We start from the raw sequence: 288,358 nt of genomic DNA, 5'->3' as shown, positions 1-288,358 counted from the left end.
TCAGCGAATACCTTGGGGTGTCTTCTTTCCAAAATGGGGTCACTTGTGGGGTAGTTATACTGCCCTGGCATTCTAGGGGCCCAAATGTGTGGTAAGGAGTTTGAAATTAAATTCTGTAAAAAATGACCAGTGAAATCCGAAAGGTGCTCTTTGGAATATGGGCCCCTTTGCCCACCTAGGCTGCAAAAAAGTGTCACACATGTGGTATCTCCGTATTCAGGAGAAGTTGGGGAATGTGTTTTGGGGTGTCATTTTACATATACCCATGCTGGGTGAGAGAAATATCTTGGCAAAAGACAACTTTTCCCATTTTTTTATACAAAGTTGGCATTTGACCAAGATATTTATCTCACCCAGCATGGGTATATGTAAAATGACACCCCAAAACACATTCCCCAACTTCTCCTGAATACGGAGATACCACATGTGTGACACTTTTTTGCTGCCTAGGTGGGCAAAGGGGCCCACATTACAACGAGCACCTTTCGGATTTCACTGGCCATTTTTTACAGAATTTGATTTCAAACTCCTTACCACACATTTGGGCCCCTAGAATGCCAGGGCAGTATAACTACCCCACAAGTGACCCCATTTTGGAAAGAAGACTCCCCAAGGTATTCCGTGAGGGGCATGGCGAGTTCCTAGAATTTTTTTCTTTTTTGTCACAAGTTAGTGGAAAATGATGATTTTTTTTTCTTTTTTTCTTACAAAGTCTCATATTCCACTAACTTGTGACAAAAAATAAAAACTTCCATGAACTCACTATGCCCATCAGCGAATACCTTGGGGTGTCTTCTTTCCAAAATGGGGTCACTTGTGGGGTAGTTATATGCAAAATTTTACAACTGAAAGTGAAAAATGTCATTTTTTTGCAAAAAAATCGTTAAATTTCGATTAATAACAAAAAAAGTAAAAATGTCAGCAGCAATGAAATACCACCAAATGAAAGCTCTATTAGTGAGAAGAAAAGGAGGTAAAATTCATTTGGGTGGTAAGTTGCATGACTGAGCGATAAACGGTGAAAGTAGTGTGGGTCAGAAGTGTAAAAAGTGGCCTGGTCTTTCAGGGTGTTTAAGCTATAGGGGCTGAGGTGGTTAAATACCAATTCTCATTGAACCAAGAAATTTATTGGGGGATTCATTAATCAAACACCTGTTGTGAATTTTGCCGTTAAACTTCTTTTTAGAGAACAGCAACTTGTGCAAAAAGTACTGAAACATTGAAAAGCTGGACATTTGCAAAGTTTAGAGAAGGTCATATTAAGTTCACCTGTAAAGGTGTGCATTTTATGTTCATCCTGAAATTTCACCCACAAGCTAAATATCCCAAATTTTTTGTGATCATGTATGTAGTATATACTCACGGTTGTCCTGATACAATATTTGTATATACATTTACACTGACAAGAAAAAGGGTAACAATGTTTTGAACTTTTGACTTTCAGGCCCCATATCTCACCATCCACTACAGATTTGAATGTGAGACTACGATCATTTTATAGACAATAATTTTGGCTATCTCATGCATAAATTGGACTTGCAACTATTTAGCATGTGATTAGTTATGCGATTAGTTATGCAGATTCTTGTCATGTAACTGCATTGTTACTGTTTTGCTTCTAAAATTCTAAATTGAAATTTTTTTGTAAATCCACCTTTGGCTTTCAACACTGCCTGAATCCTTCTGCACATGCTCACGATCAGATTCAAGCATTTCTCGACCGAAATCTGTTCCCAGGTCTCTTCTACACGTTCCCAATGTTGGTGCATACTGGGCGACTCACTTAGGTCCAAATACAGCTGTTTCTTCAACTCTATCCACAAGTGTTTGATTGGGTTGAGGTCTGGGGATTGTGGGGGCCAATCTGGCACCTCTACTTCATTGTCATTGAACCATTTTTTTGCCAATCTCAACATATACTTCGGGTCGTTGTCCTGCTGGAACACTATGTCATCCTTTTTATACCCATAGTACTCGAGTGTATGAAGTAACTTGTCTTGTAGGATACTCGCATATAGCTCAGCATTCAGACCACCACTGTTCCTTTTCAACTATGCAATGCCTTTGGCTGTGAAACAACCCCATATCATCAGGCTTCCTCCACCGAACTTGACAGTTCCTTCAATTTCTCAATCTGTTAGCCCCCTTTCCCTGTTTTTTCCAGACCTATTTGCACCAATCAGAGCAATCACCCATTTCTAATCTTCTAATGTCCACTTCCCTACTTTTTTACAAACTCGAGCCGACGCTTCTTATTACAATATTGAAGTCGAGGCTTCTTCACCTTTTACCAGGCCACCATTCCAGACTCAAATAATGCGCGACGCACAGTGCTTGCATGGACGTCTGTGATCTCCCTATTATGAAGCATACTAGCCACCTCCACTGCCGTGTTTGTCGCGCCAGAACTGATAGACCTTGTGATGAGCCGATTTGTTGACTCCGATATTTTGCCTGGACGTCCACCTCTTGGCTCTGGAATGGATGCACTGACTTTATTTCGTATTCTTCCAACTATCATGGCACTCACATGATGCAGTTTGGCAATTTTCTTGGCTGAGATACCACTATCGATGAGCTGGATGATGCTGTTTCTCTTTTCTTGGGAAATCTTCTTCATGGCTGCTCCTGGATTGGAGCCAGTGACCTTTCGCTTGGGAATCAACCTAATAACACACTGAGCTATTAGGGAATGTGAGAAGAGGTTGTATTTTGTAGTATATAAGAAAACAATTGTTTCACTACCAGGAGCAAAACAGTAACAATGCAGTTACATGACAAGAATCTTCATAACTAATAATATGCTAAATACAGTAGTTGCTAGTCCAATTTATGCATGAGATAGCCAAAATGATTGTCTATAAAATGATGGTAGTCTCACGTTCGAAGCTGTAGTGCAGGGATTAGCAACCTCCTGCACTCCAGCTGTTCTGAAACTACAGTACAACTCTCGGAATCCACCTCTCACATCTATGGGAGTTACAAGAATAGCAGAATAAGTAGGCATGCTGGGAGTTGTAGTTTCACAGGAGCTGGAGTGTCGAAAGTTGCTGATCCCTGGTGTAGTGGATGATGAGATATGGGGCCTGAAAGTCAAAAGTTCAAAACATTGTTACCCTTTTGCTCATCAGTGTATGTATGTATTTCTGCAGAGGTTGTTACCTAGCTTTCTCAGACTGCTGAATTCCAAATTTGCCTATTTATATAGTGATAATTCTCTTCATATAGCTAGAGCAGCTTGACATTCAGTGTTCTGGAAAAGCTGAGTGAAAACACTATGCATCTGCATTGGTGACAACAGATCATGTTGCCCTTGTACTATGGTACTATGATACATGCAAAGAGCTTATCAGGGAAGCATTGTGGGCATTTTATATAACCAACCCACAAATATAGTTACCCAGCTTTCCCACATTGTAGAATGCCAGATCCGCCTATTTATGAGTTAGTAAATCCCCAGTATTGTAGAATACAGAGCTGGATTTGCTAGTCGGGAGCCTGAAAAAGCTGAGTAACAATCTCAGTGACAAGTCCTCCATACTGTATCATAGACAGATTTGTCATCCAGTGTCCTGGGAAATGCCTTTGAAGCTCTGCAGAATATGTTGGGGTTATATAAGGAAGGCTGGGTTACCACCATGCGGAACTGTAATAGACTGCCGAATGCTAACTCTACCAAGAGAAAATCCCCTTCTCACTCCTAAATAGTCACACAGGTGAGGCTGTAATAAACTGCAGAATACTAAATCTACCAAGATTAAGGCCACTACTTGCTCCTAAATAGTGCAACAGCAAGGCAGATCTGCCTTTCAGAGTCGTGGGAAAGCTGGGTAGCAACCAGGTGGAGCTGTAACAGACTGCGGAATACTAAATCTACCAAGATAAAGCCCACACCTTGCTCCTAAATGGTACCACAGCTGGACAGATTTGCCTTTTAGGGTCCTGGGAAAGCTGTGTTACTTGCACAATGTAACGGCAACATTACATGATCAGTATGTACAGCTCCAAAAGACTTGTAATGCAGGTCTCCAACATTGATGAATGTCAGATTTGCCTGGACAGATTGCGAGATATCCCTCCTGCCTATATAAGTAAACATAACATTGAGGTACCTGGGAAAGCTGGGTAGCACTTTCTGTATTGTCCGTGGGCTGGTACTGCACAGTACAGCTGCACACATACAGGGGAGGTATGTAAGAAGCAACTTCCAGCTCTTTCACAGTGCTCTGTGTGTATTGAAGTGAATGTGGTATTAAATCGGTTGTCACAGGGGCGGACACAGACAGCAGAGGGCCCCTGTGCAAAGAATGTGCCTGCCCCCCTTCCCAAGACAAATTCGCAACCTAACCAATTCCGTCCTAACATTACTTAGAGCAATACAAAACATACAGGGTAAGGTTACTTTCACACCTGCGATACTACGCTCCGGCCACCTGATCCGGCTGAAAATGCAAGGAATCGGCCGGACACAAACCGCAGCATGCGGTCCCGCTGATTCTCTGCATTTTTGCCAGATTGTGGCCGGATCTCTACCGTACCCCATTATAGTCAATGGGCCGGCGGGCATTCTGTCTGCATCCAGCAGTACTGTATCCAGTGAATTCCAGCAGGCTGTTCTCTGCTGGAACAGCCTTCCAGAATCACTAAAGCAGATGTGAAAGTAGCCTAATACAGGTTCACATACCTCGTACATCCAGTGACGTCTCCTTTGATGTAGATGTTCTCTGTCACCATCTTCTCCTTTCAGACCAGACCGCCATGATGATTTTTCAGCCATCTCTTCTCTCTGCAGAGTTTAAAAGACAGACATCTTAGTTTCCTATTTTTCCATCATCCTCCCACCTTCTGAACACCCCATCCTGCCACCCCCAATACTGTGCCTGCTGTGCTCCCTATACAGGTTACACACAGATAGTTCCCCTTCAATAATTATTGGCACACAGTGTCCTAAAAAATAACTGTGCCCAGGAAACAGTGTTCCTGACAATTAATAGTGTAAACATAATGTTCCCCAAAAATAATTGTGCTAAGCTGATATCGTGCCAGGGTGCCCCCCACAGTAATACTGCTCCCCAAAGTCCCATTAATAGAAATAATTATCTACCAGACAGCACATAGTAATAATAGTGCCCCTACAGTAATAATTTCCCCACTGTGTCCCAGAAGTAATAATACTCCCATAGTGCTCATAGTAGTATTCAAGTTCCTCATAGTCCCTCAACTGTAATAAAGCCCACCATAATGCCCCCGGTAGTAATAATTCTCTTTATAATGTGTTACAGTAAAAATAAAAGTGCCCTGTTGTGTGGTAGTATAAAAACATACCTCCTCTTAGTGCCCCCTGTAGAGCCAATGTCCCCATAGTACACTCATTATGTGTGCTGTTAAAGATGTGTGAATTTTATTCTATATTTTTGTATATCTAGGATTGTAATGAGTTAAATTTTTCTTCTCCAAGTGCCTCCCACCTCTCTCTTTGTTTCAAGACTGGAGAAGAGAGAGGGGGGGGGGGGGGAAAGCTGTGCTGTGGGCAATGTCTGGTTTTTCATCTTTCTACAGGTGTCCCAAGGGAGGTATATAGAGTGTGGAGGAATGCATAAGCCAATCATATGGGTTGATGATATATACATATTATTCACTGCCTATAGAGAAGCACCTCTTTGAAGTGTCACATATGACGTATGCAGTATTATTGTTAGAATAGAAGCCATTACAAGATGGCGGATACTTAGATGTTTACATTAGTTCACATTCCAAAGTGGTACTCAGTGCGCAGATGTTAAGAGTGTTATCTCTGTTTCTCTTATCTCTTTTTCCTTTTTGACCAATGAAACAATGTTTAAGCCTCAGTGAGGACTGCCCTCTTCTGAAGATGTATATACAGTATACTCTGTGTAATAAAAGTTAGAGATTGCTTTGACCAGCTTCTGTGTCAGTGTCCAGTCTCTCAACCACGCGTGGATATTAACCCCTTGGGGGTACATTGATTTGGAGCACCAGAGTGTATCTCAAATGCTCTAATTTAGGGCTTCTTTATCAAATGGCACCCCAGATGGGACTCTGAGCGAAAGTAGCATCCAACAGCTGACAAGACGGGCCCCTGAGCTTGACGAACGGCAGAGGGGAGAGGACTGCAGCCTCAAATAAAGGTGAGAAAACTTTTTATCTTATCTGCCTTTCTGCTATTTACTTTGTCATGCTCAGATAGCTCAGTCTGCTGTGAGGTGGTACCGATGTAAGTATAGTAGTCGGCTGTAATGCTGAAAGCTTAGAGTCTATAGAACCAATAGTCTGAAATTATAGATCACTCTGTTGTGTATATGTTTTGTGTGTGTCTGTGATTTATGTGAGGAGTGAGTTGAGCACAGACGGTAAGACCACAGACAAAGTGAGGGGACAGTGAGGGGGGTGTAGCGCCGAGGTGTGGGACAAAGTAAACTCCGGCTGACCTGGCCAGGAAGACGCGTGGAGGCACATGACCCTTAGAAGGGAAGACTGCAGAGATATTCTCCACCTGACCTGACCCCAGGAAGACGCGTGCGGAGCCCGCCTGAACCCTGGAGCAGGGGAAGACGTGCGGGGAGTCCCAGCTGACTAGTCAGACGTGATAGTCAGATTTGAGCCAACCAGTGGGAGGGTGAATCCTTTGTCTGCGGAGGAAAGGGTTAAAGGTGCTGATCACTCCTCTGTTTTGTGTGTGTGTCAGTCTGAAATACTGTTGTTGAGATGGGTTAGTCCCACTCACATGAAGAAGGAGATTATACTGCTCCTCAGCTTGTAGCGAGAGAAGAAGGAAGTCAACATGTAAAAAATTATAAGAAGTTAATGAAGATTGCAGGATGTGATATTAATGGAGAATTGAATGTTGAAATATTGAAACGACTGGTACAGCAATGTCGGGGAAAGCTGAGTGATGAAGGATTATTAGGTGCAGCACAGGCATGGCACCGAGCGGCAAGTCGATTTATGGCAACTGGAGGGACAGAAAGATGGGATGAAAAAACAAAGATGTATATGTATACTGTGGGACCAGATGAGCCACCACCCTATCATGGTGCTCACAAACAAAAGAACTCGCAGCCCCTGTTGAAAAGTGCCCTCCCCCAACAGAGACCTGAGGGGTGGGTTTGTAATGTCTGCAGGCAGAAAAACCCAGATGCACATAACACTTGCCTGGCATGTGGAGCCCCCAGGCCTTGTAGCACCTTCTCTCTGATAGCAGTAGCTGCAAATCCCTCAGCTCCCCCCCTTGTGGCTGCAGATAATAATGTACCGCCTCTCATCTCCTTTGGGGAAACACAGGAGCCAACTCAGCCCATGCCCCCCCTGCCAGCGCCCATATATCCAGTCATAAATGCTGATGGCACCTACTACGTACCAGAAAAGGGAGTGTCACAAAGAGTGAAACCAGTGGTGCCAATCATGATGGGGGCAGGAGAGGGGGGAGTGAGGAGGACAGGACCTGCAAAATCTAACAGAACGGAAGACCAGAAAACAGACGATGAGGACAGGGAGAGTACAGGTGTACCAGAAGGTGCAGCAGATGAGGAACCACCTGAGTTGGATGATATGTCCAGAGTAGAGAAAGAGAAGGAACTGGATCTGATGGTAGCCAAACTGTCTGGACAAATAGACATCCTAACACGACAAGCCCAGACCTCAACAGCCAGATCCAGTGAGGAGTATAAAACAGGAGGAAGATATGTTTGTTTAGCCCCACCCAAGCCACAAATTTAGTGAACTCACTCCCGGATCCAGAACTGCACCCTATGCCTTTCTACAGAGCAATAGAACAGATAAGGAAGACGCATTCAGCTGCCTGGAGGGACTTGTCTGGGCTGGTACAAATCAAAGCAGGGGACTCCTTCTGGCCCACCATGCAGCGAGAATTGAATCTCCCACCGTATGCATCAGAAGAACACTTAAAGACATATGAGTCAGGGGAGGAATTTAGTCAGAAGTTGGAGGAATGGGCAAGGGGGAGATTGGCTGATCAAGCTACTCAGATACAAGATATGAAGCAGGACAAAAGTGAATCCGTAGAAAAATTTGCTAACAGGATGGAACAGATCTAGGATTCAATCGTAATGATACAGTGCAAGTAAGAATGTTATCCAGTGACTTCGTGGATGGGCTAAAAATACCTATCCAAAAAGCCTTAAAAATTGCCCGCCCTGAGTATCGGACGGTTGACCTGGAAACACTTATAGTAATAGCAAAAAGCGATGAGGCGGCCCCTCGAACTCCTCCTGTCATGGTTAGCAGGGAAGGGCCCAGGGGAGCAGAAGACAGATTTCAGGATCCAGCCTGGAAAGCCCATATCACCTGCTATGGATGTGTACAACAGGGACATTTCAAACGGGAATGCCCACAACGGCCAAGGGGGGGGGGGGGGGGAGGAGACCTCCCCAATTTCCTTGGGCAACGGCACCGGCCCAAACTGCACAGGCAGTTCAACAAATGGGGGCAGCCCCAAATCAACCGTAGGACAGGGGCAAGCCAGATCCACAAGTCGGAGAGGCCATTAATACTATGGCTTTGTGTCCTCCCCAGTGTGGCCCTACACCAACTGTGCAGCTGCAGGTGGGGGGGAACCCACACCCCTTTCTTGTGGATACTGGTGCAGCCAGAAGTGTGCTCCGACTTGAAGAGATCTATGACCCGTCCTTTCTTGACAATATTACTGTGCAATGTATCGGCATTGATGGAGAGGCAAGAACATCTGTGCTGACTAAACCATTGCCTGTGTCCTCAGGTTTAGTCCTTTCTCCCACGGTCCTGTCACAATTTGTAGTGTCTACTACCTGCCCCCTCAACCTCCTGGGGGCAGACCTACTACAAAAAATGCAAGCAAACATCCAGTTCCATGAAGATGGAACAATTATACTTTCTTCCCTCCTTCAACCAGAAGAGACAGTTATGCTTGATGCCCTACAAATAATACAGGATGAGATATCTGGAACAGCTATCCCATCAGATGTAATGAAGCTGATACCTCCCCATTTATGGTCCTCAGGGCCACAAGATATTGGAAGACTAAAGGTCCAGCCGGTAGTAGTCACGCTCAAGCCAGGTGCCATCCTACCACGCAAACCCCAATATCCATTGTCAGTGGCACAAATAGATGCGGTGACTAAGCAAATCCTTGCATTCCAAGAAAAGGGAGCAATAATTAAACCAACCTCTCCGTGTAACACGCCCCTTTTCCCAGTTAAAAAGAAGGGGAAAAAAGGACAGCCAGACACTTATCATATGGTACAAGATCTACGGGCTGTCAATGAAGTTACAGTCCTGGAAACACCAGTGGTATCAAACCCATATACCCTTTTGTCATGTGTGCCTCCAGAAGCCACCCATTTCACTGTAATTGATTTGGCAAATGCCTTCTTCTCAGTGCCACTTCATCTAGACAGTCAATATCTGTTTGCTTTTACACATGCTGGATGCCAATATACCTGGACGGTCATGCCCCAAGGAGCACAGAACAGTCCTTCTCAGTTCAGTAAAGCCATGTCTTCCATACTGGATGAATGGAGAATGGAGCATGATACAATGACACTCCTGCAATATGTGGATGATTTGCTCTTGTGTGCTGACACTGCACAAACATGCAGAGAAGCTTCTGTTGCACTACTACTCTTCTTGGCTCAACAAGGATGCAAGGTCAGTCTTGCGAAAATCCAGTGGTGTCAGGACAAGGTGGTCTTCCTGGGCCATTGTCTCAGCCCTGGGGCTAAACACCTGACTGAAGATAGAAAGACAGCGGTCATGAAGATGACTGAACCTACAACACCAAAACAACTTCAAGCCTTTCTAGGACTCATCTCATACTGTCGACCATGGATTCTGGATGCTTCAATCCTCATGCAGCCCTTGTATGATTGTGTTCCTACTCAGCCTTTCTACCTCACCTCTGAGGCCAAACAATGCTTTGAACTATTAAAACAAACAGTCATATCCTCTACTGACTTGGGCCTCCCGAACTACAACTTACCATTCAGACTCTACGTCATGGAACGTCAAGGATATGCCACAGGTGTGCTAACCCAACTACATGGAGGCCGCAGGCGCCCTCTGGGCTACTACTCGGCCAGACTTGACCCAGTGGCCAGAGGAAGTCCATCATGTGTCCGAGCCATTCATGCATGTCACTTGCTATTGGACAAAACGGCTGATGTTGTCCTGGGTCATTCACTTCAAATCCTGGCCCCTCATGACATATCAGCCATCCTTCAGCAGACTCAGCCAAAACACTTGTCTGCAGCTAGACATCTCAGAATGCAGTGTTCTCTCTTACTTCCGGATACGGTCACTATCGGCAGATGCCATGTCCTCAATCCAGCTTCACTCCTTCCTTTCCCTCAAGGGGAGTCTCAAGAAGGGAAGGACGACAACATTGATGCCACATACTCAGATGATGAGTTTTATAACGGGGAAGCCCATTGTCACGACTGTGACTGATCCAGACAGGTCTGGGAGGAGAAGGTCACAGCGACTTGCTACTCGCGATAGCTTGTGAGTTTGCTCCGTGGTTCAGGGTATGTCATCTGGGTTTTGCCTTGTGATCCTTTTTGTCCTGACTGGGAGTTTGTAGGCATCCTTCTCAGGTGAGTCCTGTCTGCCACTCCCAGCTACTATATTAGTTTCACTTTCACTTGCAGTCATTGCCAGATATAGTCCTTACTTCCAGTGCTACTCTGACCTTGGAAGGAGATCGTTTGATGGTGTTGCTGTGGAGCTCTTGTCCGGCGTGGACTGTCGTGTTTGGGATCGCCTTCTCTGCTCGTGACTGGATAAGTCTATCTCTGCTGTTGTTTGTTTGTTGCTGTCTTCCCCTGTTGTTTTCCTAGACATGAGTGATGGTGACTAGCGCTCCCATCGGCCTTTCCCCAGTCCAGTCTTGTTAGGGCGACTGAGGGTTTAGGCATCCTGCTCGCCGCACGGGTTCACACCCCATCTAGGGTATCAGGGCAGACAGGTGCCAGCTTAGGGTTAGTCAGGGGTGGCCATTCTATTTCCCATCCGTAGATAAGGGTCCCCCTTCCCCTCCGTCTGGTGCGACACGACTGCTGCTGGGATAGCGGTCGTGACAGTATATCTGGCCTTTTAAAAAAAAAAAAAAAAGTGACATTTCTTTTTTTTTTCTTTGTTGCTTGCTGTTTTGCTTTGCATTTTTGTCTGTTCCACTATGGATCCGGTTTCGGTTTTGGCGAAACAATTACAGGGGTTATCCCTTGAAGTGGCAGGATTAAAAGCAACAGTGCTGCAGCAGCAATCCTTGGGTTCCACCATTGCTACGGGAAACCAAGGTACTCCTGAGCCAAAAGTGGCTTTACCTGATAGGTTCTCAGGAGGGAGAGACCAATTTGTAACCTTCAGAGAAGCTTGCAAATTGTTCTTCAGGTTACGCCCTAGATCCTCCGGCGGTGAGGAACAACGGGTGGGCATTGTAATTATTCTCGTGCAAGGAGATCCGCAGGCTTGGGCTTTCTCCCTACCATCAGACTCTCTGGCCTTACGTTCAGTGGAGGAGTTTTTTGAAGCCCTGGGTCTCGTATATGATGACCCGGACAGGGTCTCACTGGCTGAGTCTAAGCTACGTAGACTTCGGCAAGAGAACCGGTCTGCTGAACTATATTGTTCCGAATTCCGTAGGTGGGCTACTGATACGTTATGGAGTCAGTTCTGCCAGGGGTTGAAAAATTAAAAGACGCGCTGGCGGTATACGAGGTCCCTGGGTCTCTTGAGGCTGCTATGTCTCTGTCCATAAGAATCGACAGACGACTCAGGGAGAGACTATTAAATTTTACGGAGGCCTCTATAGGGCAGGGATCGGTTTGTTATGATCCAGTCGAACCAATGCAAATAGGGGGCGCCACTAGACGGGTGAATCCTTCTAAGTTCCGCTGTAGGTCAGAGGTTTGTTTTCGTTGTGGGGGGAGGGGTCATTTTGTAAAGGTTTGTCCCTCAGAACCCAAGAGACCACAAACAAAGGAGCCGCCGGAAAACTAGAGTCCCCAGATTGTGCGGAGGATAACAGTCTGGGCGTATTCGTTTCCTCCATACGCATGTCTCAGTTTTTGTTGTCCGCTACCGTTGAGGCGGGCAATAAGACTGAGATCTGTCCCGTCTTTTTGGACAGTGGGGCGGGGCTAAACTTGGTGGATTCACGGTTTGCTCAGGCTCTGGGTTTTACTCCAGAACCGATACGCAGAACTATTCCTGTTTTTGCCATCGACTCCTCCCCTCTTACTCAGAAAGAGTTAACTCAGATCATTCATAATATCCATCTGCAGGTAGGGGACCTCCATAAAGAGCATATCTCGTGTTATGTCCTGGACGGTCTTCCGGCTCCTATGGTATTGGGGCTTCCCTGGCTGGTGACTCACAATCCAGTGGTGGATTGGCAGGCCGGGGAGATTGTGGAGTGGAGTGAACATTGTAAGGACAACTGCTTGAGTAGTAGGTGCTCTACACTCTCTGTAACACCTTTACCTGCCTTTCTGTCAGATTTTATGGATGTGTTCTCTGAGAAGGGTTGTCAGGGGTTACCACCTCATCGTCCATATGATTGCCCGATTAATCTACTACCTGGGGCAAAACTACCTAAAACCCGGTTATACAATCTTTCCGGCCCGGAGAGGAAGGCTATGAAAGATTATATTTCGGAGAGTTTGGCTAAGGGACACATCAGACCCTCTTCTTCACCTGTGGCTGCAGGGTTCTTTTTCGTTAAAAAGAAAGATGGGGGCCTACGTCCTTGCCTGGATTTCCGGGAATTAAACCGGATAACTATCCGAGATCCCTATCCTCTTCCTCTCATTCCCGACCTCTTTAATCAGGTTGCTGGTGCTAAATGGTTCTCCAAAATGGATCTCAGAGGAGCCTATAACCTGGTTCGCATCAAAGAGGGGGATGAGTGGAAGACGGCTTTTAATACTCCGGAAGGGCATTATGAAAATCTGGTCATGCCATTTGGTCTTACTAATGCGCCTGCGGTATTCCAACATTTTGTCAACGATATTTTTAGTCACCTTATCGAGAGATTTGTTGTGATATATCTTGATGACATCCTGGTCTATTCCCCGGATCTGGATACACATAAGATCCATGTGAGACAAGTGCTGCAGATATTAAGGGCCAACAAATTGTTTGCTAAGTTAGAAAAATGTGTGTTCGCCGTAAAAGAACTGCCATTTCTGGGGTATGTGTTGTCAGATTCAGGTTTCCGCATGGATCCAGAGAAAGTCCGGGCGATTATAGACTGGGATCTGCCTGAGAACCTGAAGGCGTTGCAACGCTTCCTGGGGTTTGCCAATTTTTATAGAAAATTTATAAAGAACTATTCCTTGGTGGTCAAACCACTGACGGACATGACCCGAAAGGGATCAGATTTTTCCAAATGGTCACATGCAGCCAAAACTGCCTTTGCATCTCTGAAGGAGAGATTCACCTCGGCCCCTATTCTCGTACAGCCAGATGTCTCGCTTCCTTTTATTGTAGAGGTTGACGCATCAGAGGTGGGGGTGGGAGCGGTACTATCTCAGGGCCCGTCCCCTGGTGAATGGCGTCCGTGTGCTTTCTTTTCGAAGAAATTGTCTACTGCAGAAAGGAACTATGATATTGGCAACAGGGAACTTTTGGCTATTAAGTTGGCTTTTGAGGAGTGGCGTCATTTTTTGGAGGGGGCGGTTCATCCCGTCACGGTGATTACTGATCACAAAAACTTATTATATCTGGAGTATGCTAAACGTCTCACCCCTAGACAGGCTCGGTGGTCGTTATTTTTTACTAGGTTTAATTTTGTAATAACCTATCGCCCGGGGGCAAAAAATACTAAGGCGGATGCATTGTCTCGAAGTTTTCCTAGAGGGGGTGATGTTAAGGGACCAGAGCCCATTTTGCAAAAGGGGGTGGTGGTCTCTGCATTACACTCAGGTTTAGAGGGGAGGGTGTTGGAAGCTCAGGGGGATGCCCCGGCCTCCTGCCCCTCGGGTAAACTGTTTGTGCCAGAAAATTTACGCCTGGAAATACTAAAAGAACACCATAACTCCACACTGGCAGGACACCCAGGTAGTAGGGCAACCTCTGAATTAGTGTCTCGTCGGTTTTGGTGGCCTAAGTGGCGCCAGGAGGTGTTGAATTTTGTGTCTGCATGTGCTACCTGTGCTCGTTCTAAGGTAGATCATACTCGTCCGGCAGGGCGTCTTTTACCTCTAGCCATCCCCAACAGGCCTTGGACGCACCTATCAATGGATTTCATTACGGATCTACCAGTATCAGCGGGGAAAACTGTTATTCTTGTAGTTGTTGACAGATTCAGTAAAATGGTGCACTTTATTGCTCTTGCCGCATTGCCTAATGCTAACACACTGGCTCAGGTTTTTATTGACCACATCGTGAAGCTTCACGGGGTCCCTTCCGATATTGTTTCGGATCGTGGTACCCAATTCGTTTCTAAATTTTGGAAAGCTTTTTGTTCTCGTTTAGGGGTTCATCTGTCGTTTTCTTCATCTTTCCATCCACAGTCCAACGGTCAGACTGAACGTACCAATCAAAACCTAGAGACATATTTGAGATGCTTTGTTTCCGAAAATCAGGAGGAATGGTCATCTTATTTACCGTTAGCCGAATTTGCCATTAATAATCGTCGTCAAGAATCCACCGATAAGTCACCATTTTTTGGTGCGTATGGTTTCCATCCTCCGTTTTGTACGTTTAGTGAGGGGGGGCCGTCTGGGATTCCCGAGGAGGAACGATTTGCGTCTTCACTTTCTTCAGTGTGGCAGAGTGTGCAAGAAAGTTTGAAGAGAATGGGTGGTAGATACAAACGTGTGGCTGATAGGAGGCGCTCTGAAGGTCCGGACCTTGGGGTGAATGACTTGGTGTGGTTGTCTACCAGAAATATCAAGTTGAAGGTTCCCTCATGGAAATTAGGTCCGAGATTTATTGGTCCTTATAGGGTAATTAAGATCATTAACCCGGTGGCTTTTCGTCTGGAGCTACCTCAGACTCTAAGGATCCATAATGTCTTCCACAGATCTCTGCTTAAGAGATATGTAGAACCTCCTGAACCATTGCCACTACCGCCTCCACCGGTGGTTGTTGATGGCAGTCTTGAGTTTCAGGTAGAAAAGATTGTTAATTCACGATATGTTCGCCACTCTCTTCAGTACCTGGTGCACTGGAAAGGTTATGGTTCCGAAGAGAGAATGTGGGTTCCAGCATCAGAGATAAAAGCGGACAGACTCATTCGGGCTTTTCATAGCTCCCATCCGGAGAGGCCTGGTCTTGAGGGTCCAGGGGCCCCTCGTAGAAAGGGGGGTACTGTCACGACTGTGACTGATCCAGACAGGTCTGGCAGGAGAAGGTCGCAGCGACTTGCTACTCGCGATAGCTTGTGAGTTTGCTCCGTGGTTCAGGGTATGTCATCTGGGTTTTGCCTTGTGAACCTTTTTGTCCTGACTGGGAGTTTGTAGGCATCCTTCTCAGGTGAGTCCTGTCTGCCACTCCCAGCTACTATATTAGTTTCACTTTCACTTGCAGTCATTGCCAGATATAGTCCTTACTTCCAGTGCTACTCTGACCTTGGAAGGAGATCGTTTGATGGTGTTGCTGTGGAGCTCTTGTCCGGCGTGGACTGTCGTGTTTGGGATCGCCTTCTCTGCTCGTGACTGGATAAGTCTATCTCTGCTGTTGTTTGTTTGTTGCTGTCTTCCCCTGTTGTTTTCCTAGACATGAGTGATGGTGACTAGCGCTCCCATCGGCCTTTCCCCAGTCCAGTCTTGTTAGGGCGACTGAGGGTTTAGGCATCCTGCTCGCCGCACGGGTTCACACCCCGTCTAGGGTATCAGGGCAGACAGGTGCCAGCTTAGGGTTAGTCAGGGGTGGCCATTCTATTTCCCATCCGTAGATAAGGGTGCCCCTTCCCCTCCGTTTGGTGCGACACGACTGCTGCTGGGATAGCGGTCGTGACACCCATGACTGCCAGCAATTAATTGAACAGGAAACTGAGCCCTTATGGAACATCAAAGAAACTCCTATTCTGGACCCGGACTTAACACTGTTTGTGGATGGATCTAGATACGCAGATGAAACAGGAAAATTCCACACAGGATATGCAGTTACCTCAATGGAAACAGTATTACAACAACAACCCCTTCCACGGGATAAATCAGCACAGGAGGCTGAATTAATAGCTCTGACTGAGGCTTGCAAGATGGCAGAAGGGAAAACTGCAAACATCTATACTGATTCACGTTATGCTTTTGGAGTAGCCCATGACTTTTGACCAATATCGAAAAGCAGGAAGTTTCTGACAGCAGGAGCCACACCGGTGAAGAATGCGGAAGCTGTGCAGGCCCTGATGGAAGCTCTGAGCCTCCCCATACAAGCTGCAATTTTGAAGATCAAAGCCCATTCAAAAGTGGAAACTCCAGAGGCCCAGGGGAATGCTCTAGCAGACAAGGCAGCTAAAGAAGCGGCAGTGAGGGAAATGAAGGATCTCAGCACCATAATGGCTTTCGCTCCGGGTAAAGTGGCCAGGAAAGAAGGTGGAATTCCAAAGGGATTCTTCCTCACTAAGGAGATCTTGGAAGACAGACAACGTGAGGCTACAGATGATGAGTATGAGGTGTGGGCTCGGAAAGATGCTGGCCCAGATGAAGATCGAATATGGAGATTGGGCCACCTCCTGTGCCTACCGAGAAGTTTATATCCAAATGTAGTCTGTTGGGCCCATGGACCCACACATCTAGGGAAGACAGCCATGAACAATCTCATATCCTCCATATGGTTTGCACCCGCCATCTCCACCTACACCTCTCGATATGTGAACAGCTGCATGGTCTGTGCCAAGTGCAATCCAGGGAAGCTGGAGAAGGTTCCCACAAAGTGCCTAGCAAAACCCTTGTACCCTTTCCAAAGGATCCAAATCGACCACATCCAAATGCCCCTTGCACAGGGGTTCCATTATGCTTTGGTGGTTGTAGACATGTTCTCTGGATGGCCAGAAGCCTACCCCGTGAAGAACCAGACAGCGAAAACTACTGTGAAGAAGTTGTTGAACGAAGTGGTTTGCCGGTTCGGGGTACCTGAAGTGATCGAGAGTGATCAAGGGACTGCTTTCACTGCGGACATTGCAGAGGAAATATGGACAGCTCTGGGAACGCACTTGGCCTTTCATACACCATACCGACCACAAAGCAGCGGAAAAGTAGAGAGAATGAACTGCACTCTGGAACTAAAGATGCTGAAGATGGCCCAAGAGACTGGCAAACCATGGCCAGAAACCCTTCCAATTGCCCTGGCCAGTGTTCACCATACTCCCAGGGGAAAAGAGAAACTATCCCCCTTTGGGATCCTATTTGGTAGTGCCCCTAAGCTAGGACAGTATTTTTCAGAACAGCTTGCATTACAGTATGACTGTCTAGCTGATTATGTGATTGCTCTATGTAAACATTTGACTGATCTACATTTTCGAGTTTTTTCTTCACTTCCAGATCCTGAACAGATTCCTGGAAGTCACAAGTTGCAGCCCGGAGACTGGGTCCTGGTAAAGAAACATGTCAGAAAGACACTGGAACCCAGATTTGAGGGGCCTTACCAAGTACTGCTCACCACAGCTACCTCAGTGAAACTACAGGGAAAAAAGACTTGGATACACGCATCCCACTGTAAAAGAATCACGAATCCTGACCCACCTCCTGAACAATGATGATATCCTTTTTCATTCTATTCATCTGATGGGGGGGGTTATGTAAGCTCAGACAAATGTTTCTACAAAGATGTGTGCCCAAAACCTCAGCTGAAATGTCATTATTGGGAACCACATTCAGACAGAAGTCCTTTGGTCTTTTGGGCAACCTAACCAAAGAACTTCAAGTATATGACTTTGATTACTGTGATGTTGCTGATTGCAGATGTAATGATTTGATGACAATACAGGAGTATAAACTGTTCCAATACTATATTTAATTTACTGAAGCAGGTAACTCTTACTGTTCCTCCTGGTCTAATGTCATCACTAACACAGGGGAAGATTGGGGATATAGGCCCCAAAAGGCTTTAAAAAGTAAGGATAAACAGGGAAAGAACCTGATACATAGAATGCGTTTATTTGACAGAAATGTGGGGAAAACTCGGCCCAGTGGTTGTCAGCTATATCCAAATACTATAACTTGCAAGGGTCCCCAAAAATGTTACCCCCCTGACCCTAACATTGCAGAACACACAAAGGACAGATCTGGGCATGTACGGTACATACTCAGAAGATACCCATCAAATTATAGAAACTATGCACCTTGGGGGCAGTTCTACCTAAAGGATTTGGCAAGTAGGTTCATTGGCCCCACTCCAACCCCTGGAAACCCCTTACTGCCCCTTGCTCGCAGTCAGGAGGGAAGGAAATCCTATACAGTGAAAGAAACCTTAGTCACAGAAACTGGCTTTGCAGATCGTAATGTGTGGCTTGATTGGGTGAGATATACTACAGCCCAGGCCAATAGGAGTGCGTGCATAGCTTGTGCTGCAGCCCGGCCCCACCTAGGTACCGTTCCTCTGCATCTCCCTCGAGATCATTTCACCTGTTTCCTTGGCCTATACACCAACTCCACATCTAAAGAGAGCCTGTGAACGATGGAAAAACCAGTACCCTCTTCTTAATGAAGGCCCCAAGATAAGTGGTATTACTATATACAAGGGCAACTACACTTGTTTTGAGATAGAGGATAAGGAAGGAAAGGAGATGGGAAAATTCCCAGAAGGATATTGTGGTGAGATAGTAAATACCACTGGACAGGAGTATAAAATCCATTTGGTGAATCAAACCCAGGCTCTAGGAGATATAATATGGATATGTGCAGACATGAAATTGAGAACAAAAATCGAGGTACAATGGCATGGTCAGTGTGCATTAGCCATGGTATTGATGCCCTTCCATATTTTCGATATCCCTGATTGGAAGAAGGTTGTAAGTCATATACAGCAGTCTTCAAGATCCCATGGGCACATAGAGACAAGGGAAAAACGGGAGACTATTCCAGGTGGTAGTTTGGACGCTCATGTATATATAGATGCTATTGCTGATGAATTTAAGGCACAGAATCAAGTTGCAGCAGGATTTGAATCTATATTCCCAATAATTGTGGTAAACAAAAATGTGGATTGGATAAATTATATCTACTATAACCAGCAACACTTTGTGAATTACACTCGGGATGCCCTAAAAGGTATAATAGAACAATTGGGTCCCACTAGTACTATGGCATTCCAGAACAGAATGGCTTTGGACATGTTGCTGGCAGAGAAAGGAGGAGTTTGCAAAATGATAGGAGAATCCTGCTGTACTGTCATACCCGATAATCTAGGGCCCAATGGGCAGGTCATGAGTGCTTTAAAGGGATTGACCTCCCTATCTGAAGAATTAAAAAGGAATTCAGGAATAGACAATTCATGGGCAGAAGGGCTAGAGAACTGGTTCAAAAATTGGAAGCAGATGTTGTTGCAAATTGGTATCATCATCGTTGTTTTGATTTTGCTTGTTCTAATTATCTGCTGTATTATTCCCTGTGTAAAGAAATTGTTCAACAAGGCAGTTGATGAGGCCACACCAGAGATGATGATGGGAGAATTGTATGAAGACTTCGATCCAGAAAAACAGGAGCACTGATGACCTCCAGTCCCCCCATATAATGTCAACGCCAGTTAGGGAAAGATCATCTGACTTCCCCGTGCTCAAATCCAGTGTCACGGGAGGATGTTTGCTAGGAATGGCTTGTCGTGGAAGCTGGTGAAGAGGAGGCGGAGCATTGGGACAGATGTTTAGGTTTAGGGAGAGAATGAAATTCAAGGGGGGACTGTTAAAGATGTGTGAATTTTATTCTATATTTTTGTATATCTAGGATTGTAATGAGTTAACTTTTTCTTCTCCAAGTGCCTCCCACCCCTCTCTTTGTTTCAAGACTGGAGAAGAGAGGGGGGGGGGGGGGGGGAAAAGAGCTGTGCTGTGGGCAATGTCTGGTTTCTCATCTTTCTACAGGTGTCCCAAGGGAGGTATATAGTGTGAAGGAATGCATAAGCCTATCATATGGGTTGATGATATATACATATTATTCACTGCCTATAGAGAAGCACCTCTTTGAAGTGTCACATATGACGTATGCAGTATTATTGTTAGAATAGAAGCCATTACAAGATGGCGGATACTTAGATGTTTACATTAGTTCACATTCCAAAGTGGTACTCAGTGCGCAGATGTTAAGAGTGTTATCTCTGTTTCTCTTATCTCTTTTTCCTTTTTGACCAATGAAACAATGTTTAAGCCTCAGTGAGGACTGCCCTCTTCTGAAGATGTATATACAGTATACTCTGTGTAATAAAAGTTAGAGATTGCTTTGACCAGCTTCTGTGTCAGTGTCCAGTCTCTCAACCACGCGTGGATATTAACCCCTTGGGGGTACATTGATTTGGAACACCAGAGTGTATCTCAAATGCTCTAATTTAGGGCTTCTTCATCAGTGCCAATGCCCCATACTGTGTGCCCAAAAAAGCTTTTAGTGCCCTTAGTTGAGACAAGTGCCCTATAATTTGTGCCAGTATAAAATACTCCTATATCGTGCCCCAATAGTGTGCCTGCCCTTATCCCCATGGTGCCTGACAATGTGCCAGAATAAAATGCTCCCATAATGTGTGCCAGTATAATTTTCCTATATAATGACCCCAATAGTGCTCCTCTCCTCCCTTCTCCATAGTGCCCCCCATGTGTGCCAGTATATAAGATAGGGTCCCCAGTAGATGCCCCCATAGTGCTCTCCCTTCTCCATAGTGCCCCCCATGTGTGCTAATATATAAGATAGTGCCCCAGAAGATGGCCCCATAGTGCTCCTTTCTCCCCTTCTCCATAGTGCCCCCCATGTGTGCCAGTATATAAGATAGGGACCCCATAGTGCTCCTCCCTCTCCATAGTGCCCCCCATGTGTTCCAGTATATAAGATAGGGCCCCCATATTGCTCCCCCCTCCATAGTGCCCCCCATGTGTGCCAGTATACAAGATAGGGCCCCCATAGTGCTCCTCCCCCTCCATAGTGCCCCCTATGTCTGCCAGTATCTAAAACAGTTATTTTGCATATTACAGTATAGTGCCCCCCATGTGTGCCAGTATATAAGATAGGGTCCCTAGTAGATGCCCCCATAGTGCTCTCCCTTCTCCATAGTGTGCCATGTGTGCCAGTATATAAGGTAGGGCCCCCAAAGTGCTCCTCCCCTCCATTGTGCCCCCATGTCTGCCAGTATATAAGATAGTGCCCCAGAAGATGGCCCCATAGTGCTCATTTCTCCCCTTCTCCATAGTGCCCCCCATGTGTGCCAGTATATAAGATAGGGACCCCATAGTGCTCTTCCCCCTCCATAGTGCCCCCTATGTCTGCCAGTATATAAAACAGTTATTTTGCATATTACAGTATAGTGCCCCCCATGTGTGCCAGTATATAAGATAGGGTCCCTAGTAGATTCCCCCATAGTGCTCCCCCTTCTCCATAGTGCCCCCCATGTGTGCTAGTATATACGAAAGGGCCCCCAAAGTGCTTCTCCCCTCCATTGTGCCCCCCATGTATGCCAGTATATAAGATAGGGACCCCATAGTGCTCTTCCCTCTCCATAGTGCCCCCCATGTGTTCCAGTATATAAGATAGGGCCCCCATATTGCTCCCCCCCTCCATAGTGCCCCCCCATGTGTGCCAGTATACAAGATAGGGCCCCCATAGTGCTCCTCCCCCTCCATAGTGCCCCCTATGTCTGCCAGTATATAAAACAGTTATTTTGCATATTACAGTATAGTGCCCCCCATGTGTGCCAGTATATAAGATAGGGTCCCTAGTAGATTCCCCCATAGTGCTCCCCCTTCTCCATAGTGCCCCCCATGTGTGCTAGTATATACGAAAGGGCCCCCAAAGTGCTTCTCCCCTCCATTGTGCCCCCCATGTATGCCAGTATATAGGATAGTGCCCCAGAAGATGGCCCCATAGTGCTCCTTTCTCCCCTTCTCCATAGTGCCCCCATGTGTGCCAGTATATAAGATAGGGTCCCCATAGTGCTCCTCCCCCTCCATAGTGCCCCCTATGTCTGCCAGTATATAAAACAGTTATTTTGCATATTACAGTATATAAAATAGGCAGCCTCCCCCATATGTCACTTTCTCAGATAGGCCCCCATATCTGTTGCTCAGGAGCCCCCTATCAGATGCCCATTCACGCCCCCATATCAGTTGCTCAGGAGGACCCCCCGAATATCAGTTGTTTATTTATTCAGCCCCCCATATGTCAGTTGCCCAGGACACCCCCCCATATCAGTTACTCAGTGTCATGGTCTTACCTTCTTGCTGTTCTCCTTCGTTTGACATGTGCTGGCGGCCATCTTGGTTTCTGGGTTTCTTGTAGCCTTCCACCCTGCGGCTCCTCCTTCCCACTGGGAGGAGCTGGATACCTAGCTCATATATATAGGAGGTCTGTGGCTTCAGTTCCTTGCTTGGTCCTCCTGTGTTCACATGCTTCTAAGACTGCTGCTGCTTCTGGTTCCTGATCCTGGCTTCGTCTGACTACCCTGCTGGTTCCTGATCCTGGCTTCGTCTGACTACCCTGCTGGTTCCTGATCCTGGCTTCGTCTGACTACCCTTCTGGTTCCTGATCTCTGGCCTCTCAAAGACTCTGCTTCGGTTTCACCATTCGTTTGGACTTTTGCTTTACAGCTTTATTTTCAATAAAGCCTTCTTATTTTCACTTATCTCTTGTTGTACGTCTGGTTCATGGTTCCGTGACATTAGGACCAAGCCATGAGTTCTGACGGTACAGGGCCATCCTCGCTACCCATGCTGGTTGCCAGACTTGATCAGCAGGATCACCTGTTGGGTCGGTTCGCTGTGGCGTTGCAAACCCTGCTTGAACGCACGGCTCATTTCGCTCCCGTTGCCGATGGGCCGGTTGTCGCTCCTACTGCCGCTCCGGTTGTTGCGCCAGAGTCTACCCCGACACCTGTTGTTGCGCCTGCGGTGTTTCGGGGTATGACCGGTTCTGCCCCTCTTCCACAGCGCTTTGGGGGAGAGCCAACTCAGTGCCGACGTTTCCTTAACCAGGTGGGCATTTATTTCGAGTTGCTGCCACATGCCTTTCCTACTGAGAGATCAAAGGTGGGCTTCTTGATCTCGCTGCTCTCGGACAAGGCCTTGGCCTGGGCCAGCCCTTTATGGGAGAACAACAATCCGGTGGTTGCCGAGTTTTCCGGTTTTGTTGCTTCTCTTCGGAAGGTATTCGATGTGCCGGCTCGTGCTGCCTCTGCCGCGAAGCTCCTTATGTCCATCAGACAGGGTTCACGATCCGTAGCTGAATACGCCATTGAGTTTCGTACCCTGGCAGCAGAGGTGGGCTGGAATAATGAGGCTCTGGTCGCTGCTTTCTCTCATGGTCTCTCGGATGCCTTGAAGGATGAGGTTGCAGCTAAGGACCTACCAGTGGAGCTCGAGTCTCTTATTTCTTTCCTGATTTTGATTGACACCAGACTCAGGGAGAGACCTTCCTTTAAGGAGAGCCTGCGGAGGTCTTCTAACAGATTGGCGCCTACGTTTGCTGTCCCACCCGTGCCTCCCTCTCCTCCCACGCCTCCTGGGGATGACTTGTCTGGGGGTGAACCCATGCAGCTGGGGTTTGCTCGCCTGTCCGAGGGGGAGAGGGTACTCCGGAGACGCGAGGGTCGATGCATGTACTGTGGTCTCGGTGGGCATTTTCGGTTGGCATGTCCGAACCGTCCGGGAAACGCTCGTACCTGAGATCCTGTCGGGGGCAGATCTTGGGTGGAGTCTCCTCGTCCCCGGTTTCCCGTGTTGACAAACCACTGATCACTGTTGTCCTCTCCTGGGTCGGGGGCTCGGTGACGACCCAGGCGTTGGTGGACTCTGGTGCTGGTGGTTTGTTCATTGATAGTGTGTTCGCTGCCGCCAATTCCATTCCTCTGCAGGCTCGAGGTTCCCCACTGGCTCTTGAGGCGATAGACGGCAGACCCCTTCTGTCGTCACACGTGACTCATGAGACCCTTCCAGTGGGGATAGCCATTGGTGCCGTTCACAGAGAGTCGGTCTGCCTCCAGGTTATTTCGTCTCCACACTACTCGGTGGTCTTGGGGTACCCCTGGCTCCAGAAGCATAATCCGACTTTCGATTAGAGATCGGCCGAGATCCTCTCGTGGTCACCGCAGTGTGGGGCTAGTTGCATCCATGGGTCTGTCAAGTTGCTGTGTACTTCCTCGGACTCTCTGTTGCCTCCTGAATACGAGGAGTACCGGGATGTATTCGATAAGGTGCGCGCGGTTGCCCTACCTCCGCACCGCCCATACGATTGTGCCATAGAGTTACAACCTGGTGCCGTTCCTCCTCGTGGCAAAGTCTATCCACTGTCGGTAGCGGAGAATGAGGCCATGGAGGAGTACGTGAGGGAGGCGCTTTCACGCGGACACATTCGCAAATCCTCGTCCCCGGCAGGGGCTGGATTTTTCTTTGTGAAAAAGAAGGGCGGTGAGTTGAGGCCTTGCATCGATTACAGGGGTCTCAATCGCATTACGATCAAGAACGCTTACCCGATACCCTTGATTTCCGAGCTGTTCGATCGCCTTAAAGGGGCCACGGTCTTTACCAAACTCGACCTGAGGGCGGCATATAACCTGGTAAGGATCAAGGCGGGCGATGAGTGGAAGACCGCGTTTAACACCAGGACCGGTCATTATGAATCCTTGGTTATGCCCTTTGGGTTGTGCAATGCGCCCGCAGTCTTTCAGGAATTCATCAACGATGTTTTCCGTGACCTGTTGCAGCAGTGTGTGGTGGTCTATTTGGATGACATCTTGGTATATTCTGAATCCATGGAGGCCCACATTCTGGATGTCAGACGAGTGTTGCAACGGTTACGAGAGAACAAGCTGTTCGGTAAGCTTGAGAAATGCGAATTTCACCGATCCCAGGTAACCTTCTTAGGTTACATCATTTCCGCTGAGGGGTTCTCCATGGATCCTGAGAAGGTTTCGGCTGTCTTACAGTGGCCCCAGCCCAGTGGTCTTCGTTCCCTGCAGCGCTTTTTGGGCTTCGCCAATTATTATCGGAAGTTCATCAGGGACTTTTCCATGCTGGCCAAGCCTCTCACGGATCTGACCAGGAAGGGCAGTAATTCCCAGGTCTGGCCGCTCGAGGCCATCCGAGCTTTTGAGGCCCTAAAGTCCGCTTTTGTGTCGGCTCCGATTCTGTCGCATCCCAACCCTGGGTTGCCCTTTGTCCTCGAGGTGGACGCGTCTGAGACGGGAGTAGGCGCCCTTCTGTCTCAGCGTAGAACACCAGAGGGTCCTCTGCTTCCTTGTGGGTTTTACTCCCGGAAACTGTCTTCCGCGGAGTGCAACTATCAGATTGGTGACAGGGAGTTATTGGCCATCGTGCAGGCCCTTAAAGAATGGAGGCACTTGCTCGAGGGTTCGGTGGTTCCGGTTCTCATCCTGATGGACCATAAGAATCTGACCTACCTTTCTGAGGCCAAGAGATTGACACCACGTCAGGCCAGATGGGCTCTGTTCTTGTCACGTTTTAATTACGTGGTCTCCTACCTACCCGGTTCCAAGAACATCAGGGCGGATGCCCTATCACGGCAGTACTCCGAGCTGTCCAGGGAGGAGTCGATTCCGACTTCGGTCATACCTCCAAATCAGATCCTGGCCGCCATTCGCACCAGCCTGACCTCTCCCCTGGGTGAGCAGATTTTGGCGGCTCAATCTGGTGCTCCTTCTGGGAGACCCAACGGCAGATGTTTTGTGCCTGAGGAGTTGCGCACTCGGTTGTTGCGAACCTACCATAACTCCAAGACCGCGGGGCATCCTGGAAAGAATCAGCTGTCCTGGGCTGTTTCACGTCTGTTCTGGTGGCCTTCCCTACGTTCCGACATCGCCGCATATGTAGCGGCATGCTCCGTTTGTGCCCAGAGTAAGTCCCCTTGGCACCTTCCGTTGGGCCTTCTGCAACCCATAGCCACCGGGGAGCGCCCATGGTCACACCTGGGGATGGATTTCATTGTGGACCTCCCTGCATCCCGAGGCCATACGGTCATTCTCATGATTGTGGATCGGTTTTCCAAAATGTGCCACTGTGTTCCTCTCAAGAAGTTACCCTCTGCACAAGAGTTGGCCACGATTTTTGCCAGGGAGGTCTTCCGGTTGCACGGTTTGCCCAAGGAGATTGTGTCGGATCGGGGGAGTCAGTTTGTGTCCAGGTTCTGGCGCGCCTTTTGCTCCCAGTTGGGGATTCATCTCTCCTTCTCCTCGGCCTACCACCCTCAGTCCAATGGGGCCGCAGAACGATCCAATCAGGCCTTGGAGCAATTCCTTCGTTGCTATGTCTCCGATCACCAAGACAATTGGGTTGACCTTCTGCCTTGGGCTGAGTTTGCCAGGAACACGGCGGTGAACTCTTCCTCTGGGACGTCTCCCTTCATGGCCAATTATGGGTTCCAACCTGCCGTGTTACCGGAGGTATTCTCTCCCCAGGATATTCCGGCTGTGGAGGATCACCTTTCCGTCCTACGTGCTTCTTGGGTACAGATCCAGAAGTCCCTTGAGGCCTCTGCGCAGCGCCAGAGACTCCAGGCTGATCGCAGACGAGCGCCTGCTCCTTCCTACCAGGTCGGAGACCGTGTATGGTTGTCCACCCGCAACCTCAACCTTCGAGTGCCCACTCCCAAGCTGGCGCCTCGCTTTGTTGGTCCCTTCCGAGTGCTTCGCAGGGTAAACCCGGTAGCCTATGCCCTTGCGCTTCCTCCTGGCATGCGGATCTCTAACGTGTTTCATGTCTCCCTGTTGAAGCCACTGGTGTGTAATCGTTTCACTTCCTCGGTTCCTCGGTCTCGTCCGGTCCGAGTGGGCAATCATGAGGAGTATGAGGTGAGCAATATCCTGGACTCACGCCTGGTCCGCGGTCGGGTGCAGTTTTTGGTCCATTGGCGTGGTTATGGTCCAGAGGAGCGTTCCTGGGTTTCCTCCGCAGATGTCCATGCTCCTGCCTTGCTCCGAGCCTTCCACGCACGCTTCCCTCAGAAACCGTTTTTTGCTCCGCGGAGGAGGGGCCTTTGAGGGGGAGGTACTGTCATGGTCTTACCTTCTTGCTGTTCTCCTTCGTTTGACATGTGCTGGCGGCCATCTTGGTTTCTGGGTTTCTTGTAGCCTTCCACCCTGCGGCTCCTCCTTCCCACTGGGAGGAGCTGGATACCTAGCTCATATATATAGGAGGTCTGTGGCTTCAGTTCCTTGCTTGGTCCTCCTGTGTTCACATGCTTCTAAGACTGCTGCTGCTTCTGGTTCCTGATCCTGGCTTCGTCTGACTACCCTGCTGGTTCCTGATCCTGGCTTCGTCTGACTACCCTGCTGGTTCCTGATCCTGGCTTCGTCTGTCTACCCTTCTGGTTCCTGATCTCTGGCCTCTCAAAGACTCTGCTTCGGTTTCACCATTCGTTTGGACTTTTGCTTTACAGCTTTATTTTCAATAAAGCCTTCTTATTTTCACTTATCTCTTGTTGTACGTCTGGTTCATGGTTCCGTGACACTCAGGAGGACCCCCCAATATCAGTTGCTTATTTATTCAGCCCCCCCATATAACAGTTGCTCAGCCCCCCCAATATCAGTTATTTATTTATTCAGCCCCCCCATATTTCAGTTGCTCAGCGCCCACCCGATATCAGTTATTTATTTATTCAGCCCCCCCAATATCAGTTATTTATTTATTCAGCCCCCCCATATGTCAGTTGCTCAGCTCCCCCATATGTCAGTTGCTCAGCCCCCCCCCCTTGCTCAGTCAGGAGTCGGACCCCCAGAGTCAGGCACCCCCATATGCTTATTTCAGGCCCCCCGTGATGTGACAGACCCCAGGGTCCCATTATATCAGGTATAGGAAATAGCTCACCCACTCGCATCCACTATGAGGTGTCTAGTCTATATGTGAACCACCCTTCACGGCTATAAAATACATAAAATACTGGAAGACTGGCACTCTCAACACATGGAGTCGTAGGTTTAGTTGCAGATCACAAAATTTATTAATAGATACATAAAAGGTTAAGAAATAATAAAAATGTGTAACTCAATACACTATTGGTAAATAGTCACAGTCTGGTGTCAGTGATGACAAATATATCAAGGTGAAAAGTTCACTTTATCGGTGTTGCAGATCTTTTATGATAGTTCACCAAAATATTTGAAAAAAATAGTAGTAACAAGGAAGGAAGCCTCCTTCTTGTTCTTGGTAAAAAAGATCCAATATTTAGATGTTTCAGTTGTATTAAGCTTTAAGTATAATGTTCCTTTTTGTGTCTTATACAAGCTATATAATTTGGCAGTTCAGAATATATCTGGTAACACCCGCTCTGTGGGTATACCTTAATGATGGTCAGTCCCTCTGATGTTTCAAGGTATATAGAATGCCAACCCGCTATACGGGCTTATCTTTATATCGGTCCGACACTCTGAGGCAGTGTATTAAATGACAACCCACTGTGTGGGCTTACCTTCTCCTTCGTGTCGGGCGGTCACCCAGATATTTTGGGACCTGCTGAGAGCCGGCGTCCCGGCTATTCCTTAGTCAGCGTTCCACGTGGAGTCAAAGACAAATTCGTCGCTCCGGAAGTGACGTGACGGCACTTAGGATTTTGTTCTTTGGTATTTTCTTCTGCCGATTATCTGAAGCTCAAGCTTCGTTACATCCGATCGGGTTTACAGTGAACTGTTGTCCCGCAGGATATTAGGAATATCTTCTTATAGCTGGGTCATGTGTGGATCTTTGGTCAGATCACTGGAAACCAAACGCGTTTCGAGGACACCTCTCCTCTTCTTCAGTGGCAATGACCCTACTCCATATTTGGTTGGTTTTTATACTCTTGATTGGAAATTTCAAAAATCAGACATGGAGTATTTATCCACATCATTTTTTTCGATTCTAGATGTATTAAATATCATTTTTTCTTTTTTCATATATATCCTCAACATTTTTTCTCATCTAGTGTTCCATAAATTGCATTATTTTTCAATTTTTCTATTAGCGTTTTTGTTGCGTTTTGAGTGCGTTTTTATTGGCAGGAGCTGCAGATCTCCTCAGGTTATAAGGTCCTTCAAGGATTTTGTTGCAGCAGCTTTAATTAAGCTTTTATAGTGATTTTTATCACCCTTTTTAAAAGTCATATTTAATTTTGTATCTAATTGATTCATTTGTCATCTTTCACCATATATTGTGTAATATTCAACATCATTTTTATCATAAACACACATGATTTAAAATTATAAGAATCAATCTTATTATAAAAAATATATATATTTTATAAAATGTAAACTGCATATATTATGATTCCTCATATTTGTTGCTATTAAATGTGACATCCTATTCGGATTGTTCAGAATATAATGGATGTTGTCAAAATATTCATCCAATTACTAATATTGTGTGGATTTGACCACCAATCAACAGGATATGGGAGTTGAGTCGATTTTATATTTCAAAGTTATGGCAATAGTTCTTTTTGGGATTGTAAATCTTTTTCTAGGTACACAATATTGGAAATTGTTCCAATGTTGATTTTCACCCAACAAGGAAATTTAGCTCCCCATATCGCCGCCATGGACATATGGAGTCATATGGAAAGTAAAAAACAAAAAGCAGAAACTTTTATGTTTAATGGAACAGAAGCAAATTCCCATAGTGAAAATGGAGAGACATCTGTTTCGGATACGTTCAGAGAACTTGAATGGATTATGCAAAGACAACTTAGACAAATTTGGGAGATACGATCCCTAAAACAGTATTTAACCCATGATAAAATTCCAAAAGGATTGCAATTAACAAAAACACCTGCACAGGATTTATTGGGGGAAGAGTTCGATAAAGAATGGCAAGGGCTCCTTATGAAACAATCACGGGAACTTGTAGAACTAATTATAAAAAGGAGATCTGAGATTCTGGCGAATCTGTCCCAGAAAATCTCTGAATTGAAAATTATATTGGATAAATTACCAAAAAATGAGATATACAATATGTGGCAGGAGAGACTCTGTAAAAGTCTTGACAAAATGGAACAGGAAATTATATTGAAGAAGGCCAAAAAGCACAAAAATATATCCAATCCCATGGTAATGAAAACCAGACAAATAGGATAGATTCAACAAGAGATACACATGAATATGCACGGGAGGAAACCCCTGAACGTGATAGGTATAATATACCAACTCAAAATCGCTATGAAACCTTGACACAGCATTCTTTTTTAGATCAAACACCCCCCCATCACCCACCGAGAATTCGGCGGAGAGGGTCACGCTCACCGGAACAAAACATAATGACACAAACCCCACACAGACCCCCTTACAACCTGAGACACAGAACCTCACCACAAGAACAAAGGAAACCCACTTATGCGAAAGCACACCTACGAAAACACGAACACAATACACAGAAGAATTACACACAAGACAATCAGCAACAACATCACAAACAGTATCCTCCAAAACCACAAAGACACGAAGAGGAAAAAAGAAAATTCGAGCACAGAAGACACTACTGAATATGGATTCAAATAATATAATCAATCTTAGCACTACTAATTTTAGCTTACAACAGATCACGTTATTAAACAAAGGTTTGAAATTTGCCCCTACCACCAAATTGAATAAGTTTAACATTTATATAGGTATTCAAAAATTTATTAGAAAATTATGTTTAAAAAAATATTTTTTTAAAAATCCGGTAGCTATTAACAGTGAACGAAGTGACCCATTTACACATACTCAACTAAAGTGTAAATCAAAAAAATTTCCTAGAGCCGAAATAAGCCCTGAAATGATGGCTTTCCAAAAAAATTTGGAAACAGATCTAGAACGGATGAAAGAAAAAAATTATAATAGAAACAATTTAACTAGAGGAGAATTTAAAGCCCTACAGGAACTCCAGAAAGAAAACAATATAATTATCCGACCTGCTGATAAGGGCAGCGCTATAGTTATTTGGGGTCAAGAACAATATCATAACGAATGTATGAAACAACTCACAGACCAGTCCACATATAAATTGATTAAAGCAGACCCCCTGATAACATTCAGGGCCTCTTTATTAGAATACTGCGACAGAGGATTACAGCAGGGAATCCTCCAAGAGTATGAACATAAATTTATTATGGGCACACCGGGGAGATTGCCAATATTTTACTGTCTACCAAAAGTACATAAGGACTTGACCAATCCCCCCGGTCGCCCTATCATATCAGGAATAGGTTCCCTGACATCCAATCTGTCGCAGTATTTGGACACTCTACTTCAGCCTTTTGTTAAAAAATCTATGTCTCATATTAGAGACACAACACAAATATTTAGAGAATTAGAAGGTTTGGACGTCCAATCAGAATGGATTATAAATACATTGGACGTCCAATCACTATATACTGTGATAGATCATGAGCAGGGATTTGAGGCCCTTAAAAATCAATTAAAAGGGGATAATACCCTTAAATTGGAACAGATAGATTTCATTGTGGAGGGAGTTGACCATATTTTGCGCCACAACTACTTCATGTTTGAGGAGGACTTTTATTTACAGTTGAGGGGCACCGCTATGGGAACCAGGTTCGCCCCCAGTTACGCTAACTTGTTCTTGGCCCAGTGGGAACAGGAAAACATTGGTCCCAGACTGGGGGGGGACCTGGTCCTATGGCGGCGTTATATAGATGATATTATTTTTATTTGGCGCAAAGATGAGATCAGCTTATCGAAATTTCTGGAAGATCTAAATGACAATAAATATAATCTGTGTTTTACGGTTGGACTAAACACAGAAAAAATAGACTTTTTAGATATTCAGATCACCAAGAAGGAAAACAAATATGTTTGTAACACTTATCACAAACCTACAGCAAAAAATGGGTTCATCCTTTTCTCAAGTTGTCACTTGCCAAATTGGCTTATGAACATTCCTTTCGGGCAGTTTCGACGTATTAGAAGAAACTGTACGGAAGAAATTCAATTTGAAAAAGAAGCCTCTATAATGAAAACACAGTTTAAAGAAAAACTCTACCCAGAAAAATTATTGGGTGAGGCATTAGACAAAGTGAGAAAATTGGACAGAACCACCTTTTTTGATGAAACTAAAACACAGAAATCAAACCAAAATTCGGAATTTAGGATGATCTTACCGTATAACGCTTGCTCCAAACAGATAACTGGAATTATAAAACGTCACTGGCATCATTTCCTCCATGATAAGACCATTGGCCCATTACTCCCAGCAAATCCCCTTATAACTTATACCAAAGCGCCTAATTTAGGCATTCAGGTAGCGCCAACTGTTAAAAGAAAACAGAAGAAAATAAATCAAAATTGGTTAAAACCAGATGGTTTTTTTAGATGTGGATCCTGTATGGGATGCAAAAAAACTAAATTTCCTAAAAAAACAGAAAAAATCTCCTCAACTCAGAATGCATTTTCGATGGACATTAAAGGCTTTTTGACGTGCAACTCCTCCAGCGTGATCTATCTGATCCAGTGCCCATGTAATAAACAATATATTGGGAGGACCAAACGACAATTAAAGGTACGCATGTCCGAACATCTAAACAACATAGCCAAAGGCTTTAAAGAAATCCACAATAAAGATGGTGGAGGCCTTTCTTTCCTAGCACTGGAGCAGATAGATCACGACTGGAGGGGCGGCAACCACATTGAAAAAATGTCAAGGGCAGAATCGACGCGAATCTATGATTTTGGAAGTCTTATACCCAGAGGATTAAATGCAGATTTGGAGATTTTTGGCTTTCTTTAAGATTATGGGACATATGTTTCTCTCTGACAGGTAATCGCATGCTTGACTGTTAATCAGTGCTGCGGTTCTCTCTCGGAGATAAACATTTGTACCCTTTTCCTCACCCAATATTGTGTACCTAGAAAAAGATTTACAATCCCAAAAAGAACTATTGCCATAACTTTGAAATATAAAATCGACTCAACTCCCACATCCTGTTGATTGGTGGTCAAATCCACACAATATTAGTAATTGGATGAATATTTTGACAACATCCATTATATTCTGAACAATCCGAATAGGATGTCACATTTAATAGCAACAAATATGAGGAATCATAATATATGCAGTTTACATTTTATAAAATATATATATTTTTTATAATAAGATTGATTCTTATAATTTTAAATCATGTGTGTTTATGATAAAAATGATGTTGAATATTACACAATATATGGTGAAAGATGACAAATGAATCAATTAGATACAAAATTAAATATGACTTTTAAAAAGGGTGATAAAAATCACTATAAAAGCTTAATTAAAGCTGCTGCAACAAAATCCTTGAAGGACCTTATAACCTGAGGAGATCTGCAGCTCCTGCCAAAAAAAACGCATGTGCCAAATAAAAACGCACTCAAAACGCAACAAAAACGCTAATAGAAAAATTGAAAAATAATGCAATTTATGGAACACTAGATGAGAAAAAATGTTGAGGATATATATGAAAAAAGAAAAAATGATATTTAATACATCTAGAATCGAAAAAAATGATGTTGATAAATACTCTATGTCTGATTTTTGAAATTTCCAATCAAGAGTATAAAAACCAACCAAATATGGAGTAGGGTCATTGCCACTGAAGAAGAGGAGAGGTGTCCTCGAAACGCGTTTGGTTTCCAGTGATCTGACCAAAGATCCACACATGACCCAGCTATAAGAAGATATTCCTAATATCCTGCGGGACAACAGTGCACTGTAAACCCGATCGGATGTAACGAAGCTTGAGCTTCAGATAATCGGCAGAAGAAAATACCAAAGAACAAAATCCTAAGTGCCGTCACGTAACTTCCGGAGCGACGAATTTGTCTTTGACTCCACGTGGAACGCTGACTAAGGAATAGCCGGGACGCCGGCTCTCAGCAGGTCCCAAAATATCTGGGTGACCGCCCGACACGAAGGAGAAGGTAAGCCCACACAGTGGGTTGTCATTTAATACACTGCCTCAGAGTGTCGGACCGATATAAAGATAAGCCTGTATAGCGGGTTGGCATTCTATATACCTTGAAACATCAGAGGAACTGACCATCATTAAGGTATACCCACAGAGCGGGTGTTACCAGATATATTCTGAACTGCCAAATTATATAGCTTGTTCAAGACACAAAAAGGAACATTATACTTAAAGCTTAATACAACTGAAACATCTAAATATTGGATCTTTTTTACCAAGAACAAGAAGGAGGCTTCCTTCCTTGTTACTACTATTTTTTTCAAATATTTTGGTGAACTATCATAAAAGATCTGCAACACCGATAAAGTGAACTTTTCACCTTGATATATTTGTCATCACTGACACCAGACTGTGACTATTTACCAATAGTGTATTGATTTACACATTTTTATTATTTCTTAACCTTTTATGTATCTATTAATAAATTTTGTGATCTGCAACTAAACCTTACGACTCCATGTGTTGAGAGTGCCAGTCTTCCAGTATTTTATCCCATTATATCAGACCTCAGATCAGACTAAAATAAATAATTAAAACTTACCTCTCCTGCTCTCCCTGTCCTGTCTCCAACAGCCCGCGCTGCACACGTGACCTGACTGCGTACAGCATCAGGTCATAGTGCGCGCTGTACGCAGTCAGGCTGGAGGAGACCAGCGCCGCAGGGGTAAGTAAGCAAGCGCCGATCTCTTGCATACTAGTGAGCGCTTTTGGATGCGCTTACTAGTATGATACTAGTGAGCGCTTCCAAAAGCGCTCACTAGTATGAATGGGCCCCCTCACACGCCGGGCCCCTGTGCAGCTGAACCGACTGCACCGGCGATATGTCCGCCCCTGGGTTGTCACTCTTCAGCAAACAGCATTTATCATGTAGACAAAATTAATACAAAGCACTTAGTAATGTACTGTGATTGTGGTCAGGACCTAAACGAGTGGAAGATGCCCAACCACCACCCCCCTACCTAATTGGCCTGAGGTGTGCCTTGGCCTCACTAGGTCGGTATGCCTGAAAAAGGGGGCATACCCTGAATGTGATGGTTGAATGACTGAATGAAGAATGGGAATGGGTGGGCAGGGGACGTCCGAATGCCGACGTGCTGCCTGGGAGAGCCAGACTGCTTAAGACAGGTACCGGGATATACCGTACAAAGCACCCCGAGCGCCAGCGCCCCAAGTGTTTAATGATATGCACAGGGACTCCATGCTTGGACGCTGCGGATGCCGCACCGATGCGGAAAGAATGCCCCGAGAATTGAGCCGGATTCAATCCTACACTGGTCAACAGGATGCGAATATGTTTGATGAACTGGCTGGACATCAGTGGACCAACAGGGAATGGAAGTAATGGGTCGGTGGGGCTGTGAAGACTAAGGGCCAGCAAGAGGTTGTCCAAGACTGTCACTGGACACCATGCGTTTGTGGTCTGGAAGAACTTAACTACATGGCCGGGACCTACCTGCCTTGTTTTGTTGTGAGGCAACTGCAAATGAGTTACTGCCCATCCTGACTAAATCTCCCTTGCGGAGAGCCACCGCCCCTTGTCTGGCCTGTGTCACTTCACCTGGTCTTAAAAACCCATAAAACGCCAAGTACATCGCCGCCTTGATCACCAGGCTGGGAAGGACTCCGAATGGTGACAATGTGAGAACTTCCGACAGGCTACGAAACGTGTCCCCCTTAATAGGTCGACGGACCGACTTGACCGTGACCTGGCTTTTTTGAATGCCTCTGAGGATGGCTTTGATCGGGTGAGCTGAAAATATAGAGGGTCTGTCTGGCTCTTGAAGTGCCAAAAAATGCTGCACCCAGGCCAAATATAGCCTAATGGTGTTGTAGGATAAAGCCAATACCGAATGACAATAAGACACGAAAGCCACCATATACTTGACCTGACCTGTGTCACCTCTAGGATATGCCAACTTAAAGTTCGAAAAAACCACCCACGCTCGGCGGTACGACCGCAACGTACTGGCCGACAAAGACTTGGTAATGAGTGAACTGGCGACCACCATCAGAGAGTCTAATCCAAGACCAGCAGCCGCCAGTCCGGTACCGGGGTGCCCACTGAGTCTGCTTCTGGGTTCTGTAAGAAAAAGCGAGAAAAATCAAAACGAGATAAAGCATCAGCTGCAACGTTGCTGACCCCGTCCAAAAACAGGGCATGAAAATGAAACCCCTGTTCCAGAGCTATCCAGGTCAATCTACGCATGAAAGACATGATGAGTAACGATTTAGATCTGCCCTTGTTAATGATCTCTGCGGTCGCCATGTTGTCAGTGTGGAAAACCACCGTGTGACCCGACCACCTATGCCCCCAGACTATAGCAGCTGCTACGATAGGATAGATCTCGAACAATGCCGACATCTGAGAAAACCCCGGCAACTGTAGCACGTGTGTGGGCCATGAGCCGGCGAACCAATGTGAGCCAAATATGGCCGCGAAACCTACCGAGGCAGCCGCGTCTGAAAATACGTGTGGAGAATCAGAAGTGGCCCTCGGAATAAACATGGAAATGCCGTTCCACCCATTGAGAAATCTGTCCCACATGAACAGATTTGCTCGGGCGTTCGCATTAAGATGCACTGATGCGTCCAAATCACTGGTCTGTTGTAATAAGACTAGCAATCTTGAAATGAATAATCTACCCTGAGGAATGATCCTCATGGCAAAGTATAACATGCCCAACAGACTGCAATTCTCTCTTGGTGCAAACCTGAGACATGAGCAAGGAACGGACACCTGATTTGATTCTGTCGAGTTTGTCTTGTGGCAGACTGGCTGACATGGCACGTGAATCCAGAGGGATCCCCAAGAATGTGACAACCTGCGCAGGCCCTTCTGTTTTGTGTTCGGCCACTGGAATGTTTAACTCCTTGAAGACCTGCAAGAGAACCTGCAAGTCAACAGGTGCCTGTGAGGGTTCTTCGATCAACAGAAAATCATCCAGGTAGTGAATGACATTCTGGCAACCGTGTTCCAACAAAATCCATTCCAGTGCCTGCGCTAACCTGTCAAACAGACTGGGGCTGCTCTAGGAACCAAACGTCAACTTGGTGGCGAAATAGTACGCATCTCTCCATTTGATGCCATGCCACTGCCAGAGAGATGGGCTAATGGGCAGCAGTTTGAACGCATCAGAGACATCTGCTTTGGACAGCCAAGCCCCCATGCCTGTCTGAAGAATGACCTGGATAGCCTGGTCTACGGAAGTATACTTCAAGGAAAATTCCTCGGACGGAATCAACGAGTTGAGACTAGGAACGTGGGAAGAATGTGGAGCAGACAAATCATAAATCAAACGAAATTTATTGGAGTATTTTCCCTGCACCACCCCCACCGGGCTCACCCTCCAAGTGCAGAAAGGAGGGGACTGGAAAGGACCAATGATGAAACCCTTGTCCAGCTCAACTGTCAAGAGTGAATCCACCAGACCAGCATGTTTAGAAGCCGACTGCAAGTTGGGGCATTCATGAGTCTGCTGGGGCAAGGTGATGAGCCCAGTGTGAAACCCCCGTGAAAACCCTTCCACCAGGAATGTACGGAACGGCTGAACCGGATGAAGCCGCAGCAGCTTGTCTAGTGCCTCCACATTCACCCGGCTCAGTCACGCCGGCTTCAATGTGCAGACCGTGACCGGATGTGCCCTAAAACATGTGGCACAGACATGCCGGAGCCTGCACTGGCTGAAGTTGCAGATGGCGTAGACCACTGCAAACAACACAACAAACACCACAAAACAACAACAACAAACAAAAAAAAAAAAACGAAGAAAGAAAAAGAGAAGAGAAAAAAAAACAACAACCTGTTAACCCTACGACCTGCTGCCCGTAAGTTGACAAACAAGATGACGGAATCTAAGCCCCTCCCCTTCCCCCCCCCCCAGCAGCGTGAAACGATTGAACGAAAAGCCTTCGAGGCTGACAGGGAGTATGATAGTCGTTTCCACTGACGTATGAAGCGAGCCCGAGTTTGTGTGAATCTGTGACGTGGCAGATTAATTAAAAACGAATACTGCAGGCTAAAGAACCTACAGACGTGGTAGGTGATGTATGTAAGTATAGGATTTGTGGAAAACAGACCGTATGACGTATGACACTAGTCTACGAGATGACACGGGGTGTGTATGTCGTGCGAGCGTGTAGCTGTATTGGCGGATGTACCTATGCTAGAGGTGTATGGATGAAGCTTGGTGGATAAAGGTTTTTTGTTTGCCTTTTTATCCCCAAAAATTCTTTCTTTTTTTTTTTTTTTTTCTTTATTTGAACAACCCACTCTTTTATTTATTTTTTTACTTTATTTAACAATCCCCTTGTACCCTTTTTTTCTTTTTTTTTTTTCTTTATTTGAACAACCCACTCTTTTTTTTTTTTTTTTTTAACTTTATTTAACAATCCACTTGTACCCTTTTTTTTTTTTTTTTTTTCGTCAAACTGCCTGATGTGCGAACTATGTGTCTAAGGTATGTATGTAGTGTATGTGATGAGTGTCAAACATGTGCACAAGCAGCAACCTTGTAAGTAATCAACTCAGTAATGGCACCAGGACCCAGCTGCCAGAGTTTAACCTGCTGAGCCCAGATGACTCGCAGCCCCTGTATGAATTTAGATACAGGTTATGCTGAGAGTGCTGAACAGGCAATGAGCTCCAACTATGTGATAATGCTGCCCATTGGTGCCAAAACTTGAATTGCATGTGCCTGAACGCAGTGAGGAGAAGCGATCCTCCGGCACACTTCCCCCTCTCTACACACCCTCCTCCACGCCTGCGGCCAGCCTTAACACTTGTCCATATTGCCTCTTTTGCTGGCTTGAGTCATTTTTCTATCTCATTATTTTTATTTTCTAATGTTGGGTGGTTGTTTGAGGGGCCTTGAAGGCTCAATCTAGTTTTCTACTGTGTACTGTGGTTACAATGTAGATACCTAAATAAAACTGAGGTAACACTTCATCACGTTTGTCAAACATGAGGAAAAGATACTTTAACAAAGGCTCCAAGTTGTTGAGAACTGCTCTTCTGTGGACTTTGTATTAGGCCTCTTGCATACGAACGTTGTGTGCCCGTTGCCGTATTGCGGCCCGCATATGGCGGGTCCGCAATACGCTGGCACCGGCCCATGTGCACTCCCCATCACAGATGCAGACCCATTCACTTGAATGGGTCCACAATCACAGAGATGCGGAACTGAAGCACGGATCGGAACCCCATGGAAGAACTACGGAGTGCTTCCATGGTGTTTCTGGCCGTGCCTCCACACTGCAAAAAAATAGAACTTGTTCTATTTTTTTGCGGTGCAGACGGATCACAGACCCATTAAAGTCGAATGGGTATCGATCCGTCCCAGCTGCTGCACAGACGTTGCCCGTGCATTGGGGACCGCAAATTGCGGTCCCCAATGCACGAAACGGATGCACAACGTTCGTGTGCAAGTGGCCTTACTTGACAGTTTTTCACAACCTGTGGCCACTCCTGAATACTAATACATGTACATCATTTAAACAGTGTGGTAACCGCACCCAGTCAGAACCCTACCCACATGTTGTGGCCTAACGCATATATATATATTTTTTTATTTTAGGAGGAAGAAAACATTTATCTTTTACAGCTATTTACAAAGAAGCAGTCACAAATGTTCAAAGACTTCTGCCAACAACTAGAATCTTGTATCTGCAAGCTGAAGAATAATGTGGCAGCCATAGTGAAGAAAAAAAGACAAGATGTTGCTTCTGGCAAATGTTAATCCTGTGATATTTAAGTGACCTTCATCCTTGTTGGTTTATATATGTTGTGGAAAAATTATTGTTCGCCATATGGTCGCCAACTATCCTATGGAGATGCGCAGATTCGTTTGCATTCGTATCGCGCAAAATTTCGCACGATGGTCTGGTCGTCCCGACCTGTAGCTGATTTGTGACCGGCCTGGTATTACTGCAGGATACCAGTGTCATGGCGCCGGCTGAGGCGGAAGGGATGGGGACCGTCGAACAAAGGTTTCTTCCGGCAACGGAAAGGGCGCGAATAAGTGTGCGAACGCGTGAACATAAGTTTGAGCGATCATTGACATCTTTGCCAGCCAATCACTTCATACCATAACCTGTCTCCCCATTGGTCATTATTGTAAGAGCGCCTTCCAGCCAATCATTTCATACCATAATCTGTCTCCCCATTGGTCATGATTGTAAGACCGCCTTCCATCTTCTGGTATAAATAAACCTCGCCTAGCTGTTGGAAGCAGGCACATTATTGGATCCTACTTGAGAACGTCTCTGTGATGTTATTTTGGAGGAATTGTGCACACATCGACGCACACTACACCAAGGATTTCCTGATTGTACTTCTGGCGGTCGTTTTCGGTTGTGAGAACGAGACAAAGGAGCAAACGGCGATATCAGTTGACAAGCAAAGTTAGGGATCTAATTTTTTCCCCCGTTGTCAGCAGAACTTAAAGGAGACAGCTTAATTTTCAAAAAGCAAAAAAAGGCCGGCATAAGGTAATAAAATCCCTTTCCTTACTCTCATTTTTGAGAAAGTTTTGCTCTTTGTGAATTGAAATCTGTGTACTCCAATCTGCTGATATCAGGAAAAAAATCTACTAAAAGACCCTTTTGGTGTATGTGGTTGATGTTTTTCCAATAATAGCTGCCCAGATACTTGTTGCATATTTGCATAACTGCTGTGGGGGTTTCTCAACTGTAAAGGGCTGGTCAGTGCTCTGTTGGGACAAAGGATCGATGGTGAGAGATCCAACAGAGGGCTTTGTGTGTAAGGTCGGGTGTTTGCCATCAGTATCTAAACAGGGTTTTTTTTATGTCTATGGAAAGTGATTTGGTTGTTTTTGCCTCAAATGTCAGTTTTGTCCAGAATAGTTATCTTGTCTTTTTGTAACCTTTCTATGTACAGTTTGATTTTGTGTTGGTAAGTTTTGTGCTGGATATCAGTTGAGTGTTCGGTTGTGGTATAGGTCAGTGACCAGTCTGATAGGGGAATCATTGTGTGAGCATTAGTGGCAGTTTAGCGGTGAAATTGTCCTATAGTTGATGATTCTGCTTAAAGTTTGTATATCTGTGGCTGTTACACTGAATTGTAGACTTGTTTGGCATAATTAATACGGGTACTACAGTGTAGAAAGGAGGTGCTTGTAGTTCTGTGCCAAAAGTTACTCCTAGAGATCGGTACCAGTGTTTTTTTTCTTTTTTGTAGCAAGCATTGTGGTGTTTATATTACTGTACAATGCAAAGCATTTTTAAAGATGTTGCAAAGTTGAAGGACACGGCGGCCATTCTTCAAGCTATGCAGGGATCTACTGATCCATGGCTGCAGGCTCAGAATTGTGTAGCAAACCTGATCGGTACCAGAAAATGGCGCAAAAGGAAAGGCAAGTATGCTCTGATTTTTGCTGCTGGGTGGATAGCGGATAAATATCAGGAGTCTTGTAGGCTGAAGCTGAGTTTGGAAGTGGAAGATTTAAAAGTGGAAATTGTTAAATTGAGAACTCTTGTCCAGCAGGCAGCTGAAGCTAGCGCTAATTATGAATGTACTGTGAGGTGTAATACTGAGCTGCGCAAGGAGAATAAATGGTTATCTGAAAGCCTGACGCATGCACAGGGTGCTGTAAGGGAATTGTCTGCTCTATGCAGGAGGACAGAAGATGAACATTCTCAGTGTTTAGTGCAGCCAGAGTCATTGAAACAACCGTTAGAGAGTAATGTGTCTGGGGTTAGAGGAAATGTATGGCCTGTAGGTATGGAGAAGTCTGAGGACTGTGGGTCACATAGTGGATCTGACTCAGGGATGGAGATGGAAAATTTGTCTGACCCTGGAGTTGGAAGTGTTAACACAATGCCAGACGATTCCTCAAATGAGTCCGTGGTAAGTGGACTCAATACAGATAGTAGTGTGGGATCTAGTCATGCTAGGATGATTAATATTGTGCAGCAAGTCAAATCACCATGTGCCCATGCCCAGAGAAGGTATTGTGCAGGGAGACAAGCTATTGTTTTGCATGCAGGAAATTCGGGCACATTGCACGATATTGTGACGTTGCTAATGGCAACAGACACAGGTATGTTAAGTACCCCGGAACCACACCTAGAAGTAAAGTGGTTTATTCAGCAAGGTGGGGTAATTGTCCCAGACATGGTTCTTTGCAAAGGCATAGAACCTAGGGACCGCCAAGGTCTTTGATCAAGGAAGCAGATTTTAAATCCCAATATGAACGTTTAAAATGTGAAAATGTGAAGCTCAGAGAGGAAAGAGATCGGTTTCTGGAATTCAGTAGAGTTTCTAATTTTGTGTGCCAGAGAAGGGTAAATTAAGGTCTTTGTAAACCATTTTACTGTTTGTATTTGCAGAAAATTGAGGAACTCTAAGACCTAATTTAAATTGACTTTTCCCTTCCCCTAAAAAAAGGTTTGGGACCTTGTAATGTTAAATCCTGCTTCTTTGGTAAAATGAATCTGAAATTGGTTTGGGGCTGGGAAAATTAACATTTCAATGACTGGGTGGGTAGAAATTCCCCTGCTAGTGTTTACGGTTTGAGGTGAACCCTCCAAGACAGTGATTTGTTCATTCAGTCCTATACAGTTGTATGTGTTCCAAAGTTTTATTTTTTTGGTATTTGAGGTTTGGTTTTAAGTTAACATTTACTTTTTACTGAATCTCAGTGTATATAGCAAGACTTCCTGTAACTGAGGTTTTCTACGTTTTCTTTTACTAACCCATTTTTTTAAAAAATTCTATTATTCCGTTTTTCCTTTTTCCTATTTTGGCGCTTTTTCTTTCTCTCTCTCTATCTCTCTCTCGCTCTCTTTCTTTCCCTCTCTCTTCTCTGTAGATATGGTTGGGAGTACTGGGGGTCTCGTGATATTGTGTGGGAACTACTGTCTGAACTCAAGGGTTGCTGCTGAGCGAGAGGTTTTTGATCAGTCACTGCAAAAAGGGCTTTGTGTGCTGTTCAGCTTGACTATAGAATAATATAGGCAAAGGAAAGTGAGTTGATGAGCTTTTTTTAAGGAGACAAGGTGGTATATATCACCCGGGCATACCAATAGCTGTGTGAGTAACCCCTTTCCCCACAGGAGTACTGTGTGTTTCCTGTGCGCCCCTCGTCCCCACAGAGGTACTGTGTGTTCTCTGTGATGACCCCCTTTTCCAACAGCTGGTACTGTGTGTTCTCTGTTGATCCTTCCCCCACGGGAGTACTGTGTGTTTCCTGTGCGCCCCTCATCCACAGAAGGTACTGTGTGTTCTCTGTATGTACCCCGTCCCCACAGAAGGTACTGTGTGTTCTCTGTGCGCACATTCCACTCCAGGTCAATTGGAAGCCCTATCCTGTGGTCAGGTCACTATTCAGAGCCAAAACCGAGGCTGGTATATCTCATTAGGAGACTCTGAGGGCCGCTGTGTGTCGGCGAGAGTCCTTTTCCTTACGCTGCTACTCCTTTTCCTGAGGTCTAACTAGAGTGAACAGAGTCCGTGTGTCGGTGCTAGAAATCCTAGGGCAACTCATAGGCGAACGAAGGGGAGTAGCAGCCGCTCAGGCGTGTGTCGCGGGACACTGTAGTGTGAGGGAATTATAAAATGCTGATTTCCCTTGTTATACATTCCTTATTTAAAATGGCTGCCAGCTCCTTCTCTCCCCCCTTCCATCGAGTAAAGTTCACAGAGACTAAGATGACTCCCCCATCTGGGACTACACCTTGTGTACACAAGACAAGAATCCTGGGAAGGGAAGACCACCTTATATGGAACCAGCCAATCATGAACTGCCTAATGTACTATAACACATTGCCTATGTAAACCTATGTTGTGTGTCCTATATAAGGCATCACCCCGCCCTATTAAAAGAGAGAATCTTGGAAGTGCTCCAACTGAACAGTGTGTGTCAGTGTGTTCTTCCGGCGTGCACGCATTCTAGTAATTAGGCTCAACGGCAGATCACCACATACGGTCTGAGATTGACCAAATCCATATCAGTTTGGCGCCCGAAACAGGGACTCTGAGTTGTGACCGACAACCAGCCGATCGAGAGGGACCGCGACACCATCTAAACCACGGACGGGGACGGAGCCTGATCACCTCCGAACACGGTAATAGATTCTGTAATTTATTTTCTTACCTGTGTATCCCCGTGGTGTGGTTCGGTGGGGTCGTAGTCTTGTCCGGCTGTTGAAGGTCACCAAAGACAGGTAAATGTACTTGCTCAGAGTCTACATTGAATCTACCTGTCATTAAGGGTCATCTGCCGGTTGATTTGTGTGTATATTGTCTGCTGTTTCCGAGTCCGTCAGTGAGGGCGACACAAAGAGTCCTTGCCAGAAGTTAAGTAGTAAGACTGTCTCTGGTTTAAGAAAGGGTGTCGGGATAAAATATACGCGCCATAAGTGGTAGCAGGAATAAAATATACGCGCCATAAATAAGTGGCAGCGGGGATAAAAAATATACGCGCCATATGTGGTAGTGGGGATAAAAATATACGCGCCATAAATAAGTGGTAGCGGGGATAAAATAGACGCGCCATAAGTAAGTGGTAGCAGGAATAAAAATATACGCGCCATAAATAAGTGGTAGTGGGGAATAAAAATATACGCGCCATAAATAAGTGTTAGCGGGGATAAAAATATTCGCGCCATAAATAAGTGGCAGCGGGGAAATAGACAAACTGTGAAAGTTTGGGAATACTCCTGACGAACTCGAGAATATAGCATGTCATGTCCTGAATGTGTTTGTGAGTTAATGTTTAGTGTATATAAGGAGGGCTGGGGATTAGTGAAGGTTGTTTAAGGGGGATACCCGAAACCACACATAGGGTTAAAAGTTATTAAACCGGTAGCCTCAAACCTTCAGGTAATTAGATTGAACATTTATAGTCAGGTGGAGGAACCCCCGGGCCAGTCAATAAATGAGGTGTAAGAGCGAGAAAGAGAGGATGGACAAGATCCTATAGATTGCCCTTTGTGCCACCTCAAACAAGAGAGTAGGAAAGTTGGATATATAGTGAATTAAATAATTAAACTGAGGATTGAAGTGATGGCTATGAATTGTCTTCATTTTGTTTACTATAGATTGCAAACAAGAATAATCAGAGTAGAGATTATTTCTTTCCCAATTACTAATTATTTTTAAGGGGAATGTGCCATGTGAAGAAAAAAAGAGAGAACTGTATTTTTTATATGTGTACCAACTAATAAGTAATTTTAATGATGATGTTTGTATATAGTTTGGGACATCCCTTATATATATCAGTAAGTCCACGTGGCATTGTATTCATTTTGTTTATCTTGTTATATGCATTTTTAAGGTTTTGTCTTGAATGATGTGATTCGTATCTGTTTTACGTTTCTGTTTGTAGGAGAGAAGATAAGAAGAATGTCTATTATTAGCCAGAAATTGTGTTTTTAATATGTTACTTTCTCCCTGAATATCTCTGTGTGAATGGATTGTTGAGTTACAGGAAAGCTAGGTACTTGTATGAAGGGAGACAGTGGGGGTAACTACAGGGAGTGCAGAATTATTAGGCAAGTTGTATTTTTGAGGATTCATTTTATTATTGAACAACAACCATGTTCTCAATTAACCCAAAAAACTCATTAATATCAAAGCTGAATATTTTTGGAAGTAGTTTTTAGTTTGTTTTTAGTTTTAGCCATTTTAGGGGGATATCTGTGTGTGCAGGTGACTATTACTGTGCATAATTATTAGGCAACTTAACAAAAAACAAATATATACCCATTTCAATTATTCATTTTTACCAGTGAAACCAATATAACATCTCAACATTCACAAATATACATTTCTGACATTCAAAAACAAAACAAAAACAAATCAGTGACCAATATAGCCACCTTTCTTTGCAAGGACACTCAAAAGCCTGCCATCCATGGATTCTGTCAGTGTTTTGATCTGTTCACCATCAACATTGCGTGCAGCAGCAACCACAGCCTCCCAGACACTGTTCAGAGAGGTGTACTGTTTTCCCTTCTTGTAAATCTCACATTTGAGGATGGACCACAGGTTCTCAATGGGGTTCAGATCAGGTGAACAAGGAGGCCATGTCATTAGATTTTCTTCTTTTATACCCTTTCTTGCCAGCCACGCTGTGGAGTACTTGGACGCGTGTGATGGAGCATTGTCCTGCATGAAAATCATGTTTTTCTTGAAGGATGCAGACTTCTTCCTGTACCACTGCTTGAAGAAGGTGTCTTCCAGAAACTGGCAGTAGGACTGGGAGTTGAGCTTGACTCCATCCTCAACCCGAAAAGGCCCCACAAGCTCATCTTTGATGATACCAGCCCAAACCAGTACTCCACCTCCACCTTGCTGGCGTCTGAGTCGGACTGGAGCTCTCTGCCCTTTACCAATCCAGCCACAGGCCCATCCATCTGGCCCATCAAGACTCACTCTCATTTCATCAGTCCATAAAACCTTAGAAAAATCAGTCTTGAGATATTTCTTGGCCCAGTCTTGACGTTTCAGCTTGTGTGTCTTGTTCAGTGGTGGTCGTCTTTCAGCCTTTCTTACCTTGGCCATGTCTCTGAGTATTGCACACCTTGTGCCTTTGGGCACTCCAGTGATGTTGCAGCTCTGAAATATGGCCAAACTGGTGGCAAGTGGCATCTTGGCAGCTGCACGCTTGACTTTTCTCAGTTCATGGGCAGTTATTTTGCGCCTTGGTTTTTCCACACGCTTCTTGCGACCCTGTTGACTATTTTGAATGAAACGCTTGATTGTTCGATGATCACGCTTCAGAAGCTTTGCAATTTTAAGAGTGCTGCATCCCTCTGCAAGATATCTCACTATTTTTTACTTTTCTGAGCCTGTCAAGTCCTTCTTTTGACCCATTTTGCCAAAGGAAATTATGCACACCTAATATAGGGTGTGGATGTCATTAGACCACACCCCTTCTCATTACAGAGATGCACATCACCTAATATGCTTAATTGGTAGTAGGCTTTCGAGCCTATACAGCTTGGAGTAAGACAACATGCATAAAGAGGATGATGTGGTCAAAATACTCATTTGCCTAATAATTCTGCACTCCCTGTAGCTGTGAGTGGAGTGACCTCGTGACTGAAAAGGGATAATGGAATGTGTAGCTGAAGTGTTGTCCTCATAGATTGATTGTTTGAGTGTGTGAAGTTTGTAGACAAGGCCGAATGTGAATGGTTGATAAGACACTGAGTGTTTAGAGAGAGTTAATAATCACGTGTGTTTTATGTGCTTTCATATAATGTGTATGGAGCTCCAGGAAAACCTATTGTTTGTTGTTAGTTAAAGGAAATTGTGTGTGTTAATGTATTGGAAATGTTTCTTTGTGTCTGTCCCCAGATGATGTTCCTATGTCTGTTCTACGTTGAATTCTGTGTCGGTTCCTTGTTATGTCTGTGTGGAACTGAGTTCTGGCCTTGTGTGTTTCAAATAGATTTGGGGTAGTACTCAGTGGTTCTGCACCCTGTAACTATAGGATCTACATTTGTTCATAAACAGTTGGGGCTGCAGCTGAATCTGTTAAAAAGCTGCAAGTGCTCCATGCGGTGTCACGGAAGGTGTACAGCAAACTAGAAGACACAAAAGGAAGATCCGGCTGACTGGATCCAAAACTAAGGAACCAAAGGGATAGCCCTGCAACAGACCTGGCTCTCTCCCTAACTGCTCAGCCTATGCAAAATTCTCAATGGTAGAAGATCGCATATCCTCGTACCTCGACTGAATAACCCCTGAAAACCCTATAATAGTGAGGGGACATGACCACCGGCTCCCTACACTTGATACAGAGGGAGTCAGGGTCTCCTGTGATCCAGCAAACAGGAAAATACAAATGAATAAACAAAACTTATCTGTAGAAGACTTAGTAGTAGCATCCAGCATGCATACACTCCAGGAAGTTGTATAAACCGCAAAGTGATGCAGTATGGGAAGGGATTTAAAGGGATGCAATCAGTGCAACTACATGACAACTGAGAGAGGCTAACGAGATGAGAAAATGAAAGCAAAACAAAAGGAACCTCAAGGAGGAGGTTCTGAAGGACGTCTGTCAGAGCTTCTCAGATGTCTGGTGGTGACAGTACCCCTCCTTCTACGAGTGGACTCCGGACACTCAGAGCCCACCTTCTCAGGATGGGACCTATGGAAAGCCCTAATGAGACGAGTGGCCTTAATGTCCATCACTGGGACCCACATCCTCTCCTCAGGACCATAACCCTCCCAATGAACGAGGTACTGGAGAGAACCGCGGACAACACGAGAATCTACAATCCTAGAGACCTGAAATTCAAGATTACCATCAACCACAATCGGAGGAGGAGGCAAAGACGAGGGTACAATGGGTTGGACATAAGGTTTTAATAAGGACTTATGAAAAACATTATGGATCTTCCAAGTCTGAGGAAGATCAAGACGGTAGGCAACAGGATTGATGACGGACAAGATTTTGTAAGGCCCAATAAACTTAGGACCCAACTTCCAGGAGGGAACCTTCAATTTGATATTCTTAGTAGACAACCATACCAGATCACCAACATTCAGGTCCGGACCAGGCACACATCTCTTATCCGCCACACGCTTATATCTCTCACTCATGCTCTTTAGATTATCCTGAATCTTATGCCAAATCGATGACAAAGATGAGGAGAATCTGTCCTCATCAGGTAAACCAGAAGACCCCTCTCCAGAGAATGTCCCAAACTGCGGATGAAACCCATATGCACCAAAAAATGGTGACTTATCAGAGGACTCCTGACGAAGTGGAAAGCAGAAGAGAATGATAACCGAACCCCCAAGCGAGAACAGAAAGCCTTCCAGAATCTGGAAACAAACTGTGTGCCCCTATCAGAGACTATGTCTGAAGGAATACCATGCAATTTGACAATGTGATCAATAAATGCCTGTGCCAGCGTCTTAGCATTGGGCAAGCCAGGAAAAGGAATGAAATGCACCATTTTGCTAAAACGGTCCACCACCACCAGAATCACAGTCTTCCCTGAGGAACGAGGCAGGTCGGTAATGAAGTCCATGGACAGATGTGTCCAAGGACGGGAAGGAATGGGTCACGGAAGGAGAGGACCTGATGGCCGTGAATGAGGGACTTTGGCATGAGCGCAGGTCTCGCAGCCTGCCACAAAACCCTCAACCGACTTACGAAGCGCCGGCCACCAGAATCTCAGAGCGATGAGATCCACTGTGGCTCTTGCCCCCGGGTGCCCAGCAAGGACAGTATCGTGGTGCTCCTTAAAAATCCTGTGTCTTAAAGCGAGAGGCACAAACAACCTCCCAGGAGGACAAAGGTCAGGAGCCTCAAACTGGGCTACCTGAACCTCTGCCTCCAATTCAGGATAAAAAGCAGAAACCACCACACCTTCAGCCAAAATGGGACCCGGGTCTTCAAAATTCCCACCTCCCAGAAAACAACGTGACAGGGCATCCGCCTTCACATTCTTAACCCCAGGGCGGAAGGTGACAACAAAATTAAACCTTGAAAAGAACAAAGACCATCTGGCCTGTCTCGGGTTCAGACGCTTGGCTGACTCCAAGTAGGCCAAATTCTTATGGTCCGTAAACACGGTAATAGGGTGTCTGGCTCCCTCTAGCCAATGGCGCCATTCCTCAAAAGCTAACTTGATGGCCAACAACTCCCTATCTCCCACATCGTAATTTCTCTCTGCGGAGGAGAGTTTCTTCAAGAAAAAGGCACACGGTCGCCATTTGTCAGGAGAGGGACCCTGAGACAAGACCGCACCCACACCCACCTCAGAAGCATCAACCTCAACTATGAAGGGTAGAGAAATATCAGGTTGTACCAAGATGGGAGCGGAAGCAAAACTCTCCTTGATATTAGAAAAGGCCTTACGCGCCTCTACCGACCAGGAGGAAAAATCTACCCCCTTTCTAGTCATATCAGTGAGTGGTTTAACAACAGAGGAATAATTCAAAATAAACTTCCTGTAATAATTGGCAAAACCCAGAAAACGCATCAGCGCCTTCTGATTCTCAGGAAGCTCCCACTCAAGCACAGCGCGGACCTTCTCGGGGTCCATGCGAAAACCAGAAGCGGAGAGAAGAAACCCCAGAAATTGAATTTCTGGAACCGCAAACACACATTTTTCCAGTTTAGCGTACAATTTATTCTCCCGCAGGATGAGCAAGACCTGACGTAAATGTTCCTTATGAGTTTTGAAATCAGGAGAAAAAAATCAAAATGTCATCCAGATACACTAATACAAATTTCCTTATTAAATGATAAAAAATGCTGTTCACAAAATGCTGAAAAACGGCTGGAGCATTCATCAAACCAAAAGGCATAACCAAATTCTCAAAATGGCCCTCAGGGGTATTGAAGGCCGTCTTCCATTCGTCTCCTTCTCTGACCCTGACCAGGTTGTATGCCCCTCTTAGATCCAATTTGGAAAAAACTTTAGCCCCCACAATCTGGTTAAACAGGTCCGGGATCAGAGGAAGCGGAAAAGGGTCACGAATTGTGATACTGTTCAGCTCCCTGAAATCCAGACATGGTCTTAAAGAACCATCTTTTTTCTTAACAAAGAAAAAAACAGCGGCAACAGGTGACTTCGAGGGTCGTATGTGTCCCTTTCTCAGACTCTCAGAGATATAGGCACGCATAGCGACCCTTTCAGGTTGGGATAGATTGTATAAACGAGATTTAGGCAGCTTGGCGCCTGGGGTGAGATTAATAGGGCAATCGTACTCCCTGTGAGGGGCCAATTCCTGAACAGCACTCTCAGAAAACACATCCGAAAATTCGGAGAGAAAAGATGGTACAGTCTTAGTAGAAACCTCTGAAACAGATGTCGTAAGGCAATTCTCTCTGCAAAAGTCACTCCAACCATTTATTTGTCTCGCTTGCCAATCAATGGTGGGGTTATGTTTAGTGAGCCAGGGTAGCCCCAACACTAGAGGAGTAGGCAACCCGTTTAGGACGAAACATGACACATCCTCAACATGAGTATCACTCACAATCAAACGGATATTGTGAACTATGCCCTTTAACGATTTCTGAGAAAGTGGAACGGAATCAATAGCAAAAACAGGTATATGCTTTCCCAAAGTGCATACCTGGAAACCATGAGTTATAGCAAATTGATTATCAATAAGATTGACAGCTGCTCCCCTATCTACAAAAAATCTCACAAAAAATATTCTTGCTCTCTAGCGCCACCCTGGCAGGTAGGACAAAACGGGAACTACAAGCAAACGGAAAACCTTCAATTTCCGCATCAACCTTGCCAATAGTAACAGATGGAACGTTTTTAGAGGATTTTTTTCTTTTTGTTTCTTTATTACTTTCAAAAAACTGCCTGAATCTCCTAGAGGGACAAACATTTGCCAAATGATTTATACCTCCACAACAGAAACAAACCTTCCCATGAGAGCTGAATCCTCTATTGTCAGAGGCAAGCAAACCCAGCTGCATGGGCCCCTGCTCAGAAGGGATTGAGAGCGACTGAGACCCCTGTGCACTGAATGAGACCGCCGCACTGTCCTTGGACTGAGTATGACAGGAAGGAGTGATCTCTCCTCTCTCTCTAAGACGCCTGTCAATACGAACGGCCCGAGACATGGCAGAGTCATAGGAGGTAGGTCTCTCCTGAAAGGCAAATGCATCTTTCAATCCCTCTGAAAGACCATGGCAAAATTGACTTTGGAGTGCAGCATCATTCCAACCAGTATCAGCTGCCCATCTCCGAAATTCTGAGCAGTATAGCTCTGCGGATTGTTTACCCTGCATAAAAGACGTAGTCTAGACTCAGCCAGAGCAATACGATCCGGATCATCATATATCTGACCCAGGGCTAAAAAAAATTCATCCACTGAACGGAGGGCCCGTGCCCCCACCGGCAGCGAAAAAGCCCAAGACTGAGCTTTATCCCTGAGCAGCGAGATGATGATCCCCACCCTCCGCTCCTCATCACCAGAGGAATGGGGAATTAAACGAAAATGGAGTATGCAAGCCTCTCTAAAACGAACAAAATTCTCACTACCCCCGGAGAACGTATCCGGAAGCGAGATCTTAGGCTCAGAACAAACTCCATGAACGCAAGCAGAAACGGTCACCTCAAACTGAGAGACAGTTTTCCGGAGATCTTCTACCTCCAGTGAAAGACCCTGCATGCGGTCAATCAAGGTTGAAACCGGATTCATGCTTAAGACGGTTTTGGCGGTTTATAATGTCACGGAAGGTGTACAGCAAACTAGAAGACACAAAAGGAAGAGCCGGCTGACTGGATCCAAAACTAAGGAACCAAAGGGATAGCCCTGCAACAGACCTGGCTCTCTCCTTAACTGCTCAGCCTATGCAAAATTCTCAATGGTAGAAGATCGCATATCCTCGTACCTCGAATGAATAACCCCTGAACACCCTATAATAGTGAGGGGACACGACCACCGGCTCCCTACACTTGATACGGAGGGAGTCAGGGTGTCCTGGGATCCAGCAAATAGGAAAATACAAATGAATAAACAAAACTTATCTGTGGAAGACTCAGTAGTAGCATCCAGCATGCATACACTCCAGGAAGTTGTATAAACCGTAAAGTGATGCAGTATGGGAAGGGATTTAAAGGGATGCAATCAGTGCAACTACATGACAGCTGAGAGAGGCTAACGAGATGAGAAAATGAAAGCAAAACAAAAGGAACCTCAAGGAGGAGGTTCTGAAGGACGTCTGTCAGAGCTTCTCAGATGTCTGGTGGTGACATGCGGTGTCTGAAATTTTACCAAACCAGACACCTGGCTACAGCTAGCCTAGACACCTTTCCAAGGTTGGATTCATGAGATATAAGGTTTCACTTCTCTTACCCTCCAATCTAGTTAAGTGTTGCAATATTCAGAATCCAACCACCTTGCTGCTCGTGTAGTTGGAAAAGGGGGGAGGGCATGGAGAAAGCGGAGAACAAGTTGAGATCCAGTCTCTAATTTTCCAATTAGTCAGTGAGGACTGCCCAGGTAACATGACACGAAAATATGATTGTATTGATAGGTATGAAAACATTCCTTGTGTACCACTCAATAATCCTTCTGCTGAGTATTTTGTAGATGGCTCGAGATCATGGGACAAAGACCAAGGAAGATTTGTCACCGGGTATGCCGTAGTCCAAACTGGTGAGGCAGTGATACAGAAACCACTCCCTTCTAGTTGCTTGGCACAAGATGTGGAGATGAAGGCAATCACTGCAACGTGTAATCTGGGTAACGGAAAAGAGGTGACCATCCATATGGACTTGAGGTACACGTTTGGTGTAGCACATGACTTTGGAGCCATTTGGCGGAGCTGCAGTTTCTTGAGCTCTGTAGGTAAACTTAGAATGCTGAGGTTGTATGACAGTTATTAGACTCATATTACATAAAAGGGCAGCAGTGGTGAAGGTGTCAGCATACACCAAAGAGCAGACCCGCTGAAACTCAGATGAATACATTGTCAGATCAGGCGGCCAGAAAGGCAGCATTACTCCCCTTGATGGTGGCTGCCCCATCGGCCATGCCTGCAGTAGAAGTAGAACTGCTATGGACCCTCCAGAACCAGACATCCCCTCATAAGTATGGATGGATGGAGGGAGGTGCCATACAAGGAGAAGGAGGGTCCTGGCGTATACGCACTAAGGTCTGTCTGCCCTGTTGTTTGTTTTTCATGATGGCCGCCTTGTCCCAGCCAGTGGTCCATAACTTCATACCTTCAGTTACAGAACTAGTTTGCCTTAGGTTTTCAGAACGCGTATGGGAAAAAGGTGTACAGGTATGCCTTACATGTGCAAGGCATAACCCTGGTAAGCCTACCCGAGTACCCAGGAAGAGCACCACGAGACCAGATTACCTGTTTCAGAGATTGCAAGTGGACTACATACAGATATCTAAGATCCAAATTGTCCGGAAGGGAGCCACTCTTTGGAACCAGGATACTGGGTCGTCCTGAGGAGACACGTCGGGAAAAGCCTTGACCCCCAATTTAATGAACCCTTCCAAGTCTTCTTCACAACTGCCACTACAAAAAAACAGCTTGGGTCCATGCATTTCAAGAACGTTTTGAGTGTTGAAACTGGAAAAGAAGATGCCTCTCATTCCCCTTGTGTGACTATTGATCTTGGTGCCAAGAATATGGACTCTTAATGAGATGTTGAAGGGGGACTGGGACAATAAGTTTCTTAAACATCACCAAATATTGCATAGAGACTTGAATCTTAGGAATTGCTGGATTTGTACCCACAGCCCTGTAGAGCTCAAGGACTATGCCTTTTCTTGCAATTCCTCTGACTTTTTATGAACTCGCCCATATGTCTTGCTGGCCATTTGCCTCAAAGAGGAGAGAGGGACAGGATGACCAAAAATATAACTCCACATTAGTGGTCCTTCCCATAGCTGGGTGGGTAGAGGACCCTTGGTGGCAAGCAAATGTCACTGCTCAGAAGGATAGAACATGCCCCCTGGTCAGGCTGACACCTGCCACTTTTATCTTACCACATGGTAAAGTATGTGGTCCCCAAACACACCCTATATAAGCAGGCAGCTGAGAATCACCCCAGACCAAGTGGGAGGCAACATGTAGTGTTGATGGGGGAGGCAAATAGATTTTTCGGGTCACTATTCTTATATCCTATGGATATGCATGTAATTGTGATGTAATTTGCAGGATGCTCAGAAGGGAATCAGGTGAAGAGGTTGCAAGTCCTGGATGTGTGATTAGCACATGTCAATGTACCTCCTGAGCAATACCTGAAATTATTCACAAAAGAGGGGAAATTATGTATTTTGTATACTTGTTCATCTTATATCTATGTTTAACCTGCACTTACACAAGAGGGGGATTTAGCCTTGGAAGGCAGGAATACAAATTCCACAATGGGCCCCTACTCCCCTATGTGCAGGAAGACAGCATCTGGAGGATAGGGAAGAGACTCTGCCTCCCACAGACATTATACCCGACGGTGGTCCAGTGGGCACATGGGGCTACACACCTTTCTAAGGGATTGATGAATGAATTGATCAACAAACTTTATGTGGCCCCTGGGATAACTTCAGTGACAGACAGATACTGCAAGTCATGTGCCATATGTGGAAAATGCAATCCAGGTCGCACTGAGAAGCCCCCACAGAAACATTCGGCCAAACCAAGGACTGGGACGAGCATGAACCTTACACTAAACATAGAAAACCCCAGGTACATATATTCTTGGTGCTTGGATGGCAGGAAAAACCAGAGGCAAAAAAGGGAAGTTTCAGATAGAAGATATGTACAAATCTTCAGACTGGCAACCCAAGACAACAAATGCACCTGTTAATTCCCTAGAACCTCACGTCTCCACTTTCAAAGATATGATAGCCATAGCAGACCCCACCTTTGAGGACATTATGGCCTCAGAAACAGGGTATTTGGATATATACAGTGCGAATTCACACAACCAATCCAACTGCTATGTATGTGGAGGAGCACGCCCCCACCTAGGTACAGTACTCCTAAACTTTCCCTGGGATATAGAATGCTGCTTCCTCAGTCTTTACACAAACACCTCAACTAATTACTCAGCCTGTGAGGGTTGGAAGGCTAGATACCCCATAGTTACCAAAACCTCGAAGCCCAGTGAAGGTCTGACCATATACCCCGGTAATTACACCTGCTACACAAACTATGGGAAAGGGAAAATGTTCTTAGGAAACTTTACAATAGGGTACTGTTCTACCTACAGTAACCTCAAACAAAACAATAGCTGATCTTAGGGAGACCAGCTACAGAAAACACTGTGGAGCCTCATTTAAGAGTCTCGACACAGCAATCCAAAGTACAAAGCTCCCTGGGAAACAGTGATATGCAAAATAACCGTGGAGCCCCAGTTATGGGTCTTCAACACAGTGAAAGCCAGATATCCCTCAAAGGAAGGAAAACCAAGCAAAGGGGTGTCCCCATTACAGAGATCACCAAATCCACCATATTAAGTGGCCCCTATGTCAAGATCCCGCTCTTTTACAAGCTTTAAGGATGTGACGGGGAAAACCTAAGCCAGATATCCATCCACAGACAGCTGTTTCGGGGTGTTGCCCCTCATCAGTGTGGAGTAGGATTCTGGCTAACCGGGAGCAATGCCTTGGAGACTACTCAAACAAAACAATAGCTGATCTTAGGGAGACCAGCTACAGAAAACACTGTGGCGCCTCATTTAAGAGTCTCGACACAGCAATCCAAAGTGCAAAGCTCCCTGGGAAACAGTGATATGCAAAATAACCGTGGAGCCCCGGTTATGGGTCTTCAACACAGTGAAAGCCAGATATCCCTCAAAGGAAGGAAAACCGAACAAAGGGGTGTCCCCATTACAGAGATCACCAAATCCACCATATAAAGTGGCCCCTATGTCAAGATCCCGCTCTTTTACAAGCTTTAAGGATGTGACGGGGAAAACCTAAGCCAGTTATCCATCCACAGACAGCTTGTCACGGATGGTGTACAGGAAACAAGACAATACCATATAAACAATGTCTCTCTGGATCCACAACTAAGGAACAAAGGGAGACCCCTGCAATAGACCTGCCGCTCTCCCTCACTGCTCAGCCTATGCGAACACCCCAAAGGTGGATGGCCGCATATCCACGTTCCTCGGCTATCTATTACCTGAAGACCCTACAATAGTGAAGGGACACGACCACCGGCTCCCTACACTGACACGGAGGGAGTCAGGGTCACCTGGATCCAGAAAAGACAAAATCATAAATACATAAACAGCACTTATCTTGCAGACGACTGACGACTGGGAACTGGGAACAGCATGCACACACACTCCAGGAAGTTGTATCAGCCGCACACTACTGCATTATGGGGAGGAACTTAAAGGGTAGCAATCAGTCCAACTGCATGACAGCTGAGATAGACTAACGAGATGAGAAACTAAACCAAAACAAAGAAATTCAAGGAGGAGGATCTGAGAAGCTCCTGTGAGCGCTTCTCAGCTGTCTGGCTGTGACACAGCTGTTTCGGGGTGTTGCCCCTCATCAGTGTGGAGTAGGATTCTGGCTAACCGGGAGCAATGCCTTGGAGACCTACAGTAACCTGACAGGAGAAAAAACACAGAATCAGGTGCAATCCCTTGGTGACATCTATTGGATCTGTGGGGATATGAAAATCAGAACCCAGTTAGAAGGTAACTGGACTGGTGAATGTGCTTTAGCAAAGGCCATTATGGGCTTGCACATCCTAGGAGAGAACGCCCCTATGGCAGAAAACAAACAAAGGAAAAATTAGATTTTTTTGTACTCACCGTAAAATCCTTTTCTCGTAGTAGGCATTGGCGGACACAGCACCATGGGTATATGTCCAACTACCACTAGGAGGCGACACTAGACATAAAAAAGTGTTGGCTCCTCCCCGTTGGGCTATACCCTCTCCACAGACACTAGGCAGATCAGTTTGTACCAAAAGCAGTAGGAGAGAGAAGAAAGGCAAGGAACCAACAACTCCCGTACCGGGAAAGATCAAGAGACCAGCCCGGAGAAGCGGAAGTAAAAAAAACATAGGGTGGGATCTGTGACCCCCAATGCCTACTACGAGAAAAGGATTTTATGGTGAGTACAAAAAATCCAATTTTCTCGTGCATGGCATTGGGGGACACAGCACCATGGGACGTCCCAAAGCAGTCCCCGAGGGTGGAAAAAGAACAGCCATGCCACCTGTTGGGCGTACAGGTGCGGAAGAACCATGTGACCCAACAGGAGAAAAGCATGGAAAAGACAGGAAGCCTCATAACAAGGGAGAAACCCCAAGGAAGCCACAGAGACGACTGCCAGCACCCCAGGACAAATGCCTGGGAGAACGACCCAAATGCAAGAAGAAGGCAAAGGGGAACACCGAGCTCAGCCGAAGGCTGGAGAGAAAGTAAGACAGCACCGCGTATCGGAGCTACCTAAGATTCTAATAGTCTCAGGTGAAAGCACAAACACCCTGAGGCCAACCCCTGATGGGCCAGGGGAGCAAGGAAACATGGAATCACTGAAGGCCAAACGAGTGAGGGAAGCCATAGCAAGGCTCACATGTGAAGGGAGCAGGTCTCCCCTCAGAAAAACTCAGGAAAACTCAAGCAGGGGCACACTGAAGTGAGGGAAGCCATTGCAAGGCTCACATAAGAAGGGAGCAGGACTCCCCCCACCGCGAAGCAGGTGATGAAGTGAAGCGTCCTATTGAAAGGAGAAAACCCCAAAGGCGCTAAGGGAAACCGCCAACCCTTGGAAAGGTAGGGGGTTGTAAGTAAAGGCCAGAAAAAAGAAAGGATAAGATAAGCCCTGCATCTCAAAAACAGGAGACGAGGAACGAGCCTCTGAAAACAAAATATCGCTGAGAAGCGCAAGGCCGGAGGAACTCCGGCCAAATGAAGTATCAGGGAGATGCAGGCCCAGGAAAACTCAGCAGGGACACAATGGACTGAGGGACATGGGAGGAGAAGGAGAGCACTCCCAACAGACTAAGGAAGAAGGTTCTACAAACAGGAGAAAATCCCTCCCGAAGGAGACCATAAGGTGGAAATGCAGACCGTAGCACTAAACCACTCAACACCAGGTACTTGACGTGGGAGGATGGGAAGATAGACACGAATCCCAAAAGGTCCACAAGGCTATTGGAACCTGCAAGGGGAACAATCAACCCAGGCCCCTCCCAAACAACGAGTATCATACAGAATCTGTGTGGTCAAATGAACGGCGACAAGGAATCCAAAAAGGAGTACCCGCCCAAGAACAAATGAAAGGAACCATCATATGCAAAGGAATTGGCCATGGACTAGTGGCTAGCAATCTGCATACATTGTCCCGGGGAGGGCAAGTACAGCGGCTTGGGTTGTACCACTAAAACAACAGACACCCATATGCATAAGGAATGGCGAAGTCGCCATAAAAGAAACGGGAGTGACTACACGAAATGTAGAAACCAGCTGCGACCGACATACAGAAGACTCCCAGGGGGAGAGAGAACCTGACAGGCGCAGACAATAGCAAGGTCCCAGGGGACTGCCCTCTGTCAGATAGCACAACTGAGCAGAGAATATAAGGGAACACCCGGATCCAGAAGGAACTACGGAACCCTGTCCGATGCCAGAGCAATCAGCAGAAAATTCACCTACCAGGCAGGTGTGTGGCGCTCAGTGGCTCTGTCCCTAACTCATTAGGGAGGAAGTCCAGCAAGGATAATGTCGCTGACCCCAGAAGGATTCCGTGTGGCGGAGGACACCGGGTGATGGCCAAAAACTGCTGCAGCGGCCGGTGCACACCAAGTTACGTACCCCAACATGGAGAAGATCCAGTGGAGATCACTGTACTCCACCAGGAATGGTCCGCCCGGTAATAGAAAACAATGCGGGTACTCCTCTTAACATGGGGAACGTGGAGTGCAGCAGACAGTAGTATTTGATAGGGATGGCAAGAGCAACCCTAGCACAAAAACCAACAACCACCTGGCCATGGTGTAGGGAGAGTGGTTGTAAGTGGACCACCCATCAGATCAGAACAGATCAGCCCTATACTGACCAATAGACCGACAAGGTGGAGGAGGGGGTTGGGCTTGCCCACCCCTGCCAGATATGGGTACCAAGTTCATGCTGAACCAGGATGGCCGTTGTGGACAGTGCCTTGAGAAGTACAAGGAGCACGACAGTAACGGAGTGGCAGATGTATAGAGAACCAAAAAGGGAAATAACCAACATCCGCAGCACAGATTAGAGCCTGGGGAAGGAAGCATCCAGTAATACAGCAACTGTATAGGCCACAGATTGCACCATAGGGCCCAGCACGTGGGAACTAAAAATACACGCCTAAAACCGAGGTAAAGTGGTTGCATGTTGCACTCTAAGGAGGGTGGAAACAGAGCCACAGCATCCGGGAATGCGACCGCATTTGGAGAGAGCAGGTCCTCAACCTGTAAGGTAGAAATACGGCTGTGCAGTGTAGAGACATGACCAGAGAGGTGCAATGGTACAGCATCTGGAGATGGTAGAGGTACTAGATTTAAGATTAGAGTGATGTGGCCGCATGGTGCACCCTAGGACCAGAGAAGTGCAACGGCTGCCTCGTAGCAATGGTACCTATATTCCGCTCGGGAAGGGGAAAATAGGGCTGCGCGGTACCACAAGGAACGACAGGTGCACACCACAATTAAGTAAGTGCCATGGCAACTGAAGGAGGCCCTCTCTTCCGCCAGAAAAGAGGGAAACAGGGCCGCATAGTACACCATAGAGCCAGACAGGTGTAACGGCTGCAGCATCAGACAGTGCAGGAACTCTACCTAAGAAGGGAGTAAGATGGCTGTTTGGTGCACACTATGAAGAGGTAGGTGCAGTGGCCACGGCAATAAAAGGTGGCCTCAATATCTCGTCCGGTAAGGGAGAAACCGTGCCGCAAGGTACACCATAAGGCCAGACAGGAGCAACGGCAACAGCCTCTGGAGATAGTGAAGGTACTCTACCATGAAGGGACCAAGGCGGCAGCCTGGTGCCCACTAGAACCAACCAGAGGCAATTGCTACAGCAATTGAGAGTGGCCTCTATATCTCACCGGAAAGGGAGAAATAGTGCCGCACGGAACACAATAGAGCCCGCCAGGGATACTGGATACAGCATCAGGAGATGGTGTAGGTACCGTGAAGGGAGCAAGGTGGCTGGAAACAGACAGTTGCAATTGCTACGGCAATTGAAGGCGGCCTGTATATCTCGCCCGGTAGGGGGAAATAGTGCCGCATGGAACACCATAGAGCCAATGGCTACAGCATCTGGAGTAGGTGTAGGAACTCTACCTATGAAAGTAACAAGGCGGCTGGAAACAGACAGAGGTAATCGCCACGGTATAGAAGCCGGCCTGTATTCTCTGGTACAGACACTACAAAAGAACCTTTAGAGGGCGAGAAGGGTTGCCAACCCTACAAGTGGCGTTTGCCTGAATCATCAGCTTGCCCAGAACATAGCCCCTGGATAGGGGAACCAGGAAGGTCTGTCGTGTACAGCCTACGAGGGCGTACGTACCAGAGACACCGCGTAGGTGTGCCAGTTGTTAAGCACGGAGACGGCTGCCTTACCTGTGCGTTAATTACCTGTGCAGGCAGGAGAGCGCCATCTGAAAACCCACCAGAGGGGTACCGAACCTGGGTAGGGTAGGTACCACCATGCACGTTTGACTTGACCACACAGAGGAATTCTGCATGGTGGAAGACCGCCTGATGCTCTGTTCCGAGGGAATCGGTGCAGAGATGTCCCCAGAGGCAACTGACAGAAGGCTTCGTCACCAGCCTCAGACCTGTCCTGGGGCGACCCGAGGATGCCGAGGAGGGGTGGAAGATAGTTGAGACCACCCGAGGAGGGTCCGTGGGCTACTCCTTGCGTGACCCTGTACCTGAGCGTGAACCATCTGTAGGGAGGACCCTGGGGGGGGGAGAGGAGACCGAAATTTGTAGGCAGCGCTCCAGCGACTCCGCCAGGGATTGGGCGAGTCAGGCAAGGATCCCATGGCTTGACATGGAGGGAGCCCATTCAGGGGGGACCTACACACAAAAGGGTGGGAGGGGGACAAGGCGACCACATGGAAACCTCCGTAGACAATGGACGCACGAGTACGTGGCGATCCGATAGGGAGGCTGGGAGAGGAGGCCCTCATAGAGCAGCAGGGCTGTCCTATCTGTCCCCGGATGTCACGTTCCCCAAGAGGTGCTGCATCAGCTATAGAGCAGGTGGCAGGGCTGCAGGAGAATGCAGCAATAGAGAGGGGAGGGAGGGAAAAGAACCTGCGGAGTAATTCAGCCAGAGGCTGCCTACCAGACCCCAGGAGCTGTGCAGTGCACCCCAAGCAGGAGCAGAAGATGGCGACCGGAGAGAGCAGGCGCCGACAGCCGGAGGAAGAACCGCCCCTCTGAGAGAGCAGGGAACCTGGGGCTGGATTGGCAGGCAGGAGAGGCCCCTCCCAGGCTCCCCCCACGGAGGGGAGGTGACGGAGTAAGCCCGGGAAGGACAGAAAGTGGGCGGGGAGTTGCGGCCTAGTAGGCCCGAAAAGCCGGGGCCTAAATTAGTGGAGCGGAAGTGCCCCAGAGCTGCCGCGACGAAAGGGGCTAGGTGGGGAAGAGAACTTAAGAAGCGACCCCCATAGAGTGAAAAAACGGAAGGCCAGGGGCTTCTGGGGCCAGGATACAGCTGAGAAATAGAAGTTTCTGCTGGGGCCTGAATCCACAATCTACTGTATCAGAAGCAAGGCACTATCTGAGGCAAGGCATTTACCCACACAGCAATGAGAGCTGTATAAGGTATCCGGGAAGGGAGGAGAGGGGGGAACGCGCCCAGGCCCGGAAAGGAGGGTGGGAGACCCTAATCTAACATACTCCCCCTCAGACGTCTTCAGGCGCAGCAGTAACCACCCCCTCGGCGGAATCAACACGTGAACCTTGGGACTGCCGGAATTCCACTGCGGAAGCAGATTTGGGGACTGGGTGGCTGCCAGGTACCTGAGTACGCGCCCGCAAGGGGGCAACTAAAGTGGAACACGATGGAGCCACCCCTGCAGCAGGCCGGAACCTGCAGAGAAGAGAAAGAAAGAAAAAATAAAATAAAAAAGTAGCAGGATGACCTGCACAAAAAAGCAGGTCAGGTCTGCCTCCTACGGACACTAGAACAAGACTGATCTGCCTAGTGTCTGTGGAGAGGGTATAGCCCAACGGGGAGGAGCCAACACTTTTTTATGTCTAGTGTCGCCTCCTAGTGGTAGTTGGACATATACCCATGGTGCTGTGTCCCCCAATGCCATGCACGAGAAAGAGAAGTTTCCCCAGGAGGAAGTTTTGATCCACACACATATATATATATATATATATATATATATATACCATTGGAGTCCCGACGGAGGGAAGGGGGGGTACCAAATGAATTTAAAGCCAGAGATCAGGTAAAGGCAGAATTTGAGTCCTTAATTCCCATTAAAAAAAATGTTGATTGGATAAATTACATATACTACAACCAGCAGAGGTTCGTGAACTACACTAGGGATGCTCTGAAAGGCCTAGCAGAACAACTGGAAGCCACCTCACGGATGACATTTCAAAATAGACTAGCTCTAGACATGGTTTTGGCAGAGATAGGTGGGCTCTGTAAGATGGTCCCTGATGCTGGTGTATGCTGCGCGTACTGTATATTCCAGACAATACTGGTCCAAATGGGAAGGTCACTCTAGCCATTAAAAAGTTGGAGGATTTGTCAACAGAACTAAAAAAGAACTCAGAGATTATAGACCCCTGGGACCAGTACTTCAGTTGGATGAATGGGTGGCAGAAGATTCTTGCCCAAATAGGGATTATGGTTATCGAGTCATTCAACCATGAGGGATAGACATCTGACTTTTCTATGAGCAAAGTCTGTAACAAGGGGGGTGATGGACAAGCCATCACTCGTCTAACGTGCAGCATTAAAATAGTTCCTAGGCACATAGAGACAGATGTGGTAGGACGACTCATCTAGGGACAGTAAAATGGCATTTTAAGGGGGGACTGTGAGGGAATTATAAAATGCTAATTTCACTTGTTATACATTCCTTATTTAAAATGTCTGCCAGCTCCTTCTCTCCACCCTTCCATCGAGTAAAGTTCACAGAGACTAAGATGACTCCTCCATCTGGGACTACACCTTGTGTACACAAGACAAGAATCCTGGGAAGGGAAGACCACCTTATATGGAACCAGCCAATCATGAACTGCCTAATGTACTATAACACATTGCCTATGTAAACCTATGTTGTGTGTCCTATATAAGGCATCACCCCGCCCTATTAAAAGAGAGAATCTTGGAAGTGCTCCAACTGAACAGTGTGTGTCAGTGTGTTCTTCCGGCGTGCACGCATTCTACTAATTAGGCTCAACGGCAGATCACCACATACGGTCTGAGATTGACCAAATCCATATCAGTAGGTGGACGCACCTACTTTTAGAAGGCTCGAGTAGGGAAATCTAGGGAACAGAGGGGTACCACTTCTGAGTATAGGACAGCCAAGCAGCACATGAAATCCATCTATGGAGGAGGAGTTGTTAAGCCCCTCAAAGATTGGCACCAATGGACTGTAGGTTCACAGTGGACAATCCCCAAAGAAGGGACCTTTGAGGTCTGGATTTGGGAAAAAGTTTGTCCGTGAATTCCCCTCTTCAGAAGCCAGGGACAGACGATGCACCATGTTGAATCCAGCTTCTCTTCGTCCTGGTTTTAAGGACGATGAGAAGGGGGGAAAGTGGTGCAGAAAACAACAATCTTTAAACTTTTTACTAACCATTCTAACCTCTCAACTGTCAATCAATTTTCTAACCTATTAGGAAATTACGTTGAGAACCATCACGACTGCCTTTTCTTTGATGGTACTTGGGTCAGATTTTTGCAAAGAAGGTAAACATACGGCTGATCCATGGCCTGAATGTTCAGCTGTAACCCTTTATTCCATAAGATGGTGCAGAGGAGGGTGAGTATGGGAAGGAATAGGAGGGAGCTGTTCTCTGCAGGGGACCGTGCTTGGGCATGGTTTTCGGCATGGATCGGATGGGGTACAGCACTTATGAAGCGGCTGAACAAATTTTCTACCATAGTGGATGAGATGTTCAACGAGACAGTCGAAGCCATGAGAGAAGTCTCCTCCGAACAGCGACAGTTAAAAACTCTTCTCCTCCAGGAGAAGATGGCTCTCGACTATCTTTTAGCTGAAAAGGGGGGTTTCTGTGAATTCATCGGGGAGGATTGCTGCACCTGGCTGGAAGATACTGGTGTCACGAGGGTGTCAAGAACCTGGGTGTACGTGTTTGTCTGTATTGTCTGTCCTCTCCCTGGTGTTTCCCTCTTAGTGTCAGTGGTGCGGACTAGCGATCCCGCCGGCCAGTTCACTATCTAGGGCTCATTTTAGGGAAAGCCAGGGTTTAGGCACGTGATCGCCGCACGGGTGAGGAACCCGTCTAGGGACGTCAGGGCAGTCAGGTGCCAGCCACAAGGTGAGTCAGGGGTCACCACCTTTCCCTCTCCCTTGAGCAGGGCTTTCCCTTTTCCCTCCCTGTGCGTGACGCCGGTCATTACATTATATCTGGCCCTTATTTTGTGTAGGTAAAAAAAAAAAAAAAAAAAAAAAAAATTTTTTTTTTTTTTACCTACTTAGAATCCAGTATAAATCTAATTGCTGCTCTGTCCAAACAATTTTATGGCCTGTCTTTGGAGGTGGCAGGATTGAAGGCGTCGGTCCTCCAGCAACAGCAGCAATTACAACTGACCGCAAGCCCAGCGGTTGCTACTGGTAACCAGGTTGTTGCGGAACCCAAGGTCCCTCTCCCTGACAGATTTTCTGGGGGAAGGGACAAGTTTCTGACATTCCGTGAGGCCTGTAAATTATATTTTAAACTGCGCCCTTACTCCTCTGGTAATGAAGAACAGCGGGTGGGAGTTGTTATTTCCCTGCTGCAGGGGGACCCACAGTCCTGGGCGTTCTCTTTACCTACTGATTCCCAGGCTCTTCGGTCAGTGGATGAGTTTTTCGGGGCCTTGGGTCTCATATATGACGACCCTGACCGAGTCGCACTGGCTGAATCAAGATTACGGAGACTCCTACAAGGAGAGCGGCCGGTAGAGGAGTATTGCTCTGACTTCCGTAGGTGGGCTACGGATACCCAATGGAACGACCCGGCTCTCAGGAGTCAGTTCTGCTCTGGGTTATCCGAAAGGGTTAAGGATGCGCTTGCATTATATGAGACCCCCTTTTCCCTTGATGCGGTTATGTCCCTTTCTATCCGAATAGATAGACGCCTTAGGGACAGGTTGAAAAAACCGGAGCCATTGGTAACCCCTCCCAAGCAGCAGTTAGTCTGTACGGACTTAGACGAGCCTATGCAGCTAGGAGGAACTACTCGTCAGGTCCGTCCTCCTGAGGCTCGCCGTAGGCGTGGGGTTTGTTTTTTTTGTGGGGAGAGGGGTCATTTCATTAATGTCTGTCCTTCTTTCCTCAGAAACAAAAGACCGTCGGAAAACTACTAACCCCAGGCTGTGTGGAGGATGTCAGCCGGGGGGTATACGTTTCTTCCATACGTACATCGCAATTTGTGTTACCATTATTGTTTTTGGTGATAAGACGGAGACTATTTCTTTCTTTCTAGACAGTGGAGCAGGGGTAAATTTAATAGATGCCCATTTTGCCCGCACTATGGGTTTGTCTCTCTGTACGCTACAGAGACCTATTCCCATATTCGCCATTGATTCTGCTCCTCTGTCTCAGAGAAACCTCACCCACATTGTTCATAATTTACACCTTCGGGTAGGGGACCACCATAACGAGATGCTTTCATGTTATGTTCTGGAGGGGCTTCCCACTCCGATAGTGCTGGGTCTTCCCTGGTTGGTAGCGCACAATCCAGTGGTAGATTGGCAGGCCAGAGAGATATTGGAGTGGAGTGAGCAGTGCAGAGAAAATTGCTTAAATAGCAATTGCTTAGTCGCCTCCATAACTACCCTACCTACATTATTTCGGATTTTCAGGACGTTTTTTCTGAAAAGGGTTGTCAGAAGTTACCACCTCATCGTCCTTATGATTGCCCGGTTAACATTATTCCCGGCGCAAAATTACCCAAGACCAGGTTATATAATCTTTCAGGTCCAGAGAGACAAGCCATGAAAGATTATATCTCCGAGAGCTTGGCTAAGGGACACATCAGACCCTCTTCTTCACCCGTGGCTGCAGGGTTTTTCTTTGTTAAAAAGAAAGATTGGGGCCTGCGTCCTTGCCTAGATTTTCGCGAATTAAATCGGATAACCATCCGAGACCCATACCCTCTTCCTCTCATTCCTGACCTGTTTAACCAGATTGCGGGTGCTAGGTGGTTCTCCAAACTTGATCTTAGGGGGGCCTACAATCTGATTCGTATTAAGGAGGGGGATGAGTGGAAGACAGCTTTTAACACCCCTGAGGGGCATTATGAAAATCTAGTTATGCCTTTCGGTCTGACCAATGCTCCTGCCGTCTTTCAACATTTCGTTAATGACATTTTTAGTCATCTAATCGGCAGGTTTGTGGTAATATACCTAGATGATATTTTAATCTATTCGTCTGATCTGAGAACACATGAGGTGCATGTCAGACAAGTACTGCAGGTCCTACGGACGAATAAATTATATGCTAAAATTGAAAAATGTGTCTTCGCCGTTCAGGAGATACAATTCCTAGGTTATTTCTTATCTGCTTCAGGTTTCCGTATGGATCCTAGGAAGGTCCGGGCAATTTTAGATTGAGATCTTCCTGAGAACCTCAAAGCACTGCAACGGTTCTTGGGCTTCGCGAATTTTTATAGGAAATTCATTAAAAGTTATTCACTTATTGTAAAACCCCTTACTGACATGACTAAGAAGGGGACTGATTTTTCTAAATGGTCTGACGCCGCTAAAGTTGCTTTTTCCTCTCTAAAAGAGAGGTTTACCTCAGAACCTGTATTAGTCCAACCTGATGTCTCTCAGCCTTTTATTGTTGAAGTCGATGCGTCAGAGGTGGGAGTGGGGGCGGTGCTGTCTCAGGGTCCGTCTCCTGGCAAATGGCGTCCTTGTGCTTTCTTTTCTAAAAAACTATCTGCAGCAGAAAAGAACTACGATATTGGCAATAGGGAACTATTAGCTATTAAACTAGCATTTGAAGAATGGCGTCACTTTTTAGAGGGGGCAGTCCACCCCGTCACTGTGATTACGGACCACAAAAATCTTCTGTACCTCGAATCAGCTAAGCGTCTCATCCCTAGACAAGCTAGGTGGTCGCTATTTTTTACCAGGTTTAACTTTGTGATTACCTATCGTCCTGGGGCAAAGAATACCAAGGCTGATGCACTATCTCGTTGTTTCCCTGGAGGGGGTAATGTGAGTGATCCGGTGCCCATTCTTCAAAGAGGAGTGGTTGTTTCTGCGGTACACTCTGTTCTGGAGGGGAAGGTGTTAGAGGCCCAGGGGGACGCCCCGGTCTCTTGCCCCTCAGAGAAATTGTTTGTACCGTTGAACCTGCGTTTCGAATTATTAAAGGAACATCATAATTCGGCACTTGCTGGGCACCCGGGTAGTAAAGCAACCTTGAAGCTATTGTCTCGTCGTTTTTGGTGGCCCAGGTTGCGTCAGGATGTATTGGATTTTGTGTCTTCTTGTTCTACCTGTGCGCGCGCAAAAGTTTCACATACACGACCTGCAGTGTCTCTATTACCACTCGTCATTCCCAATAGACCATGGACACATCTGTCAATGGATTTTATCACTGATTTACCTTTTTCTGCGGGTAAAACAGTTATTTTGGTAGTAGTGGACAGGTTTAGCAAAATGGTACACTTCATTGCGTTACCCGCACTACCTAATGCTAAGACTCTTGCTCAGGTATTCGTCAGTGAAATCGTGAAGCTTCACGGGGTCCCCTCCGATGTTGTTTCGGATCGGGGTACCCAGTTTATTTCTAAATTTTGGAAAGCTTTTTGTTCCCGTTTGGGGGTACACTTGTCCTTCTCCTCAGCTTTCCATCCTCAGTCGAATGGACAGACTGAGTGTACCAACCAAAACCTGGAGACATATCTAAGATGTTTTGTGTCTGAAAACCAAGAGTTGTGGTCATCATATTTACCGTTAGCTGAGTTTGCCATAAATAATCGTCGTCAGGAATCCACTGGCAAGTCACCATTTCTTGGTGCATATGGTTTTCATCCCCAATTCTGTACTTTCAAAGAGGGGGGGTCTTCTGGGGTTCCCGAAGAGGAACGGTTTTCGTCATCTCTTTCATCGGTATGGCAGAAGGTGCAAGCTAACTTGAAAAATATGGGAGGTAAATACAAATGCATGGCTGATAAGAGACGGTCGCCAGGTCCGGACCTAGGAGTGAATGACTATGTGTGGTTGTCTACTAAGAATATTAAATTGAAGGTTCCCTCTTGGAAACTGGGTCCTAGGTTTATTGGTCCTTACAAAATTGTGCCATCGTCAACCCCGTGGCTTTTCGCCTGGAGTTACCTCAGACTTTTAAAATCCATAATGTCTTTCATAAGTCGTTACTCAAGAAATATGTTCCACCTCTAGAACCGTCACCGCTGCCACACCCCTCCTGTTGTTGTGGATGGTAATCTGGAATTTCAGATATCCAAAATTGTTAATTCTCGTCGGGTCCGCCGCTCTCTTCAATATCTAGTGCATTGGAGAGGTTACCTTCCCGAGGAAAGAATGTGGGTTCCTGCGTCTGAGGTAAACGCCGACAGGCTAGTTCGGGTTTTTCATGCCTCTCATCCTGAGAGACCTGGTCCTGAGTGTCCGGAGGCCCCTTGAAGAGAGGGGGGTACTGTCACGAGGGTGTCAAGAACGACGCCTGACTCCGTTATACCCGGGGTCAGGAAGTCGCAGCGGTTGGCTGCGCGCTCTATGTAAGATAGGGCTGTTTCCTTATGGTAGCTTTCTGGGTTTGCTTTGCAAACCCTTTTGGCTCACTCAGGGATCCGTAGCTCCTTCTCCTCAGCTGTTCCTTGTCCAGCACTCCCAACCTCCTTATATTCCCCTCTCACACTTCTCTGGATGCCAAATATAGAGCTTCCTGCCTGGACATCTATTCTGACCCTCTGGAGCTGTGTTGCTGCATTCTCTGGTTGTTGGTCCAGAACGCTACCCTCCGGATCCCTGTTGGACCTTTGTGGACTGCTGTGGTCGCCCACCTGGGTGTACGTGTTTGTCTGTCCTCTCCCTGGTGTTTCCCTCTTAGTGTCAGTGGTGCGGACTAGCGATCCCACCGGCCCGTTCACTATCTAGGGCTCATTTTAGGGAAAGCCAGGGTTTAGGCACGTGATCACCGCACGGGTGAGGAACCCGTCTAGGAACGTCAGGGCAGTCAGGTGCCAGCCACAAGGTGAGTCAGGGGTCACCACCTTTCCCTCTCCCTTGGGCAGGGCTTTCCCTTTTCCCTCCCTGTGCGTGACGCCGGTCATTACAACTGGTGACAAGGTTCAGGCCCATCTAGATAGCGTTAAGGCGTTACAGGGGCAAGCACGTGTGATTGCAGATGAAAGTTGGAACCCCTTTAAAGGTCTGGGGGGCTTCAGTGTTATGTTGTTTTCTATAGGATCGTGGCTTAAGGAAATAGGAGTGTATGTCCTTTTACTGCTCTGCTTTCTATTTCTTTTCTATGTGGCGGTGAGAATGACCTGCTGCTTGATGAATCGAGTAGTGAGGAGCCGTTTAGAGGAACACGTTATGATCGCAGAGAACCATCGCTAGGAGCAACCGGATTCTTACTCCAGGAGGACCAACCCAAGAATGGACCAACCCAAACTTATTTTCGCACGATCATTCACATCTTTGCCAGCCAATCACTTCATACCATAACCTGTCTCCCCATTGGTCATGATTGTAAGACCGCCTTCCAGCCAATCATTTCATACCATAACCTGTCTCCCCATTGGTCATGATTGTAAGACCGCCTTCCAGCCAATCACTTCATACCATAACCTGTCTCCCCATTGGTCATGATTGTAAGACGACCTTCCATCTTCTGGTATAAATAAACCTCGCTTAGCTGTTGGAAGCAGGCACATTATTGGATCCTACTTGAGAACGTCTCTGTGATGTTATTTTGGAGGAATTGCGCACACATCAACGCACACTACACCAAGGATTTCCCGATTGTACTTCTGGCGGTCGTTTTCGGTTGTGAAAACGAGACAAAGGAGCAAACGGCGATATCAGTATACCCTGTTATTCTTGTGGTAAAATTTTAAAATAAAAATATTTTTGTCTGTTGATCAGTCCATGCAAACCATGCCAAGACTGGCTGACATGTAGTGGTGTAATCAATAATCATGTAGACCTAAACAGCAACATTTGAAGCGGGCCTCGTCCTGAGCATAAAGTGTAAAAGTCTGGATCTAGCAGATATAGATGGTACATAAACATACACACACCATACAGTGTCTGTGTATATGTTCTGTACATATCTAATAGTCCAAATGCTGGCCTTAGAAGCAGGGACTCTTACTAAATGACAGGTACTGGCAGTGCAGTTGTGAGGACACAGCATGTACTGTGCTCTGTGTACATAATATTTGTACAATCTGCTCACTGTTACATCTTACACATATATTTCTGTAAAGTGTGACTGGTCAGTGTGCAAATAACACACATTGTCACACACAGCAGAGTAAAAGTGTGCAGCGTCTGCCCTGCCAGGAACTATGCAGACATGTCCCCCTCCATGCTGTTTACGGGCGAGATCCATCCCAGTAACATCAGACTCCTATTACTGCTACTGACAGGATAAGCTTAGGCATCAAGGCTTTCCCTAATGCCTATTTTTTCACAGATGACAGATGCGCAGCCGAGTGTGCCTGCGCAACAGTTGTAGAAGCATCCCTGTGATATCAGTGAGAGGGGAGGAAGCCTGGAGGGGAGCGCTTGGGCCCTTTGAAACTTTTAAAAGCTAGACACTTGGCACCCGTTTTCAATAACAATAATGCCTCATTCACATGTCAGTGTTTTGGTCAATGATTTCCATCAGTGATTGTGAGCCAAAACCAGGACTGGAGCATCCACAGAGATAAGGTATAAGGGAAAGATCTGCACCTGTTCTGTCTTTAGAGCCATACCTGGTTTGGGATCACAATCACTGATGGAAATCACTGTTGTGTGAATGAGGCTTAATAATGATAGTGGCTGTGGCTGGCATAGTCAGGGGGATCTCAAATTAAACACTGTGGCTTGCAAATGTGATGAGGCACTGTGACTGGCATAGCCAGAGGTCGCTGTGGCTGCTAATGTGATGAGGCAATGGGGCTGGCAATGTAAAAAGGTATGGAATATATACATATACATTTTATATAGCGCTGACACATCAGCAGCTCTTTACAGACATTAGCATCACGCTGTCCCCTATGCAGACTTAAAGGTGTTATCCAAGAGTATAAACTGTCCCCCCATATGCTGGGCCCCCCACACTTACCTGGCTCCCTGCACCGCTCCTGGTCCCCGCACTGCCACTTCTCCCCTTGCGTTGAAGAAGGGGGGGGGGGGGGGGGGAGTTAGCAGCCAATGGCAGGCGGGGACGGAGAAGAGCCGCCCTAGAGTCACCCGCGATGCTAGGGAGGCTCGTCCCAGTCCCCGCCTGCCATTGGCTGCCCCCCTCCGACACTGTATGTTTTCTTCCGCACATGGGGAGAAGCTGCAGCGGTAGTGCGGGGACCAGGAGCAGCTCAGGGAGCGGAGAGCCAGGTAAGTATATTCAGTGTGGGAGGCCTGGCATATGGGGAGGGGGGGCAGTTTATATTCTCGGATAACTCCTTTAAGTTCCCTATTAGTATGTCTTTGGAGTGTGGAAGAAAACTGGAGTACCAAGAGGAAACCCATGCAAACACAGGGAAAACATACAAACTCCATGCAGATGGAGTACTTCTCACAAGCGAAGCATACAATGTACAGTATGCCAAACCCAAAGTATTGAAATAAGAGGACATCAAGGCTGAACCATCCATAACTACAGTATTTAGACTGTCAATATCGATTTTATTGCATTATTTGCTAATGAAAAACATGTTAACATTTTAATGTTTTTTTTAATAGCACAAATATTTTCCAAGTGAATAATAAAGAGATGAATGTATTTCCATATCTTTCGCCATATAAGACACACTTGCCCATAAGACGCACCTAGGTTTTAGAGGAGGAAAATAAGAAAAATATATATTTTTTTACCAGAAATCCAATCAGAACCCCAATGTTAATCAGACCTCAGCTCAGAGCCCCAATTAGACCCCCAATGTTACTCACACCTCAGACCACAGCCCCAATTTTAATAAGACCCCCATCAGACTTCAGATCAGAGCCCCAATTTTAATAAGACCCCGAATCATACTTCAGATCAGACTGTAAATGTTGATAAGACCCCTAAACAGACCTCAGCTCAGACCCCCAATGTTAATAAGACCCCCATTCAGACCTCAAATCACACCTCCAATGTTAATAAGACCCCCAATCAGATCTCAGATCAGACCCCCATCTTAATAAGACCCCCAATCAGACCTCAGATCAGATCCCTATGTTATTCAGACTTCAAATCAGACAAAAAAATAAATCAACTCACCTCTAATTCCGGCAGCCGCTTCTGAGATCCTGAGCTCTTCCTGCCGCACTGTGTTGTGACCCAACGTGACACAGTGTGAGGTCACAGAGCACACCTACGTACTCACGCTCTGTGCAGGTCACAGCACAGCATGCGGCGCCAACACACGAAGACTATGAAGCAGTGAATACAGAGCTAGCACAGGGACAAAGGCATTCACTGCTCCCCAGTCCTACTGTACAAATGAGCGCTTCCATAATGGAAACACTCATTTGTATTCTCCCCATAAGACGCATTGACATTTCCCCCCCACTTTGGGGGGAAAAATGTGTGTCCTATAGGGCGAAAAATACGGTATTTGGTTCCTAAGTGCTGTACTATATCAATTAGTCATGCGGATAGCGATAGTGCAAAGTATTACTCAAGTATCTGTCTTACTAAGCACAGTAAAATGAATGCCAGCTTTGTTGAGGCGGTCAATCAACTTGGTTTTGGAGAATGCTGCTCCTGGTGTGTAGACTCCTCCACTGGAAGACAAAAATGTTTAAACAGATGAAAAAAAGACCAAAACTAAGCAGCAATGGTCTACAGACACTCTATAGGTCTGTTCGGAAGTGAAAACTGCTTTTGGCACATAAATAATTATTGACAGATAAGGCAAAGTAAATTTTGAGTCCCCGTACATGGTGCATTCTGGCCAAGGGATCAACATATGGATTATCACCAGGGGCATACGAAAAAAAAAAAATCAGTGTGCCCCATAGCAAGAATCTGAATTCGGCCCCCATGTCTGGATGCACCAAATCTGGCACCAGAGGTCACACTACATTTTTCTCAGAAGAGTAAAAATACTCCTCAGACCATTTTTGAGGAGTATTTTTACCCGAGGAGAAGTAAGAAATTTACAGTAATTTAAATACATAATACAGTATATCGGCCTACACTTGCTCACATCTGCGTTGGAGACTGCGTTTAGAGCTTCTGTTGCAGATTCTGTCTAAAGACCAGACAAAAAAGCCTTGTATGCAGGACTTTTTTGGTCTGGTAAAAAGACAGGCTCGTGAATGAAAACTGAATGGACTCCATCATAGTAAGCGGGGTCTGTTCAGCTTCTTCCCTGTCAGTTAGGACGGGTTCACATGACATGTTTGCCATAAAGAAAGTACTTTTTTTTATTTATTATGGAACTCCATGGTGATGGATGTCACAGTATGGCATCTGTTGTGTATGTTGATCATATGACAAAAACCCAGCCTTACGTGCCCGATCCAGCACTTCCGTTATTTTCGTTGTTTTGCTCCATTAGATGAGCAGAACAACAGAAATAAATAGATACACTTTGGTATATAGTGGTTCACCTCTCTTATCACTATGGCAATGGTGCTCTGCTATGAGTGGTTCACCTAATCACTTCGTAGTGTATTAATATAATTGATTAGCAGGCACTCACCATCTGCATTTCATACATATATCACATTTATTTATAAAGGATAGTTATAAAAAAATCTGTCGTACAAAACAAATAGCAAAAACAAATGGTAAAAAACATACGATAAAAAACTTGCAATAAACATATACTTTGTGGCATAAAATTTGGACCTTACGACAAATAAAAATGGATATCAATAGATAACAAAAAGTCCATGAGGCGACACTGATTGTAAGTCCAGTATTGATAGTATGCACATAGACGATAAAAAGGGTGCATCAGTGTTCACACTTGGATTTGTTAATATAATATTCAGCCATCCGGGTGTATTGTAATTTTGTTGACAATATCAACACAAAGATACCATCACAACAGTGGACTGACTCAAAAGATATTGTCAACAAAATTACAATACACCCGGATGGCTGAATATTATATTAACAAATCCAAGTGTGAACACTGATGCACCCTTTTTATCGTCTATGTGCATACTATCAATACTGGACTTACAATAAGTTTCGCCGTATGGACTTTTTGTTATCTATTGATATCCATTTTTATTTGTCGTAAGGTGCAAATTTTATGCCACAAAGTATATGTTTATTGCAAGTTTTTTACCATTTGTTTTTACTATTTGTTTTGTACGACAGATTTTTTATAACTATCCTTTATAAATAAATGTGATATATGTATGAAATGCAGATGGTGAGTGCCTGCTAATCAATTATATTAGAACAGAACTAAATAGTCGTGATGTGAACGGGGCCTAAGAGGAGGGTATTTATGCAGGGGACTAGAGATGAGCGAATTTCATATTTTGAAATTTATTTGCGCTTTGTTTGGTGGTACAAGCAGAATTGCGATATGGATTCCGTTACCACTGACCATAACGCAATTCTATGACGGAAGGCATAACAGAATGCCTTTAGAGGCATTACGTTAGTCATTCCATCATAATAGAAGTCTATCGCCTGCATAACGGATCCATCCCGTTTCCGTTATGCAGGGGAGTGATAAGAGAACTACAAAGAGAACTTCTGAACGAAACGGAATGCTCCAGAATGCATTCCGTTCCGCAGGGTTTTTCTGATCATGATGTGGTGCGGAGCAAAACGGATCCGTCCCCCATTGACTTTCAATGGTGTTTTGTCACGAGGGTGTCAAGAACCATCCCTGACTCCGTTATACCCGGGGTCAGGAAGTCGCAGCGGTTGTGTCATGGTCTTACCTTCTTGCTGTTCTCCTTCGTTTGACATGTGCTGGCGGCCATCTTGGTTTCTGGGTTTCTTGTAGCCTTCCACCCTGCGGCTCCTCCTTCCCACTGGGAGGAGCTGGATGCCTAGCTCATATATATAGGAGGTCTGTGGCTTCAGTTCCTTGCTTGGTCCTCTTGTGTTCACATGCTTCTACTACTGCTGCTGCTTCTGGTTCCTGATCCTGGCTTCGTCTGACTACCCTGCTGGTTCCTGATCCTGGCTTCGTCTGACTACCCTGCTGGTTCCTGATCCTGGCTTCGTCTGACTACCCTTCTGGTTCCTGACCTCTGGCTTCGCAAAGACTCTGCTCGGTTTCACCATCCGTTTGGACTTTTGCTTTACAGCTTTATTTTCAATAAAGCCTTCTTATTTTCTCTTATCTCTTGTTGTACGTCTGGTTCATGGTTCCGTGACAGGTTGGCTGCGCGCTCTATGTAAGATAGGACTGTTTCCTTATGGTAGCTTTCTGGGTTTGCTTTGCAAACCCTTTTGGCTCACTCAGGGATCCGTAGCTCCTTCTCCTCAGCTGTTCCTTGTCCAGCACTCCCAACCTCCTTATATTCCCCTCTCACACTTCTCTGGTTGCCAGATATAGAGCTTCCTGCCTGGACATCTATTCTGACCTTCTGGAGCTGTGTTGCTGCGTTCTCTGGTTGTTGGTCCAGAACGCTACCCTCCGGATCCCTGCTGGACCTTTGTGGTCTGCTGTGGTCGCCCACCTGGGTGTATGTGTTTGTCTGTATTGTCTGTCCTCTCTCTGGTGTTTCCCTCTTAGTGTCAGTGGTGCGGACTAGCGATCCCACCGGCCCGTTCACTATCTAGGGCTCATTTTAGGAAAAGCCAGGGTTTAGGCACGTGATCACCGCACGGGTGAGGAACCCGTCCAGGGACGTCAGGGCAGTCAGGTGCCAGCCGCAAGGTGAGTCAGGGGTCACCACCTTTCCCTCTCCCTTGGGCAGGGCTTTTCCCTCCCTGTGCGTGACGCCGGTCATTACATGTTTGTGACGGATCTGTCATGGCTATTTTAAACATAATATAACCTGATCTATTCAGAACGGATGCATACGGTTTTATTATTTTATTATCATTAAGGTTGTGATTCACCATGGTAAAAGATCATGTGACGTACCATGTGATGACCAGAGTGACGTCATCCCAGGTCCTTAAACTATAGTTAATGCTCTCCACAGGTCCTAGACAGTAAAAGAGTCAGACGGAGATGCCCGGCATCGCGAGCAAGTGGATTAAGGTGAGTTAAATGATTTTTTATTTTTTTTAACCCCCTCCAGCCCTGTTTTACTTAGCATTCTGTATTCAGAATGCTATTATTTTCCCTTATAACCATGTTATAAGGGAAAATAATACTATTTACAGAACACCGATCCCAAGCCCGAACTTCTGTGAAGAAGTTCGGGTTTGGGTACCAAACACGCGCGATTTTTCTCTCGCGAGTGCAAAACGCATTACAAGGTTTTGCACTCGCGCGGAAAAATCGCGGGTGTTCCCGCAACGCACCCGGACATTTTTCCGCAACGCCCGTGTGAAAGAGGCCTAAATGTTTGGTAGTTCTAGGATGACGTGGCAAAGAAATCACAGCTTAACAGAGAATGGCTTTATAATGAATATGTAAATAAAATAAAAAATCACTTAAACAGTCAAAATCCGTACAGCTTCAACCAAATTAGCTATTTACCAAGTCACTAAGATCTAACACCAAAATGAAACATACACATACAACACAATGCTCTATCTGTAGCCTTAGTTGTTATATCTCTCCTTTAGGCTTCTTGCACACGACCGTATGGCTTTTTCTGTATTTTGCGGTCCATTTTTCAACTTTTTTTGTTTCAGTAGTGTTTCCGCTTCCGTTCGGTTTCCGTTTGTGTTCCGTTTTTTGCAGATCGCAAACGGAAACAGAAGCATACAATAATGTTTAAACAGTAAGTACGGTACATAAAAAAATTGGTCTGGGCATAAAATTTCCAATAGATGGTCCTGCAAAAACTGAATGGATATGGAAGACATACGGATGCATTCAGTTTTTTTTGCAGAACCATTGACTTGAATGAAGCCACGGAACGTGATTTGTGGGAAATAATAGGACATGTTCTATCTTTGAACGGAAATACGGAAACGGAATTGCATATGGAGTACCTTCCGTTGTTCTTGCGGAACAATTGAAGTGCGTGGTTCCGCATACGGACCGCAAACGGAACACAAAAGAATGGAACAGAAAAAAATAAGTTTGTGTGCAAGAGACCTTGCACACGAATGTTTTTTTTCGTTTCAGTCTTCTTTTTTTGTGTTCCGTTTGCGGCCCGTATGCAGAACCACTGACTTTAATGGGTCTACAAAAACAACGGAAAGTACTCCATATGCAATTCTGTTTCAGTATTTCCCCTTAGGCGGGCAGTGAAAAATGAAAACGCAAAAATGAAAAATCTCAGGGTCCTTAATGATGCTTAAAAATCACAATTACCAGATGAATGAGCTCGTTGCTCGTTCATCGGACATCTGGAGGCAGTATTAGGCCTCTTGCACACGTTTACGTTCCGTTTTTTTGCGTTCCGTATACGGAACCATTTATTTCAATGGATCCGCAAAAAAAATGGAAGGTACTCCGTATGCCTTTCATTTCCGTATTTCCGATCCATTCAAAGATAGAACATGTCCTAATACTGTCCGCATAATGGACAAGGATAGTAATGTTCTATCAGTGGCAGGCTGTTCCGTTCCGCAAAAAACGGAATGCACAATTTTTTGCGGACCCTAAAATACTGAAAAAGCCATACGGTCGTGTGCAAGAGGCCTTAGACTGCAAGATGATCACTAACGAGCGTTCATAGGAATGCTCATTAGCGATCATCTGCCAGAAAGCCTGGTTTCCAGAATTTTCCAGTTATTTGTTAAAAGATTGATAGAAACAGCTGGAATGTTGTATCTCTAGGATTTTCCAGCATCTTCCTGCCCACCTGATCATTGTATCGCCTACTGGACAAGTTTTTACACCTTTTTGTTTTATAAACCCCTTAAGGACCGGGCCATTTTTCACCTTAAGGACCAGACAGATTTTTGCAAATCTGTCACTTTATGTGGTAATAACTTTAAAACGCTTTTACTTATCCAAGCCATTGTTTTCTCGTCATATATTGTACTTCATGACAGTGGTAAATTTGAATCAAAATATTTAAAAAATCAAAAATTAAGAAAATTAAAAATTTACAAAATAATTAAAAAAATTCACAACTTTCCAAATTTCAATTTCATTGCTTTTAAAACAGATAGTGATACCTCCTAAAATCGTTATTACTTTACATTCCCCATATGTCTACTTCATGTTTGGATCATTTTGTGAATGCCATTTTATTTTTTGGGGACATTAGAAGGCTTATAAGTTTAGAAATTTTTCTAAACACACTTTTTAAGGACCAGTTCAGGTCTGAAGTCACTTTGTGAGGCTTACATAATAGAAACCACTCAAAAATGACCCCATTTTACAAACTACACCCCTCGAGGTATTCAAAACAGATTTTACAAACTTTGTTAACCCTTTAGGTGTTCCACAAGAATTAATGGAAAATGGAGATAAAATTTAAGAATTTCACTTTTTTGGCAGATTTTCCATTTTAATCATTTTTCCCCGCTAACAAAGCAAGGGTTAACAGCCAAACAAAACTCAATATTTATTGCCCTGATTCTGTAGTTTGCAGAAACACCCCATATGTGGTCAAAAACTGCTGCATGGCCACACGGCAGGGCGCAGAAGAAAATAAACGCCATATGGTTTTTAGAAGGCAGGTTTTGCTGGACTGTTTTTTTGACACCATGTCCCATTTGAAGCCACCCTGATGCACCCCTATAGTAGAAACTCCAAAAAAGAATTTCACTTTTTTGGCAGATTTTCCATCTTAATCATTTTTTCCCGCTAACAAAGCAAGGGTATGTGGTCAAAAACTGCTGTATGGCCACACGGCAGGGCGCAGAAGGAAATATGCCATATGGTTTTTGGAGGGCAGATTTCACTGGGATAATTTTAACTTGCCATGTCACATTTGAAGACCCCCTGATGCACCCCTAGAGTAGAAACTACAAAAAAGTGACCCCATTTTGGAAACTATGGGATAAGCTGGCAGTTTTGTTGGTACTATTTTAGGGCACAGATGATTTTTGGTTGCTATATATTACACTTTTTGTGAAGCAAGGTAACAAAAAAATGGCTGTTTTGCCACTGTTTTTACTTTTTGTTATTTACAACGTTCATCTGATAGGTTAGAACATGAGCTATTTTTATAGAGCAGGTTGTTACGGACGCGACAATACCAAATATGACTACTTTTTTGTTGTTGTTTGTTTCAGTTTTACATAATAAAGATTTTTGAAAAAAAATGATTTTTTTGTGTCTCCATATTCTGAAAGCCATAGTTTCTTTTATAATTTTTTGGGCGAAAGTCTTATGTAGGTGGTAATTTTTTTCAGTATGAGATGACCGTTTGATTGGTACAATTTTGGGGTGCATATGACTTTTTGATCGCTTGCTATTACACTTTTTGTGATGTAAGGTGACAAAATGGCTTTTTTACACAGAAGGTTGATACGGACGCGGCGATACCTAATATGTATACTTTTTTTATTTTTTTTACATTTAACACAATAAAAGCATTTTTGAAACAAAAAATCTCCATAGTCTGAGAGCCATAGTTTATTTTTATTTTTTGGGCGATTGTCCCATGTAGGGGCTCATTTTTTGTGGGATGAGGTGACTTTTTTTTACAGTTATTTTTTTTTTATGGTGTCTATCAGACGCGGTGGATCATGTGATATATTTATAGAGTCAGTCGTTACGGACGCGGCGATACCTAATATGTGCAGTTTTTTTCTTTCTGTTTTTTATTCTAAAATCAGGGGAAAGGGGTGTTTTTTTTTTTTTACTTGAAACTTTCTTTTTATTATTCAAAACACATTTTTTTACTTTTTTTTTTTAAACTTTATTTCTGTCCCACTCTGGGACTTCAACTTTTGCGGGTCTGATCCCCTCTGCAATGCATTACAATACATCTGTAGTGTAATGCATTGCCTATTCGTGTACTACAGTGAGTAGTTGTCACGGCCACGGTTTTGGCCGTGACTCCTTGGGAGCCGCAGACAGTTGCCCGCGGTTTGGGTTGTTGTTTCAACCGCAGCTTGAGGCTTGATGTTGTTTGCCTCAAGTGCGGTTGCCGCGGACAACAGGTATGTGTGCGGTCCCTTTGGAGTTTGTGTGCGTGTATGTATGCACTGTCGTTTGTCTGTGTGCACTCTGTGTAGTGTGTGGTGTGCACGGACACCTTTCCTGCACTGTGGTTGCCCGTGGCAACGTTTGTCATTGTGTACATGTGGTGGCAGTGTCCCGGCCTTGGGGCTGACTCCCGGGACACGGTTGCCGCCCATGTCGTGTGGCCTCTTGGTCCTATAAAGCCTCTCACTTTGGCATGGCTCAGTAGGTTGCTTCAGTCATGCTTTGCTGTTGCAGCCTCCTGTGATTTCCATCTTCTTGTGGGGGCCACCCTTCCGGTCATAAGTTCTAATATCGTGATGTGTTGTTGATGTCTTGTGTCTTTGGTTTTTGTGCAGCTATGGATGTCCTGGTCCCTGTGTGTCTTCATGTGTGTGCTGTTTACCTTTGTCTGTGTGGACAGCCTTTTCTTAGCACGGGTTCCAGTCAGCAAGGCTGAGACAGGTTTGTGTGGAACTGTTTGGTTCACCTGTCTTATCCATAGTCCTGTTTATGTACCCCCTTCTTCATGCTGCTTGGCCAGTGAGACTCCTGCTCCTCCGTGCCTAGGAGGAGTGGGTTGTCTTACCCTGCTCCTTAGCCCAGGGACCGGTCGGAGGGTAAGTCAGGGATCCGAGGTTCCTGCGCATGGGTCCTCCTACCATCAAGGTTGGCAGATGCAGGTAGGAGACAGGGTCAGCGTTAGGGACGCAACAGGAGGTGACCTGCTCCCTGATTCTGTGTTCCTGGCGAGTAGCGACTGGACATCTTCCGTCACCGCACGGCTGAGGATTTCCCCCATCCTCAGCCGTGACAGTAGTACACAAACAGGTTGCCTAGGAGACCCAGCCTGAGGCTGGATCTCCTCGGCACCCGTAAAAGGCAGGTCCCGATGCCGTGCAGGGCATTGGGCAGCCTCTGCACGGCATCAGGCTGCCTTGTCACGTATCGGGTCCCCGCCACACCAGCGTGGGGACTCGATGCGCTGCTTCACCGGCCACAAACCACTTCTATGTCGCGGTCAGCGTGGACCGTGGCATAGAAGAGGTTAATCCGCCGGTATCGCTGTAAACAGCGATGCCAGCGGATACAGCAGGGGCCCGGCTACCAGGGACTGCCGGACCCCTGCAGTGAACGGGTGCGCACTGCTCCAGTGCCTGCCTGAACATCCAGTCGTGCATGTACGGCCGAATGCATTCTGGCAATGCATCCCCTGCCGTCCATGCACGGCGTTCTGCTTTAAGGGGTTAAATAGCTGACAACTATTTGTTGTCCCTGATGTGCCAATGGAACTTGTCCAGAGGGACAGTACACTGCCCAAACCAGTTTGGAGAGGAATGTGTCTTTATCCCAAAAAGGTCAAAAGCTGATTTATCACAATATAAAGAAATAATAACATGATACAAGTACAAATAAAGAAATAATAAAATAATAATAATAATAATGTTCATTTATATAGTTCCACCATATTCCGCAACGCTTTACAAGTCAGAGGGTTCAAGTTAGAGGGTTCATGTACAAAACAAAAGAAATCAACAACATAAATGGCTAATATACAAGTGAAACACTTGGAGTGAAGGCCCTGCTTGCAAGAGCTTACAATCTATGAGGAAAAAGGGGTGACACAAAAGGTAGTTAATTGTGATATGTAGTAATTGAGCAATTTTTGTACTGAAAGTAGTGGTGTTGGCCGATCTGAACATCGAGTTCAGGTCTGAGGAGTTGGGGTGGGGGAGGGGTTACTCAAGAGACAAGTCATGATAGGCCTGCCTGAAAAGATGTGTTTTCAAGGCACGTTTGAAGGTAGGGAAGGTGGGAATTAACCTGATATTCTGTGGCAGAGCATTCCAGAGAATAGGTGCAGCTCGAGAAAAGTCATGAAGGCAGAAGTAAGAGGTATGAATTATGGGGGGCGTGGCCTAACTGCCGATGTAGAGAGTCGCATGGCGCTGAGCTCCTGGATAGTATCCTGATATTAATCGTTTGTCCATCTCCTACCTGGCCTTGGTGACGACAGGCAATAACTAGAAGCCTCCCTGGATATTGTGGAGCACTACGGTCACATTATGACCCGGCAAAAGCAGAGGGAGAAGGAATGCAGGGACGGCGGCACAGATACTCCGTCTAAGCAAGATGGCGCCGCGCACGCCACCAAACTGCCTGATGTGGCGGTAAAGCTGGGAAAGTTTGCCCGCACTCCGGCCGCTGTAGCGAACGATCCGGAGTCTGAAGCTGGGGTATCCGGTGATGTGAGTGGAGCGGAGCCCCTGAAGGCAGTCTCATATGCATCGGTTGTACAGAAAAAGGTGGGTCCGGAGTTGCCGCCAGAAGTGGAGCCCATTTCTGAGCCTACTATTGCGGATGTATACAAAATGGTGGCGCAATGCAGCACAGTCCTCACATCCCTGAATACTAACATGGGAGGCCTCAAGGAGGAAGTCTTATTAATAAGACAAGACATGCGACAATTTAAGGAGAGAGTGGGGGAATTGGAGGGTCGCGTTAGCGATATGGAAGACCAGATGCCTGTCAAGAGAGACTTACAGCGTGTCATACATAATGTGTCCTTGCTAATATCAAAGTCTGATGATTTGGAGAATCGTCTGCGAAGAAACAATGTGCGCTTTATTGAGATTCCGGAACGTTCTGAGGGTTCGGACCCAGTTTCATTTATGGAGAAATAGTTGGTGGACATTATTGGCAAAGAAAAGTTGTCCCCACTTTTTGCAATAGAAAGGGCACATAGGGTGCCATTTCGACCTCCGCCTCCAGGGGCGCCCCCAAGACCTCTCCTGATTAAAGTCCTGCACTACAGAGACCGTGACGCCATTCTTAAAGCTGCCAGAGACACCCCTGACATCCGCATTGATGACAACCGGATTCTTATGTTCCCGGATTTTTCTGCAGAAATACAGAAACGGAGGGCGAAATTTTTGGACGTAAAGAAACGTCTGAGATTATTACAGTGGCCTTACTCCATGTTGTACCCGGCAAAACTTCGGGTGGTGGCGAATGGATCCACACATATGTTTGATGATCCGGCTGAGGCGTGCCAATGGCTGGACACACATGAAAAGGATCGGCGTGGCAACAATACCTGAAGAGGCGGTGATATCTTTGATGGAACTGTTCTTATCTTTATTGTGTCTGCTGATTGACACCCCATAGTGCCGAGCACAGTTATGTGGAAATCTGTTGTGTTTTTTTTTTCGAATGAGGGAGGTTTTATGTCCTGACTTATTGTCGGTTATTTTCCACATTATATGGGTTATTATGAGGTAGGGTAGGAGGGTGGGCAGACTGTCCTTGTGTATATCCAGGTCGATGCACCTGTACTCGATAGGAAACTGCTCTTTTACCTGTATTTCTATTATTAACCCATGGCGGTTAGGTTCACTTTATGTATGTATGGTGTACCCCTGTTTATCAAGTTTATAACTTGCAGAATGTTTAAGAAAGTTGGGGAGGGGGGGTTGGGAGGGGGGGGTTAGGGGAGCAGGCTCTATCTTTAAAGTTGCTTCTGGTGGGAGGTTCTCGTGGGGATGTCGGCACCGACTTCTGTGTATGTATATGAGTAGTCACGAATAGAGTTGAGCGAACACCTGGATGTTCGGGTTCGAGAAGTACGGCCGAACTTCCCGGAAATGTTCGGGTTCGGGATCCGAACCCGACCCGAACTTCGTCCAGAACCCCATTGAAGTCAATGGGGACCCGAACTTTTCGGCACTAAAAAGGCTGTAAAACAGCCCAGGAAAGGGCTAGAGGGCTGAAAAAGGCAGCAAAATGTAGTTAAATCCCCTGCAAACAAATGTGGATAGGGAAATGAATAAAAATAAAAATAAAATAAATAAAAATTAACCAATATCAATTGGAGAGAGGTCCCATAGCAGAGAATCAGGCTTCATGTCAGCAGAGAATCAGTCTTCATGTCATAGCAGAGAATCAGGCTTCACGTTAGGGGTGGGCGATATGGCCTAAAATTTATATTGCGATATAATTTTAAGCATGTGCGATATGCGATATATATTGCGATATATTGTTTTCTATATTGGGGGGGGGGGTGTTTAAACTTTTTTTTTTTTTTACTTTTTATTTAATAACTATTAGCCTCCTTAAGGGCTAGAACTCTTGTCATATTCACCCTAATAGAGCTCTATTAGGGTGAATAGGACTTTACACTCTCCCTGCTGCCCTGTGCTTTGTGCAAACAACAGCAGGGAGCTGACCATGGCAGCCAGCCTCTCATGTGCCCCCCCAGCTTCTCATGTGCCCCACCAGCCTCTGATCTGCTCCCCCCAGCCTCTGATCTGCTCCCCCCAGCCTCTGTTCTGCTCCCCCCCAGCCTCTGTTCTGCTCCCCCCCAGCCTCTGATCTGCTCCCCCCCAGCCTCTGATCTGCTCCCCCCCAGCCTCTGATCTGCTCCCCCCCAGCCTCTTATCTGCTCCCCCCCAGCCTCTTATTTGCTCCTCCCCAGCCTCTTATCTGCCCCCCCCCAGCCTCTTATCTGCCCCCCTATGGTAACTCAAACCCACCCCCCCTCCCTCCCCAGTATTAATCATTGGTGGCAGTGGCCACAGGGTCCCCCTCCTCCCCCCATCATTGGTGGCAGTGGGCAGTTCCGATCGGAGTCCCAGCAGTGTAATGCTGGGGCTCCGATCGGTTACCATGGCAGCCAGGATGCTACTGAAGTCCTGGCTGCGATGGTATGTTAGTGAGCAGCATTATACTCACGTGCGCTGTGGCCGCCGGTCGCTCCTTCTTCTCATAGGTCTGTGCGGCGCATTGCTAATGCTATAAGCATTAGCAATGCGCCGCATAGACAGAAGAAGGAGCGACTGGCGGCCACGGCGCACGTGAGTATAATGCTGCTCACTAACATACCATCGCAGCCAGGACTTCAGTAGCGTCCTGGCTGCCATGGTAACCGATCGGAGCCCCAGCATTACACTGCTGGGACTTCGATCGGAACTGCCCACTGCCACCAATTATGGGGGGAGGAGGGGGACCCTGTGGGATATGGCCGGCACATTCATTGGCCACAGTCCCTCCCCTCCTCCTCCTCCTCTGTCCTCATTGGTGTTCAGCGGCAGCCACGCACAGTGGGGAGGGAGGGAATCCCTCCTTCTCCAGTCTCCACTGTGACGGCCGGCGGGCTCAGGAGAAAATGGTGCGCGCAGAGAGCGTGATCATATCGCGGTCCGGCGATATAGGCGATATGGCGAAAATCCATATCGTGGCCCAAATTTATATCGCATATCACCTATATCGCCTATACCGCCCACCCCTACTTCACGTCACCCAAAACTGGAACAGTCCATTGTCAGATATTTAGGCCCCGGCACCCAGGCAGAGGAGAGAGGTCCCATAACATAGAATCTGGCTTCATGTCAGCAGAGAATCAGTCTTTATGTCATAGCAGAGAATCAGGCTTCATGTCATAGCAGAGAATCAGGCTTCACGTCACCCACCACTGGAACAGTCCATTGTCAGATATTTAGGCCCAGGCACCCAGGCAGAGAGAGGTCCCATAGCAGAGAATCTGGCTTCATGTCAGCAGAGAATCAGTCTTCATGTCATAGCAGAGAATCATGCTTCACGTCACCCACCACTGGAACAGTCCATTGTCAGATATTTAGGCCCAGGCACCCAGGCAGAGAGAGGTCCCATAGCAGAGAATCTGGCTTCATGTCAGCAGAGAATCAGTCTTCATGTCATAGCAGAGAATCATGCTTCACGTCACCCACCACTGGAACAGTCCATTGTCAGATATTTAGGCCCAGGCACCCAGGCAGAGGAGAGAGGTCCCATAACAGAGAATCAGGCATGGGCGTGTCTGTTTCCTGCAGCTGAAGTGGAAAGGTGTGTGTGCAGCAGCTCCTGAGAACTTCCACCTCGTTAAGGCCCCAGGGAGATTTTTCAACACCTTAATCCCCTGGGAGGGACCAGGCTTGTGGGGAGATTTTCCACCTTTCTCCCCAGCCCAGGCCCTGCCTCTCCTTAGGGAGATGGTAAGGGCCTGGGCCATGCGCTCAGGCAAGGCCCAGGATCCTGCTTCCCGGGGTAGGCCGGCAGGGAGTAGGGGAGGTGAACTACCGGCCTCTGCTCCATCTTCCGCTCCGGGGGTCAGAAGATCAAGCAGGGGTCATGTGGAAGTGTCCCCTGTGGCCCCCAGGGGCGAAGCCGTGAACATCGCCGGCAAGTCCAGGAGGGTGGACGATAACCCTCCTAAAGGTATGCGGGGTGCTCCTGGAGGTGGGTCGGGTTTGGTGGAGGCCGACTGGGGTACTATGAGGCCCAGGAAGTCGGTGGTCCAGTATAGCTCCCGTATTGCAGCCCACCTCCGGGAGTACGAAGAGGCTGGTAAGGCCTTAAACAAACTCCAGCATGATATAAAGGAGATAAGGCAAAAAGCTAACAAGGCCTCTAAGGCGAAAAGGCCTGAAATAGCGGCAAAAATAAGGACCCTGAAGGTCGACATAAGGGAGATGGAGGATAAGAGGGCTGACATACTGAGAAATAGTGGCCCCTTTGAGGAAAAATTGAGGAATGAAAAGAGATTCGCAGAGATGAACCTGAAAAAGGTTTCTTCAGATGAGGATGAGACCATAGTGAGCCTGGGGGGACAGTCTGCGGGGCCAGCGGATTCTGGGATCCGGCCCGAGCAGGTCCGTCTCCCCCCCACTAGCTCAGATGAGGAAGAGAACGGCGAAAGCAGTGGGGTAGGGGGACAGTTGATGGAACAGATACGTTTCCTAGAGTCCCCCCGGGCTCATGTAGACGGGCTTGTTTTCGGGGATGAATTGTTGGAGGATGAACCTGCAAAAAAGAAAAAGAGACAGAAACAAAAAGAAGCAAAGAAGAAACAAAAAGAGGCAAGCAAAGAAGTGAACTGGGTGTATGTGTCCTATCCACTGCCCTCTGGACCGGCTGCAAAGTCGGCTCAGGGGGCTAACCCCACCATCCCCCCTAGCCTGGTTTCTACAGTGGAACCAGAGCGTGGGAGTGGGGAGAATAGAGAGCATGTAGTTAAAAGTAATTTAATCTGTGTGAAAAAGATGGCGTCGGACGCCGACCCTGTTTGCAGTAGCAGGGGCGGCAAGGTGGGAGCGGCTGAAAAGCTGGACAAGCTGGTGCCGAAAGCGAGAGGAGGGGGGGGGGCGTGGCTGCATTGGGTGTGGCCTCCACCGGAATGCTGGATAAGTGTTTGGTGGGGGTGCGGCGGTGTGACGATTTTGTCGCCACTCCTCCTGCCTTGGATGGTGGTGTGGTCTTTGCTTCCTCTGCCCCCGTTGGACCCCGTGCGCCTGTGTCTCCCGCCGCCCCCTCCGCCTGTGTTAGTGCATCGGCGGTGGAGGGGGGCGGGGCCAGGGTGGGGGGGACATCTGCGGTCGCGCCTCTGGATGTACCTGGAGGCGTGTCTGTGGGCGGGGGGGGGGGGGCGGGATTCATGCGTCCGTCACCATGTGCGGGGTGGCAAGTGCCGGGGGTCCTGCGGCTTCCTTCTCTGCCCCTGCCTCTTCTGCTGCTCATGCGCTCTTTGCTCCTTCCCCTGCTGCTGTCATTTTGCCGGCGGCGGGGGGGAGCGGGGCCTTGGCGGTAGGGGAGTCTGCAGGCATGCCCCTGGGAGAGCCTGGGGGCGTGTCCATGGGCGGGGATGGGAGGGGCGGGGCTCCTGCAGCCGTGGCTGCTACTTTGTGCAGGGCTGGCATGGCTGGGAGCAGTAGTGCCATAGGGCACCTGCTCCAGCCAAGTGAGGACATTAAGGCAAAAAAGGTTGCAAAGACTGTACACAGGGTGTACAGGGCGGTGGACGCCTCCGCGTCTTCTCTGTCCTCCGCAGAAGAGGGGAGGATGGGGAGGATAGTGGCAGAGGTTGCGGTCCACCATGAAAACACCTATGAAGCCGAGGATGTGGTGGTAGGGACCACGGAGGCGGATGTGCATAAAAAGAAAAATGTTAGTATCATTGCCCCAGCTGGCCCAGCTGTGTATTTGAGGGCAGGGGAAAGTTCAGGGATTGTTCCGGGTCCTGTTGGGGGGGTGGATGCAGGGGTTAGTCCTGCTGCTGGAAAAGTGGCGGGCCCCCCCTGTGTGGCCCCCTTGGGGGGATCCGGAGCGACATTTGTGACTGGTAGGGGGGGGGGGGAGCCGGTTCTGCTGCCCCTCCTGCGTCCGTGGCGCCTGGCAGAAGTTATGCCAGTGTGGCTGCGGCTGTAGGGGGGGAGGGGCTGACTTCCTTGGCTTCCTCGCTCTCAGGGTCTGATAATGGTGACTTGCAGCGGCGACTGCTGGAGGCCCTCAAAAAGGGGGAGAGCTCCTTTTCCATAGAGGGGAAGAAGGTGGAATGTTCATTCTGGTTCAACAGACATGGCGTTCGGACCTTCCGAGAACAGAACGGGGGCGAGACCACCTGGTCTTCACCCACAACCGGCCCTGGAGCCAGACGGAATGTGGTCTGTCTCAAGTGGAGTAGCGATGAAGCTTGCCCTACTAGAAAGAGGGTAGTGGAGCTCCTGCTTGGGATGGGTTTCAAGGCAACCGACATCTTTGCCTTGATCCATCCTTTTGGCTCCAAGGAGTTTGACATCAGCTTTGTCCGGCCGGAGGGGCTTGAGCTCTTCTGGTCCGGATATGAGCTGGTGAAGAACATGCCGGACTGGCGTGGTTTCATTGCAAAAGCGATAACCCGCCAGAGTGAGGTCAAGAGAGTGACCGTGCTGACCCGTAACGAGTCGCTCTCTTGTATTGACATCATGACCTGGCTGGGAAGGTACGGAGAGGTCCAGGGAATACCAGCTAAAAACCTGGACGAGTTTGGCATTTGGTCGGGTGCCAGGACGTTTAATATCAAGCTTAAGCGTCTGGGTAGTACAGTTTCCCACATTCCATCATCTGCCTTTATCGGCCGAGACACACTTTAGCGCCAGCTGCCAAGTGCAGAAGTGCGCATTGTGTGGGGGGACAGGTCATCTTGCTGCATCTTGTGAGGAGATTAGATGCAACCTGTGTGGGGAGCTCGGGCACCCCTTCAGTCGCTGTCCTCTCTCTGAGGCCAATGCGGCCCGAGCTCATGCAGGAGCGGGCCGGGAGGTCCCTTCGGCTGAGGCGGATACTGGCAAAGGCAGTGGAGTTAAGGGGTCAGTGAGGAACCGGAACAACCCGTCCCGGCAGAGAGAGAAGCGTCAGGCGGAGAGGGAGGGGGAGGAACCCCGTCCTGGGGTGATGCCCGCTCCTTCCCAAACGACTGCCCCTCCTGAATCCGAGACCCTAGGGGGCAGCGAGCTGGAGGAGGAGATTGAGAGACTAGATCGGGCTGAAGAGACTCTGTCCTCGCACTACGAAAGTTCTGCAGAGGGTAGTGGGGCAGAGTCCCAAAGTAGACGGAAACGGCGTACTAAAAAAAGGTCTAGCCCGACCAAAGTTGCCAGGGAAGGTGTAACCGGCTCCCCTCTGGAGCTCTCCAACCGGTACCTCATCTTGGATGAGACCTCTGCCTCCTCTGCTGAGGAGGAGGTTGAAGGTGAGGGGCCGGGGGCGAAGGAGGGAGGGCCTTCAGGGGGCCCCGCGCCCCCCTCTGGTGGGGATGCAAGGTCCTCAGGAGGGGTGGCAAAACCGGGCCCTGAGACTGAGAAAGCCAGGAGTGGTGCGCAAAGGGAGGTGGTGGTGGCAGAGATGGATACCACTATCTCCATCAAGAGAGGTCGTGCTGCTCTAGAAGGCAGCTGTCACGGCGGGCGTGCACTCAGTATGACAAATAACGAACCAACCAGGCTCTGGGCGAGAGACAGGGAAGGGTCACCTCCTAGCTAATCCCTGACCTCTTTCTCTGCACTGCTCAGCCCATCTACAGATCTTGAAGGTAGATCTGAGATGTCCCCGTGCCTGGGCTGACAAAACCCTGAATTCCCTGAGATGGTGAAGTGGGAAATAGGAGCAGCCTGCTCGCACAGAACCTGGATGGGAAAGATGACACAAAACAACCAACTAGAAACAACACTTATCTTCCTGAGCTGGAGCAGACAGCCAACCTTCCTTCCTAGCTTCCAAGATCACAATAATGAATATAATCCGCTCAGGGCACTGGGCAGAGGAGCTATTTAAACTAATGACTCCACCCAGTGCACCTGATGAGGGGCGGATCCAGCACGACTCCCAAACAAACATTAAACTCGTGCTGCAATCCTGGCCGACCTCCGCACATCGTCAGAGTGGGGCATGACAGTACCCCCCCCTCTACGGGTGACCTCCGGACACCCTGGACCAACCTTATCCGGATGGGACCTATGAAAGGCCCTCACCAGACGGCTGGCGTTGACATCTGACGCCGGAACCCACATCCTCTCCTCAGGACCGTATCCACTCCAGTGAACCAGGTACTGGAGGGAACCCCGCAGATCTCTCGAGTCGAGAATCCTGGAGATCTCGAACTCCAAGTTTCCCTCGACCAGAACAGGAGGAGGAGGCAATGGCGATGGTACCACCGGTTTAACATATTTTTTTAGTAAAGACTTGTGGAAGACATCGTGGATCCTCCAAGTCTGCGGCAGATCAAGTCGAAATGCCACAGGATTGATCACAGCAGAAATCTTATATGGACCAACAAATCTTGGACCCAGTTTCCAAGATGGCATTCTCAACTTGATATTCCTAGTGGACAACCACACCAAATCACCCACACACAGGTCCGGACCAGTCACACGTCTCCTGTCAGCCATTCGTTTATACCTCTCACCCATCCTCTCCAAATTCCCTTGAATCCCCCGCCAGATAGAGGATAAGGCAGAAGAGAATCTCTCCTCCTCTGGCATCCCGGAGGAACCAGACCCAGAAAAGGTACCAAACTGAGGATGGAAACCGTATGCGCCAAAAAATGGCGACTTACCCGTGGACTCCTGCCTACGGTTATTCAATGCAAATTCTGCTAAGGGCAAGAATGAGGACCAGTCCTCCTGATTCTCAGCCACAAAGCACCTCAAGTAGGTCTCCAGGTTTTGATTGGTACGCTACGTCTGACCATTCGACTGTGGATGAAAAGCCGACGAGAAAGAAAGTTGAATGCCAAGTCGAGAGCAGAACGCCCTCCAAAACCTGGAGACAAACTGCGTGCCCCTATCAGAGACAATATCCGAAGGAATACCGTGCAATTTAACAATATTATCCACCAAAATCTGCGCAAGAGTCTTAGCGTTAGGCAGACTTGTTAGTGGTATAAAGTGAGCCATTTTACTGAAACGATCGACTACCACCAAAATCACTGTTCTCCCGGAGGAACTCGGTAGGTCCGTAATAAAGTCCATGGACAAATGTGTCCAAGGACGAGATGGAATAGACAATGGAAGAAGTGAACCAGGCGGTCGAGTATGAGCAACCTTAGACCGAGCGCAGGTTTCACAAGCTGCCACGTAATTCTCAATACTCTTACGCAAACCTGGCCACCAGAACCTCCGGGACACCAGATCACAGGTGGACTTACCACCAGGATGTCCAGCGAGAACAGTATCGTGATGTTCCTTAAACACCTTGTATCGTAGGCCCTCAGGAACAAACAACCTCCCTGGGGGACACGAACCAGGAGCCCCTTCCTGAGCTCCCAACACCTCCATCTCCAATTCAGGGTACAGAGCGGAGACCACCACTCCATCCGCCAAAATCGGCGCTGGATCTTCTGAATCACCTCCCCCAGGGAAGCTGCGAGACAAGGCATCAGCCTTGACGTTCTTGACCCCTGGGCGAAAGGTAACCACGAAATTGAACCTGGTAAAAAAAAGTGACCATCTGGCCTGCCTAGGGTTCAGACGCTTGGCAGATTGCAGGTAAGCCAAATTCTTATGGTCAGTATACACTGTAACGGGGTGAGACGCCCCCTCCAACCAGTGGCGCAATTCCTCAAAGGCCAACTTGATAGCCAACAACTCTCTATCTCCAACATCATAATTCCTCTCGGCAACCGAGAGCTTCTTGGAGAAGAAGGCACACGGGACCCACTTGCCAGGAGATGAACCCTGTGACAGCACCACCCCAACCCCCACCTCTGATGCATCAACCTCCACTACGAATGGTTGAGACACATCCGGCTGCACCAGAATGGGAGCGGACGCAAAACGCTCCTTAACAGCCGAAAAGGCCTGCAACGCCTCATCCGACCAGACAGAGACATCGGCGCCCTTCTTGGTCATATCAGTAAGAGGTTTTACTAGGGTAGAATAATTCGAAATAAATTTCCTATAATAATTTGTAAACCCCAAGAACCGCATCAAAGCTTTCTGATTCTCTGGTCGGTCCCACTCCAGAACCGCCCGGACCTTTTCGGGGTCCATACGAAAACCGGAATCAGAAAGCATGTATCCCAAGAACGGAAGCTCTTGCACCGCAAACAAACATTTCTCCAATTTGGCATACAACTTATTCTCCCGAAGGATCGTCAAAACCTGTCTCACATGATCCTGATGGGTCTTCAGATCAGGAGAATAAATTAAAATGTCATCCAAGTAAACTACTACGAACCTCCCCACCAAGTGATGAAAAATGTCATTGACGAATCGCTGAAATACTGCTGGCGCGTTCGTCAACCCAAAAGGCATCACCAGGTTTTCAAAATGACCCTCGTGCGTATTGAAGGCCGTTTTCCACTCATCCCCCTTCTTGATCCTGATCAGATTGTAGGCTCCTCTCAAATCCAACTTGGAGAACACCTTGGCTCCAACAATCTGATCAAAAAGATCAGAGATCAAGGGCAGGGGATATGGATCCCGGACTGTAATACGGTTCAACTCCCGAAAATCCAAACACGGTCTCAGTGATCCATCTTTTTTCTTCACAAAGAACAAACCTACTGCCACCTGAAACTTAGATGGTCTAATATCACCCTTTGCCAGACTCTCGGCGACATACTTTTGCATGACCTCTCTTTCGGGTTGAGAGAGGTTGTAAAGCCGAGACTTTGGCAACTTGGCGCCAGGAAGAGATTAACTGGCCAATCATAGTCCCGATGAGGGGGCAATTCCTGAGCCCCACCCTCCGAAAAAACATCCGCAAAATCCGAGAGATACGGAGGTAAAGCCGTAATGGACACTTCAGAAATAGATGTGACAAGACAATTGTCCGAACAAAACTCGCTCCAACCAATGATTTGTTTCGCTTGCCAGTCTATAATTGGGTTATGTCTAATCAACCATGGCAACCCCAAAACTATAGGAGCTGGCAAATCCTTCATGACAAAACAAGAAATAATTTCAGCATGTGAATCACCCACCCTTAAATGAATACCATGAACAATGTGAGTGAGACTCTTTTGAGAAAGAGGGGAAGAATCAATTGCAAAAACACAAATCTCGTTCTCTAACGTGCAAGTACTTAGTCCCAGGCCTTGAAGAAAAAGAAAGTCAATTAGGTTTACCCCAGCACCACAATCAAGGAATACATCAACAAACACATTTTTTGACTCTAGCGCCACCATAGCTGAAAGGAGAAAACGGGAACTGCAGGGAGCTTGCATACCTGTCTGCTCCACCACACCATTCATACTACCAAGTGTGAGGGAGTTTTTTTTTTCTTTTTTCCTTTTCTCTTCCACCTGTAATTTAACATGAGGACAAGAAAAAATAAAATGACCCCTCTTTCCACAAAAGTAACATAGTTTGTGCAATTTCCTAAAGTCTCTACTATCAGAATGGCAAGAAATCTGACCCAATTGCATGGGTTCCTCCGCTACTCCAGAGTTATAAACAATATCACCCTGGGCAGAAGAAGAAACAAAACCACACGCAGGAGGGATCCCCTGCACGGAGGGACCCTTACCCCTCTCTCGGATACGTCTATCCAACCGTATAGCCAAAGACATTGCATTCTCTAAAGTATCCGGATACTCATGAAAAGCCAGGGCATCCTTCAACCTTTCAGATAACCCCTGACAAAACTGACTACGTAACGCGGGGTCGTTCCACCCCGACTCAGTAGCCCACCTCCTAAACTCTGTACAGTAACCCTCTGCAGTATGTTCACCCTGCAGTAAGTTACGCAATTTCGATTCTGCCATCGAGACCCGATCTGGGTCATCGTAAATCAATCCCAGGGCTTGGAAAAATTCCTCCACTGACCGGAGAGCCAGAGAACCGGGCGGCAGAGAAAAAGCCCAGGATTGAGCGTCCCCTTTAAGCAGAGACATGATGATACCAACCCTCTGATCCTCATTACCTGACGAAAATGGACGCAGTCGAAAGTACAATTTGCATGACTCTTTAAAGCGGAAAAAATCATCTGTACTCCCTGTAAATCTGTCGGGAAGAGCGACTTTAGGCTCCCCACCAATTTGACCTGTACCTGATGCCAGAAACCTCTGACACTGTGTGACCGTACCACGCAGATCTGCAACCTCTAGGGATAAACCCTGCATGCGGTCAACCAGTGCATCAATTGACGCCATCACAAAAGCGCTGAGTGATGGCAGTCACAGTATGGCGGATGATAATGTCACGGCGGGCGTGCACTCAGTATGACAGATAACGAACCAACCAGGCTCTGGGCGAGAGACAGGGAAGGGTCACCTCCTAGCTAATCCCTGACCTCTTTCTCTGCACTGCTCAGCCCATCTACAGATCTTGAAGGTAGATCTGAGATGTCCCCGTGCCTGGGCTGACAAAACCCTGAATTCCCTGAGATGGTGAAGTGGGAAATAGGAGCAGCCTGCTCGCACAGAACCTGGATGGGAAAGATGACACAAAACAACCAACTAGAAACAACACTTATCTTCCTGAGCTGGAGCAGACAGCCAACCTTCCTTCCTAGCTTCCATGATCACAATAATGAATATAATCCGCTCAGGGCACTGGGCAGAGGAGCTATTTAAACTAATGACTCCACCCAGTGCACCTGATGAGGGGCGGATCCAGCACGACTCCCAAACAAACACTAAACTCCTGCTGCAATCCTGGCCGACCTCCGCACATCGTCAGAGTGGGGCATGACAGCAGCCCCGGGAGGGGGGAGAAGGATGGGAAGAAGGCCGTCTAATTTAACTACTCTTTATGGCGGTACCCGCTCTGCTGACTCGGGCGACCATTAATGTCGCCAGCATTAAGTCGGATGCGGCTCGTTTCACAGCGTTCGATTTTCTCAGCCGTGTTGAAGCTGACATTTTGTTTTTGCAAGAGACCAGGCTGCCAGATTTGGCAGCGATTTATAAAGCCAAGAGGGAATGGAGACCAGGGCCCTCCTACTGGTCTCTTGCGGCTGAGCCGTATAGCGGAGTGGCGGTCCTTTTTACCGCACCGGTAGAATGCCGACGAGTAATTGAATTAGAAATGGGGAGGTGTTTGATTTTGGATGTCCTCATGAAGGGACAGGAACTGCGCCTGATTAATATCTACGGGCCCCAGTCCAGGTGGGACAGGAAATGTCTCTTTATGAGGATTAAGCCTTTCCTTTTTAGAAGCCGGCAGGTGGTTTTTGGTGGGGACTTTAATACTGTCACAAGGCCCCAAGACAGGGGAGGCACCAGAAACCGGCTGACTTATGATAGTATTTTTTTGAATAGAGTAGCTAGTGAGGCTCGTCTGGAGGATGTCCACATTAGGCATACCCCAGGCCACGGGGGTTTCACTTTCTATAGAGGTAGTCAGATCAGGTCTAGAATAGATAGGTTTTATTTGAAGGAGGAGGCTACCTTTTCGCCCTTAAGGGTTGTGGAGGTGGAATTCTCCGATCACTGTTTGATTATGTTTTCTCTGAATATTTCAGAATCCCCCCAAATGGGAAGAGGTTATTGGAAGCTCAATTCGGGTGCTTTGGAGGAAGCAGATGTGAGACAATCCTTTGAGGACTTCCTTCAGAGTCAGGTACCTTTACTGGATCTCTGTGATACTAAGTCAGAGTGGTGGGAGATATTCAAAGATCGGGCTGCAAAGTTCTTCCGCCGGCTCTCGAGCCTCAGGTCCCTGGACAGCTACCGCCTGTATCAGGGTCTGAGGAGGAAACTCGAGCATCTGGTCTCGACTGGTGGTAGCCGCGAGGATATCTCCAGGGTGAAATCTTTGCTCAAGAGGTGCCAGTATGATAGGCACACATCTTTAGTTTTTGAGAGGGACTTCGGGAGGTACCGCTCGCCCGACTCCTACAGAAATTGTAAGATGTCAGTGAAGAGTAAGTTAATAACAGGACTGGTCGATAGTACGGGGTCTCTGAACAGGTCCAGATCAGGGATCCTGGAAGTCGTTAGATCCTTTTACTCGTGCCTCTTGGGGAGGAGGGATCTGGATCGGGACAGGATGTCGGCTTTCCTGGCTGGGGTCACCCCTGAGTCAGGAGCTCACCTCTCTTTTGACGGTTTGGTAGAAGAGATCAGGAAGGAGGAAGTTATCCTGGCAGTGGAAGGGTTAGCTCTGAAGAAGTCACCAGGCCCGGATGGCTTAACATCCGAGTTTTATAAGGCCTTGTACTCGCGCATCTTCCTATCACGCTCCAGTGCAGGAAGTAAGGTAAGCACATTGTCTTTGTACCGTGGATCCAGCAGGGTGGCAACCCAGTAGTCCACACACGTTAAAATGTGGGCAACTCTGCTGTCGTTGCGCAGGCACTGCAGCATGTAGTCGCTGATGTGTGCTAGGCTGCCCAGAGGTAAGGACAAGCTGTCCTCTGTGGAAGGCGTATCGTCATTGTCCTGCGTTTCCCCCCAGCCACGCACCAGTGATGGGCCCGAGCTGCGTTGGGTGCCACCCCGCTGTGAACATCCTCCTCCACCTCCTCCTCATCCTCGTCCTCCAGTAGTGGGCCCTGTCTGGCCACATTTGTACCTGGCCTCTGCTGTTGCAAAAAACCTCCCTCTGAGTCACTTCGAAGAGATTGGCCTGAAAGTGCTAAAAATGACCCCTCTTCCTCCTCCTGGGCCACCTCCTCTTCCATCATCGCCCTAAGTGTTTTCTCAAGGAGACATAGAAGTGGTATTGTAACGCTGATAACGGCGTCATCGCCACTGGCCATGTTGGTGGAGTACTCGAAACAGCGCAACAGGGCACACAGGTCTCGCATGGAGGCCCAGTCATTGGTGGTGAAGTGGTGCTGTTCCGCAGTGCAACTGACCCGTGCGTGCTGCAGCTGAAACTCCACTATGGCCTGCTGCTGCTCGCACAGTCTGTCCAGCATGTGCAAGGTGGAGTTCCACCTGGTGGGCACGTCGCATATGAGGCGGTGAGCGGGAAGGCCGAAGTTACGCTGTAGCGCAGACAGGCGAGCAGCGGCAGGATGTGAACGTCGGAAGCGTGAACAGACGGCCCGCACTTTATGCAGCAGCTCTGACATGTCGGGGTAGTTGTGAATGAACTTCTGCACCACCAAATTCAGCACATGCGCCAGGCAAGGGATGTGCGTCAAACCGGCTAGTCCCAGAGCTGCAACGAGATTTAGCCTATTATCGCACACCACCAGGTCGGGCTTGAGGCTCACCAGCAGCAACCACTCGTCGGTCTGTTGTTCTATACCCCGCCACAACTCCTGTGCAGTGTGGGGCCTGTCCCCCAAACATATGAGTTTCAGAATGGCCTGCTGACGTTTACCCCGGGCTGTGCTGAAGTTGGTGGTGAAGGTGTGTGGCTGACTGGATGAGCAGGTGGAAGAAGAGGAGGAGGAAGCTGAGTAGGAGGAGGAGGAGACAGGAGGCAAAGAATGTTGCCCTGCGATCCTTGGCGGCGGAAGGACGTGTGCCAAACAGCTCTCCACCTGGGGCCCAGCCGCCACTACATTTACCCAGTGTGCAGTTAGGGAGATATAGCGTCCCTGGCCGTGCTTACTGGTCCACGTATCTGTGGTTAGGTGGACCTTGCCACAGATGGCGTTGCGCAGTGCACACTTGATTTTATCGGATACTTGGTTGTGCAGGGAAGGCACTCTTGGAGAAGTAGTGCCGGCTGGGAACAACATACTGTGGGACAGCAAGCGACATGAGCTGTCTGTGTCCACCAGCCTAAATGACAGCATTTCATAGGCCAGTAGTTTAGAAATGCTGGCATTCAGGGCCAGGGATCGAGGGTGGCTAGGTGGGAATTTACGCTTTCTCTCAAATGTTTGTGAGATGGAGAGCTGAACGCTGCCGTGTGACATGGTTGAGATGCTTGGTGACGCAGGTGGTGGTGTTGGTGGTACATCCCATGTTTGCTGGGCGGCAGGTGCCAACGTTCCTCCAGAGGCGGAGGAAGAGGCCGAGGCGGCAGCAGCAGAAGAGGCCGAGGCGGCAGCAGCAGAAGAGGTAGCAGGGGGAGCCTGAGTGACTTCCTTGTTTCTAAGGTGTTTACTCCACTGCAGTTCATGCTTTGCATGCAGGTGCCTGGTCATGCAGGTTGTGCTAAGGTTCAGAACGTTAATGCCTCGCTTCAGGCTCTGATGGCACAGCGTGCAAACCACTCGGGTCTTGTCGTCAGCACATTGTTTGAAGAAGTGCCATGCCAGGGAACTCCTTGAAGCTGCCTTTGGGGTGCTCGGTCCCAGATGGTGGCGGTCAGTAGCAGGCGGAGTCTCTTGGCGGCGGGTGTTCTGCTTTTCCCCACTGCTCCCTCTTTTGCTACGCTGTTGGCTCGGTCTCACCACTGAGTGCTCGTTGAATATGTCGATGGAGGGGGTTGTATGTAAACCTGAGGTGTGATTCTGAATGAGGAAAAAGGGAGAGGTAACCCACAGCTGGTGATGTATATGATGGATATATGCTGATAATTGCTGAAGACTGTTTTACATGTAAACAGGGTATGGTGCATGAGTTGCATAATAATACAGTATGGATATATAGGTGACTGGGAATTGATGCAGACTGTTAATATAAGAGTTATTAGTACGGTGCCGGCGCTCCAGGAATGTGGAGCTGAAGAGAAACCACCATGATTGTGTCCTGCTCTTGAGGGGTTTGGGTGGGGGGTGGGATTGTAGGGTTACTTGTTGATGGGTGGGTACGGGTTAATGTTTAAATTGCATATTCCATTTGATTCTATGCATAGATTTATGCCAGGTCTTTTGCAGTCATATGGTGTGTATTGTATATACTATATATTATTGATATTGTATATGCCCATTATTTGTAAACAATGTCTTATTGATGCTTGAGAAAGACAAAAAAATGATAATAAAAACTTATCTGATTAAAAAAAGAGGTATGAATTATGAATTTTAATCTTGGATCACTAACAGAACGGACAGCACGAGTAGGGTGGTAGATGGAGATGAGGGAGGAGATGTATGGAGGTGTAGCACTGTGGAGTGGGTGAGGGTGAGAAGTTTGAACTGTATTCTGTGATGGATGGGCAACCATTGAAGTGACTGGCACTGGCTAGTAGCATCAGTATAGTGGGTGGATTGATATATCAGCCTGGCTGCAGCATTTAGTACAGACTGAAGGGGGAGAGTTTAGTGGGAGGGAGACCAATTATTAATTAGTTGCAGTAGTCAGGACGAGAATGAATCAGAGTTTTGGCCATTTCCATTGTAAGAAAAGGGCGGATTCTGGAGATATTCTTAAGTTGCAGACAACAAGAGCGAGCAAGTGATTGGATATGGGAAACAAAGGAAAGATCCGAGTCAAACATGACTCCAAGACAGCGGACATTCAGGACTGCTCAGGAGTCATGATAGTGCCGGAGACCAAAGTTGAAATATCAAGTTTAGGTAGGTTAGTAGATGGGGGAAAGACAAGAAGTTCAGTTTTTGAGAGATTAGGTTTTAGATACAGAGAGGACATAATGTTAGAGACAGCTGCCAGACAATTACTGGTGTTTTGGAGTAAAGCAGGGGTGATGTCAGGGGATGAAGTACATAGTTGGTTGTCGTCAGCATAGAGATAATACTGAAAGCCAAATCTACTGATAATCTGTCCAATGGGAGCTGTGTAGAGAGAGAAGAGTAGAAGACCTAGGACTTAACCCTGAGGATCCCCAACATTAAGAGGAAGAGGAGAAGAAGTAGAGCCAGCGAATGATACACTAAGGGAGTGGCCAGAGAGATAAGATGCAAAGGCATTTTGTGGAGGTCCGGTGATGAACCGGGCTCTCCTTAGGGCTGCAAGGCGGAGGCTTCTGCCCAGCAGTGAGCCCGGTGACATCACCGGCACTGTTGGGAGGGCATTAGCGCTGCCCTAGCCCGTAAAGCAGCGCCAAAACCCGCCCATCAGAGCTGGTGACATCACCGAACACACTGCTGGGCGGGAAGCTTCCGCCCGACAGTTTGTTAAAGTAAATAAAAGAGCCCTTGCCCTGCGCGATCCTGCGCAGGGCAAGGGAGAGCATCGGAGCATAAACTGCTCTGATGCTCAAGTCGGGGGGGGGGCTGCCTGGGTGAAAATGTGGGTATGTCCGGGTTCAGCTCTGAACCTGGACAACGCATTTAAGGCCAATTGAGTGGAACATGGTGAGAAGGAGTTTGTGGTAAAACGCTGCAGAGAGATCCAGAAGAATCAGTAATGAATAGTTGCCATTTCTTTTAGGGCAGGTTCTGTACAGTGGAAAGGGTGAAAGTCAGATTGTAAGGGGTCAAGAAGAGAGTTAGCAGAGAGATAGCTTATTAAGCGAGAGTAAATGAGACGTTCCAGCAGTTAAGAGATGAAGGGCAGGTTAGAAACACGTCGGTAGTTAGCAGCACAGGTCGGGTCAAAAGATATTTTTTTTTTGTAGTGGGGTTATAACAGAATGTTTGAAAGAGGACAGAAAGATACCAGAAGAGAGAGAGAGGTTGAATATTGTAGTAAGGTTAGTGATGATAGCTGGGGAGAGGGACTGAAGAAGGTGTGAGGGAATAGGATCACTACTGCAGGTGATGGGTCAAGAAGAAGAGAAAAGCCTGGAAAATTCTTCATCTGTTATAGGGTCAAAAGAGGAGAGAGAGCATGTGGAAGTGCGGGAAGGAAGAGGACTAAAATTGGTTGGGGACTGGGAGATAATTTCCTTGTGGATATTGCCAATCCTATCTCTGAAATATATGGCCATGTCATCAGAGCAGAGGTCAGTGACGGGTTCTTGAACTTTAGGACTTAAAAGGGAGTGAAAAGTGTTTTGGGTTATTTGAGAGTGAGGAGAACCCCTTAAGGACACAGCCTTATTTCACCTTACGGACCAGGCCATTTTTTGCAAATCTGACCAGTGTCACTTTAAGTGGTGATAACTTTAAAACGCTTTGATATATCCAGGCCATTCTGAGATTGTTTTTTCGTCACATATTGTACTTCATGACACTGGTAAAATGAAGTAAAAAAAATTGGAAACATTTGCAAATTTCAAAGTTTCAGTTTCTCTACTTCTGTAATACATAGTAATACCCCCAAAAATTGTGATGACTTTACATTCCCCATATGTCTACTTCATGTTTGAATTATTTTGGGAATGATATTTTATTTTTTGGGGATGTTACAAGGCTTAGAAGTTTAGAAGCAAATCTTGAAATTTTTCAGAAATTTACAAAAACCCAATTTTTAGGGACCACTACAGCTCTGAAGTCCCTTTGCGAGGCTTACATAATAGAAACCACCCACAAATGACCTATAAACTACACGCCTCAAGGTATTCAAAATTGATTTTACAAACTTCGTTAACCCTTTAGGTGTTGCACAAGAGTTATTGGCAAATGGGGATGAAATTTGAGAATTTCATTTTTTTGCCTATTTTTCCACTAACAAAGCAAGGGTTAACAGCCAAACAAGACTGTATCTTTATTGCCCTGACTCTGCCGTTGACAGAAACACCCCATATGTGGCCGTAAACTACTGTACGGCCACACAGCGGGGCGTAGAGTGAAAGGTGCGCAGTTTGGTTTTTAGAAGGCAGATTTTGCTGGACTGGTTTATTTACACCATGTCCCATTTGAAGCCCCCCTGATGCACCCCTAGAGTAGAAAGTGGCCCCATCTAAGAAACTACACCCCTTAAGGTATTTAAAACTGATTTTACAAACTTTGTTAACCCTTTAGGTGTTGCACAAGATTTAATGGAAAATAGAGATACAATTAAAAAATTTCACTTTTTTGGCAGATTTTCCATTTTAATATTTTTTTTCCAGTTACAAAGCAAGGGTTAACAGCCAAACAAAACTCATTATTTATGGCCCTGATTCTGTAGTTTACAGAAACACCCCATATGTGGTCTTAAACTGCTGTACGGGCACACGGCAGGGCGCAGAAGGAAAGGAATGCCATACGGTTTTTGGAAGGCAGATTTTGCTGGACTGTTTTTTTTGACACCATGTCCCATTTGAAGCCCCCCTGATGCACCCCTAGAGTAGAAACGCCAAAAAAGTGACCCCATTTTAGAAACTACAGGATAGGGTGGCAGTTTTGTTGGTACTAGTTTAGGGTACATATAATTTTTGGTTGCTCTATATTACACTTTTTGTGCGGCAAGGTAACAAGAAATAGCTTTTTTGGCACCGTTTTTTTTTGTTGTTGTTATTTACAACATTCATCTGACAGGTTAGATCATGTGGTAATTTTATAGAGTAGGTTGTCACGGACAAGGCGATACCTAATATGTATACAATTTTTTTTATTTATGTAAGTTTTACACAATGATATCATTTTTAAAACAAAAAAAAAGTTTTAGTGTCTCCATAGTCTAAGAGCCATAGTTTTTTTTCAGTTTTTGGGCGATTATCTTAAGTAGGGTCTAATTTTTTGCGGGATGAGATGACGGTTTGATTGGCACTATTTTGGGGTGCATATGACTTTTTGATCGCTTGCTATTACACTTTTTGTGACATAAGATGACAAAAAATGGCTTTTTTTACACCGTTTTTATTTTTATTTTTTTACGGTGGTCACCTGAGGGGTTAGGTCATGTGATATTTTTATAGAGCCGGTCGATACGGACGCGGCAATACCTAATATGTATACTTTTTTTTTATTTATGTAAGTTTTACACAATGATTTCATTTTTGAAACAAAAAAAATTATGTTTTAGTGTTTCCATAGTCTAAGAGCCATAGTTTTTTCAGTTTTTGGGCGATTATCTTGGGTAGGGTATGATTTTTGCGGGATGAAATGACGGTTTAATTGTTACAATTTTGGCGTACATGCGACTTTTTTGATCACTTTTATTACCTTTTTTGGGAAGTAAGGTGGGCAAAATTTCTATTTCATCATAGTTTTTTTTTTTTTATGGCGTTCACCGTTCAGGTAAAGTAACATGACCGTTTTATAGATCAGGTCGTTACGGACGCGGCGATACCAAACATGTGTAGGGAATTTTATTTTTTTCATTTTTAATCAGTGATAAATGTATTTTTTGGGCTGTCTGGGGGCTCTCTCCCTCTCCATCGGGGGGCTGCAAAGGCACAGCAGCCCCCCGATGGGAGAGGGAGGGAGCTCCCTGAGCTGTTAACCTTTTCCATACAGCGGTCCGTATGGACCGCGGTATGGAAAGGGTTAAACGGCTGACATCGCATGACAGATGTCAGCCGTTTATACCAGGGTGTCAGCAATGTGCTGACACCCTGGTATACCCACTGGCCACCAACGATTTTTCAAGGGGAGGCGGGCGGGGGATCGCGATCCCGCCTGCCGCACCGCCGGGGGGGTGAAACATATATATTTTAGGAATACTAAAGTTTCTGATCCCCGCAGGTCAGAAAATGCAGAAAGCGCAGCAAACCACAGGTCTGAATTGACCTGCGTTTTTTTTGCGATCGCTGACATGGGGGGTCACGGGACCACCCCGGCGCATTTAGCCGAGGTGCCTGCTCAATGATTTGAGCAGGCACCTTGTTCCGATCACAGCCGGCCGGGCGGCAGTGATCGGAACAACACATGACGTACCGGTACGTCATGTGTCCTTAAGGACTCGGCAAACATGCCGTAACGGCACGTCATGTGTCCTTAAGGGGTTAAAGAGGTGAAGTACTTCTGTTTGGCAAAGTTAAGGGATAAATATATAATGGAGAAAGTCTGCTGATATTCAGGATTTTCTCCATAAGGGTTTTGCACATTTGGAGCACCGCTGGAGAAAACATTTTTCAGGTGTGTTCTAGGGTTGCCGTGTTCTAGGGTTGCCGTGTTCTGTGTCGGGAGGGTCGGACTGATATTGGAGCTTCTTCATCTAGGGTGGTTTTGAAGGAAGAGAATTGGGTAAGAGCTAACTGTAGGGTGTCAATGAGTTGTTGGCAGTTAATGGTGTGTAGGTTTCTATAAGTGTGAAAAGTAGGATTGTCAAGAGAAGAATGAGAGGTCTTAATGGTAAATGAAGGAAGATTGTGGTCAGAAAGTGGGAAGGATGAGTTACTAAAGTTTGAGACTGAGCAGTGACGGAAGAAGACTAGATCAAGTGTATTGCCCTGTTTGTGCGTGGCAGTGGAAGTAAGTTGTGATAGGCCAAGAGAGGAGGTTATAGAAAGAAAGTGAGACGCTGATGGGGAATGGGGAGATAGGATCATCAATGGGGATATTAAAATCACCCATAATAAGTGTTGGTGATTCAGAAGACAGGTTGGAAGTGAGGAAGCCAATAATACATATAAAATAAAAAACTATTACATAAATTAACAGAAAGCACCCGAACACCTTATAACAGCCCTCACCACTTTCTGAGAAGGCAGGATATATTTATATTAATTTATGTCCGTTTTCTGCCTTAAATGAAGCTGACTGAACTCTACTTTTCCATTTGGGCTCACGGATTGCTGAAGGATTTGGCTAATTTTTGACAAGGTCTGCACCTTGCCATAAACTAAGCACATTTTGCGGCAGTGAACGGAATCCTCCAGTAGCACAGGGGCGTACCACCTGTCGGTGTTGATAAATCTCCCCTATATGCTAGTATGAAATAAACTACACATCTGTATTCAACTGCTGCAGGATTGCACATACCTTTCTGGAAGAGATTCTGGCTCCTTTAAAAGAGTCAGCCCAACTTGAACCATAGTAATTGGAGTAGTCACATACGCAACCTCTGTAAAACATATTGTGGAACAAATACTATTAAAATTATTAATTTTAAGAAAAATGAACACTTATCTGCTGATAGCTTACATAATTTTAGTGATATCAATGTCTGGAACAACTTTTGAGCAGAAGCTAAGGGCTGTACTAGACAAGTAGATTTCGTACCGATGACGTCTCATGATGGAATAGCTAGCGACTCGTTAGTGTTCCAAAGTGCTCAGGTTACACAGAGTAGTAATCGGTAAATGGACCATTATAAACTTTCTACACTACACCACACCTACACTCTGATCTTCTAACGAGTGGGTGACGATCAGCAAGAATTAAGCGATTTTCCGATCGCTGGAAACTATCACACAGTGCGAAGATTGCTCATTTGCGAATTATATTATGATCTTTAGTTTGAGCCGCGCAACGTCTAATACAGGCTTAATCTAATCTGAGGACAATCTGCTCCACTTGTAAAGATAACATTACACTACAGATTACAACAGTTAAAGAGGTTGTCTCATTTCAGCAAATAGCATTTATTATGTAGAGAAAGTTAATACAAGGCACTTACTAATGTATTGTAATTGTCCATATTGCTTCCTTTGCTGGCTGGATTCATTTTTGCATCACATTATACACTGCTCGTTTCCATGGTTACGACCACTCTGCAGTCCATCAGTGGTGGTCATGCTTGTACACTATAAGAAAAAGATCCAGCCTATTTGGTGCCTGGGACTGTGGGAGTGCACCTAGGCTAGTGCTTTTTCCTATAGTGTGCAAGCAAGATCACCACTGAAATGAGCAGTGTATAATGTGATGGAAAAATGAATCCACCCAGCAAAGGATGCAATATGGACAGTCACAATACATTAGTAAGAGCCTTGTATTACCTTCCTCTACATAATAAATGCTATTTGCTAAAGTGAGACACCCCCTTTAACTTTCTTTACATGATAAATGCCATTTGCTGAAGTGACACAACACCTTTAACCACCTCAGCCCCCAGTGCTTAAACACCCTGAAAGACCAGGCCACTTTTTACACTTCTGACCTACACTACTTTCACCGTTTATTGCTCGGTCATGCAATTTACCACCCAAATGAATTTTACCTCCTTTTCTTCTCACTAATAGAGCTTTCATTTGGTGGTATTTCATTGCTGCTGACATTTTTACTTTTTTTGTTATTAATCGAAATTTAACGATTTTTTTGCAAAAAAATGACATTTTTCACTTTCAGTTGTAAATTTTGCAAAAAAAAACGACATCCATATAGAAATTTTGCTCTAAATTTATAGTTCTACATGTCTTTGATAAAAAAAAAATGTTTGGGTAAAAAAAAAATGGTTTGGGTAAAAGTTATAGCGTTTACAAACTATGGTACAAAAATGTGAATTTCCGCTTTTTGAAGCAGCTCTGACTTTCTGAGCACCTGTCATGTTTCCTGAGGTTCTACAATGCCCAGACAGTACAAACACCCCACAAATGACCCCATTTCTGAAAGTACACACCCTAAGGTATTCGCTGATGGGCATAGTGAGTTCATAGAACTTTTTATTTTTTGTCACAAGTTAGCGGAAAATGATGATTTTTTTTTTTTTTTTTTTTTTCCTTACAAAGTCTCATATTCCACTAACTTGTGACAAAAAATAAAAAGTTCTATGAACTCACTATGCCCATCAGCGAATACCTTGGGGTCTCTTCTTTCCAAAATGGGGTCACTTGTGGGGTAGTTATACTGCCCTGGCATTCTAGGGGCCCAAATGTGTGGTAAGGAGTTTGAAATCAAATTCTGTAAAAAATGACCTGTGAAATCCGAAAGGTGCTCTTTGGAATATGGGCCCCTTTGCCCACCTAGGCTGCAAAAAAGTGTCACACATCTGGTATCTCCGTACTCAGGAGAAGGTGGGGAATGTGTTTTGGGGTGTCATTTTATATATACCCATGCTGGGTGAGAGAAATATCTTGGCAAAAGACAACTTTTCCCATTTTTTTATACAAAGTTGTCATTTGACCAAGATATTTATCTCACCCAGCATGGGTATATGTAAAAAGACACCCCAAAACACATTCCTCAACTTCTCCTGAGTACGGGGATACCAGATGTGTGACACTTTTTTGCAGCCTAGGTGGGCAAAGGGGCCCATATTCCAAAGAGCACCTTTCGGATTTCACTCCTCATTTTTTCCTGAATTTGATTTCAAACTCCTTACCACACATTTGGGCCCCTAGAATACCAGGGCAGTATAACTACCCCACAAGTGACCCCATTTTGGAAAGAAGACACCCAAGGTATTCCGTGAGGGGCATGGCGAGTTCCTAGAATTTTTTATTTTTTGTCACAAGTTAGTGGAAAATGATGATTTTTTTTTTTTTTTTTTTTTTTCATACAAAGTCTCATATTCCACAAACTTGTGACAAAAAATAAAAACTTCCATGAACTCACTATGCCCATCAGCGAATACCTTGGGGTCTCTTCTTTCCAAAATGGGGTCACTTGTGGGGTAGTTATACTGCCCTGGCATTCTAGGGGCCCAAATGTGTGGTAAGTAGGTAAATGACCTGTGAAATCCGAAAGGTGCTCTTTGGAATGTGGGCCCCTTTGCCCACCTAGGCTGCAAAAAAGTGTCACACATCTGGTATCTCTGTATTCAGGAGAAGTTGAGGAATGTGTTTTGGGGTGTCTTTTTACATATACCCATGCTGGGTGAGATAAATATCTTGGTCAAATGCCAACTTTGTATAAAAAAATGGGAAAAGTTGTCTTTTGCCAAGATATTTCTCTCACCCAGCATGGGTATATGTAAAATGACACCCCAAAACACATTCCCCAACTTCTCCCGATTACGGAGATACCAGATGTGTGACACTTTTTTGCAGCCGAGGTGGGCAAAGGGGCCCATATTCAAAAGAGCACCTTTCGGATTTCACAGGTCATTTTTTACAGAATTTGATTTCAAACTCCTTACCACACATTTGGGCCCCTAGAATGCCAGGGCAGTATAACTACCCCACAAGTGACCCCATTTTGGAAAGAAGAGACCCCAAGGTATTCGCTGATGGGCAAAGTGAGTTCATGGAAGTTTTTATTTTTTGTCACAAGTTAGTGGAATATGAGACTTTGTATGAAAAAAAAAAAAAAAAAAAAAAATAAGCATTTTCCACTAACTTGTGACAAAAAATAAAAAATTCTAGGAACTCGCCATGCCCCTCACGGAATACCTTGGGGTGTCTTCTTTCCAAAATGGGGTCACTTGTGGGGTAGTTATACTGCCCTGGCATTTTCCAGGGGCCCTAATGTGTGGTAAGTAGGTAAATGACCTGTGAAATCCTAAAGGTGCTCTTTGGAATATGGGCCCCTTTGCCCACCTAGGCTGCAAAAAAGTGTCACACATGTGGTATCGCCGTATTCAGGAGAAGTTGGGGAATGTGTTTTGGGGTGTCATTTTACATATGCCCATGCTGGGTGAGAGAAATATCTTGGCAAAAGACAACTTTTCCCATTTTTTTTATACAAAGTTGGCATTTGACCAAGATATTTCTCTCACCCAGCATGGGTATATGTAAAATGACACCCCAAAACACATTCCCCAACTTCTCCTGAGTACGGCGATACCAGATGTGTGACACTTTTGTGCAGCCTAGATGCGCAAAGGTGCCCAAATTCCTTTTAGGAGGGCATTTTTAGACATTTGGATACCAGACTTCTTCTCACGCTTTGGGGCCCCTAGAATGCCAGGGCAGTATAAATACCCCACATGTGACCCCATTTTGGAAAGAAGACACCCCAAGGTATTCAATGAGGGGCATGGCGAGTTCATAGAAATTTTTTTTTTTTGGCACAAGTTAGCGGAAATTGATATTATTAATTTTTTTCTCACAAAGTCTCCCGTTCCGCTAACTTGGGACAAAAATTTCAATCTTTCATGGACTCAATATGCCCCTCACGGAATACCTGGGGGTGTCTTCTTTCCGAAATGGGGTCACATGTGGGGTATTTATACTGCCCTGGCATTCTAGGGGCCCTAAAGCGTGAGAAGAAGTCTGGAATATAAATGTCTAAAAAATTTTACGCATTTGGATTCCGTGAGGGGTATGGTGAGTTCATGTGAGATTTTATTTTTTGACACAAGTTAGTGGAATATGAGACTTTGTAAGAAAAAAAAAAAAAAATTCCGCTAACTTGGGCCAAAAAAATATCTGAATGGAGCCTTACAGAGGGGTGATCAATGACAGGGGGGGGTGATCAATGACAGGGGGGTGATCAATGACAGGGGGGTGATCAATGACAGGGGGGTGATCAATGACAGGGGGGTGATCAGGGAGTCTATATGGGGTGATAACCACAGTCATTGATCACGCCCGTGTAAGGCTTCATTCAGACGTCCGGATGCGTTTTGCGGATCCGATCCATCTATCAGTGCATCCGTAAAAATCATGCGGACATCTGAATGGAGCTTTACAGGGGGGTAATCAATGACAGGGGGGTGATCAATGACAGGGGGGTGATCAGGGAGTCTATATGGGGTGATCACCACAGTCATTGATCATGCCCCTGTAAGGCTTCATTCAGACGTCCGGATGCGTTTTGCGGATCCGATCCATCTATCAGTGCATCTGTAAAAATCATGCGGACATCTGAATGGAGCTTTACAGGGGGGTAATCAATGACAGGGGGGTGATCAATGACAGGGGGGTGATCAGGGAGTCTATATGGGGTGATCACCACAGTCATTGATCATGCCCCTGTAAGGCTTCATTCAGACGTCCGGATGCGTTTTGCGGATCGGATCCATCTATCAGTGCATCCGTAAAAATCATGCGGACATCTGAATGGAGCTTTACAGGGGGGTAATCAATGACAGGGGGGTGATCAATGACAGGGGGGTGATCAGGGAGTCTATATGGGGTGATCACCACAGTCATTGATCATGCCCCTGTAAGGCTTCATTCAGACGTCCGGATGCGTTTTGCGGATCCGATCCATCTATCAGTGCATCTGTAAAAATCATGCGGACATCTGAATGGAGCTTTACAGGGGGGTAATCAATGACAGGGGGGTGATCAATGACAGGGGGGTGATCAGGGAGTCTATATGGGGTGATCACCACAGTCATTGATCATGCCCCTGTAAGGCTTCATTCAGACGTCCGGATGCGTTTTGCGGATCGGATCCATCTATCAGTGCATCCGTAAAAATCATGCGGACATCTGAATGGAGCTTTACAGGGGGGTAATCAATGACAGGGGGGTAATCAATGACAGGGGGGTGATCACCACAGTCATTGATCATGCCCCTGTAAGGCTTCATTCAGACGACCGGATGCGTTTTGCGGATCCGATCCATGTATCAGTGCATCCGTAAAAATCATGCGGACATCTGAATGGAGCTTTACAGGGGGGTGATCAGGGAGTCTATATGGGGTGATCACCACAGTCATTGATCATGCCCCTGTAAGGCTTCATTCAGACGTCCGGATGCGTTTTGCGGATCCGATCCATCTATCAGTGCATCCGTAAAAATCATGCGGACATCTGAATGGAGCTTTACAGGGGGGTAATCAATGACAGGGGGGTGATCAGGGAGTCTATATGGGGTGATCACCACAGTCATTGATCATGCCCCTGTAAGGCTTCATTCAGACGTCCGGATGCGTTTTGCGGATCCGATCCATCTATCAGTGCATCCGTAAAAATCATGCGGACATCTGAATGGAGCTTTACAGGGGGGTAATCAATGACAGGGGGGTGATCACCACAGTCATTGATCATGCCCCTGTAAGGCTTCATTCAGACGACCGGATGCGTTTTGCGGATCCGATCCATGTATCAGTGCATCCGTAAAAATCATGCGGACATCTGAATGGAGCTTTACAGGGGGGTAATCAATGACAGGGGGGTGATCAATGACAGGGGGGTGATCAGGGAGTCTATATGGGGTGATCACCACAGTCATTGATCACGCCCATGTAAGGCTTCATTCAGACGTCCGGATGCGTTTTGCGGATCCGATCCATCTATCAGTGGATCCGTAAAAATCATGCGGACGTCTGAATGGAGCTTTACAGGGGGTTGATCAATGACAGGGGGGTAATCAATGACAGGGGGGTGATCAGGGAGTCTATATGGGGTGATCAGGGGTGATTAGGGGTGATCAGGGGCTAATAAGGGGTTAATAAGTGACGGGGGGGTGGTGTAGTGTAGTGTAGTGGTGCTTGGTGCTACTTTACTGAGCTACCTGTGTCCTCTGGTGGTCGATCCAAACAAAGGGGACCACCAGAGGACCAGGTAGCAGGTATATTAGACGCTGTTATCAAAACAGCGTCTAATATACCTGTTAGGGGTTAAAAAAAACACATCTCCAGCCTGCCAGCGAACGATCGCCGCTGGCAGGCTGGAGATCAACTCTCTTACCTTCCGTTCCTGTGAGCGCGCGCGCCTGTGTGCGCGCGTTCACAGGAAATCTCGCGTCTCGCGAGATGACGCGTATATGCGTGACTGTGCGCAGCGCTGCCACCTCCGGAACGCGATCCTGCGTTAGGCGGTCCGGAGGTGGTTAAAGTGCCTCCAAACTAGAAGTTCAGTTTAGCAAAGAAAAAAAACAGAAAACCTTACCTGGTCCTGAAACCTGTGTGCAGATTTTCACATTAGGTTTTCCCTGCTGAGGGTCTTGGCCCTGACTGTAACCTTCCCCGAAGAATGTCATTGAGAAAGAAGAATTATCCATCTGTCAATACATTTAGTAATAGATATTTTCAGCCATCTTTTCATATTTATAGTATCTTAAATTACAGTTCTAGTTATTTCTTGAAAATGACTCCTCAGTTGTACCAAACACTGATATTAACCTCTTCAGGACAGGACATTTTTCCATTGTTGCATTTTCGTTTTTTTATTCCCTGCCTTCCCAAGAGCCATAACTTTTTATTTTTCTGTTCACAGAGCCATATGAGGGCTTCTTTTTTGTGGGACAAGTTGCACTTTCTAACATCACCATTTAATATTGCATACAATGTAGTGGGAGGCTGAAAAAAAAAATCCAAATGGGGTGGGATTGGAAAAAAAACAAAACAATTCCACCACAGTTTTATGGGTTTTGTTTTTACTGCGTTCCCTGTGCGGTAAAACCGACTTGTGCCCTTTATTCTCTTCGGCAGTAGAATGAAGGGCACATTTAGGCCTCTTTCACATGGGCGTCACGTGTGAGGGCCGGATACGATGCGGGTGCGTCGCGGGAAAATTGTGCAAGTAGGTACGCAATTGCAGTCAGTTTTGACTGCGATTGCGTTCCGATGTTTAGTTTTTATCGCGTGGGTGCACTGCGTTTTGCACGCGTGTGATAAAAAACTGACTGTGGTACCCAGACCCGAACCCCTTCACTTAAGTTCAGGTTTGGGTTAGGGTTAGGTATTCTGTAGATTTTAATATTTTCCCTTATAACATGGTCATAAGGGAAAATAATAGCATTCTTAATACAGAATGCTTAGTAAACTCACCTCATCCAATTGATCACGCAGCTGGCATCCTCTTCTTGCTTCTTCTTTCAGAACCTTCAAAAGGACCTTTGATGATGTAATTTTGCTCACCACGTGATGAGCGCGGTGATGTCAGCACAAGTCCTGCTGAATGAAGATAGAAATCTTCTATCTTCATTCAGCAGGACCTGCGCTGACGTCACAGCGCTCACCACGTGGTGAGTGCGATTACGTCACCAAAGGTCCTTTTGCAGGTCCTGAAAGAAGCAAGAAGAGGATGCTGGCTGCGCGAACAATTGGAACAGGTAAGTTAAATTTATTTATTTATTTTTAACACCTCAATCTACAGTTTACTAAGCAGTCTGTATTAAGAATGCTATTATTTTCCCTTATAACCAGGGGTTGCTTTCATCCCTATCATCTCCTAGCAACCATGCGTGAAAATTACACCGCATCCGCACTTGCTTGCGGATGCTTGCGATTTTCATGCATCCAAATTCATTTCTATGGGGCCTGCGTTGCGTGAAAAACGCAGAATATAGAGCATGCTGCGATTTTCAAGCAACGCACAAGTGATGCGTGAAAAACACAGCTCATCTGAACAGCCCCATTGAAGTGAATGGGTCCGAATTCAGTGCGGGTGCAATGCGTTCACCTCACGCATTTCACCTGCGTGGAATTCTTGCCAGTGTGAAAGGGGCCTTACGCTTTCTTGTGTTTTATTACTGAGGGTTCATTTTTTGTACTGCGATCTTTAGTCCTGTATGATACCATTTTGGAGTGTGTATGCTGGATCACTTATTATAAAAATTTTTGGGGGGAAGTGAAGCGGTGAACAAATGGCAAATCAGTCATTTAGAATTTCTTTTTTCCATGACAGCGTTCACCATATGGAATAACTGGATTTTTGTACTCACCGTAAAATCCTTTTCTCGTAGGATGCATTGGGGGACACAGCACCATGGGTATATGCCCAGCTGCCACTAGGAGGCTGCCACTAGAAGTAAAACGTGTTGACTCCTCCTATCTGGGCTATACCCACTGCAGATGCAGGAGCAAACCAGTAGGTAGAAAATCAGTAGGAGCACAAGAAAAACTGCAAGCCAACAAGTCTTAAACCAGAAAGGACCAACAGAAAGACTTAGGCAAAAGGGTGGGATCTTACGGTGAGTACAAAAATCCTGTTTTCTCTTGAATGCATTGGGGGGAGACAGCACCATGGGACGTCCTAAAGCAATCCACAAGGGAGGGCAGCAATAAAACAGCCATGCAACGCAACTAACTCACGGCTCCTTGCAGAACCCTGCGACCCAAACTGGCATCAGCAGAAGCCAAGGAGTGGATGTGATAAAATTTGGAAAACGTTATGAACAGAGGCCCAGGTGGCGGCCTTGCAGACCTGGGAAGCTGAGGCCTGATGTCTAACCGCCCAAGAAGACACGACCGCCCTAGTGGAATGAGCGGTCAAACGAAAGGGAGGAACACGACCCTTGGCAACATAGGCCTCCTTAACTGCCGACCTAATCCTATGGGATATGGTGGCCTTGGAAGCTTGCAGGCCCTTGCGAGAACCCTCAGGGATCACAAAGAGGGAGCCCGACCGGCGTAAGGGCTCAGTCAACCGAAGATAGAGGCGAAGCACCCTAACAACATCCAAACGGTGAAGCGAACGCTCCCTAGGATGAGAGGGGTTAGGACAGAAGGACAATCTCCTCATTAATGTGGAATGAGGACACCACCTTAGGGAGGAAAGAAGGCACCGGACGCAGAACGACCTTATCCTGATGAAACACCAAGAAAGGGGATCTGCAAGAGCGCAGCAAGTTCAGAAACTCTGCGAATAGAAGTAATCGTCACAAGAAAGGCGACCTTAGAGGAAACAAAGGAAAGAGAAATATCCTGTAACGGCTCAAAGGGGGAGGCCTGAAGAGCGTCCAAGACAATGTTCAAGTCCCACGGTTCCACAGGAGGACGAAAAGATGGAACGCAGTGAGCGACCCCCTGCAGAAAAGTCCTCACGTGACGGCGAGAAGCCAGGGGTTTCTGGAAAAGAACAGATTGTCAAAGCCCGACTGGAGGAAGGATAAGACCCTGGGAATGGACAGGTAGAGAGGGTGAAACTGAGCAGCCTCACACCAGGAAAAATAAGTCTTCCAACTACGATGATAAATTATGGAAGACTGGGGCTTGTGTGGAGCATAGTCTGAATAACAGACTCAGAGAGACCGCGGAACCTCAGAACCGAGGCCTCAACAGCCATGCTGTTAAACGCAGCTGATGTAAAATTGGGTGGAGTAGCGGACCTTGGGAAAGGAGGTCAGGATGCAGAGGGATGTGCCACGGCGCGTCTGTGAGTAGGAACAGAAGATCCACGTACCATGCCCGGCGAAGCCAGTCCGAAACCCGGGCCAACTTCAGGCGCTTGAGAACCGTGGGAAGGAGCAGAATGGGAGGAAAGAGGTAAACGAGACCGAACTGGGACCAAGGAAGGACCAGAGCATCCGAGGCCAGCGCCTGAGGGTCCCGAGACCTGGCGAAGTAAGAGAGAAGGTGTGTACAATGAGATAGAGCCAGAAAGATCGCCCTGAGCTCCAGATGATTGATGTGCAGGGAGGATTCCACTGCTTACCACAGGCCCTGAGCTGATAGGGACCCGAAAAACAGCTCCCCAACACGTCTGGCTGGGGTCCGTGGATATCACCTGGCAACAAGGGGGAAGAAAGGACTTGCCCAGAGATAGGGTGCAAGGTAGAAGCCACCAGCACAACTCCTTGCGGACAAGACGAACCAGACGGTCAAGGCCCGGCTGGGACTTGTCCTAGCTGGATAGGATCGCCAGCTGAAGAGGCCTGGAATGGAATTGTGCAAATGGGATCACCTCGAAGAAAGCAACCATCCGGCCTAATACCCGCATGCACGTCCGAAGAGGTAGAGGGGGCGGCTTGCGAAGGCGAACCACTGCATCTCGGAGAGCCACTACCTTGTCCTGGGGAAGAAACACTCGACAGAGTTGAGTGTCTAAGGTCATGCCCAAGAAATCCATTCTCTGGCGGGGAACCAGGGAGGACTTGGGGAAGTTGACCAACCACCCGAACTGATACAGGACAAACAGGGTGATACTGAGGCTGGTCAGGTTGTCTTCCAGAGACGGAGCCTTCACCAACAGGTCGTCCAGGTAGGGAATCACTACCACCCCCCGAGTGCGGAGGAGAGCGATTAGAGGGGCCAGGACCTTGGTGAAGACCCTTGGGGCGGTCGCTAAGCCGAAGGGCATAGCCACAAACTGGAAATGCAGAGAACCCACCGCGAAGTGAAGGAACCGCTGATTGGCAACGGCAATGGGAATATGGAGGTATGCGTCCTGTATGTCGATGGATGACAAAAATTCACCCTCCTCCAGGGAGGAAATCACTGACCTGAGTGACTCCATGCGGTAGTGTTGGATCCGCACCAGGCGGTTGAGCGCCTTCAAATCCAGGATAGGACGGAGGGAGCCGTCCTTTTTGGGGACCGTAAAAAGATTTGAATAAAATCCCTGGAAGCGTTTTGACTCGGGGACAGGAACGATCACTCCGAGGGACTGAAGAGAATGAATGGCCCGGAAAAAATCTGCCGCTTTTACAGGAGACTTGGAAGGGGGGGGGGGGGGGGGGGGCGTGACATGAAGAAACGACTTGCAGGAAGAGTGGAAAACTCTATTCTGTAACCGGAGGAAATTATCTCCAGGACCCATGCGTCGTCCACGCTTGCCTGCCACGACTCCTGGAAGTCGAGCAAGCGGCCCCCCACATGTGGTAAAGCGCAGTCATGCAGAAGAGGTTTTCGCAGACTGAGGCTTTGAAGGCCTGGGGCGAGAGTGCCAGGCAGGTCTGGCCCTGAAGAAAGGCCCCCTCGACTTCTTGTCCGAGCGGGAGGAAGAGTCCCGAAAGGAGCGAAAATTTTTGGACCTCGAAGGTGCCAAGGTGGGGGTGGCGAGGGCGGTTCTGGGGGAGGAGGGAGCTTTTTCCTTCCGTGGCTTCTGAAATAAGCTCCACCAGGCGTTTCCCAAACAGCTTTTCGCCCTGAAAGGGGAGAGAGATTAGAGCCTTTTTTGAAGCTACGTCTGCCGCCCATGAACGGAGCCAGACCGTACGGCGGATGGCCACAGAGTTAGCCCTGCAGGGAGACATCACATAGGTAACAGGAAGCCTGGAGAAGCTGAGAGGCAAGAATAGAAACCTCACTTGGAGCAGAGTCCGGCAGTGAACAGACGAGCTGCTTCGCCAAGACCACGCAGTCTTTGGCAACCCAGGAGGCGGCAAAAGCAGGCTGAACAGCGGAGCCTGCCGCTACAAAAACGGCCTTAGCCAAGGAATCAGTCTTCTTGTCAGCGGGATCCGACAAGGAAGCTGCATCGGCCAAGGGAAGGGTGGTGGCCTTGGCCAAACGGGCCACCTGAGGATCAACCAGAGGTGGGACTGACCAAAGGTTCACAGATTCTGCACTGAAAGGAAACAGAGCGTCCGAACCTTTAGACACTTGCAGGCGCTTATCAGGCTGACTCCATTCTTTGGCCAGGAGTGCGTCAAGGTCCGGGTGGTTAGCAAAAACCAACATGGAACGCCTGGAACGGGGGAAGGACACAGGGTCTTGAGAAGAAGAGGGAGTACCTGTCACAGCCACTATCTCTGGCTGTGACCTTCCGTCCTTGCTCGTTCGGCGCTCCTCGCTGAAGTTTCGTTTCTGTGTGTTATTTGTGGTTCTGTATGGGTTAACTCCCCTGTGTTCCTATTAGGAGTTAATCCTCTCTGTCTGCTCCATGGGTGTGGCTTCTCTGCTGCACCCATGGAACCTGTATATAAGGCTGAGGTTTCCTCAGTTCTGGGTCAGCTCTCCTGGTGTGTGTTGTCTTGTCCTGCTCCTACTCACTCTCCGATGCTGCTGTCCCATGGAATCCATGTCTGTCTGTGCTCTGTGGGTTTCCTACTTGTTCATTGACGTCCTCTTTCCTGTGTTTCTGTTATCTGTTCTGCCAGTTATGTTTGTTATGTTATATGTCTCTGTTCAGCAAGCCCTTGCTGCACCTTTCTTTGCAGCAGAGTGCCATGCGCAAGGCCATGCAGTTTATTACTGGTGGAGCAAGTCCTTCGCTGCTCATTGTCACTCCTGTTTCCTTGCTATGTATTTCTGCTTGTGTTATTAGTTGCCCTGTTTTGTATTTGCCTGTCTGTTATGTTTGCCTATGTGCCGTCGGTACCTTCTGGTACCTGTTGTCCATTCGTTCCTGCTGTCACTGTCTAGTTCACGCTCCAGAGTGGACCCTGGCAACTTTCTGCGGCAAAGCCTAATCCTACCTTCTGGGGCCCTAGTGAATACCAGGAGTTGCTTAGTCACGCCCCTCTGGAGTATTGCTAGACAGTGGCGCAGTGGGGGTTTTCTCCCACTGTGCTGACGGTACATAGAGCTCATGTTTTGTCTGTGCTGCCTTCCCTGGTTTTTGTTTGTTCAATAAACTCTTGTGTGTCTGTACCTGATTTCTGTTTGTTTATTGCTTGACGACGCGGTGGTCTCTCCTGGGACCTCCTACTCGTGACAGTACCCTCCTGCACCTTGAAGGTGTCTCTAACCGCCTTAATGAGGTCCTGCATGGCCGCAGATAAAGTAGAACTCTGCTCTGATACAGAATCGGAGTCAGAGGTGTCCCCAGAAGCGGCGGAAGACAAGACTTCGCCTGTCTCAGACTTGTCCAGGGAGTGACCCGAGGACGCTGAGGAGGAGCAGGAGGCGGCTGAGATTACTCGAGGTCTTTTACGGGACCTGGTATCAAAGCGTGGGCGAGCCCCTTCAGCAGCATGGTCTCTGTGAGCAGGCAATCGGTCCAGCGACTGCACTATGGACCGGGACAGGCTGGCTAGGTCGCCTATGGCCTGGGACAGTAAGGTGGCCCAATCAGGAGGAACCGCTACCGCAGGGGGGGCCAGGGCGTCAGAAGGGAGCATGGACGCAACACACTTAGAGCAAGAATAAAAAGTAGGTACCCCAATAGGCACCCGGGCTTTAGGGTCCGTACTAGCAGAGGTCATGATGGTAAAAAGAAAGAATTGTACAGCCGAAGAGGCTATCCTACCAGGCCACAAGGTGCTGTGCCCCGCAATGCAGAAGAAGATGATGCAGGAACGGTCAGGATGGCGATCCGGCTTTGAGCAGAGGACATGAGCTGCAAAATGGAGAATCTTCTCCCTCAGCTAAAGCTACAGAAGAGACCGCCCCCTAGAAGAAAAACCTGCGCCTAGCAGTGATAGGAGCAGGCAAAGAGGTCCCTCCCAGAGAAAGGAGGGGTCGGGGCGAAGCCCAGGAAAAAGGGGGGGCGGAGCCAAGTCACGGCCTAGCGGGCCGAAAAGCCGAGGGCTAAAGTAGAAAAAACAGCCGGACAGGAGCTCCGGCGGCCGGACTGGAACCCCGCCGCGAACCGCAGCCTCGGTGACCGGACCGGAGCCCCAGCGGCCGCACAAGCAAGTGGGGAGAGGGAGGGAGAGAAGCACTACTCCCTCAGCCTCAGATAAGAGGGCCCAGCAGGGTGAAATGTGTCCTGGGAAGAAAGGCAACCTAATACTGCGCCAGTCGCAGCGCTCCTCCCTCTGAGCAGGTAAGCGGTCCTGCAAAGAACACTGCCCCCCTGGTCTAACAGAGTGCCAGGCAAGGCTCCCATCAAGGGAGAAACTGCAGAGCCGGTGGGGAAGGGGGGGGGGGATACAGAGCCATAGCACCCCTGAGAAGCGGGCCCCAGAAGTGACTGAATGGTTTTGTTGTTAGGGCCTCCTCTAAAGTAATATATGATGACATTATGTACAGTGACAGCATATACAGTGACCTGATTCAAAAGAAAATGATGAAATCCAGCATCCCAATAAAACTGTATCCTATATTTTTCAAGTGATAAAAACTCCATTAATAAAAGGTACACTCTCATCTACGCATTTCGGATCAGCACATCCAGATCCTTACTTATGATACTGAGAATGAATATAGCACAAACTAAAATACCAGCACTCCTCCAATCAGGCTCGGAGCATCATATGTTTCCATAATGGACTTTCCATAATGAAAAAAACAAACACAGATAAAAACAGAAACCCATTAACCCCTTCCTGACCTTTGACGTACTGTTACGTCATGGGAACAACTAAGTTCCCGCAATTTGACGTAATAGTGATCGCGCTGGCACCGGAGCGGTGCGCACGCAATCACTGCAGGGGCCCGGCAGTACGTGATAGCCGGGCCCCTGCTATATCCGCCGGCATCGGTGTAAAAGCCGATGCCGGCGGATTAACCCCGTCTATGCTGCAGTCCGCGCCACAGAAGAGGTTTGTGTCGGGTGAGGGAGAGCATTGCGTCCCCGCGCTGCTGTTGCGCGGACCCGATGCGACACAAGGCAGCCCGATGCCATGCAGAGGCTGCCCAATGCCTTGCATGGCATCGGGAACTGCCTTCTACGGGAGCCGAGGAGATCCAGCCTCAGGCTGGCTCTCCTAGGCAACCTGTTAGTGTATGACTCATTGTTATACACTAACAGGCAATGCATTACAATACAGATGTATTGTAATGCATTGCAGAGGGGATCAGACCCCCAAAAGTGAATGTCATAAATAAAGTAAAGTAAAAAAAAAAAAAAAGTGTTTTTAATAAAATTAATAAAGTAATAAAATTAATAAAGTAAAAAATAAAAAAAGTATTCATATTAGGTATCGCCACGTCCGTAACAAACAGCTCTATAAAAATATCACATGACCTAACCACTCAGATGAACACCGTAAATGTCACATTACATCACAAAAATTGCAACAGCAAGTGATAAAAAAGGCGAATGCCCCCCAAAATAGTACCAATCAGACCGTCACCTCATCCCGCAAAAAATTAGACCCTACCTGAGAGAATCGGTCAAAAAATAAAAAAGCTATGGCTCTCAGACTATGAGACAGTAAAATATGATAATTTTTTGCTTCAAAACTGCTATTATTGTGCTAAAGTGAAAAAAAAAAAAAAAGTAAACATATTAGGTATTGCCACGTGTGTAACGATCTGCTCTATAAAAAAGTCACATGACCTAATCCCTCGGTTAAACGCTATAAAAATAAAAACGGTGCCAAAACATCCATTTTTTGTTACCTTGCCTCACTGGCACCTTATCCCGTAGTTTCCAAAATGTGGTCACTTTTTTGAGTTTCTACTGTAGGTGAGCATCAGGGGGGCTTCAAATGGGACATGACATCTAAAAACCAGTTAAGCAAAATTTGCCTTCCAAAAACCATATGGCGTTCCTTTCCTACTGCGCCCTGCCGTGTGCCCGTACAGCAGTTTACGATCACATGTGGGGTGTTTCTGTAAACCGCAGAATCAGGGTAATAAATATTGAGTTTTATTTGGCTGTTAACCCTTGCTTTGCTACTGGAAAAAATGGATTAAAATGTAAAATCTGCAAAAAATGTGAAATTCTGAAATTTCATCTCCATTTTCCATCAATTCTTGTGGAACTTCTAAAGGGTTAAGAAAGTTTGTAAAATCAGTTTTCTATACATTGAGGGGTGTAGTTTCTAAAATGGGGTCATTTTTGGGTGGTTTCTATTATGTAAGCCTCACAAAGTAACTTCAGACCTGAACTGGTCCTTAAAAAGTGGGTTTTGGAAATTTTCCGAAAAATTTCAAGATTTGCTTCCATACTTCTAACTTAGTTCTAAGCCTTCTAACGTCCCCAAAAAATCAAATGATCCAAACATGAAGTAGACATATGGGGAATGTAAAGTAATTACTATTTTTGAAGGTATTACTACCTATTATAAAAGTAGAGAAATAGAAATTTGGAAATTTTTAATAATTTTGGGTAAATTTGGTATTTTTTTATGAATAAAAAGGTGATTTTTTAAAACTTATTTTTACCACTCTCATGAAGTACAATAGGTGATGAGAAAACAATCTCAGAATGGCCTGTATAAGTAAAAGCGTTTTAAAGTTATCACTACATAAAGTGAAACATGTCAGATTTGCAAAAAATGGCCTGGGCAGGAAGGTGAAGAAAACAGGCCCGGGGTTGAAGGGGTTAAGCATATTGTAGAGTAAGTATCACGACCGGCGTGCCGATCACATACGTGACGCAAAGGAAGGGAATAGGGAAGGCCCTGTCCAAGGGAGAGGGAAAAGTGGTGACCCCTAACTCACCTTGAGGCTGGCACCTGACTGCCCTGACGTCCCTAGACGGGTTTCTCACCCGTACGCCGATCACATGCCTAAACCCTGGCTTTCCCTAAGATGAGCCCTAAGTAGTGAAAAGGGCGGTGGGGACACTAGTCCTCACCACTAACACTAAAGGAAAACACCAAGGAGAGGACAGACAATACAGACAAAACATATAATCCCAGGTGGGCGACAACAGCGGACAACAAAAGCCCAACAGGGATCCAGAGGGTAACGCTCTGGAACAGCAACCAGGAATCACAGCTACACAGCTCCAGTGGGTCAGTATAGAAGTCCAGGCAGGAAGCTCTATATCTGGCAACCAGAGAAGTGGGAGGGAGAATATAAGGAGGTTGGGAGTGACAGACAAGAAACAGCTGAGGAGAAGAAGCTACGTATCCCTGAGTGAGACAAAAAGGATTGCAAGGCAAACACAGAAAGCTATCATTAAGAAGCAGCACGATCTTTAGACATAGAGCGCGCAGCCACCCGCTGCGACTTCCTGACCCCGGGTATAACGGAGTCAGACATGGCTCTTGACACCCTCATGACAGTAAGGTCATGCTTTCTGTTCAAGACGGTGGGGTGACAACTGCCCAGCTGGAACATTCAAAAGCAGTGTCTTTTTGTAGTCGTCACCTCTGATCGGAGCAATAACCCTCTCCACCCCTTAAACTGAATGCATTGAAACATCTCCTTTGTGGGCAGTTGCAAACTGTAACTTGGCCGCCGATACATTTCTAGTTTTAAAATGTGGGATATCAGAAATATGTTTGCATATCCTAGACTTCATTTCATTGGTGGTACACCCCACATATTGCACAGAACATTCAGTACATGTCATCAAGTATACAGCATGATTCGTGTTATAATTTATACATTGATACCATATCGTTTAGGATTCGCTGTTGAAAAAATCTCCTGCGTCACTGTCATGTATTTGCAACAATTATACCTGTTATGGCCACACTTAAAACTACCTCTATGGCGTAGCCATGCCAGTTTAGCAATAGGGTGATCATGAAAAAGGCTGGGGCTGATTAACTATTTCAAGGTAGGTGCCCTCCGTGCTGCACATCTTTATACCCTTGGCCACAATAGAGCTCCATTCTTCATCAATTCCACACCGACAGATGTGACGTGATACATGATACAGTGACATGATATACAGAATATATCAATGTAGGAAACTGACACAGCAGCAGGTTGGTCTGGTCTGAGAGAGCTATCTTGACTAGTCGCAGGGGTGAGGGTTGCACGGGAAGAGGGGGATGTTATGGGGGCTGTTCAAAAATTAGCTGTGAGCCCAATCATTTCTAGCTATGCCACTGTAAGCAACATATATAGAAATGACTAGCACAAATATGACTGGGGGCTCACGCACACGAGTGTGTGTTCCTTGTGCCTGTATTGTGGACCAAAAACAGCGGTTCTGCAATATACAGGCACCGGCCGTGTGCAATCCGTATCACTGATCCTGACCCACTGACTTGAATGGGTCTGCAATCCGCAAGATACGGAGCGGAGGCACGAAGCGGAAGCCCTACAAGGCGCTTCTGTGGGATTTCGTTCCAAGCCTCTGCACCGCAACAAAATAGAACAGAGCGTAGCTTGTGGATCGCAGACCCGCCATTTGCAGTCCGCAGCATGAGTCCTGATAAAAAAAGAGAAGATACTGAGAGATGAGGGTGAAGGGGGAGTGTCTGTGTATAACTGTACACGGGTCTTGACAAAAGCCTCATTGAGCTGGGCTGAAACGTTGCTACTGGGGAATAAATGGGTCTAACCCTTCACCTATTTTGGAGTGCTGGCTCATCATTTGTTTTTTGAATATTGTATATGGGTCTAGCTTTCCAAAAGTACTTGTCTCAACATAGATACCTTAAAAATATGATTAGCCCACTACGGTATGTGTTAACATATTATCTCATTCTTTAGAGGGGTTGTTTGGGCTTACCACTGAATGACTGGAACTGATTTATCATAGTCATTTCTGCAACAAATCTGTCATATGTTCATATATCCCAAAAAAAACGCTGATCAGCTGTAACTGCAGGGAGAGGCTGTGTCCGGCCACAAAGTGTCACCACCAGACATCTGAGAAGCTCTGACAGACGTTCTTCAGAATCTCCCACTTGAGGTTTCTTTTGTTTTGCTTTAGTTTCCTCATCTCGTTAGCCTCTCTCAGCTGTCATGTAGTTGCACTGATTGCATCCCTTTAAATCCCTTCCCATACTGCATCACTTTGCGGTTTATACAACTTCCTGGAGTATATGCATGCTGGATGCTACTACTGAGTCTTCTACAGATAAGTTTTGTTCATTCATTTGTATTTTCCTGTTTGCTGGATCTCAGGTGACCCTGACTCCCTCCGTATCAAGTGTAGGGAGCCGGTGGTCGTGTCCCCTCACTATTATAGGGTGTTCAGGGGTTATACAGTCGAGGTACGAGGATATGCGATCTTCTACTATTGAGAATTTTGCATAGGCTGAGCAGTTAGGGAGAGAGCCAGGTCTGTTGCAGGGCTATCCCTTTGGTTCCTTAGTTTTGGATCCAGTCAGTCGGATCTTCCTTTTGTGTCTTCTAGTTTGCTGTACACCTTCCGTGACACAAAGGTCTCCTTCGGCCGTATTTAGTATTATGTGGCAGACATTGAAATGTATCAACCAAAGCAGAAGCCCCTCTTTCTTTTCACATCTGCTTTAGTGATCATTTATTCAAAAGTTTGCAAAAGTTTTTATTTTGGTTCTTTCTGGTATTAAAGTGTAACTGTCATTTATTTTTAAATTTGTATAATTTTTTTGCAATGTGTGGAGGAAGTGACAAGGAAAGTTTTTTCTAATATACTTTATTAAGTGTTTGAAGTGTCCTATAGGAGCTCTTTCTAAATGAGGCTGGCTAAGGAATATCCGCCTTCCCAGCACAATACTGAAGTGTGAGGACGCTGGGCTCAGTGCTGCTGAACTCACTGTATATGTGAAGAGATGTGTCTCCTAGAATGGTGCAGGAAACCTATTAGAGGAGATATATGATATGATTTGCTGTGTTCTCCCCACAATTACCTGGCCTAAGATCTCTTTCACACAGGCGTCATGTTTTTTGCCCGGATTAGATGCGGGTGCGTTGCGGGAAAATGCACGATTTTTCCGCGCGAGTGCAAAAAAAGTGTAATGCATTTTTCACGCGAGTGAGAAAAATCGGCATGTTTGGTACACAAACCCGAACCCGGACTTCTTCACAGAAGTTCGGGTTAGGTGTTGTGTAGATTCTTAATACAGAATGCATAGTACAATTGGGCTGGAGGGGTTAAAAAAAAAAAATAATGATAATAATTTAACTCACCTTAATCCACTTGCTTGCGCAGCCCGGCTTCTCTTCTGTCTTTATCTTTGCTGTGCACAGGAATAGGACCTTTGATGACGGCACTGCGCTCATCACATGGTCCATCACATGATCAATGGTAAAAAAAGATCATGTGATGGACCATGTGATGAGTGCAGTGACATCATCAAAGGTCCTATTCCTCAAAGAAGAAGACAGAAGAGAAGCAGGGCTGCGCGAGCAAGTGGATTAAGGTGAGTTAAATTATTTTTTATTTTTTTAACCCCTTCAGCCCTATTGTACTATGCATTCTGTATCAAGAATGCTATTATTTTCCCTTATAACCATGCTATAAGGGAAAATAATAATGATCGGGTCCCCATCCTGATCGTCTCCTAGCAACCGTGCGTGAAATTCGCACTGCATCTGCACTTGCTTGCGGATGATTGCGATTTTCACGCAGCCCCATTCGCTTCTATGGGGCCTGCGTTGCGTGAAAAACGCACAAAATAGAGCATGCTGCGATTTTCACGCAACGCACAAGTGATGCGTGAAAATCACCGCTCATGTGCACAACCCATAGAAATGCATGGGTCCGGATTCAGTGCGGGTGCAATGCGTTCACCTCACGCATTGCACCCGCGCAGAAATCTCGCCCGTGTGAAAGGGGCCTAAGGTGAGGCAAGGTGCGATAATCACTTGGGGATAAAGCAATTCTCAGTGTGTGAGAGGAGGGGTGAGGCCCGGGGAGCAGACCTGCAGAAGGCCAGTGTGGTCCCAGCCAGGAGGGCAACAAGGCTGAGGAAGCCTGAGTTTGGGGGGGCCCAGCGACGCCTGAAGAAGAGAGGTGTTGCACGGTCAAAGTCAGGAGGACTGCTGGACCATATCCCCCCAAGGTATTTCACTGCTTCCACTGGGAGGACTGGTCACAGCTAGGAGGCTGTCTGACCGAAGCTGAATACCGCAGTGTGAACACTGAGCTAAGAGGTAGGTTAGGGAAAACCTCTGTATAGTGCCAAGGGTTTGTTGTTTTGTGTTGATGTAACACGTTGTGGTGTGAAGCTGTGACTTCATGGTGCCGAGTGATGCCAAAAGTGGAAGTGTTATGTACTGAGTGACAAATAAAGCACTGTTTAAACTTGAAACCTCCCGGTTTGATAAGAAGTCTGTCATTGCCGATCCCTGAGAGAGGGCGATCCCTTACAATATATATATATATGTATATGAGCAGCGAGTTCAGCGCTGCTAAGGGACAGAGTTTATTAATACAAATGTACAAATTCACTTAAAGTATATGAGAAAAACATTCCTTGTCACTTCCACTAAACATTTAAATTGTGGGCTGGGGTATGTTCGTGTATGTGTAGAAGGCTCTGTTTGGAGAAAATTCTATCAGATTTGAAAAGAGAAATAGTACTGCATTCAGCACTGTTAAAATGGACATCATGGTGGAATGACAACTGACTCCATTTTCAAAGGGGTTTGTCCGGTAGTAATCACTGTATGATGGGTCCGGCAGTGCATCACGTAGGTGGCAATGATGCTCTAGTTTGCTACATTTTGTAGTTTTGCCAGGAATATTATCAAAGTGTCTATTTTTATTTCCTTTAGGACAATGGCATTTCAGTGTAGGAGAGCTTACAATAAAAGGCCAAACCTGTTCTGAAAAGAAAAACAGATTTCTAACATGTATGATGGTGTACAGACTGGTTAGAGAGGAGATCCCGGAAATGATTTATAGTAAAATATCAAAAAGTAGTCAGATCTCCGTACAGTATTAGAATGTATTGGCTCCGATAAGCCGAAGTTATTACTTTGCGAAGTCTTGCAAGACTTTTTATACTGTAAAAATCAATTTCCCGAACTCTGGTTCAGTTCCAAGCTCGCTCCGTACAGTATTGAAACAAAGTTTTATGCGAATGTTTCATCCGAAGTCGATTCGCTCAGCCCTAGTTGTGACCTACGTCCTCTATGGCTGAATCCTCCCCATCAGCAGAATCCATAAAGTCTGTATTCATTGTCATGCATTTTCCTACAGAAAAAATAAATCTCTGAATGGTACATTACCTGTTGCTGTGTTGGTCCTTCTTTAGAGACATAACCGCAAGAAAAGAACTTGGGGTACTGTTAAGAAAGACAGAAATCAAGGAGAACGATCAATTAATGTCTGGAGTTTACCGCATTCAGACTTTTACTGCACTTTTTCTTCAAATAAAAGTCTTCCATACATCTGTGAATCCTGTAGGCTCTTACTATATGGGCTCAAGTACTGGGCAGGGTACCTTGGAGCTGTAGGCACTCCGTGTGCCAGCAGACATTGCTCTATAAAGCACTGTATTATGCAAGGCTTGCGTGGAACAATACCTCTGTAATATCTGTAATTAATATGGTGTCTAATGGAGCAGGCCACAACTTTTTTTTTTTACTATTGGATTCTACATGAGTAAAAACTACAGATGAAATTGATACAAGTGTTACTGACGACAACTTAGTAAATGGTAAGTATGTAGTGTAGGCATTTGTCCTATTAAAATGTATTTAATGTATTTAACTGTCATGAGGTTTATACAGCGCTTCTGAATATGTCTGTTTTCTGATGTAATAAATACTAAGGTCTCTAACGGCAAATGTTCAGTTTACTTAGTAGTGTCTGTCCCATTTTTTACTAAATAATTCTTTCTATGTAAAGTCACATGGGAAAAATTTAAAAGGTATGATAGGCGATCAAAAAGTTCAACCAGTATTGTTCTCCCTAAAGACATTCCTTAACACCTTAAGGACCAGGCCCATTTTCACTTTTGCTTTTCCGTTTTTATCTCTCCACATTCAAATAGCCATAACTTATTAAAATTTCTGTTCATAGAGCCATACGAGGGCTTACTTTTTGCAGGATAGGTTGTGTGATCACTTGTCTCATAGACCATAATAAAGAACTACTAAGGTCTATGGGATTCTGACGCTTTGCCTGATGAGCCATACTTCATGCACGGCTTTACAGGCAGTTTACCATGACAGGCCTTCAGCAGGCACCAGGCTCTCATGGTAACTGATCGAAGTCCTGCAATTTCACTGCGGGGGCTCCAATTGGAAGGCAGAGTGCATCCCTCACTCTGTCTAACGCCACAAATGCTGTGATCGCTATTGACCGCAGCATCTGAGGTGTCAAAATGACTGGTTTCGACGTCATCGCCAATCCCAGTCATTACAGCCAGGTGCCTGCTATATTATACAGCTGGCACCCGCCATGTATGGAGCAGGCTCAGCACAGCAGCCCGCTTGATACATTCCCTCAGCTGCAATGACATACAGATATGTTATCGTTGTTGAAGGGCTTATAGAGGACCTGTCACCACTCCGTACATGCCTGTTTTAATAGCTGCATGCATTCCCCATGTAATAACAATTCTTGGGCATCTATTCTTGTGGCTCTATGTTGTGCCATTACTTTATTATTTCTACTAGAAGTTATGAATAAATTGCCAGTAGTCTGCAGTAATGGTACAGAGGGGTGTTAACCAGTTGGGGTGGTGAACCTGCACAGTCTAATTCTATCCAGTCAGTGCTGCCATTGTCAGACCATGGGGGGGGACACCCCCCCAACTCGTTACCACCCCTCTGTACCCTTACGGCAGACTGCTGGCAATTCATTCTTAACTTCTAGTAGAACTAATAAAGGAATGGCACATAAGAATAGATGCTCCAGAATTGTTCTTACATAGGGAATGCATGTAGCTATTAAAACAGGCATGTCAGGACTCAGCAAAGGTGACAGGTCCTCTTTAAAGGATGTCCTTGTGTAGGATGTGGTACTTGTGGTTCGCTGCGGGCATCCTCCACTGTATGCATTTTTACTGGGGATTGCTATTAGCAACTGGCCACAAGTGCAGGATTTGCTCCCCTATATATATGCACAACTGCATGAGGGTTTGAGCACTTCCTGCCTGTTTAATACCGCGCCATTCTTTTCAGTTTGTATATATATATATATATATATATATACATATATATATATATATAGAGAGATGCCTGGAGGTGTATAAACTCCAATTTAAATGTGCCTGTTTTCCATCTACAGGCTACATTTAGGTGCACCTGTGAGGCCTGGGCCATACCAGCCAGTCTTGAGTGGGACTCGCAGGCTCCTCCCTCCTCCCATTGCTAGCATGGTTACATGCTGGAGGTAACTGGTGAGTTGTTTGTGAGTAGGCCTCATGCTCCTGTAATTTGCCCACTGGCTCCTGGTATTGCCCATATGGCACAGGTAGGGGAGTGTTAGGTCCCGAGCTACTTGAGAAACCTTGGCGCGGTGCTCGGCTCAAACATGTCCTACACCGTAGGACATGTTGGCTAATCTCTCAATTTTGAAATCAGTTTGAGGGTTTAAGTGCACCTGTCTTTGCTATTGTTATATCCTCTTTAAAGGGGTTGTCCATTTACAAACACTTATATTATACAATATGGACAGGATAGAGAATAAGGGGTCATTTATTAAGACCAGAGTTTTAGATGCTGGTCTTAATATCCCATATAGCTGGCAGTGGATCCACTGGAGTTAAGTAGAGGTGGCAACCCCCACTGATCAGACACTTATCCCCTATCCTGTCGGCTGAGAATAAATCTTTGTAATGGTAGAGAGCCCCTTTAACAGGAAAAAGCAATTTACATTGAACACTGAAATCAAAACCATACTTACTTTTATCAGAAGATTCCGACCAAAGCTGGTTTTGGAAAATAGCAAAAACACAGGTCCTGCAAACATCAAACGGAGAACAGATGCGATACCACCCACTGCTATATAAGCAGCATACTGCACCTAGGAGGAAAACAAAAAGTATTCCATCATCGCTGCAAACAGTGATGTAACTAGAACTGACTAGGACGCACGGCTAATTTTTTAATGGGGCCCCGCCTCCCGTGCAACCCTTACTCCTCTGGCTAGTCATGATAGCTCTCTCACATCAGGCCCGGCAGCCGCTCTGTCCATTTCCTACACGTACATACTGTATGTCATGTCACTGTATATAATGTCATTGTATAACACTGTTGAGGGGGCCCTGACAATAAAATCTTTAATTCCTCCTCCCTAGCGGGCCCCTACTGAATTTAGGCCCTGTAGCAGCTGCTTCTCCTATAGCTAAGCCCATGGCTGCAAATGTATTAAATCGGAGACTTCATAGATACAAATATCTACTTATTTGTACAACGTACCCTGTGAAATTGAAATGTTAAATGTACAATATGTATGTGTGTGTGTAAAATAGACACACTGGACATCTTTCCAAATTACTGCGTTTCATGGAATTGGTTTCTATGGTGGAAAAGCTGCACCCGGTCTCTATAGTGATGCAGTCTGCTGGACGAATCTGGGTTTAACAGATGCCCCCCCCCCCCCCAAAAAAAATTCTACTACTGGAATGCATAGGGCCTATTGTAAAATTTGGTGGCAGATTAAGCGCGTGGACCTGTTTTTTTCAGGCTTTGGTCTAGGCCCCTTATTTCCAGTGAATGATAATGTTAGGCAATTTATTCTTCCAACTTAGCGGCGACTGTGGAAGTCCCTTTCTGGTTCCAGCATGACTGTGCCCCTGTGTACAAAATGAGGTCCATAAAGATATGGTTTGACAAATTTGGTGTGGAAGAACACCAGTGACCTGTAGAGAGACCTAGCTTCAACCACACTTAAAGGGGTTATCTGGTAAAAGATATTGATGAAGAATCCTTAGGATAGGTCATCAATATTAGACCTGTGGAGTTATGACACCCAGGGTCATAAGCTCGCGCATGCGCCGTGGATACACATTTCAGCGCCTGGAATCGGCCTCACAGGACACACTGCACATGCGCCAGCCGGCAATGAGGAGTGAATAAATTAGCAGTGGGGCGGTGATGGGCTCCAGGAGAAGGGGCGTGTCTGGGCTCCAACGGCCAGAGGGACGGCTCTTTGGGCTCCTCACTCAGGTAATTACCATATTAATAAAAGCGATTTTCTAGACAAAGGACAACACTTAGGGTAGTAATACTAGCATATTTTAATACAAAACGAGCAGACTGATGTGATGATGTCAAGTCACTAAAATCCAAGTGACAGAATCCCTTTAAGAATTAGCATAGTTAAAGGGGTTGTGTCACTTCAGTAAGTGGCATTTATCATGTAGAAAAAGTTAATACAAGGCACTTATTAATGTATTTTGATTCTCCATATTGCCTCCTTTGCTGGCTTGATTCATTTTTCCATCACAATATACACTGCTCGTTTCCATGGTTACAGACCACTCTGCAATCCAGCAGTGGTGGTTGTTCTTGCACAAGAAAAAGCACTAGCCTATGTGCGCTCCCACGGTCCCGGCCACCAGAGAGGCTGACACTTTTTCCTATAGTGTGCAAGCACGGATTGCATGGTGGTCTGTAACCATGGAAACGAGCAGTGTGTAATGTCATGGAAAAATGAATCCAGCCAACAAAGGAGGCAAAATGGGCAATAACAATACATTAACCGCCTCCGGACCGCCGAACGCAGCGACGCGTCCTGGAGGCGGTCGATTCATTCCTCCTGGACGCATATACGCGTCCTCTCGCGAGACACGAGATTTCCTGTGAACGCGCGGGTTCACAGGATCGGAAGGTAAGCGAGTGGATCTCCACCCTGCCAGCGGCAATCGTTCGCTGGCAGACTAGAGATGCGATTTTTTTAACCCCTAACAGGTATATTAGACGCTGTTTTGATAACAGCGTCTAATATACCTGCTACCTGGTCCTCTGGTGGTCCCCTTTGCTTGGATCGACCACCAGAGGACACAGGCAGCTTAGTAATAAGTAGCACACAACACCACTACACTACACCCCCCCCCCCTGTCACTTATTAACCCCTTATTTAACCCCTGATCACCCCATATAGACTCCCGGATCACCCCCCTGTCATTGATCACCCCCCTGTAAGGCTCCATTCAGACGTCCATATGATTTTTACGGATCCACGGATACATGGATCGGATCCGCAAAACACATACGGACATCTGAATGGAGCCTTACAGGGGGGTGATCAATGACGGGGGTAATCACCCCATATAGACTCCCTGATCACCCCCCTGTCATTGATCACCCCCCTGTCATTGATCACCCCCCTGTAAGGCTCCATTCAGACGACCATATGATTTTTACGGATCCACGGATACATGGATCGGATCCGCAAAACACATACGGACATCTGAATGGAGCCTTACAGGGGGGTGATCAATGACAGGGGGGTGATCACCCCATATAGACTCCCTGATCACCCCCCTGTCATTGATCACCCCCCCTGTCATTTATCACCCCCCTGTAAGGCTCCATTCAGACGTCCATATGATTTTTACGGATCCACGGATACATGGATCGGATCCGCAAAACACATACGGACATCTGAATGGAGCCTTACAGGGGGGTGATCAATGACAGGGGGGTGATCACCCCATATAGACTCCCTGATCACCCCCCTGTCATTGATCACCCCCCTGTCATTGCTCACCCCCCTGTAAGGCTCTATTCAGACATCCGTATGTTTTTTACGGATCCACGGATACATGGATCGGATCCGCAAAACACATACAGACATCTGAATGGAGCCTTACAGGGGGGTGATCACCCCATATAGACTCCCTGATCACCCTCCTGTCATTGATCACCCCCCTGTAAGGCTCCATTCAGATGTCCGTACGTGTTTTGCGGATCCGATCCATGTATCCGTGGATCCGTAAAAAACATACGGACGTCCGAATGGAGCCTTACAGGGGGGTGATCAATGACAGGGGGGTGATCACCCCATATAGACTCCCTGATCACCCCCCTGTCATTGATCACCCGCCTGTCATTGATCACCCCCCTGTAAGGCTCCATTCAGACATTTTTTTGGCCCAAGTTAGCGGAAATTTTTTTATTTTATTTTTTCTTACAAAGTCTCATATTCCACTAACTTGTGTCAAAAAATAAAATCTCACATGAACTCACCATACCCCTCACGGAATCCAAATGCGTAAAAAAATTTTGACATTTATATTTCAGACTTCTTCTCACGCTTTAGGGCCCCTAAAATGCCAGGGCAGTATAAATACCCCACATGTGACCCCATTTCGGAAAGTAGACACCCCAAGGTATTCCGTGAGGGGCATATTGAGTCCATGAAAGATTGAAATTTTTGTCCCAAGTTAGCGGAAAGGGAGACTTTGTGAGAAAAAAATAAATAAATCAATTTCCGCAACTTGTGGCAAAAAAATTAAATTTCTATGAACTCGCCATGCCCCTCATTGAATACCTTGGGGTGTCTTCTTTCCAAAATGGGGTCACATGTGGGGTATTTATACTGCCCTGGCATTTTAGGGGCCCTAAAGCGTGAGAAGAAGTCTGGGATCCAAATTTCTAAAAATGCCCTCCTAAAAGGAATGTGGGCCTCTTTGCGCATCTAGGCTGCAAAAAAGTGTCACACATGTGGTATCGCCGTACTCAGGAAAAGTAGGGAAATGTGTTTTGGGGTGTCTTTTTACATGTACCCATGCTGGGTGAGAGAAATATCTCGGTCAAATGCCAACTTTGTATAAAAAAAATGGGAAAAGTTGTCTTTTGCCGAGATATTTATCTCATCCACCATGGGTATATGTAAAATGACACCCCAAAACACATTGCCCAACTTCTCCTGAGTACGGCAATACCACATGTGTGACAATTTTTTGCAGCCTAGGTGGGCAAAGGGGCCCACATTCCAAAGAGCACCTTTCGGATTTCACCGGCCATTTTTTACAGATTTTGATTTCAAACTACTTCGCACGCATTTGGGCCCCTAAAATGCCAGGGCAGTATAACTACCCCACAAGTGACCCCATTTTGGAAAGAAGACACCCCAAGGTATTTCGTGATGGGCATAGTGAGTTCATGGAAGTTTTTATTTTTTGTCACAAGTTAGTGGAATATGAGACTTTGTAAAAAGCGGAAATTCACATTTTTGTACCATAGTTTGTAAACGCTATAACTTTTACCCAAACCATTTTTTTTTTTTACCCAAACATTTTTTTTTTTATCAAAGACATGTAGAACAATAAATTTTGAGAAAAATGTATATATGGATGTCGTTTTTTTTGCAAAATTTCACAACTAAAAGTGAAAAATGTCATTTTTTTGCAAAAAAAAATCGTTAAATTTTTTTCGATTAATAACAAAAAAAGTAAAAATGTCAGCAGCAATGAAATACCACCAAATGAAAGCTCTATTAGTGAGAAGAAAAGGAGGTAAAATTCATTTGGGTGGTAAGTTGCATGACCGAGCAATAAACGGTGAAAGTAGTGTAGTGCAGAAGTGTAAAAAGTGGCCTGGTCATTAAGGGTGTTTAAGCTAAGGGGGCTGAAGTGGTTAATAAGTGCCTTGTATTAACTTTCTCTATATGATAAATGCAACTTACTGAAGTGAGACAACCCCTTTAATTACTGGTGCTATTTGAACCCTCTCTCACAGCTCACTCATGTTTTATTTTGTCCTCAATATGTTAGATGCAGGTTGTGTCTCCTGCACAAGCCCATATTTTCTCTTTCGTTTCATCTTGGACCATGCCTGTTATAGGCAGGAGTGCACTTAGCCCAGTAGTGGCAAACCTATGGCATGGGTGCCAGAGGCGGCACTCAGAGCCCTCTCTGTGGGCACCCATACCCTGAAAAAAGTCTACGTTGTGCTAATATGCCTTAGACTTTTCCTGCCATTTATCAGCGCACTATGAACAGCACAGGCAGCGCATTGAATGTAGGCAGGCTATTATAGCTAAATGATAAAGCATATGGAGGATATACTATATTGGACTGTAGTATTCAGGTTACATTGCCGTGTTGGCACTTTGTGATCAGTAAGTGGGTTTTGGGTTGCAGTTTGGGCACTTGGTCTCAAAAAGGTTCACCATCCCTCACCTAGCTTTCTGCTGACTGAGGTGAAAATTTAAACAGCGCCCCCTTCCTCCCTATACCAAATTCTCAACCTAACCCCTTCCCTAATAACATTACATATATTACTACAAAACATACAAGGTAAGGCCTCATGCACACGACAGTATTTTTTCACGGTCCGCAAAACGGGGTTCCGTTGGTCCGTGATCCGTGACCGTTTTTTCGTCCGTGGGTCTTCCTTGATTTTTGGAGGATCCACGGACATGAAAAGTGAAAAAGAAAACTAAGTCAAGTTTGCATTGAAAATGATAGGGAAAACGGACACGGATCACGGACGACAATCTTGTGTGCATCCGTGATTTTTCACGGACCCATTGACTTGAATGGGTCCGCAAACCGTTGACCGTGAAAAAAATAGGACAGGTCATATTTTTTTCACGACCAGGAAACACGGATCACGGATGCGACTGCCAAACGGTGCATTTTCAGATTTTTCCACGAACCCATTGAAAGTCAATGGAGCCGCGAAAAAAAAAACGGAAAACGGAACCACGGACGCAGATGCACACAACGGTCGTGTGCATGAGGCCTAAGGCTTCATTCACACGTCAGTGTTTTGGTCAGTGATTTCCATCAGTGATTTTGAGCCAAAACCGGGTGCGGCTCTAAACACAGAACAGGTGCAGATCTTTCCCTTATACCTTATCTCTGTGGAGTCTCCAATCCTGGTTTTGGCTCACAATCACTGATGGAAATCACTGACCAAAACACTGACAGATGAATGAGGCTTAATACAGCGCCCCATACCTCGTACATCCAGTGATGTCCCCTCTGATGTATACTTTCTCTTTCCTCATCTTCTGCATTCAGACTAGACCACCATCATGATTTTTCACCCATCTCTTGTCTCTGCAGTTTGACAAAAAGATGTCTTAGTTTCCTATCATCCTCCCACCTTCTGGACAAATCACCCTACCACCTCCAATACTGTACCTGCTGTGCTCCCCGATATTATACTACAGAACCAGATAGACCCCCTGATAATACTAGTACCATGCAGATAGTGCCCTTCAATAATCATTAGCACACACTGCCCTAAAATAACTGCACCCAGCAAATGGTGTCCCTGACACAAAGGCTACATGCACACGAACGTTGTTTGTTTCTGTGTCCATTCAGTTTTTTTGCGGATAGGATGCAGACCTATTCATTTCAAAATGCGGACAGCACACCGGCACTATAATAGAAAATGCCTAATCTTGTCCGCAATTGCGGACAAGAATAGGACATGTTCAATTTTTTTGCGGAAACGGAAGCACGGATGCGGAAGTGCGGATCCACAAATGCGGACAGCACATTCCGGCCCCATTGAAAATTGCGGAACGGATGCGGATCTATTTTGAGGAGGTGTGAATATAGTGTAAAAATGTGCACTAGTACAAAAATGCCCCAGTTCTGTGTGCTGGTACAAATAACCCCTATTAGTGCCCCCAATTGAGCTAATGTCCCCATGTGTGCCAGTATAAAATACCCCTATATAGTGCCCCTAGTAGATGCCCCATAATGCTCCTCTCCCCCCTTCATCAGTGTCCCCCATAATGTGTGCCAGTATAAAATACCCCCAGTAGTGCCCCCAGTAGATGCCCCCATAGTGCTCCTATTTCCCCCTTCCCCATAGTACCCCCCCATAATGTGTCCCAGTATAAAATGCCCCTATACAGAGCCCCCAGTAGATGCCCTCATAGTGTCTCCCATAATTTGCCAGTATAAAATACCACTTCTTTGTGCCCCCATAGTGCTCCTCTCCCCCTTTCTCCATAGTGCCCCCCATAATGTGCCAGTAAGAAAAACCCCTTCTTAGTGCCTTCAGTTGAAGCCCCCATAGTGCTTCTGTCCTCCCTTCCCCATAATGTGCCAGTAAAGAATACCCCTTCTTAGTGCCCCTAGATGCTACCATAGTGCTCCTCTCCTGCATTGTGGCAAATCAAAAATAAAAAAATAAACACATATACCTCCATGCGGCTGTCAGCAATGTGATACAGGCCTCTTCTGGCCTGTCCCCCCTGCTGTATGCTACCTGGCTCAGGCGGCGCGATCATAATGACATCATTGCGCCGCCTGCCCCAGCCTCTGATAGGCTGCAGGCACTAGGCCTGAAGCCTATCAGAGGAACAGGGAAGGGAGATACCTCTCCCCTGCCCTGCTGCAGTATTTATCTATATCGCTGTCCTGAGGACGGCGATACAGATGAATGTAGAGGGATGAGTGCTTCCACAATGGTAGCGCTCATCTCCCGCTGCCCTGCCTCCGCCCCCCACTTATCTCCAGAGTCATGCTACCTGAGGCGATCGCCTCTCCTTTCCTAATTGCCAGTGAGGCCCTGGTTATAGGGCATGTAGTTCGCCAGGGGTTCTCTGGCAGCAAGTTCAAACCATGTGGTATGGTTGGTTCTGTGGATTTTTTTCTTTACATCAAGTTCAGACTACACAATGTGAATTGTGCTCTGTAGCAAGTACAAGCCATGTAATTGGGACTGATTCCTGCGAGGAGTACAGGCCAGGCAATGTGAATGGTTCCTGCAGTAAGTATAGGATATGCCATGTGTAATTGGTGCCTGCTATAGGTATAATGTATATTATGTGTATTGTTCCTGTACTAAGTACAAGCCATGCAATACGATATGGTGCCTGCAGTAATTACAGTGAAAAGAGAAGTAGGGGCGCTACATAGTGGGAGGACCATCAGTAAAACAAACGCCCAGAAGAGAGTAAGGTTTACCAGATGCATAAGGCGGCACAACACTGCTGAGCGCCTAAAAGTCTGAATGGGAACAGACGCCAAGTTGCAGCTCCACTCCACGGAAACAAGGATTCCGATACAACTGGGATAAAAAGAGACAAAAGGAAGATTCCAGAGCTCTCCTCGGGTTGACTAATTTATTAAAAAATATACTGTGACAGAGTGTCTGGAGAAGTGATAGATGGGACATACAGTCCTGATCAAAAGTTTAAGACCACTTTAAAAATGGCAAAAAATCATATTTTACATTGTTGGATCTTAATAACAAGGTTCCAAGTAGAGCTTCAACATGCAACAAGAAGAAATATGAGTGAGACAAAACATTTTTTGAGCATTCAATTAATTGAAAATAACGATTAAACTGAAACAGGCTGTTTTTTTAGCTGATCCAAATTTTAGGACCACATGTCTTTAAAAGGCCAAATCTGTGCAAAGATGTGGATTCATTGTCATTTTCTTTCAGGTAGTCACACGTTGTGATGGCAAAGGCAAAAAAACTCCCTTTTTGAACGTGGTCGGGTTGTTGAACTGCATAAGCAGGGTCTCTCACAGCACGCCATCGCTGCTGAGGTGGGACGCAGTAAGACAGTCATTTGGAATTTCTTAAATGATCCTGAGGGCTATAAAACAAAAAAGTAAAGTGGAAGATCCAAAAAAAATTCATAAGCACTGAGCCGGAGGATCTAATTGGCTATCCGTCAAGACACTGGACGATCCTCGACCCAAATTAAGGCCCTTACTGGTGCTGACTGCAGCCCCATAACCATCAGACGGCATCTGAGACTGAAGGGCTTCAAAAACAAAAAAAGTCTTCAAAGACCTCGTCTCCTTGAACGCCACAGAACTGCTCGTTTGGACTTTGCAAAAGAGCACCAAACATGGGACATTCAAAGGTAGAAGAAAGTTTTATTCTCTGATGAGAAAAAATGTAACCTTGATGGTCCTGATGGTTTCCAACGTTACTGGCATGACAAGCAGATCCCACCTGAGATGTTTTCTACGTGCCACAGTTGAGGGGGCGCCATAATGGTCTGGGGTGCTTTTTCCTTCAGTGGAACAATGGAGCTTCAGGAAGTGCAGGGGCGTCAAACGGCCGCTAGCTATGTCCAGATGTTGCAGAGAGCATTCCTCATGACTAAGGGCCCTCGTCTGTGTGGTAACGACTGGGTTTTTCAACAGGACAACGCTACAGTACACAATGCCCGCAGGACAAGGGACTTCTTCCAGGAGATTAACATCACTCTTTTGGCCCATCCTGCGTGTTCCCCTGATCTAAATCCAATTGAAAACCTTTGGGGATGGATGGCAAGGGAAGTTTACAAAAATGGACAACAGTTCCAGACAGTAGATAGCCTTCGTGCGGCCGTCTTCACCACTTGGAGAAATGTTCCCACTCACCTCATCGAAACGCTTGCATCAAGCATGCCAAAATAAATTTTTGAAGTGATAAACCATAACGGTGGAGCTACTCATTACTGAGTTCATGTTTGGAAGGTGGATTTCTGTTTTGGGGGGTTTAGTTTTTTTTTGGAGGTGTGGTCCTAAACTTTTGATCAGCTGAAAAACAGGCTGTTTCAGATTATTCGTTATTTTCATTAAATTGAAAAAAATGTTTTGTCTCACTCCCATTTCTTCTTGTTGCATGTTGAAGCTCTACTTGGAACCTTGTTAAGATCCAGCCATGCTAAATATGTTTTTATTAAGTGGTCTTAAACTTTTGATCAGGACTGTATAGTTGTCCAAGGTTCGACACATCATGGTTTTATTAAAAGCAACCAGGATGTGAATGGCAGAGATCTGCTGTTGTCTGTTAGGGTTTGTTGAAAACCCACTTTCAGGGCCTGGTTTGGCACGCCAAGAGGTACAGACTTTGCTATTTTATTTGGTGCCCGGTATTAGGCTGGCACTGGGTTAGTGAGGATTCCCGCTGTATAGTTAGTGCCGGACAGGCATAGGATTTTGTTTATAATATTTTATGTTCTGTACCTCCACCTGACAATAAAACTGGCTGACATCCGTTAAATCAACTTCCCGCTGCTTGGACTGAACCTTCTACTATGTGCCTGTCTACCCAGGAGAAGACATCCCTGCTACCTAATCACTTTATAATACGTATAAAATAAAGTCCAAACAGTGCTACGCGTTTTGAGAGTGGACCACTCTCTTCCTCAGGCACAGCTCTCGACTATCTCTGGAACTCCCATTGAAATGGATGGATTTTGCGACGCGCATGTGTGACCGGCCGCTCTGCTCATTTCAGGGGGGCAGCAAAAGACCTGCAGGGGGTACGAGGCCCCTGTTCCTGTAATTGGTCGGGGTCCCAGTGGTAGGAACCCCCCCTCCCCACCTATCTGATAGTTATGCCCTATCCTGTGATAACTTTTACCTACCAGAATACCTCTTTAACCCCTTAGTGACCAGCCTGTTTTTGGACTTTACTGATAAAGCATTTTTCTTCCTTTTTTCATTGTTGCCATCCAAGAGCTATAACTTTTTTATTTTTCCATCTTTATAGCTGTATAAGGGGTTGTTTTTTTGTGGGACAAGTTGTAGTTTTTTATGGAGCCCACACTGTTCGTGAGCAGGGGCCATTTTTAAAGTCCCGGCCAGTGCCAGTCAGGAAGGTGTTAAGCAGAGTCTATGCACTAGGTGGTCGCTACTATTATCAGAAGATTACTCCTCTAATTTCTGAGCAGATGGTGGCTCTCCCAGGAGGAAGTGGAAATTATGCAGCAAGTAATATCTCAACTTGTGACCGAGTCTCAGGCAGTTGTTTTAACAGCAGCTCAAGTCGTCCTTAAATCACTATAAGAAGTGTAAAGAATCTTTGTCCTGATTCCGGTGCCTCTGGGAGACAGATCGAAGTTCTCTGTATGATGATCCTGTTTTGAAAAGTGAATTGTTCTGTCAGTTTGGTTAAAATTATGTCAGGTGGATGGATCTTACAAGTAACCAGAGAAGACAACACCTTAAAGTTTTCCACATTCCACCTGATTGTTTCTGTTGAGCAACAAAGAAGATCATATAAGAGGAATCCTTGATGAAGATGCATTGTATCCATTTCCATGAAGTCTTAAAGAGTCACACGCCATGGGGGTGGCAGTGGCACCTCACAGACCATGTTGGTTTCAGATGTGCCTTTAGGCCTAAGGAGCAGTGATGGCCAGTTCGCAGTGTTCGCCAACGAAAACATGCGGGCTGCCATCTTGACTTACAAGTCCGGCGATGCACAGGTAAGCCGGTCTGAAATCAAATGCGGTCACCGGGAACAGGCAGTTCCGAGAACAGCCGCCGGGGGCCTTCATCGGGCTTTTTGATTTCAGACCGGCTCGCGCACAGGCACAGGTAAGGGCTTACCTGTGGATCGCCGGACTTGTGAGTCAAGATTCGTTGGCGAACACTGCGAACTGGCCATCACTTCCAAGGAGTGTCCCTGGCATCAAGCACATTTCATGCCATGGTGGGTAACTCTGGCATCTGATATGTTACATGTAGGGTGGCACCGGGTATCTAAATATTGATACCCAATCGATACTTTTGTACCAGTCTCGATTTGACTACTATGCAGCCTAGTATCACAGAACATGGAGCGCGCTGCTCTCACCGCGCACCATGTTCCCTCAGCAGCACAGGGGAGAAGGAAGCAGTACCTCCCTCCCCCCTGTGCTGCTGCTGCCGCCAATAAGAAGAGAGAGGGGCGGAGTAGGGAAGGGGCTGTGGCCACTGCGCCACCAATGATAATTAACATTTAATACAGATACAGGAGGCGGTGCCGACGGTAGAAACACATAGTCGGCACACGGTCTCTATGACAGGGAGCTGCGATCAGTGGCAGTCAACCCCTCAGGTGCCACATCTGAGGGCCTAACTGCCGCTGATCACAGCTCCCTGTCATAGAGGCCGGGTGCCGGCTATGTGATTCTGCAACTGGCACCCGCCTCCTGGTTCTGCATTAAACGTTAATTATCATTGGTGGCGCAGTGCGCCCCCGCCCAGTATTAAAATCATTGGTGGCAGTGGCCACAGGATCCCCTCCCCTCCTCTTCATGGGTGGTACAGTGGCAGTTGTGATCGGAGCCCCAACAGTGTAATCCTCGGGATCCGATCGGTTACCATGGCAGCCAGAATGCTACTAAAGCCCTGGCTGCCATGGTAAGCTTCCTGCTGCTGTGTGTACTATGCAGCAGGGAGAGTGTAAAGTCCTATTCACCCTATATAGAGCTCTATTAGGGTGAATAGGATAAGGGATTAAAAGATCCTAGATTCTAGCCCCTGAGGGGGGAAATAGTTATAAATAAAAAAAAGTTTAAAAAAAAAAACACCAAAATATTAAGTATAAATCACCCCATTTCCCAATTTTACATATAAAATATATAAACAATAAATAAACTGAAAGGTCCAAACTATTAAAATATTTAAAAAAAAATCCTATGTGGTGAATGCCATAACAGAAAAAATTTATAAATAAAAACTACGCGATTCACTATTTTTTTAAGTCACCTTGTCCTCCCCAAAAATAGGATAGGACTGTAAAATTATGGGCCGGACGTTGCATAATATGTGGAATGCACGCAGCTTTTTTAGTGTCTTATTTGTATCGCATGGTATCGAGTATTGCAATACTTTTTTATGGTATCGAAATCGAATCAAAATTTTGGTATCGTGACAACCCTAGTTACAAGCTGTTCTGGCTTCAGCTAAGCCTTCAAGCAAAGGGGTGCATGGAACACTATGGGGGCTATTCCTGACATCTGATGTGTTACACACCAGGCTGATTTCAGGACGAATGTTCCTAGCTTCATTTTATTTGCAGCCTATAGGGAGTATTCCTGACATCTGGTATCTTGTATGCCAAAGTGACGTCCAGTACATCCTAGACCCACTGTCACCGCCAGCTCTGTGAGAAGGTCTGTTAGACGTTCTTCGCTACTTCTTGGATGACTTTCTTTGTTTTGGTTTCACTTTGTCATCTCCTTTCCTTCTCCCAGCTGTCACCTATTTGCCCTGATTGTCTCCCTTTATATTCCCTCCCATACTGCTTCACTTTGCGGTTTATACTTCTTCCTGGATGTTCACTGCTGGAGGCTGCTTCTCCTGATTCCTCAGATAAGTCTGTTTCCTTTATTTGTGTTTCCTTGCTGGCTTGATTGTAGGTGACCCTGACTCCGTCCGTATTAAGTGCAGGGAGCCGGTGGTCGTGTCCCCTCACTATTATAGGGTTTTTAGGTGTCACATAGTATAAGGTACCTGGGCATGCACTCGTCTACCATAAAGACCTTTGCATGGGCATAGCAGTCAGGGAGAGCTCTAGGGGTTTGATAGGGCTCACCCATTTGTTTCTTAGTTTGGGATGAAGTCAGTCGGATCTTTATTTGTGACTTCTAGCTTTCTGCAACACCAACCGTGACATTATAAACCGCCAAAACCGTCTTAAGCATGGATCCGGTTTCAGCCTTGACGGACCGCATGCGGGGTCTTTCACTGGAGGTAGCAGATCTCCGTAAAACTGTATCTCAGTTTCAGGTGACCGGTTCTGCTTGCGTTCATGGAGTTTGTTCTGAGCCTAAGATCTCGCTTCCGGATACCTTCTCTGGGGGTAGTGAGAATTTTGTTCGTTTTAGAGAGGCTTGCAAACTCCATTTTCGCCTACTTCCCCATTCCTCTGGTGATGAGGAGCAGAGGGTGGGGATCATCATCTCGCTGCTCAGGGATAACGCTCAGTATTGGGCCTTTTCGCTGCCGGTGGGGGCACGGCCCCTACGATCAGTGGATGAATTTTTTGTAGCCCTGGGTCAGATATATGATGATCCGGATCGTATTGCTCTGGCTGAATCTAAACTGCGTCTTTTATGCCAGGGTAAACAGTCCGCAGAGATATACAGAGAATTTCGGAGATGGGCAGCTGATAGTGGTTGGAATGATGCTGCACTCCGAAGTCAATTTTGCCATGGTCTTTCAGAGGGATTGAAAGATGCATTTGCCTTTCATGAGAGATCTACCTCCTTGGAGTCTGCCATGTCTCGGGCTGTTCGTATTGACAGGCATTTTAGAGAGAGAGGAGAGACCACTCCTGCCTGTCATACTCAGTCCAAGGACAGTGGGGCAGTCTCATTCAGTGCGCAGGGGCCTCAGTCTCTCTCAAGCCCCTCTAAGCAGGAGCCCATGCAGCTGGGTTTGCTTGCCTCTAACAATAGAGGATTCAGCTCTCAGAGGAGGGTTTGTTTCTGTTTTGGAGGTATAAATCATTTGGCAAATGTTTGTCCGTACTTGCAGCATCAAGGTGTAAACAAAAAGAAAAAAAGTTTAATCCCCAAATTACTATTGGTAGTGTGGGTGGGGAGCAAGAAAACCTACTTTTGTCTTTTACTGGTAGTACCCGTTTTCTCCTGCCAGCCGAGGTGGCGCTAGAGTCCAAAACTGTGAAAATCAAAGCATTTATCGATGGTGGGGCAGGAGTTAACTTGATGGACAGTTTGTACGGGTTGACTACTAATGCATTAGAGAATAGTTTTTCTGTCTTTGCAATTGACTCAGCACCTCTCGCCCAAAAATGCCTGTTGCAGGTAGTGAATGACATACATTTAAGAGTGGGAGATTTGCATCAGGAATCTATCTCCTGTTATGTGTTGGAGGGTCTGCCTGCTCCGTTGTTGTTGGGCTTACCATGGTTAAGCAAACATAACCCTAACATCGATTGGCAAGCGAGACAGATTCTCGATTGGAGTTATTTTTGCATGGACAACTGTCTTAATGCATCATTCTCTATGGTTACCACTAAAGCTGTACCCTCGTTCATTTCAGAATTTTCTGATGTTTTTTCTGAGAGTGGTAATCAGGAGTTGCCTCCGCACCGGGAGTATGACTGTCCCTTCAATCTTATTCCCGGAGCTAAATTGCCCAAATCTCGGTTGTATATACTTTCGGAACCCGAAAGAAAGGCTATGCGAGAGTATATCACCGAGAGTTTGGCAAAGGGACATATTAGACCATCCAAGTCCCCAGTGGCTGCTGGATTTTTCTTTGTAAAGAAAAAGGATGGTACCCTGAGACCATGTCTGGACTTCTGTGAGCTCAATCGTATTACCGTCCGTGATCCTTACCCCCTTCCTTTGATTCCGGATTTGTTTAGTCAGATTGTTGGTGCCAAGGTGTTCTCTAAAATGGATCTGAGGGGGGCATATAATCTGGTAAGGATCAAGGAGGGGGATGAGTGGAAGACCGCATTTAATACCCCTGAGGGTCATTTTGAAAACCTGGTCATGCCCTTTGGGTTAACCAATGCTCCTGCGGTTTTTCAACACTTCTTTCATCCTCTGGTGGGGAGATTTGTCGTTGTATACCTTGATGACATACTAATTTATTCGCCTAATATGGAGACTCATCAGGATCATGTGAAACAGGTGTTACAGATCCCAAGAGAGAATAAATTGTATGCTAAGATAGAAAAGTGTGTATTTGCTGTACAGGAAGTGCAATTTCTGGGTTACCTGCTCTCATCCTCAGGTTTTCGTATGGATCCCGAGAAGGTCCGTGCCGTGTTGGACTGGGATCGACCCGAAAATCTGAAAGCGCTTATGCGGTTTTTGGGGTTTACCAACTACTACCGTAAATTTATCTTGAACAATTTATTGGTGGTTAAACCTTTAACAGACATGATTAGGAAGGGTGCTGATATTTCTATCTGGTCTGATGCGGCATTACAGGCCTTTTCTGCTGTGAAAGAATGTTTTGCTTCGGCCCCTATTCTGGTGCAGCCGGACGTGTCTCAGCCATTTATTGTTGAGGTTGACACGTCAGAGGTTGGGGTAGGAGCAATATTGTCGCAGGGTTCTTCACTCAGTAAATGGCGCGCATGTGCATTTTTCTCTAAAAAACTCTCGACTGCTAAAAGGAATTATGATGTGGCGAATAGGGAATTGCTGGCCATTAAGTTGGCGCTCGAGGAATGGCGGCATTGGTTGGAAGGAGCAATTCATCCTATTACGGTAATTACAGATCACAAGAATCTGGCCTACTTGGAGTCGGCTAAGCGACTGAACCCAAGGCAGGCCAGATGGTCATTGTTTTTCACCAGATTTTTTTTTTTTTTTTTAACAATAGTTTTTATTAACATTTTCAAAAATAGGTTACAATTGAATGGATTCAATCACATGTACAAAGTTGTAACAGTGGAAAAATTGAGGCACTTGTGAAAACTACAAATGAAGTAGATAATTACACTTCATAGAACAGATAAGTATTATTAAAAAATAGAAAAGGTCAAAACAGGTACATAAATACTAGAAGATATACTAGCGTACAGGTAACGGATTAGAGAGCAAGGAAGATCACAATCTAATAGATGCATTAGGAGGAATGTTGCATTTATTGTCAGCTAGCCAAACGTCCCAATTTTTTAGAAAGACAGTCTTTGAGTTCCTAGCCGATGCCCAAAGGCCCTCATATAAGCAATTATTATCAAGCGTTCTAAAGATTCTATTAATATTAGGAAGGATACCAGATTTCCAGCAGGCAGCAATTTTCAAACGAGTAACAAATATTAAATGGCTGGCAATGACTCTGTAGTGATGAGGAAGGTCTATAAGACCTATCGATAATAAAGCCATCTTAGGAGAGGGATCTATAGTATAACATGCTAGAGTTGATATGAACTCAAAGACTGTGTTCCACAAACACCTTACTGTTGACCAATCCCACCACATGTGAAGATATGATCCAAAAACGTGACCACACCTCCAACATGCAGGGGAAACTTCTGGAAAAATTTTATTCAAATAAACAGGGGTTCTATACCATCTATACAGTATTTTTCTTGCTCCTTCTAAGTGATCAGAGCATTTAGAGAGTTTAGAAACAGAGGTAAAAACTTCGCTCCACTCTGAGTCTGAGAGAACTGAGCCCAACTCAGTATTCCACATGTCCAAGGTATGCTGCAAGGGATTTGTATTTGATTCCTTCAATAGTTGATATCCTTTAGTGATACCTTTATCTAATCTATGTGACATGTGAATCCACTCTGTCAGAGAGTGATTGTTTGAAATAAAGTGGAAATTTCTTGGAGATTGTAGCAAGTGCCTTATTCTTAGGTACTTATAAAAATCTGCATTGGGGATGTTGAACTCTTTGTGTAGGTAAGCAAAGTCAACAAAAACATCATTTTTCTTTAGTTGACCAATATCAGTAATACCCAAGGAAATCCAATTATCAATCTGAAGGTCTGGTATAGCTAATTCACAAATTTTCAGAGGTAAAGAAAATATTGAAGTGGTAACCAATTTTTCTATTCTAGCAATGGAGTACCAAATGTTGTGTATTGCATTCAGGGTTGAAAGTGGAGTAATATTCTTGGAACCAAAGGCCGCTGTAGCAGAGAGACGTAAGCTTAGATCATAGGAACCCATTATATTTTTTTCAAGTAAAACCCATTTTTTTGAAATGTCATTTTTGATCAGGTATCTCATTTGATCAAGTATGGAGGATGTATAGTAATGTTTAATAGAGGGGACATTAAGACCTCCTGTTTTGAGTGACTTATTAAGGATAAGTCCTTTCACTCTAGGTTTAAATTTCCCCCAGATGTGTTTGTTGATTAAGGCCTGAAGTTTTGTTATATATCCTTTGGGAATAGTAATTGGAATATTACGGAACATATAAATAATTTTGGGTAGAATCACCATTTTAATTGCAGCTATTCTTCCTAACCATGAAAGCGAGTCCATTCTTAGCTTGTTCAAGGAGTCGTTTATTTTCACCAGATTTAACTTCATCGTCACTTACCGCCCTGGGGTTAAGAACGTCAAGGCGGATGCTTTGTCACGTAGCTTTCCTGGGGGGGGGTGAGTCTAATGACCATAGTCCCATTTTATCTGAAGGGGTAGCTATTTCCGCTCTTTATCCTGATCTCGAGGCCAGGGTGTTGGAGGCACAGGAGGATGCTCCGGACTCTTGTCCTCAGTAGAAATTGTTTGTTTCCCCCGAATTACGTCACAAGGTGTTTGAGGAACATCACTGTACGGTACTTGCTGGGCACCCTGGGAGCAGATCGACTATCGATCTCATCTCTCGCAGATTCTGGTGGCCGGGGTTGCGTAAGTGTATTGAGGACTATGGGCCAGATTTATCATTACTCTGACAGCTCACTCCACTTTCACATATGGCTAAAGTCAGTTTTAGCCAAGTCAGATTTATGATCGGCCCTTTAGGACTGTAATAAATGTGGTTTGACGGTAGCAGTTTATCCGTCAGTAAGCAGCTTTACAAAAGTCGCACATCTTTACGAAAAAGTCGCACGTTTTACGAAAAAGTCGCATGTTCTATTAAAAAGTCTCATAAGTTAAGCATGGTCCTCACTGGAGTGAAATTGCAAATTTTTTAGCGACTTTTTTGCGACTTTTTAAATAGTCCCAATAGTAAATCTGTCTAGAGATTCATTTACATAAGTAAACACGCCCACTTTCAGAAAACTGGCGAGCATAGTGCAGAGCAGTAAAAAGTCGCAAATTTGTGCGCAGTTTTAGCGTTTGCGCATTTTTTTGCGACTTTTTCACTCCATTATTCTGACTTGAGCTAATGATAAATCTGGCCCTATGTGTCAGCTTGTGGTACCTGTGCACGTGCTAAGGTGACAGATACTCAGCCTTCCGGATCTCTGCTTCCATTGCCCATCCCATCCAGACCTTGGACCCATTTGTCCATGGATTTTATCACGGATATACCGAATTCTTCAGGAAAGACCGTGATTTTGGTGGTTGTCGATCATTTTAGTAAAATGGCACATTTTATTGCATTACCTAGTCTACCCAATGCTAAAACTCTTGCGCAGGTGTTTGTCGACAACATCGTGAAACTACATGGCATTCCCTCTGATGTGGTGTCTGATAGAGGGACTCAGTTTGTTTCCAAATTCTGGAGAGCGTTCTGTACTCGTCTGGGTGTACAATTGTCCTTCTCTTCGGCTTTTCATCCTCAGTCGAACGGACAGACGGAGAGCACTAAGCAGAATCTGGAGACTTACTTGAGATGTTTTGTTTCAGAGAATCAGGAAGAGTGGTCTTCATTTTTGTCGTTAGCTGAGTTTCCTATAAATAACCGTAGACAGGAATCCACTGATAAGTTGCCGGTTTTTGGGGCATATGGGTTTCATCCACAGCTTGGTAGATTTTCTGGGGCTCATAATTCCGGCATTCCTGAGGAGGAACGATTTTCCTCTTCTTTGTCTTGTATTTGGCGGAAATACCAAAATAACCTGGAAAAGATGGGCAACAGGTATAAGCGTGCGGATGACAGGAGACGTATGAGTGGTCCGGACCTGAGAGTGGGTGATTCTGTGTGGCTGTCTACAAGGTACCTTCTTGGAAGTTGGGACCAAGATTTATTGGTCCATATAAGATTACTGCCATTGTTAACCCTGTAGCCTTCCGTCTTGAACTTCCTCAGCCATTGAAAATCCATAACGTATTTCATAAATCGTTGTTAAAGAAATGTGTTGAACCTGTTGAGTCGTCCTCCTTGCCTCCCACTCCTGTCATGGTGGACGGCAATTTGGAATTTCAGATCAGCAGGATTGTAGACTCCCGAGTTCTCCGGAGGTCCCTCCAGTATCTCGTTCATTGGAGAGGGTACGGACCAGAGGAGAGGATGTGGGTTCCAGCGACCGATGTTAATGCTAGTCGTCTGGTGAGAGCATTCCACAGAGCTCATCCTGATAAGGTCGGTCCTGGGTGCCCAGAGGTCACCCGTAGAAGGGGGGGTACTGTCACACCGGTGACAGGTTTGAGAAGGTCTGAAAGATTATCTGCTCATTAGTGATCTGACAGCCTCTTTTGGTTTCACTTTATCTGTGTTGCTTGTATGTCCACACCTCCTGTTCAGGTGTGGATCATGTGACCTTTTCCTCCCCTTATTTAGTTTGACTTCACCCATCACTCCTTGGTCTGGATAGCTTCATTTGGTGTTGGAAGAGCTGAAGTGTGGTTCTAGTTGAAGTCCTGATTATCCATCATCCTTAGAAATTAAGTGTTCCGCTTGTTGCGTTTTGTATTCCCCCCCTTCCCTCTGTTGTTTACTAGGCCTCAGTGAGACGCTGGTTCCTTCACCAGGGAAGGAGCGGGTTGTATCTGCCCTGTCATTAAGTCTAGGGCATTCGAGGGCCACCAGGGTTTTCTAGGTTCCTGTGTATGGGCATCTCTACCATCGAGAGGTGCCCATACAGATAGGAGTTAGGGCCAGGAGCAGGGTTTTATAGGTGGTGACCCTTTTCCTTCCCTAGCGGTGAGGCCTAGTGTCTTTTCCCTTCCGTCTTGTTGTCTTTTGGTGTTCTCCCCTACTACATCCGTGACAGCTACTTGGGCTACGCACTTACTCAGCCTGCCCTGACCTTGGACTATGTTCAGACTTTGCCTTTTGCCTGAGTCTTTAGTGCTTCCCACTGGTGTCTCTGACCCCCATGGGTCAGCTGTCATTTACACCATGAGGTAGAAGTCTGAAAAAGTCTGAAAAATGCCTGATCAGTCAGAAAAATGCATTGCAATACCGGATCCGTTTTTCTGGTGTCATCAGGAAAAACGGATCCAGTATTTATTTTTTTCTCATTTTTAAAGGTCTGCACATGCACAGACCGGAAGGACGGATCCGGCATTCCGGAATTTTGAATGCCGGATCCGGCACCAATACATTCCTATGGCATTCAGGCAAGTCTTTTTTCGCTGGAGATAAAACCGTAGCATGCTGTGGTTTTCTCTTTTGCCTGATCAGTCAAAATGACTGAACTGAAGACATCCTGAACGGATTACTCTCCATTCAGAATGCATGGGGATATGCCTGATCAGTTCTTTTTCGGTATAGAGCCCCTGTGACGGAACTCTATGCCGGAAAAGAAAAACGCTAATGTGAAAGTAGCCTAAGACAGAATTTTGGCTAGAATTTTGATAACAAAGACTGAGAGAGAAAGTACTGTAGAATAAGACCCTTGCAGTCAGTAAATCTGTTTGGATAGGATCTATTGAAGCTTATGGAAGAATATTCTTCTCTTGTACAGTTTTTCTATCCCTGCTGTTGATATTAGATGATCCTTCAGCATTTGTCAGTAAGCTTCCAGACAATAAAATTTCGTCACCTAAAAATGTATGTCTATGATAAAATGGCAGACTGTTAACTAATTAGCCACCCATCACCAGAAACTTTGATCCAGAATGAGACCTCCTATTCCTTATTCTCTTAGGCTACTTTAAGATCTCTGGTTTGTGTTCCAGCAGAGAATGTCCGCCGCCCCCATTAAGTATAATGGGTCTGGCAGAGACCCGTACGCATTCTGGCAGACAAGTGGAGAACCGGCTGGACACAAACTGCTAAATGCTTTGGTTTCTGTTCAGCCAACCCTCCACTCGTCTGCTAGAACGGCCATGCCGGAGTTTTAGTAGTCTTATATGTGGTCCTTGCAGACTCACATTTTAAGCTACTTTTTTTTCAATATGTCTGCATTTAGGTCAGTGGAGTAGAAGTTATGTCTTCAATCTTTTTTTACCTAAGGGTTTTTTTTTTTTTTCTAAATGGTGTTACTTCAGTGACACCAAAGATCTATTCTTTACATGATCTATTCTTTACATGTCTGCCTGCTGTCTTTGTCTGGCAAATTTTCTTTGGATAGAATCTACATTCTTGGGAGGACAAGTAACCAACCAAACTCTATTATAAATGGTATTAGAAGGGGTCCTCTCCTTTTCCAGGTAGGGCCTGATCTGACCATTCAGTTTCCACCTCTGGGGCAGAGAAAGCCAAGTGTCTCTTGTGCAATTCTGCTAAATTTACCTATAATTTTGCTTTCCTCTAGTCCGAAGGCAGAACATACATACCCTTTCAATAAGTTTGCACAAGTGGAGCTGTGAGAGAGTGGTTATATAGCACCAGCAATTAAAGGGGTTCTACAGTTTGTTTTAACTGATCTATCCTCTGGATAGATCATGAGCATCTGACCGGCGGGGGTCCGACACCCCTGCCGATCAGCTGTTTGAGAAGGCAGTGGCGCTCCAGTAGCACCGCGGCCTTCTCACTGTTTACCGCAGGCCCAGTGGCATCACGACTTGTATTAACTGGCCTGGTCGGGGCTAAGCTCCATTCAAGTGAACAGCTTAGCCGCGCCCAGGCCAGTTATACTAGTCGTGACGTCACTGGGCCAGCGGTAAACAGTGAGAAGGCCGCGGCGCTGCTGGAGCGCCGCTGCCTTCTCAAACAGCTGATCGGCAGGGATCCCGGGTGTCGGACCCCCGCCAATCAGATTCTGATGATCTATCCAGATGATAGATCATCAGTTAAAACAAACTGTAAAACCCCTTTAATTATACTAATTCTCAATTTAGCATTCGTAGGGCTGGTCCTAGGTTGGAGACTAGGGGACTGATATGTGACCCAGTGTGGCTGCAAAAACATACTTAGAATATCAACCTTATAGAAATTGGTCCAACCTTTTGCATGAATACAGACAACACTGCCACACTTTAAACTCACAGGAGTCTCCTGCAGTTTCTCATGGAGATAACGTTGGGTCCTCTCGACGACAGCCGGATCTGCCCCAGGAAAAGGAACAGCATACTGCTGTATCTCATTACTGTAAAATACTGCACCCCTGCAAAAGAGAAATCAGTGTAATCCAAATGTTTCTTTAATGTTTAAAGAGATACGTCACCTCTCCTGACATGACTATTTTAGCAAATACTTATATTCTTCATAAAATAACAATCCAGGGGCACTTCTCTTTACAGCCTTACAACTTTACATTGTGTCTTTCTTCCGTTATTCCTAGAAATTTACAACTAAATTGACAAACTAGTTGTGGCAGTTGTGTGTACCTACTGTTCAATGAGTGCTGACGGTGTGAGACTTTGTGTGGACACAACTCTTTAAAAGAGGATAAGCAGCGCCCTGTTAATGTATTCATACATTCCTAGTGGGAATAATACAGGAACAACATGAGTTATGGGAGCAGTGGCTCCAGAAAGGTTATGTTATTAAATAATAAAGGAGTACAACAATAAATTGTACCTGTGCATTAAAAACACACACACACACACAAAAACTGTGACTCCCAGCAATGTGAAGGCTAATTTTATAGAAATTTTTTTTCTGTAACACATTTCTATTTTGTAAATTCCAGAAACTAAATGCTAAATCATTTTTACTTTTACAAGAATCCGATGAGTAGATACTTTGTTTGCCATTTATTATGGGTACTGTTATACAGAACCTTATGGGACCATTTTCTGTACTGACAAAATACCAATCGTACAAATCCCCTTCAGTGAAGACTGACGTTAGAAGTATCTCAGATATGATGATGATGTATTTTCTTATGAATACATTACAGTACATGGACGGCAGAATGTCATCACATTTATATTCAATTAAAGGGGGCGTCTGCATCTCTACACAGTCTTCAGGCCGTTTATTACTGACCAGACTGGACAACCACTTTGTCACAGGGCGCCAAAGGCGCACTCGGTCTCTAATCAGCCGCAGACCTGCTGCTTAGCTTCGGGAGCGAGGATCTGTGTTTGGCCTCGTTCCCAGGGCGGCTTTGCTAGCTGGGAGGCTGCCTGCTCCTAGGTCTGCCTGGAGCGCCGAGTTGATCACTCGGTGCTCAACTTGTCAGTCATGTGACGCTGGCCACGTCACATGACCCTCAGAGTCGACCCCACTATAAATACAGGCAGCCTGCTGGCCACAGGTTGCCTGTTAATTCTAGGTTCCTGGCTATTTGTTGAACTACTGAATACTACCTGATCCTGTTCCCTGACGATCCTTTGCCTGCTCCTCCTGTACTGCGCATCTCTCCTGGTATCCTGACCCTGGCTTCCACCTGACGATTCTTTGCGGACTCCTGTTGTACTTCGTTTCTCTCCTGGTATTTGACCTCGGCTTTTCCTGACTATTCTCTGCTCATTCCTTAGTACTGCGTAGCTCTCTAGGTATTGACCCGGTCCGTTCACGTTCCATTATTTGTCTTGTCTGTCTTCCCAGCACGTATCCTAAGTTAGGAACTGCCGTCTAGATGTCCCCTGTCATTAGGACTTGCGAGGCAAGTAGGCAGGGCCAGGGGTGAGGGTGGAGCACAGTGGTCACTATCCTCCCCCCTGTGTGTAGTGTACCTGACCGTCACACACTTTAACCCCATGCCGACCAGTGCCGACCTCGGTGGGACTTTAACCCTTAGAGGACCTTGCAATTATCAGTTTTTGTTTTTCACTCCCCGCCTTCCCAGAGCCATAACTTTTTATTTTTCCATTGACATAGCCTTGTGAGAGCTTATTTTTTGTGGAACAAGTTGTACTTTCTACTGGCACTATTTAATATTGCATATGATGTAGTGGGGAGCTAGAAAAAAAATTCCAAATGGGGTGGTGTGACGGACTGACCCGTCACTGGGGCTGCTGGAGAAGCCTGAGGGCCAGCCTCCTTCCTACAAACTATGGACCCAGAACTATGGAGACCCCTCAGGTTACAAGGAGCTATGAACCCTGATTTATGTGTGGAATTTATATGCCACATATTTCCTATTGCCCATTAAAAAGGCATGGTGTGGATTCAGCAACACAAAAAGGGTTAACTTTGCACTGAGACTCCCACTGATTGTGTTAGTGATGGGATTAAGATAGCTGACTCTAGGAGCAGCCGACTCCTAGATGAGTAGATCACCCTATGATACACTCAGGAGATAATCCCATCACATGTGTCTCCTCTGTCCCTATTCATTCATAATGGAGGGGGGGGGGGGGGGGGAGATGTCTGTTTGCATGCTGTTCATGGTTGATTGCATTATGTTGTTAGACTTCTTGAACTGTATATATACTGAGTTGATCTTCAATAAAGGGAGTTCCTATTTTACCCTCAACATAGAGTGTCATCTTATGTGTGGGGGAACAGCTATATTTACTCTGGGGATTGCTATCGGTATTATACTCCCCTGGGATTACAACACGGTTCTACCAACTGGAAGCTGGGTCCTGGTCTTGGGCCCAGGGTGGGTGGAAGACGGCGAGACCTCAACCAAGCCGCGTGGTTTGTGGGGTCGGCAGTGATTACGGTGTCAAGTGGAGTGCTTGGAGCCCTCAGGAAGCACTAGGAGCATCCATCAACGGAGGTACCCAGTCAGGGTGCCAGGAGATCCATTACAGGTGGAATTGGGGAAAAAAACAACGCAATTCTGCCACAGTTTTATGTTGTTTTTTTTATTAAAACTGACCTGCTACCTTCATTCTCCATGTCAGTACGATTACAAAGATACCACATTTGTATAGCTTTTAGTTTTAATACAGAAACAAATATAAAAACCTTGAAAAAAAATATTTCTTTCTTTTCATCGCCATATTCTGACCCCTATAACATTTTTGTAGATATGTGTACAGAGCTGGATGAAGGCTCATTTTTGCGGGCGAGCTGTACTTTTCAGTGATCCCATTCTCAAGGGTGCGTGTGACTTTTTTTAATCACTTTTTATTAATTTTTTTTTAAGGTGTGTGAAGTGAAAAAAATAGCGAATTGGCCATTTAGATTTTTTTTCCGTTATGCCATCTGCCATACGGGATGATTATTGATACATTTTAATAGTATGGGCGTATAGACAATGCCTATAATGTTTTTTTATGTTTATTTTCATTTTGGGGAAAGGGGTTGATTTGAATGTAATAGCTTCCCTGATCTCAGCCGGAGAACACTGTTACGGTCGTGGAAGCATGTGTGGCTCCCGCATCTGCACTGCTCAGATGTCTTGCTCACATTTGACTACGGCAGGTGAGGGGTTAAATGTATACGATAAGCCTTAAGCCCCAGGTCTCTGCTGTTTGAAACAGCAGAACTCGGCGGCTACAGATCGGTCTGCAAAAAGGAGATTTTTGTGAAACTCACCTGTAAAATCTTTTTCTCGTCTTTTCCATTGGGGGACACAGACCATGGGTATAGCTTAGAGATATTAGTAGGAGGGACACTATGCAAATGAAAGAGCTCCTCCTCCTTGGGCTATACCCCCCGACTCCACCAGGAGGAACTCAGGCGTTGCACAAGCAGTAGGAGAAGGAGCAAGAAAAAATTATGGAAACCATCGGACCAAACCATAAGGTCCAACCATAAACAGAAACTGAACTGAAGACCCCTCCTGCAACAGGCAGAATGGGTGGGAGCTGTGTCCCCCAATGGAAAAGACGAGAAAAAGATTTTACAGGTGAGTTTCACAAAAATCTTCTTTTCTCGTACTTTTTTCCATTGGGGGACACAGACCATGGGACGTCCTAAAGCAGTCCATGGGGTGGGAAAAAATCTCAGCACCGCCAGGAGGAACGTCCAACGGTCAAACAGGAACCACAGCCTGCAAAACCCTGCGGCCAAAGACCGCATCAGCCGAAGTCAGTGATGCAACTGATAAACTTCGTAAAAGTATGTAAGGACGACCAGGTGGCCGCCTTACACAGCTGAGACGCAGAGGCACGATTGTGTCTTGCCCAGGAAGCCCCCCACCGCCCTAGTGGAGTGAGCGGTAATCCTAGCCGGGGGAACTCTACCACAAGCGCGATAACCCGCGGAAATAGCCGAGCAGATCCAGAGCGTCATGAACGGCGGACGGAAGCAGTAGCCGCGAGATACACCTTCAGGGCCCGTACGACATCAAGGGAATGCAGTTCCTTGGGTTAGCCGGAGAAGGGCAAAAGGAAGGCAGGACAAGATCCTCATTAAGGTGGAAGGGAGAGACCACCTTGGGCAAAAAGGAGGGGACCGGACGGAGCACAACCTTATCCTGGTGGAAAACCAGAAAAGGCTCCTGACAGGAAAAAGCGGCCAGCTCCGACACCAGTCTGATTTAAAAGCTTGTGATGGGATTTGAACTCACAGCTTCTGCATAATAGCCCAGAACTTTAATCACTACGCTATGTAGCTGTATTAGAAGTTATGGCCACAAGGAAGACCACTTTCCAGGTGAGAACAGTCAGAGAGACCTCCCTCAAAGGCTCGAAGGGGGCCGACTGCAGAGCGCGCAGGACCAAATTGAGATCCCAAGGAAACAAAGGGGGAACATACAGGGAAACCGAATGTGCCACCCCCTGAAGAAAGGTCTTCACAGGACCCATAAGAGCAAGGGACCTCTGCAAAAAAAGACGGCCAGTGCCAAAACCTGACCTTACAGGGAACTAAGCGACAGTCCCTGCTCAAGCCCAGACTGAAGAAAAGACAGTACCATCGGGATGGAAAAGCGAAGAGGAGGGAACCCCGAACTCTCACAAAAGGACAGGAAGGCCTTCCAGGTACGATAGTAAATCTTCCTCGCTCTGATCGTGGTCCTAATCACTGAATCCGAGAACCCCCTCTTCTTCAGGATGGCGGTTTCAACAGCCACGCCGTTAAACGAAGAGACCGTAAATTCTGGTGGAAGAGCGGGCCCTGAGACAGTAGGTCCTGTCTGTCGGGTAGAGGCCATGGGGCGTCCGCCAGCATCCGAGCCACATCCGAAAACCACGCGCGGCGAGGCCACCCTGGGGCGATGAGAACGGTCAGGATCACTTCCGCCTCGATCTTGCGTAGATCCTTTGGTAGGAGAGGAAAAAATAGGGGAGGCTGAAGTCCTGCCACGGAGACACCTGCACGTCCATCCGTACGCCTTCGGATCTCGGGCGCGAGCCAGGAACACTGGGAGCTTGTTGTTGAACCTGGACGCCACTAAGTCCTCATCCGGCCGGCCCCATCTGTGGCAGATTTCTTCGAACACTTCTCGATGCAGAGACCACTCGCCTGGATCCACCTTGTTGCGGCTTAGAAAGTCCGCTGTCCAGTTGTCCACTCCTGGAATGTAAACTGCAGACAACACTGGAACGTGCGTCTCCGCCCAAGTCAGAATTTTCGTCACCTCCTGCATCACCATCCGGCTGCGGGTCCCGCCCTGATGGTTGATGTAGGCCATGGCCATGGCATTGTCCGATTGAATCCTCACTGGGAGGCCCGAAAGGAGAGGGGTCCAATGGAAGAGAGAGAGAGAGCGGAAAATCACCCTCAGTTCCAGAAAGTTGATTGGAAGGCGAGACTCTGCCGCCGACCAAATCCCTTGAACCGTGCGAGACTGGAGAACGCCGCCCCAACCCAGGAGGCCGGCATCGGTGGTGACGACCGTCCAGGAGAAAAGGAGAAAGGATCTCCCCGACCTCAGGTTCAATGGGGATAGCCACCAACGGAGAGCTGCCCGAACCCGCTGAGACAAGCGGATGCGATCGTCTAGACCCCGAGAGGTTTTTGTCCCAGAGGGAAAGGATCTCCTGTTGTAACAAGCGAGTGTGAAACTGGGCATATGGAACGGCTTCGAAAGAGGCCACCATAAGACCCAGGACCCGCATGCATTCCCGTATGGAGAGGAACTGGGATCGCAGTAGATTCGACACTGCCCCCTGGATCTGGGAGGACTTGGAGGGTGGCAGGAACACTCTGGCGGACATGGTGTCCAAAAACCATTCCCAGGAAGGGGAGCTTCTGGGATGGGAGCAGAGAGGACTTTTGAAAATTGATTATCCAGCCGAACTGTTCCAGAGTCTGAACAGTGATCCGGACGCTGTCCTCGGCCTGCGGAAGCGAGGGGGCTTTTATCAGGATATCGTCCAGATAGGGCAGCAAAGGAATGCCCCTGGTACGAAGAAGCGCCATGATCGGTGCCAGGATCTTGGTAAAGACCCGAGGGGCGGTTGCCAACCTGAAAGGAAGGGCGACAAACTGATAGTGACGAGCCCCAATGGCGAAGCGCAGGAATCGTTGGTGAGATTCTGCGATCGGAACATGCAGATAAGCGTCATGGATGTCCACGGACGCGAGGAACTCCCCTGGAAGAAAAGAAACAATAACGCAGCGGAGGGAGAAAAAACGTTCCGGTGGTCTGGACGCGAACTCTATCTTGTAATCAGACGTTACAATCTCTAGAGCCCATGCGTCCTGAACATGAGTCCAAATTTGCTGATAAGAAAGCAGGCGCCCCCCCACCACGAGGGGTGGGGGCGCCACTTCATGCAGAAGATTCCTTGGGAGCGGAAGGGCGGGTCGACTGTGTCCTCGGGCGCCAGGTAGGCTGGGGTTTGAAAGAGGGCTGCTTGCGGGAGTCCTGTGACCCTCCTGCAGAGGAAGCAGGCGACGACTTGTTCGCAGAGAAGCGGCGAAAGGACTGGTACCGAGAACCGGAAGTCCTCGCCCGAAAGGGTGCTTAGCCCTAGCCTGGGGAAGGTGAGTGCTTTTGCCCCTAGTAGCGGCAGAGATGAACTCATCCCGTTGAGCCCCAAAAAGTCTGGAACCCTCAAAGGGGAGGTACGCAAGGGAACGCTTGGAGGAAGCGTCAGCATCCCATACCTTCAACCAGACCTCCCTGCGTTGAATGACCGAGAGGGCCGAAACGCGGGCAAAAAAGGGACCAATGTCCATGGAAGCCTCACAGAGGAATTTGGAGTCCTGAGACATCTGGAGAATCAAATCCAGCGTGTCCGCCGACGCACCTTGGTCCACCAGGTCCTGGTGATGGCGCTGCAGCCACATTGAGAGAGCTCTGGCCACCCATGCCGAGGCAAAGGCAGGTCGCAGGGACGTGCCCGCCAGTGAGAATATGGATTTTGCCAGAGAATCTAGGCGCCTGTCCACAGCGTCCTGCAGAGAGGAGCCGTCCAGGACAGGGAGGGCCGTGTTTTTGGCCAACCTGGCTACTGGGGGGTCCACCCTAGGGGGAGAAGACCACTTCTCCACGCTGTCCGCCGGGAAAGGATAGAGAGTATCCATGCATTTTGTGGCGGAAAACTTCTGATTAGGACGGGTCCATGCCCTGGCTATGACAGCGGAAAATTCCTCATGGACTGGAAAGACAGCAGCCTCCGGTTTTTTGGGAGGAAAAAGGGCGAACTCCCTCCTAGTGGAAGGAGGAGAATCCCCTTGGAGATTAAAGGTGTCACGGACAGCCGCTACTAGATCAGCCACCATGGTGGAGAGCTTTGGCGGAAGGTCCCGCTCCGTGACCTCGTCCGAGCCGGACAATTCCCTTTCAGACTTGCGCTCCCTAAGGGGGGGGGGGGGGGGGAGAGGAGTCTGAGCAAGCTTCTAGCCGAGGGGAAGAAGCGGAGTCATCCGAGGAGGGATGCTGTCGCTCACGCTGCCTCTTAGTAGTCAGGCGTCCTCTGCAGGAACCACTGTGAGGGGACGGAGTGGTTGGCGCTGCAGGATTGGAAACGGACATACGTTCTATGAAAGACATGGCTGCCTTGGCGAACAGGGCCAAATCAGCGGCCGCGCTGGTCATGGCAGATGCCCAAGCGGGGGCCGCAGGCTCCGCAGTGACCGGGGGGGGCTGGACTGGGCAAGAGAAGGGGGAGAAAGGTGATTCTGTCCAGAGGCAGGGCAGGAGGCACAGGCACCAGTGACCGAAAGTGGGAGCAGACACTCCAACAGGACCCCATTGGGGTCTGAGAAGAGGTCTTACCGGACTTAGTCTTAGGCATGATGGTCTCTTCACAAAAGTGACTGGAATCAGTACAGAGAGAAAAAATCCTACCGCTCATGTCACAAACTATGGATCCGATCGCTCTGGATCCCACAGCTCTGACGTAGTGGTCTGTGACGGAGTCTGCGCACACACAGAGACCTCACGTGACCGGGGTATTACCCTTCGGCTAACACCCCCCCACTACACTTCGGTAACTGCCACCACGTGGGTTCCCGGTCCACGAGCCGACTATCCGGGTCATTCACTATCACACAGATCAGTGGATGAACCGGATATCACTTACTGACCAACCGCAGTCAATCACCCCCAGCTACAATTCCTAAATGCAATTTAACTAACTACCTGGTAACGTCTCTTCAAAGGCAAGGTACGTTGTTCAGCAGATTAGAATATGGAAGACTTGGCCACTTAGATTTTATAATCTTTAATAAGAGGTAAAAAGCAGTGCATACAAATCTAATGAAAATGACTATAAATCTACAGAATAATAATAACAATATAAATAATCACGACAGTTCAAATGAAAGGGAAAAAGGTGAAAGAATACTTAGTTTCTCTGGAGGCTTTCAGATGGTCGTTCATATGTCCTTTTTGAATCCTTGCAAACCCCGTTCAGTATGTATCAGGGGAGACCCTCAAAGTTCTTCTGATACAGGGATATGCCGTCAATGTCCAATTAAGTGTCTGGTGATGTTCCATGGGTCTCTCTCCTCTGTCCTTGTGCACAGATCTTTATGAACTCTGCCATGGGCAGGAGACTTACTCCTGTCAGCCAATGGCAGCAGAGTGACTGTGAAGCCTAGGGATTGGCCTCCAAGGGTTTTATGACCCCCATCAAAGTTCAGTTCCTACAATGAGGATTATACTTAAGCCTGTATCTCCCTGATACATCGGCATATTTTTATACAGAATACATATTTGCGATCCTTATTTATTTACATACAGAATGAGACCACACACGGTAATGCTGGGACCTGTAGTTCTTCTACCACCCATAGGTGAGCTACAGAATCACATCCTCTGGTCATATTTGATACCCAATTAACCACAATACTCTGTAGAGCCTGGATCTGGTGTCAGAAAGGGCATAAGTTGATTCATAACTGAAATATGAAAGTGGACTGGTTTTATGCCCAGAGCTAATTAAGGGCTATTAGCTCTCCTCAAACCAGACCTGGAAATTAATGACGTCACGCTCCAGCCAGGCTTGACAGCGAGCTGATCTTTATCTTATAGGACAGAATGAGCTGGGCCTGGTATAGCCTTTATGACCTTTTATAGCCGGCCTCACAGAGTAGTGGTAATAAAAGTGTCCATCTATATCATACTTGACCCAGGCTTCAGGAAGATGAGAGTTCACTGTTCTTTTACATTGGCCAGAAGCATACAAAATGGCTACCTAGAGGAATTATGTATGTATGCCAGCACACCTCCCTCTTTTAAAAGGTTGCCTGGGGAAATGGCCACAAGCCTATTCTACAGCAACCCAGCCGTCTCCGGCCGATTCTCCCTGCCGCGACAACCCGTCGGCATTTCCATGTAAACTACCTTTTCTGTGCTGCACGGTGAAGTTGTACTGCTGCAAAATCAGGCTCCATCTCAGCAGTTTCGCATTGTCTCCTGCGAGACGTGCCAACCAGCTGAGGGGATTGTGATCGGTGATCACTGTGAAATTGCGTCCATACAGGTAGTGTTGTAGCTTTTGCAGGGACCACACAATAGCTAAACACTCCTTCTCTATTGTGGAGTAGCTGGTCTCCCTGGCCAGTAACTTACGGCTCAGGTATAGTACAGGATGCTCCTCCCCGGCCTGGTTCACCTGACTCAGGACTGCACCCAGACCAAAGGCGGAAGCATCCGTGTGGACCACAAACTTCAGAGTGAAATCTGGGGCCTGAAGCACAGGAGAACTGGCTAGTGCATCCTTCAGGGCCTGGAAGCCTTGCTCGCATTCCGGCGTCCATGACACCATCCTGGGCAGCTTCTTCTTGGTCAAGTCTGTCAGAGGCTTGGCCAGGGTGCTATAGTTCGGGATGAACTTCCTATAGTACCCGGCCGTTCCCAAGAAAGACATGACCTGTTTCTTGGTGAGGGGTGTTGGCCATCTCGTAATGGCTTCCACCTTCTCTATTTCAGGCCTCAGTGTGCCTCCTCCTACTCTGTGGCCTAAGTAAGTGACCTCATTCATGCCCAGCTGGCACTTGCTAGGCTTAACAGTTAGTCCAGCCGCAGCAAGTTTGTCCAGTACTTGCGACAGGTGCACCAGGTGCTCCTTCCACGTGGGGCTATACACGGCAATGTCGTCTAAATAGGCGACAGCACATTCTTCTAGTCCCCATTCTTCTAGTCCTTCCAGCAAGTCATTCACAAGCCTTTGAAAGGTGGCTGGCGCATTCTTCATCCCAAACGGCATTACAGTAAATTTGTGTAAGCCGAAAGGGGTGATGAAGGCCGACTTCTCCTGAGCCTCCGAGGTCAGGGGAATCTGCCAATACCCCCTGCTCAGGTCCATGATTGTCAGGTAGCTGGCTCCTGCCAACTTATCTAACAGTTCATCAATCCTGGGCATGGGGTAAGCATCCGAGGTTGTGATGGCATTCAGTTTCCGATAATCCACACAGAACCTGGTTGTCTGATCTTTCTTCGGGACCAGAACCACCGGTGAGGCCCAAGCGCTGTGGGATTTCTGAATGACCCCGAGCTGCTTCATCTCCTCTATCTCCCTCCTGAGGTCTGCCTGGACCTCCATTGAGACGCGGTAGGCGGACTGCTTTGTGGGAGCATGTGTACCTGTGTCCACATGATGGACTGCAAGGTGCGTTCTCCTGGGTTTCCCTGTAAAAGTGTCACGGTGAGCCGTCAACACTTCTAAGGGCTGAGATCTCTGCTGGGACGAGAGTTGAGGGTTGAGGGTTAAGTCCACCTCCAACTCTCGAGTGTCAGCTAGCAGATCTAGTAGGGGGTCGGCCTCCTCCCTTTCGGGCAGGCTGCAAACCGGCATAACATGTGGCGTTCTCTCGTGATGCTCCTTGAGCATGTTGACGTGAAACGTCTTCTGTCTCCTACCTCCCTCTCCAAGGCCCACCACATAATTTACCTTACTCAGACGTTTGACAATGGGGTACGGCCCTTCCCATGCAGCTTGCAGTTTGTTTTGCCGCATCGGCAGCAGGACATAGACCTTCTGCCCCTCCTGGTAGATTCTCTCTCGGGCAGTGCGGTTATACCACTGCTTCTGTTTGCTTTGGGCCTGCACCATATTCTCCTGTACCAGACCTACAAGCGACTCCATTTTGTCTCGGAACCTGAGGACATAGTCCACTACAGAGACTTCCGTTCCGGCAACCTTGCCTTCCCAAGACTCTCTGATTAGGTCTAGGGGACCTCTTACTCGTCGCCCATACAGGAGTTCAAAGGGCGAAAACCCGGTTGACTCCTGGGGAACCTCTCTGTAGGCAAATAGCAGGTGAGGTAGATATCGTTCCCAGTCCGTCCCTTGCGCCTCCACGAACGTCTTCAGCATCTGCTTCAACGTCCCGTTGAAGCGCTCACAGAGGCCGTTTGTTTGTGGGTGGTAAGGGCTGGCTACGATATGGTTCACCTGTATTTTCCTACAGAGCCCCTGCATTAGTTCAGACATGAACTGAGGTCCTTGGTCGCTGAGAAGCTCAGCTGGGAACCCCACTCTCGTGAAGATCCCCAGCAGGGCGTCCGCAACCTTGTCAGCCCTAATGGAGGATAACGCCACTGCTTCCGGGTAGCGCGTCGCGTAATCCACCAGGGTTAATATGAACCGTTTACCCGAACTGCTGGGGATGGCCAGTGGACCAATGATGTCCACGGCCACCCTCCTGAAGGGTTCATCAATTATCGGTAAGGGATTCAATGGAGCTCGGTGACGGTCTCCTGCTTTGCCAACTCGCTGACAGGTGTCGCAGGACCTGCAGTACTTGGCGACATCTGCCCCGAGGCCAGGCCAGAAAAAATTCTGCACACCCGGGACTTTGTTTTGGTTACTCCCAGGTGACCAGCTAAGGGGATCTCATGAGCCACTTGCAGTAATTGTTCCCTGAACTGCACAGGTACAATAAGCTGCCTCTTGAGTGGCCCCACCCTACTGTCACTGTGGGAGATGTCCTCCTTATACAGTTTCCCATTGTCCCAACACACTCGGTATTTGTCTCCCTCAGTGGGAGGGCTGGCAGCTAACCCTCTTAGCTGCTCCAAGGTAGGGTCATCTCGCAGGGCCTGCTCAAAGGCGGCACTACAAGTCCCAGCCAGCTGTCCTGTGGCGAACAGGGACAGTGGCTGAGGCTCTGACGCGGTTAAGTCCACGGGGTCCGAACCAGTGGAAGGGGACACTTCCACTTGCTCTTCCCCAATGGAGCGTTCCGCTGCGGCTTTTGCAGCCCTGCGAGTGACGGGCAACACAGGCACAATAATGTCATCACATTTAACATTTGCACAACTTGAATCAGTTAAACACATGTCCGCTACCTGTGTACATACACCCGCCATCCCCTCTACATCTCCTGTCGTAGGAGAACTGCTCCCACACACCCCACCTCCCACCTCCCGCGGTCCATCCCCAAGGTTTTCTGATGTTACGCAAACATCCTTGCACAGTACCTCGGTATGTCCAGGGACCTCCATAGGGACGGGTGAGTCCTGTGTGCTTCCAGGGGGCACGTAGCACGAGACCAATCGTCCTAGGTCAGTGCCTAATAAAACATTTGTGGGGATCTCCGCAGAGACTCCCACCTCCCTTACTCCACTCCCAGCCCCCCAATCAAGGAAAACACGAGCTAGGGGAACATTAGGGCTCACCCCCCCAACTCCCGTGATGGTGAGGCTTTTGCCGGGAATAAGGTCTGCGTCATCCACTAGTTCAGGCCGAACTAGTGTGACTTCGGCTCCTGTATCGCGGAAGCCTGTGGTGCACCGGTTGCCCACAGTAACCGACTGTAGGTTGTCTGCGGTGTGTCTTGCAGCTCCATTCACCAACAGCACAGATGATGGGTTGCGGGCAAGCTTGCCAGGGGGTGCTGTCTTCTTCTCCGGGCACGAGTGGCTGAGGTGTCCTGGCTTGCCGCACGCATAGCATTTGCGCACATCTGTCGGTGCTGGCTTGACTCCTTCGGGTCTTTGTGCAGGCCTGTGAAAGGGTCGCTGGACCGGAACCGACAAAGCTGGCCGGGGGGAAGAAGCAGATTAAGAGGTTCCTCCCAGGCGGGACAGAGTGTCTTTGAATGCCCGAGTGCTGGGCATGGCGACGTATTCATCGGCTAGCTCGGCCGCCTCCCGCGCACTCTTCGGCTTGTGCTCACATACATATTTTTGCACATCCGTGGGGCAATTTGAGATAAACTGTTCTCGGACCATCAGATCCGCCAGGGACTGCTTGGTGTCCTCTGTGAGGGGATCAGACCACTGTTGGAAGGTGGTCTGCAACTTGCCCAGATGGTCCGTAAAAGTATCTCCGGGCCCTCTCCGCAGGGACCGGAACCGTAAACGGTAAGTCTCTGGAGTCAGCTGGTACTTGACCAGAATAGCCTTTTTGATGACCGCGTAACTGGTACGCTCTGCTAATGGTAGTCCGACCAGGGCCTCCATAGCTTTGCCCTTCAGTGCGGACATTAGATGTCCCGCCCACTGTGGCTCTGGTACCTGGTACTGCTGGCATGAGGTTTCAAAAGCATGCAGGAAAAGATCAATGTCACAGTTCTCAGACTCCATCACAGGCAGTTTTGGCTTGACCATCAGGGATGGGCCTGTGGATGTAGCATGCCGGTCGGACCCCTGAAGCTGTACTCGGGCCATGTCCAGTTCATGCCTGCGGACAGCTTCCTGTTCTGCAGCCTCGCGCTCAGCCTGGCGCTCTGCCCGACGTGCCTCCAGCAGCCGAAAATATAAGTCCGGGTTACTGAGCATTAGTTGGTCCAAACCATTTTGGGATGGCATAGAGACAGAGTTATGTCCAGCTAGAGGACTGCAAGTCCCAGCAGACTGTCCTCCTCCCAGTTCATAATCCTCATTCTGTAAGGGGTCACCTGGCTCAGGGGCCCCTGAGTGTCCTCCATTCTCTGAATCCTGCAGGGATGACTCTTGACTCCTCCGTGCACATAACTCCTGGATAAGGACAGTCTTATTTTTCCCATATACTTGGATGCCTTTGTGCTCACACAGAGCTGTGATATCAGACACGCTCAGGACGTCATAATTCACGGATTCGGACATTATTGCCAAATAAAAGATAGGACAGAAAACAAGAGAGAGGGGAGGGTACTGTCGTGAATTATTATTCTATCAAAACTAATGCACTCTGCTTCGTCTTCCAGAATTTTTCAATCCTTTAGTACAGAGTTATGGACATAACTTCATGCACTAATATTCTAAGCCTACAGAATCCCGTAAGCTGCCACCAGAAAATGTCACGAACTATGGATCCGATCGCTCTGGATCCCACAGCTCTGACGTAGTGGTCTGTGACGGAGTCTGCGCACACACAGAGACCTCACGTGACCGGGGTATTACCCTTCGGCTAACACCCCCCCACTACACTTCGGTAACTGCCACCACGTGGGTTCCCGGTCCACGAGCCGACTATCCGGGTCATTCACTATCACACAGATCAGTGGATGAACCGGATATCACTTACTGACCAACCGCAGTCAATCACCCCCAGCTACAATTCCTAAATGCAATTTAACTAACTACCTGGTAACGTCTCTTCAAAGGCAAGGTACGTTGTTCAGCAGATTAGAATATGGAAGACTTGGCCACTTAGATTTTATAATCTTTAATAAGAGGTAAAAAGCAGTGCATACAAATCTAATGAAAATGACTATAAATCTACAGAATAATAATAACAATATAAATAATCACGACAGTTCAAATGAAAGGGAAAAAGGTGAAAGAATACTTAGTTTCTCTGGAGGCTTTCAGATGGTCGTTCATATGTCCTTTTTGAATCCTTGCAAACCCCGTTCAGTATGTATCAGGGGAGACCCTCAAAGTTCTTCTGATACAGGGATATGCCGTCAATGTCCAATTAAGTGTCTGGTGATGTTCCATGGGTCTCTCTCCTCTGTCCTTGTGCACAGATCTTTATGAACTCTGCCATGGGCAGGAGACTTACTCCTGTCAGCCAATGGCAGCAGAGTGACTGTGGAGCCTAGGGATTGGCCTCCAAGGGTTTTATGACCCCCATCAAAGTTCAGTTCCTACAATGAGGATTATACTTAAGCCTGTATCTCCCTGATACATCGGCATATTTTTATCCAGAATACATATTTGCGATCCTTATTTATTTACATACAGAATGAGACCACACACGGTAATGCTGGGACCTGTAGTTCTTCTACCACCCATAGGTGAGCTACAGAATCACATCCTCTTGTCATATTTGATACCCAATTAACCACAATACTCTGTAGAGCCTGGATCTGGTGTCAGAAAGGGCATAAGTTGATTCATAACTGAAATATGAAAGTGGACTGGTTTTATGCCCAGAGCTAATTAAGGGCTATTAGCTCTCCTCAAACCAGACCTGGAAATTAATGACGTCACGCTCCAGCCAGGCTTGACAGCGAGCTGATCTTTATCTTATAGGACAGAATGAGCTGGGCCTGGTATAGCCTTTATGACCTTTTATAGCCGGCCTCACAGAGTAGTGGTAATAAAAGTGTCCATCTATATCATACTTGACCCAGGCTTCAGGAAGATGAGAGTTCACTGTTCTTTTACATAGGCCAGAAGCATACAAAATGGCTACCCAGAGGAATTATGTATGTATGCCGGCACAGCTCAGGCATCCAGAGAGGAGCAGGGGAGCAGCCGTTCAGTGTGAGAAGCTTCTCAGCAGCAGCAGAAAGGAGCCGGAGTTCCGATTAGGCTCCGCCCCCGGCCGCGATTAGGCTCCGCCCCCCGATCGCATCATAGGAGCGGGAAAAGAGCTCACTGTGTAAAGAAGGGAAAGAAAATGGCCCCCGGCGCCGCTCAGCGTGGAAAAAACTAAAGTAAGGCATCCCCAGCAAGGCGGATGGCAAGCCCAGAGAAGCGGAGACCGGAGGGGGAAGTGCTCAGAGACCAGATATGCCAGTAGAGAAGGAGCAGGGACATCCAGAGACGCCTGCCCAGTTAAGTGCCTCCATGACCCTTGCGCCCCAGACAGAACAACAATGCCACCTAGATCCCCATTCACCCAGGAGGCCCATAGGTCTCAGAGCAGAGAGGTAGGGAGGGAGGGGGGAGACACAGAGGACATGGCTGCCTTGCAGCTTCATACTTATCTGCTCCTGCAGATCTTCTCCCTCGACTCCACGACCAGCAGGGATGCACCTCTTCAGACATCTGACTCCTTGCTCAGGAGTGCAGTGCTCTGGAGGAGGGTGGCAGCAGGTGACCCAGGAGCTGGTGGGATGCTGGAGCTGACAGGTCGAGCCCGGATCCACTTGCCTTCTTGGGGGGATAATGGAGGCAGCCTGGCAACGTCCAACAAACGGCGGCGGGCACTCCATGGGGGACCAGGAAGGCGTAATGCCGAATGAAAGTGTCAACCTCCTTCACCAGACACTAAGCAAAGACTGAGTTCCTCCTGGTGGAGTCGGGGGGTATAGCCCGAGGAGGAGGAGCTCTTTCATTTGCATAGTGTCCCTCCTACTAATATCTCTAAGCTATACCCATGGTCTGTGTCCCCCAATGGAAAAAAGTACGAGAAAAATGAGCCCTCACACAGCTCTGTAAAAAGTTACAGGGATCAGTTTATGGCGATGAAAACAAAAAAATATTTTTTTTCAAGTTTTTTTTTCAGTTTTAAAATGCAAGAAGAACTATACATATCACAGTAATCGTACTGATCTGGAGAATGAAAGTAACAGATCAGTTTTACCACATAGGGAACGGTGTAGAAACAAAACCCATAAAACTGTTTTATTTTCGTTTTTTTTCCAATTTCACCTCATTTGGAATTTTATCCCAGCTCCCCACTACATCATATGCAATATTAACTGGTGGAAATAGAAAGTTCAAGATGTCTCATAAAAAAACAAGCTCTCATAAGGCTATGTGAATGGAAAAATAAAAAAGTTATGGCCCCAGAAAGGCAGGGAGGAAAAAGAAAGGGTTAATAAAATATCACTATCTATTATTAGACATAAAATACAGTGGAATAAAATAAAACATAAGCTGTTGGTCCAATTATTACTTCTCCTCACCCACCACAGACCCATACACACACAGCTTGGCTGAGCATGCATGTAAATTTCAACCAAGGAGAAAAAGTTTTGAACCTTTTTCACCTTTAACCCCTTAGTGACGTGTGACATACATATATGTCATACGGGCACATACAGCCTAAGGTCTGAGATCAGAAATAACTGCAATCTGGGCGTATTTCACAGATGCACTCCGCCAGAAACAGACAGAAGGTACAAATAAAATCTACAGCTCACCGTGCAAAAAACAAGCCCTCACACACTTCCATCGACCAAAAAATGAAAAATACTATGATTCAAAATAATTTTCTTTGTGCAATGAAAAGTATCATGGCTGTAGATATTTGGCACATAATGTTACAGTGCGAGGAGGAACCAGAGCTATAAAGACCAAAGAACAGCAAATGGACCTTTTCATGTCTAGAGTAAATTTCCCCCTATACAGGTGAAATTAGAATTTCGTACAAAAGTCCATTTATTTCAGTAATGCAACTTAAAAGGAATTGCATTAATGCAGCTTAAAATTTGAATTTTGTGAAAAGGTTCAATATTCTAGGCTCAAAGTGTCACACTCTAGTCAGCTAATTAATCCATACCCCCTGAGCAAAGTGTACCTCAAAATTGTGACTTTGGGGTTTCATAAGCTGTAAGCCATAATCATCCAAATTATAACAAATAAAGGCTTGAAATATCTCGCTTTGCATGTAATGAGTCTATCTCATATATTAGTTTCACCTTTTAAGTTGCATTACTGAAATAAATGAACTTTCACCTGTATATTTTGGGCTTTGTTTTTCACAAGACAGAGTCTTAGGGCTCTTTCAGACGGGTGTCCCGGATTTGCTCCAGATTCATTGTGGGAAACCGACGCAAGTGCGCACACAATTTCAGTCAGTTTTGACTGCGATTGCGTTGTTCAGTTTTTATCGCGCGGGTGCAATGAGTTTTGCACGCGCGTGATAAAAAAACTGAATGTGGAACCCAGACCCGAACTTCTTCACTGAAGTTCGGGTTCGGTGTTGTGTAGATGTTATTCTTTTCCCTTATAACATGGTTATAAAGGAAAATAATAGCATTCTTAATACAGAATGCTTACTAAAATGTGGCTTGAGGGGTTAAAAAATAAATAAAAATTAACTCACCCCATTCACTTGATCGCGCAGCCGGCATCGTCGTCTTTTTTCTTCTTTGAGGACCTAAAAAAGGACCTTTGACGTAATCGCGCTCAGGTGACGTCAGCGCAGGTCCTTGTGAATGAAGATAGAAGATCCTTCTATCTTCATTCAGCAGGACCTGCGCTGACGTCACCGCGCTGACCACGTGGTGAGCATGATTATGTCATCAAAGGTACTTTTGCAGGTCCTGAAAGAAGATGATGCCGGCTGCGTGATCAAGTGGATGAGGCAAGTTAATTATTATTATTTTTAACCCCTTAAGGCACATTTTACTAAGCATTCTGTATTAAGAATGCTATTATTTTCTGTTCTAACAATGTTATAAGGGAAAATAATACAGTGAGTAGACTTTAATGGGGGCCGGGGTTGCTCATCTCTATCATCTCTTAGCAACCATACATGAAAATTGCACCGCATCCGCACTTGCTTGCGATTTTCACGCAGCCCTATTCATTTCTATGGGGTCTGCGTTGCGTGAAAAACGCAGAATATAGAACATGCTGTGATTTTCACGCAACGCACAAGTGATGCGTGAAAATCACTACTCATCTGCACAGCCCCATTAAAGTGAATAGGTCCGGATTCAGTGCGGGTGCAATGCGTTCACCTCACGCAGTGCACCCACACGGAATTCTCGCTCGTGTGAAAGGGGCCTTAAAGGGCTTGTCCCACGAAACATATTCTACAGTTTTCAAACCAGCACCTGGATCTGAATAATTGTGTAGAGAGGTACTCTGTTTCACATATTGTGGGTGTGTCCTGTTATTACACGTTATTGGTCGGAAGTATTTGCACTACCGTCAGCTGTCACAAATAGATAGACCCATCTCCTGGGTTGGCACTGTTCTTTTTCAATAAAAACTCCTTCTCCTTGGATATAGGGCCTCTTTTAGGACATATCTTGGTTATTGCAAAATGTACTGTGGTCAGACACTGGAAGGTGAAAACTTCTCCAGAAATAGGTGAGGTAATTGCTACACTTAACACCACTTGTCAATGTGAGAAACTTTTAGCTTACAGTGTACAAAACAAAAACTGAGCCGTTGGTATGAAACAACAACCTGTCTCCGATCTTAATATTACAGAATTAGAGAGATCAAGGTAAGTATAAAGGGTGTTCTACCCACAGTTTCCAAATCCTATCTACCCTTGGCTTCCTAAATACAGGTGTTGAACCCCCACCGATCAGATACTGACTGGGGCAGACTGGCCATAGACCCTACAGGGAATTTTCCAAGTGGGCCGATGCCCATAGGGGCCACCCGTGCCCTCTTCCCTGTTGCTGGGCAGGTACGTACTAGAGGGGAACTGAAGCGGTTGTAAGAAGGTACCTGGAATTATTGTGGATGGAAGGTATGTGTCACCGAGGTTCCTGGCCTCGGTGAAGTAAGAGTTGGTATTCTATGCGTCAGCAGCAGCTATTGCTAGTTGACACCTAAAGATTTAGCATGGCTGTTATAGCTGATCCGGAATGGCTTTTACTGGGAGTAGTCAAAGTGCTGGGTGGGTGACTACTCCCCATGTCCCAGGACGGGTTTTGCCAGGCATAAAAACCAGCCAGCACTGCCATGTGTGAGGATTTACCTTCCTCTGACAGTGGAGCTCAGGAGTCTGTGTGCTGTGAACTGAGGGCTGTGCTGGGATTTGAGGTTTGAGCTGCCTATGGACTTGACGAGGCTGAACGGCTAACAGGGTATGAATTAACACCCAGGAGAAAAGGTGTCTTTTACTGTTTATGGACTTTTCTTGTGTGTGAACAAACACCAAGCCACCTGCGTTTTGCGATACACATTATCTGCATTTTGTTATACAACAATGTATGAATAAACACTGCTGTTTGATTCAAGAACTGTGTACTTTGCCTCTATATTGCATCCGCTAGTCCTAACTACCAGAGCGAATCCCCACAGGGTCATTATTAGAGGAAGTCCAGGCAGCATACTGAAGGTAGGGCTGGCTTGGTGCTGTAGCCCAAGGACAGAATGTGGCAGCTATTGATGGCCACCACAAAGGGACAGCTTCTGGGGAGGTATTTTGTGCTGCACTGTGGTATTACTGACCCTGCCAACATGTATTGGCCCCATCTAATTGTGTTGCCTCACCTTCTGTCAATTTATAATCACCTACAACATTGGGGCCATTTTTAGAAGATTTCTTCCAGGGCCACTTTAAGTTCCCAGTCCACCCCTGGATACTGATGACCCATCCTCTGGATAGTATAAAACTCCCAGAAAGCTCTTTAAGAATTACCACTGCAGCCTATGGGAGTTTCATTATGTTTCTATGGGGCCCCTTCTGTGGCAGGGCTCCATAAATGCAATTTGTAACGGACCGTTTCAGCAGACAAGGGGTTAAAATCCGTTTAGGCGATAAGCCCCTTTCTGAGAGACAGGCACAGCTACTGCAGGATACACCAAACTCCCGAACTGGATACAAAGTAGCACTCCAAACTGGAACCTCACGAATAGCTGCTAGCAGACGAACAGGAATCAGCTTACACTTCTGGCAATCTGTCCTCTAACAGCATACAGTGAATCCCCCCAATAACGAGACAAGGCTCCGTGTTGAGGGTCAAGCAGTGGTCTGACTGTACTTCACGTACAGCCTCTTTTATTCATAAACCACAAACATAGTACTGCCCACAGGGGTTTGAAATACAACCAATCAGTAATTTACAACACATACAATGTAACTACAGCAACCAATCGTTCACACCCCCAGAGGACCAGAATGAAGACTGTGACATAGGACAGATACAACATATCCCCACAATGCATCATGGTCTCCTCCTCTCTGTCCCGGAGACAACCTGAGGAGCAATCCAATTATCTCTGAGGACAAAGGGAGATCGCCAATACACATGTGAGGACAACAGAACAGACATCACCATTTAAACACACAATGGGACAATGGCACAATAGAAACACACCCAGCATTTTCCTCCCAAGCTGACAAGTTACACTTATTATAAATTGTTACAACTTTGTGAGTTTACATTGGCCATACATATAACTTACATTAATTTAAACAGTATAACTTGGGGACAAACCTATCCAAAATTCACTTGAATAGGTTCAGGGGTTTAAAAGTTAGTATATGGCCCATAATCCTGGGGCAAGAGGCGGATAAACAGGCCTCTCCAAAACACAGTGGCGAGGTTGGTTTCGCCACACATCTCCCCCCCCCCAGGGAAGACTAACCAGATACCTGACCTCACGCCGGTCGGTACCTGAGTTAGTCTGGCAGCCCACCCACAACCCAATACTGGACCTGTTGCATTTGGTAGCCTGTCTCTGTCCAGTGAGTCCACCAAGGTTATGTTGGAAGCTGGTACTCCCGGTCTCTGTGTTGCTCCCTGGCTTGGAGTCTGATTGTTGGAGGGGGAGACCGACTGTCTCTACCCCCTGTGCTGTAAGTGCAGAGACCACGGTCCCATCTGTACTGTTGTGGGGCTTACTGTCTCCCCCTGGTGCGTTAAGCTGCCGCTGGGGAGAGGGGGTAACGAGCTCCTCTCCCATACATACTTCCAGCCGCTGGGGAGGGCGACCGACCGTCTCCGCTCCCAATACAGTGTCCTGCTGCTGGGGAAAGGAGACTGGGCTCTCTATTCCCTGCTGGACACTCTGCCACTGGGGGACAGGACCGACTGTCTCTGCCCCATGTAACTCCGCCTGCCGCTGGGGAAAGGAGACTGGGCTCTCTATTCCCTGCTGGACACTCTGCCGCTGGGGAATGGAGACTGGGCTCCCAATTCCCAAAAAATCACTCTGCTGCTGGGGGGCAGGAACAACTACCTCTGCCCCCTGTAACTCAGCCTGCCGCTGGGGAGGGAGGACGCTGCTCTCCTCTCCCTGCACTTCACACTGCCTTCCCGGCATATCACTCTGCTGCTGGGGGGCAGGAACAACTACCTCTGCCCCCTGTAACTCAGCCTGCCGCTGGGGAGGCAGGACGCTGCTCTCCTCTCCTTGCTTTTCACACTGCCTTCCCGGCATATCACTCTGCTGCTGGGGGGCAGGAACAACTACCTCTGCCCCCTGTACCTCAGCCTGCCGCTGGGGAGGGAGGACGCTGCTCTCCTCTCCCTGCACTTCATACTGCCGCTGGGGAATGGAGACTGGGCTCCCAATTCCCTGCAGGACCGGTGGAGAGACCTCGGTCCCATCTCTACCGGCCACCTGGGGTCCTTCCCAGTAACACTCTACAATATCTGCCCAGCTGAATGGGTCTGGATCTGGGTCTGTCACCTTACTGTCCTGCTGAGCCTTCCCACTGGCGTGGAAGAGATCTCGGTAGTACTGCTCCAGTTCCCACTCCAGGGTTGCTAGGTGAGCCAGTTCTTGCTCTACTTCATGGGGGTCATCCCACTCATGCCTAGCCTCCCTCTCATAGAAAATGTCCTGAAGTCTGGACTGTGCAGGGCTCCCGAAGTCATGCTCTGCAAAGGACTCCCATAACAAGCCAGGACCATCAAACTCCTCTCCCTCTGGCTTGTCATGTTCGGCTGTCCAGGGTATATACTGTGCCATATACCACCAAAGCGCCTGGTAGGCATCCTCCAGCCATAGCTCCTGCCATACCCGATGCTCTAGTTCCTTCACCCATTCCTCCAGGGGCTGCTCTCCCAGGAAGGGCATCCGCAGGGCCACTTGCTTCTGCAACCGCTGCTCTTCACTGGGGAGACTCTCACCCCGCTGGTATTGTACACTATCCAGGGCCTGGTACCAGATGCCTTTCCTTAATGCATCCCGGCCATCCAGGTCCTCCTCCTCGTATAACACTGCTGGTTCCATCCTGTTGCTTTTAGGGTCGCTGTACTGGGACATGCGTTGCCTTTAAATTGTAGAATCCACAGAAATGGTGTCTCCTGTAAGTGTCCTTCTGGCTGTAGGAACGATCCCGCTGCTTGCCACCAATGTAACGGCACGTTCCAGCAGACAAGGGGTTAAAATCCGTTTAGGCGATAAGCCCCTTTCTGAGAGACAGGCACAGCTACTGCAGGATACACCAAACTCCCGAACTGGATACAAAGTAGCATTCCAAACTGGAACCTCACGAATAGCTGCTAGCAGACGAACAGGAAACAGCTTACACTTCTGGCAATCGGTCCTCTAACAGCATACAGTGAATCACCCCAATAACGAGACAAGGCTCCGTGTTGAGGGTCAAGCCGTGGTCTGACTGTACTTCACGTACAGCCTCTTTTATTCATAAACCACAAACATAGTTCTGCCCACAGGGGTTTGAAATACAACCAATCAGTAATTTACAACACATACAATGTAACTACAGCAACCAATCGTTCACACCCCCAGAGGACCAGAATGAAGACTGTGACATAGGACAGATACAACATATCCCCACAATGCATCATGGTCTCCTCCTCTCTGTCCCGGAGACAACCTGAGGAGCATTCCAATTATCTCTAAGGACAAAGGGAGATCGCCAATACACATGTGAGGACAACAGAACAGACATCACCATTTAAACACACAATGGGACAATGGCACAATAGAAACACACCCAGCATTTTCCTCCCAAGCTGACAAGTTACACTTATTATAAATTGTTACAACTTTGTGAGTTTACATTGGCCATACATATAACTTACATTAATTTAAACAGTATAACTTGGGGACAAACCTTACCTAAAATTCACTTGAATAGGTTCAGGGGTTTAAAAGTTAGTATATGGCCCATAATCCTGGGGCAAGAGGCGGATAAACAGGCCTCTCCAAAACACTGTGGCGAGGTTGGTTTCGCCACACAATTATTGTGGTAGCACCAAATCCTTTAGAGGGCTTGAGGATACCACAACAAACTATGTTGAGATTAGCGGCTGTTAGGGCCCCAGGAGTGCAGCACTCTTGAGTAAAAGCTGCCTTAGATGCCATGGTCACAACTAGGGTTGGGCGATATCAAAAATATTCCCAAGATAACGATATTAAGAAATTTATCGCGATAACGATATATATTGCGATAAATACCCATTTAGCAGAAAAAAAAAAACACTTGGGGCCAAAAGGAGACATTATACTGTATGGGGCAGCCACAAGGAGACGTTACACTGTATGGGGCAGCCACAAGGAGACGTTACACTGTATGGGGCAGCCACAAGGAGATGTTACACTGTATGGGGCAGCCACATGGAGACGTTACACAGTATGGGGCAGCCACAAGGAGACGTTACACTGTATGGGGCAGCCAGAAGGAGACGTTACACTGTATGGGGCAGCCACAAGGAGACGTTTGTACTGTATGGGGCAGCCTCAAGGAGACGTTATACTGTATGGGACAGCCACAAGGAGACGTTACACTGTATGGGACAGCCACAAGGAGACGTTACAGTGTATGGGGGCAGCCACAAGGAGACATTAGAGTGTATGGGGCAGTCACAAGGAGACGTTACACTGTATGGGGCAGCCACAAGGAGACGTTATACTTTATGGGGCGGTGGGCCACAAGGAGACATAATACTGTATGGGGCGGTGTGTGGTAGTTTAGGGACGCCTCTTACGATCCATCTAACTGGGGTAAAATCCTATTAGGATAATTTGTGGAGGAAGTCTTCTTTGGGAGATTTTAAAGAAGAGGACAGGGCTCCACATGGGCTAGAAGTGACAACTGGTATTGGGGGGGGGGTCATTCTGTGGTGATGTCACTCTCCACCCCCAAAATAGCAGTACATGAGGAAGCTGACTTCAAATATGAAGTTCTCCTACCCCTATAAATCACCCCAATGGACAGTGACTGCAGTCATTACCTGAAGGAGTAGTGAAATAGCCAGGGGTTATGTTAGCAGTCAGTAGTGGGCGACGCAGATGAAAACACAGAAAACACCTTCAATGTAAACCATCAGTCTACCGGAGCCCAGTACACACGATATATACAGATATACACGTCATGTATGTACACAGTGACGTCTCTATTTATATGCGTATCACATCACAGGTGGACACTGGAGTGAAGACACATGCGTTGGTGACACATATTAAAGAGGACCTTTCATGGGTCCAAAGAATATGAACTTTTTGATTGCTTTTGGGATACATTGGGCCAGATTTATCATTAGCTCAAGTCAGAATAAGGCCTCTTTCACACGTCCGTTTTTTTTTTTCCGTTTTGCGGGCCGTTTTTTGCGTTCCGTATACGGTCCGTATACGGAACCATTCATTTCAATGGTTCCGCCAAAAAAAACGAATGTACTCCGTATGCATTCCGTTTCCGTATTTCCGTTTTTCCGTTCCGTTAAAAGATAGAACATGTCCTATTATTGCCCGGCAAATCACTTTCCGTGGCTCCATTCAAGTCAATGGGTCCGCAAAAAAAACTGAACACATACGGAAATGCATCCGTATGTCTTCCGTATCCGTTCCGTTTTTTGCAGAGCCATCCATTGAAAATGTTATGCCCAGCCCAATTTTTTCTATGAAATTACTGTATACTGTATATGCCATACGGAAAAACGGAACGGAAACGGAAACACAATGGAAACAAAAAACGGAACAACGGATCCATTTAAAACGGACTGCAAAACACTGAAAAAGCCATACGGTCGTGTGAAAGAGGCCTAATGGAGTGAAAAAGTCTAAAATTTTTGCGCAATCACTAAAACTGCGCAAAAATTTGCAACTTTTTTCTGCTCTGCACTATGCTCGCCAGTTTTCTGAAATGTGTTTTCTTATGTAAATGAATCTCTAGACAGATTTACTATTGCGACTATTTAAAAAGTCGCAAAAAAATGCGCAATTTCACTCCGGTGAGGACCATGCTTATCTTATGAGACTTTTTAACCCCTTAAGGACGCAGGGCGTACCGGTATGCCCTATTTCCCGAGTCCTTAAGGACTCAGGGCGTACCGGTACATCCTAACTTTAAATCGTTATGCCGGCGCCGCAGGGGTTAATCTGAACAGGATGCCGCCTGAAATCATTCAGCCGGCATCCTGTCTCAACGTCAGCGGGGGGTCATGTGACCCCCACGTATCGGCGATCGCCGCAAACCGCAGGTCAATTCAGACCTGCGGTTTGCTGCGCTTTCTGCAGTTTCTGATCCATGCGGTCCCTGACCGCGGGGATCAGAAGCTTTAGTGTCCCTAAAATAAAGATTTTCCACCCCCCCATGATTTTTTGCCGGCGGTTGGTGCAGGGGGGGGGGAGTTGTGGGCGGTGGGGGCGGTGCGGGAGGCGGGCGGTGCGGCAGGCGGGATCGCGATCCCCCGCCCGCCTCCCCTTGAATAATCGTTGGTGGTTAGTGGGTATACCAAGGTGCCAGCAGGGTGCTAAAGGCAGAGATCTGTTCAGACAAAGTGTAAGTAAAATACAGTACAAAACACTATATGGCGTACTGTACTGTATTATACATACATCAGACCCATTGGATCTTCAAGAACCAAGTGGGTCTGGGTCAAAAAAAAAGTGAAAAAAAGTGAAAAAAATGTAAAAATCAAAAAACACATTTATCACTGATTAAAAAGGCTGTTAACCCTTGCTTTGTAACTGCAAAAAAATATTAAAATGGAAAATCTGCCAAAAAAGTGAAATTTTGAAATTGTATCTCTATTTTCCATTAAATCTTGTGCAACACCTAAAGGGTTAACAAAGTTTGTAAAATAAGTTTTGAATACCTTGAGGGGTGTAGTTTCTTAGATGGGGTCACTTTTATGGAGTTTCTACTCTAGGGGTGCATCAGGGGGGCTTCAAATGGGACATGGTGTAAAAAAAACAGTCCAGCAAAATCTGGCTTCCAAAAGCCAAACGGCGCACCTTTCACTCTACACCCTGCTGTGTGGCCGTACAGTAGTGTACGGCCACATATGGGGTGTTTCTGTAAACGGCAGAGTCAGGGCAATAAAGATACAGTCTTGCTTGGCTGTTAACCCTTGCTTTGCTAGTGTAAAAAATGGGTTAAAATGGAAAATTAGGCAAAAAAATGAAATTCTCAAATTTCATCCCCATTTGCCAATAACTATTGTGCAACACCTAAAGGGTTAACGAAGTTTGTAAAATCAGTTTTGAATACCTTGAGGGGTGTAGTTTATAGAATGGGGTCATTTTTGGGCGGTTTCTATTATGTAAGCCTCGCAAAGTGACTTCAGACCTGTAGTGGTCCCTAAAAATAGTTTTTTTGCAGATTGTAGATTTGCTTCTAAACTTCTAAGCCTTGTAACATCCCCAAAAAATAAAATATCATTCCCTAAATGCTACAAACATGAAGTAGACATATGGGGAATGTAAAGTCATCACAATTTTTGGGGGTATTACTATGTATTACAGAAGTAGAGAAACTGAAGCTTTGAAATTTGCAAATTTTTCAAAATTTTTGGTAAATATGGTATTTTTTTATGCAAAAAAATTAACTTTTTTGACCCAATTTCAGCAGTGTCATGAAGTAAAATATGTGACGAAGAAACAATCTCAGAACGGCCTGGATAAGTCAAAGCGTTTTAAAGTTATCAGCACTTAAAGTGACACTGGTCAGATTTGCAAAAAATGGCCAAGTCCTTAAAGGGACTCTGTCACCACTTTCTAACCCCCCCTTTTAAAAGTATTGTTCTCTCCATGGCACCCTTGTGATTACAAAGGTGTTGTTATAACATAAATTCGCCGTCTCGTTTTGATAAAAATACCTTTTATCTAACCTGTCAATCTTGTGGATAAGGTGCCCAGGGCGTTTCTGAAGGTCTGAAGCTGCCGCCCGCCGCCGTTGGTGCCCAGCTCCTCCCCTGATCCTTTCAGCGCCGCCTGAATGTAAAGAAATCCGCCTCCGGCTCTCGCTCAGTGCCCCCTCCTCCTTTTCAAAGATCCCGCGCGTGCGCACAGGCCTGTGCCTGATGCGCCCGTGAGGACATTTAGAATCAGCCTCATTGAGCGAAGTGCGCATGCGCGCACTTCGCTCAACCTCCTCATAAGACGAGCACTGCAGCCAGCCACTCAGAGCCTGCGGCTCCATACAGCGCTTGGCAGGCTCTGAGTGGCTGGCTGCAGTGCTCGTCTTATGAGGAGGTTGAGCGAAGTGCGCGCATGCGCACTTCGCTCAATGAGGCTGATTCTAAATGTCCGCACGGGCGCATCAGGCACAGGCCTGTGCGCACGCGCGGGATCTTTGAAAAGGAGGAGGGGGCACTGAGCGAGAGCCGGAGGCGGATTTCTTTACATTCAGGCGGCGCTGAAAGGATCAGGGGAGGAGCTGGGCACCAACGGCGGCGGCGGGCGGCAGCTTCAGACCTTCAGAAACGCCCTGGGCACCTTATCCACAAGATTGACAGGTTAGATAAAAGGTATTTTTATCAAAACGAGACGGCGAATTTATGTTATAACAACACCTTTGTAATCACAAGGGCGCCATGGAGAGAACAATACTTTTAAAAGGGGGGGTTAGAAAGTGGTGACAGAGTCCCTTTAAGGTGAAATAGGGCTGAGTCCTTAAGGGGTTAATAGAACATGCGACTTTTTTGTAAAGACGTGCGACTTTTGTAAAGGTGCTTACTGACGGATAAACTGCTACCGGCAAACCACATTTATTACAGTCTTAAAGGGCCGATCATAAATCTGACTTGACTAAAACTGACTTTAGCCATATGTGAAAGTGGAGTGAGCTGTCAGAGTAATGATAAATCTGGCCCATTTGACTTTTTGTGAGGCCAGGTGAAAAAAAATGACTGTTTTGACATAGTTTTTATTTTTTATTTTTATATTTTTACAGCATTCACCTGAGGGGGCAAATAATGTGATATTTTTATAGAGCAGGTTGTTATGGACGAGGCGATACCTAATATATCTATCATTTTTATTTTTGTTAAGTTTTACACAGTGAAAGTCTTTTTGAACAGAATAAAATCTTGTTTTTCTGTTGTCATTTGCTGAGAGCCCTATTTTTTTTAATTTTTTGGGCGATTGTCTTAGGTAGGGTCTCATTTTTTGCGGGATCAGATGACGGTTTGAGTGGTACCATTTTGGGCTAAATACGCTTTCGATTGCTTGGTGTTACACTTTTTGTGAGGCAAGGGGACCAGAAAATGTCTGTTTTGGCACTGTTTTTATTTAATTTTTTAATGGAGTTCACCTGGTGGGGTGGATCATGTGATATTTTTATAGAGCCTGTCGATACGGACGCAGCGATACCTAATATGTCTACTTTTCTCTTTTTACCTATTTTTAACAATTTTTTTTTTATACTTTATTTTGGGAAAAGGACACTTTTTTTTTTTTTTACTTGAAACTTTATTCTTTTTGTAAAACTTTTTTTTTTTTACATCTTTTTTAACTTAATTTTTTTGTCCCACTCTGGGACTTCAAATTTCGTTGTCTGAACCCCTTTACAATGCATTACAATACTTCTGCATTGCAATGCATTGGCTGTAATTGTATTACGGACTGTAATACAGTACACTTAGGCCGCTTTCACGTGGGCGAGAATTCCGCGCGGGTGCAATGCTTGAGGTGAATGTATTGCACCTGCACTAAATCCGGACCCATTCACTCCAATGGGGCTGTGCACATGAGCGGTGATTTTCACGCATCACTTGTGCGTTGCGTGAAAATCGCAGCAAGCTCTATATTGTGCGTTTTTTTCAAGCAACGCAGGCCCCATAGAAGTGCGGATGCGGTGCGATTTTCACGCATGGGATGGGAACCCGATCTTTATTATTTTCCCTTATAACATGGCATAAGGGAAAATAATAGCATTCTTAATACAGAATGCTAAGTAGATTAGGGATGGAGGGGTTAAAAAATAAAAAATAATTAAACTCACCTCATCCACTTGATCGCGCAGCCCGGCTTGTCTTCTTTCTTCTTTTTTGAGGACCTGAGAGGAAAGTGACATCACCAAAGGTCCTTTTCCTCCCAGGTCCTCAAAGAAGAAGAAGAAGAAAGAAGACAAGCCGGGCTGCGCAAACAAGTGGATGAGGTGAGTTTAATTATTATTTTTTTATTTTTTAACCCCTCCATCCCAAATTTACTTAGCATTCTGTATTAAGAATGCTATTATTTTCCCTTATAACCATGTTATAAGGGAAAATAATAAAATCTACATAACAGTTAACCCAAACCCCAACTTCTGTGAAGAAGTCTGGGTTCGGGTCTGGGTACCAAACGTGCCGATTTTTCTCACACGCGTGCAAAACGTATTAAAACGCTTGGCACTCGCACAGAAAAAATTGTGCATTTTCCCGCAACGCACCCGCATCTTGTCCGGCCCTCACACGCGACGCCTGTGTGAAAGAGGCCTTACAGCCTGCCTCCTGTGAGATCCAGGGGGCTGGATCTCACAGGCTGACACGGAAGGCAGCTACGATGCCTAAAAAAGGCATCGGGCTGCCATCCAAGCCATCGAATCCCCATCACAGCAGCGCAGGAACCCGCTAGACACGCGGACCCCTCAGGATAACGCACGTGCCGCGGTCAGCGCTGAACGCGGCAGTGCAAGAGTTAATGTGCCAGCATCTGTGTTTTAACCGTTGCCGGCGCATACAGCAGGGGTCCGTCAATCACCATAGCTGTACGGTGCTGTATCCTACGGGTTAAAGAAAGTTTGGAAAAAAAAAATTGAAATCTGATTTTCTCTACTTTTAAGAAAGATAGTTATTACTTAACATTCCCTATATAACATTCCCTATGTCTATTTCATGTTGGCATCATTTTGTAAATGTAATTTTATTTGAGGCTCCACGGTGGTTTTTGTACCTGGTCTCCCTAAGATCAGCTATTGCTTTGCTTGAGTAGTTTCCAAGGCATTGCTCCCGGTGATTTTTGTTTAGTTTGTAGTATATACTTGAGGGAGTGGCACCTTCAAGTGTGAATGCGCTTCTATTTTATCCTGGGAGTAGCATTTTGTGCACTTTTGCCCTTCCTATCAAACAGACCGCCTTGATTAAGGTGGTACATATAGCTGTGCTTGCTCCTCCGTTCATCGGTTGCTGGTTGCACATAGAGGTGACTAGGAGCAGCACACTATATGTGCAGAGTCTGCTTTCCTGAACATAGATGCCCAATGGCATAGGTAGGTTTAGATTAGGACCTGCCTGACTGAGACCACATTGGCGGGGGTAGTTGGGCACAGATGTGTTTTGATCAAAATATATTGGTAAGAGTCTCCGATTTTATTATATCAGAATGAGGGCTTAGTCCATATATAATGCTTGCATCTATTGTGCATTATTGTTTTCTGTGATTTTTTATTCATAAATGTAGCCATGGACATCCGCATATTTATCATATCGTGCAGGATGTTTTTATTTATTTTTTTAATGTTTTTTCTGTGATTTTTGCTTAGATTGGTCCCAGTTAGCCAGGCACACTGCAGGGCTCAGAAGGGAAGGAGTGCCATATGGTTTTTGAAGGGCAGATTTTGCTGAAATGTTTTTTGGCGCCATATCGCATTTGAACAGACCGTGTGGTATCCCCACAGTGAAAACCCCTTTTAAGTGACCCCATTTTTGAAACTACACCCCACAAAGAATTTTTCAAGGGGTGTAGTGAGCACTTTCAACCAACAGGCATTTCATAGAATTTAGAAACACCTGGTTGTCACTTCAGACCCAAATCTTTCATTTTCACAAGGGGCAACAGAAGAAAATCACTCTCAATTTGTTACCCATTTTCTCCTTAATATGGAAACACACCATAAGTGGTCGTAAATTGCTGTATGGGCACAGCTTTTGGAGGACAGATTTTGCTGAAATTGTTTTTGGGTGATATGTCGCATTTGAAGAGACCCTGACGTGCCCCTACAGTGGAAACCCCTCATAAGTAATCCCATTTTGGAAACTACACTCCATAAGGAATTTTTCAAGTGGTACAGACAGTATTTTGACCCCACAGGGTTTTTGCAGACCAAGAGTGCATGATGCCTTATCTGGCCCTTCTTTCATGAAATAAAGAAAACAGGCTTCATACTCACACAGGAGACTTCGCTGCATAACAAAGAAAATAAATGCATGCGTACTACAATTATGCACTAAATAAAGCTTTACATAAATAAGTGTCTTACCTTCTTTTTAGCTTTTTACCAATAACAGGAAGTGGCTTGAGTGCTAATTGCTTCCTTAGGTTCTTCAGATTTCCCTGATCTGCGGCTCCATGAACAGCAGACTGCCAGGTGCCTTCATGAATACGAGCACCCTATATAACACACCAAGAATGACAACATATACGTGGTGGGGTGAATCATGGAGCCCTAGCCTTCCTTTGCTAAACCATGGGCCCAACTGATGGAACTTCACTTTAGAATAGTTCTCTATATATAGGCACACACGAAAACTGATATGTGTTACGGCCACGCAATTTTATCGCACAATTAAGCTGCCGTAGCACAGTTAGTTAAATGGGTTATCCCACAAAACGGATCACTATGCACGGAATAGGTGATTTAATATGAAGTATTGCAACATACATGCAATAAAGATAGTAAGCATGTACATTACATTTTCCTCTCTGCTAGTGCCCCCTGCTGTTTCTCCTGCATTCACTGGTGGACTAGACATGCTCAGTAGCTTCCCTGCTCCCTTCCTACTCGGTGCTGGTGAAGTATTCTCATAGTGAAGCGGCCCAGACACCTTTCATTCACTCAGCCCCGCTTCTAAATTCATAGAAGAATGCCGCTATATCTATTTCTAGATAGTGGAAGAGAAAACTGAGGGAGGGCACTGCATAGCATAGTGCTATTTATTAGTGGAATCACTGGAGTTGTGTGTAGGGACTATAGGGGTTATTTATTAAGACCGGAGTTTTAGACGCCAGTCTCTACAGAACTTTGGCGTATCCATCGCCAGTTCTAAATATAAGACAGCTTCCTTGCTGACTTAAATTTAGACCATTTTCTACACCTAAAACAGGCGTAGAAAATGATGAATGAGACGGGCCTGCCGGCCTATCGCTTTCCCTGCCACCCCCCCTTTTTTTAGACCTGGCGTGAGCAGGGAAAAGTGCAGCTTACAGTGCAAATAACCTTTGTGCCGCAATCTGCGCCAGAAATACGCCTAATATAGGCATATATCTGATCGTAAATGACCCCCAATGTTCTATGCAGGGGAGGGAGACAGGAGCAGGGGTTAACAAGAGCTGAATGCACTGCACTCATGGGAGATGCAGGTGCTTGACTGTCACATGTGATAAGCTGCTGCCCACCCACAAAAAGTAAAGAAATAAAACGCTGCAGGTAAGTGGGTAACGGTGAAAATTACACTAGTGAGCAGCATTTCTTGCATTGATATAGTTAAAATAATGGCATGCATAATTTTTTTGTTAATTTGTGGGATAACACCTTTAAAGGTCATGGACACCTTTGGGACAATTTTTTTATGATTCAATTTTACTTGCTTTTGGCTGAAAAGCATTTTTTGGTCATTTTAGCAGTTTTTGAGATACTTGCGGTTAAAAATCAGTCTAATTGCAGACTGTCCCTCTTGAGTTCTGACATGTGAAGCCTAATCTCTGATCTCCTGACCTCAAAAAAACTCATTTAAGCCAAATCATATCAGTTTGATAAGAGCTTAGCTATGATAATCACATTTTCTGCCAATTTTGCAACTTTTACAGGGTATCATAAAACCATCACTTACAAAGTACATTGGGGGTTATTTACAAAACTTGTATGCCAGTTTTCTGTTGTACAAAGTCTAAATTTTTTCCACAATCATTTTACAACTTATCACGTTTCTAGATGCTCTCTGCTCTTTAAAACAAAAAAGGTGGTGCCCAACAAAGTGGCACATTTACAAAAACATGGCAGAAATCTGATGCAAATTATAACTAAATCTATGTGAGCCCTTAGCTGAAGTAGATTTCAGTTTCTGGTGCAATTTTATTAAGATGCCTACACCTCTTAATAAATTTACCACCTCTTACTGAACTAGGGTATGAGCCCCATTAGCTGCAACAGGTTTGCTCTCAGGACAGCACACTGTACTACTACTCTACCAACAATGGAAAAAATATCTGGAATTAATAATTAGAAAATAAACCTCCCTCTGGGAATCTGTCAAGGAGTGGACCGTCTGCAATAGTTTTGATGCAGGGTCAAATGTTCGGTTGACTGGGAATGCCAATTCCTACTCATTTTCCTGTTTTACTTTTCCTGTTTGTTGCACAAGGGCCCACATTTACCAATGTGAGGGCTCCTGGAGTCGGGTGTAAATGTGGCACAATTTGGACCTCTAGGTTTAGATAAATGATCTTGCGGCTAGCCCAGACAGAGTACTGGAAAAGGTGTGTGGATTTGGGGGAAAGGGGCATGAGCAATTTTGATATTAAATTCCGTCTGAAACTAAACAAACCTAGAAATAGTTGGTATAAAGTTATACAAAAGCATCTATCCCTGCACCCAATTTATCATCCAGCCAGAGCCGCTGTAATACGTTTGTTGCATGTCTAGACGGCCTGTGTATGTTTACGCCATCTACAGGATTATAAAGAAATCAATTAAACTAACCTCTGGTCCAGACTTGAAAGCCATAATACTTTCTACAGCTGTCAGGGTTCCTGAGAATTAGAAAAAAAATCCTTACATTTCTTTGCAATCATCCACATTCCACTGACCATGAAAGCAATGTACACGGTAAAATAAAATCTACAGATCGCTTGAAAAAAATGAGCCCTCAAACAGATCCATAGTTGGAAATAGAAAAAGGTTATGGGGGTCAGCATATGGCAATGCACAGGAAACGCCATAAAAACTAAACCCATAAAACTATGGCGTATTTTGTCAAATTTCACCCTATTTGAATTTTTTTTTCAGCTTCCCATTACATTGTATGCAATATTAAATGGTGACATTAAAGAAAGTATATTTTGTCCCGCTAAAAACAAGCCCTCATTATGACTTTGGGAAGGTAGGGAGTGAAAAACAGTAGATCACTATGTTCACAAAGTCCAGAATTTTACCGGACAGAAGCGTACATAGGTCACCTACAGTTTTAGGTTTCTTTTTTAAGAAAAGCAACAATAGAAACCTTATTACAAATAATTATCAGCTAGCTAAGGCTACTTTCACACTAGCGTTCGGGGCTCCGCTTGTGAGTTCCGTTTGAAGGCTCTCACAAGCGGCCCCGAACGGATCCGTACTGCCCTAATGCATTCTGAGTGGACGCGGATCCGCTCAGAATGCATCAGTCTGGCAGCGTTCAGCCTCCGCTCCGCTCAGCAGGCGGACATCCGAACGCAGCTTGCAGCGTTCGGGTGTCCGCCTGGCCGTGCGGAGGCAAACGGATCCGTCCAGACTTACAATGTAAGTCAATGGGGACGGATCCGTTTGAAGATGACACAGTATGGCTCAATTTTCAAACGGATCCATCCCCCATTGACTTTCAATGTAAAGTCAAAACGGATCCGTTTGCATTATCTTGAAAAAAAATAAATAAAAAAAATTGTATTTTTTTTTTGTTCATGGTTATGCAAACGGATCCGTTCTGAACGGATGCAAGCGTTTGCATTAAAGGAGCGGATCCGTCTGTGCAGACACCAGACGGATCCGCTCCTAACGCAAGTGTGAAAGTAGCCTTAAGGGACACTTCCATCAAAACATGTCACCACATATTTACAACCCCCATGTGAATATTTTTTCCATAAAGAACAGTAGATATAATTTTTTGATCTCGCTCCATGTATACTAGTTCCTGCCCAGTGTCTGATACTTGCTCTTTGTCTGGACTTTGTCTCACTTTTTTTTTTGTAATCATCTTTATTCCAACCATAATACTGTATATAAATACAAATATTGTAAAGCATTACATAAACATTTTTGACAAGATAGTAAAATCGTGCTTACAAATTTTTATTTTACAGTAGATCCCCCAAAATAACCACCCCCACCCCCTGAGACCGAGAGAATTTTTTTTTTTTTAATTTTTCCTCTTCTTTCCCCTCCCCCTCCAATCCCAAATATTTATCTATGAAGGTCTTCCATTTACTCCATAATCTACTATGAATATGCATTTTGTTTACTTTGATATAGCCTGCTTTCTCAATGGATCTATGTAAATTTAAGGTACTTACCCACTCATTTACAGTATGTACTTCAGTTCTCATCCATCTTCTGGCCACCAATAGGCGGGCCAGAAAAGGAGATTTTGTTGTGAAACTCACCTGTAAAATCTTTTTCTCGTCTTTTCCATTGGGGGACACAGACCATGGGTATAGCTTAGGCCATTACTAGGAGGAGACACTATGCAAATAAGAAAAAACAGCTCCTCCTCCACTGTCTATACCCCCATGCTCCAACAGGAGGACCTCAGTGCGTGCAAAAGCAGTAGGAGAAGGAGACCAAAAACAAAATATTAACAAAGAAAAACAGAACCGAGGAATACCACCATCGGGCCGTTAACCATAAGGTCCCAATAGAATTGAACCTACCCCTCCTGCAACAGACAAGAATGGGTGGGAGCTGTGTCCCCCAATGGAAAAGATGAGAAAAAGATTTTACAGGTGAGTTTCACAAAAAATCTCCTTTTCTCGCCCATTCCATTGAGGGACACAGACCATGGGACGTCCTAGAGCAGTCCATGGGGTGGGAAGACCAGCACCTCCAGAGGGAAACGTCCAACGGTTAAACAGGAACCACAGCCTGCAATACCTTGCGCCCTAGGGCAGCATCAGCCGACGCCAGAGAGTGCAGCTTGTAGAACTTTGTAAACGTATGTAAGGACGACCAGGTGCCCGCCTTACAAAGCTGTTATGTAGGGGCTCGATTGCGCCTAGCCCAGGAGGCCCCCACCGTCCTGGTGGAGTGCATGGTAACCCCCGCTGGGGGAACCATACCCCGGGACCGATAGGCCATGGCAATAGTCGACCGAATCCACCGAGCCACAGTGACCTTGGAGGCCGCCAGACCCTTACGAGGCCCCTCGGGAACCACAAAAAGGGAGTCCGAGTGGCGAAATGGGGCAGTAACCGACAGGTACACCCGCAAAGCACGGACAACATCTAGAGAATGGAGAGCACGCTCCTTGGGGTTCGGCGGGGCGGGGCAAAAGGAGGGCAGGACTATGTCCTCATTAAGGGCAAAAAAGAAGGGACTGGGCGCAGTACCACCTTATCCTTGTGGAAGACCAAAAAGGGCTCCTTAGAGGAAAGGGCGGCCAGATCCGATACCCTCCTAATAGAGGTGATGGCCACCAAAAAGACCACCTTCCAGGTGAGAAGACTCAGGGAAATGTCCCTCAGGGGCTCAAAGGGAGCCGCCTGGAGGGAAGACAGAACCAGGTTCAGATCCCAGGGGGGCAGGGGAGGGACATACGGAGGGACCGAATGCGCCACCCTCTGTAGGAAGGTCCTCACCGGACCGAGCAGAGCCAGAGGCCGCTGAAAGAAAATGGCCAGAGCCGAGACCTGACCCTTCAGAGAGCTCAGGGACATTCCCATCTCAAGGCCCGACTGGAGAAAGGAGAGGACCACCGGAACGGAGAAACGAAGGGGAAAAACGCCTATCTTCTCGCAAAAGGCAAGAAAGGCCTTCCAGGTACGATAGTATATCCGGGAGGAAGCTGGTTTCCTGGCTTTGATCATGGTCTTCACGACAGAGTCCGAGAAGCCCCTCTTCTTCAAGATGGTGGTCTCAACAGCCACGCCGTTAAACGAAGTGGCTGTAAATTCTGGTGGAAGAGCGGTCTATGAGACAGCAGGTCCTCCCTGAGATGAAGAGGCCACGGAACGTCTGCCAGCATCCGAGTGACCTCCGAGAACCAGGCGGGCGAGGCCAATCGGGGGCGATGAGGATGGTCGGGATTCCTTCTGCCGCAACCCTGCGAAGAGCCTTTGGGAAAAGAGGCAGTGGTGGGAAGACAGAGGAGCGCAAAGTCTTGCCACGGAGACACCAGAGCGTCCACCCCGTATGCCTCCGGATCCCGAGCTCGGGCCAGGAACGTGGGAACCTTGTTGTTGAGCTTGGACGCCATCAAGTCCACGTCCGGGCAGCCCCAACGACGACAGACGTCCTCGAATACGTCCGGATGCAGAGACCACTCTCCCGGATCCACCCTGTTGCGGCTGAGAAAGTCTGCCGTCCAGTTTTCGACCCCTGGGATGTATACTGCAGACAATATTGGAACGTGAGCCTCCGCCCACTGGAGGATCCTTTTCACCTCCTGCATCACCGTCCGGCTGCGGGTCCGGCCCTGATGATTGATGTAGGCCACGGCTGTGGCATTGTCCGACTGGACCCTTACCGGGAGACCCGCTAGGAGAGGGGTTTAATGAGACAGAGAGAGGAAAATTGCTCTGAGCTTCAGTATGTTGATCGGAAGGCGGGCTTCCACCTCCGACCACACCCCCTGAACCGTCTGTGCCCGGAGTACGCCACCCCAACCCAGGAGACTGGCATCGGTGGTGACGACTGTCCAGGAGATTGGGAGGAAGGATCTCCCTAAGGTCAGATTATGAGGGGACAGCCACCACGTGAGTTCCATGCAAACCCGAGGAGGTAGGCAGATCCGAGAGTCCAGACCCCTCGATGTCCTGTCCAAGAAGGACAGGATCGCCTGCTGCAGAGGCCGAGTGTGAAACTGGGCAAAGGGGACTGCCTCGAAGGAGGCCACCATAAGCCCCAGAACCTGCATGCACTCCCGGATGGAGAGACATGGGGAATGCAGAAGGCGAGACACCGACTTCCGTATCCGAGAGAACTTGTAATCCGGAAGGAATACCCGGGCTGCAGTGGTGTCCATAATGTCACCCTCTGGGAAGGTTGGAGAGAGGACTTTGGGAAGTTGATCAGCCAGCCGAACTGTTGCAGAGTCTGAACAGTGATCCTGACGCTGTCTTCGGCCTGGGGACGAGAGGGAGCCTTTATCAGTATGTCGTCCAGGTAGGGCAATAGAGATATGCCCCTGGTACGGAGAAGCGCAATGAGCAGTGCCAAGATCTTTGTGAATACCCGTGGGGCTGTCGCCAGCCCAAAGGGAAGGGCGACGAACTGATAATGACGGCCGCCAATCTGTGGTGAGATTCTGCGATAGGGACATGCAGATAGGCGTCCCGGATGCCCACCAACGTGAGGAACTCCCCTGGAAGAAGAGAAGCAATAACGGAGCGGAGGGATTCCATCCGGAACCTCCGCACCCGCAGGGACTTGTTTAATAGCTTCAGGTCTAGGACCGGACGCATTGATCCCTCCTTCTTCAGTACTACAAAGAGATTTGAGTAGACCCCTGAACCCTGTTCCTCCATAGGAACTGGGGCAACTACTCCCCGGTCCAGAAGGGAAGAGCCCGCCTGTAAAAGGGCCGAGGCTCAGGCCGGATCCCCCGGAACACGAGAAGGAAAGAAACGTTCCGGAGGCCTGGAAACTAATTCTATCTTGTAACCGGAAGTCACAATTTCCAGGGCCCAGGCGTCTTGAACGTGAGCTCTCCAGACTTGCTGAAAGGAGAGCAGACGGCCCCCCACCGCAGGCGGTGGGGGCACCCCTTCAGGCGGAGGACTGCTTGGGAGCCGCGGGGCGGGCAGAACTCCCCTGGAATTGTGCCCGCGGGTGCCAGGAAGGTTAGGGCTTAAAGGAAGGCTTCTTGTGGGAGTCCTAAGAGCCGCCGGAGGAGGGGGCTGTTGCAGACCTGGAGGAGAAGCGCCGAAAGGACTGGTTTCTAGGGCCAGAGGGCCGAGCTTTGAAGGCCCGCTTGCATCTAGATTGGGGCAGGTGGGTGCTCTTGCCCCTCGTAGCGTCACAGATAATCTCGTCCAGCTTAGCACCGAAGAGCCTGGAGCCCGCAAAGGGGAGGCTAGTGAGGGAACGCTTGGAGGAAGAGTCAGCGTCCCAGACCTTCAACCAGACCTCCCTGCGCTGCATGACCGAGAGGGCCGAAACACGCGCAAAGAGAGTGCTAACGTCCAAGGAGGCCTCACAGAGGAATGTTGTCGCCTGAGACATCTGGAGGACAAAGTTCAAGGTGTCCGCAGAGGCATCCTGCTCCGTGAGGTCCTTATGATGGCACTGCAGCCTCACCGAAAGCGCCCTGGCTATCCAGGCCGAGGCGAACGCGGTCCACAGGCCTGTGCCCGCCAGAGTGAAGATGGCTTTGGAAAGAGAGTCCAAACGCCTGTCAACAGAGTCCTGTAGGGAGGACCCGTCCAGGACCGGTATTGCCGTGTTCTTAGCCAATCTGGCCACCGGCGGGTCGACCTTAGGAGAAGACCACTGCTGCACGTTATCTGCCGGGAAAGGATAAAGAGTATCCATGCGCCTTGTGGAAGAAAAACGGTGATTAGGGCGCTCCCAGGCCTTAGAAAGGACCTTGGCGAACTCACCATGAATGGGGAATGTGACTGCCTCTGGTTTCCTGGAATGGAAAACGGGGAATTCCTGGCTACTAGTGGAAGGTGGTTCCCCCTGGATGTCAAAGGTGTCACGGACCGTCGTGACCAAGTCTGCCACCATGGTGGAGAGCTTAGGCGAGGGTTCCAGCTCCGTATCTTCGTCCGAGCCGGACCTTTCCCCTTCAGACCTGTAGTCCCTGCGAGGGGGAGAGACTGAACGTACGCTGCTGCGTACGCTGCCTCTTAACGGTCGAGCGTCCTCTGTGGGGGGCACCGGGAGGTGGAGCGGTGCTAACCACAGGATCCGTGGCCACCATGCGTTCCATAAAGGCCATGGCGGCGCGCGAGACTTGGGTCAAGTCCGCGGCCGCCCTAGATATGGCAGAGGCCCAGGAGGGCTCCGAAGGGGCGGAAGAGGGACTGGGCTGGTTTGGTGGAGGGGGAGGAGGAGGATGATCCTGTCCCGAGGCAAGGCAAGAGTCACAGGAGCCTGTGACCAATAGTGGCAAGCAGCAGACCTTACAGGATCCCAGTGGGACCTGAGTTGCCGCCTTAGATTTTTGGCGGGCCCCAGGTCTTGGCATGATGGCGACAATCCCGGAGTCAGGGTCTCCTACCGTTTTGCAGAACGCTAAACCTGTCCTACCGTGACCTGTAAGGAGCTGGAGGAGCAGCCACGCGTGGAGAAGCGCTGAGGCAAAGCGGAAGCGCCGGAGCTGACACGATAGGCTCCGCCCCCCAGTCGCGTCACAGATCGCGCGAAACGCGCGCGGGAAGTATAAAAAAAGGCAGACCCCGGCTCCGAAAATGGCGTCCACCGCCAGGGTTGCAGGGGTAAACGAGCCCTCCGAGCGGAACGGGGGAACTGAAAAGGCGCAGCAGCATGGAGCTGCGAATAGCCACGGCCCCAAGAAGGAATCCCTCCTCCCTCTCAACCCAGCAGGTCCTCCCTGATCTACAGGTAAGCCCTAAGAAACCGTGTCATACAGTGAGCACGGGGGAGGGGGAGTTCGCAGGAGAGCCGTTGTACTTATCTGCGTCCTGCAGTCTTCCCCCTCTGATCCGGACCAGCAGGGGTCACCTCTTCAGTCATCTGGCACAAGGAGTGGCAGTGATCTGGATAGAGGGCAGGAGTAGATGACCCTGGGTCTGGTAGGCCACCGGAGCTGCAGGTCGAGCCCGATTCCACTTATCTTCTGGGGGGAAAGGGAGGTAGCCGGGGACGTCCATTCGACCCCGGCGCTCGCTCCACTGTGAGACCAGGGACGCACCATGTGACCCTGCGTCCTCTTTTGAGGAACAAACAAACAGGAGAAAAAAAAAAATACAGGGACAACCCTGCAGGAGCAGGAGTGTCACCTCCTTATCCGACACTAAGCTAAAAATGAGGTCCTCCTGTTGGAGCATGGGGGTATAGCCAGTGGAGGAGGAGCTGTTTTTTTCTTATTTGCATAGTATCTCCTCCTAGTAATGGCCTAAGCTATACCCAGAAGGATTTATATAGCATACATTCATTATGTTTTGTTAGATTGTGAGGAATTTCGCCCAAAATACAGATAGAAATCAATAAAGGTAGCTCAAAGCAAATAATATCACCAATTAATTCAATAAGATCCTGCAAAAAGGGTTGTATTTTTAGACATCTCCACCACATGTGGATTATATCCGCTTTTGGGTTTTCACATCTTGGGCATAGGTTTAACATACCGGATGAAAATCTTTGTGTCACGGGAGTGACCATGATAGGGTTTAGAAGATCTAAGAGACTGGCTGCATGTGATGTGATCTGACAGCCTCTTTGGTTTCACTTGTTTCTGTGTTGTTACTGGTGAGGACCACACTGCTTGTCTCAGGTGTAACTTAAGTGGTCATTCCAACTCCTCTTTTTAGTCCGGTCTCGCCCGTCATGCTATGCGGTTGATAGCTCCTTTCTGGTTTTGGAAGTGCTGGTGTTTGGTTCTCCACTGAGTTCCTGCTCATCCGCATACTTCAGAGTTAAGTGTCTTTTCCTATTTTCTAGTTTGTTGTATTAAGTTCCTGCTCATCCGCATACTTCAGAGTTTAAGTGTCTTTTCCTATTTTCTAGTTTGTTGTATTCCCCTATCTTTTGGTATTAGGCCTGAGGAAGTCTCCTGTTCCTTCAGCTGGAAAGAACCAGGTCATCTTTTGTCCTGACACTATTTCCTGGGCCCTTTAGGGTCAGATAGGGCTCTAGGTTCCGACGTATGGACATTTCTACCATCGAGGTCTGTTCATACTGATAGTAGTCAGGTCTCGGTCTAGGGATTCAATAGGTGGTGACCTTCCCCCTTTCCCTAGTTTCCAGGCCTAGTACCTTTTTCCTTCCCTCCTGTGTTCAGTGTGGAGTTTACTACCCACACCGCGCCGTGACACTTTGAATCCAACTAGGGGTTACGTATAAACAATGTAAAATCATAAATTGGGTAACTCTGTATGAAGGATTACACAAATAATTACTCGCTTTCCAAAGACTCCTCCACTGTTCCTTCGATAGGGAGCCTATATCCCTTTCCCATGCATTCTTACTTTTACAGCTCTCCCCATTATTTCTAACTACTCTTAATTTTTTATATAAAGTCGAAACCAGTCTGTAATTGCCCCGCCACCCTAAAATAAAATTCATCAATTCATGTGAGTGTAACACCATAGGTTTCTTTTTCTTAACTCCCTTGAAAATTGCAGGTACCTTATTTTTCGCCCTATAAAGTGAGTAAAAATTATAATTCGTCTTATACTTAGACTCACCCAAAAAAGTGATATCCCCCAGTGTCCTGTTATACCAAAGAGGAGTCATTCGTATAATTCCTTCTAAACCTAGATTACGCTTAACCAACAACCAGGTCTCCACTAAAGGTTTTATCATGGGAATCTTATATGAACCTTTTTATATAATTGTTCTGATTTGAGTAATGCGAACATATTTGGCAAACCACCTTCATTATGATGCACTAAATGTAAGAAATTAATTTGTTCCCACTTCATTATCAACGCAGTATTGACCACTGAATAATAAAGCCTCATGTCTGGAATTTCCAATCCTCCCTGATCATAAGCCCTGGTAAACCAGCTTAATCTTTTCCTAACCCTCTTATCAGCCCACAATAATTAATTAAATAATTTCTCCAGATTTTCCTATAGAGATGGGACAATTTCTAATAACATATAATAATTGAGGTAGCAAAAGCATTTTGATGAGACCTATCCTATCCGCTTTATTTATAGGAAGTTTATTCCGAATCTTAATCCTCTCCCTAATTTTCCGAAATAGCGGCATAATATTCAAATCTAGGGCCCACTATCCTTAAGTTCTTATCTGTGATTTCAACCTCATCACTTAATGGAAATAAAATTGATGCCAGTTGATTACCATACCAGATAGCATGCCAAAACCATTCATCATTTTAATAACATAATCTAAATCCTTGTTAGTATCACCAAGAAAAAAAAAAGATCATCAGCGTAGAGTGATATTTGGTCTGCACACCTTTTTTTATATTAAAACTTTCGGACAACTGTCCGTTAGTGGATATGCGTGCTGTTGGATCCCTATAAATAATCTTCAACCAGGTTATAAATTCAGGGCCAATACCAAATTGACCCAAAATTTCCCAAAGATATCCACATTCCACACTGTCAAAAGCTTTTGTCGCATCTAGTGACAGAATAGAACAGAGACCGGTATCATTCCCCAATCATTGGATATTAGCAAAGATTCTGAATAGGTTTAGAGATGTAGATCTTCCAGGAATAAATCCATTTTGATCTGGATGCACCAGGTCAGTAATAACCCCTTTCAGTCTCTTCGCCAAAATCCTAGATAGAATCTTGCAGTCATTATTCATTAAAGAGATTGGACGATATGAACCCGGATCAAGGCTATCATTTCCCTCCTTATGAATTAGAGTTGTGCTCGGATCGGCTCATGCTGAGAGGGTACCCTACCTAAGCCTATACTCCACCCCCCCAACCTAGAAGCAGCAGAGTTATGCCGGAACTGCTTATCGAAGGGTAGCCTAAAGGGGGCTACCCCAATAATGAGACCTGAAAGAAGGGAGGGCTCCTGGGTGGGTTGAAATCGTTCGAACCGACAAGTGGGGGGAGGAGGGCCAGGTTTAAATAGTGAACGCCCCGCCTCCCCTCACACAAATACGGCACTCTTAATTGCCTACCACTTGTGCTCGGATCGGCTCATGCTGAGAGGGTACCCTACCTAAGCCTATACTCCACCCCCCCAACCTAGAAGCAGCAGAGTTATGCCGGAACTGCTTATCGAAGGGTAGCCTAAAGGGGCCAAAAGAACCATGCATAGGAGTTAGAAAACTTGATAACAGAAACTACAGACCAAAACTCGAAAGCCAATGATATTTCGTATAAGGATCCGGGATATTACGTATGGAACACACGGAACTGCGACGACCCAACCGTTTGATGACATGTACTGGCACCTTATGCATGGACGCCGCCGCTGCCGCGCCCATGCGGAAGGAATGTCCTGTGATCCAGCGAGGACCGACCCCTGGACCTGTCAACTAACCTGAAAGTACGTAAGAAAGGCCGCGGTGGTTAGCCGGGCATTGACTAGTTCGAGTACGGGAGAACATGCCGCTTGGACTAAATACTACGCAGCCAAGCCTCCAAGGCCTGCACCGGACACCATCTGCTGTCCGTGGGAAAGTATCTGACCGCCACTGGTTGCCCCGGCCGTGACGTCTTGGACGAGGCCAAGGTGAGGACATAGATGGACCCGCGCCGGATGAGCTGACCTTTCCGCAGGCACCCAGCCAGCGTATTGGTGCCCATGAGCTCGCCTGACCTGAGGAATCCATGGAAAGCCAGGTACAAGGCTGTTTCTACCAGAGCGCTAACCTGCGGCCCGAACGGTTTGCCCCTGCAGTTTGCCTGTCACGGCCTGAACAAGCTACCGGTAAATGGCTGACGCCCATGTCGTTTCACAACAGACATCTTGCGCAAACCCTTCAACGCCGCTTTGATCGGGTGGGCGGAGAAGAGTGACGGTAGGTCCGGATGTAGCCTGCACCAATGGTGCTGAATACCTGCCATGTATAGTTAACAATGCTATAGGACAGGTTTAAGTGAGAGTGGCAAAAACCCCGACAAAGCCCAATAGGTGAGTGATAGGCCCCCGGCCAGCGGCCGGGTAGGTGTTCTCATATCTCTGAAACAGGTGCCAAGCTGTCTTGTAAGCCCTCAGAGTATTACTGGCCAAGGAATTGGCCATCAGTCTCTTAGCTATGGTGAGATGGGAGACTAGTCCCAGCGCAGCTGGGCCTGGTGAGGAAATTTTTATTTATTTTTTTTAATCTCCATGCGTGAGAGACTCTAATGGCGGAGTCATATGTGTAAAACTAAAACGGAGAAGCTCTGCGTGAGGGACTCTAATGGCGGAGTCATATGTGTAAAACTAAAACGGAGAAGCCATGCGTGAGAGACTCAGATGGCGGAGTCATATGTGTAACCTAAAACGGAGAAGCCATGCGTGAGAGACTCAGATGGCGGAGTCATATGTGTAACCTAAAACGGAGAAACCATGCGTGAGAGACTCTAATGGCGGAGTCATATGTGTAACCTAAAACGGAGAAGCCATGCGTGAGAGACTCTAATGGCGGAGTCCTATGTGTAAACCTAAAACGGAGAAGCCATGCGTGAGAGACTCTAATGGCGGAGTCATATGTGTAAACCTAAAACGGAGAAGCCATGCGTGAGAGACTCTAATGGCGGAGTCATATGTGTAAAACTAAAACGGAGAAGCTCTGCGTGAGGGACTCTAATGGCGGAGTCATATGTGTAAAACTAAAACGGAGAAGCCATGCGTGAGAGACTCAGATGGCGGAGTCATATGTGTAACCTAAAACGGAGAAGCCATGCGTGAGAGACTCAGATGGCGGAGTCATATGTGTAACCTAAAACGGAGAAACCATGCGTGAGAGACTCTAATGGCGGAGTCATATGTGTAACCTAAAACGGAGAAGCCATGCGTGAGAGACTCTAATGGCGGAGTCCTATGTGTAAACCTAAAACGGAGAAGCCATGCGTGAGAGACTCTAATGGCGGAGTCATATGTGTAAACCTAAAACGGAGAAGCCATGCGTGAGAGACTCTAATGGCGGAGTCATATGTGTAAAACTAAAACGGAGAAGCTCTGCGTGAGGGACTCTAATGGCGGAGTCATATGTGTAAAACTAAAACGGAGAAGCCATGCGTGAGAGACTCAGATGGCGGAGTCATATGTGTAACCTAAAACGGAGAAACCATGCGTTTGAGACTCTAATGGCGGAGTCATATGTGTAACCTAAAACGGAGAAGCCATGCGTGAGAGACTCTAATGGCGGAGTCCTATGTGTAAACCTAAAACGGAGAAGCCATGCGTGAGAGACTCTAATGGCGGAGTCATATGTGTAACCTAAAACGGGGAAGCCATGTGTGAGAGACTCTAATGGCGGAGACATATGTGTGAACCTAAACGGAGAAGCCACGCGTGAGAGACTCTAATGGCGGAGTCATATGTGTAACCTAAAACGGAGCAGCCATGCGTGAGACTCTAATGGCGGAGACATATGTGTGAACCTAAACGGAGAAGTCATGCATGAGAGACTCAGATGGCGGAGTCAAATGTGTAACCTAAAACGGAGAAGCCATGCGTGAGAGACTCTAATGGCGGAGTCATATGTATAAACCTAAAACGGAGCAGCCATGCGTGAGAGACTCTAATGGCGGAGTCCTATGTGTAAACCTAAAACGGAGAAGCCATGCGTGAGAGACTCTAATGGCGGAGTCATATGTGTAACCTAAAACGGAGCAGCCATGCGTGAGACTCTAATGGCGGAGACATATGTGTGAACCTAAACGGAGAAGTCATGCATGAGAGACTCAGATGGCGGAGTCAAATGTGTAACCTAAAACGGAGAAGCCATGCGTGAGAGACTCTAATGGCGGAGTCATATGTGTAAACCTAAAACGGAGCAGCCATGCGTGAGAGACTAATGGCGGAGTCATATGTGTAAACCTAAAACGGAGCAGCCATGCGTGAGAGACTAATGGTGGAGTCATATGTGTAAACCTAAAACGGAGAAGCCATGCGTGAGAGACTAATGGCGGAGTCATATGTGTAAAACTCACACGGAGAAGCCATGCGTGAGAGACTCAAAAATGTATATATTATTTTTTTTATTTTTTATATATATATATATATATATATATATATATATATATATATATATACTTTTTTTTTTTTTTTCACTATCAACCACTTAAGCAGCTCCCGTATGGGCACAGCTCTGAGTACGAGCATGAAGAGCATGGTATAACGCAGATCACCTGCACGGACTAACTAACATCTTGTGCCTAAATAACCCCCTTGGAACCTAATGTACGGCCGGCAGCAGGAAGCCAGCCACCGCCTATGATCTGCTCCCCCTGACCGAGCCTAGTACTCCTTCCCCTGATCCCTGCCTACCTAACGGCACGGCGGCCCGTGCCAGACTTTATTGAAGATGAGGAGCCTTACCCCCCAGCCGCGTGGGGAGCTCACGCTGCTCCCTGGCAGAATGCACCAGTGCGGGATGGCCGACCCACCGCCGGCTGGACACTCGTACCGCGTGGGGAGCAGCGCCACTCCCTGGCAATGTGCACCGGATCAGAGGGAGCCCTTCCTTTACCGTAGGCCCCGGCCCCCGCTGGTTTGAACCGTGTGCCGCGTGAGGAGCCGCACAGCTCCCTGGCATTGTGCGCCGGTGCGGGAGTGCCCCCCCTCACCTAGGGGCTGGTTATTGTGACTGGAACCCGCTGGGAGACTGAAGCCTAACTGGACCTACCTGTGACCGTGAAGGCTGACCTCCCAGGCCGTGGCTGACCCACGTGCGTAGTCGTGACGCAACTACCCGTAGATGCCCACCCAGTGCCTGTAGTTAACGGGAGTGCGACCGAGTCTGTGGATGTGACCGACTAGCCCCTATAGTCGTGAGGGGACCCTACATCGAGAGTAGCGGTAACGGACCATCGCCTGTAGACGTGGTAGTATTACCTCATGAGTCTGTTGACATGAGACTAATGCCTGCAGTTGTGGCCGGTCTTAATAATGAGTCTGCAGTCGTAACGGATTTGTGCCTGCAGTCGTGGCAGGGCTTTAGAGCGGGTCTGTAGTCGTGACAGACTGATGCCTGCAGTCGTGGCAGGACTTTATAACGAGTCTGTAGTCGTGACAGACTGATGCCTGCAGTCGTGGCAGGGCTTTATAACGGGTCTGTAGTCGTGACAGACTGATGCCTGCAGTCGTGGCAGGACTTTATAACGAGTCTGTAGTCGTGACAGACTGATGCCTGCAGTCGTGGCAGGGCTTTATAACGGGTCTGTAGTCGTGACAGACTGTTGCCTGCAGTCGTGGCAGGGCTTTAGAGCGGGTCTGTAGTCGTGACAGACTGATGCCTGCAGTCGTGGCAGGGCTTTATAAGGAGTCTGTAGTCGTGACAGACCTGGCAAAGCAACATTCCTATCTATACCATTATTATAATTTTTTCTTTTTTTTTTTTTTTTTTCTTTTCCCCCCCACCAAAGGCCACGACTGTAGGCGCCACCCTGTAAGAGATGCGCCAGAGGCCTGGACATAATAGACCACCATCCCCTGTCCCCCAAGCCTATGCAGGAGAAAAGAGGGGGTTGGCCCCCGCATGCACCACCCCTGACTCACCTGGCGGCCATGACAGCCACGAACCCCACAGTATCGTAAGTTAGCCCACCACCTGTGAACCTGAATAACCAAGGACAGACGTGTGAGTGAGCGCACGCCAGCTGGGCGACACTTCACTCATGCCACCGCTCCCTAGCTAACCACCGGATTATTGTGACTGCGCCCGAACCAACCCCCTGACTGACCGTATGGGCTTATGGGCGGCCCGGCTGCGTGCGCAAAGTGACGTGGCCAGCCCCCCTCCTTGAAGCCCTCTTTATATTTGATCCTTGAACATATTCCAAATTTTTTTAAATATATATATATATTTTTTTTACTCCTGCCTTAGTACCTAGCCACTGTGCCTGAGCAGAGGAGCCCTGCACCAAGACTGCAGTACCAGTATGGGCCTGTAGGTGTCGACCATCCCCCGCCCTCTCTCAAGCCAGGACCTGCTGGAGCGCAGCAAGCCAGTGATTCCCTTCTAGGTTAGAATTAACCATTGAAATCATAACTTGTTATACAGTGCACATGTCTGAGTATCTGCTTATCTCGTCTTGCCTGAGTTTGGCGCAGTAAAGAAGACGAGTTTATTCTGCAGCGGATTCCTAGACATGAATAAGCATGTCCACCTTCACAGCCTCGCTAATTGTAATTACCAGGAGAACGTGCATCAGGATCGGCTGCGAGGGATTTGCGCTCCGCCATGTGGAACATTGCATCCCGTGCCCACCGCTATCGACTATTTGTACAGGGAAAGCCGCGGCGTATTAATCGCCTATAGGTTTCGGCTTCCATCCCCTGATCCTGCAGCTGGACCTCCGCTTACTGATTGCAGCTAATGAATAGACCCCTGTGTGAGCGGACGGCGTTTTCCTCTACGGCGGAACGTTCTGATACGGGAGTGAGTGATATATAACGCTGCGTCGTGGAGCCGACGGCCGGCGTGACCGATGCTCAGGGTATGCGAGCGGACGTCGTGACCCGTCGCTGCTGAGCCACAGGTGAGGGGTGCCTGCCTGGGGGACGCTGCATGTGGGAGCGGGGGTGCTTAGCGCAGGGCCTGGAGCGGATCGGGGTGCCTGTCTCGGGGTGCCGGAAGCGATCGGGAGTGCGGGCAGTCTCCAGCGCAGCTGGGGACCGGCGGCACGCTTGGCAGCCCCACATGTTATACATAGCGAGACGGGTGTGCAAGCCACCCTGCCTACCTAATCACCGTAGCGACGAGCTCGACGCAGCCGATCCCCCGATCCTCCAGTGACGCATGCCCTTCTCTGGCACCAACCCACAAGCCGATTCGAAATCGTTCGAACCGACAAGTGGGGGGAGGAGGGCCAGGTTTAAATAGTGAACGCCCCGCCTCCCCTCACACAAATACGGCACTCTTAATTGCCTACCACTAATCGTTGCTTCCCCCATTGAGGTAGGTAAACAGACCATTTGTTTAGAGCAGGGATACTCAACTGGCGGACCGCGGTCCAAATACGGACCGTGGACACCAGCTGTCCGCACCCCTGCCATCCCTTCCATAGGAAGCAGCACTTTCATCCGGCGCCTGCACGTGGAGGAAGCTGTCTCTCTCAGCGGCTCAGTCCCTCCTCTCCTGCAGCAGCGGCATGTAAGGGAGCTTCAGGCTTCAAAGGACACTTACATGCTGCTGGAGAAGAGGCTGGACATCACCACTGCCACCAATGGAATAAAGTCCACATTTTGGGGGGGAGGGAGGGGACTGAGGGGTACAGACAAGCGGGAACACTGACTGCAGGAAAGGACACCACAGTGTCATTGTCCTGTTTCCATGTTGCCTGTGCCTCTCTCTGTAATGGTTAAATTTAGATAAGGCTCCATTCACACCATGGTATTTTTGTTCCACATCCAATCCCCATTATTGGTGGATTGGCTGCGGACCCCTTTATTTCAGTGGGGCCGCAAAAGATGTAGAGAGCACACTGTGTACTGTCTGCATCTTTTGTGGCCCCATTGAAATGAAGGGGTCTGCATCCAATCCACCAATAATGGAAGTTGGATGTGGAACAAAAATATATATGTCTGTTCTGCGGCTAGGGTTGCCACCCGGCCAGTATCTCACCGGCAAGGCCGATATTTTAGTGGCCCTGCCAGTGCAGGTAATTTCTTTATACCCGCAATTTTTCTGTATGGACTGTTACTAATGAGCGCTTCCATTGCAGAGCACTCATTAGTACAGCCTTTAACTCCACCGCCACTTGTGTTAATAAAAAAAAAAGTAGGGTACGCACCAACTGGAAGCTCAGGACAGGAGCTCCGAGACGACATCACACTGGAGCGCAGGTCCCGTCCTCAGCTTCCAGTCAACAGAGAGTGTTCACTGCAGCGCCATCAAATGGAGGAGGTAAGTTTTTTTTGTTGTTGCAAAAGCAGAGATGGTGGCATTATTCTTACCGGGGGCACTAATGGGGGCATTATTCTTATTGGGGGCACTAATGGGGGCATTATTCTTACTAGGGGGCACTAATGGGGGCATTATTCTTACTGGGGGGGCACTAATGGGGGCGTTATTCTTACTGGGGGCACTAATGGGTGCGTTATTCTTACTGGGGACACTAATGGGGGCATTATTCTTATTGGGGGCACTAATGGGGGCATTATTCTTGCTGGGGCACTAATGGGGGCATTATTCTTACTGGGGGAACTAATGGGGGCATTATTCTTACCGGGGGCACTAATGGAGGCATTATTCTTACTGGGGGCACTAAAGGGGGCGTTATTCTTACTTGGGGCACTAATGGGGGCGTTATTCTTACTTGGGGCACTAATGGAGGCATTATTCTTCCTGGGGGCACTAATGGAGGAATTATTCTTACCTAGGGCACTAAAGGGGGCATTATTCATTAGAGTATACAAAAACCTCCATTAATCTATTCGCCCAGAACTCCCTGTCTCTCTTGAATAATTCCACAGGTAACCCATCTGGGCCCGCCGCTTTCCCAGGTGGAGATTCAACAATTGCTGATAACACCTCATTTAGTGAAATGGGCCAATCTAAATCTACCTATTGAGAAGCACTAAGTTTTGGAATGTTAATATCCCTCAAGATATCCCCCAAACTGCATTGGTCTACTTGATTTTATAGTATTCCCTAAACACTCCCACTATCTTATGCTACTTTCACACTTGCGTTTGGGGTTCCGCTTGTGAGATCCGTTTGAGGGATCTCACAAGCGGCCCCGAACTGATCCGTTCATCCCCAATGCATTCTGAATGGATAAGGATCCGTTCAGAATGCATCAGTTTGGCTCCGTTCCGCTCTGGAGGCGGCCACCAAAACGCAGCTTGCAGCGTTTTGGTGTCCGCCTGGCCGTGCAGAGCCAAAACGGATCCGTCCCCCATTGACTTTTAATGTAAAGTCAGGAGTCCCTATTAATATACCATCGGATCAGAGTTTTCTCCAATCCGATGGTATATTTTAACTTGAAGCGTCCCCATCACCATGGGAACGCCTCTATGTTAGAATATACCATCGGATTTGAGTTAGAGCGTGAAAACTCAGATCCGACAGTATATTCTAACACAGAGGCGTTCCCATAGTGATGGGGACGCTTTAAGTTAGAATATACTAAGAACTGTGTACTGTACATAACTGCCCCCTGCTGCCTGGCAGCACCCGATCTCTTACAGGGGGCTGTGACCCGCACAATTAACCCCTCAGGTGCCGCACCTGAGGGGTTAATTGTGCATATCATAGCCCCCTGTAAGAGATCAGGTGCTGCCAGGCAGCAGGGGCAGACCCCCCTCCCTCCCCAGAATTAAATTCATTGGTGGCCAGTGCGGCCCCCCCTCCCTCCCCAGTATTAAATTCATTGGTGGCCAGTGCGGCCCCCCCTCCCTCCCCAGTATTAAATTCATTGGTGGCCAGTGCGGCCCCCCTCCCTCCCCAGTATTAAATTCATTGGTGGCCAGTGCGGCCTCCCTTCTCCCCCCCCCTCCCCCCCCCCCCCGGGCGCTCCTCCTACTGGTAAGTGACAGGTCTGTGCTATAAGCAATGCGCCGCACAGACCTTTCACTTACCAGTAAGAGGAGCGACCGGCCGGCCACAGACAGCGCAGGTAAGTATAATTCTTCTAAAATTGCTAAGTAACCATGGCAGCCAGGACTGCAGTAGCATCCTGGCTGCCATGGTAACCGATCGGAGCCCCAGCGATTAAACTAGGACTCCGATCGGAACTCTCTGCTGCTACCAATGATGGGGGGGGGGGGGATTTTAATTAGGGAGGGGGGGGGAGGGGGGAGGCCGCACTGGCCACCAATGAATTTAATATTGGGGAGGGAGAAGGGCCGCACTGGCCACCAATGAATTTATTACTGGGGAGGGAGGGGGGTCTGGCCCCCTGCTGCCTAGCACCTGATCTCTTACAGGGGGCTATGATACGCACAATTTAACTCAGGTGCGGCACCTGAGGGGTTAATTGTGCGGATCACAGCCCCCTGTAAGAGATCGGGTGCTGCCAGGCAGCAGGGGGCAGTTATGTACACAGTTCTTAGTATATTCTAACTTGAAGCGTCCCCATCACCATGGGAACGCCTCTGTGTTAGAATATACTGTCGGATCTGAGTTTTCACGATTGTGAAAACTCAGATCTGAAAAAGCTGTTATGCAGACGGATCCGTTCCAAACGGATACCATCGTTTGCATTATAGGTGCGGATCCGCACCAAACGCAAGTGTGAAAGTAGCCTTACCTGGTTCATAGTGTATCGTTTCCCCTTTTATCCCGAATTGCGGCGATATTTGCCGCTCCTTCAGTGCTGTTAATTATCTTGGATAAAAACTTGCCTGGTCTGTCCCTTCCCAATATCTCCTAGATCTAACAAATAAGTCCAAATTCTATGCTTTTTCCCCTGAGATAATTATCATACTTATTGGATGCCAGGAGCCATTCTTTTCTCGTTTCCTCAGTTTTTTGAATAATCATCCTTTCTTCACTATTTTTCATATTGAGCTTTTTTTCTCAAAGATTTTTTTATTTAGTAGCACTCTCACATAAGCCTTGGCAGCATCCCAAACCACATTATCCCCAGCTGAGCCCTTGTTTATGTCAAATAAAAAAAACTACTTTCTTTCTAGTTGCTCCTCCCGGCCTATTAAATAGGGTAGAGTTTACGAACGTTGTTCCTACCTTCGATCTTTGAACCCACCTTTATTAAAACTGGGGAGTGGTCTGAGATGCACCTTGGCTCATATGAGACCACCACTTTGATCTGAAATGTCATGTGATTACCTAATACCTAGTCTATCCTAGAAAGTGAATCAAAAGTCTTACTATAACAAGTCCGCCATATATCCCACCATCCAAACTCTTAGGCTAGTTGCTTTAAAGGTGTATACCCATGTTTTTTTTAACTTAATCTGTCCACATCGTCATCCATCGTGCAATTAAAGACTCCTAGCACCAATAAGGGGCCGTTTTGTTTATCCTGCAAAAACTCTAGATTAATAAGATTAATGTCTGTAAGGTGGAGGGATATATATATCCCTGCCAATACCAACCTAACATTCTCAAAGTATCCATGCAGAAAGACAAATCGTCCCTCTGCATCGATCTTCTGAGAAATGATTGAGCATGCTATATCTTTGTGAATGAGAATACTAACCCCTCTACTGTACCCACTGTAAACCGAGTGGAACTGAAAAGTAATCTATTTTCTTTAAAAAAAGGCTCAATTTCTCCCGCAACATATGAGTCTCGGTTAGACACACTATAGCTGGAAGATATCTTCTTCTTATAAGACTAAACACTGCAAAGTTCCTCACCTTCTCCCGCAATCCTCTCACATTCCATTACACGATTTTAATTATGGACATCTTTTATATCAAGATTCTTCGCTGCAACAGGAGAGGCAGAAAGAAAGAGAAAACAGTAACAAAAAGGAGAGGAGAAAAAAAAAAAAAAACGCCCCACCCACCCCTCTTGTTCTTGGTCCTATCCATTACCCCCCCCCCCCCCCCCCTTTGGTGTTTCAGTCCCAATTGGAGACTTAACACCCTACTATACTGACACGAAATCCACCTCCTTCCCCTCCATATCACTAAAATGGTGTTATCTTTTCCCCATAACTTTACTTAACATACACTTAATTCATCCTAAACCCATAGCTTCCATCCACTTATTTACTTCTTGAGTAGAGATAAAGAAGCTAACCCTATCCTTTGCGGGGTATCGGAGGGAATAAGTTATCTCCGCCTGGCGGAGTCTTCGTTTAACCTCAGTAAATTTCTCTCTCTCTTTTTGAGTGGCGGCAGAGTAGTCCAAGTATATTAAGACTTTTGATCCTTTAATTTCTACTGATCCTAAAGATCTTATTTTACGCATGACAGTCTCTTTTATCCTTAAACAGGGTAATTTTTGCTATTATTGTTCTTGGGAAATTACCCGTTAGGTTCCTCATTGGTATCCTATGTGCCCTCTCCACTATGAACAATTTAGACAAGTTTTCCCCGCCTACCACCTCAGTAATCCAATTTTGGATATATCATTTTTTCAGGAATTCCTATCAATCTTATATTTTATCTCCTATCCCTGTCTTCCAGGTCTCTAATTGTTTTACCTAATGTTTCATTCTCTACTTTCAAGCTCTTGAAATCTTTTACCATTCCAAGAGCTTGATCTTCTAACTTACTAATCCTTTGTTCTACCAAATGTGCTCTCTCACTGACTTTCTTACAATCATCTCTAACTAGATGTACTTCAGATTTTAATTCCCCCATTTGCTTCGTTATCATCTCCAGCACACTGTTAGACTTACTCACTTCTGACATAATGTCAGCCAATGTGGGGAACTATGACGTGTCTGCTGGAGATGGCAATGTCGCCCCCACTTCTGCATCCTCATTGCTCACAACCATATTTTTTGTTTGGATGTTAGATTTAATATGTCCCTTATACCCTACGGTTGACGAAGCCTGAAGGAACCTGCCCAGTCCACCCTCCCGATCTCCTTTTAATCTGAGTGTGTCTTGTCTAGGGGAGCCATTGTTACCTTCCTTTCCTTTACTCTTTACCCTCCCCTTCACCTTTCTTCCTTTCCCTTTTCTTACTTTGTTCCTATCTTTTAAGAGTTTTGCTCTTAATCAGTGAAGTAGACTAGTGTCCCCCCAGGATTCGTCACCGACAAAACAGAGCGTCTCACTTAAAACTCGCCATACCATGAAGAAGAGACTGAATAAGGGCACAACACCTCCCCTCTGCTATCCCAGTAGTGTAGCTGTCACATTATACTAATTAATGCAATTTCCTTCTGTGGGCATCTTTATATGCACCAATCAAGAGAACAACAGGGCTGTCATTCTCCACATATTATTACAATGAGAATTACCTTGCAGGTAAAATTCCCCTTATAGCAGCAGTAAACGGAGAGTGGGTTACTTATCTATTTGTGCTGACTACTGACATAAAGAAAAAAAAGTACAAAGTCCTAAAAAATCTATAAATAGTGAGTTTACAAAAATACACATTTCTGATGGAAGGGTCCCTTTAATTTATGAAACTAAAATGTAACACATTATTAGTACCTTGCATGCTGTTCCTGGTGAATAAAACCCCTAGATCAGCAGGAATGGAGTCAAATCCACTGCTTCCAACAACATACACCCCATTGTCTGCTGCCTGCCTGTCATACTTCATGTACATTGACTCAAGAAACTGTGGAGAAGACAGGACAGGATTATTAAACAGGAAAATCACACTACAATACAATACTTCTACAAGCAGAATGCCACGGTCAGAATAATGCTGTGTTAATACTGCACTTGCCATGTACATCGCACATATAGGTTGAGAAATACACCTTACGTATATTCCGAAATAGACTACTGTCATAGGTTTGTTTCAGGATGCCTCTGTATTAAATATACTAAAAGACCTCCCCCTGTTGTACAGTTGTGTACCTTCTATGGAGGCAGACCACGGGACTTACTATGGGATCTGTGGGGAAAGGGACCGGCTACTGAGCAGCTTTTACTGCTTTCCAACAGTCAAATTAATTTGCTGCAGCCACCAATAGGGGGAGCTCAATGGAAAGATTTATACGGCTCTTATTAGAATCTCCACTAACTGCATAAATTCATATGTGCAGAGCTCCCCCTAGTGGTGCAGGCATCCATAATATAATAGGATACAGGGCTCACCGGGAAAGATTAAAGGGGTTCTCCGGGAATTAAAAAAATGAAAATACTTCAATGTTAATTTATTACAAATAACCTACTCACAAAAAGTTAGGGATATTTGGCTTTCAGGTGAAATTTATGGAAAACGTAAAAAAATTTGTGCTAGACTTGAGGTACCTTCTTTGTCTATTGTAATGTCCCATAGAATTCTGCATCTCTTACGAGGAATCATAATTACCCCTAATTATGACAGACCTCTAACGTGGCTTGAAATGCTAATATCACAACAATGAGAACGTAGGAAGGTTATATCACTTGTATATACACATATGATTAAGGCCTCCTGCACACGAACGTGTGCTGCCTGTTGCCATATTGTGGACCGCATTTGCAGATCCGCAATACACGGGTGCCATTCTGTGGGCATTCCGCATCACGGATGCGGACCCATTCATTTCAATGGGTCCGCAAATCCGGAGATGCGCAATGGTGCGGAACAGAAGCACGGAACGGAAACCCACGGAAGCACTCCCGTACTTCCGTTCCGCAAAAAGATAGAACACGTCCTATCTTTTTGCGGAACAGGCGGATTTCAGACCCATTAAAGTGAATGGGTCCGCGATCTGCTGCGGCTGCCCCGCGGTCGGTGTTCGTGCTGCAGGAGGCCTAACTCTCCCACTAACTCCGCAGATGGTCTTTGCTTTCTTAAAGCATGGGAAACTGAATTAAATGTGACCTTCGCACCATCTCAAATCCCCCAAGATAATATCCAGATCTGTTACTGTATTGTATACAGGTTGTTATTCTGCTGTAACTTAAAAACCAATAAAAAGAGTTTAAAAAGAAGAAAAAAGTTCACGCTACAGTGATATTATATCACCCCCACAAAAAATGTCAATGTCTCAATAACTTGTCATGTGGCCTTGAGCATCAATTACAGCTTGACAACGATGTATCATGCTGTTCACAAGTCGACTTATTGTCTGCTGAGGCATAGCATCCCACTCTTCTTGGAGGGCAGTCCTCAGGTCATTGAGGTTCTGGGGTACAGAGTTACAAGCCTCTACACAGCGACTCAGCTGATCCCATAGGTTTTCAATGGGATTCAGGTCTGGAGAAAGTGCAGGCCACTCCATTTGAGGTACCCAGTCTCCAGCAGCCATTCCCTAATGATGCAACCTCGATGAGCTGGCACATTGTTGTCCATGAAGATGAAATTAGGCCTGTGCTGTTCATGCAGAGGCACAATTACTGGATTAATGATCAAGTAGTATGGGCTTGTCACTGTACCATTCACAAAGTGTAGGACAGTTCTGTATTGACTAGACACACCTGCCCACACTGTAACACTACCACCACCAAAGGCTAATGCATAGCTCTCTCCGTGACATCTCCAACATCGTTGGCAGCCATCATTTCTGCTCAGCGTGAATTGACTTTCATCAGTGAACAGCACTGAGGCCCACTGTTCCCTCGTCCAGAGTAGACGCCCATGCAAGATAATGATGCCTCTGCCTGGTGGTGTGGTCAGGTACCAAGCTTTCTTGGCGAAACACGCGTTGAGGTGCAGCTCCGGTCAGACACCTAGTGCTTCCGCATATCATGGGTAACTTATGTTTTGCTTTATACATGTCTAGTGTGTTACCTTAGTGTCATTGCTTACACATGAGATAAACAAAAAGGAAGAAAAAACTGGAACTGCAAATAGTATTTGCTCCTTGGGCGCTGCTCGGCTGGATATATAACGCAGAAGGTGAATAAAAAAGTATTTATTGGTCTACGCGTTTCGAGGGAATTGGACCCTCTTCCTCAGGACAATCATACAATACAGGACAGTAAACATTTATTTATACACTTGTTTTTGGCGCCTAAACTCGATTTCGGGGGCGGGGCTATGGGCGGAGTTAATGTGCATATAAACTAACATGAGTTAAAATAATCGTTACTATATAAATAAATAAAAGCAAACTTAGGGACACTTCACACAATAAGGTTAACCCCTTTGAGCTTTTCATCGACATTCAGAAATTCAGAAGGATCCTAACAATAAAAACACACTTCTCAAGGGAAAATCCCATACCACAGAAGCATGACACCAATTCACCAGACCAGGAGTACAGACACATTGATGTACGTCCAAAATCAAATTTTTTTCCGTCATATAGTCAAGGGCACTGCATACCAACATTTTTTGACCTGATTTCAGCTGACCTTAAGATCTTAACCAAAAAACCAGTTATTCACAATCATAATGGTAATTTGACAAAATCTGAAAAAGTAGCTTTGAACACGCTCAAAAACAACCGTGATATAGTTATCCGCCCTGCCGACAAAGGGGGGGCAATTGTCATTCAGAATTACACGGAATACGAAAACGAGGCTCAAAGGATTCTAAACGATACCGAATATTATTCAAAAATACACCATAACCCCTTCACAAATGTAAATATCAGTCTAACCAACCTAGTGAAAGAGGCCCACAGTAAGGGTTACATAAATAAAAAAGAAAAAAATTTCCTTCTACCAAAAATCCCGTGCAACCCCTATTTTTATCACCTTCCAAAAATTCATAAGAATAAAGATAACCCCCCAGGTAGGCCCATCGTCTCCAATACCAAATGTGCGACAAGCAATTTATCTCAATATATGGATCTTCACTTACAGCCATATGTCAAAAACCTGCCCACGTATCTACATGACTCCAGCCAGCTCATCCGTGAATTAAAAACTATAAATTGGGAAAAATCATATTCGTTTCTCACTTTAGATGTCACATCCCTATATACCAACATTAAACACGAACTAGGCCTCCGGTGCGTCCAATCAGTGCTGGAAAGGGACATTAGCCTAAAATCTTCCCAAATTTCTTTCCTATTACAAAGCTTACAGTTTATTTTAGAAAACAATTATTTTTTATACAATGGTAACATCTACCACCAGTGTAAGGGGACCGCTATGGGGACGCGTGTAGCACCGTCCTTCGCTAATTTATTTATGGGGGAGTTCGAAGAACTACACATAACCAATCACTCAACCTATAAAAACAAAATCATTTTTTTCAGGAGGTATATCGATGATATATTCATTATATGGGATGGGGACGAACTCTCCGCCAAAACCTTTTGCCAATCCCTTAACGAAACAGATTGGGGTATTACCTTCACTCTCAACTTTAATAAAACGGAAATCGAATTTTTAGATATTATCATTCAGAGTCACAATAGCACCATATCGACCAAAACATACTTCAAACCGGTAGATAGCAACAGTTATATTCATTATTCCAGTTTTCATCACAAAAAATGGCTACAAAACATACCTTATAGCCAATTTAAACGAATAAGACGTAACTGTACATATAAAGAAGATTTCATACAACAGACAGACACCATCCGTAAACGTTTTTCGGCAAAAAAATATCCACCTAAACTGATAAAAAACGCCTTGAAAAAAAGTTCCATTGTGTCCCAGGAGGAATGTCTTACAAAGACCTCCAAAAAAGAAGAAACACAAGATCGTCTTAATTTTATCACCCAGTACAGCACGTCAAATGGGCATATTAAGAACGTTCTAGCCAAACACTGGCATATATTACTCCAAGATCCATACCTCTCAAAACACCTAGCGCATAAACCAGCCATTACATATAGACGAGCCCCTACGATAAAAAGCATTTTGGCCCCCAGCAAACCCAGACAACACAATGCACCACAAAAGAAATCCAGTATAATTACGGCACAGAATGCGGGCAGCTACAAATGCCGGTCTAGGCGATGCCTATGCTGTAAAACAATTACCCATAATCAAACCACATTCATATCAAACCGCAATAAAACGTCCTTCCCCATAAAACAATACATGACGTGCCAGTCCTCTTACGTCATATACCTAATCGAGTGCAGTTGCGGCCTGCAGTATGTGGGGCGCACAACACAGGAGTTACACTGTCGATTTAATCAACATACATACAATATACGACGCTTATATCAAAAACACAGCTTGTCAAGACACTGTGCGACAACTACAGAAAAACAAAAACACCCAATAAAAATCACTCCTATAGAACACATACCAGAAAACCCATTTAATCGGTTTGATATCCTACAAAAACGTGAAGTCTTCTGGATATATCAACTTGATACGCTAACACCCCATGGTCTCAATGAACTGAGTGAAACAGTACTGTAATCAAATAACATATGCTACTACCTATGTTTTATAGAATTTTATACATGATATATCCTTTTTATGATAATATTTTTATCTATATTTACCTGCTATGTTAATTACCTTTTACTGTGTGCACTCTATATTCTTTCACCATTCAGTCGTTATTCTGCTCCCATAACGTCTATTCACTGTTATACAGGACATCTCCGAGGGCCCGCCCCGTCAGCTTACGTGCCAAGGTAGTGGGGGCGTATCCTACCACTCTGCGTAGTATATTATTTTATAGCGCTTCCCAGCACTTCTATCACTCAGCAAAACCCAACCTCCCCTATAATGTTACGTCATCAATGTGGGCGTGGCCTAGCGACCCGTCCCTAAGTATTACCTCCCCCTGCCGCTCTCTGTTTCATACATATCACTTGTGCATACATTTTTCACCCTATTTACCACTGGACATCCATATTAAGTGTCCCTAAGTTTGTTTTTACCCATAAAGGAGGGATTGTCTTATTTCATGTTTACATGTATATTAACTCCGCCTACTGTCCCGCCCCCCCAGCGCTCCCATTACTTAGTAGAACAGCAACACCCAACTTCCCCGTCAGTGCATGTCACAAATGTGGGCGTGGCCTAGTGACCCGTCCTAACGTATCACCTCCCCCTGCTGCTCTCTATTTATATCCATCACTGGGGCATAATTCACACTCCAGTGACTATGTTTGTTTTCACCAATATAGTAGGGATTATCTTAAACTCATGCTCGTTTACATGTATATTAACTCCGCCCATAGCCCCGCCCCCCCAGCGCTTTTATTACTGAGTAAAACCCAACTTCCCCCTCAGTGTTGCATCACAAATGTGGGCGTGGCCTAGCGACCCGTCCTGACGCATCACCTCCCCCTGCTGCTCTCTGTTTACATCCATCACTGGTACATATTTTCCACTCCAGCGATTACCGGACGTCCTTGTGAAGTGTCCCTAAGTTTGCTTTTATTTATTTATATAGTAACGATTATTTTAACTCATGTTAGTTTATATGCACATTAACTCCGCCCATAGCCCCGCCCCCGAAATCGAGTTTAGGCGCCAAAAACAAGTGTATAAATAAATGTTTACTGTCCTGTATTGTATGATTGTCCTGAGGAAGAGGGTCCAATTCCCTCGAAACGCGTAGACCAATAAATACTTTTTTATTCACCTTCTGCGTTATATATCCAGCCGAGCAGCGCCCAAGGAGCAAATACTATTTGCAGTTCCAGTTTTTTCTTCCTTTTTGTTTATCTCACTTCGCTGTCGCATTTAATTTTTAAATGCGCCCTGGAACCTAGGCTGCAGCAAGGCATCCCTGGCCGCTGGTCCATTTTCCAGCAAGGCTCGTCACAACTAGACTCTGGTAAGCGCATTACTTTTTTCATCATTGTAATCGTCTCATACTTTACTACACATTTGGCGCTGCCTCTCTCTTCCCCCCTTCCTTTTATATTGCTTACACATACCACTCTTGCTTCACCTGTACTTTAGTCATTATGTGATCTGGCTGCCTGCATTATACGGGATGGCCACAATTGTTACCAGTGGTGGGCAACTCTGTTATGTGTGACCTTATTGATCCTTTACATGTGTGCAATACATATGCTTATACAGTATGTCAATCTGGGTGAATTTACAGTTCCCCCACTAATATGCGGTTCTACACCTAGTGTTTTATTACATCTTTTCCTTGTTAGTCTGGTATGTGTGAGGGTGGGGGTTTGCGGTCCCGCTACACGGGGCGTCCCATCCCCCTTTACCTTATGCCTTCGTGTTATTGTATATTTATTATTTTTCGCCCTAATAAACTACATATATTTTATATGAGTGTTTTCTCATTCTTCGATGGGGTTATTGGTCTTTTTTCTTTTGTTGGTTCCGTGGTCAGGTACCCTGGCAGGTTGCCTAGCACGCAGACCACGCAGATGTAAACTGTTTCGCATGGTCTAACGTGACACTTAGGTGCCTTTCACCTCCCTTAAATGTGTCTAGAGTAGGGCTGCAGATATAGACTATTTTTGTAATCCAACGATTAATTAAGTACTCTAATAACAAAAAACAAATTAAAAGAACGTTTTCCTTTACAAAAACTTATCAGCCCCCCCGTGCCATCAGGTTTCCCCCCCCCCATGCCATCAGGCTCCCCCCCAGTGCCATCAGGCCCCCTCCCCAGTGCCATCAGCTGCCCCCTTTAGTGCCATCAGCTGCCCCCTCTAGTGCCATCAGCTTCCCCCCAGGTTGTTGTCCCCCCCCCCCCCCAGTGCCACCATATTCTCCTCCTAGCCATGTCCCCAGTGCCAGTGAAATAAAATACTTACCTTTCCTGTAGGGGCGCTGCCGACACTCCAGAAAACTTCCATCCTCTTCTTCTTCACGCTCTGCACTGGGACCTGACGTCACACAGCGTCAGGTCATAGTGTGCACGTTAACTTCTAGTGCAGCCCGGTGCGGGCCAGTGGGGGACCATGGAGCGAGAGTAACAGCAAGGGCTTCACTCACACTCCATGGTCACATGACACAAGCGAATCCTTGATGCAAAAAATTTGCATCTGGGATTTTTTGGTGTCACATTACTCGATTCAATCGAGTAATCGTTTCAGCCCTAGTCTGGAGTTGTACGGCATTCATCATCTGGTTCCGTAGGGCATTGTTCACAATGAAGCAGTCATCAGTGTGGGATGTGGCCAAAGGACGTCCACTTCTATGCCTTTCTGTGACTCTTCCAGTCTCTCTGTATCTCTGTTGCAACCAGTTGATGACACTCTGTGACGCTTTAAGCTCAGTGGCCACTTCCGTCTGACAATATCCTGCTTGAAGCCTCATAATGGCGAGGCACTGTTGACTATTAGGTGTCATCTTGGTCTCATGATGTCAAAATGTGAACAGCATGATGAGGACGACTGTTTTAATACCAATTCTAATTGAACCACGAAATTTATTGGGCGATTCATGGATCAAACACCTGTTGTGAGTTTTGCCATCAAGCTCCTTGTTAGAGAACAGCAAGTTGTGCAAAAATACTGAAACATTGAACAGTTGGACATCTGCATTCAAAAGTTTAGAGACGGTCACATTAGGTTCACCTGTAAAGGTTAGAGTGCATTTAGGTTCATTCTGAAATTTCACCCACAAGCCATATATCCCTAACTTTTTAGTGCTGTTGTAGTTTTTACATTTATTCCACATGTCTCGCTGACAAAAACTGCAACTGCATAAAAGCTGCAGCAAAAACATGCATTTGCTGTAAATTTTACCCCATTTTCAGGGACATTAGTCTACCCGAAGGTTTTATATATATTTTTTGGGTGGAACATGTAACAGGTATATAAAGTAAAAGGTGAATTTTTCGTTAGACGCAAAATATAAAGAATACTATAGAAAGCTGAATAATTATAACCTAAAGCACACAAGCCCATAGGAGTGTATGAAGAGACTGGTAAATCTTACCTGGGGTTCTCCACTGATATCAACAAAGTGCGCTCCATTCTCAACGCAGGCCTTTACCACAGGTTCACCATAGAATTTGTACTAAAAGAACAGAAAACGTACATTCAGAAGCCAGATCCTTCATCATATAGAACATAACCCATGGATTCTGGACAGCTTTCTGCGTCTTTTTTATCAGCAATAAAGATGTAAAATGAAAAAGAAAAGTCTGGCGTCTTCACTGCAATTATCATTTTCTTCTTCATAAGTGGAAATGTACATCACACTGTGAACAATACGTCCTTAATAACATAAGGGGGCGAGGAGCTAGAAGCAACGCAGGCCACGGCTGGGGGACCGGCTCAGGTAACTACACTCACTTCTCACCTACTTGGACGTGTCTCCTGCAGCTCACACTTACACAATAGGGCACATTTATCGACAGGTACCGACCAAGTGCACGCCGTTTGCGGATGCAGACCCATTCACTTGAATGGGTCTAAGAATCCGCAAGATACTGAAGTAGAAAATGAAAAATATTTTGTATAATGCCGCCTCATTATGCCAGACACTACATTCACAGATCTTATGTGTGGGTACACATTCCCAAGGTGGGGTAGCACTCACTTGGGTGAGGGGCTAAAGATTAGACAGGATGAAGAATGTTTTGGTAATGGATAGCAGATGTTGGCTAGGATGAACATGGAGAAAGCACACCATGCATGGATATATCCAATAGGGTGGAAGAGAGAGTTTGGGTTGAGATGGTTATGTGTATAAGATGAGTGTGGGCCTCTCCCCCTTTTCCTTTGTGCGGAGAAGCTGTTAATGCTCCCGGCTAGCTGCAATAAACCGTATTCATACTGGAGACTGCGTTTTCTGAGTGGTATCCCACAAGAAAACGTTCCGCACCACAAAAAATAGAACATGTTTCGTAGTGCTTCCATGAGCTTCCGATCCGTGCCTCCGCACCGCGCCTTATCTTGCGGATTGTGGACCCATTGACGTCAATGGGTGTTTGCAGGCCACAATACGGGCAAGGGGCATGAGCGCTTAGTCTGACCTCTGGTGGTTCTTTTTCAGTAAGGTTCATATTCACTTAGGTTGGTCTAATGTATTTGTGCATGGAAAATAGATTCTGAGAAAAGTTGCACGTCTCCCTGAGTACGAATTTTAATGCAAAGAAATTAGCACTTTACCCCTCAAAACTGTTGAATAAAAATAAGCCAGCCCTGGAGTGGAGTAAAAATTAGACTGTTTTTGCGACTAATTGATGCGTAAAAAAGGCGCACCTACATAAATAGATCAATAAAAAGTCGCAAAAAATAGACAACTCTTGAATTAATCTAAAAATAGTCGATTGAGTCACAAAAGCCTCCAAGACAGGCGCACATTCAGTAGTAAATGTGACTAATACAATTAGACTGCGAAAAATAGCATTTTTTTTAAAGAAGGTTTTGGACGTGTCCCAAGCACAAATGGTCATGCTATCAGAAATGACTTTTGTGGATAACACCCTCTTGCACCTTGCATACCTGATATGCAGAGAACTTTGCCCGGTAGAGTCATTCTCTGCTGATTAGAGCTCCACCAATCTATTATCAAATGATGTCACTTCTGTGGTGGATAAGAGGTGAATTACAGTTTAACGATGCTGCTACATTGCTCAGGACTTCTATATTCTCTACACAAAAGGGCAGATCACAATAGACTTTAGGCTACTTTCACACTGGCGTTTCTGGGTCCGCTTGTGAGATCCGTTCAGGGCTCTCACAAGCGGCCCAAAACGGATCAGTTTTGCCCCAATGCATTCTGAATGGATAAGGATCCGCTCAGAATGCATCAGTTTGCCTCCGTTCAGCCTCCATTCCGCTCTGGAGGCGGACACCAAAACGCGCTTGCAGCGTTTTGTTGTCCGCCTGACGATGCGGAGCCAAACTGATCTGTCCTGAATTACAATGTAAGTCAATGGGGACGGATCCGTTTTCACTGACACAATATGGTGCAATTGAAAACGGATCCGCCTCCCATTGACTTTCAGTGTAAGTAAAAACAGATCCGTTTGCATTATCATGAAAAAAAAATATATGACATTTTTTTTTGTTCATGGTAATGCAAACGGATCAGTTCTGAACGGATACAAGCGTTTGCAATATAGGTGCGGATCCGTCTGTGCAGATACCAGACGGATCCGCACCTAACGCATGTGTGAAAGTAGCCTTAGCTGTCGGACTGACTTTTTTAGTGGCATTATTGTCGGCCATATTACTGTTTTTCTGTACTGTCTCAGGAACAGAAAAAAACAAAATAACGTCAGCGCTGGATAAATTACATGGAGGACATCCATACCACCTGATGGACCCCACTGACTATATAATGAGGTCCATCAGGGTTCAGTCACTTAGCAGAAAAAATAGTGCTGCAGCCTGGCATTTTTAATGGACTCTGCCCTCTGATATTGGGTGATGCCCCTGGGATTGTAGGATGCCCCTGTCTGGTAATATGGCTGAAGTGGTACAACACACCTGAGACCCAAATGTGGGGCTGCTCATGGATGCCCTGCCGGCTCACTGGTTTAACATATGGGCATACAATAGGAGCCCTTGTTAAAAGTCTCACAGATTTTTAGTAGGCTACTTTCACACTAGTGTTTCTATTTTCCAGTATTGAGATCCGTCATAGGGTCTCAATACCGGAGGAAAACGCTTCAGTTTGTCCCTATTCATTGTCAATGGGGACAAAACGGAACTGAACAGAACGGAATGCTCCAAAATGCATTCCGTTTGATTGCTTTCTCATACCGGAGAGCAAACTGCAGCAAGCTGTGGCTTTCTTTCCGTCCTGGGATGCGGAGCAAGACATGATCCGTCATGACCCACAATACAAGTCAATGGGGACAGATCCGTTTTCTCTGACACAATCTGACACAATAGAAAACAAATCCGTCCTCCATTGACTTTTAATGGAGTTCATGACGGATCCGTCTTGGCAATGTTAAAGGGGTTGTCCGGGTTCAGAGCTGAACCTGGAGATACCTCCATTTTCACCCAGGCAGCCCCCCTGACTTGAGCATCGGAGCAGTTCAAGCTCCGATGCGCTCCTTTGCCCTGCGCTAAATCGCGCAGGGCAAAGGCATTTTTTGGAGATCCGGTGATGTACCGGGGCTCTCCATGGGGCTGCCAGGAAGCCCGGTGGCGTCACCGGCACAGATGGGCGGGATTTAGCTAAAGCCCGCCCATCAGAGATGGTGACGTCACGAACACACTGCTGGGCGGAAGTTTCTGCCGGCAGTGTGTTATTGAAAACAAAAGATCCCTTGCCCTGTGCGATCTAAGGGTATTTCCGGGTTCAGCTCTGAACCCAGACAACCCCTTTAAAGATAATACGACTGGATCCGTTCATAACGGATGCAGGTGGTTGTATTATCAGTAACGGAAGTGTTTTTGCTGAACCCTGCCAGATCCAGCAAAAACGCTAGTGTGAAAGTAGCCTTAGGGCACTTTCACATTAGCGGCAGGGATCCATCCTGCCGCTAGTTCACTTGTGCCCCCGGACTGCCTCTCCGTCCCCATTGACTATAACCCGGTGGCGGCACGGCAGCGCACGGCGAGAGGCAGCCGGACTAGAAGTATTGCCTTTCGCCGTGCGCTGCCGCCGGAACAGCCTGCTGGAGTCCCCTGCCGCTAAGCAGTGCTTCTCAAATAGTGGGGCGCGCCCCCCAGGGGGGGCGCCAGGCTCCGTAAAGGGGGGCTCGTTCAGGGCCGGCCTTTGGGGTGTGCGGGCTGTGCGGCCGCACAGGGCGCCATAGCAACAGGGGCGCCGGGCGGCCGACAGCTCGCAGTGTAATATGCGGCAGGGAGATGAGCGCTTCTATTGTGGAAGCGCTCATCTCCCGTCTGATCAGAGGCCGGCGCAGGCGCTGGACGCGATGTACGGAGCGGGGGCCGGGGGAGGGACTGGGAGTTGGAGCTGGGGGCCGGCAATAGCGGTGGGGCGGTGCGGTCACTGTACTATAGCCCCGCCCCACCGCTCCCTCCGGTATACTAATATAAAATGTATTATTGAATTAAAAGTTATTAAACATGCCCCCCTCACTCCTAATAGTACCGTATATCCGAATTTCTTCTGTATAATGTCGGCAGGCAGGCCGGGCGGCCGGCGCGTCCCTCAGTGATGTCACGTGCCTGCGCCGCCTGCTTTATGAATGAAGCAGGCGGCGCAGATAAGTGACGTCACTGAGGGACGCGCCGGCCGCCCGGCCCGCCTGCCGGCATTATACAGAAGAAATTCGGATATACGGTACTATTAGGAATGAGGGGGGCATGTTTAATAACTTTAAACGGCGGCGGCGGGCACACGGAATCTGTGGATGGCACAGTTAAGGGGTGGGGGTCTGTGGATGGCACTGTTATGGGCTGGGGGGGGCACTGTGGATGGCACTGTTATGGGGTGGGGGGTCTGTGGATGGCACATATATAACAGTGCCAGCCACAGATCCCCCTGTAACAGTGCCAGCCACAGATCCACCCCATAAGTGTCCGTCATCCACAGATCCCACCATAAGTGTCCGTCATCCACAGATCCCCCCATAAGTGTCCGTCATCCACAGATCCCCCCATAAGTGTCCGTCATCCACAGATCCCCCCCATAAGTGTCCGTCATCCACAGATCCCCCCATAAGTGTGTGTCCGATCCACATTTCTTTCTTTTTTTATTCTCTTATACGTTAATAAGGATACAGTGTTATGCAGAGGTGTACTTATAACAATTTTATAGACAAATGATACTATTTACAGTCGCGCGGGGGGCGCAAAATGTTTTCTTCTTCCTAGGGAGGGCATGACAGAAAATAATTGAGAAGCACTGCGCTAATGTGAAAGTAGCCTTAGGCGGCATCATGTTTTCAGCTTTTGGTAGCACCATGTCATCAGAGCAGAAAAGGATTTTGTATGAGAGATAGCAGATAGAAGACAATGGTGGCAGTGACTGGCGTCGTATAGCCGTATGATACTTACTGGACCCACACAGTCGAGAACAACGGAGGCCTTCTTACACATGTCATCGAGGGAGGGGGCGTCACTAACGTCGCAGATTATAATGTCAATGGACTTCAGCTGAGGCTTTCCTACAAATGATTAGACAGACACAGTGACTGGTACTGGAATCAAGACTTCTCACAGGGTTACAAAGACTAGACTGGCAACTGGCAAGCAATAGGTTAAAATTATCAGAGCTGAGTTTGACACTCGGTAAGCTTTTCTGTGGTATCACAATGTGTTATGAGTCTTCTACAGGACTGAGTGGAAAGCTGCCCATAACTAGGAGGCCAGATGCATACCGCAATATGACCTGATAGGCTCACATTTTCATGGTTGGCATCTTTACCATGAGGCACTGGAGAGATTTTCCACTGTAACAGCATTGCTTCTAGAGGACAACTCTGCCGTACAGGCTTTGTACACGTGGCACTGCCAATACTGGGCCTAGGGCAGTGATGGCGAACCTATGGCACGGGTGCCAGAGGCAGCACTCAGAGCCCTCTCTGTGGGCACCCACACCCTGGAAAAAGTCTATGGTGTACCAATATGCCTTAGACTTTTCCTGCCATTCAGCAGCGCAGGGCGCACTATGAACAGCACAGGCAGCGCACTGAATGTAGGCAGGATATTGTAAATAAATTATAAAGTACATGGAAGATATTCTATATTGGACTGTAGTATTCAAGGTAAATTGCTGTGTTGGCACTTTGCGATAAATAAGTGGGTTTATGTTGCAGTTTGGGCACTCGGTCTGTAATAGGTTCGCCATCACTGGCCTAGGGTCTCATTCACATTTCCGTGTCTGTTTGACATCCATAAAGATGTCCGTGAAGGATCGGTGTTTGGTCCATGTGTGGTTTTTATTTCCCCTCTGTGTGTCATCCATATTTCACAGACACTACTAGGGCTGAAAATACATTTCCAGAGCATCTCCTAGCAATGGTCCGTGGTGCATCCGTGGTTAGTGGCTTTACATAGACTTCAATGGGCTGTTTGGTCAGCACCACAGACCAAAGTAGAGCATGCTCCTGTAATTTTTACACTGATGTGTGAACAACCACATTAAAATCAATGGGTAGGTGCCATGTCTGCAAGGACTGAGAAGCTGTCAGCTACTCTATCCACTCGTCTCCCCCATAAATGTTCCTATAGTCTGAGCACGATTCCTGCCGTAGGAAGGGCACAGGCTGGACGTTCCGTCTGCCAGGATGGTTGGGACACCCCCTACATACCATCCACAGGATCCACTCTGCAGTCAGGGGAAATCCTGATGAGAACTGGCTCTTCTTATCTATCCTCTCCAAGAGAAGTGATAGGAGCAGTCTGAAGAGAGGCGCTTCCTACAGGCTATGTCCCCCATGTCCCCGCTTCCTACAGGCTATGTCCCCGCTTCCTACAGGCTATGTCCCCGCTTCCTACAGGCTATGTCCCCCATGTCCCCGCTTCCTACAGCTATGTCCCCCATGTCCCCGCTTCCTACAGGCTATGTCCCCCATGTCCCCGCTTCCTACAGGCTATGTCCCCCATGTCCCCGCTTCCTACAGGCTATGTCCCCGCTTCCTACAGGCTATGTCCCCATGTCCCCGCTTCCTACAACTATGTCCCCCATGTCCCCGCACTCACCCAGTCTCTCGGCCGCCCAGCTCAGCACCTCCTCCAGCTTCTTCTGGCTCCGGCCAGCTACAGTCCAGCGGAGCTCTTGGCCCCTGTAGTCTTCCCCGTCAGCCGCCCGGGCCACTTCCTCCACAACGAACTGCCCTGTGAAGCCAGAAGCCCCGAAGACCACTATGTGGTATGGCCGGTTTGAGGCCCGGGTCGCCATAGTGACAGCGGATGGCGCGTGAACGACTGGTGAGGGACAGCGACACTGAGACAGCAAACTGCAAAGAGCAGGAGGGCAGCAGACAGCTGGGTTTATCTTCACAGAAACTTTATTGCAGTACGGGAGCGCTGCGGTTTTATCTACGTGTGGCACACCTCAGCAGGGTCATTTCAGGTTGGCAGCTGAAGGCATCCCTGTTGGTCTCACGTTCATATGTGCCTGTATTACTGAGAGAAATGTATGTTTTAATATATGCAAATGAGCCTCTGGGAGCAACGGGGGCGTTGCCATTACACCTACAGGTTCTGTTCTTTCTGAAATGTCTGTGCCCTCTATAATGGGATTTACAGGGCCGGCCAGGCTAAGGGCCACGCCCCTGTTGCTCCTAGAGGCTCATTTGCATATATGAAAACATTTTTCTCAGCAGTACAGACACATATGAACATGGGACCAACACAGACGCCTTTAGCTGTTTATAGGTAGAAATCTGCTGACAGATGCCCTTTAACCCCTTAAGGACCCGGGCCGTTCATGTACGTCACAGCTGGACGTGACTTAATGACCAGCGACATGCATGTACGGCACAAGGTCCGCCAGATGCTGGGAGGGAATCGCGGCACCATGGCTGCTCTTACCAGCAGGCATCCATGCCAGGTAAGGGCAGCATAGTGCTGGACCGCCCCCTGCAGCTCCAAGCGCTGCAATTGGCCGGTCAATGAAGACCGGCACATTGCAGCGCTGGAAGCAGTATGAAGCTGCGGGGGGGTTTACAGTGCTGAACTGGTCAGCACCGGTCTCCTCTAAAGTGAAGCAGGGGACACCAGTGTTTGGCGTCCCCTGCCAGCGCTGCGATTGGCTGGAACTACGCTCCGGCCAATGGCAGCGCTATAGCTGCACAGGAAAGGGCTGAACCTCCCTGCATGCAGCCATTCTAGCTAGTGACTGCATGAAGAGAGGTTCTGTACTGCTTGTGGCTTGCTGGGACTTGTGGTGCACCACCACTGTGATTTCAACTTTTCCTGCTGAAAGAAGAAAAGAAGCAGAACATCTGGAATTGCTGCTCTGATTTTTTTTTCCATTTGCAGCTGTTCCAGATCCCTAAACCACCCTCCGTCCCTGTTGTCGTATTTTCCACCATTTTCCAGATCTGCACCACTTTTTCTGCATGCGAGCTGTGACCGCCAAGTGCTGTTTAGTGCATACCTGCCTGATTAGCACCTGGGGATTATTTTTTGCGCTTGTTTTTTCACATTTGTGTTGATTTTTTTGCCAATTTTTCCTTTTATTTTGGTTCAAAAAGAAGAAATTGTAGTTAGGGCTTTATATTAAATATATAGAGAGCTCTATATTCCTATATATATATATATATATAGATAGATATAAGTTAATTTTTAGCCAGTGTTCACTTATTTAACACTGTAGTGAATTTTTATACTACAGTTTTTGCATGCATGCACGATCTGTGTGCGTTCTGCAGAGCACTCATTTTTATTTTATTTTACATTTTTTTGCGGGGAAAAAGACATGCAGTTAGTGGTAGTTAGTTTTATATATATATATATATATATGTGCCGGTTGCGTCACTAACGTGTGACGTCGCTGGTCACGTGCGCCACCGCTCGGACGCCTGCCAATGATGTGTATGCAGTCTGGACATGCGCTGTAACATCCTAGGGACGCGCTGAACAGCGCGATGATATATGTGGGCACCATCATTCCACCAGGTATTAACTCATTAGCTTATCCCCTATTCACATGTTTATGATTAAAGTTTTAGCACTAATCATGGATTCACATTGAACAGCTGTGTATAATTATGTATCTGCTGTAATACTGTATGATATTCTACTGTATTTTACACTTGACACTTTTGAAGCACTTGTCACTTTATTAATCATCATGACCACGATCTTTTTATGAATATTTGGATATATTTTTTTCACGGATTTCTGTAAAGTTCCAATTAGGCTGATGTATTGATTGTTCTGATTGGTATACCTATATATGTATGTTGTGCACTTTTTATCAATGCTTGAGAAAGGCTCATGTAAGGGCCGAAACGTCGCTTTTTCCACCGCATGGGTGAATAAAACTTACACTGTTTTACTGAAGAACCGTTTGGAGTGCAGTCCGATTTTTTTGCTGTCTATATATATATATATATATATATATATATATATAAATATGCAGTAAGCCGGATTGGGACGAATGCACACTGGCGCAATATTAATAGTTTTTAGTTTGTGACGCCAATTGCAGCTCTTGCGCAGGTACTGTAACAGGGCCCTTTAAGATGTAATAGCTCACGTACCAAGTGAGGAATGCCAGAGGGGGAATAATGTCTCTGTGTATGTCAACGGTGTCTCCTACCTTGGTACGGCTGGACTCCTGGATCCTGGCTCACATGCAATAAAGTGAGTGCGGTTAGTAGGAGTAATTGAGGAATGAATGAGATCCAGACTGGAAATATAATCCAACTTGTCTTTACTGAATGCAGCTTGAATCCATATAAGATACAGCAATAGTCTTGGATCCCAGCAGGTATTGGCAATATGTGGCAGGAATCAATATGTATTCTGCTTCTATTCATATGCCTAGTGAATCTGGCAGGTATCTATCTTCTGCTCTGTCTTCTGCTTGGTGTGGGCCTGACTAGCTGAGGAGGTATTTGGCTTCTCCTGGACTCTGGATAAGTACTCACAGGACTGCTCGCAGGTAATGGCTTTTTCCTGGAGATCTGTAGTTCTGGAGGTGCTGCTTGCTTGTCACCAGCTCTGAGGCTGAAGGGCTCAGTCTGGGAAGGGTGATCCTTGGCCTCAGCCGAGGCTGGATCCTAGGTTGGGATCCCTGTTTCTGGGAGCTCCTACCAACACAGCCTTCCCCTTGCAGGGGGAGCTGGAACACACACTCTGCATCTAACTTCCTCTCCTCCCCATGAGGTAGGATGTGGGAACATTCCACTCCTCCTCAAAGAGGGGGGAGCTAGACTGGAATGAACTATTCCAGTCTAGACTTACTAAAGGTCTGCTGAACATATTGCTGCCACCTGCTGGTGTACATGGAAATTACAGCAAACACATTATACAGGCCTGGAAAATACACACAATGGAAAATGCATTGTTAGATCACACAAGATGACAATACACATGCACCTGACATGCTGCAGCAGGGAGAAAGAGTTTAGTGACATACTCTGGGATGTTACATATATATATATATATATATATATATATATAAATTTGAGTTAGTGTCAGTTTTTAATTTTGCATGAATGCACCTGTGTGCATTTTGCAGAGCACTGTAGTGAATTTTTATACTGCAGTTTTTGCACGCACGCACGATCTGTGTGTGTGCGTGCTGCAGAGCACTGATCAGTAGTGTTCTCATTTGTATCTGCTCATTTTTATTTTATTTTATTTCATTTTACATTTTTTTGCGGGGAAAAAGACATGCAGTTAGTGGTAGTTAGTTTTATATATATACACTCACCTAAAGAATTATTAGGAACACCTGTTCTATTTCTCATTAATGCAATTATCTAGTCAACCAATCACATGGCAGTTGCTTCAATGCATTTAGGGGTGTGGTCCTGGTCAAGACAATCTCCTGAACTCCAAACTGAATGTCAGAATGGGAAAGAAAGGTGATTTAAGCAATTTTGAGCGTGGCATGGTTGTTGGTGCCAGACGGGCCGGTCTGAGTATTTCACAATCTGCTCAGTTACTGGGATTTTCACGCACAACCATTTCTAGGGTTTACAAAGAATGGTGTGAAAAGGGAAAAACATCCAGTATGCGGCAGTCCTGTGGGCAAAAATGCCTTGTGGATGCTAGAGGTCAGAGGAGAATGGGCCGACTGATTCAAGCTGATAGAAGAGCAACGTTGACTGAAATAACCACTCGTTACAACCGAGGTATGTAGCAAAGCATTTGTGAAGCCACAACAAGCACAACCTTGAGGCGGATGGGCTACAACAGCAGAAGACCCCACCGGGTACCACTCATCTCCACTACAAATAGGAAAAAGAGGCTACAATTTGCACGAGCTCACCAAAATTGGACTGTTGAAGACTGGAAAAATGTTGCCTGGTCTGATGAGTCTCGCTTTCTGTTGAGACATTCAAATGGTAGAGTCCGAATTTGGCGTAAACAGAATGAGAACATGTATCCATCCTCTGATGGCTACTTCCAGCAGGATAATGCACCATGTCACAAAGCTCGAATCATTTCAAATTGGTTTCTTGAACATGACAATGAGTTCACTGTACTAAAATGGCCCCCACAGTCACCAGATCTCAACCCAATAGAGCATCTTTGGGATGTGGTGGAACGGGAGCTTCGTGCCCTGGATGTGCATCCCTCAAATCTCCATCAACTGCAAGATGCTATCCTATCAATATGGGCCAACATTTCTAAAGAATGCTATCAGCACCTTGTTGATTCAATGCCACGTAGAATTAAGGCAGTTCTGAAGGCAAAAGGGGGTCCAACACCGTATTAGTATGGTGTTTCTAATAATTCTTTAGGTGAGTGTGTATATATATATATATATATATGAATTTGAGTTAGTGTCAGTTTTTAATTTTGCATGAATGCACCTGTGTGCATTTTGCAGAGCACTGTAGTGAATTTTTATACTGCCGTTTTTGCACGCACGCATTATCTGTTTTCATTTACATCTGCACATTTTTGAGGGTTTTTTTATTTATTTTTTGTGGGGAAAAAAGACCTGCAGTTAGTGGTAGTTACTTAGATACAGTATATATATATATATATATATATATATATATATATATCCATATATGTAAATCTAATATATAAAGCTGAGTGTGTGTGTATGTATGTGTGTCCGCTAAAGGAATCCGCACCGTCACATTTACAATCACGAAGGCTTTAGACCAGGTCTCAGCTCTCTAGGACGTACCGTTCCTGAGATATTCCCAAAAAATGCATTAGCCAATAGAAGCTTGGTCACATGACCCTTATCAGCCAATAGAAGCTCGCAGGCCCTTAGTCTTCACATACACAGTTTTACACCAGGTTTCCATAACAGCCCAGCCATTTATCTTCACTGCTATAGGTGAGCTTTAAAGGAAATCTGTCACCAGGATAATCGCTATTGAAGTAAAGTCATGGCCTAATAGCACCTTATTTCAAGATCTGCCTTTGTTCCAGCAATAGATGTTTTTATCCTCTGAAAATCCAGTTTATTTGGTATGCAAATAAGCCAGTAAGGTGCCCAGAGGGGCGTCACTCTTGCAGGAAGGAGCCCAGACACGCCCCCTGCCACAATGTGTCCACCCTCAAAAGACAAACTTAAAACCACGCCCCTAGGCCCTGCTAAGTCACGCCCCTGATCTGGTTAGGCCATGCCCCCTCTCACCCCTCAGCCGACAGGGAATGAAAAAATGAAGGTAAAAATCAACTTCTGTCAGCTGCAGGGGTGGGAGGAAGGGTGACTTTCTCCCTGCAGCTCACACTCCGACAGCACAGTGCGCCACACCCCCTACAACTCCTGAGCCGACAGGGATTGTAAAAATGAAGTTAAAAATCAACTTCTGTCAGCTGCAGACGTGATAAGGACAGTGATTTTCTTCCTAGCAGCTCACACTCGGACAGCACAGTGCTGCTATCTTAGAGTGAGCTGTTCAAAAGGACATCCTTGTGTCCGTCCAGGCCCTGCGCCAGACGGAGGACAGGGAGTCTAAAAGCCGGACTGTCCGGCCTAAAACTAGACCTCTGGCCACCCTAGGGGCAGGCTGCTGTGGAGGTCACAGTTAAGGGGATGGTCCGCTATGGAAATCAGTGTTAAGGGGCAGATTGCTGTAAAGGCCACTGTTAAGGGTCGGGCCCCTGTGGAGGTTACTGTCAAGGGGGTGGTGTGCTGTGAAACTCACTGTTAAAGGGAAAGGCTGCTGTAAAGGTCAAAGTTAAGGCTGTGGAGGTCCAATTTTAAAGGGGTTGTCCGCATTTAGACCTGAACCCGGACATACCCATATTTTCACCCAGGTAGCCCACCTGATGTTAGCATCGGAGCATGTCATGCTCCGATGCTCTCCCTTGCCCTGCGCTGGATCGTGCAGGGCAAGGGCTCGGCAGTGTGTTCGGTGACGTCACCGGCTCTGATGGGTGTGCATTAGCGCTGCCCTGGCCATTTTACTGGCTAGGGCAGCGCTAAAGCCGCCTTCAGTGCCAGTGACGTCACCGGGCATCCTGGCAGCCCCATGCAGAGCCCCGGTACGTCACCGGATCTCCAAAAAATCCCTTTGCCCTGCGCAAAAAGATAATATGCCTTTAAGATTCATTTTGTAATGTAAGGTAAGCTCAGTGACACAGCAGAAACAACAGAAAGCATAGTGTTACTCTGATGTTGCTGGGCAGAAGTCTAGACCAATCACAGCCAGCTTCTCACATAGCAAGAGTTTTCACCAATCACAGCCAGCCTCACACACAGCCTGTCTGGGAATTCCCCTAGCAGGAGCTGCTAGAATCATTATTCACCAGAGACAGGAGCTGAAGAGACATTCACTCCACTGAGAGCTGAGTTTTATGGAAACAAGAGGTCAAAATAGGTATTTAAAAAGTTATATGATGTTCAAATTGTTAGTATTGTGTTTAGAACTGTATACTAAATTAGATATATATTTGTTTTATTTACAGTTCCACCATACTGATCCATACAGTCCATACAAATTGCAACAGCAAACTGCAAACTGCAGTAGAACTATTAGTTAGACCTCAGATATACCTCTCAGAGAAATTATAAAGTGCTTAAATAACTTAAAGTGAGAGTTCAGATACTCAAGAGAGAAATACAGTTGCAAGAAAAAGTATGTGAACCCTTTGGAATGATATGGATTTCTGCACAAATTGGTCATAAAATGTGATCTGATCTTCATCTAAGTCACAACAATAGACAATCACAGTCTGCTTAAACTAATAACACACAAATAATTAAATGTTACTATGTTTTTATTGAACACACCATGTAAACATTCACAGTGCAGGTGGAAAAAGTATGTGAACCCCTAGACTAATGACATCTCCAAGAGCTATTTGAAGTGAGGTGTCAGCCAACTGGAGTCCAATCAATGAGATGAGATTGGAGGTGTTGGTTACAGCTGCCCTGCCCTATAAAAAACACACACCAGTTCTGGGTTTGCTTTTCACAAGAAGCATTGCCTGATGTGAATGATGCCTCGCACAAAAGAGCTCTCAGAAGACCTACGATTAAGAATTGTTGACTTGCATAAAGATGGAAAGGGTTATAAAAGTATCTCCAAAAGCCTTGCTGTTCATCAGTCCACGGTAAGACAAATTGTCTATAAATGGAGAAAGTTCAGCACTGCTGCTACTCTCCCTAGGAGTGGCTGTCCTGTAAAGATGACTGCAAGAGCACAGCGCAGACTGCTCAATGAGGTGAAGAAGAATCATAGAGTGTCAGCTAAAGAGTTACAAAAGTCTCTGGCATATGCTAACATCCCTGTTAGCGAATCTACGATACGTAAAAACTGAACAAGAATGGATTTCATAGGAGGATACCACAGAAAAAGCCACTGCTGTCCAAAAAAAACATTGCTACACTTTTACAGTTTGCACAAGAGCACCTGGATGTTCCACAGCAGTACTGGCAAAATATTCTGTGGTCAGATGAAACCAAAGTTGAGTTGTTTGGAAGAAACACACAACACTATGTGTGGAGAAAAAGAGGCACAGCACACCAACATCAAAACCTCATCCCAACTGTGAAGTATGGTGGTGGGGGCATCATGGTTTGGGGCTGCTTTGCTGCGTCAGGGCCTGGACAGATTGCTATCATCGAAGGAAAAATGAATTCCCAATTTATCAAGATATTTTGCAGGAGAACTTAAGGCCATCTGTCCACCAGCTGAAGCTCAACAGAAGATGGGTGTTGCAACAGGACAACGACCCAAAGCATAGAAGTAAATCAACAACAGAATGGCTTAAACAGAAGAAAATACGCCTTCTGGAGTGGCCCAGTCAGAGTCCTGACCTCAACCTGATTGAGATGCTGTGGCATGACCTCAAGAAAGCGATTCACACCAGACATCCCAAGAATATTGCTGAACTGAAACAGTTCTGTAAAGAAGAATGGTCAAGAATTACTCCTGACCATTGTGCACGTCTGATCTGCAACTACAGGAAACGTTTGGTTGAAGTTATTGCTGCCAAAGGAGGTTCAACCAGTTATTAAATCCAAGGGTTCACATACTTTTTCCACCTGCACTGTGAATGTTTACATGGTGTGCTCAATAAAAAGATGGTAACATTTAATTCTTTGTGTGTTATTAGTTTAAGCAGACTGTGATTGTCTATTGTTGTGACTTAGATGAAGATCAGATCACATTTTATGACCAATTTGTGCAGAAATCCATATAATTTCAAAGGGTTCACATACTTTTTCTTGCAACTGTATATCCACCATTTTATGTTGAATGACAAGATTGAACAGTTGAACCACCATCTTATGCCTACCGCCATTTTGTGATATCTTTTCAACACATGTTTTGTACATGGACTATCTGCTGCGGAGGCGGCAGTGTTATATATGAAGAAAAGTTGAAGTTAATAAAGAAGTTATTTGAAGTATTTAGTGTGCTATTTAAACCTACTGTTTCCATAGAACGACACTAGATGAATTACAGAGTAATAGACAGTCTGGTTAGACTAAAAGTCAGAGATATCAAAATTATTCTAATGCCACAGCGCAAAAGGCACTTCATAGTACTACATTTGCCCCAGCGGAACTATTACCCTCAGAGGGTGAAGCAATAGCACTCCTCAACTTGCACAGTAAAGAGCGCATTAGCGCAGCGGAGTGCCAGCATATACTGCCTCGCAGCAACTGTTCCCTGAGTGAGAAAGCAAAGAGACCTCAGCGGAGCTACCATAGAGGCCATAGAACGTGGGCATTAATCAAACTGCAGCCGACTCTTAAAGTGGCAGAACGGCAAAGGTAAGATAGTCAGAGAAAGAGCGCCAACCCTCCTGCGATCCCTAGAGAGAGAAAGAGACGCATGGTGGGAGGCCAAAGTCCAGAGCTAGAGTGCCTGCACCGCTATCCATGGAGAGACCACGTACTGCAGCCAGCTAGTTTCCCGCCACTAGGCCCATAGCCTGCAGCAGCGTATCCAAGCCAGCGCATCGCAAGTCATCACAAAGCATCGCAAGTCTGCACAGAGCATCGCAAGTCATAACTGTCACGGCCTATGGTGTACGTCGTGACACTGTTGCCATGCCTGCTGTGCCAATGGCAACATTTTGCTGTTTTGGCATGTTGTGGCAGTGTCACAGGTTTTGCTGTGTGCGCCGTGACTTGCTGGCCACGCATGCTGTTGTCTGCAGCAACCTGTTGCCTTTTGCTTGTGTGTGCAATTCCCCTTTAAGTAGTGCCTCCCTGCTATGTGGTATGTGTGGGGTTAATTCACTGGCTGGAGCAAAGTGGTGAGTTGGGTGTGGTCTCAGGTCTCTTTACATGAGTGGTGTCGCTACAGGGGGGCAAGGGGGGGCGATTGCCCCCCCCCCCAGGTGATTCCTTGCCCCCTTCCCCCGCTGATTCGCTGCTGCGCCCTGCCGCCCACACTAGTGATGTCCGGTTCATGATCGAATCGTTCTTTTGAGGCTACATGCACACGACCGTGCCGTTTTTTGCGGTCCGCAAACCGCGGATCCGCAAAAAACGGAAGCCGCCCGTGTGCCTTCCGCAATTTGCGGAACGGAACGGGCGGCCATTGATATAACTGCCTATTCTTGTCCGTTTTGCGGACAAGAATAGGACGTTATATTTTTTTTGCAGGGCCGCGGAACGGAGCTGACACAGAGGCTGGGGAGGCTCCTGCCTCTGGGCAACTGTCGCTGCTGCTGCCGCGAATGCCGGGCTGCCGGCGCGCTGCCTGGAGGACAGAGGGAGTAGTGAGCACTGCACTGACTTACGTGCTCCCTCCCCGCTCCGCCTCCTGGCTCGGCCGCTCCGCTGCTCTGGTCTCTGCTGTCTGCTCAGTCGACGCTTACTGGCTGCGTACAGCGCGCGCACGTAGACCTGACGCGCTGTACGCAGTCAGGTCACATGTGCGCGGCGCCGTCTGGAGACCAGGAGCAGCGTGGGCCAGGCAGCAGCACACCGGGAGCGGGCCCCTGCTCTGGCAACTGGCATCTCCAGGGTGTAGAGGTGAGTGGAGCTGCGGAGCTGTAGTGTATATTACCGTTATGTGCGGCCACTCATATTACACTCAATTACTGTAATGATGGCATCCATTCCCAGCATTATATTTAGAGCCATCAGTTTCTCAGATTACAGAGTGGGCAATGCTGCCCAGCTGATGGTGCCAGGTTATAACATGCCAATGCCAGCCTGATGACAGTGTACTACACTGTCATCAGGCTGGCATTTGCATGTTATAACCTGGCACCATTAGCTGGGCAGCATTGCCCACTACACTGTCATCAGGCTGGCATTGGCATGTTATAACCTGGCACCATCAGCTGGGCAGCATTGCCCACTTTGTAATCTGAGAAAGTGATGACTGTCATCAGGCTGGCATTGGTATGTTATAACCTGGCACCATCAGCTGGGCAGCATTGCCCACTCTGTAATCTGAGAAAGTGATGACTGTCATCAGGCTGGCAATGGCATGTTATAACCTGGCACCATCAGCTGGGCAGCATTGCCCACTCTGTAATCTGAGAAAGTGATGACTGTCATCAGGCTGGTATTGGCATGTTATAACCTGGCACCATCAGCTGGGCAGCATTGCCCACTCTGTAATCTGAGAAAGTGATGGCTCTAAATATAATGCTGGGAATGGATGCCATCATTACAGTAACTGTATGCTCTGACTGTGTATTACTTCTCAGTGCACTGCCCAGTTTATTCTCAGTGCTGCTTCCTTTGACATTGGCATATGACTAGGATATGTCGGCGCCGGCCACTCATACTACACTGTCATCAGGCTGGCATGTTATAACCTGGCACCATCAGCTGGGCAGCATTGCCCACTTTGTAATCTGAGAAAGTGATGGCTCTAAATAATTTAGAGCCATCACTTTCTCAGATTACAGAGTGGGCAATGCTGCCCAGCTGATGGTGCCAGGTTATAACATGCCAATGCCAGCCTGATGACAGTGTAGTGGGCAATGCTGCCCAGCTGATGGTGCCAGGTTATAACATGCCAATGCCAGCCTGATGACAGTGTAGTACACTGTCATCAGGCTGGCATTGGCATGTTATAACCTGGCACCATCAGCTGGGCAGCATTGCCCACTCTGTAATCTGAGAAAGTGATAGCTCTAAATATAATGCTGGGAATAGATGCCATCATTACAGTAATGCCTCATGCACACGACCGTTGTTGTGTTCCGTGTCCGTTGTTCCGTTTTCCGTGATTTTCTGCGGACTCATTGACTTTCAATGGGTCCGTTGAAAACTCGGATAATGCACCGTTTGTCATCCGCGTCCGTGATCCGTGTTTTCAGTCAGTCAAAAATATATGACCTGTCCTATTTTTTCACGGACAACGGTTCGCGGACCCATTCAAGTCAATGTCCGTTAAAAAACACGGAGGCACGCAAGATTGTCATCCGCATCCGCGCGTCCGCGTACGTTTTTTTCCCTATCATTTGCAAGGCAAACTTGACTTAGATTTTTTTTCACTTTCCTTCATGTCTGGTGATCCTCCAAAAATCAAGGAAGACACACGGAAACAAAAACGGAAACGGATGACTGAACAACGGAACCCCAATTTGCGGACCGTGAAAAAATACTGTCGTGTGCATGAGGCCTAACTGTATGCTCTGTGACTGTGTATTACTTCTCAGTGCCCAGTTTATTCTCAGTGCTGCTTCCTTTGACATTGGCATATGGCTAGGATATGTCGGCCATAACTGTGATAAGACAATCATTTACAAAAAAAGGTGATTTACAGTGTAATTCTGTGGTTGTCGACGACGCTTGCCTGACTGGCTGAGTACAGCGCCCACTTTGACCTGACGCGCTGTACGCAGTCAGGTCACATGTGCGCCCTCTGGAGACCAGGAGCAGCGCGGGCAGCAGCACAGCACTGTGTCACGACCCAGCACAGGTTCCAGCAGGGATAGAGCAGTGTTATCCACAGATGCCCCCATAAGTGTGTCATCCACAGATCCCCCATAACAGTGTGTGTCATCCACAGATCCCCCATAACAGTGTCTCATTCACAGACCCCCCATTAGTTCAAAACCCACCCAAAGCATCTTTTGGTTAAAACATTTTTTTTTTCTTATTTTCCTCCTCAAAAACCTAGGTGCGTCTTATGGGCAGGTGCGTCATATAGGACGAAAAATACAGTAATATTATTTCCTGTTAGATTCTATGCGGCGGGTGACGCAGACTCTGCCAGGTCCGCATTCGCACCGGCCGCTGCCGTTGTGCTGGTATAATTACGCAATGCTATGGGGCTGGTATGTAATTTCTTCCAGGGCTCGTTTTTATCCCCAGTCTGGCCCTGCACGGAGCCGCCTATCTTTGGGAGCACTCCGGCTCCCAATGCCTTCCACAGCGACAGATTCTTAAGGGGGTGACAGCACTGGAACCAGGAGATGTTATAAGAACAGGAATGCTCTATAGGAATTAGAGCCTTCCCTCTCCATAGGTAAGTACCTGTATCTGTATTTTTTGTAATTTTTTTTCGTTTCAGTATTGCTTTAAGATCGGAGAAAGGTACCAGGCAATTAAAATTACTTACTACAGCAGACAAGTCCTCAGTATGCTTGCCTGTTGCTGGAGCAATCGGCCAAAAAATCAAAAAATATGCGCATCATTAGTGCCGATTTGCGCAATTGCGAAAATAATGACTGGAGATCACGAATTCTAGAACTCGCGAATTTATTGCGAAAAATTTGTGAAATATCACGAAAACGAATATTGCCTATGCCGCTCATCACTATTGCCGAGCATGACAACCTCTAGTGGGGTGGCATGAGAGATGTGGAAACAGCTCTCATTGTCTGAACATTGTTTGTTTAAATGAAGTTAAATGATCTAGACTGACATATTGCTGTTTAGCCACAAGAATACTCACCCAGCCTCGCCAAAATTAGTGATGGCTTAGTAAAAGGCACATGGCAGCCCACCTGGAGTTTTCCCAAAGGCACCTGAAGGACTCTCAGATCATCAGAAACAAAATTCTCTGGTCTGATGAGACAAAGATTGAACTCTGGTTTGAATACAAGGTGTCACGTTTGGAGGAAACCAGGCACCGCTCATCGCCAGGCCAGGCCAATACCATCCCTACAATGAAGCATGGTGGTGGCAGCATCATGCTGTGGGGATGTTTTTCAGGGGCAGGAACTGGGAGAATAGTCAGGATAAAGGGAAAGATGACTGCAGCAATGTACAGAGACATCCTGGATGAAAGATATATGTCAAACATGATTAAAAATAGATAATTGTGGAACAAAAAATATATATAATAGTATGAAATTACACCTGACCTTATGCTTACACAGTTGCTGTCACTACTGGGAACCTCCTATGTTTTTTATTTGCTTATTACAGAATGTCTGTTTTCTGATTGGAAAAACCTAAACCCACGTATCCCCACACATGAAAATTCAGCAGAGCATCGGACCAACTATTATAAATGGAAAAGAACATGAAAACCGGCCAGCTTTTTGACAGCACTATAGAGAAAATGGTTTTGACTGAGAAACAAAAGTGGCGAGATGTCTTGAAGTGCATTTTGGATGGAATTTTGTTTTGTGCAAAAAACAACCTTGCACTCAGAGGTTCTGAAGATATTATTGGAAGTCCACACGCTGGCATATTCCTTGATCTAATGGAGGTAATAAGTCATCACAACATGTCACTAAAAGAGAAGATTGAGACTCATCAGAAGCTCTGTGTCAATTACCTTTCAAGCAAAATTCTAAACTAATTTATCAGTATTTTGGGGGATACAGTCCGCTCTCAAATCATTAATAGAATAAAGGAAGCTAAATTCTTTTTAATTCTTTTTGACTGCACTCCTGATATATCCCATCAGGAACAAATGAGCGAAATAATCCGTTATGTTACAGTTGTGAATGGAAAGGTGACAATAGAAGAGAGTTTTATCGATTTTATCCCCACTAAGGAAAAAACTGGAAGTGGATTAGCTTCTGAGATAATGAACAAGCTACAGACTGATGGACTCGACTTTAAAGAGGACCTTTCACTGATTATTACACTATGAACTAACTATACAGACATGGAGAGTGGCGCCCAGGGATCTCCCTGCACTAACTATTATCCCTGGGCGCCGCTCCGTTCTCCCGTTATGCCCTCCGGTATCTCCGCTACTAAGTTATAGTAGGCGGAGATTCCAGTCACTAAGTTATGGTAGGCGGAGTCTGCCCTTGTTCTGCTCTAGCGCTGGCCAATCGCAGCGCAGAGCTCACAGCCTGGGAGGTTATTTTCTCACAGGCTGTGAGCTCTGCAATGAGATTGGTCAGCGCTACAGAAGAACAAGGGCAGACTCCGCCTATCATAACTTAGTGAACGGAGATACCGGAGGGCATAGCAGGAGAACGGAGCGTCGCCCGGGAATAATAGTAAGTGCAGTGAGATCCCCGGGTGCCGCTCTACATGTCTGTATAGTTAGTTCATAGTATAATAATCGGTGAAAGGTCCTCTTTAAAGATGGATGAGGGCAAAGCTCTGACAATGCAGCCAACATGGCAGGAAAATATAATGGAGTACAAGCAAGACTTCTTCTGGAAAATGAATATGCTAAATGTGTTCCATGTGCAGCACATAGTCTCAATTTGGCAGGGGTACATGTGGCATCTGTGAACCCTGACATTAAAACCTTTTTTGGGACAGTTCAAAGAATTTTTACTTTTTTCTCCAGTTCCACAGCTCGCTGGGAAGTACTTATAAAGCATGTTAAAACTACTTTAAAAGGCCATACCGATACTCGATGGTCATCCAGAGCAAGTGCAGTGAAGGCTTTGTATACACAGATCACTGAAATATGTGAATCACTCACAGACATTGCGGAAAATTCAGCAAATCCAGATTCAGTTTCAACGGCAGAAAGTCTGGTGATGCAAGTGGACTATGGTTTCCTGTGCAAACTTTTAGTTTGGAACAAAATCTTGGGTCATGTCGACAGAGTAAATCAAGCCATACAGGCCAAAGGCGTTTCTGTGTTGCAGGCTTCAAAAATGTTGACGGTTTAAGAGAAACCTTTCAAGAAATGAGGAATATTGATTTTCAGGAAGTATACCAGTATGCTTCAGAGGCATGTGGAAAACTTGACATCCCTGCAATGTCTCCTCAAAAAAGGCAAAGAAAGAAAAAAAACAAAGCACCTTATGAATCCCCTGATGAAGGAGCCAATCTGACTTCTGAGGACAACTTCCGAATTACTGTAAAACAGGTTTTTGACATTCTCATTTCTGACTTAACTTGGAAATCAAAAGCACTAATGGAAACATCCCAAGATTTTACATAAAAAAATAGAATGTGTCGGCAGATAAGAACCATTTGGCCCATCTAGTCTGCCCAATATACTGAGTACTATGGATAGCCCCTGGCCCTATCTTATATGAAGGATGGCCTTATGCCTATCCCATGCATGCTTAAACTCCTTCACTGTATTTGCAGCTACCACTTCTGCAGGAAGGCTATTCCATGCATCCACTACTCTCTCAGTAAAGTAATACTTCCTGATATTACTTTTAAACCTTTGCCCCTCTAATTTAAAACGATGTCCTCTTGTAGCAGTTTTTCTTCTTTTAAATATTCTCTCCTCTTTTACCTTCTTGATTCCCTTTATGTATTTAAAAGTTTCTATCATATCCCCTCTGTCTCGTCTTTCTTCCAAGCCATACATGTTAAGGTCCTTTAATCTTTCCTGGTAAGTTTTATTCTGCAATCCATGTACCAGTTTAGTAGCTCTTCTCTGAACTCTCTCCAAAGTATCAATATCCTTCTGGAGATATGGTCTCCAGTACTGAGCACAATACTCCAAATGAGGTCTCACTAGTGCTCTGTAGAGCGGCACGAGCACCTCCCTCTTTCTACTGGTAATTCCTCTCCCTATACACCCAAGCATTCTGCTAGCATTTCCTGCTGCTCTATGACATTGTCTGCCTACCTTTAAGTCTTCTGAAATAATGACCCCTAAATCCCTTTCCTCAGATACTGAGGTTAGGACTGTATCACTGATTTTATATTCTGCTCTTGGGTTTTTATGCCCCAGGTGCATTATTTTGCACTTATCCACATTAAATTTTAGTTGCCAGATTTTTGACCATTCCTCTAGTTTTCCTAAATCCTTTTCCATTTGGTGTATCCCTCCAGGAGCATCAACCCTGTTACAAATCTTTGTGTCATCAGCAAAAAGACACACCTTACCATCGAGGCCTTCTGCAATTTCGCTGATAAAGATATTAAACAATATTGGTCCCAGAACAGATCCCTGATGTACTCCACTGGTAACAAGACCTTGGTCTGAATATACTCCATTGACTACAACCCTCTGTTCTTTATCCTTCAGCCACTGCCTAATCCATTCAACAATACGGGATTCCAAGCCCAAAGACTGCAATTTATTGATAAGCCTTCTGTGTGGGACAGTATCGAAAGCCTTACTGGAGTCTAGATAAGCGATGTCTACTGCACCTCCGCCATCTATTGTTTTAGTCACCCAATCAAAAAAATCAATATGATTAGTTTGACATGATCTCCCTGAAGTAAACTCATGCTGTTTTTCATCTTTCAATCCATGGGATTTTAGATGTTCCACAATCCTCTCCTTAAGTATGGTTTCCATTAATTTCCCCACTATTGATGTCAGGCTTACTGGCCTATAGTTGCCCGATTCCTCCCTACTGCCTTTCTTGTGAATGGGCACAACATTTGCTAATTTCCAATCTTCTGGGACGACTCCTGTTGCCAGTGATTGGTTAAATAAATCTGTTAATGGTTTTGCTAGTTCACCGCTGAGCTCTTTTAATAGCTTTGGGTGTATCCCATCAGGCCCCTGTGACTTATTTGTATTGATTTTAGACAGCTGACTTAGAACTTCTTCCTCTGTAAAGACACATGCATCAAAAGATTCATTAGTCTTCTTTCCTAACTGAGGTCCTTTTCCTTCATTTTCCTTCGTAAAGACTGAACAGAAGTATTCATTGAGGCAGTCAGCTAGTTCTTTATCTTCTTCCATATACCTTCCTTCTTTTGTTTTTAATTTTGTAATTCCTTGTTTTAGTTTCCTTTTTTCATTTATGTATCTGAAGAATGCCTTATCGCCTTTTTTCCCTGACTGAGCTAATTTCTCTTCTGCCTGTGCTTTAGAAGCTCTTATAACTTGTTTGGCCTCTCTCTGCCTAATCTTATAAATTTGCCTGTCATCCTCGTTTTGTTTTTTTATATAATTCCTAAATGCTATCTTTTTGTTTTTAATGATTTTGGCCACTTCTGCTGAGTACCACAGTGGTCTTTTCCTTTTTTTGCTTTTACTGACAAGCCTAATGCAATTTTCTGTTGCCTTCAATAGTGCCTCTTTTAAGTAGTCCCATTTCTCCTGGACTCCAATGAAACTGTTCCAATCTGATAGGGACTCGTATACCACTAATCTAATTTTAGAAAAGTCAGTTTTTCTAAAATCTAAAACTTTTGTTTTTGTGTGGTGTGACTCAGTCACTGTACTTATAGTAAACCACACTGACTGGTGATCACTAGATCCCAAGCTTTCCCCTACAGTAATATCATATACCAAATTCCCACTTGTGAATACAAAATCTAAAATGGCCTCCTTCCGGGTTGGCTCCTCAACTACTTGCTGTAGAGATAATCCCAGTAGGGAATTTAGAATATCTGTACTCCTGGCAGAACTAGCTATTTTGGTTTTCCAGTTTACATCAGGAAGATTGAAGTCTCCCATAATGATAACTTCCCCCTTCAATGTCATTTTAGCTATTTCCTCAACTAGTAGATCATCTAATTCTTTGACTTGGCTAGGTGGTCTATATATCACACCTACACGAGTTACCTTATGATTATCAAGCTGCAAGGTAACCCAAACTGACTCTAAATTGTTCTCGCTAACTTGTTTCTTTTTTGTCCTGCACTTCTTACACTGGATATTGCGGAGTTACAGAAGGCTGCTTCCGATTTGGCTCTGAAGTATAACAAAGACTTAGATGCCATAGAGCTGTCTTCAGAAATTGAAAGCTTTAGGTTTCAGGTGCAACCATATTGCCACAAGCTATGTCGGCAACAGTTATTGATATCTGTCAAATGGTCTATGATTATTCACTGTCAGCTTGCTATCCAAATATTGAAACAGCGTTGTGTATATTTCTGACTCTTCCTGTCACTGTAGCATCATGTGAAAGAAGTTTCAGCAAGTCAAAACTTATTAAAAACTATTTACGCTCCAGTATAGGACAAGAGAGACTTTCAAATGTTGCCATTCTTTCCATTGAGTACTATGCAATGGCAAAGCAAATTGACTTTGGAAAGGTGATTGACCAATTTGCTTCAATAAAGGCAAGAAAAATTGCACTGTAATTTGCACCCGTATCTGTTTTGCACTTGGAATTTTGCTCTCACTCCTTTGGAGATAAATGACCACAAAACTATACAGTTTTTGATGCAAAACTTGCTAGTTTTTATTCTGTCTTGTTGACAGGATTATGTTTATTTATATTAAGATTATGTGGTTATTGTCTTATATGACTTGTTTTTGCACTTTATTTCTATCTTTATATGGATCTAAAGAGGTTGTGCATTTGTTTACAGCTATAGTTAATTGGTACATTAAACTGTGCATATTTATGTGTGATTACAACAGTATTTAGTAAAGACTCCACAAGTTGGGGGGGGGGGGGGGCGCACTTGGGCAGCTCAGCCTCTGTTGGTGGTGGACCTTGTCCCAGCCCTGCTGATACCCCTATAACTTAGGGGTATCAGGGTACATTATGCAAGGGTAATATAACTAAGGACCCCTGTATAATGTCCCCTGATAGCACTGAGTCCTCCTCAGTTATATTACCCTTGTATAATGTACCCTGATACCCCTTAGTTATAATATTATCCATAATGTCCCCTGATACCCCTCAGTTATATAACTGAGGGTAATCAGGGTACATTATACAGGGGGTAATATAATATATTACCACCATATAATGCCTGATAGGCCTCCTGAGTAACTTATATTACCCTTGTATAATTATGTACCTGGATACCCCTTAGTTATATGCTCCCGGCGGGGTCATATAACTAAGGGGTATCAGGGTACATTATTATACAGGGGTAATATAACTCAGGAGGCCTATCAGGCATTATACGATGGTAATATAGCTTACATTACCCCTGTATAATGTCCCATGATAGCCCTCCTCAGTTATATTACCCTTGTATAATGTACCCTGATACCCCTCAGTTATATTACCCCTGTGTAATGTACCCTGATATCCCTTAGTTATATAATATAACTAAGGGGTATCAGGGTGCATTATACAGGGGTAACATAACTAAGGAGTTCTATCCTATCAGGGACGTAATACAGGGGTAATGTAAGCTATATTACCCCTTTATAATGTCTGATAGCCCTCCTCAGTTATATTACACCCAATGTACCCTGATACCCCTTAATTATATTACCCCGGCGTCAGGGGCGTAGCTGCAGGGGAAGCGGCTGCTTTAGTATTTTTCAGTAGTATGATTAGCTGGTGAAAATTATTAGTGCCCCCCCATTTTTGACTGTGTATCTTCTGTGCCCCCCTATATATTGATCCTAGAGTCGCCACTGCTTTATATACTTTGGCTTGGAGACTGAGATCAGTTTTGGTTTGTCTGCCTTGCATGAGAGATGGTTGCTCTGTACTTGGATGAGATCTGAGGGCCATCCAAGTTTGACATCAATGTTATTTGCTATGTCACCCTGAGTGTTTCCTCCTTGTCTTCCTTCCCCTCCTTGTGCTCGGTGCCACCTTGCATCGGTGTCCGCATGGGGTCCAGGTTGTTTTGGTGTTTTTCCATCTTTGCTGCGGCAGGTAAGTGTTTGGTGTTCAGTTGTTACACTGTGTTCTTACCTGCCGTGCAGTTGCTTTCTCCCTGTCAGCTACTGGGCCGCTGGAGACGCCTTTCATCCGTGGTGATGGATGAACAGGAGGTCTCTGCCCTGTCACGATGTTGAGGGCGACTTCTAGGTTCGTAGGTATGAGCCCCCTTACCATTGAAAGCGGTTCATACAGCCAGGAGACTAGAGCTATTTTAGGGAAGCTATAGGAGGTGACCAGCTCCCTTTTCCCTGCCTATGGCCTAGTACTTGGTGACATTGTACGGTGGGGAGTTTCCCCCACTCCCTCCCGTGACAATAACAGAGCATCGCAAGTCTGCACAGAGCATCGCAAGTCAGCGCAAGCATCGCATCATATCAAGAAAAGACATGTTGTCATGCCGGTGACAGGTTTGAGAAGGTCTGAAAGAATATCTGCACATTAGTTATCTGACAGCCTCTTTTGGTTTCACTTTGTCTGTGTGTTGCTGGTATGTCCACACCCCCTGTTCAGGTGTGGATCATGTGACCTTCACCTCCCCCTATTTAGTCTGACTTTACCCATCACTCCTTGCTCTGGATAGCTTCATTTGGTTTTTGGAAGAGCTGGAGTGTGGTTCGTGGTGAAGTCCTGTTCATCCATCAGCCTCAGAAGTTAAGTGTTCCGCTTGTTGTGTTTTGTATTCCCCCCCATCTTTGTTGTTTACTAGGCCTCAGCGAGACGCTGGTTCCTTCACCAGGGAAGGAGCGGGTTGTCTCTGCACCGTCATTAATATTAGGGTGTCTGAGGGCCACCAGGGTTTTCTAGGTTTCTGTGTATGGGCATCTCTACCATCGAGAGGTGCCCATACCGATAGGATTTAGGGCCAGGGGCAGGGTTTTATAGGTGGTGACCCTTTTCCTTCCCTAGCGGTGAGGCCTAGTGTCTTTTCCCTTGCTTCTTGTTGTCTTTTGGTGTTCTCCCCTACTACATCTGTGATATTATCCAGAGCCCATACCGCAATTTTTTGTTCTGATCTGTGCAGCTATGGATGCTATGACTGCACTGGTCAAACAGCTGCAAAAATTGACTTTGGAGGTAGCAGACCTCCGTGCGATGGTTTTGCAGATTCAGAGTCCACAGGCTGCTGGTTCCAGTTGTGGGTTCCAGGCCTGTACTGAACCGAAGGTAGCTCTCCCGGAAAGGTTTTCCAGGGATAGTGACAGTTTCATCCGGTTCAGGGAGTCATGTAAATGATACTTTAGGCTGCGTCCATACTCTTCTGGGGATGAGTGTCAAAGTGTGGGTATGATTATTTCATTGCTAAAAGAGGACGCCCAATCTTGGGCTTTTTCTCTGCTGACCGGATCACCGTCACTCCGGTCGGTAGATGAATTCTTTAGAGCCTTGGGTATTATCTATGATGACCCAGATCGGATCTCTCAGGCCGAGACCAAGTTACGGCAGGGAGAACGTTCTGCGGAGACCTATTTCTCAGAATTTAGGAGATGGGCTACGGATACAGAGTGGAACTATTCTGCTCTCCGTAGCCAATTCTGCCGGGGTCTCTCTGAGAGACTGCAGGACGCATTGACTTTTCATGAAAATCCTGAGTCATTGGAAGCAGCTATGTCTCTTGCTGTACGTCTTGATAGACGCCTGAGGGAGAGATCTAGGGGTTCTCACCTTCAGGACGTACTGTCCAATAAGGGAACTGCTTCCTTTGACACTTATGGTGGACAGACACGGGTGGTTGCGCCTTGTGATGAGCCTATGCAGTTAGGAGGAGCTACTCCTGGAACTATTGGCAAAAGCTTGGGTCATGTGAAAGGAGTCTGCTTTTGTTGTGGCAAGAAGGGACATTTGGTGAATATTTATCTGTACTTTCAGCATCAAGGTGTAAACAAAAAGAAAAAAAGTTTAATCCCCAAATTACTATTGGTAGTATGGGTGGGGAGCAAGAAAACCTACTTTTGTCTTTTACTGGTAGTACCCATTTTCTCCTGTCTGCCGAGGTGGCGCTAGAGTCCAAAACTGTGAAAATTGAAGCATTTATCGACAGTGGGGCAGGAGTTAACTTGATTGATGGACAGTTTGTACGCATTCACGGGTTGACTACTAATGCATTAGAGAATAGTTTTTCTGTCTTTGTAATTGACTCAGCACCTTTCGCCCAAAAATGCCTGTCGCAGCCTCGCAGGTAGTGAATGACATTAATTTAAGAGTGGGTGATTTGCATCAGGAATCTATCTCCTGTTATGTGTTGGAGGGTCTGCCTGCTCCGTTGGTGTTGGGCTTACTATGGTTAAGCAAACATAACCCTAACATCGATTGGCAAGCGAGACAGATTCTCAATTGGAGTGATTTTTGCATGGACAACTGTCTTAATGGATCGTTCTCTATGGTTACCACTAAAACTGTACCCTCGTTCATTTCAGAATTTTCTGATGTTTTCTCTGAGAGTGGTAATCAGGAGTTGCCTCCACACCGGGAGTATGACTGTCCCGTCAATCTTATTCCCGGAGCTAAATTGCCCAAATCTCGGTTGTATAATCTTTCGGAACCCGAAAGAAACGCTATGCAAGAGTATATCACAGAGAGTTTGGCAAAGGGACATATTAGACCATCCAAGTCCCCAGTGGCTGCTGGATTTTTGTTTGTGAAGAAAAAGGATGGTACCCTGAGACCATGTCTGGACTTCCATAAGCTCAATCGTATTACCGTCTGTGATCCTTACCCCCTTCCTTTGATTCCGGATTTGTTTAGTCAGATTGTCGGTGCCAAGGTGTTCTCTAAATTGGATCTGAGGGGGGCATATAATCTGGTAAGGATCAGGGAAGAGGATGAGTGGAAGACCGCATTTAATACCCCTGAGGGTCCTTTTGAAAACCTGGTCATGCCCTTTGGGTTAACCAATGCTCCTGCGGTTTTTCAACACTTTGTCAATGACATCTTTCATCATCTGGTGGGAAGGTTTGTCGTTGTATACCTTGATGACATACAAATTTATTCGCCTAATATGGAGACTCATCAGGATCATGTGAGAGAGGTGTTACAGATCCTAAGAGAGAATAAGTTGTATGCTAAGATGGAAAAGTGTGTATTTGCTGTACAGGAAGGGCAATTTCTGGGTTACCTGCTCTCATCCTCAGGTTTTCGTATGGATCCCGAGAAGGTCCGTGCCGTGTTGGACTGGGATCGACCCTAAAATCTGAAAGCGCTTATGCGGTTTTTGGGGTTTACCAACTACTACCGTAAATTTATCTTGAACTATTCATCGGTGGTTAAACCTTTAACAGACATGACTAGGAAGGGTGCTGATATTTCTATCTGGTCTGATGAGGCATTACAGGCCTTTTCTGCTATGAAAGAATGTTTTGCTTCGGCCCCTATTCTGGTGCAACCGGACGTGTCTCAGCCATTTATTGTTGAGGTTGACGCGTCTGAGGTTGGGGTAGGAGCAATATTGTCGCAGGGTCCTTCAACCAGTAAATGGCGCCCATGTGCATTTTTTTCTAAAAAAAACTCTCTACTGCTGAAAGGAATTATGATGTGGGGAATAGGGAATTGCTGGCCATTAAGTTGGCGTTCGATGAATGGCGGCATTAATTAGAAGGAGCAATTCATCCTATTATGGTAATTACGGATCACAAGAATCTGGCCTACTTGGACTCGGCTAAGCGAATGAACCCAAGGCAGGCCAGATGGTCATTGTTTTTCACCAGATTTAACTTCATCACTTATCGCCCTGGGGTTAAGAACGTCAAGGCGGATGCTTTGTCACGTAGCTTTCCTGGGGGGGTGAGTCTAATGACCCTAGTCCCATTTTATCTGAAGGGGTAGTTATATCCGCTATTTATCCTGATCTCGAGGCCAGGGTGTTGGAGGCACAGGAGGATGCTCTGGACTCTTGTCCTCAGGGGAAATTGTTTGTTCCCTCCGAATTACGTCACAAGTACTGTGCTTGCTGGGCACCCTGGGAGCAGATCGACTGTCGATCTCATCTCTCGCAGATTCTGGTGGCCGGGGTTGCGTAAGTGTATTGAGGATTATGTGTCAGCCTGTGGTACCTGTGCACGTGCTAAGGTGACACATACTTGTCACGGATGATGTTGCAGATAGCTGGAAGTTATGAATAAACATCCGACTGGCTTGATCCCAAACTAAGGAGCATAAAGGTGACCCCTATAAAACCCTAAGAGCTCACCCTGACTACTAAGCACATACAAGGGTCTCAGAGGCAGACGATTGCATGCCCACGTACCTAGACTGTGTGACACCTGAAAACTCTATAATAGTGAGGGGACACGACCACCGGCTCCCTGCACTTCATACCGAGGGAGTCAGGGTCACCTAGAATCAAGCCAGCAAGGAAACACAATACATGAAAGGACTTATCTGAACAAACAGTAGCAGAAGTCTCCAGCAGTGAACACTTCAATCCAGGAAGTAGTATAAACCGCAAAGTGAGGCAGTATAGGAGGGAATATAAAGGAAAGAGGATTAGTCTAAATAGGTGACACCTGGGAGAAGGAAATGAGATGACAAAGTGAAACCAAAACAAAGAACATCATGCAAGAGGTAGAAAAGGACGTCTTTCAGACCTTCTCACAGAAGTGGCGGTGACAATACTCGGCCTTCCGGATCTCTGCTTCCATTGTCCATCCCGTCCAGACCTTGGACCCATTTGTCCATGGATTTTATCACGGATTTACCGAATTCTTCGGGAAAGACCGTGATTCTGGTGGGTGTCAATCGTTTTAGTAAAATGGCACACTTTATTGCATTGCCTAGTCTACCCAATGCTAAAACTCTTGCGCAGGTGTTTGTCGACAACATCATGGCATACATGGCATTCCCTCTGATGTGGTGTCCGATAGAGGGACTCAGTTTGTTTCCAGATTCTGGGGAGCGTTCTGTACTCGTCTGGGTGTACAATTGTCCTTCTCTTCGGCTTTTCATCCTCATTCGAATGGACAGACGGAGCGCACTAATCAGAATCTGGAGACTTACTTGAGATATTTTGTTTTAGAGAATCAGGAACAGTGGTCTTCATTTTTGTCATTAGCTGAGTTTGCTATAAATAACCGTAGGCAGGAATCCACTGATAAGTCGCCGTTTTTTGAGGCATATGGGGTCCATCCACAGTTTGGTACATTTTCTGGTGCTCATAATTCCAGCATTCCTGAGGAGGAATGATTTTCCTCTTCTTTGTCTTCTATTTGGCGGAAAATCCAAAATAACCTGGAAAAGATCGGCAACAGGTATAAGCGTGCGGCTGACAGGAGACGTATGAGTGGCTCGGACCTGAGAGTGGGTGATTCTGTGTGGCTGTCTACAAGAAACATTAAACTTAAGGTACCTTCTTGGAAGTTGGGACCAAGATTTATTGGTCCATATAAGATCACTGCCATTGTTAACCCTGTAGCCTTCCGTCTTGAACTTCCTCAGACATTGAAAATCCATAACGTATTTCATAAATCATTGTTAAAGAAATGTGTTGAACCTGTTGAACCGTCCTCCTTGCCTCCTGCTCCTTTAATGGTGGACAGCAATTTAGAATTTCAGATAAGCAGGATTGTGGACTCTCGAATTCTTCAGAGATCCCTCCAGTATCTCGTTCATTGGACAGGGTACGGACCAGAGGAGAGGATGTGGGTTGCAGTGACCGATGTTAATGCTAGCCGTCTGGTGAGAGCATTCCACAGAGCTCATCCTGATAAGGTCGGTCCTGGGTGCATGGAGTTCACCCGTAGAAGGGGGGGGGAGATATTGTCACATCGGTGACAGGTTTGAGAAGGTCTGAAAGAATATCTGCACATTAGCTATCTGACAGCCTCTTCTGGTTTCACTTTGTCTGTGTGTTGCTGGTATGTTCAGGTGTGGATCATGTGACCTTCACCTCCCCCTATTTAGTCTGACTTTACCCATCACTTCTTGCTCTGGATAGCTTCATTTGGTTTTTGGAAGAGCTGGAGTGTGGTTCGTGGTAAAGTCCTGTTCGTCCATCATCCATCAGCCTCAGAAGTTAAGTGTTCCGCTTGTTGTGTTTTGTATTCCCCCCCACCTTTGTTGTTTACTAGGCCTCAGCAAAACGCTGGTTCCTTCACCAGGGAAGGAGCGGGTTGTCTCTGCCCTGTCATTAATATTAGGGCGTCTGAGGGCCACCAGGGTTTTCTAGGTTCCTGTGTATGGGCATCTCTACCATCGAGAGGTGCCCATACGGATAGGAGTTAGGGCCAGGAGCAGGGTTTTATAGGTGGTGACCCTTTTCCTTCCCTAGCGGTGAGGCCCAGTGTCTTTTCCCTTCCGTCTTGTTGTCTTTTGGTGTTCTCCCCTACTACATCCGTGACACATGTCTCCCTTAAGACTGACATTTGTTCCTGCTTTTCAGAATAAGGTCAGAGCTTTCCTTTTATTACTTATCATTGCATATAGGCTTTGGCATAAAGAGACATTTTTTTGTGTTCAGAAATAAGAGATGTTAAATAAAAACAAAGGACAGTTTGTAGTACACAGACTCTAAAGCATTTAAAGTGAAAGTCATTTATTGCCTGCATTTATCGCTGTTGTATTCAAAGTGACAGTCATTTATTTCTGCATTTGTCAGTATCGCATTTAAAGTAAAAGGACTCTTAATATTCGTATTGATTTTTAGTATTGCATTTAAAGTAAAATGTCTGAGCCTAGTATTACCATGCCACTGTTAGAGGATACAAATATAGATAGAGTAGAGGGGAAAAGCAAGGGAACCTGGTAGAAGAGTCTGATGCAACATTAGTCTTGCCTCAAACAAATATAGCCCAAACAGATGAACTAAGACGTTCATTACGTGCCAGAAAACCGACCCCAAAGATATTGGAAAATTTGGAACAAGAAGCACCATTAAAAGGAAAAAAGTTCACCAGAATGTATGAGAAGTGGAAATCATACATTAAAGACATTCGTAGAAAGCTAAAGCAAGAAAGTATAAAAAGGAACTTGAGTGATATGGTAGAGACTTAATATACTAATGTCCCTTGGACTACCTTACACCTATTTAGGCTACTTTCACACTAGCGTTCGGGGCTCCACTTGTGAGTTCCGTTTGAAGGTGCTCACAAGCGGCCCCGAACGGATCCGTCCAGCCCTAATGCATTCTGAATGGATGCGGATCCGCTCAGAATGCATCAGTCTGGCTCCGTTTGTCCTCCGCTCCGCTCAGCAGGCGGACACCTGAACGCAGCTTGCAGCGTTCAGGTGTCCGCCTGGCCGTGCGGAGGCAAACGGATCCGTCCAGACTTACAATGTAAGTCAATGGGGATGGATCCGTTTGAAGTTGACACAGTATGGCTCAATTTTCAAACGGATCCCATTGACTTTCAACTCCCATTGACTTTCAATGTAAAGTCAAAACGGATCCGTTTGCATTATCATGAACAAAAAAAAAAAAAAGAATTTTTTTTTTTTTTTTTTGTTCATGGTAATGCAAACGGATCCGTTCTGAATGGATCTAAACGTTTGCATTATAGGTGCGGATCCGTCTAGGCACATACCAGACGGATCCGACCTAAACGCAGGTGTGAAAGTAGCCTTATCCTGCACCTCCTTATCGTAAAAATTAACCTTTATTTTCATATTGTTCTAATAGGTAACTAAGGGTACTTATTTAAAAATTTGCCAGTTAGTCTCTAGATGGTGATTAATAGTTAATGATTTCCTTTTGTATCTCCTGATTCAGAATATAGATACAAAAGGAAAATCATTAACTATTAATCACCATCTAGAGACTAACTGGCAAATTTTTAATATGAAAATAAAGGTTAAGTTTTAGGATAAGGAGGTGCAGGATAAATGGGTGTAAGGTAGTCCAAGGGACATTAGTAAAACACAGCATCCTGACATCATAAGGAAAATCTAGGTAGTTGTTATATGGTAGAGACGGTAGAAGAATATGAATCAGAGCTTATGGCAGCATATGTCAACCTGCGGTCATTTACGACACCTTCACAGGATATTGTAAGGAACATGGACACATGTACTGCGGTCACTAAAGATTTTGTAAAGCTCATGAGAACTATCATCTGCAGCAAACTATGATGAAGTTAAAGCAAGAAGTAGAATGAACAAGCTTTTTATGAGAGACTATGCTAGGTCCTTAGGGGGAACCATAATCTAAAGTGTGACCTCCTTCGCTAGCAGAAGTGCCACCCACTTATCAGAGTCCTCAAATACTTCAGCCAAAAGAAAGAAATTAGCTGAACAACTTGCTGTCAAGAGAGCAGAAATTTAAATGGAAGCTGCCATCGAGGTGCAGCGTCAACTGATGGCTGAAAAGCAAGCTGAAAAGGATGCACAACGCCATCAGATGGAAGCTGAAATGGATGCACAATGCCATCAGATGGAAGCTGAAATGGAGGCACAGTGCCATCAAATGGAAGCTAAAATGGAGGCACAGAGCCATCAAATGGAAGCTAAATTGAAAAGTCTGGAAAGGCAGAAAGAAGTTAAGATCATAGAAGCCAGACTCAGAGTACATGAGGAGGATATGAGTCAGAGTAGTCATAGGTTCAAATCTGTAGTAAGTGAAGAAAAAGACTTCTACTTTCCTTCATGCCCAGGAGAATGGAAGGAAATCTCCAGCATGTAGTGAAGAAATAAGTTATTATCCTTCCATCCTTGCTCAAAAAACAAAGATAGGCCTAGTCCAGTATTAGGAAAAATGTGTGTGAATTTACCCTCTATCTCTACCGGAAAAAATGAAGAAAAGGACTCACATAATTCAGAATTGAGTGAGAAAATAGAACCGGATGATTCTATTCCAAGATGCCACGGCAATACTCAGGAGAATGTTACAACCATTGTCCCAGCAAGACCACAGAAAACAGTCCTAGCTAGACTTGCCGTTCCGGAACCTACTGTATTTTCAGGAGACGTACTGAAGTTCATAGAGTGGAATGCAAGTTTTGGTATGATCATTGAGCATCATTGCTTTAGTCCAGTTGACAAGTTATTATACCTTCAGAGATACTGTATGTTGGTGGAGAAGCGAAGAAAGTTCTTGAAGGTAACTTCTATAGAAAAGATGAAGAAGCCTACAAGCAAACTTAGAATGCAAGATATGGTCATCCTTTCTTAGTATAAAGAGCCTTTAGAGAGAAACTGAATAACTGGCCTAAAATAGGTCCTAAAAAACACTTCAGACTCCAAAAGTATGGTGACTTCCTGCAAGCATACAGCAATTTCATCCTACATGTTCAAGGACTGGAAGTACTGAACGACTATCTAGAAAACCACAGGATGCTAACTATGCTACCTGAAGAAGTGGCTTCTAGATGGAATCGCTATGTGACTAAACAGTTAGATCTAGGTAAGAACTTCCCAAGTTTTAAAAAGTTCTCTGAGTTTGTCAATGAGGAAGCATGGATAGCATGTAATCCAGTAACATCATCTTACGTCTTAAAATCCTTAGACGAAAGGCCTGCAAGAGAGATAAGACGTGCAAGAGCAACTAGCTTTGCAACTAACACAGCAGCTAAAGGTCCAGATGCCTACGGGAGCAAGTTCAAGGTTACTACTGGGATCAGTAGAGAGATAGAACCGAAAAGTCTTCAGACTACCTTCAAGTGTGTGTTCTGTAGAGAGAACTCCATACATAAGTGCAAACAATTGAAGGCGAAGTCCCCAGAAGAAAAGAAAAAATTGTGCTGGATAACCAACTGTGTTTCGGATGCCTAAGAAAAGGCCATGTTACTAAGGAGTGTAAGAAAAAGGCAACATGCAGTGTTTGCAAAGGACGCCATCCTACACCACTATATGACGAACGTCCAAAGAAAGATAAATCCTCAATACCTAGGTCCTTAGGGGGAACTGAGGAAGGAAAAAAAGTATCCGTATTCTCTTTCAGAGTGAGGGAAGGAGAAAGCAATGGTTGTACCAGTGTGCATATTAAATCCTAAAAGGAGGAACAAGAAAGTATACGCCTATGTGCTACTGGATGCCCAGAGGGATGTCACCTTCATTGATCAAGAAATCTGCAAGAAATCACAAGTGGCTACAGAACCAGTAAAGCTCAAACTCACCACGATGAAGGGGAGAGACACATTAGTGAACAGTCAAAGGGTCAAAGGATTGAGAGAGCACTTCATTCAAAATGCACATTATATCTACCTCCAGCTTATACAAAAGACGATATACCTCTAGATCGAGATAGCATACCTACCTGTGAAATAGCCAATGAATGGGAGCACCTATCTGTCATTTCATGAAATGTCCCGCTGAAGGAGTTTGGTATTGGACTGTTGATAGGCTCCGATTGTCCCGAAGCCTTGGTACCACGAAAGGTAATCACAGGAGGAAAGGGTGAACCCTATGCTGTTCAAACTGATCTAGGATGGGGTGTTGTTGGATGAAAACACCAGATCGCAAACTCAAGACAGGTGACAGGATTGTGTCATCGAATATCTGTCAAAGAGTTACCAACTGTAAGTCTAGCTAAAGTAATCAAGATCCTTGAATCCGACTTTGCAGACATAAGTTCTAAAGAAAAGAGTGTATCCCAAGAAAACATAAAGTTCGTACACACTCTAGAAGAAAGTATTCAGCAGAATCAAAAAGGTCATCTTGAAATGCCCTTACCTTTTTAGTGAGCGACCTCTTCTGCCAAATAACATAAATGTAGCCCTAGCAAGATTGAAATATTTGAAGAAAAAGATGGAAAGAGATCCCAAATTCAAGCAGGATTATTTGAAATTCATGGAAGGCATCCTCGAAGAAGGACATGCAGAGAAAGTTAATAACAAACCTAAAGAAGAAGTGTGGTACATCCCACATCAAGGTGTTTACCACTCAAAGAAACCAGATAAGATTAGAGTAGTATTTGATTGCTCAGCAAAGTATGGTGTTTCATTGAATGATCATCTACTAAAAGGACCAGATCTTGCAAACACTCTGCCTGGAGTACTCTGTAGATTCAGAAAGTATCCCGTAGCGGTCATGTGTGACGTTGAAAAGATGTTCCACCAGTTTCATGTGAAAAATGAAGATAGAGACTTCCTGAGGTTTCTATGGTGGGAGGATGGAGATACAGAATCAGAGCCAGCAGAATACAGAATGAAAGTACACTTGTTTGGAGCGTCATCATCTCGCCAATTATGGTATGAAATACCTAGCTAATCAGAATGAAAAGGATTTCCCATCAGCAGCAAATTTTCTAAAGAAAAACTTTTATGTAGATGATGTTCTTATAAGTCTAGAGTCCACAGAATCTGCAATCAAACTAGTGAAAGAAAGCCAAGAGTTATGCGCAAGAGTAAACCTGCGCCTTCACAAATTCATCTCAAACAACAGAGGTACTGGAATCCATCAGTGACTCTGAACGTGCAGCAACAATGAAGAATATAGATCTCAATTATGATCATCTTCCAGTTTAAAACGTACTTGGATTGGGATGGAATGTAGAGAACGACAAGTTCTTCTTTGAAGTATCTATTCAAGAGAAAGTTGCAACTAGACAAACCATTCTTTTTGCAGTGGCTTCTATATTTGATCTATTGGTATTATTGGCCCCAGTAATCCTCAGAGCAAAAGAAATACTGCAAGAATTATGCAGACAGAAGTTGGGATGGGATGAGCCCATACCTGAAAATTTGAGGCCAAGGTGGGAGAGTTGGATAAGAGACTTGCAAAACTTGAGAGAAGTTCAAATACCCAGATGTTTTGTACCTCCATGATTTCGGAAAGTACAAGAAAATAGAACTTCATCACTTTTCAGATGCCAGTAGTTATGGTTATGGTCAGTGCTCCTACATCAGAGAAATAGGAGAAGAAAAGATACACTCTGCCCTGGTTATGGGGAAGGCCATAATTGCACCTACCAGTATTCAGACAGTACCAAGATTTGAACTGACAGCAGCCGTAGTTTCAGCATCAGTAAGCACGTTTCTGAGAGAAGAATTGGAATTGGAAATAGATGAAGAAATTTTGGATAGACTCACAAGTCCTAGGATACATAAACAACGAAGCTCGAAGATTCCATATCTTTGTCGCCAACAGAGTTGAGAAAATTTGGGAAATAACAAATCCAGAACATTGGCATCACATTGACACAAAGCATAACCCAGCAGATCATGCTTCAAGAGGCCTGAATGTAACAGAATTGAAAAGGAAATCACACCCAGTAAAGGTTACACAGAATTTTCTATGGGTGATCCAGAAGTAAAAGTTGTACAAACATTGAGCACTTCTGCCAAGTGTCAAGATGACATAATTGAAAGACTAGCCAGATGTTCAAAATGGAATACAGTCATAAAACGTAGCAGCTCGAATTCAACGTTTGTCAAAGGGAATCAGAAAGAAGGAATCATTGAATGTAGAAGAGAGAATGAAAGCTGAAAAAACAGTCATAAGACTCATTCAACAGAGATTGTACAGTGAAGAGTTGAAGAGAATTAGACAAGAAGCTAAAAGGCTTCCAGACAACCACCCATTGTACAAACTTAATCTTGTTCTGCAGGATGGTATACTGAAGGTGGGAGGGAGACTGGAAAATGGCATTGTTACCTAGCAGAGTGAAGCATCCAGCAATTCTACCCAAAAACTCTACCTTCACAAGATTGATTATTGATCACACTACCATATTGTATTCTTGTATCAAGGAAGAAGCTTTACCCAAAGCTGTTTGAGAGAAGTTGGTTACTGGATAGTGAAAGGAAGCAAAGTTATAGCAAAGTATATAAGTAAATGTGTAGTCTGCAGAAAGGCACGTAGACCTACAGAGGACAAAGAACGGCAGATCGTGTAAACCCATCACCACCATTTCTTTATAGCGGAATGGATTGTTTTGGCCCATTCATCGCCAAACAGAACCGCAAGGAGTACAAGAGATATGGACTAATATTTACATGTCTAAGCTCCAGACCAATTCACCTGGAAATGTTAGAAGATATGTCAACTGACGCATTCATCAATGCCTTAAGATATTTCATAGCCATTAGAGGTACCGTCAGAAAGATTAGATCTGACCAAGGATCTAATTTTGTTGGAGCAAAGAATGAATTGAAGAAAGCGCTAAAAGAGATTGATAAAGAAAAAGTAACTGAGTATTTGTTAGAGAAACTGTGTAATTTTCAAATGAATGCTCCACATGCAAGCCATACAGGAGGAGTTTGGGAAAGACAAATCAGAATTGTGAGAAATGTGTTAAGTTCAGTGTTGAAAAAGAACGCCGGAAGAATAGATGATGCTTCTGAAGTAATGTCTATTGTTAACAGTCGTCCACTTACTGTTGATAACATCAACGATCCAACAAGTTTGGACCCTTTCACTCCCAACCATCTACTTCACCTTAAGTCGGATTACATACAGCCACCCCCTGGCAAGTTCACCAAAGAGGATTTATATGCCAGAGTTCAATATCTATCAGAACAGTTTTGGAATAGATGGTGGAAAGAGTATATAGCCAATCTTATGCTAAGAAGTAAATGGCAAACACCGAGAAGAAATGTCCAAGTTGGTGACATAGTGTTAGTGAAAGAAGAAGATTTACCTAGAAGTCAATGGAAATTGGCCAAAGTTCTAGAAGTTCAAAAGGATAAATACAAACTAGTAAAAAGAGTGTTGTGACAAATAGGAGACTCACTACTCCACTCAGGTTTGAACGTCCAATACAGAAGTTAGTTGTTCTACTTGAGAGTGATAAAAGACACTTGGAAGTTGAGAACCTGATGGAAAATACCTCAAATTCATGTTCAAGTCCTACCACTAAGAACATAGAATTATAGGTAATTTTGGTGGGCGTATAGCTGGCCAGCTAAGACCTGTCCTAGGTTGCTAGTATAGCTTATATGTGCATACAGCTAATCCTGCCAATAGCCTTCATACAGTTCCTATGTTTATGTGTGAAAGCTCGTTTACATCCGAGGTGGCTTTGATATAGTTCCACACTGAGGTTCCAGACCTCAACCGTGACCTTTAACTCCCTATAGTGAATATTCTCTCTTCCAACTATATCAAAGCCACCTCAGATGTAAACGAGCTTTCAATGTGTTAAAGACAAAAGCAGAGTTATTTACTGTGACATCATGTTTTGGATGTCATATAACTGTTATATTTTGTGTTCATAGAAGCAGAAAAAGATAATATGCCTTTAAGATTTATAATGTAATGTATGGTAAGCTCAGTGACACAGCAGAAACAACAGAAAGCATAGTGTTAATCTGTTGTTGCTAAGCGGAAGTCTAGACCAATCCCAGCCAGCTTCTCACATAGCAAGAGTTTTCACCAATCACAGCCAGCCTCACACACAGCCTGTCTGGGAATTCCCCTAGCAGGAGCTGCTAGAATCATTATTCACCAGAGACAGGAGCTGAAGAAACATTCACTCCACTGAGAGCTGAGTTTTATGGGAACAAGAGGTCAAAATAGGTATTTAAAACAGTTATATAATGTTCATATTGTTAGTATTGTGTTTAGAACTTTATACTGAACTAGATATATATTTGTTTTATTTACAGTTCCACCATACTGAGCCATATAATCCATACGAATTGCAAAAGCAAACTGCAATCTGCAGTAGAACTATTAGTTAGACCTCAGATATACCTCTCAGAGAAATTATAAAGTGCTTAAATAACTTAAGTGAGAGTACAGATACTCAAGAGAGAAATATATCCACCATTTTATGTTGAATGACAAGATTGAACAGTTGAACCACCATCTTATGCATACTGCCATTTTGCGATATCTTTTCAACATGTGTTTTGTACATGGACTATCTGCTGCGGAGGGGGCGGTGTTATATATGAAGAAAAGTTTAAGTTAATAAAGAAGTTATTTCAAGCATTTGGTGTGCTCTTTAAACCTACGGTTTCCATAGAACGGCACTAGAGGAATTACAGAGTAATAGACAGTCTGGTTAGACTAAAAGTCAGAGATATCAAAACTCTTTTAATGCCACAGCACAAAAGGCACTTCATAGTACTGCGCCTGCCACACCAAGCGAAGCCAGGTCCTTCAGCTAGTGTGTATATATATATATATATATATATATTTCAGTTAGTGTCAGTTTAGAATTTTGCACAAACGCACCATCTGTGTACATGCATTTTGCAACCACTGAGCACCGATCAGTAGTGTCCATTACTGATCGCGTCTGCTCAGTTTGCTCTGCAAGATTTTTTTTTGTGCAGAAAACAAAAAAAAATGTGCTGAAAACTTTTTTTTTACAGAAAATACTTTTTGTTTTACAAATTGTTTTTCTATTTCTCTTCTAAATTTAATTTCAAATTTTTTGCAAGCCCCTTTACATGTGAAAGCACAACATACACACCCCTCACACTAAATAAAGGTTTTTACATTTCACACGTCACACCCCAATAAAATAAAACTAGTCCGTCTATTCCAACAAGTATACTTAGGTGAAGAGGCATACGCCATGCTTGTCTCAGATACTGAGTCTGCCAGTGAGGGAGAAAAGGGATGCCACTTTCCTCTACTCCTCTACCCCCTCATCATCATCATCATCCGCTGATGAGGGAGCCTCTAGAAGGCGCCCCAGGGTAGCAGCAAAGGCAGCCCCCCAGAGTGAACCCTTATGGACCCCACCCCCTGACGATTATCAGCCCCAAATTCCGGATTTTGAGGGCAGGTCCAGAATACAGATAGTGCGGGATTCACTGAACTAGATTTTTTCTAAATATTCTCCTCTGAAGATTTTGTAAATTTAATGGTGGCCAAAACCAATTTATACGCCCAACAGTTTAATTGATCAGAACCCTACATTGGCATACGCTAGACCCTAGGTTGGACCCCAGTAAGTGCAGCAGAGATGATGAAGTTTTGGGAACTCGTGCTGCATATGGGCGTTGTAAAAAACCAAACGTTAGACAATATTTGAGTTTGGACATTTTCTACCAGACTCCAATTTACAGTAAGACCATGACCCAGAAACGATTTGAGTCAATTAGGAAATTCCTACACTACAACGACAATTCAGAGTGCCCACCCCAAAACGACTCGACATTTGACAGTCTGTTCAAGTTTGCTGAGGTGTACAACCCCAATAAAAATGTCTGTGTAGATGAGTCCCTATTACTGGAGGATTAGATTCCGCCAGTACCTGCCTAGCAAACGGGCGAGGTATGGCATAAAAATATACAAACTTTGTGAGAGTAGCTCCAGGTACACCCACAAGTTCCGCATTCACAAAGTGAAAGATTCCCGGATAGAACCCCCAGAATGCCCACCCTCCATCCTAGGAGTTAGTGGGAAGATCGTGTGGGACTTACTGCACCCATTGCTGGATAAGGGTTACCACCTCTATGTGGATAAATATTATACCAGCATACCCCTTTTAATGTCCCTAACTGCCAGAGGTACTGTGGCTTGCGGCACAGTGTGCAAAAATCAGAGGCCTCCCTAAATCCCTGTTAGGGCAAACACTGAGAATGGGTGAAAGTAGGGCTCTCCTCCATGAGAACATGCTGGTGGTTAAGTACAAGGACAAGAGGGACGTCCTTGTACTGGCCACTATTCACACTTACACCAGCTCCCCTGCTCCTATACAAGTTACCACAACCACTACCCCCAAACCAGTTTGTATCCGGGACTACAACAGGCACATGGGAGGACTGGATCTTTAAGATCAACTTCTGAAGCCCTACAGTGCTACACAAAATGAAAGTGTGGTACAAAAAGCTTGCCGTACACATTGTACAGATGGCAATGTGCAATGCGTACGTGCCATTTCAATCTTCAGGCCACAGAGGAACTTTCCTTCAGTTCCAAGAGGTGGTCATCAAGGCCCTAATTTTTCAAAGTCAGACCGGGGAGGGTCCCAGTACTTTGGGAAGTCATGGTGCCCGTGTTATACCAATGTCACGGATGGTGTTGCAGAAAGCTGGAACTTATAAATAAACATCCGACTGGCTTGATCCCAAACTAAGGAGCATATGGGTGAGCCCTATAAAACCCCTAGAGCTCTCCCTGACTGCTATGCCCATGCAAAGATCTTTGTGGTAGATGATTGCATGTCCTCGTACCTTATACTATGTGACACCTGAAAACCCTATAATAGTGAGGGGACACGCCCACCGGCTCCCTGCACTTAATACGGACGGAGTCAGGGTCACCTACAATCAAGCCAGCAAGAAACACAAATAAAGGAAACAGACTTATCTGAGGAATCAGGAGAAGCAGCCTCCAGCAGTGAACACAATCCAGGAAGAAGTATAAACCGCAAAGTGAGGCAGTATGGGAGGAAATATAAAGGAAGACAATCAGTGCAAATAGGTGACAGCTGGGAGAAGAAAAGGAGATGAGAAAGTGAAACCAAAACAAAGAACATCATACAACAGGTAGAGAAGAACATCTGCCAGACCTTCTCACAGAGCTGGCGGTGACAGCCAGGGCAACATTTTCAAGGTCAAGTCCCCCAGACAGCAAGGAAGGAAGGATCTAAAAGATGCAGGGTGTGTTCCGAAAAGGGGATAAGGAAACACAATATTTACCACTGCGAAACCTGCCCTGAAAAACCTGGCCTGTGCATGTATTTTTTTTTTCTTCAAATCTACCACTCATCCATGGAGAAATAATTTAATTTCATCCTTTATGCTCCCTGTAATATTTCCACTTTTTTATCTCTGATTTAGTCCACCTTGCATATCCATTTTCCAACAACCACTACATATTCTTTTCTATGAGACAACTGTTATGTCAAAAGTGCCCTTTCCACCACTTAAAATGTTCGTACGGGGTTGCTCTTTCCAAAATGGGGTCACTTCTTGGGGTTTTCTGGGGGAGTGATGACCTTGTGGTTCACGGCGAACTTTGCCCGTTCACGATCCGCCGAACATGCAAACATATGGCGATGTCCGCGCGAGCCATATTCTTTTGCATTTCGCCGAACTTTGACCCATGACACATCCATCAGGTGGGACAGGACAGCCAATTGAGATGTTTCAACACATGGACACACCCCCAACCCTATAACAGCACCTGATCTGGCAGCCATTTTACATTATGTGTTTTGCCAGTGTAGGGAGAGGTTGCATTTTGGAGCAGGGACAGGCTGTTAGGAACTTAGGGACACCAAACTCTAGCTAATAGGGCCACAAAAGTCCTTTTAAGGACTGGTAACGTTGTGCTATCGATAGGTGTGATACACAGAGGGGTGTGATATACCTATAATATACTTTCTATGTTTTGTATACTTACCTCCTGACGAAGCCTACGTTGCGAAACACATGTCGAGGTTGAGGTATTTGGGGATCCATTGTCACCGCGAGCAGCAGCAATATGGGTATGTAATGTGAGACTCATTTTTTGTTTGGACTGACAGAACTATTCAGTGTTTAGCAGTCATCCATCAGTTATATTATCACATAATGCCGCAGTCTGACATTCAATCTGAGTCTTAGATTGAGGCGGGTGTAAGGATATTCTGAATAGTTATGTTAGATGTTTGATGTGATATGTTATTGTTATTACTATCCATCATTTAGTTCACTGTCACCTGACTCTTTATTATTTTGGCAACTGTGGCTGCTCAAGGTGCAATTTTCCTCAAATGTGATTCTCCACATTGTTGAGCCCATTTTTTAGAGGCTCGCTTCTTCATGTCCCATCCCTCTTGACTAACAGTGATATTTATTGTTCTATGTAATTCAATAAAAGTATTTATTTTTATATAAACAGCATCCTTGTTTTTTGGTGTTTATTTATGTTTTGTACAGTAGGTGTTTGTGAGATTGTGCTTTTAGCACGACAGCGTCGCGCTGATACTCGGCAACATGGTGCCGAGATCTCGCACTCACTGGAATAGTGACAGCACATCCCAGCAAGCGCGTCATAGAAGCGACGGGAGATCCGACTTGGATTCCCGCCAATTCTACACGTGTGCGGCGTTTGTTATGAATCCTGAGGGGGAAGTCCCCGCCGGATTTTAAATAAAAATCCGGCCTGGGTCCCCCCCTCAGGAGCATACCGGGCCCTTAGGTCTGTTATGGGTTGTAAGGAGAGCCCCCCCTACGCCGAAAAAAATGGCGTAGGGGGTCCCCCTACAATCCATACCAGACCCGTATCCAAAGCACGCTACCCGGCCAGCCAGGAAGGGAGTGGGGACGAGCGAGCGCCCCCCCCCCCTCCTGAGCCGTACCAGGCTGCATGCCCTCAACATGGGGGGGTTGGGTGCTCTGGGGCAGGGGGCACACTGCGGCCCCCCCACCTCAGAGCACCCTGTCCCCATGTTGATGAGGACAGGGCCCCTTCCCGACAACCCTGGCCGTTGGTTGTCGGGGTATGCGGGCGGGAGGCTTATCGGAATCTGGGAGCCCCCTTTAATAAGGGGGCCCCCAGATACCGGCCCCCCACCCTAAGTGAATGAGTATGGGGTACATCGTACCCCTACCCATTCACCTGCAAGAAAAGTGGTAAAAACACAAATAAACCACACAGTGTATTAAAATATTTTATTTTTCTGCTCCGGAGGCCGCCCCCTGTCTTCTTTATTAGCTCTTTTACCAGGGGGGGCTCTTCTTCTTCCGCTATCCCGACGGGTCTTCTCCGCTATCCGGGGGGTCTTCTCAACTCTCCGGGGTTCTCCTTCTGTCTTCTCCGCTATCCGGGGGGGTCTTCTCAACTCTCCGGGGTTCTCCTTCTGTCTTCTCCTTCTGTCTTGTTGACTCGGCGCACCCCGGTTCTTCGTCTCGCGAGACGTCTCGCGAGACGAAGAACCGGGGTGCGCCGAGTCTCGCGAGACGAAGAACCGGGGTGCGCCGAGTCAACAAGACAGAAGGAGAAGACAGAAGGAGAACCCCGGAGAGTTGAGAAGACCCCCCCGGATAGCGGAGAAGACAGAAGGAGAACCCCGGAGAGTTGAGAAGACCCCCCGGATAGCGGAGAAGACAGAAGGAGAACCCCGGAGAGTTGAGAAGACCCCCCGGATAGCGGAGAAGACCCGTCGGGATAGCGGAAGAAGAAGAGCCCCCCCCTGGTAAAAGAGGGTTGTCGGGAAGGGGCCCTGTCCTCATCAACATGGGGACAGGGTGCTCTGAGGTGGGGGGGCCGCAGTGCGCCCCCTGCCCCAGAGCACCCAACCCCCCCATGTTGAGGGCATGCAGCCTGGTACGGCTCAGGAGGGGGGGGGGGGGGGCGCTCGCTCGTCCCCACCCCCTTCCTGGCTGGCCGGGTAGCGTGCTTTGGATACGGGTCTGGTATGGATTGTAGGGGGACCCCCTACGCCGTTTTTTTCGGCGTAGGGGGGGCTCTCCTTACAACCCATAACAGACCTAAGGGCCCGGTATGCTCCTGAGGGGGGGACCCAGGCCGGATTTTTATTTAAAATCCGGCGGGGACTTCCCCCTCAGGATTCATAACAAACGCCGCACACGTGTAGAATTGGCGGGAATCCAAGTCGAATCTCCCGTCGCTTCTATGACGGCTCTGTCTCCATCGCGGCAAGCCAGCTCGGCGCTGGCTCCCGCGATGGGGCTCGTAGGTGCTCAATCTCGCCGAGAAAGAGAGCGAGATTGACACAAAATCGGGTTCACCTACTGTATGCTTCCAGAAAATAGTGATTGAGGGCTGTGATCTATTAGCTTCCTCAAAATAGTGATAGAGGTTTTCCATATACCTGCATCCACAAAATTACTGCTTGAGGGTGATATACCAGCTTCAACTAACAACTGATTGAGGCCTTCCATATATCAGCTTCCACAAAATAGTGATAGAGGTTTTCCACATACCTGCATCCACAAAATACAGATTGCGGGTTTTGATATACCTGCTTCAACTAACAACTGATTGAGGCCTGCCATATATCAGCTTCCACAAAATAGTGATAGAGGTTTTCCATATACCTGCATCCACAAAATTACTGCTTGAGGGTGATATACCAGCTTCAACTAACAACTGATTGAGGCCTGCCATATATCAGCTTATACAAAATAGTGATAGAGGTTTTCCATATACCTCCGTCCACAAAATTACTGCTGGAGGGTGATATACCAGCTACAACTAACAACTGATTGACGCCTGCCATATATCAGCTTCCACAAATACTGCTCTTCTCTAAGAACTTTGGCAAAGGGTCATTTTGAAAATGACAGGCAGAGGAAGAGGCAGGCTGTTACGCAGGGGTGGTAGGGGTCGGGCAGGTGCACCAGGCCGGAGCCTAAGTGGGAAGTTGGAGAAGGTGCGTGCGATTATGTCAAAGGACGCACCAGAGTTGGTTGAGTGGCTCACCCAGCCTTCTGCTTCTGCACCCTCCTCATCCTCTGTATCTGCACCCTCCTGACTCTCTGCTGTGTGCACCCCCAAAGACACCACCACCACCATAGCCCCTCCACTCAAGTCAGAGGAATTATTTTCCCATCCATTCCCAGACCTTACCGATGTGCAGCCATTCTTGGCATCGGATGAGGAAGAGGAGTTAGCAATGGCCGCCACCCAGCGGTCTGACGACAGTATCCAGATCAGCCCAAGGAGGGTGGTCCCTGCTGTTGCTGCCTACTCCGAGATCTTTAATGTCAGTGGTGGTGAATGTGATGATGATGACGAGTCGATGGACGTCACGTGGGTTCCCACAAGAGAGGAGGAGGAGGGGAGTTCAGAGGGAGAGATGGAGCAGCAGATAGGGAGGAGAATCAGGCAGAACTCGCAGTGCACAGGAAGCAAAAAGCAGACTGTAAATGTATCTGGAGCGAGCCATACACTATGCACCGTCACATCTTGCGCTCCCAGGACGCCGGTACATGGCTCCGCAGTGTGGGCTTTTTTTAACGTGTCAGTTGCTGACAATAGTGTTGCCATCTGCAGCCTGTGCTGTTAACGCATAAGTTGCAGTAAGCCCAACACTCACCTAGGGACGACTGCCTTAAGAAGGCACCTGGCCTCCCATCAAAAAGCCCAGTGGGAGCAACTCCGTCAGAACCCACAAAGCAACACTCCCGGCGCTCCACATCCTACCTCTTCTCCTTCTCCTCTCTCCTCCCATTTTGTGGCAGGCGCAGCACTATAAAGTGCCTTTTGCGCTGTGGCATTAGAAGAATTTTTATATCTCTGACTTTTAGTCTAACCAGATTGTCTATTACTCTGTAATTCCTCTAGCGCCGTTCTATGGAAACAGTAGGTTTAAAGAGCACACCAAATGCTTGAAATAACTTATTTATTAACTTCAACTTTTCTTCATATAACACTGCCGCCTCCGCAGCAGATAGTCCATGTACAAACACGTGTTGAAAATATATATCGCAAAATGGCGGTATGCATAAGATGGTGGTTCAACTGTTCAATCTTGTCATTCAACATAAAATGGTGGATATATTTGTCTTTTCAGTATCTGTACTGTCACTTTAAGTTATTTAAGCACTTTATTATCTCTCTGAGAGGTATAACTAAGATTTGACCAATATTCTACTGATCTGTATGCAATTTGTATGGGTTGCTATTTGTATGCTATTTGTAGTTTGCAATTGTATGGTTGCAATTGGTGGATCTGTAAGTAAACACACATATAACTGGTTCAATATATAGTTCCAATCACAATACTAACAACAGGAACATTATATAACTGCTTTTAAATACATATTTTGCCCTCTCCTGCCTCCATAAAAACACAGCTCTCAGTGGAATGAATGTCTCTTCAGCTCCTTTCTCTGGTGAATAATGATTCTAGCAGCAGGAGCTGGTGGAATTCCCAGACAGGCTGTGTGTGAGGCTGGCTGTGATTAGTGAAAACTTCTGCCCATCAACAACAGATTAACACTATGCTTTCTGTTGTTTCTGCTGTGTCACTGAGCTTACCTTACATTACAAAATGAATCTTAGGCCTCATGCACACGACAGTGTTTTTTCACTGTCAGTGATTTGGCTTCAGTGGTCCGTGTCCGATTTTGCTTTAGTTGTGTTTCCTTGTGTTTTCCTTTTTTTTCCCCCTTTCAGACAAAAAAAAAGGAAGGTTAATGAAAAGTGTAATTTTATTGCACCAAGGTCTTGTAGAAAAAAGCGGACACGGATAACATACCAGTCGTGCATGCGTTTTTTTTGATGGACCCATTGACTTGAATGGGTCCGTCCTCAGTTTTCCACTGACAAGAATAGGACAGGTTATATTTTTGACGGACTGGAATCATGGATCACGGACACGGAGAAAAAACGGAGGACTATCAGTTTTTTTTCACAGCTCCATAGAAATGAATGGGACCTCCGCTAAACTGTGAAAAATGACGGAACGGACGCGGATGCACACAACGGTCATGTGCATGAGGCCTTAAAGGCATATTATCTTTTTCTGCTTCTGTGAACACAAAATGTAACAGTTATATGACATCCAAAACACGATGTCACAGTAAATAACTCTTTAACCCCTTAGGGATCGGGCTCATTTTCACCTTAAGGATCAGGCCATTTTTTGCAAATCTGACGAGTGTCACTTTATGTGGTGATAACTTTAAAACACTTTGAATTATCCAGGCCATTCTGAGATTTTTCGTCACATATTGTACTTCATGACACTAGTAAAATGGAGTCCAAAAAATTGATTATTTATAAAATAAAAAAAAATTTACCAAATATTTTGAAAGATTGGAAAATTTTTAAGTTTCAATTTCTCTACTTCTATAATACATAGTAATACCTCCAAAAATAGTTATTACTTTACATTCCCCATATGTCTACTTCATGTTTGGATAATTTTGGGAATGATATTTTATGGTTCAATCTGTTTATGGGGCAGATTATAAAGGCAAAATGACTATACAACATGACCCAAAACATTTTCAAAGTACAGGCAAAGCAAATAATAACATAACTTGTGGGGTGGTCAAGACAAGACAGACAAGACAGACAAGTGGGAGAAACAGGAAGGAAGGAGAAACAGAAGGTATAAGCCAGAGGGCAAGGGTGGGGGGAGAGGAAAGTACAGAATGCAAGAGGCGTACCAAAGCTAAATCTGCCAAGCGGAGAGAAGCATCATCCGCCAACCAGGTTAGGAACTGAGGAGAGCCTCTGAATTGCAGCCATGGCTCCTAAATCTGAGTGTGAATAGACAGCTGGTTATGGGACTCCGCGCCTAATTCTTCCATGCGTACCAAGGTGTCTAGTGCCATCGACCAAGTGATTCTCCTCAAACTATCAGTAGACTTCCAGTTACGAGGAATTATTTGTCTCATGGATTGGATAAAGGTCCGAAGGGCACCTCTTTTGACCTGCCGGATACGGCCTGGATATATAGATAAGAGCCCAAGTAGAGGAGAGGGTGAGACAGTCGACCGGTAAAGATTTATAGAGACATTTTAGAGAGCGAATATAGCCAGCCATAAAGGATTGACTCCCGAGCAATCCCACCAGATAAGTAGCATTCATGAGCAACACTATAGAAAGAAATACCAAAACTCAGCCGCACCTCCAAGAATTAAGACATGATTTTATTGAGACAAATAGATTAAAAACATAGATGAACAAAGCACTCCTCACAGATGAGGAAATAAAGTGCTACAGTGCATATATGGAACCACCAAGCAGTAATAATACCACAGCAGGACAACAATGAAATATCTGTGAAGCCTGAACAAGAATACTTATCGTGGAACACAGTGGTAGCACATGGGATAATCAAGATCCATCCGTAAGGAGAGCCTAGAGAACCTGACGCGTATCGCTAGTGCAAATGCTAGCTTCCTCAGAGGTCCATGTATGTTCACATAGTTGTATCAACATTTATAATCGGCATAATTAAAACATAATTTACTAAACCTGTGATATGGCCGATCGGGGGGGCGGGAAACAGAGAGAGGGTGACGGAGTGTAAGTTACCTGGATCCTCCCCGGTGCATAGTCGCGCGCAGATGCGTGTGCTGGTACAAGCCGGCATGTTGGAAACGCAAGTGCGCATGCGCAAGATGGCGCCCAGTCCGGATGTCGGCGCCGCGATGCGTTCCAAGTACCGGATACGCACCCCAGCGTCGACGTCACAACCGGCCGCCAGCCCGCGCCAAGGCACCCAGTGGAACGCAAACAGAACAACATGGAGCACGAGCAGGCGCAGTGGGATACAGCAGACAGAAATTAAATAAACAAATCCATTGCGGTACAAAAACATTGTACGGTCAAGCGCTGACCTAATGAGCCTATTTTCGAACAGATATTTATATCAGTTTCAAGCTGCCATAATAGGCTATTCTGGATCAGTAACACGATTTGTGCATATAGTATAATTATGGTAAATACCAATAAACATGCAGTATAGTAATGATGAAGACCAAAAACTTTTTGGACAATAGTAAAGCCACAATTCTGTACACATAGCAAAAAGATCATCAATACAGTTTTATAAAATAACCACATGATTAATTTAGTACATTATACAAATAAATGAAACCATGATGGACCCAAAGAATATAACAATTATTATTGGGGAAAAAGACGTCTGATGACATAGTGTAAGACAATATAATTTTATAAAATCACCACATGATTATTTAAATACATTGCACCAATAAAAACCATGATCAATTCAAGATTTCCAGCTTGGGAGGTCACTGCTGAATTTAAGGAGACTTGGGAGCAGGGACTCCTACAATGCTCGAAAATTCTTATTGATATGCTTGTTACACATGACAGGGAACTCTTGCAGCGGACCAAACTTAGACTCGTTGAGTTGGAAGCTAATCTTGAACAGCATGACAAAGAGAAGGTAGACATCTTTCAGGTTAAACTGAATGATACCCTTGAACAATTTGATAAAGACATTATGTTGGGTAAAAAATCCAAATTTCTGCGGGATAAGGGTGACTTTAAGAAAAAACAGGCCTATAGGTGGAAACACAGTGGTAACACACGGGCACCCTCAAAGGGTTTTCATCCACATGATACCGCTATGAAGCAGACTGCCACTAATGTAAACAGTGACATTGATTTTTTATCCGAAAACAGCGAAGACAGCGAACTCGGAGGGGACTACGTAAATCCCAAAAAAAGGGGACCCCAATTGCGCAGGGGCAACAATCATCCGCCATCCTACAGGAAACGGATGTAAGAGCTGGACATCCCCAGGACATCGGGTCATTGCAGGTTATAAACTTGTCCTCCTATACATTATCAGAAAAAGAGAGACTGATCTTGGAGAAGGGACTGTCGTTCTCCCCCATGAGTACACTTGACAAGTTTGAATTTATAAAGGACGTCTTTTTTCTTTGCAGACAATTATGTTTCAAACTCCTTTATGCTCAACTTACATTAGTGAAAGAACTTGCGGAGGATGATTTGATGGACCTACTCAAGGAGAATGAAAGTGATTTAGGTAGGAGATTCTTTAGTTTATCCAAACCATCTACCATCACTCCCTCCTTGAGTATGTTTCCTAATATCCATTTATTTTTCCAAGCAGTCCTACAAGAAGTTCGCAAACTACAAAAGAACACCATTAAAGGGATTAACATGGCTGTGACCGAGTCCAATATTATTCGAGAACTGCAGCAGAACAAATCCTTTGTCATAAAGGAAGCCGACAAAGGTGGCAATGTCGTACTGTGGGATATGGGGATGTACATGAATGAAGCCAAGCGTCAATTGGGCAACAAAGTCTTCTACACCCGCATCCCAGCAGACCCTACTGCAACATTTAAGAAAAAATTAGATCAACTCTTGAAGAGGGTGTCTGATATGAGGATCATTACTAAACGGGAACTCCAGTTCTTGGAGGTAAGCTGTTTGATAACACCTACATTTTACATGCTGCCTAAGGTGCATAAACATCTTGAGACCCCACCTGGCCGCCCTATTGTGGCAGGTATTGGGGGCCTATGTGAACAGGCATGTATTTATCTGGATTTTTTTCTACAGTCCTATGTTCTAGGCCTTAAATCATATATTCGGGATTCCATGCATTTGATACAGGAATTGAAGGATGTTGTCTTACAACCTGGCACTCTGATGGTTACGTGTGACGTTGAGAGTCACTATACTCCAACATTGCCCACAGTGATGGGCTCGAGGCTGTTAAGTTCTTCCTGTCTGGCTCCACCTCTGGCGATCCAGCCCACCACATGTTCCTGGTGAGCTTATTGGAATTTGTGCTCACACATAATTATTTTGTTTTTGACCGCACCTTTTATAGGCAGGTCTCCGGGACTGCCATGGGGGCACGGTTTGCGCCCTCCTATGCCAACCTTTTTTTAGGCTGGTGGGAGGCCACGCGGGTGTACCCATTGGGTCGGTTCAGGGATCATGTGGTAAGCTGGTATCGCTTCATTGATGACATAATTTTCTTTTGGCAGGGATCCAGACATGATTGTGAACAGTTCATTGCCCACCTCAACGTGAATCCATTGAATATTTTTCTAACGCATAAGATCTCCGAGTCCGACGTTGATTTCCTGGATTTACGAATAAAGTTGGAGGATTCCAGAATTGTGATATCCTTGTTTCGTAAAAGCACAGCAACCAACAACTTACTCCATTTTGCAAGTTTTCATCCGGCACACCTAAAGAAGGGTATACCAAGGGGCCAGTTTTTACGCCTACGACGTAACTGCAGTGAATTCAGTGACTTCAAGGAGGCCTCACAAGATTTGACATCAAGGCTGCATGAGAGGGGCTACCCCAGAAAGGTTGTTCCTCAGGCATTTGAGAGGGCTAAGGAATCCGAACGCGAGGATTTATTTGTTCCCAAGATTAAATCACGGGATAACAAGGTACGTGTAATCACTAGGTACAACAACCAGTGGTCCGATCTATATAAAATCCTAAATACGCCTTGGTTCTTACTCCAAGCAGATGGTAAATTAGCGTCGCACGTTGATGAGAAACCAAGGATCATAGCAAGGAGGGCCCCTAACCTTAAAGATACCCTGGTACGCCTCCATTTTCAATGCCCGGGTGGCACCACGGGTCAAGGAGGCACCATAAAAGGTACATATTCCTGTGGGGACTGCAATACCTGTCAATTCATGCTGAGCTCCGATAGCTTTTCTTACGGTGATGATAATCAGGTGGATCTCAAACATTATGTCAACTGTCGCTCCAAGAACGTAGTTTATGCCCTTCTTTACCCCTGTAACAGGATCTACGTGGGCCAGACCATGCAGGAGCTTAGGAAGAGAGTACAACAACACACTTCGAACATTCGGTTGGAAGCGCGAGACAGAAGTAAGGCGTAAAAACCCCTAACATCAGTAGCAACCCACTTCCTGGACAAACATGATGGTAGGTATGATGACCTACGGGTGGTGGGGTTGGATATTGTTCGAGGTAACATTAGAGGGACACACATTTCTAGGAGTCTGCTTCGTTCAGAATCAAGGTGGATCTTTAACCTTGGCTCACAGGCCCCAGGTGGTCTAAATGAGGAGCTCACTTTTACTGGTTACTATACATAAGTTCTGTTGCATTTGCATAGACCTACAGTACAGACCAAAAGTTTGGACACACCTTCTCATTCAAAGAGTTTTCTTTATTTTCATGACTATGAAGGCATCAAAACTATGAATTAACACATGTGGAATTATATACATAACAAACAAGTGTGAAACAACTGAAAATATGTCATATTCTAGGTTCTTCAAAGTAGCCACCTTTTGCTTTGATTACTGCTTTGCACACTCTTGGCATTCTCTTGATGAGCTTCAAGAGGTAGTTCCCTGAAATGGTCTTCCAACAGTCTTGAAGGAGTTCCCAGAGATGCTTAGCACTTGTTGGCCCTTTTGCCTTCACTCTGCGGTCCAGCTCACCCCAAACCATCTCGATTGGGTTCAGGTCCGGTGACTGTGGAGGCCAGGTCATCTGGCGCAGCAACCCATCACTCTCCTTCATGGTCAAATAGCCCTTACTTTCAAAGTTTTCCCAATTTTTCGGCTGACTGACTGACCTTCATTTCTTAAAGTAATGATGGCCACTCGTTTTTCTTTACTTAGCTGCTTTTTTCTTGCCATAATACAAATTCTAACAGTCTATTCAGTAGGACTATCAGCTGTGTATCCACCTGAGTTCTCCTCAACGCAACTGATGGTCCCAACCCCGTTTATAAGGCAAGAAATCCCACTTATTAAACCTGACAGGGCACACCTGTGAAGTGAAAACCATTTCAGGGGACTACCTCTTGAAGCTCATCAAGAGAATGCCAAGAGTGGGCAAAGCAGTAATCAAAGCAAAAGGTGGCTACTTTAATGAACCTAGAATATGACATATTTTCAGTTGTTTCACACTTTGTTATGTATATAATTCCACATGTGTTAATTCATAGTTTTGATGCCTTCAGTGTGAATCTACAATTTTCATAGTCATGAAAATAAAGAAAACTCTTTGAATGAGAAGGTGTGTCCAAACTTTTGGTCTGTACTGTATGTATTACCTAAATGGTTTTCTCACGGGGGTTTTCTCTCACTTTCACTTTGTTTCCCTTTTAGGTTTTTAAAGTTTTGACGACACTGGAATGCGGGAACAGAGAACCCAAGGATTCCTCTACGCCCGCTCGTCTACACCGTTTTTTTCATCATTTACCCTGTGGTTGTTAGGGCATGATGGATATTTTTCATTCTGCCCATTCTTCACAACTACAGAGGCGTAGTATATTATATAAGCACTTTGCACTTTAATTATTGAAGCTAGTGGTACATGTCTTGAGCCTTGTTCATCTCAGGTTCCACTGGTACACCCCTTGCACTCATTGTTTTGCACTTCACTGGTTATACCTCGGATATCACTTTGAGTTTTTGATAATATTCTATGTGATACACCTCCGCCTATATTAACTAATGCCTACCTGATTGTCTATATACATTTAGTATGCAGATCTGTGTATGTTGGCCCTCTCTCTATTTTGCGCTTGCTTGATTGGCCTTCCTCCCCGGTGGATGGTCGGCTACCCTGTGGTTCGCATATACCCTAACTACATTGGTATAGATTGTTTAATGTTAGATTGATGTATATATGATTTTTTATCATCCATTTAGGGTGAACAGCCAATGGGGCACATGATAGAATTTGGTTGAATATTTTTGTTTGGGGATCATATCACGAATATTGTTTTGTAGGATATTATGTGTTTATGAATTTGTTATACATAATTATTTATTTATTTATGTAGTGTATCATGATACCCGATGTCTGTGTGTTTACATCAATTATTGTATCTCTTGAATTGATCATGGTTTTTATTGGTGCAATGTATTTAAATAATCATGTGGTGATTTTATAAAATTATATTGTCTTACACTATGTCATCAGACGTCTTTTTCCCCACTAATAATTGTTATATTCTTTGGGTCCATCATGGTTTCATTTATTTGTATAATGTACTAAATTAATCATGTGGTTATTTTATAAAACTGTATTGATGATCTTTTCGCTATGTGTACAGAATTGTGGCTTTACTATTGTCCAAAAAGTTTTTGGTCTTCATCATTACTATACTGCATGTTTATTGGTATTTACCATAATTATACTATATGCACAAATCGTGTTACTGATCCAGAATAGCCTATTATGGCAGCTTGAAACTGATATAAATATCTGTCCGAAAATAGGCTCATTAGGTCAGCGCTTGACCGTACAATGTTTTTGTACCGCAATGGATTTGTTTATTTAATTTCTGTCTGCTGTATCCCACTGCGCCTGCTCGTGCTCCATGTTGGTCTGTTTGCGTTCCACTGGGTGCCTTGGCGCGGGCTGGCGGCCGGTTGTGACGTCGACGCTGGGGTGCGTATCCGGTACTTGGAACGCATCGCGGCACCGACTTCCGGACTGGGCGCCATCTTGCGCATGCGCACTTGCGTTTCCAACATGCCGGCTTGTACCAGCACACGCATCTGCGCGCGACTATGCACCGGGGAGGATCCAGGTAACTTACACTCCGTCACCCTCTCTCTGTTTCCCGCCCCCCTGATTGGCCATATCACAGGTTTAGTCAATTATGTTTTAATTATACAAAGAAAAAGACACAAATGCAATAGCACTCAGCAACCAGCATTCTGCCCTGCCTCTATGCTGGATGAGGCATTGGTATACATTTTGGCCAAAGCGTAATAAGCCACTCACCACGTCAAGGTCGCCTCTATGGAGTGGTCCCTAACACTAGTTCCTACCTGTTTATGGGCCATGACAGCCACACAAAGTCCAAGGAATGCAGGTACAGCATGCACGCCAAGCACACTCTGCTTTTAACCCCGTCCGGTGCCATTACAGCTTTCATCGGATCCAGGGATGCAAGTACCAACATGCATGCTGAGCCCACTATATACTTCTCCTGGAGCCAAATGGCTACTGGTAGGTGCCATATAAGCAGACTCAGTTTTATACTGACTTTAAAACCAGCCTCCAGGACATATTGACTGGTCAGGTGTGCATGACTGCATGGAGATCGCCACGCCTCCAATATATACTACAGAGAAAAAATGTGGGGGATTCAATCAGCACAACCCTACATGCAGGTGCACATCACTATGGCGAAATACATATACAAAGAAAAAGACACAAATGCAATAGCACTCAGCAACCAGCATTCTACCCTGTCTCTATGCTGGATGAGGCATTGGTGTACATTTTGGCCAAAGCGTAATAAGCCACTCACCACGTCAAGGTCGCCTCTATGGAGTGGTCCCTAACACTAGTTCCTACCTGTTTATGGGCCTTGACAGCCACACAAAGTCCAGGGAATGCAGGTACAGCATGCACGCCAAGCACACTCTGCTTTTAACCCCGTCCGGTGCCATTACAGCTTTTATCGGATCCAGGGATGCAAGTACCAACATGCATGCTGAGCTTACTATATACTTCTCCTGGAGCCAAATGGCTACTGGTAGGTGCCATATAAGCAGACTCATTTTTATACTGACTTTAAAACCAGCCTCCAGGACAGATTGACTGGTCAGGTGTGCATGACTGCATGGAGATCGCCACGCCTCCAATATATACTACAAAGAAAAAATGTGGGGGATTCAATCAGCACAAACCTATATGCAGGTGCACATCGCTATGGCGAAATACATATACAAAGAAAAAGACACAAATGCAATAGCACTCAGCAACCAGCATTCTACCCTGCCTCTATGCTGGATGAGGCATTGGTGTACATTTTGGCCAAAGCGTAATGAGCCACTCACCACGTCAAGGTCGCCTCTATGGAGTGGTCCCTAACACTAGTTCCTACCTGTTTATGGGCCATGACAGCCACACAAAGTCCAGGGAATGCAGGTACAGCATGCACGCCAAGCACACTCTGCTTTTAACCCCGTCCGGTGCCATTACAGCTTTCATCGGATCCAGGGATGCAAGTACCAACATGCATGATGAGCCCACTATATACTTCTCCTGGAGCCAAATGGCTACTGGTAGGTGCTATATAAGCAGACTCAGTTTTATACTGACTTTAAAACCAGCCTCCAGGACAGATTGACTGGTCAGGTGTGCATGACTGCATGGAGATCGCCACGCCTCCAATATATACTACAAAGAAAAAATGTGGGGGGTTCAATCAGCACAACCCTATATGCAGGTGCACATCGCTATGGCGAAATACATATACAAAGAAAAAGACACAAATGCAATAGCACTCAGCAACCAGCATTCTGCCCTGCCTCTATGCTGGAGGAGGCATTGGTGTACATTTTGGCCAAAGCGTAATAAGCCACTCACCACGTCAAGGTCGCCTCTGTCTTGGAGGCTGGTTTTAAAGTCAGTATAAAACTGAGTCTGCTTATATGGCACCTACCAGTAGCCATTTGGCTCCAGGAGAAGTATATAGTGGGCTCAGCATGCATGTTGGTACTTGCATCCCTGGATCCGATGAAAGCTGTAATGGCACCGGACGGGGTTAAAAGCAGAGTTTGCTTGGCGTGCATGCTGTACCTGCATTCCCTGGACTTTGTGTGGCTGTCATGGCCCATAAACAGGTAGGAACTAGTGTTAGGGACCACTCCATAGAGGCGACCTTGACGTGGTGAGTGGCTTATTACGCTTTGGCCAAAATGTACACCAATGCCTCATCCAGCATAGAGGCAGGGCAGAATGCTGGTTGCTGAGTGCTATTGCATTTGTGTCTTTTTCTTTGTATATGTATTTCGCCATAGCGATGTGCACCTGCATATAGGGTTGTGCTGATTGAATCCCCCACATTTTTTCTATGTTTTAATTATGCCGATTATAAATTTTGATACAACTATGTGAACATACATGGACCTCTGAGGAAGCTAGCATTTGCACTAGCGATACGCGTCAGGTTCTCTAGGCTCTCCTCACGGATGGAACTTGATTATCCCATGTGCTACCACTGTGTTCCACGATAAGTATTCTTGATCAGGCTTCACAGATATTTCATTGTTGTCCTGCTGTGGTATTATTACTGCTTGGTGGTTCCATATATGCACTGTAGCACTTTATTTCCTCATCTGTGAGGAGTGCTTTGTTCATCTATGTTTTTAATCTATTTGTCTCAATAAAATCATGTCTTAATTCTTGGAGGTGCGGCTGAGTTTTGGTATTTCTTTCTATAGTGTTGCTCATGTTTGCTTTTTTTGATACCAGGCCTGCACTCCGTTTGGTATTGCTAGGTGTGCCCTCGTTGTTCAGTGTCAGATAAGTAGCATTGTCCCAGTCCCGGATCGGCATCGCCAACACGTGTCGGACAGAAGGATAAAATCGATGTAACTTTACCGGAGTTCTGTACCATCGTGTAAGAATTTTATAGTTCAATTCCTGTAGACGACAAGAAACAGTTGATTTATGAGTAAACAGAAGAGACCTATCCTATTGGTCTGCGGGAATGGTAACTGCCAATTCACTTTCCCATTCAGAGGTGAACCCCACAGCATTCAATTGCTCTCGTGTGGAGCCATCCCCAATCTCCCCAGTGCCCAGAAGACCATAAACCAAGGAGATAGTGTGACCAGGGCATGCAGAAGCCACACACAATTTTTCAAAAGCCGTCAGAGGGCCGGATAATGACTGTCCAGGAGCCAGGGACCCCAGGAAACTACGGAGCTGAAAATAATGAATCCAGCGTCCCCGGGAGTGGGGGAACACATGAGAAAAGGAGTTGAGAGGACGGAGGCCCGAGTCAGAAATAAGGTCTCGTATTGTTATCGGGTGAGGACAAGATACTGCAAATGCTGGGAGGTTTTTAAGAGGCATGGGAAAGTTCGGGAGACTGGAGGGTATCGTAAGCGGGCCCGGCGAAGTGATAAGTGCGATTTTGGAGGCAAATTTACTCCACGCGGAAGCTAAAATTCATAAAAGCGGGGATTTAATGAGTGAGGGGATTTGAGGCCGGCAAGAGGGGGGGGGGGGGGACCAAAAGAGGCCAGTCACTAAGTGGGGTTCTAGGGTGTGTTCAATATCCACCCACAGTTTCGAATCACGGCTGTGAAAGAGGTCGAGAACACAGCTCGCTATTACATCTCCATAGTAAGAGAGGAAGTTAGGTAAGCCAGCCCCCCTAGACGCTTCGGTCGGGACAAGGTGGCGCAGCTTATTCTCGCTCTAGAACCGCTCCATACGAAGCGTAAAACCAGCTTCTGAAGCTGTGTGAAGAATGCATGGGGAACGTTACATGGGACTGTCTGGAATAGATCTAAAAGTTTAGGCAAGATGTCCATTTTAAGAGAGTTGATTTTGCCAAACCACGAGATTTGGAGGTGGGACCATGTTTGGAGAGTAGTTTTAATGGAACGGAGCATCGGCTTATAATTTAAAGCGAATAGGTGGGAGGGATTAGTAGGGTGACGTATTCCCAGATGTTTGATGGAGGTAGAGGCCAATTTAAACGCATTATTGATGTGGGTAACTTCGCTCTGGGGAAGGGAGATGTTCAAAATTTCAGACTTCTGAATGTTTACTTTAAAATTGCTTAGACAGGTAAATCTGTCAAATTCTCTGAGCACAGAGGGGAGCCCTAATCTCGTCTCTGACATACAGTATATATCAAAAGGTCATCGGCAAAAAGGGAGAGTTTGTGTTTGGTATTCCCTACTTTGATGCCTTTTAATTGACGAGTTTTCCCGAAGGCATTGGCAAGGGATTCCATTGTGAGAATGTACAAGAACGGGGAAAGGGGACAACCTTGACGTGTCCCATTATGTATGGAGAACGGAGCAGACAGTGTACCGTTAACACGTACTTGGGCTGAGGGTGTAGAATAAAGCGCCATGATCCAATTAATCATTTTGGGGTGTAGACCAATATGTTCCAGAGTGCGGAGAAGAAAGTGCCAATTGACCCTATCAAAGGCTTTCTCTGCATCCACTGAAAGAAGACACAGAGGAGCTCCAGAGAATCTAGACCTAGTAATGAATCCTACTGATTTCAGGGTATTGTCCTCAGCTTCCCTACCAGGTACAAATCCAACCTGTTCCCTATGTACACATGTGGGGATGAAGGGAGAAAGTCTAAGAGCTAATAATTTGGCATATGTTTTCAAATCCACATTCAGCAACGATATTGGCCTATAACTGGCACATTGGGTCAGGTGTTTATCCGGTTTAGGGATGACAGTAATGTGGGCCTGTAGGAATTGAGATGGGAATGGCGAAGTCTGCGATATGGAGTTGAAGGCCTGAAGGAGGATAGGGGTCAGCTCTTCTTTGAGCAATTTGTAGAACCGAGAGGTCAGGCCATCAGGACCTGGACTCTTCCCATTTTGGAGATTGGTAATAACGTGGGTGAGTTCAGAGAGGGAGAAGTCATCCTCTAGAAATGATGCCTCCTCCTCGGGGATACTTGCAGGACCAAAGTGGGTTAAATAGTCTCGGGAGTCTGTTCGAAAGGATTCCAAATCGGGGTCCCTCCCGGAATTGAGGTTGTAGAGTTTTTCATAATAGGTTCGGAATTCCGAGGATATGTCTGATGGTGCGTTCACTTTTCCTCCGGAGGCGGAGTTTAGGGATTCCACAGGAGAACTGGGTAATCGAGGGTGAAGAGCCCTCACCAACCATTTCCCGCTCTTCTCGCCATATTCGAAGAAACCGTGTTTAATTCGGTCTCAGATACATAGCGTTTTCTGGTCAAGGATCTGGAGTACTCTGTCTAAGCGAAGAGATGTCAGCCTTGAGCTGATCGGTAGGGGCTGATTTATTTAGGGCCTCTTTACCATCTAAGTCTGCGATCAGGGAGGAGAGTTTATGTGCACGTTCCTTCTTAAGTCTGGTCCCATGGGATAGAAACACCCCTCTGTACACACATTTTAAAGCTTCCTATTTAACCAGAGGGGGGTAGGATCTAATTGATGATTACGGATAAAGTCTGAGACGGTAGCTTTAATATCTGATAGACAAACCGCATCATTCAGCAGATTGTCATTCAGACGCCACATAAAAGGACGTCGGGTCGGAGGTCGAGTGTGTAAAGACCCGTATACAGGGGCATGATCGGACCAGAGGATCCTATCCATCGAGCTACGTGGGCCAGAATCTAAAAGATGTTGAGAAATAAAGAGGTGGTCTAATCTACCATAGCTATTATGGGCCTGCGAATAGTAGCTGAAGTCCCTGACTCCTGGATGTAGGATCCGCCATAAGTCCACTAGACGGAGGTTGGAGAGGTCATTCTGGAATCTAATTTGGGACGCTAGGGAGATCGAGGACTTACCAGACGACGAATCTAGAGAGGAATCCATCACCATGTTGAGGTCTCCGCCCAGTATGATAGAAGAGCCATCTGCGAAGCAAGATATCTTCTTGAGGATTGTAGAGCCAAAGGACACCTGAGCCTGATTGGGAAAGTAGACATTAGCAACAGTATAAATACACTGGTCCACTGACAGCTTAAGGAGAACGTAGCGGCCATGAGAATCAATTTCCGAAGCAATGACGTTCGGGTGAAAGTTTTTATGAAAGGCGATAGAGACCCCCCTGCTTTCCTAGTCGGGTTGGGACTATGAAACCATGTGGTATAGTATCCACGCGCACAGTGTGGTACTGAGTCTGCCTTAAAATGTGTTTCCTGTATTAAGGCTAACATGACCCGCTTTTTATGGAGACGATATAGTATCTGGCTTCGTTTCTCAGGCTTGTTAAGGCCTCTGGCATTATAAGTACAGAAGGTGAGGGACGACATCAGGAAAGAATTATGAGTACTTAGCAATCAAAGTGGATAGAGAGCTAGACTCGTAGCGTTCAGCAGGAAAAGGAGAAGAGAAGGCAGGGAGGGGGAGGGAGGGAAAATGAGAACAAAAACACAAGGGGGGTATGAAGAGCTACAAGAGGGAATCAAACAGGTAAGATGTATTCAAACTAGGAGTGACTACAGTCACGAACGGCACTAGGTGCCGGGATCCCTAAGTGGGGGAGGAGAGGTCGAGGGCAAAGTAACGTCCCCGATGCTCCCCGGTTATAGGCATAGATAGATTATGGCAAATGATCAGCAGCATTGGCAACAACAGGCACAACAGAACAAAAACGGGTACGTGATCGATCGTCTGGCGACCTCCTGTGCTGAAGAGGACACTGTCCGCCACTCCGAGCGCTCCGGGGAAGGAGGAACCACGAGGGGTTTCGGCCAGTCAAGGGTAGGTCAAAGGTGTTAAGGAAGTTAGGTCCTCAATAATTTTAAAGACAGCCGACTTCCCTGCTTTGTGTGCGATGAGCTGGAAAGGGAAGCCCCAGCGATACATGATGGCATTGTCTCCAAGAGCGTTTAAAAGAGGTTTTAAGGCTTTCCGAAGTAGCAGAGTGTGTCTCGCAAGATCTTGTAGGACAATAATGTCAGACGAACCAGTGGAGGACCTCTCAGCATTACGGGCAGCTCTCAGGATAGTTTCTTTCTCTCTAAAGAAATGGATACGGCATATAACGTCCCCGGGGTCGTTTCAGGTCGGTGGATTTGGACCCCAGAGCCCTATGTATGCGATCTATTTCAATGCCCTTAGCAGGCTCAGACTGCAGCAGTGAACGGAAATAGTCCTGTGCCCAGCCCAGGAGGACAAGTCCGAAGGGGCAACAGATTCAGGGACTCCCCGTAAGCAAAGATTATTCCTCCGGTTCCAGTTTTCTATGTCGTCCATGTGAACCAAAACGTTCTGGAGCTGTTTCGCCTGCTCATTAATGACCAATCGATGGGAGTCCAAAGTAGCAAGAACATGATCTTGAAGATTTTCCACCGCCTCCACTCTATGACCCACATGTTGAATATCCTGACGTAGGGCCTCCATGTCCTGTTTATGAGAGGCCTCAAATCTGCTAAGCAGGGCATCCACCTCAGTTTTGGTGGGTAGGGCTCGAAGATGGAGCTGCCAGTCCCAGTCATCCTGCCTCCTGGGTGGGGTATGCAGCCCCTGCATGCTGGGGGAGAGGGCCGGGATATGGCGCTGGCTGGGTGAGGAGTCAGGTGTAGCTCCAGTGACACAGGAGCGTGGGGGGGACAGTGTGAAAGCTGAGAGGGGACTCACCCTTGTCGCCTGTGAAAGAGGAGAGGCGCTCATCCCCTCTGTCCTCCGGGTCTGTGCGCAGGGCCTGTGCTCTGCCTCACTGCCGTCCGCCATCTTAGATCCGATGGTGTCTGCATCCTGATCTCTGGCCTGGCTCTGTGGCCCAAAGAAGCGGGCGATGTCGGTCGGAGTCCGCTCAGCTGGTGCCAGGGTGGCTGCAGAGGCTTTCTTGCGTCCCATGTCGATGTTCTCACTGATGTGTGCTGGCTGCTGACAGGGTAAATGCTGGGGAAGCGCCGGAGCTCATGCGGTGAGCGTCCTACTCGGCCATTGGCAAGCTCCGCCCCCAGGAACCACTGGGAATTATATTTTAGAAGGCTTAGAAGTTTAGAAGCAAATCTATTTTCAAAAACCCACTTTTAAAGGACCAGTTCAGGTCTGAAGTCACTTTGTAAGGCTTGCATAATAGAAACCACTCAAAAAAATACACCCCTCAAGGTATTCAAAACTGATTTTACAAGCGTCGTTAACCCTTTAGGTGTTCCACAAGAATTAATGGAAAATAGAGATACAATTTTAAAATGTAACTTTTTGGGCAGATTTTCCATTTTAATATTTTTTTCCCAGTTACAAAGCAAGGGTTAACAGCCAAACAAAACTCAATATTTATTGCCCTGATTCTGTAGTTTACAGAAACACCCCATATGTGGTCGTAAACTGCAGTACGGGCACACGGCAGGGCGCAGAAGGAAAGGAATGCAATACGGTTTTTTGACGGCAGATTTTGCTGGACTGGTTTTTTGACACCATGTCCCATTTAAAGCCCCCCTGATACACCCCTAGAGTAGAAACTCCACAAAAGTGACCCCATTTTAGAAACTACGGGATAGGGTGGCAGTTTTGTTGGTACTAGTTTAGGGTACATATAATTTTTGGTTGCTCTATATTACACATTTTGTGAGGCAAGGTAAAAAGAAATAGCTGTTTTGGCACAGTTTTTTTTTTGTTATTTACAACATTCATCTGACAGGTTAGATCATGTGGTATTTTTATAGAAAAGGTTGTCACGGACGCGGCGATACCTAATATATATACTATTTTTTTATTTATGTAAATTTTACACAATTATTTCATTTTTGAAACAAAAAAAATCATGTTTTAGTGTTTCCATAGTCTGAGAGCCATAGTTTTTTCAGTTTTTAGGCGATTATCTTAGGTAGGGTATGATTTTTGCGGGATGAGATGACGGTTTGATTGGCACTATTTTGGGTTGCGTATGACATTTCGATCACTTGCTATTACACTTTTTGTGATGTAATGGCTTTTTTTACACTTTTTTTTTTTTTACGGTATTCACCTGAGGGGTTAGGTCATGTGATATTTTTATAGAGCAGGTTATTACGGAAGCGGCGATACCTATTATGTATTCTTTTTTTTATTTATGTAAGTTTTACACAATAATATAATTTTTCAAACAAAAATAAAAAATATAATGTTTTAGTGTCTTCATAGTCTGAGAGCCATAGTTTTTAAAGTTTTTGGGCGATTATCTTAGGTAGGGTCTCATTTTTTGCCGGATGAGTTGACGGTTTGATTGGCACTATTTTGGTGTGCATATGAATTTTTGATCGCTTGCTATTACACTTTTTGTGATGTAAGGTGACAAAAAATGGCTTTTTTTACTTTTTTTTTTACGGTATTCACCTGAAGGGTTAGGTCATGTGATATTTTTATAGAGCAGGTTATTACGGACGTGGAGATACCTAATATGTATACTTTTTTTTTGATTTACTTAAGTTTTACACAATAACAGCTTTTTTAAAACAAAAAAATGATGTTTTAGTGTTTTGTTGGGGCGATTGTCTTAGGTAGGGGCTCATTTTTTGCGGGATAAGGTGACGTAAAGATTGGTACTATTTTGGTGGGCATACGCCTTTTTGATCGCTTACTGTTGTACTTTTTGTGATGTAAGGTGACAAAAAAATTGTTTATTTAGCACAGTTTTTATTTTTTATTTTTTACGGTGTTCATCTAAGGGGTTAGGTCATGAGATATGTTTATAGAGCCGGTCGATACGGACGCGGCCATATTTAATATGTAAACTTTTTATATTTTTCCTATTTTTTACCAATTTTGTTTTAACTTTATTTGGGGGAAATTACGTTTTTTTATTTTTTTTACTTGAAACTTTTAATTTTTGGGGGGGGGGAAACTTTATTTTTCAACTTTTTTTCACTTTTTTTTTGTCCCACTTTGGGACTTCAACTTTTGGGGTCTGATCCCCTTTTCAATGCATTCCAATACTTCTGTATTGGAATGCATTGGCTGTATGAGTAATACAGTGTGCATTACTCCTACAGCTTCCGGCCTGTGAGATCCAGGGGGCTGGATCTCACAGGCTCGTCACCGGAAGGCAGCGCAAATGCCTAAGGAATACATTGCGCTGCTTTCCCCCCCTACTGTCACGGCTGAGGATGGGGGAAACCCTCAGCCGTGCGATGCCCGAAGATGGATGGTCGATGCAAGGCCAGGACAGGAATCAGGGAGCAGGTCACCTCCTATCAATCCCTAATTCTGACCCTGTCTCCTAGCCGTATGAGCCGACCCTGATGGTGGGAGGGCTCATACTCTGGAACCTTAAAGTCCCTTCTAGCCCTCAGGGTGGCCCTAGACTAGGAGCAGGGTAAGACGACCTGTTCCTGCTAGATGCGGAGGAACAGGAGTCTCACTAGCCAAGCTACAAAGAAAGGGAACATGAACAGCTTATGGCAATGGCAGGTAAATGCAACAACACAACACCTACCTGCCACAGACACAGAGCCTGGAACATATGTATAAGTGCTGCTGTCCACAAGAACTCAAACGGACACAGCACACACCACACCTCACTCAGGACCATAAGCTGCAATAACAAGGAGACCAAACACACACCTTCATAACACCATGTAACATAACATATAACCACAAGGGTGGCCCTCACTGGCAGATGGAATAAAAACCAGGAGGAAGACTCCAGCTAACCATGGCTGAAGTACCCCTCAGACTTCTGCTCTCAACTGAGGCTAAATAGCCCATGTAGCCACACCCACACAGACACACCCAGTGCACACACACTAGGAAGGGAATTAACCCTTCCCACACCAGGGAAGGGAAGACAGCCACTTAAAGGGGACGTGCACACATACAAAAACCTCGTGCACAACAAACAAACACAAGGCACACCTAATAGACAGGTTGCCAGGTGCAACCGCATGCAATGACAGCGAGCAGCCTAGCAACCAGCTCCAGCTGCTCGACTGCCACATACCTAATGTTGCCAGCGGCAACCACAGGTGAGGCAACATACTTCAGCCCTCACCTGTGATTGACAACAACCCCAGACCACAGGCAACTGCATGCGGTTCAGGAGTCACGGCCATACCATGGTCGTGACACCTACAGCCGCACGGGGACCCGATGGCACCGCCGCCCGCCGCCGCAACCTCCAGTAAAAGCCGCAAACCGCAGGTCTGAATTGACCTGTGGTTTGTGGCGATCACTGACACAAGGGGTCACGGGACCTTCCCCGCGCATTGACCCAAGGTGCCTGCTCAATGATTTGAGCAGGCACCTTGTTCCGATCACTGCCCACCGCGCGGCGGTGATCGGAACTACACAGGATGTACAGGTACAGATTAGGTTAACACATAAACATAGGAACTGAATTAAAGTTATTAGCAGGTCTAGCTGTATACACATATAAGCTATACTAGCAACCTAGGACAGGTCCTAGCTGACCAGCTACACGCCCACTCTATGTTGTTAGTGGTAGGACTTGAACATGAATTTGAGGTATTTTCCATCAGGTTCTCAACTTCCAAGTGTCTTTTATCACTCAAGTAGAACAACTAACTTCTGTATAGGACGTTCCAACTTGAGTGGAGTAGTCAGACGTTTTCCTTTTTGTCAAGTTTTGAGTCTCCTATTTGTAACAACACTCTTCTTACTAGTTTGTCTTCATCCTTTTGAACTTCTAGAACTTGGCCAATTTTCATTGACTTCTAGGTGAATCTTCTTTCACTAACACTATGTCACCAACTTGGACATTTCTTCTGGGTGTTTGCCATTTACTTCTTAACATAAGATTGGCTAAGTACTCTTTCCTCCATCTATTCCAAAACTGTTCTGATATATATTGAACTCTTCGCCATCTCCTTCTGGCATATAAATCCTCTTTGCTGAACTTGCCAGCTGGTGGCTGTATGTAATCAGACTTAAGGTGAAGTAGATGGTTTGGAGTTAAAGGGTCCAAACTTGTTGGATCATTGATGTTATCGACTGTAAGTGGACGACTGTTAACAATAGACATTACTTCAGAGAACAGGGTCCTAAGTGAAGCATCATCTATTCTTCCGGCGTTCTTTTTCAACACTGAACTTAACACATTTCTTACAGTTCTGATTTGTCTTTCCCAAACTCCTCCTGTATGGCTTGCATGTGGAGCAGTCATATGAAAATCACACTGTTTCTCTAAAAAATACTCAGTTACTCTTTCTTTATCAATCTCTTTTAGCGCTTTCTTCAATTCATTCTTTGCTCTGACAAAATTAGATCCTTGGTCAGATCTAATCTTTCTGACGGTACCTCTAATGGCTATGAAACATCTTAAGGCGTTGATTAGAGTTGAGCGGACACCTGGATGTTCGGGTTCGACGGGTTCGGCCGAACTTCACAAAAAAGTTTGAGTTCGGGAACCAAACTTGACCCCGAACCCGAACCCCATTGAAGTCAATGGGGACCCGGACTTTTGAGCACTAAAATGTCATGGAAAGGGCTAGAGGGCTGCAAATGGCGTCAAAATGTGGTCATGAGCATGGCAAGTGCTCTGCAAACAAATGTGGATAGGGAAATGGCTTTAAAT

General features: G+C 46.1%; 1 protein-coding gene and 2 long non-coding RNA genes across 3 annotated transcripts; 1 reads left to right on the top strand and 2 right to left on the bottom strand.

Annotated features, from left to right (window-relative positions):
- Nucleotides 1–73,045: 73,045 nt before the first annotated feature.
- On the bottom strand, nucleotides 73,046–225,189 carry LOC120998607 (saccharopine dehydrogenase-like oxidoreductase). Its single transcript, XM_040429324.1, has 12 exons — nucleotides 224,907–225,189; nucleotides 223,260–223,369; nucleotides 218,266–218,346; nucleotides 210,025–210,154; nucleotides 187,960–188,009; nucleotides 185,521–185,651; nucleotides 153,146–153,263; nucleotides 130,642–130,761; nucleotides 128,016–128,072; nucleotides 112,561–112,672; nucleotides 105,881–105,962; nucleotides 73,046–73,658 (listed from the first exon to the last, which is right to left on the bottom strand). Exons 1-12 carry the CDS (start codon nucleotides 225,103–225,105, stop codon nucleotides 73,553–73,555), a joined length of 1,296 nt encoding a protein of 431 aa, XP_040285258.1. The 5' UTR covers nucleotides 225,106–225,189; the 3' UTR covers nucleotides 73,046–73,552.
- On the top strand, nucleotides 88,117–114,480 carry LOC120998611. The gene is made up of 4 exons (XR_005778444.1): nucleotides 88,117–88,127; nucleotides 101,045–101,059; nucleotides 109,064–109,068; nucleotides 114,359–114,480. It is a non-coding gene; the product is annotated as an uncharacterized LOC120998611 (long non-coding RNA).
- On the bottom strand, nucleotides 160,989–176,829 carry LOC120998610. The gene is made up of 4 exons (XR_005778443.1): nucleotides 176,819–176,829; nucleotides 176,519–176,523; nucleotides 173,919–173,926; nucleotides 160,989–161,139 (listed from the first exon to the last, which is right to left on the bottom strand). It is a non-coding gene; the product is annotated as an uncharacterized LOC120998610 (long non-coding RNA).
- Nucleotides 225,190–288,358: the final 63,169 nt, after the last annotated feature.

The sequence above is a fragment of the Bufo bufo genome, chromosome 4 (assembly GCF_905171765.1).
Source record: "Bufo bufo chromosome 4, aBufBuf1.1, whole genome shotgun sequence".
NCBI lineage: Eukaryota > Metazoa > Chordata > Amphibia > Anura > Bufonidae > Bufo > Bufo bufo.
The sequence above is the reverse complement of the archived record's forward strand: the minus strand, read 5'-3'. Positions and strand labels throughout refer to the sequence as shown.

Coding starts and splice junctions, on each gene's coding strand:
- LOC120998607 (XM_040429324.1), bottom strand. CDS start 225,105: ATGGCGACCCGGGCCTCAAACCGGCCATACCACATAGTGGTCTTCGGG. Junction 185,652..187,959: donor CTTTCAAGTCTGGACCAGAG/GTTAGTTTAATT, acceptor TGTGTTATATAG/GGTGCTCGTATTCATGAAGG. Junction 128,073..130,641: donor GTCGGAATCTTCTGATAAAA/GTAAGTATGGTT, acceptor CTTTCTTAACAG/TACCCCAAGTTCTTTTCTTG.